The 288358-nt window shown below is 41.5% G+C and overlaps 1 protein-coding gene across 3 annotated transcripts; it reads right to left on the reverse strand.

The window, feature by feature from the left end:
- Positions 1 to 120482: 120482 nt before the first annotated feature.
- TDRD3 (tudor domain containing 3) lies at positions 120483 to 239712 on the reverse strand. 3 transcript variants are annotated; one of them, XM_054163051.1, is made up of 14 exons: positions 239469 to 239712; positions 185361 to 185445; positions 181749 to 181814; positions 177841 to 178001; positions 175713 to 175854; positions 168429 to 168500; positions 167032 to 167181; positions 166020 to 166160; positions 163826 to 163982; positions 163395 to 163520; positions 146653 to 147491; positions 144790 to 144915; positions 124074 to 124210; positions 120483 to 121450 (listed from the first exon to the last, which is right to left on the reverse strand). In XM_054163051.1, the coding sequence occupies exons 1-13, from the start codon at positions 239507 to 239509 to the stop codon at positions 124091 to 124093; spliced, it is 2226 nt and encodes a 741-aa protein (XP_054019026.1). In that variant the 5' UTR covers positions 239510 to 239712; the 3' UTR covers positions 120483 to 121450; positions 124074 to 124090. The 3 variants fall into 3 exon arrangements, with proteins under 3 accessions (XP_054019026.1, XP_054019028.1, XP_054019027.1); XM_054163053.1 differs by having other exon boundaries at positions 181749 to 181810; positions 239469 to 239484; XM_054163052.1 differs by lacking the exon at positions 185361 to 185445.
- Positions 239713 to 288358: the final 48646 nt, after the last annotated feature.

A 288358-nucleotide genomic window follows, 5' to 3' on the forward strand; every position in this document is an offset into this window, starting at 1 on the left:
TCCTGCTGGCCACACTGTTCCTGATCCAGGCTAGGATGCCATTGGCCTTCTTGGCCACCTGGGCACACTGCTGGGTTATGTTCATTATACTGTCAACCGCTGCCCCCAGGTCCCTCTCTGCCTGGCTGCTCTCCAGCCACTCTGGCCCCAGCCTATAGCATCACATGAAGTTGTTGTGGGAAATAATTACTGCTCCAAACTAAGAAACAGGAAATTTTTTGTGCTTATATTTGTACATACAAAGATTAGCATGTATGAAGAAAGGGGATACAAGGGAATAACAGGTTTCTTCCCTTTGGGAACTTTTACAAGTCATATTACTATTAGAAAAAGAGTTCATTTTGCACCTGTACATAAAACTGCCATTTATTATGTAAAGCCAGTCTGCCCAGCATTAACTTACCTCTGTTATTCAAAAACACTTTAACAGAAGGCCCCCAGCTGCATGCTGCTGGAGTGCAGTTGGATGACTTTTCTCTCACTCATACAAAAATAAGTAGTTAATTGGGAGTGATCATGAATCAAGTCTATGAACAAATTATTACCCACATAAACTGTCTTAATAATCCTTATTTATGCAGGAAGTCTACCTAATTATCATAGAAAATTAAAATTTCTGAGTTGGCACAAACATTCAAAATAAAGCAGAGTGAATATCTAATTAACATTTAATTGTAGCTGCCAGTTAGTGTCCATCGTTCCCAAGTCTCCAGGCACATAAACCTCCCTTTTTCTTACCCAAGTTCTTAAGTTTTACAAAAGGCACTTTTTCCTTTTCTTTTTAAAGAATACAAAGGAAATAAATCTCAGAAAATAAGAAAACCTCTTTGTTCTGATAATCCACAATTCAGGAACTTCCCAGATGTTTGGTTTTACCTTGTCTTTGGAGTGGAGCTTTGTTTTGAAATGTTCAAGTCCTCTTCTGCAGGATTATTCCCATGATACTTCACTAAGAATTTCAAACTGAATTATAACCTTTTATGTTTATTTGTGAAACGTGCCACACATGTTAACTCTAATTAAAATAACTTTATACTGCAATATTTACTTTTGCTGTTTATAAAACTTCTGTTCTTCTAGCTCTAATTCTATTTCAGAATGTTATCATAGAATCATAGAAACATAGAATCAACAAGGTTGGAAAAGACCTCAAAGATCATCCAGTCCACCTGTCACCCAAGATGCCATGCCCGCTAGATCACGGCACTGAGTGCCATGTCCAACCCCCTCTTGAACACCTCCAGGGATGGTGACTCCATCACCTCCCTGGGCAGCCCATTCCAATGGCTAATGACTCTCTTAGTGAAGAACTTTCTCCTCACCTCAAGCCTAAACTTCCCCTGGCACAGCTTGAGACTGTGTCCTCTTGTTCTGGTGCTGGTTGCCTGGGAGAAGAGACCAACCCCCTCCTGGCTACAACCTCCCTGCAGGCAGCTGTAGAGAGCAATAAGGTCACCCTTGAGCCTCCTCTTCTCCAGGCTAAACAAACCCAACTCCCTCAGCCTCTCCTCATAGGGCTTGTGCTCGAGACCTCTCGCCAGCCTCCTTGCTAAGTGATCTCATGTTCCTCATGTACATGCAAATGGATGTATTAGGTAGATCGAAAGTCTGTCTAGCACTGGAACCTGCTTTCTGTCGTGGCCACAAACTGATACCCTGCAAAAAGAAACAACATGAAAAATATGTAATACTTCTTTCTAATGCTTTTCCAGCTCTGACTACATTGGACATTATAAAATATATGTAGACATCATAGAATGTATGTAGGCATTATAAAATGTGTGTAGGCACTTACTACCTTTTACATCACCAACTAGATGACTATAAGAAAGACTACCAAATTTTTTTAATTATGCCTTACAGAACTAAGCCATTAAGGCACTTCAAAATAAACCACTAGGGCTCAGCAGTCTCCTCTTTGCTAGTTCAATATGTGCATTTGCATGCTGCAATGAAAACTGATTGAAGAATAAAAGCAAGCAGTAATTATTCCTCTCGTTAAATTAGTAGCTTGAAGTACAGTAATAATTACTGATCCATTTTATATTTTACCTACAGCAGGTAAATTATAAGAAAGGCAAATTACTAGAATGCTTCCCCTATAATCAAGAAGAATATGAGCTGTTGACAGTGTTTATTATTAATAAAATCACTATTCAACAACTACAGCACTAGTGACAAAGTAGATTTATACTGCTATTGATCACATTTACTATTAACCATGGCAACAGTAATATTATTAGTGTTAATCACAGCTACTTTTATGCATTTACTCAGAGCTTTAAAAACACATACTTAAACACCTTGGACCAGATTTATTCTTTTCATAAATTCAGCAGTGTTCAACAGAATCAATCCAGTGCCTACTCCAAAGAAAATTAATGAGAAGTCCTGAAAGAACTGTTGGATTTAATAGAGAACTGGAGGAAAAGAGAGAAGCTTACCAAAAAAAAGTTCTAAAATAATAATAAAAAATAGAGAAAAGTGAGTGATAGAAATAACAATACAAAAACAGGATGAAAAGGAGAAAAAAACCTCAACAGACTATGCAGGAATACAAAGGTGATAGTTTGCCATGCCGGCTAGCCATCAGCTAATTACTGCAGCTGTCAGAGTAAACACTCAACTCCAGCAAATGATGAGTCCTTGAAGTTCTCTGATTCCTCAGTGCATGCACTACAAGCTGAATACACACATACACAAAAGTAGTTGGTGTGCAGAAGCTTGACATTTCTGATTAGTTGTCCTGTGTCCTTGTGTGTATGTCTGACCTTTCAAATGCTTCAGATGACCTTTCATGCTGCCAGATCACAGTATCACAGAATGTTAGGGGCTGGACGGGACCTTGAGAGATCGTAGAATCATAGAATCGATAAGGTTGGAAAAGACCTCAAAGATCATCAAGTCCAACCTGTCACCACAGACCCCAGGCCCACTAGACCATGGCACCAAGTGCCTCTTGAACACCTCCAGGGATGGTGTCTCCACGACCTCCCTGGTCAGCACATTCTAACAGCTAACTCCCTCTGTGAAGAAATTTCTCCTCACCTCAAGCCTAAACTTCCCCCAGTGCAGTTTGAGACTGTGTCCTCTAGATCATCTAGTCCAACCCCTCTGCAAAAGCAGGATCACCAATACTAGGTTACAGAGGAACTCATCCAGGCAGGTCTTGAATATCTTCAGAGAGGGAGACTCCACAACCCCCCTGGGAAGCCTGGTCCAGTGTTCTGTCACCCTCTCAATGAAATAATTCTTCCTCCTGTTTACATGGAACTTCCTGTGCCTCAGGTTCCACCCATTGCCCCTTATGCCATCATTGGGCATCACTGAGAAGAGCCTGGCTCCATCCTCTTGGCACTCACCCTTTACATATTTATAAGCATGAATGAGGTCACCCCTTATTCTTCTCCAAACTAAGAGTCCCAGCTCCCTCACTCTGTCCTCATAAAGAAGATGTTCCACTCTCTTAATCATTTTTGTGGCTCTGCACTGGACTCTATCAAGCAGTTCCCTGTCCTTGCACTGAGGGGCCCAGAACTGGACACAATATTCCAGATGTGGCCTCACCAGGGCAGAGTAGATGGGCAGGAGAACCTCTCTCGACCTACTGACCACACCCCCTCTAATACACTCCAGAATGGCATTTGCTTTCTTGGCCACAAGAGCACGTTGCTGGCTCATGGTCAACCTTCCATCTACTAGGACCCCCAGGTCCTTTTCCCCTTCACTGCTCTCCAACAGGTCAGTCCCCAGCCTATACTGGTACATAGGGTTGTTCTCTCCCAGGTGCATGACTCTACATTTGCCCTTGTTGAACTTCATTAAATTTCTCTTTGCCCAACTCTCCAGCCTGTCCAAGTCCCGCTGAATGGCAGCACAACCTTCTGGTGTGTCAGCCCCTCCACCCAGTTTGTGTCATCAGCAAACTTGCTGACAGTGCTCTCTTTTACTTCATCCAGGTCTTTGATGAATATATTGAACAGCACTGCTCCCAGTACTATCCCCTGAGGGACCTGACTGCAGCATGAACTATATGGCCACACTCAACTGGAAATAGATTCATTAGGTTAACATTTGGCTAAGATCCCACCGACCACAGAGAGGTTCTTAAATCATTCATATAACCAAGGAACAAACATAGTGTTTGTTCAAATAACATGTTTGGATTTTTTTCAGTTTGGGGCATATTTTAGAATATAATACTTCCTATGTAATTTTATGTTTCTCCCCTATAGAATGACATAACCATAAGCTCAAAGCAGGCCAGCTTAAGCAGGTGGCTCAGGACCATGTTCTGAATGTCTCCAGGTTTTGAGTATCTCCATAGATGAAGCTTCTGAAACAGCTCTGTGCAACTTGCTCCAGTGTTTGACCACCCTCAGAGTAAGACATTTTACTCTTATTTAATAAGATTTTTTTGCATTTCAGCTTGTGTCCATTGTGTCATTGCTTCTTGTCCATCTGCTGTCCATCTCTTACCAGAGTCTGATCCAAATTCTCTGTTACCCTTTATTTGGAAGTTACAGGCAACAGTAAGTTTTTCCCTTTGCCTGCTCTTCTCAAGGCTGAACAGACCCAGCTCTCGCAGTCCCTCCTTTTATTCCAAGTTCTGCAGTCCTCTGACCAGCTTGGTGACCTCCATGTGTCAATGTCTTTCTTGTACTGGAAAGCCCAAAATTGGATACTGTACTGAAATATAGTTTCACAAGTGTTGAATCAATGGAAATAATCACTTGCCTTGACCTGCTGCTCATGCTCATGATACCCAATATGAGGTTGGCCACCTTTGTTTCAAGGGCACGCAGATGACTTAACTCCTTGTTAACTCCTTATCTGCTGGGACCCTTGCATTCCTTTCTAAAAAAATATGTAAAAACAGATAAAATCCCAGCTGCTCAGTTGCAAAAGTTCATTTGCCTTGTCTGACCTTCATAAAGTTCAGTTGTCTCATTGCCTTACCCTGCAGAGATCCCTCAGAATGGCAGCCCTGCCCATGAGTTTATAAATTGCATCTCCCAGTTTGGTACCACACACAAGATTGTTGAGCATGTCTCTGCTTCTAGAAAGTGTGGTCCTGGTAGACATTTCTCCTGCTTCTGCTTAAAGGCACTGAATGGAGGAGATGCCACAGTTCTCCAGCAATTTTTCCCTTTCTTTTCAGTTCTTTGTCTAGTTGACTATTGCTTGTTCATTTTTGCTTATGCTCATCTCTGCAGAACTCTGCTCTAATATTAAGGCCTCCCTTTCATGACTGAAATTACCTGAATTCTAATCTTGTTCTCCAGTTTCATAGATACTACCTAGGCTTCTATATCCATCACTGTAATACACTCTTTCCATATTCTACTATTCAGATCATAAGGAAAATTTTGAATACTTCTAGAGTCATACAAATTACACTCCCATTAAATGTCTCTTATCTGATTTTCCTGCACTTAGTATGCATAAGAAGTACATGCTTAGCCTGCTTTAAATGGATAACAAAACAGAAACAAAAACCCACCAGAAAATATAGAAAAAATAGGGGGGGGAAGCTAAAAAATTAAAGATATCTATTCCCTTTTTTGCTTATTCACAAAGTTCATTATACTACTATGCAATAATATTAATTTTCTTTTGAAACATTAATTTTTGACAGATTTCTCCTGAGTGTAATTTATCCTTTTAGTTGTCTTCCAGATGTCTTGAAATAATTGTTACAGAAAGAATAATTTCTTAATAAATTATTTATTAGAGAATTTTCAAAGGCACAAGTTTAACTGATATGCTTGCTATCCTTAGCTTCCTGGGTTTTTGAGCACTGGCACTATATTTACCCAATTTCCATTCTTTCTCCATGACTTCTCAGGTATTAGTGTTAACAATTCTGAATAGAATAGAATAGAATAGAATAGAATAGAATAGAATAGAATGGAAAAGACCTTCAAGACCATCGTGTCCAACCTATCATCCACCACCACCCAATAAACTAAACCATGCAACCAAGCACCCTAGCAAGTCTCCTCCTGAACACCTCCAGTGATGGTGACTCCATGGGCAATAACTCTCCCTGTGTAAAACTTCCTCCTAACTTCCAGCCTAAACCTCCCCTGGCGCAGCCTGAGACTGTGTCCTCTTGTTCTGGGGCTGATGGCCTGGGAGAAGAGACCAACCTCTGCCTGTCTACAACCTCCCTTCAGGTAGTTGTAGAGAGCAATAAGCTCACCCCGAGCCTCCTCTTCTCCAGGCTAAGCAACCCCAGCTCCCTCAGCCTCTCCTCATAGGGCTTGTGCTCCAAACCCCTTGCCAACTTTGTTGCCCTTCTCTGGACACATTCCAGCAAGTCAACATCCTTCCTAAACTGAGGAGCCCAGAACTGGACACAGGACTCAAGGTGTAGCCTATCCAGTGCTGAGTCCAGGGGCAGAATGACCTCCCTGCTCCTGCTGGCCACACTGTTCCTGATACAGGCCAGGATGCCATTGGCCCTCCTGGCTGCCTGGGCACACTGCAGGCTCGAAGCAGCAATTATTTATTTTATGATAAGGTGCATTCTCAAAGAAGTTCATTATTCAGAGGTCTAGAACTGGTTATGCTTTAATGTCAGATTAATATCATTACTGTGTCCCGATTTTTATCAAGGAAAGTTAGAACCAGATCATCATAGCAAGTCATGAAAATTTCTGCTGAAGTCAATGAAATTATACTGACCTGAACTGCAAGCTGAAGCTTGTCATACATAAAAAGACATTCTAATGTAAAGCAATCAAACCTTTTACAGCAGCTTAATTACCTCTATTAAAAACAGCTTAATGCATGAAAAAAAACCTAGATTATTTACTTTTTCTACAAACTGAAAGTATGTCCTATAGCAAATATCAACTGTAAAATTTTTAGGCCTCCTGAACAATGTTTAGATAAATCAGTGCCTCAACAGTTAGCAAGAGAAAACAGAAAACAAGTAATTATCCAAACTCAACACAGAACTGGTTAAGTACATCTGGGCAGTCATTTCATAGTGTTTTGAACTGAAAATTACACTGCCATGAGCAGAGTTCATAAACAGGAAAGAAGCATTTCTAAAGTATAATTTTCATGCCATTAGAGAGAACAGTAGGGGTTTAGGCATATTTAAGGGAATATTTCAGCTTGATTTTCCATTTAGTACTGCAGTTTGAAATAAAACATTGAAAATAATAAGTGAGATCATTAGCTCACTGTACATTGTCATAATTGACAAGGATTTTCATATCTATGTAAATGTAAGACAGGAAAAGCAACAACTTTAGACATTCCCAGAACTAAGTCTCATGCAGGCAAGAAAAAAAAATAAATTAAAATATGTCCAAAGGGAAAAAAAAAGTGTTGCTGAACTACATCACCTCACCTTGCATACTACCAAAATTCTCAGGCCTGTCCAAGGCATGGCTCATTTACTTTCTGCTCACAAGGTTCAAGATTCTAGTGCAACTTATTGTAAATTCTTGAACTGCAAGTGGCATATACATAGTACAGTAGCACTACCTGAAAGGAGGTTGTAGACAGGCAGGGGTTGGTCTCTTCTCCTAGGCAACCAGCACCAGAACAAGAGAACACTGTCTCAAGCTGCACCAGGGGAGGTTTAGACTGGATGTTAGGAAGAAATTCTTCATAGAGAGAGTGATTGCCCATTGGAATGGGCTGCCTGGGGAGGTGGTGGAGTCACCATCATTGGAGGTGTTTAGGAGGAGACTTGATGGGGTGCTTGGTGCCATGGTTTAGTCGATTAGATGGTGTTGGATGCTGGGTTGGACACGATGATCTTGAAGGTCTCTTCCAACCTGGTTTATTCTATTCTACCTTTCCAGTCTGGTTCTAGCAAAATGGACCAAGAATTATGATCAGTAGACTTCCTTGGCACAAATGAAGGCTTGGTTTCTTCCACAGGTAAATCAGGGAGATCAATGACCATTTACTATGTACTTAGTAGTATGACCCAGATTATGGGCTGTGGAAACAAAAGGCTAAGCACTTATACTTCCCATGAGGAGATACCTGAATTTAAGAAGCGTTACTTAGAGGCATGGAATATCATCCAGCTGCAATACCCATGTACAGAATCACATAATAGTTTAAACTGGAAGGGAAACTTAAAGGTAACCTTGTCCCACTTCATTGTAATGAGCAGGGACATCTACAACCAGATCAGGTTACTCACAGTCACATCCCATCTGACTTTGACTGTTTCCAGGAATGAATCATCCACCACCTCTCTGGGCAAACTTCCAGTGTTTCATCACCCACATTGTAATTTTTATTCTTTTTTTTTAAACTTATAGCTAGTCTAATTTAACTGTCTTCTAGTTTACCTTTTGTCACAGAATCACAGAATGACAGGGGCTGGAAGGGATCTTCAGAGATCATTTAGTCCAAATGCACTGCCAGAGTAGGTTTGCCTAGGCAGAGCCTAGGCAGGCTTTTAAGTACTCTAGTGATGAAGAATTGTACTATCACAACAGGCCTTACTAAGAAGGCCATCACCATCTTTCTTATAAGCCCTCTTTAAATATTGAAATGGCATGATAAGGTTTCACTGGAGCCTTCTCTTCTCCAGGCTGAACAACCCAAGCCTCTGAGCCTTTCCTCCTAGAAGACGTTTTCCATCCTGCTGATCATTTTTGTGACCCCGCTTTGGACACACTCAAAACAGCTCCATGCCTTTGTTGTGTTGAGGACTCCAGAGCTGGACACAGAGTAGACAGGAAGAGTAATATCTTTCAGCCATCTGGCCATGTTTCTTTGGATGAAGCCCAGGGTATGGCTAGCTTTCTGGGCTGAGCACACATTGCCAGCTCATACCAGCTTTTCACCCATCTGTACCTCCAAGTCCTTCTCTGCAGAGCTGCCCTCTATCCCTTCATTCCCTAGCCTGTATTGATACCAGGAGTTGCCCTGATCTAGATGCCAGACCTCGCACTTGGCCTCGCTGAACTTCATGAGGTTCACACAGGCCCACTTCTCAAGTCTGACCAAGTCCCAGTCAAGTCCCAGGTTCTATATGCAGTGGAATATGTTCCAAAATACAAACACAAGCTTAGAAATTTTAGAAGCCAAATATTAATTTCAGAAACTGCTCTGAACTTCATAAGCTGTAAGTTTTCATATATTTCTAAGTCCTTGCAATGTAAAGATCAATAGATCTTGACTGACATATAAATTCTCAAAGGTTCTGTGCTTACCAGCTACATAGTTTTTCTGTGAGGAGTTAGCAAGAGCCATTGCAATTCTTGTTACTGGAACTAATAATAAATGTGCTGCCGGCTCTAGTTTTCTCCTTTCTCATTGATATATATTTATTGTAAAAACTCTTGAAGATCTCCAGCTGGGACCTAATTCCATTTCTTCTCTGCCCCATCAAAATCTAAGCCTGCATCTACACTAGTCATTTTTTTAACTCTCACACAGCACTTTTCCCCAAATTGTGACAGCGTCATATATGAAGAGTCACAGAATTAGTTTGGCAAGCAAAAATAGTTCTTAGAGTTAAATGTATGTCCCAGAATTCTGCAAAATTACTGTATAGCCCTCACATCATCCCAGCATCTAAATCTGAGATTGATTATAGTCATCCTCCAAATGTCTTTCTGTCCAGTTTGAGTGAGTTACTATCTAGAAAGCCAACATCACACAAACACACATGCATACATCCTCAATTCCAAGCCTCAGTGTGAGCAAAAATGTAGAAGGCATGGTTATTTATCTACCTACTAATATTAAATCACTACAAGCAAGGAAATATCACTGTTATTTTCAGAACCATCACAAAAATTTTGCTCAAACTATATTGAGATGGAGTTCATTTTCATATTCAGACACCTAAATGTATGTGCATGTCATGCGTGTCTAGGCTTCCATTATGGACAGTGAAAAAAAGAGCTCTCAGAACTCACCCTAGAGATGGTATGTACATCTGCCTCTGTACTCAGCACTGGTTAGGCCACACCTTGAGTACTGTGTCCAGTTCTGGGCTCCTCAATTTATGAAGGACATTGAAATCCTTGAACATGTCCAGAGAAGGGCAACGAGGCTGGGGAGAGGTCTCAAGCACAAGCCCTGTGAGGTGAGGCTGAGGGAGCTGGGATTGTTTAGCATGAAGAGGAGGCTCAGGGGAGACCTTATTGCCTGAAGGAAGGTTGTAGCCAGGTGGGGGTTGGTCTCTTCTCCCAGTCAACCAGCACCAGAACAAGAGGACACAGTCTCAAGCTGTGCCAGGGGAAGTTTAGGCTCGAGGTGAGGAGAAAGTTCTTCACAGAAAGAGCAATTTAATTGGCCAGTGGAATGTGCTGCCCAGAGACATGGTGGAGTCACCATCCCTGGAGGTGTTCAAAAAAGGATTGGATGTGCCACTTGAGGCCATAGTTTAGTTGTCATGAGGTGTTAGGTGTTAGGTATTAGGTAATAGGTAGAACTTGATGACCTGTGAGGGCTTTTCCAACCTGGCTGATACTATGATTCTATGATCTACCCATCTGAACAGCTGCCTCAACTCAACTAGGTATATTGATTATGTCTCCCTTAACTGTATGGGATTTTACATACATAGCTCACAGAGAGAGGCATTGTGGTAGTCTGTCAGTAGTCTGAACCTGGAACAGAACCAAACCTTGTGTCTTCTTTAGCAAATTTTTTTTAAAATGAGAATTAAACTTCACTTTGTTGGCACTCTCCTACATAAAAATGCTATACTATGGAAGCCAATTCACCTCACTTAATTTTAAGTAGGATTCACCTCACTTAATTTTAAATTTATGCCACTTAGCTGTCAATAGATGAACTATTTAATCTAGGCTCTTTTGGTACCCTTACAGAACCAGTCACTTGATCTGTTTTAGACGGCCACTTTAGGATGAGCTAAATTGTGCTGTGGAACTACTTATTTCTTTGTATTAATTCTAAGAGAGTTTAAGACACCTAGCTCAAATCTGGCTACCTCTAACAGCACTCTCAATCACAAATATTACATGGTCTGGACATTTCCTCTGTTCTTTGAGAGGCAATGATGCTTTGAGAGAAAGGTCAGGTGAAGTTCCCATGTCATTTTTACCTCCCACAAAAGGGTTAAGTATAGCATCACTGTCTGATGCAGAGTGGAAAATCTGCAGCTCTCTGGGAATTTAACCTAGGAGATAAAGTGGGATCAGGTCTTGATTTCCCTGCTAGTGCTTAAGTACAGACCAAATGAGGCAGCACTGTGAAATGTTGAATAAGATATGGTTAGATATGCTTTGCACCCTCAATAGGAGATTCAACCACAGTCCTTTAGTTCAGTATCCAAGCAATTTGAAGCTAAAAACAATTTAAAGTCTTGCAGCATAAAACTAGGGAAGGACAGTACTCTCTCAGATAAATAAAAGCTAGAAAGAAAGCACAATAAAATCCCAGTCAAGAAATCTTATGCAGGCAACTCAGCATCCTGGAGCTGCCAAAAGCCTTACAGAAGGTTCCTCCAAAGTGCCCTTTGTCACCTTGCCTGTTGTCAGCTCCGAGTCTGGTATAACTGCATGTGATACTCCCGGAGGAAAAACATGCTCAAACAAAAAGCAATAGTTTTCAGATCTCACAACTTCTCTATTTTAGACAACCACTGAGAAAAAAAAAGAAAGATCTCCTTTAAAGCTACAGTGAGGAGTGAAATTCAAATGTCAGACAGGCACAGTTTTATCAGGGACAGGCCAGAAAGATATCTGGAAAGCTGATCAGGTAGGAAAACTGTTGGATGCTACTTTCTGCTGTGACTTCCTTACAGTGGGCCTAGTCTGTAACAGGCATCACACATAAGCTTCACAGCATCCTGAGTCTGTTCCTAGGCCAAGCCCCGAATGTGAATTATAGTGAAGCCTGGAGGCAATTCTGGCAACAAGCTGAAAATTATTCCAGCAGGCTGCCACCAGCTGAGTATTGCCATTCTATGCACCATGCCTGTTACATTTTCTTCTTCATCTTTGATGTGCACCTTATGCTGAATACTGCAGGAAGGAACAGACTTCTTTAACAGTGTCTGGGTTGCAGACAGTTTTTTTTCCTAGGGAAGCAAAATGGAGTAAGCATGACAGGAAAATTGCCATGATTCACCATGTATGCTGGACAGTCATGGAACTAAATGCACATTTAATGCTTTTTACTTGAAAGGTGCAACAAAATATCTGGATTCCCAGTACACAGTGACCAAATTCTACTTTGTCGTGTGCCTTGTGACCTTGATATAGCTTTGTCTTTTATGTCTTTGATTCTTGTTGCAGGGTGAACCGTATCCAACATATTGTCTTTAAAGACTCGATGTATTGTAAGAGAAGGGGGGCGGGGGGAGGGGCAGGAATGGGCTAGAGATACATGTTTAGGAAAAGAATGTGAAGATTGGTGAACACATTATTTTTCAACCCACATTGTGAGAAACAAACTCACTGCTACATTTTAAATACAACCAGTTTATCATAAAATAAAGGCAAAACAGTGCTGGGTGCATAGCAAATTTGCTAGCAGCGCATCATAACAACACGAGTTGAACTGATATAGATGTCAAACATACATATTCATACATTTCCCCAGCATGATCCCAACCCTCTCCATCAGGGCTGGGACGAAACCTGCACTTTTGACCATCTTCAGACATGTTGGCACCTCACCTTTCTCTCCCAATACACAAGGCTCGAACCGCACACAACACAGACTACGACCAACCAATCAGCCCAAAGACCGAACCCCACGGTCCCCAGCAATTCCCCTTGCGAAAGCCAAATATTGCAGTCTCTTACACATATCATGCAACTCACCTTCAGCTCTTCAGTTGTGTGCTGTTTAACCAGCAACATGTCTGGGACCTTAAACAGTGGCACTGACAATATACTACAATATACTTAATGTATGAAAATAAGATAGAAAGATAAATACCCTTGATATGGTACTCTGGGATCTCACGTAAAGGCTTATTGCATGTTTTCTCCTCTTCCAATGTACTTTGTTTGACCTTTTGCTCTTCTAAACAAAAGCAGGATATTAGAGCTGAAAGATTTCTGGATCACTGTCTCTACAAAAGGGACCTGGGGGTGCTGATTGACAGCCACCTAAACATGAGCCAGCAGTGTGCGCAGGTGGCAAAGGCCAACAGCATCCTGGCCTGCATTAGGAATAGTGTGGCCAGCAGGAGAAGGGAAGTCATTGTGCCCCTGTACTCCGCATTGGTTAGGCCACACCTTGAGTCCTGTGTCCAGTTCTGGGCCCCTCAGTTTAGGAAGGACATCGAGACACTTGAATGTGTCCAGAGAAGAGCAGCAAGGCTGGTGAGAGGCCTTGAGCACAAGCCCTATGAGAAGAGGCTGAGGGAATTGGGATTGTTTAGCCTGGAGAAGAGGAGGTCTTAGCAAAAACCATCACAGAATCACAGAATCACCAAGGTTGGAAGAGATCTCAAAGATCATCAAGTCCAACCTGTCACCACAGGCCTCATGACTAAACCATGGCACCAAGTGCCACGTCCAATCCCCTCTTGAACACCTCCAGGGATGGGGACTCCACCACCTCCCTGGGCAGCACATTCTAATGGCTAACAACTCTCTCAGTGAAGAACTTTCCTCTCACCTCTAGCCTAAACTTTCCCTGACACAGCTTGAGTCTGTGTCCTCTTGTTCTGGTGCTGGTTGCCTGGGAGAAGAGACCAACCCCCTCCTGACCACACCCACCCTTCAGGTAGTTGTAGACATCAATGAGGTCTCCCCTGAGCCTCCTCTTCTCCAGGCTAAACAATCCCAGCTCACTCAGCCTCTCCTCACAGGGCTTGTGCTCGAGGCCTCTCACCAGCCTCTAAGTCACACTCTTGAGTTTTGTTCTTGATTGATACAGACTTTAAGTGTGACTTGATTACTTAGTCCATTCTGGAAATAGAATAGTTAACTGCTTTTGTAAGAGCCACAAATCGATCACAAATGGTTGAGACAATTTCATTTTAAATACATTCAATTTTTATTTGAAGAATTTTTAAAATAACAATTGAAATTACATTTACATGCATGGCAGTAGCAGTATATTTCTTAGGTCTGATATGTTCAATTAACAATAACTTTCCAAATGTTTTTTAAGGAGGAATTAAGTTTTTCCTCTTCATTTTACCTCAGCAAGTGATGATCTCGTGTGCATGTCCATTCTAATCTGGTTTTAGTTATGTCTTTGAACTCGGGCATTAGTGTCAGACAAATATAGCTCAAAGTGACCATACTTCTCAAGCCAAAGACATGCAACATAGCTAATTAATGTCACAGGGCTGTCCACTTACTTTTAGATGACTACAGTTGGCTAATAGAAGCTGCTTTTTAAAAATATCTTGAGATAATAGCCACGAGTTTTGAGGTCAAAGTGAAACATCACCTTCTTCTGTCACTTAAAATCACTGTGACTTACATAAGGTTTTCCCTGAGAATAATTGTGGGGGGAAAAAAAAATATCTTTGTCATAGCTTCCTGGAAAATCTAGTTCAATCTCCTGAAGCACTTTTTCTCAGTGGGATTTCTCAGTTTGCTTGTTATGGAATAGCATTTCTCAAGAATACCCTATAGCTACTGTTTGGTCCACTGATACATTACAGGAAGTTTAAGACAATGTTGAAAATAGAGGATGGAATGCTGTCTTGATAAATGCAAAGTTATTCCCACGAGGAGAAAAACAACTCTATACTGCATGCAGAGTACTGAGTTCTGAACCAGTTAATTACCAGTGAGGGGGAAAAGTATCTTTGACCTACAATAGATAATCTATGAAAATCTATCAGCAGCTGTCAGACAGGATAGCAAAATGCTAGAAATCATTAAGGAAGGAATAGGTAACACAACCAAGGACAAAATTATTTCAGCATCCAATTTTGTGGTGCACCTGCATCTTGCAAACTATTTGCAGTTCTAGTTCCCACATCTCAAAATGTAATAGCCCATTCATGAAGAATGACAGCAAAATCTCAGAGACAACTGTGGTGAATTGTCCCGGTGTAAGAGACTAAATCTTCTTCCTCCTGATGTGAATCAACAAAGATAAAATCACCTCTGTTCCTCGACCAGACAACAGCTGTCCAGGGAGGAAATGGTGAAAAGACTCTCTGGAATGTCCAACAAAAAAGATGAGATTGCTGTGAACAACCTGTCTGATGGGTCAGCTCTGCCCACTGATAGCACACCTGGCAGTCACATCGTTAGGGTGTGGGCCAGGGGAAGCTGCAATTAACTGAATAAAAGATACTGAGCCTTAGCAACTCAGAGAGAAAGGGACAAAGAGAAAAGGAAGCATTTCTCTCTCTCTCTCCCTTCTTCTGTTCTGTCTACTTTATTCTGTTAATAAATAGCTTCACTTTTGATATTTGACTTCCTTTGCGCCTTTAATTTCACAACACTTGGAGACTTGATGGGGTGCTTGGTGCCATGGTTTAGTTGATTAGGTGGGTTTGATTGGTTGATAGGTTGGACACGATGATCTCAAAGGTCTCTTCCAACCTGATCTATTCTATTCTATTCTATTCTATTCTAACATGGGAATGTTCAAAGAAGAACCCAGTCTCTCTCACCCTCTGGACCCAGACATCCAGTCAGCAGCTAGTTCACCACCTCCACCAGGATTAGGGAGCAAATCAGAAGAACAGAAGCTGAAAACTCATGGTTCAAGAGAAGGACAGTTTACTAAATGAAGAAAAGTTGCTTGCACAAGCAAAGCAAAATAAGAGATTTACTCAAAAGGGATTTATCCATAGCCAGCAGGTGTGTGGCCATCTCCAGGAAAAGAGAACTTCTGCACACTTAATTGGTACTTGAGAAGATGAACATCATAACTATGAATGTCCCCTCTCACTCTTCCTTTCCCTAAGGTTTTCTTGCTGAGTATTACATCACATTGCATGAAATATCCGTTTGCACAATTGTTCGGGCTGTGTCCCCTCCCAGCGTCTTTCTGATCCCCAGGATACTCACTGGCAGGGCAGTTATAGAAAGGCCTCAAAGCTGGATAAGCACTGCTCAGCAATAGCTAAAGCATTGGTGTGTTATCACCACTATTCCGATCACAAATCCAAACCACTGCACCATACGTGTTGCTAAGGGGAAAAAACGACTCTAACCCAGACAGATCCAATATGAAAAGAAAAGGCATCAGTAAAAGAAATGACCAAATAAACCAGGCCATCAAGTTTAATGACCAAGTAAATGAGGAGGAGGAAAGTAAATAAAGAAGGAATGCTTTCATGCAGTATGTAATTAATATGTGGAATTAGTTGCCAGAGAGTGCGATGGATTCCAAGGTTTAGATTTATTCACAAATTATTTTATTTTTATCATTGAAGTAATATATATCCAATAGTAGTCAATAAATGCAAAAGTAACTTGACCAGAAACAAATTTCCCTATACTTATAGATCTTCAGAGCCAGCAGTGTGCCCAGGTGGCCAAGAAGGCCAATGGCATCCTGGCATGCATCAAGAATAGTGTGGCCAACAGGAGCAGAGAAGTCATTCTGCCCCTGTACACAGCACTGGTTAGGCCACACCTTGAGTACTGTGTCCAGTTCTGGGCCCCTCAGTTTAAGAAGGATGTTGAGACACTTGATCGTGTCCAGAGAAGGGCAACAAGGCTGGTGAGAGGCCTCGAGCACAAGCCCTATGGGGAGAGAGGCTGAGAGAGCTGGGATTGTTTAGCCTGGAGAAGAGAAGGCTCAGGGAGGTTGTAGCCAAGTGGGGGTTGGCCTCTTCTCCCAGGCAACCAGCACCAGAACAAGAGGACACAGTCTCAAACTGCACCAGGGGAAGTTTAGGCTAGAGGTGAGGAGAAAATTCTTCACTGAGAGAGTCATTTGTCATTGGAATGGGCTGCCCAGGGAGGTGATGGAGTCACCATTCCTGGAGGTGTTCAAAAAGGGATTGGACATGGCACTTGAAGCCATGGTTTAGTAATCATGAGGTCTTTGGTGAGAGGTTGGACTTGATGATCTTTGAGGTCTCTTCCAACCTTGGTGATTCTGTGATTCTGTGTGTGAAAGGGAATATACCTGGGAAAAAGAACTCTCATACACATGATCTCAATATTCATATATTGTCACATAGATACCCAGTTTTTGCATACTGAAGACTTTAGTTTCCTTTAAAAATGTGAGGGAAGAATAATTTCTAAAAAGTAGTGAGATATCCACTGTGATGACCTTTTAAACCAGATGAGAGTGTTTTCTTTCACACCTGTTTATCCCATTAGTTGACAAACTGATTCAGAAGCAAAAGCAAATATGTTCATGCTGTTCCCCTTGTCTCTCATTCTTTTTCCTCTCCCTTCCTTTCTCTGTGGGAATATCAGCTTACTATATTTTTTTATTTTCACATAGTTGTGGTAGTTACCTGGAGCTAATAGGAATTATGCTCCTGCAGAGCCCAGATGAGAAAGGGCACATGAGCTCCTTTTATAGCAGCATATGACATAGAGGCAGTGGACTGCAAATAACATTGAAAAGTTCAAAGTGAATGAACTGAAAAATACCATTTTTTTTTCTGATCTGCTGATTCCAGTAGTTACATGTAACAGGGAAAAGCCAAACAGTAAAGGTCTTAGTCCCACAGAAGTCAATGCTAATTAATTCATAAAATCCTGTGACCTATAGTAACCGAGACATCAAACAGTGACTTCTGACCTTAAAATGTAAGAAGTTCATGGCCTTTTCCTTTATTTTTATAAATTAAATTGATGCAATTGTTTTGTCTGACACTGTTTCACTATAGATCTAATTATAACTATATTCCCTAAATATAGTTCATACATTCCCTATTGACTGAATTTTTAGCTGCCTGAAGTCCATCTATACTGATCTTTTATTGATGGCACAGATGGAGCTCTGGTCACTAGGACAAGTTCAGGCACTGGTGCATTTCAATGCTCTTTGTGTAATGAAACCCCAACAACAAACTACTCTTTCTTCCATACCCATATTTCTACTGCTGAGTTCACTACTTGGACTCCATGGCTGAATTAACATGGGCACTGTGCAGGTTATTGGCAGAGCTAGGTTCCCAAAGTAAAACAAGAAGCAAATCAACATGACAGTATATATGTGCCTAGTGCAATCCCATTCGTGTCTAGACTAAGAATGTTGCTATCAATTTTAATAAAAGAAGTAGACTGTGATTGCTAGTGATCATTTGAAAAATCTTAAGAATACTGACTTTTGAACATTAGCTCATTGGTTCAACTATAGTTTCAGAAATAGTGACCAAAAAAGACTGTGTGTTGTTTTTTAAACCAATATGCTAACTGCAGCAAACTAGAGCTACCAATGCCATTTCTATGCACAGCAGTGTTTATGTCCCATAAATCAGCACTGCAAAGCAGACCTCTTCTGCTAGACTGAGTATACAAACCAAAATGAAGCACTTAATTTAGCTGTCTCCCATTGTCAGTTCAGGAATAGAGCATATGCTAAATAAAACCCAGCCATCACAGCTGTTACCTGCCTTCAGTGTAGGAAAAATCCTCTTTTGCTTCACACAAATCTTAAATATCCTTTAGAATAGAATAGAATAGAATAGAATAGAATAGAATTATATTAAATTAAATTAAATTAAATTAACCAGGTTGGAAAAGACCTTTGAGAACATCGAGTCCAACCTACCCAGCCTAATCCTCCCCTGGCACAGCTTGAGACTGTGTCCTCTTGTTCTGTCACTGGTTGCCTGGGAGAAGTGACCAACTCTCTCCTAGCTACAACCACCCTTCAGGTAGTTGTAGACAGCAATGAGGTCTCCCCTGAACCTCCTCTAATCCAGGCTAAACAATCCCAGCTCCCTCAGCCTCTCTTCATAGCGCTTGTGCTCAAGGCCTCTCAACAGCCTCGTTGCCCTTCTCTGGACACGCTCAAGAGTCTCAATGTCCTTCTTAAATTGAGGGGCTGAGAACTGGACACAGTACTCAAGGTTTGGCCTTACCAGGGGCACAATGACTTCCCTTCTCCTGCTGGCCACACTATGCTTGATGCATGCCAGGATGCTGTTGGCCTTCTTGGCCACCTGGGCACACTGCTGCCTCATGTTCAGCCAGCTGTCAATCAGTACCCCTAGGTCCCTTTCCGCCTGGCTGCTCTCCAGCCACTCCAACCCCAGCCTGTATCGCTGCATGGGGTTGTTTTGGCCAAAGTGCAGCACCTGGCACTTGGACTTGTTGAATGCCATCATGTTGGACTCTACCCATCTGTCCAGCCTGTCAAGGTCCCTCTGCAGACCCCTTGTACCTCTAACCGATCAATATCTGCTCCCAACTTGGTGTCATCTGCAAATTTGCTGATGACTGACTCAATCTCCTCATCCAGATCATCAATAAAGATATGGAACAGGATGGGGCCCAGCACTGATCCCTGGGGGAATATAGTCATATTTCAAGTCATGTATTATTTGCTTTATAATAATTTTTTTTTTGGCAGCTCTTCATATATTTTCATCTGTTATCAAGGCCAATGCAAAGTAAATCTTACCAAAATTATTCACTCTACTCAATAATTTCCAATTAATATTAATGCTTTGGCATATAGATCCATAGAAATAAAGGCCAAAGGTGACCTGTTAGATTATTTAAAGTGATTGTCTGGATATGACTGGTGATTGTATTTCAACTGATCCTTTTTCATAACTGAAAAAAATCTTGCGTACGACTACAGCACATCTTCTTGAAAAGTCTTGTTCTGAAGCCACAAAAAGGTGAAAATCCTTTGGTAGAATAACAATGTACTCCTTGTTTGATGAGCTTACTATTAATAATTCATAGCCTCACTTAAAGTCTGAGTTTGTTTGGCTTCAACTCAAATAACTGGTTCTTGCTGTGTCTTTTCTCACTTATTTGTGAAGGCTTTCATATTAGTCTACTTTCCTTCTCTGGGTATTCATGCATTATAATCATATTGTTTCCTAACTCTCCCTTTTTAAAAAGGCAAATAAGTTGTGTTTTTTCAAGTTTTCCCATGATTTGTATTATTTTTGGCTCTCCAACTATCTGACACTTTTTATGAACTCACTAGAATTATCTGAGGAGGTGGTGGGGTCACCATCGCTGGGGGTGTTCAGGGCGAGGCTTGACAGGATGCTTGGTTGCATGGTTTAGTTGATTAGGTGGTGTTGGATGATAGGTTGGACATGATGATCTTGAAGGTCTCTTCCAACCTGGTTTGTTCTATTCTATTCTATTCTATTCTATTCTATCATGCACCTTTTTTAAAATATGGCCACTAAAATGATCTCAGTAGTCTAATTAAGGTCTCAGGGCACCCATACACTGCATTATAGAAAAAAGGGCCAAGGAATGTGCTTGATCACAAATCATCCACCCTGATGGATAACTCTTTTCCCATCTATACTATCTACTGCCCCAACCAGCTCTCATCAGGACAAGCCTGATGTGGAGAAGCTCCAAAGCATCAGGGATGCGGACTAATCAGCCTGCCTTGACCCCAGGGCACAGGATAATCACTCTTTCATTCATCTGCCTCAGATAGAGGCATTAAAACCACAAACAGAAGTAAAAATCCCAGAATTATTGACTTTTCTCTCCATAGCTTCATAATGGGGTCTCAAAGTCAGTTTTTAATTTATGATGATCACTAAAAGACCTTTTAAAAGGTTATATTTAAAACCTTCCCAACTGCAGTCCACAGATTTTAGCTAAACCCTACATTTGCCATTTTTTAAAGGGCTACATTTGTATGTGACTGTACCGAGGTACACATTGATGGAGAGGCCACAGGTAAGAATTCATAAATGTCAGATTCCTGTGTTTTGAACACTATTTTCTACTGTGACAGTTGATTCTGCAAATGTTATCAGTGGGACTTCTATATTTCCTTTCAAATTAGCGATGTACTTGTTGAAAACACTCGTCCTATTATTTACAGCAATTAAGTAACTAAAACACTTCCTTTCAATTATCTTTCTCCACTGAGTACATCTTTATTAAACCTCAGAATTCACATAAGGTGGATTTTGGTGCTTCTGGATAACAATGCTTATTCAATCAGCATGACAAAAATACCAAGTTAATAGTTATACAGAGCTCTACCCATACTCTATGTGGCTAAAAATTTCAATCAAATATGTCCCCTGTTGGAACATGAAGTAGCAAAACCCAATTCCATTGTCATCATGTGGGGCTGGCATTAACTATTTCCCTTCTTTAAAGTCTTACTAATTATTACATCAGTTAAATATTTTATCAAGTAACTGTCTCATGCAGGTATTTCAAATGAAAATACAGCTCATGATCTTCCTCTCTCTTTTGCAGCTGACAGTCCTGACCATTAGATCATTGCTATGCTCTGCTTTATAAGGTCATAATCTTTTGCACAGCTTCAGTGCAGTGGGTGGAAAGTATCTGTAGTCTTCCACCTTCAAGGTAGAAGAATCACAGAATCACAGCACAGCAGCTATTGAAAGGGACCTCTAGAGATCATTGAGTCCAGCCTCACTTCCAAAGCAGGATCACCTAGGGCAGGATAGGCAGAAAAACAGCCAGGCATTTTTTAATTACTTCAGAGAAGGAGACTCCAAAACCTCACTGGACAGCCTGTTCCAGTGCTCTGCTGCCCTCACAGTAAAGAAGTTTTCCCTCATGTCGAGGTGGAATCTATTGTGTTCCAGCATCTACCTGTTGTTCCTTGTCCTGTTACTGCACAGCATCAAAAAGAGACTGTCACCTTCATCTTGACACCCACCCCCCAGATATTTTTAGACATTAGTAAGATCCTCTCTCATCCTTCTCATGACTAAACAGCCCCAGTTGTCTCAGTCTTTCTTCAAGAGATGAAGTGAAATGAATACATTTCTTGTTCTCTAGATGTGTGTTCTCAGCACAGATACATGTTAGAGCAGCAGACCATTACTGTTTCTGCCCACAAAAATTGTAAATTTTAAACAAAATTATAACCTTTGTGTCATCATCATCTATCTGTGGCCCTTCAGTGGATAAAATTATCTTCTTGCATTGCTAGTGAGATATGATTCTTTGATACAAAGCAGGTAGCACCTGGGACTTGTCCCTGTGCCTGGTTTTTTTGTGGCTCTCAGGACAGCTTTTTCCATCAGCAATGTGAATTCAGTCTACAATTTATTCAAGGTGCTAGCTGTGTAGATTTTCTTCCAAAGTGCCTCAGAGATTGTGCACAGGGAGCTATATTATCATGGGATATGGGCCTCTGTAGGACCATGTACATTACACATAGGTATTTCAGAGGTAAACTTGAAGGCCCACAGCCCTGACTGGCTCTTGCAAAGTAGACCTTTGCAGTTAGAATAGAATAGAATAGAATAGAATAGAATAGAATAGAATAGAATAGAATAGAATAGAATACAATACAATACAATACAATACAATACAATACAATACAATACAATACAATACAATTAACCAGTTTGGAAGAGACTTTTAAGATCATTGAGTCCAACCTATCATCCAACACTATCTAATCAACTAAACCATGGCACCAGGAACCCCAGCAAGTTTCTTCCTGAACACCTCCAGTGATGGTGACTCTACCACCTCCCTGGGCAGCCCATTCCAATGGCAAATCACTCTTTCTACAAAGAACTTCTTCCTAAACATCCAGCCTCTTTCTAACATCTGTGCTTCTGTAGAAAGAGGACATCCAGAATGAAAGCTGTGGAACTATTTTTCCTTGGACTAGGAAAAATTCAGTCCCAATGGTATTTTGAGTCATCGAACAAGTCAGTTGGTCCACTAATATGATCTCTTCCAGCCCTTTCAAGAAAAATTAGCTAATTCAGCACAAACTTTGTTTTGGCAGCTTATACTGTTTTGGCTCTTTGTATAATGGAAGTTTCCAATCACAGGTCACATCCTTGATGGCAATCACTATGCTGGAAGATGCTCTTATAACAGACACACAATAAATGGTGCAAACCATGAAGTGCTTTGACAAGTGTAAATGGTCTGGGCCTGAATGACTGGACTGCTGTTGAAAGAGTACTTGGGCTTGAAGGGCATTTCAACATACTCAAAAATTTTGCCTGGTGTCTCATGACAGAGTAAACAACAAAAAATTGCTAACGTTGCATTTTAATTTTAGTAATTGATAGACTATTCCAATTGATTTTTCTTGGCTGATTTTCAGCCTTAGTTCAACAGACACTGTTACCTGGATTAAAAATAAATTCATGTATCTACTGCCCCTAAGCAGTTCATGTTGACTCAGCTGGAGATTTACAATGATGAAAAATATAAGCAAAAAAATGTAGTCACAATGCTTGGTGTTTACACCTGTCCTAACTACCATAAATAAAAGCATCAAATAAGAAGCAATAAAGAATCAGATCCCAAACACCATGGACTTTTCATTTCTTTTTTCTGAATGGCTGAATAAACTTGAGTTTTTAGAGTTCTAATTATTCCAAAACTCCCTGGAGTTAAACACATCAGCTCCAGGGAATTTTGTGATTTCACATAGCACAAAAACCACTGACTGATTTTCCCCCAAAGATATTCTTCTCACCTCAGCTTCTGTTATCATTTGATCTTAGTGCATAATGGACCAAGCATGTGTTTCACACAGAGGAACAAACCCTTAAGACAACACTTGTTTTACTGATTCTACGAAAGTAGAGGATGAAAGAACATGACATACCACACAGATTCAAGCAGACAATATATACACAAGAACACATCAAACCAACACATTCTCTTTACTACTGAAAAAAGCTATGGGCAAGCATCTGGGAGCCATTAAAGGATAAACACTTTGTTAGAGTATAGTGTCATGTATACATTCCACCACCTTACCACTTTATGATGTGATCAAACAAAATGTCACAAGCATAGCAGAGAGGAGCTAATTTGGTACTTGGCCAAAAGAACTCCAAGGAGCCCATAGCTACTGCGGGAAGTGATGTTAGCAATTCATGGCATGGTATTTTTCTTTGAGTATCCAAATATAAGGACTGACTGCTTGTAAATGGTCATCAGTATATAGAACAAAACTTGGCTCAGAATCACAGAATTGTTAGGGTTTGAAGGGATCTCAAGGATCATCTAGTTCCAACTCTCCCTGCCATGGGCAGGGAAATCTCACACTACATCAGGTTGCCCAGAGCCACATCCAGCCTGGGCTTAAAAACCTTCAGGGATGGGGCTTCTAGCACCTCCCTGGGCGACCTGTTCCAGTGCCTCACCACCCTCATGGTGAAGACTTCTTCCTAACATCCAACTTGAATATACCCATTTCTATTTTTTTTCCATTCTCCCTAGTCCTATCACTACCTGACACCCTAAAATGTCCCTCCCCAGCTTTCTTGTAGGCCCCCTTAAGATACTGGAAGGGCACAATTAAGTTTCCTCAGAGCCTTCTCCAGACTGAATAGCCCCAACTCTCTCAGTCTGTCCTCATAGGAGAGGTGCTCAGCCCTCTAATCATCCTTGTGGCCCTTCTCTGGACATGCTCCAGCACGTCCAGATCCTTCCTGTAACAAGGACTCCAGAACTGGACACAGTCCTCCAGGTGGAGTCTCACCAGAGTGGAGTAGAGGTGGAGAATCACCTCCCTTGACCTGTTGGCTATGCTTCATTCTGCAACCCAGGATGTGATTGGCTTTCGGGGCTGCAAGTGCACACCAGTGGCTCATGCTGAGCTTCTCATCCACCAGCACCCACAAGTCCTTTTCTTCAGGGCTGCTCTCAAGCCAGTTGTTGCCCAGCCTGTATCGGTGCTTGGGACTGCCCAAGGTCCCTCTGGATAGCATCCTTTCCCTGCAGCATGTCTGCTGCACCACCCTTTATGTATTTATAAAGATGAATGAGGTCACCCCTTAGTCTCCTCCAAGATAAGAGCCCCAGCTCCCTCAGTCTGTCCTCATAAGAAGATGTTCTGCTCAATCATTTTTGCGGCTCTGTGCTGGACTCTTTCAAGCACTTCGCTGTTCTTGAACTGAGGGGCCCAGAACTGGACACCATATTCCAGATGCAGCCTCAGCAGTGCAGAGTAGAGTGGGAGGAGATGCTCTCTTGATATGCTAGCCACACCCCCAGGTGCCACTGGCTTTCTTGACTACGAAGGCACATTGCAGGTTCATCCTGTTGCCCACCAGGACTCCCAGGTCCTTTTCCCTTTCACTGCTCTCTAACAGATCAGTCCCCAACCTATACTGGTAGATGGGGTTGCTCTTTCCCAGGTGCAAGACTCTATGCTTGCCCTTGTTGAATTTCATTACATTTCTCCCTTCCCAACTCTCCAGTCTGTCTAAGTCTCACTGAATGGCAGCACAATCCTCCTGTGTGTCTGCCACTCCACCCAGTTTGGTGTCATCAGCAAACTTGCTGACAGTGCACACTGTTGCCTCACCCAGATTGTGACAAATATATTGAATAGTACTGGTCCCTGTACTGACCCCGAAGGGACTCCACTAGACACAGGACTCCAACTAGGCTGTCCCATTGACAAGTCTCTGACTTCTTTCCTTCAACCAATTTTCAATCCAGCTCACTACCATCTAGTCCACACTTCCCCAGTTCAGCTGCAAGGATGCTCAGTGTCAAATGTTTTACTGAAATCCAGATAAATCACATCCACTACTCTGCCAGCATCTATCCACCTGGTTATGTCCTCACAAAAGACTCATAAAAGAGTAATTTATCCCATCTTAAATTAGGAATGGGATGTAGCTCATCTTACTAAATTTAAATGTATGTGATGAAAATACAGGATAAAGTTCACTCACAATAAATTGTCTAAATACACATGGCAGCATATAAGAGAGGAACTTGAGTTCCAAGTCACAGGAGATTATGGCCAATACAGGAAATGAACCTATACTGTGGTTCAGAAATAAGCAGAGAAATAGTTTTGTTTCACCCTGTTTTAAAATACATCCCTAAAGTAACAACAAAATAAACCATTGTATGCCACCTTAAATCTGTTAAACTTCACATTTTAGTTAAAAAAAACCGAAATAAAAGAGAGAAAGAAAGAATAAATCCTCTGCTTCCAATCAGAAGAATTCTTTGATGACAGAACTAAGAATAAATAAATTAATAAGCAACCACACTCTTTGACAGACATTTATCTTCCCAGACCTTCCATTAGCACATTATTTGCACCAATTCACTCAAAAGACTGCTGTATTTCAGTTTCAGCATCCTCAGCTTTGTGTGTCTTTGCAAATTCTTGCTATTCTTGAATGCTTCATTGCTAATTGCTATGGATTCACTTTTCACAATTAACTCAAAAGAATACAGATGAACATAATCTCAACCCTGTAATGATTTTTGTTTTAACTTTCACTTTCCACTAGAGATCATAAACAACGAGAATAATTTGATACAGCGCATTATATGGTTGGTGGAAGTAAATGACAGATTTATGTTGGGATTTGAGCTGCATTTGAATTAAGTTTGTTGGGTTTGGTTTTTTTTTAGTTTATTCACTGAAATATTAACAAAAAGATAGAAAAAAAAATAACTGAGACACGAAAGACTCAGTTAATTCCATGTTATCTGTCAGCCACTTGGAGAATAAATCAGAGCTTTCTCATTGCATGGCATTTCTTTATAGTTATAAAGAAATCTTTATAGTTATAAAGAAATTATAGTTACTTAATGAAATAAACAGCCTGTTTAAAAGCAACATTACAGAACAAACCTCAGTGGTGACGAGCAACACGTTGATCCAGTGAGCACATTTCACATCATGTTACTTATGGTTCTGTTAAAGACAACAGCAGCTGAGTCTGATGATATCTTCTAATACCAGTAATACCAAAAAGAGTCTTTTAGCACACTTTGGTTATATGGTAGTTGAGCTGAGTTTATCTGGAGCATGTCCAGAGAAGGGCAACAAAGTTGGTGAGGGGCTTGGAACACAAGCCCTATGAGGAGAGGCTGAGGGAGCTGGGAATGCTTAGCCTGGAGAAGAGGAGACTCAGGGGTGACCTTATTGCTCTCTACAACTACCTGAAGAGGGATTGTAGACAGGCAGAGGTTGGTCTCTACTCCAAGGCAACCACTACCAGAACAAGAGGACACAGTCTCAGGCTGCACCAGGGGAGGTTTAGGCTGAAGGTTAGGAAAAAGTTTTACAGAGAAAGAGTGATTGCCCATTGGAATGGGCTGCCTGGGGAGGTGGTGGAGTTACCATCACTGGAGGTGTTTAGGAGGAGACTTGATAGGGTGCTTGTTTGCATGGTTTAGTTGGTTGGGTGGTGTTGGATGATAGGTTGGACACAATGATCTTGAAGGTCTCTTCCAACCTGGTCTATTCTATTCTATTCTATTCTAGTAATAGGTTTAATGGTGCCTTTTGACAGTCTTATATAACCATTTTGTTTGTTCACTACATATTCCCAGACTAAAGCAATTTATAGAAAGACCTTTCCTCCCTGTCCAGCTTGTTTACTTTCATTTAATCACAGTTTCCTTCTCCTCAAATTGCATTTTTTCCATCTTTAGGATGCTTGTCATTTTTATTAATACTCAGTAAATATCTCAGCTCTTTTGTTCAGTTTATCCTTAAAGATACTGCTTTTGACATGTCATTGAGTACAAAGTTCTTCTCCTTGTCTTCTAATAACTTTCTAATATTAAAATCCTTTATTCCTACTATTGCACAGAATTTAGTTCTCTTCATACACAGCTTTCTATTTTTATTATCTCATCATAAGTTGTTATTGTAGGGCATAGCCTTCTGTGTTATGTGATGACACACTAATATGTTGTTTTTATGACTTGTTGACACATCCTGTTTCCACTTTATCATAGATGAATGCAAATAGCTTGGCCTTAATGCTTTGAAAACAAAATCATCACAGGTTGGCAGTCCATTTGCCCTGAAAATTTGTTCTATTTTTTTAGCTTGTCAAAAGAAAAAGTTAAAAAAAGATGATAACATTTCAATTTTGAATGCTCATATAAAAATGAAAGATTCAGTTCCTCTTGTTTCTTACTCAAGGTATAGCACATATGCATGGTTTCATTTGTTTCAAGTTTATAAGGTTCAGTAGTTTAGTTGAGGGTTATCTTCACAACAGGAATGGTTACAGGTTGTTTGAGAATAGCATTTGGAAAAGAAAGATCCAAAAGTAGCAGTAATACCCTACTTGTAAAAGAAAGGAACTACCCAGGGACTTAGGAATACATCAAATACTCACAATACTGTGTGCTGATTGTGGGAATTCCTCTTTTCGTCCCTTCTTATCAGAGAATCCTCCTGAACTGCTACAGCTGCTTAGTCACAGTGTCACAGTCAGAGTATCGCCAAGGTTGGAAGAGACCTCAAGGATCATCGAGTCCAACCTGTCTCCACAGACCTCATGACTAGACCATGGCACCAAGTACCACGTCCAATCTCCTCTTGAAGACCTTGAGGGACAGTGACTCCACCACCTCCCTGGGCAGCCCATTCCAATGACTAATGACTCTCTCTCTGAAGAACTTTCTCCTCACCTCGTGCCTAAACTTCCCCTGGCACAGCTTGAGACTGTGTCCCCTCGTTCTGGTGCTGGTTGCCTGGGAGAAGAGACCAACCCCTTCCTGGCTACAACCACCCTTCAGGTAGTTGTAGAGGTCACCCCTGAGCCTCCTCTTCTCCAGGCTAAATAATCCCAGCTCCCTGTGCAGTGAGGGAAGACCTAGGGGAAAGTGCTCTCTTCCTCCACAACTCACCTGTTTTATCAAAGCCACCTAATTTTGTTGCACCACAAAGGAGAGCATTTTCCAAAATCCCAGACAAAAGAAGTAGGTGCCAGAAACAGATCAGCCTCTGGTCCTCTGCCCAAACATACCGTAGCACAGGTTCTGTGTCTTAGCATTCCTGGGAGGACATGTGCCTTGTGGGAAGAGCTCATGTGAGGCCTTACCGACCCACAGCCCTGGGAGGAAGGAGGTGTCTCCTCCTGTCTCCCTCTATCCCAGCTTCTCCACTTCCCTCTGTCCTGTCTTTGGCAGGGGGGAGGGGCTTTGGATGTACTACCACAGGCATGTCTAAAGAAGGACAATGAACATGGTGAAGGGTCTAGAGCACAAATCCTACAAGGAGCAGCTGAGGGAACTTGAGTTGTTTAGTCTGGAGAAAAGGAGGCGGGGGTAGGCTTCATTGCTCTCTACAACTACCTAAAATTAGATGGTAGAGAGGTAGGTATTGGTCTCTTTTCCCAAGTAACAAGCAATAGACAAGAAGAAATGGCCTCAAGTTATGCCAGAGGAAGTTTACATTGGACACTAGAAAAAATTTCTTCACCAAAAGGGTTATGAAACATTGGAACAGGCTGCCCAGGAAGGTCATTGAGTCACCACCCCTGGCCGTGTTTAAAAGCTATGTAGATGTGGCACTTAGGGGCATATTTTAGTGGTAGATGTTACACTGTTAAAGGTTGAACTCAATGATCTCAAAGGCCCTTTCCAACCTACCAATGATTCTATGAATTTGTGAGTCTATTATTCTATGATTTTCAATACAACTTGCTATATTACTGCTCTTGGAGAGACATCTGGTCCAGCACAGAGGTGCAGCTCTCTGCTGACTTATACTCCCAATTTCCTTGTTTAGGAGGTGAAAAGAGAAGATAATTTGATTCCATGTGATTTGATTCTATGTGCTATTGATGTGCTTTTAGACTCTCGCAGCATGTGATACAAAGGACATCTTCTGGCTTTAGGGTCAGGTATACCTATGATTCTCTCTGATTTAATCAGTTTCAGAATCTTTTGTTTTATTCTAGAACGGTGCCCTAGTCACAGTCATTAGAGAATATTTCTAACAGCTTTAGAACAAACATGTTTATCAACCCAGCATATCTGCCTGTTTTGCTACACTCTTTCAATTGCTCAGCTCACAAAAAAGGTTTAGACAGAAAGTGACCCATCAGTCAGCTGCTAGTCCTCCTCAGAACACTCCTGAGAAGTCTTCATTTGTGCACAGCAGTCCGATCAAGACAGAAGAATCAAAACTTACACCCAAGGTTTCAGCTTCTCTTTTTTCCCTCTAGACTCAGGGACCAAAGAAAACTGTCAAGAGCTGTGGCCAACCGCTGCCATGAATCTTGAATTTGTAATTGAATCAAGACCCCTGCCCTTGGAAGGAATCTTCAGGGATGGTCTTCAATGTCAATCTCCCATAAAAGCAGAATCCCCAGCTGGGAGAGACAGAAAGGCTATTTCCAAACAGTGGTGACAGGAACCTTGAGGTTATGACCTCTCTTCAGTGCAAGAACTCATGGGCAAAGATGCATGCCACAATGTCACCCATTTCATTTCCTATCAAGACCAAAACAACTTACTGTTATCTCATGCCACACACCTGCAGCTCACCTCACCTATGGAGCTCCTTTATGAAAATCAGTTTATCCATGATGTCTTATGGCCATGTGAAAGGCATTTAACTGACAGTACTCTATCCCAGTGTTGATCTAGTAATTTGAGGCAGGGCATATAATAAATGGAGAACAGTGCCTGGAGTGCCTAGGCACTGAGAAAATATCCCTATAAAAGAAAGGCTACAACAAAAAAGCCCTTTCATCCACATCTTTTTGAGGACAGCATCCCTATGGCAACAACTTTCAGCCTTAATCAACATCACTAGTTTCCCTCAAAATGAATATGTATTGATGTAGTTGTAAGAGCTGAGAACAGTCTTCAAGAAGCCACAGAAGACTGTGAAGCATTCAGTGTTTCAAATACATCTGCACCACGTAATGTCCCTTTCATAACTGGTTCCACTCATGAACGGTTGTATTGTCATTTTGCATTTAGAAAACTCATCACTTTCTGGTGTTTAAGTGAAATTTGAGTAATGAGTTTCATCTGACAATTTACATAGAGCTTTCCAGATAAATACAGTTTGCTATTTATCAGACATACCAGTGATGCTAACAGTGATATGGGAAATGTCTTCCAAAGAAGGAGAAATATAAAAAATACTATTGTTTGTCCACTTGTCTTTAAAAAACATTGAATTCTCTAATTTTATATGTGTTACACTAGAGAGGAATTCATTATGGGATTAATTTATGTCAGGGAAGGTTTAGGTTGGATATTAGGGAGAATTTCTTTATTGAAAAGTGGCAAGGCTTTGGAAAAGGCTGTCCAGGGAGGTGTGGAGTCACCATCCTCAGATGTGTTCAAGAAGCATGGAGATGTGGCACATCAGGATATAGTTTAGTGGTCATGATAGTTGGTTTATGGTTGCATTTGATGATCTTAAAGGTCTTTTACAACCGTAATGATTCCATGATTCTATGGCTATTCTCTCCAGTTGCTTGCAGGAAGATTTATTTCACCTAACCTTTGCTGCCTACACAATATAATCTGGTGTAAGTGGTAACTTAAGCAAAAGGGGAGAGACAGACATCTTCAGACTATGATTCATCTCTATGATAAACAGAATGGACACTTACCTCTGTGCATGTGCTGTAGGAGGAACCTTATATAAATGAATTCATGATGTACAAATGACTCTAAACCTCAGTGATCACATCATGGCTGTACTTCAGTCACATTTGTCTATAAAGCACAGGTACTCATGAGGGGCATTTTACACTCCTACAAGAGAGCCATTTTGGGGGTGGGGGAAAACAAAAACAAACAAAGCCCCCAAAACTCCAATATTCCAGATAATATTTTTTTTATCCTCACTGATGACCTTGAACATTTCAGATCATGAAATTAATTTTAAATGAAAAAGATTTGGAAAAAAAATAAAGCATCCATACCAAAATGTGCTGGTGCTGCTTTAGATTTTCTGCAGAAAAGGAAGCTAAGTATTTTTCCTGCTGATCATAATTGAACAATAGATACATCTGCCTACTCCAAAATCTCTTTAATGCAAAGGAGACAGTCTTCTTTAAGATTCACTTTTAAGCATCTTTATTTTTTTTTTAACAAAAATATGCCTTTAAATAATGATGAACTCTTTCAGTGATACAAATTCAAATAGCTTTCATCTCCCAGTGCCAGTTGCCACTTGGAATTCGGTTACTGAAGATTTATATCTAGTTCATGCAGCTGAGAGGCTTGAGCAAACAGTAGCTGCTTCTGCAGCTTTCAGTGCATAATGCCGCACTGATTTTGCAGAAGTAATGCTTGCAATTTCTCTGACTTTTAAAATCTTCTCAGTGACACAGAGTGACAGCTTTTCAACAGTCATTCATCCCTCTAGAGATCTCTGGGGTATGACAAATCATATAAATTTTTGGTGATGCAGTGTTACATTATATTCGTGCTTTTAAGTTGTGACAACTAGTTAAAACTGCTGAGAAGCTGCTGATAACAACAGATGCAGAGGGAATAGTATCATAGTATCAGTCAGGGTTGGAAGGAACCATAAAGATCATCTAGTTCCAACCCCCCTGCCATGGGCAGGGAGACCCCATACTAGTATATAAAGTGAGTGAATCCAAGCACAGGACTGGTAGTGATTGGTCACCCCAGCCCATCTGTCTCACTCCTGCCCCACCACCACCCGAACCATGCCACACTCACCTGCTCAAACCACCCTCATTTGCCCAGGCCAGTCCTTCCCTTATATAGCAGACGTAAGTATGGCATCAAATACCCATTGGCTGGTCTCTCTCAGCTTCTTGTGAAGGGAAAAAAAACACAACCACAAACAAAATCCAAACCAAACCAACAACCCAAAACTTAACCCTGACATAACTAAACCCAAGAAACTAGAGAACAGTTTCCTATGAGCTTAATCAGCAGGCCATGCTTACTTATTTGAGCAAAGTTTTTTTACAGAATTGACCAGGCTGGAAAAGACCTTTGAGAACACTAAGTCCAGCCTATCACCCAACACCATCTACTCAACTAAACCATGGCACTAAGTGCCCCATCCAATCTCTTCTTAAACACTACCAGTGATGGTGACTCCACCAGGCAGCCCATTCCATTGGCAAATCACTCTTTCTGTGAAGAATTTCTTCCTAACATCCAGCCTAAACCTCCCCTGGTGCAGCATGAGACTATCCTCTTGTTCTGTCACAGGTTGCCTGTTGTACTTGCTGTCACTGTACCTCTACAGTTTTGTCAACGTGCTTTATGCAATACTTACTCTTTGAAGATAATAACTTTGAAATATCTTTCCTATTCAGCAGTAACCTCTGCTAAAACTGTAGAATCCAGGCTTAAGAAGCCGTCATTGAACAAAATTACATATCCATGACAGAGTTCAACAGCTGCCAAGGCATTTTCCTATTAAAAAAGCACCATTTTTCTGTTTCTAGGTATTGTTAAGGAATGTATTGTTGTTCCCTAATTTATAAACTATATGGCAAATGTTAGTAAAAATATCAATAACCTTTTATTAGAATGAAGGATTGCCAAAAGATGGTAGATAGGTTCAACGTACAGTTAGAATATATATTTACAGTGGGAATGTACAGTACTTAGGCAACTACGACAATTTAAACAATTTTATGCAAACCAGGAGGAATATCAGAAAGACAATACCCCAGGAGCGAAATGACACTCAGCCCCATGGGGGGAGACTCGACAAGAACCATTAAGCCAAAGAGGCAATGAATTAATTACTCACAACTGGTTCCACCCGAGTGGGGAGTGCTGCTGCTGTTGAGGCTTTGGGGCACTCTCATACACCGAGCATGGCTGCTTGCCGGCAAGAATGCCACAAGGTCTTTGGTGGCTGGTCTGGCTTCAGCAGATGGCAGGCTGGTTACGACACTTCTAGTGACAGGCTCTTGCTTTGTCCTAGGGAAACTAAGGCACAGCAAAATCCTGGTTCCAAGGGGAAGCAGGTTTGGCTGTGACTCCTAAACTCGTGGATTCTCCTGTAGCTTGTGGTGTGTAGGCTCGTGGCTTTATCCCAGGTGCTAGACAGGGCACTCGAGGCAATGCAACTCGAGGCAACTTCCAGCCAGATAGGTTCAAACAAGACAAGACTTGAGCAAGGCAAGGTGACTAGAAATAAGTAAATCTTGCCCAAGATTTGATTGGACCAATAGGGCAACTGAAGCCAGCACATAGTTATGTGATGAAAAGGGGTTCTGCCAAGCTATGGCCATAAAGGCAGAAACATAGGCCTGGTCAGGCAGAAGCTGTGGCCAGTACATGTGCCCTTACCCCAGAAACAGGGTTGTTTACCAGCCATGCATGGTCCTGTCCCTTTGCTCCTTTTCCCCCAACTTTCTGAAGGAAGGAGCAGGGAGAGGGGGACCATGTCTAGATACATGATGGCCTGTCTGTTTGTGCTGGGGCTGTTTGTCCCTACCATGACAGAAATGTTGATTATACTCTCTCATAGCACCTCTCAGGTGGTCATTTCTGGGGATACATGGACACTTGTCAAAGGACTTGCAAAAAAACCAACCCAAAACATGTGATGCACATGGCCATCAAAATAGTAAAACTGAACATTTGTGTACACATTGAGAGTTACTTACTAGCAATAACTGATTTTTCACCTCCTGGCTAGAAACTATCAGTCATTTTAATTAAAAAAGCTAGGGGATACAGTCAACATTTCCCACCAGGTTAGATGAACACACATACTGCTATAGCTTTCTTTTTTATCACAAAGTAAATCAATCTTAGAAGTAAAACTTTTCTGCCAGGCACTTACTGACACAGCTTTTCAGTTTTTCTCAAGCTAGGGCTCTAATCCCTCTCCAGAAAGCCAGGAAGAGCAACTACATTATTTGTCCACTCAGTAAGCAGTATCTTGCACTTCACAAAAAAACAAGCTCTAAAGAAAACAAAACAAACATGTAAATAAATAGTTTTTATTGGAGAGGGAAAAGAGAAAGCACAATAATATGACATTTTGGGCAAAGTGTATGTTCTCTAAAAAGCAAAATACATTTCAGAATACAGGGGAAATGGTCCCACATAAACCCTTCTCCTTTAGCTTTATGTAACTGCTCTACTAGTGAGCCCTCACTTACCCTGAGGCTCTCAGGAGCTCAAATGACACTAAATAAATTGTACTCTCGTGTTGTTGGGTTAAAAGGTCCCACTGTGGTCTGCCCAATTCAATCAGGAGCTGTATTGCCTGTTCTTCTCCACTGACAAGGCTGAGCAGCTCACCTGTGTTTATCATATATTGGCTGTAACTTTGATTAGCTAGGAATTCCTTTACAATCTCCACTTGCTCCTAGCTTCTGATGCCCACTACTTGCTTTCTTTGCAAGTCCATCTGGTAACCAGTTTCCCCTCCAGCTGTGGGTGTTGCCACAGCATTGTTACTTGGGTGACAGGTTGGACTTGATGATCTTTGAGGTCTTTTCCAACCTTCTTGATTCAATGATTCTACAATTCTATTCTATTATTTCTTAGCAGCAGCACAGCAGCGAAGGTGGAGGGAATCACAAGCAGCCCCTCATAAGCAAATCTTTCCTTTCAGAAAAAATTACCAATCTTTCCTTGCCAAAAAATTCTTGTGTATGGAAAACAAAGCTGTGCCATCAGATTAAGGTATCTGTTTCTACCATGATGCATGGAGAGAGGTTGACTTGTCTTCATTTCTCCAGCATCATTACAAATTTCATCTTTATTCCATTTGTTTTTAACTAATTCACTTTAGCAGAAATGCCTCCAGATATTTAAAGACCCATAAATGAACCTGTTTCAATGTATGTATTGTACCTATTGTTGTGGTCTTTTCCTAGAACAGCCTGAAAGCTCTTACAGGCTTCCATCTCACTGGAGATCAGGGAAAGATCAATCTGTCTCTTCAGGCTTCAAGCTGCCAGGTTTACCCAGGGTTATTCTTGCACTTTATGGGGAAAAAAAAAAAAAAAAAAGGTACAGATAATAATTTCAAACCTGATACTTTATAAGTGTAATTAATAGGTATCAGAATTTAATCTCTTTCAGCTGGCTGCAAATACTGTCCCGATTTACAACCCGTGATGCATTTCACCAAGGAAAAGCACATGGAAGTACAGTTATGATGAAAGCTACTCTGAGTTTTTATTTATATCAGGTGAGACAAGTAATATGTTCACAAGCTATGTGCTGTGAGACAGTCATGTCAGATAGCTGTTCTTTTCTCACTGCCATCTTCAGAATAAACAAGTGAATTTGAAGGCAAGCTAATTTAGTTCTAAAAAAGCAAACTGAAGACTCTATAAAGCGATACAAAAAGCATGCACAAAATATGAAATCAATTTCTTGCATGAAAGACAACTTACCTCACAAGATGAGTAACTCAATGACTGAAGCAATGAAGCCATACACTGTTACTGAATGATTGTAAGAGCAGAAGAACAAACTTCATCATACAGTGTCACACTACCTGGATGGCACAGCAGAAAATATTCTTCTCATCTTGCACTGAAGCTAGACGCTCCATGAACACAGTTGATGTTGTTTTTCTCTTGGCTTATGTGCACTTGCTCTTGGTTTAAATTTATTATGTGTACAAAAATATTGTGCATCAAGTTTTCTCATTTTCTCATCTCCTCCCTATCTTAGCAACTGTGAAAAAAATAGATTTTACTGCTTGATAGCTTAATGAGCAAGGCTATCACTGACTACCCCTGCTACACATGAATTTGTGCTAAGGGGATAAAATCAATAACAGGAAAGAAAAGTGGACTCATAGCGTGAAGCAAGCATTAAGGTCATAACAATAGAAGCTGAGAGAGTACCCTGCAGCATCCACTCAGATTCACAGAACAGACATAGGCATTTTTCTTTTTATCAGTTAAAATTATTATCAATGGGGTGAAACCTCTAAACCAAGGAATTGTTTTGACCTGTGTGGTAAAACAGGAAAAATATACATGCTCTGCTGCTGTCCTTTGAGACTGCCTACTGTATGGTGAGAAAACATCTTCTGAATCCTACTGTGAGCTTTTTCACACAGACTATGAATCTAAATGTTATCTGCCTTGAAAAGCATTCCCAGCCTTCTATCTTCATCTTCATCCTACTAGTTTTCATTTTGGGTTGTGCTTTGTGCAGCTTTTCAAGGTGAAGAAAAGATGGGTTGCCTAAATGAGTTGAAGGTAGACCATGAAGTCTTTCTCTTTTTTCTTTTCTTTTAATACACAAATGGATTTAAATCAATAACAATTTAAAGCCATTTGTACAATGGAAACATGCTTGGCTACACTTCAACTCCACAAGAAATCCTTGCAGCAAAGACTAAGCAGCAGGATGAAGACTCAGACTGACACAATGAAGCTTTTGAAGCAACTTAGCCACCAGTCTTAGGAGTATTGTCCCAAAATGGTTAAGACAAATATTTGGCTGCACATTTGGTCTGCATCTTTTCCTCTCCTTCATCTGTCAAAATACAAGCAGGTAAACACTTTAAAATTCCCTGCTGAAAGCCTAACTAGTGCTTTCCCCAAGCCTTAGACAATGTTTCAATGAACTGGACAGACAAGCACCTTCAGAGATTTTTGTTACCATTTTATCAGTCAGGGTTGGAAGGGACCACAAGGATCATCTAGTTCCAACCCCTCTGCCATGGGCAGGGACACCCCACACTAGATCAGGCTGGCCAGAGCCTCATCCAGCCTGGTCTTAAACAACCTCCAGGAATGGGGCCTCAACCACCTCCCTGGACAACCCATTCCAGGATTTCACCACTCACATCGTGAAGCACTTCCTCCTCACATCCAGCCTGAATCTCCCCACCTCCATTCCCCCTAGTCCTATCACTACCTGATATCCTGAGAAGTCCCTCCCCAGCCTTCTTGTAGACCCCCTTCAGATACTGGAAGGCCACAATTAGGTCACCTTAGCGCCTTCTCTTCTCCAGACTGAACAGCCCCAACTCTTTCAGCCTGTCCTCATAGGAGAGGTACTCCAGCCCTCTGATCATCCCCATTGACCTTTTCCGCAGTGCACCATTGGAATACTGTCTCTATTTTCTTTACCAATAAACCCAAGTGCCATTTCCAACTGCAGGTGGAAAAATACCAGCAATGAACACTGACTCTAGGTTTTCTACCATCTCAAGTATACAATAAATCTGAATAAGTCTATGATTATATATCTGGAAAAAAAGTGTATTTCCTCAAAGTTTAATAGAGTTATGATGATACTGTGTCAAATGGAATGCATGGTAGAGTAGCTTACATGCAAATAACCTCAGTTTGGAAAAAACCCTACATTATACATTTGGTAACTCATTACTTATCCTCTAAGAGAAAGAATAAGAAAATTATACAGAAGATAGCAAAGCTCAACATCCCTTTTACCTTATTGTTTTTCTTCAAATTTTTGCTTTCTTCTTTCTCATAACTTCTGCTAGAGAATACGTTTGCTTAAGTTGGAAAGCTAGTGACTCAGCCTTCTTTGTCAATTAATGAGAGAAATGTCTTCAAATAGAAATATAAAAATACTTACATTGGAGTTTCCATACAAATCTTCTGGATTCATGAAAAAAGCAAATAAATAGATAAAAAAGGTAAATGTGCAGATGTTTTTTTAATTCTTATTTATTTTCTCACCTGCCAAAAAGGCTGCCTGGGGAGGTGGTGGAGTCGCCATCACTGGAGGTTTTTAGGAGAAGACTTGACGGGGTACTTGGTGCTGTGGGTTAGTTGCTTGGGCGGTGTTGGATTGGTTGATGGGTTGGACGCGATGATCTTGAAGGTCTCTTCCAACCTGGTTTATTCTATGTATTCTATGTATTCTATGTATTCTATGTAAAAAAATCCACCAACAATCAGTAGAAATTGTTGAGAAGAGACAGTTGGTATTAAAAGTTCCAGGTCAGACCAAGGCTTTCAGCAGCCTTGTCTTCTCAGATCTAATCTATGTTTACATGGTTTACAGAAGGGTTTGGTGTCCTGGATGCCTCATCAACAAAAATACAATTGTTGTCTAGTTTTTCCTTCTTTTTATAGAAAAAATAATACTGATACTTATCTCTGGAAAACTTACTTCCAAAATGTTTCATTTCAGCAGACAATTCCCTGAGACTTCTGTTCTTACTCAAATTCAAGCTTTCTCTGACACTACCAAGGATTAAGATCTTCTGTTTTCCAATAGAAGTATCTTTGAAACCTTCCTGACTGCAAATAGGCCCCAAAATTTGGAAAGGAAATGCAATCAGCATTATTGCTCTCTCAAGACCTCTGTGTTATTTATCTCTGGTCAGTCAGAGACACGGTATAACACCTTCTTGTATGAAGGGCACTACCCTCTGTAAGGAGCTGCACCAGCTCTATTGCTACAGTTTGCCAAAAAGGTTCTACACAGCAGAAGTGAAAACATCACACCTATTCAAGAAAAGCATTATTATTATTATCTAAAAGATAACAGAATCATTTAGATTGGAAAAGACCTGTTAAGATCAATATGGGTCATAACCACTAACCTAATCCTGACAAGTCCACTACTGAAACATGTTACTGTCATGTCTTCAGAACTTGTAAGTATTTCCACAGATAATCACTTCCCAGGGCAGCTTGTTTCAGTGCAGTACTGTTTCAATGCCCTTTCAAGGAAGAAACGTTTCCCAATATCCAACCTAAACCTTCCCAACTTGAGGCCATTCTCTCTTGTTCTATTGCTTTTTATTGGTCCAACATCCAGCTTGCAGCAACTTCCTTTCAGGTAGTTCAGCTAATCATAGTATCAGTCAGGGTTGGAAGGGATCACAAGGATCACCTAGTTCCAACCCCCTGCCATGGGCAGGGACACCTCACACTAGATCAGGCTGGCCAGAGCCTCATCCAGCCTGGTCTTAAATACCTCCAGGAATGGGGCCTCAACCACCTCCCTGGACAACCCATTCCAGGGCTTCACCACTCTCATGGTGAAGAACTTCCTCCTCACATCCAGTTGTAGAGAGCAAGAGTGTCCCCTCAGCCTCCTTTGCTCCAGGCTAAACAAACCCAGCTTCCTCAGCTGCTTCTTATAGGACTTGTGTTCTAGACCCTTCACCAGCTTTGTTGCTCTTCTCTGGATACTCTCCAGCCCCTCAAGTCCAAAACTGAACGCAATATTCAAAGTGTGGCCTCACCAGTGCCTAGTCCTGCTGGTCACACAATACTTCTGACACAAGCCAGGATGCTGTTGGCCTCTTGGCCACTTGGGCATGCTGCCAGCTCATATTCAGCCAGATGTCAACAAACCACCCCAGATCTTCCATAGATGGCTGGCTCCATTCATGACACTGCCCACACTGACACGTACTCTAAGACCATGCTGTTATGCTGACTGATACAAGCCAAGAGCTGTATATCCTTACTAGCAGAGAACAGCCTATATGTAGCCATGTGGCTCCCAGTCAGGTATTTAACTGGTTCAAGCCTACATAGTGCAGAAGATATGGAACAACACCAAGGTAATTTCAGAAAATACTAAAGTTTTATTATCCTGAATCAAGCTTTGGTCTCTCTTCTGATATTGGTTAAATCTGCACCCATAACTTTTCCATTTCTGTTCTCAGCTGTCTCCGTTGTTTAAAGAAAAGGAAGAGGAAGGGGGAATTATCTTAGACTGCGTTTAGCTATAGAAGTTGAGAATGATTAAGAAAACATTATTCCTGGGAACTTAAGAAAAATAGAATATTCACAGCACATGCAAGAACATAATTACAGCTCCTTTTTGCAACTCTAAAATATCCATACCTTCTGTTTCATGGTTGCAGATCAGACACAGAAATTGATATATTGTGAAGTAACAAGGGCAGAAAATGCCCTTGTTCCATTAACGTCTGATTTCATCATTACCTGTTGATTGTCACTGTTGCTGGAATCACTGAACCAGGTTTTGGTCCCAGAGTTTGAAGCTTAAGCTACTTATTTGTCTGGTTTACTTTTAATTTACATTGAAATGTGTTTAATCCTTTTCATCCCCCCCCCCCCCCCCCCCCAGTTTTGTGATATCAACTTAGACTGTCAGTGGTTTATAAGTTGCTCTAAGTTTTTTGAACAGCTGTACCCAAAGAGACCCACAGAGACTTGCATACCCTTTATCGTTTATTCAAAGTTCTCCCCAAGAAGAGGGGAACTTTTATGTTATTTTAATGCATTGGCTCAGCAGTATCTTCTGTTGCTGAACAACAAAACAACTTTCTTGAATCTCTTACCCTGAGGCAAGGACAAAAACACTAGTTAAGAGTTAGACTATGGGACTCAGGTGTCACTGTGCCAGCAAAGCTTAGCAGAGCAGACGGTAGCTGTTGAAATGCTCCTTTATGCAAAGAGAATTTCAATCCACGTGAAATATTTCTTCTTCTATTACGAAACCTTATCAGGTTCCAGAGGCTTATAGAGTCCATTTGGGAAATTCAGCTTACACAGAAGCACTTTAATCAATTATGGTAAAAAAGGATTCCAAAACAGCAAAAACATCCAAGTGAACAATATCCTGCACAGAACAATGAAGGAAACTAAGCAGTTTGCATGGAACTGCAGGGGCAAAGCTGAAGGTTAGGAGTCCTTTGCTACTGTGAGTGTTTACACCATTTACATAATGCAGTTATGAATGCAGCCATCCAGACATGATTTCCAAATTAACGGCAAACAAAACTGGGGGCTAATTGAACACTAGATGTTTGCAACAGAATGATAAAAGCTCATAATTACATTCAAAATCTAGATCACAGGTGATCCATCATAAATTATACTCCAGTTACAGAAAACTAAAATGTATCAACCCTTTTCTCTGATTTCTTTGTTAGTCGAAGAGTATCAAAGAGATTGACTGAGTGCTGCTGTTGAAACTCAGAAAACAAATTGTACTTAAACCACCGAGGAAAAAAAACAGAACTTAGACAATAACAATGAAGTTAACATCAGAGAAACAACCCAAATCCAGTGAAGTGATTTTCTATTAATTGATTAAGTGTTAAAATAAATAGATATTTTTGAATTATTGCTAAAGAGAATGAAAAGAATTGTGAGAGGATTTCATGCCACAGTAAGAATTGCAAATGGAGAGAAGATACAGTACTTTATCTTATATGGAGGCCAGTAGAGAGTATTGATAGATGTTTAAATCATCTCCAAGAAGATCAATACATATTATGAGAGATGCATAGTTCATCATTCCTCTTGACCAACAGAAGTAATGAAATCACAGCACATAGGTGTTAACATTGAAATAGTACTCTTTGAGGGCACAAAGATGCCACCTGAAAAATCAGGTTTAACAAATGGAATATCAGAAGTAAATCCATTCACTGTAGCAAGTCCATTTTAAGTAAATGATATTTTTCATATGGACATGTTAGCAAGTCTCATCTCAACAAGTAATTTGAACTTGGATGGATCACCAAAGGAGAGTGCAGATCTGTCATAGGGGCCAGCATATACAATATTCACCTAATTAGCATGAACCTGAACCAAACACATATATCTGCTATAAAATGTACATTGGAGTGATGCTAATCTTAAGTCCCCTATAGTAATTTCCTTCCTAAACCTCAGAATAATCGCTTGCATTGCATCAGGTGGGTGGTAACTTATCTCCAAAGGCTTACAAATGTATATGAGAATTTGAAAGCATAAACCAATGATTTCAGTGAAAAAAATATTAAGAATTTGAGTACTTTTGTGGAATAGAATAGAATAGAATAGAATTGAATTGAATTGAATTGAATTGAATTAACCAGGTTGGAAGAGACCTTTGAGATCATCGAGTCCAACCTATCATCCAACACTATCTAATCAACTAAACCATGGCACCAAGCACCCCATCCAGGCTCTTCCTAAACCCCTCCAGTGATGGTGATTCTACCACCTCCCTGGGCAGCACATTCCAATGGCCAATCACTCTTTCTATGAACAACTTCTTCCTAACATCCAGCTTAAACCTCCCCTGGTACAACCTGAGGCTATGTCATCTTGTTCTGGTGCTGGTTGCCTAGGAGCAGAGACCAACCCCCACCTGGCTACAACCTCCCTTCAGGTACTTGTAGACAGCAATAAGTTCTCCTCTGAGCCTCCTCTTCTCCAGGCTAGGCAACCCCAGCTCCCTCAGCCTCTCCTCATAGGGCCTCACCAGCTTTGTTGCCCTTCCCTGGACACATTCCAGCAACTCAACATCCTTGCTAAACAGAGGGGTCCAGAACTAGACACAGGACTCAAGGTGTGGCCTAACCAGTGCTGAGTCCAGGGGCAGAATGACCTCCCTGCTCCTGCTGGTCACACTGTTCCTGATGCAGGCCAGGATGCCACTGGCCCTCTTGGATGCCTGGGCACACTGCAGGCTCATGTTCAGCCTACCATCAACCAGTACCCCTAGGTCCCTTTCTGCCTGGCCACCCTCCAGCCACTCTGACCCCAGCCTGTAAATGGTACCAGCTGAAGCAGGTTGCCCCTGCTTTTGACCATCACAAAAAGATTTAAATAATAAAAAGAAAGCAACAACCCCCAACAGAAACAATAAACAAACAACAACACAAACAGCAACAACAAAATCCCAAACATAAAACTCTGGTAAAGAATGCAATGAGTCTTTTGAAATTTTATATCTTTTCAAACACATAATAGCACAAGAAATCCTAAAGCCAAGTTGATGCTGCCTTGATGAGGTCAAGTTGCCACTGAGGTAGCCAATGCAAACTGACATAAAGTGTCTTAGTCAAGGAGAAAAAGGAGTTTGTGTGACCTTCCATAGCTGTTTTTCCAGTGACAAGATGGATATCCTTTGTAAGTCTGTCTGGCAGCATGGAGTATGTGCCAACAGGAGCTCCAGGCTCCTTGGAAGCTCAGCCAGAGATAGAAGGTTGTGAGGCAGATCAGTACAGGATTGTGGCTGAGCTAGCAGCCTTGCTGCAAAGTGACTTGTGTTAGCCTGCTCTCAGAGCTGCCTTGGCCCACACAGGTATCACACCAAATGATGTGGTGCAAATGCACTATCACTATACCTGTGCCCTGAGCTGTTTGGTACAGAATCTCAGAAACAGACACTTTAGCCCTGTTTCATTTCCAGTACCTGAAGCATATAAAGTAGGAGCTGTAATCATTCCAGCCAACTTTGACATGACCTTTTTGACCCACAAAGAAAGCAAACATCTACAGGAAACACTTCACTCACACATAAAAGCTGAACTGCCCTCTGAAATCATCCCTCTTTTCTCTCTTCTCCTTCTCAACCTGTGTGATACATGACCTCACGTCTCACAAAGATAGCTATCTGAGATGGGTTAAATGCGCAGCTCAGGTTTTCACTATCAAGTCCTGAAAAAAACCCTCCATACTGATCACTTCCAGCCTTGGAGGAAGGGGGGCAAGTCCTTATAATTGTCAAAAAAATTCTGGGCTGTTGGCTGACAGTACACATCAAGCAATTCTGGCCCACCAGGGCAACAAGCAAACTGCCCTTGACTGACTGTCAAGCAGCAGCTAGCACCAGCAGTAAAAATAAAAAGAGTCTTATATGCTTCTTATTTAATCAGCAGCCATGCATCTTGTATTTGCTGTATATCACTAATCAACAAATGAATGTTGGTTTTGCCCCAAAGAAAGCAATAAAGTGGGACATAATAATGAATGTCAGTGCATATAGGTAATAAATGGATTTTAATGTTTTCTGCTCCTTGGGGCGGGGGGGGAATCAATTTCTATGTAAAAGTTTGATACTTTTACACAAACCTCATTCCCACATTTTAATCTAGAAACAAACAACAGCAATATTTTTTTTTTTCATCTAAATTGGCTTCAAATACTATTACACTTGGAAAGAAATGGCTTAGCACATGAGAGCACGCCCTAGCCCTCTGCTTCATCTTTGGTTAGAACTGCATCCATCCAAATTAGATCTAGCCTGCACTCTAGGTATTCACACCAACCATCTTCATATCTAAATCTCTCAGGAACTTTGTCCCACAGGGCATCTAATGCAGAGAAGTCATACATGTATGTGTCCTGGAAGAGGCATTAACAAGCCAGCTGAACCTGCTTGGCCACTGCCCTTTCTCCTCCCTCCCTGTTGCAGGGTCCAGGTTTGAGGTCGAGGAGCCAATGGGCAGGCACCGTCAAGGCTACCTGGAAGGGGTGGAAAGCTGGACCCCGAGCCTCACATTTTAGAGAGGCAACTGCATGTGTCAGAGACTATTTGAGAAGGTATGTGCAGTTTTGCTCACCATACAACATTTTGAACTGATTGGCAGGATTTGAATAGCTAATGTGCCACTGGGCTGTTCAGTTTTCAAAAAGGGAATTTATAGGGGATGATTTCAGAGCCCACATCTCTCTCTCTCTCCCCCTCCTGTTCATCGTACCCACTTTGTGCTCCTGTCTTCAGGGCAATTAGCTTCTTTTGTCCTGGCAGCATAGTGTTTGAGTCATAGATCTCCACCACAGCAGCGTGCTCTCCCTCTCACTTCCTCTAATTTTGGATTCTACCCTTTTGGGTTATTCCCGCCTTTTGGCAACTTCCAGGTTGGAAGAGACCTTCAAGATCATCACGTCCAGCCTATCATCAAATCTCACCACCAGAGGTGGCAGCATCATTTGTTTTCACACATGTAAGAGTTTTCCAGTTTGTTCCTCTGTATTCCAAGGTCTGATGTTCCTAGAATGTTATTCTACTGTTTATTAGCATCCTAATGTGTGCAATTAACCTATCACTGACTGGGCAAATGAACCTCAATCAAATTGGCTTGGAAAAATAAGTTTTGATACTTAATAAATCATATTCATATTTTATCATATTTCCTGCTTATCAAGTTGACCATGAACTATATCAGTATGCAACTTCTGAATCACTGAAATAAAGCAGATATCTGTTGACTGTCATCACTGGCATAAATGAAATAACAAAGAGAAGCATGGCAATGGAGACCTGCACAGGGAACTCAACAGAAAGACAAGAAACAGAAGGAAAGAGACAGCAGGTCCTGGAATATGAAGTGTTTGGTTCTGAAGTTGGAAAGCCAGAGCAAAAGGATGCTTCTCAGAGCTGTTGCTTGGAAAATCTGTGCAAACCAGGTGCTAAATCTAATCAACACAGGGGTTTGATAATTAAAGAACATAAAAGAAAGCTTTTATTATTGTTTTCACATAACAGCTGCAAAGAGTTGTCAAGAAAAGCTTTTCAGAACCTAATTTCTGATAAGTCCCACATTGCAGAAGGACTTTGAGACAAAATGAACTATATTTGTTCTCTCTTTCCTAATTATAAACAAGGATGAAAAATCACCAGGAAAACACATGTACAATTGACATATTTGATGGATGTGTTACTTTGTGGTTTCTGACTATCTCTGAGAACATTAATGGCTTATAATCCTGTTTAGCAGTTAAGAAACAGGCTAAGACAAAGATTTTTTAGGCCACACCTTGAGTACTGGGTCCAGTTCTGGGCCCCTCAGTTTAGGAAAGATGCTGAGCTGCTGGAGCATGTCCAGAGAAGGGCACCAAAACTGGTGAGGGGTTTGGAGCACAAGCCTATGAGGAGAGGCTGAGGGAGCTGGGGTTGCTTAGCCTGGAGAAGAAGAGGCTCAGAGAAGACCTTATTGCTGTCCACAACTACCTGAAGGGAGATTGTATCCAGGTGGGGGTTGGTCTCTTCTCCCAGGCAACCACCAACAGAACAAGAGGGCACAGTCTCAAGCTGCATCAGAGGAGGTTTAGGCTGGATGTTAGGAAAAAGTTGTTCATAGAAAGAGTGATTGGCCATTGGAATGTGCTGCCCAGGGAGGTGGTGGAGTCACCATCACTGGAGGTGTTTAGGAAGAGACTGGATGGGGTGCTTGGTGCCATGGTTTAGTTGATTAGATGGTGTTGGATGACAGGTTGGAGTTGATGAACTCAAAGTTATTTTCCAACCTGGTTAATTTAATTCTATCCTATCCTATCCTATCCTATCCTATCCTATCCTATCCTATCCTATGCTACCCTACCCTACCCTACCCTACCCTACCCTACCCTACCCTACCCTACCCTATCCTATCCTATCCTATTCTATTCCATTCCATTCCATTCTTCCATTCAGCATTTTGACCTCTGCACTAGCTGGCAGCTATGCAGACTACAGTCAGCTGAAAAGGTCTGTGGAGTCCTCTGGGATATAGATACTTGAGTGCACAATTAATTCTCCTCAAACCTGAAACTGCTGTGTGAAATTTGCCACTTTTTTCTTTTTTTCCTTTCAATTAATATTTTCCACAGATATTACCCAGTGTGAGCCAAATATCTCTTCCATGATTAAGTGCTCAATGCAGGAGGGTTCTGCAGATCCTTTAATATGGGAAGGCAACTTTTAATTAGTGGGATCCCAAACCAGATAGTGTGCTAGCCTTTTAGCACAGAGATGACCCCATTTGCTTATTTCACAGGATCATCCTAATGTTATCATTAGATGCCTGTGTTTTACTACTGTGCTTGCCACACAAAATTTTTGTTGCCTACGAGTTAATGAGAATGACCGCAGGAAAAAAGCTCATCCTTGTATTTATTCGTCAGATACATTTCAGTATCTTCTGGGTTTTATTTTCCAAGGGAATATTATAGAGACTTTGCCTGTCTACTGAAAAGGGGGGGTGGAAATCCTAACATGCTGAAAATCTCTAGAGTGAGGGGCAGGGTTATTTGCTTGGTCTTTTCGTCAGCCCACTGGACTGAGAATGTATTAAACAAATTTCTGTGCAAGTGAATCTTCAAATATTATTCCACAGGCATTCCTCCATTCCATGTTGATTGCTTTTGATTGTTTTTACATGCTTTAGGCCAAAAATAAAACCTCCCTACTAAGCACTGTGTAGCTCTAAGCAGATGTTGCTTTAACTCTCTTTCTAACATAGAAACTAACAGAAACTTCCCAGAATTCCTGTTTTGCCTCATGGCTAATTTAAATGACTGCAGCATAAATAAATCTCTGTGTAAGCTTTTTCTTGAGTTTAGTAATTCACTACTGTTTATCTTACAGGAACCCTCTTTTCCCTTTCCTAACTCCCTTCACTACCCAATAACATTCCAACTCATCTTCTGCTCCTGCTAATAAACCCCACCTGACTAGATATTAGGAGAGTCACAAAGCAGATTTCTGCTTTTCTAGCACATTGTAACAAACTCAGATCCTATTATACATAGCTCATTAACTCACATTTCTCCCTCTTCAATTATATAACTATATAAATTTGGTATCATTAAAATTTGGCATTGCCAAGTGCAATCACCATTCTGATAATTACCCAGTATCTCCAATGACTGAAGATACCTTTATATGGAAGGATAGAAATAACATATCTGTGGACTTCCTACCAAGTAGGAATCTCTTCAAAATCTTCATTTTCATAACTTGTTTCTTTATCCCTTTTCCAGCTCAAAATACTACGCAAGGGAAAGAGCAATGGATGAGAAGAGGAAGAGAATGGGAAAGAGTGTGGATGAGAAGCTCAATATGAGCCAGCAGTGTGCACGTGCAGCCCAGGAAGCCAATCACATCCTGGGCTGCATCAAGAGAAGCATAGCCAACAGGTCGTCCCCTCTGCTCCACTCTGCTGAGACCCCACCTGGAGTACTGTGCCCAGTTCTGGAGCGCCTATTACAAGAAGGATCTGGAGGTGCTGGAGTATGTCCAGAGAAGGGCCACAAGGATGATTAGAGGGTTGGAGCTTCTCTACTATGAGGACAGACTGAGAGAGTTGGGGCTATTCAGTCTGGAGAAGAGAAGGCTCCAAGGAGACCTTCTTGTGGCCTTCCAGCATCTTAAGGGTGCCTACAAGAAAGCTGGGGAGGGACTTTTTAGGGTGTCAGGTGGTGATAGGACCAGGGGGTATGGAACAAAATCTAGAAATGGGTAGCTTCAAATTGGATGTTAGGAAGAAGTTCTTCACCATGAGGGTGGTGAGACACTAGAACAGCTTGCCCAGAGAGGTGGTAGAAGCCCCATCCCTGAAGGTTTTTAAGGCCAGGATGGATGTGGCTCTGAGCAACCTGATCTAGTGTGAGGTGTCCCAGCTCATGGCAGGAGGTTGGAACTCAATGGTGCTTGAGGTCCCTTCCAACTCTAGCAATTCTATGATTCTAATGGAAGTAACTTCCAAAGAGGTAACTGATAGAAGAATAATAAAATGAGTGGCTCCTTAAGAAAACACACAGTTTATACAGAAATGTTACATTTGTACCTTCAACAGAGTTCATAATCTAATTAACGGCTTTTGGTAGTTAGATTTCAAACAAATATAAAGTGAGATTTTCACAGAAGAAAGATTTACTCCTAATATTCCATGTAATTTTACAACTAAGAGGTGGACTGTACCATATTAGGCAGCTGTCTTGGTCTGAGCTGTAAGCAGCTCTGGACTGAGGACATAATGAGTTTACCCCAAAGGAGTAAATAAACACACTCGCATAGAATCGGAGGTCAAACAGAAATACTGCTGCCCCACCAAGACAGACCTACCAGGCGCCAATGCTTCCCCCCAGCCTACCAAGCCTCACTGCCCACCCCCCACCCCCAACTAGCTGATCATGCTAGGTGCAGCTACACAGCAAGAAAACGTTTTTTCCACACGGCCACGCTCCCCCACAAACCAAAGAGGTAGCAGCCACTGTACGCCCAGGAGAAGGGAGAAAGAGAAAGTTGGAAGTGACCCTAAAGATCATCTAGTTCCAACTTGCCCTCCGTGGGAGGTGACACCACCTACTAGACCAGGTCACTCAAGGCCCCATCTGAACTGGCTCAATGTTATGATTTAAACTCAATTAAACCCATCTATCACTTGCTCTCCCAGCCACAAAATCCAACATCCCATAAAGTGAGAAACAAGAAGCGTTTTGTAGTCCTGGGCCCCCTACACAACTGACTTAGCAAGCCACAGTGTAACTCTCCCATAAGAAGGGTTGAACAATTTGAAATGGGATGTTAATGAAAAATAAAGCATCTGAAGATATGAACATTGAATCACACCAGCACTTAATGGTAAGAAAAAACTGAAAGGATGCTACTCAACTGACAAAGTGGCAACCAAGTTTACACATAAAACTTTGGCATGACCAGAGTGTGGCAGAAAAGCTGAATATTATAGTAGCTGAAGATGAAAGATATTAAAAGGGGGGAAAAAAATTAAGATAAAAGGATAAGTTCCTAATGAGCCACAGAATGAAGATAGTGGTTTGATGTAAAATTGATCTAATGAATACACAGGCTCCCATATACATATGGAAACAATCAGATAAGATATGAATGTGCCATCCCTCAGAAGTGCCACTAATATTTAAATATTGCACATTCAAGCTTTTCCTGGTTAGTGTCCATATATGGAAACAATCAGATAAGGAATGAATGTGCCATCCCTCAGAAGTACCACTAATATGAAACAGTGCATATTCAAGCTTCCCCAGGTTAATGTGTGTGTGTGCATATACATATATCTTCATTGATTACCTGGATGAGGAGATTGAGTCCATCATCAGTAAATTTGCAGATGATGACAAGCTGGGGGCAGGTGTTGATCTCTCAGAGGACAGAAGAGCTCTGCAGAGGGACCTTGACAGGTTGGACAGATGGGCAGAGTCCAACGGCATGAGATTTAACACATCCAAGTGCCGGGTTCTGCACATTGGCCACAGCAACCCCATGCAGTCCTACTGTCTGGGGTCAGAGTGGCTGGAGAGCAGCCAGGCAGAAAGGGACCTGGGGATACTGGTTGACAGTAGGATGAATATGAGCCAGCAGTATGCCCAGGTGGACAAGAAGGCCAATGGAATCCTGGCCTGTATCAGGAACACTGTGGCCAGCAGGAGCAGGGAGGTCATTCTGCCCCTGGACTCAGCACTGGTTAGGCCACACCTTGAATCCTGTGTCCAGTTCTGGGCCCCTCAGTTTAGGAAGGATGTTGACTTGCTGGAACACATCCAGAGAAGGGCAACAAGGCTGGTGAGGGGTTTGGAGCACAAGCCCTATGAGGAGAGGCTGAAGGAGCTGGGGTTGCTTAGCCTGGAGAAGAGGAGGCTCAGAGGAAACCTTATTGCTGTCTACAACTACCTGAAGGGAGGTTGTAGCCAGGTGGGGGTTGGTCTCTTCTCCCAGGTAACCACCAACAGAAAAAGAGGGCACAGTCTCAAGCTGTGTCAGAGGAGGTTTAGGCTGGATGTTAGGAAGAAGTTGTTCATAGAAAGAGTGATTGGCCATTGGAATGTGCTGCCCAGGGAGGTGGTGGAATCACCATCACTGGAAGTGTTTAAGAAGAGACTGGATGGGGCACTTAGTGCTATGGTTTAGTTGATTAGATAGTATTGGGTGATAGGTTGGACTTGATGATCTCAAAGGTATTTTCCAACCTGGTTAATTCTCTTCTCTTCTAATTTGGACAAATATCACTGAAAAAAAAAATAAAATATACCCCCTGTCGTTGCTGTAATGACCCCATTTTATTGCAAGTAGAATGTTTATAGACCTGTCCCTACTACTGTTTAGGTTTTGCCAAGACGCAAAAAGCCTCAGTCAAAACAGCTGAACTGAGTGCATTGCAGCAAGTATCTAAAAAAGGCAAGCTGGGTTATTACAGATAGCAAACTCAGAGAAGGTAACAGATGAGCACTGGAAGAGGTTGCCCAGGGAAGTCATGGTGTCTCCATACTTATTCAATAGCTTTTGGATATGGTCCTGGGCTACTGGCTGGCTTTAGGTAGCCCTGCTTGAGCAGATGGTTTGAACCATATGGCTCTTCCAACATCAACCATTCTGTGATTCTATAAAATGGGGGGAGATACAATGATGCCTCAAAAAAATTGAAGAAGGTGCAGGAAGCCTACTAACAAGCAGCAAAGCAATAAACACATCCATTAATATGTTTACTAACCTAATAAAGCCCTGAAAGCCTGTACATGTCTGTTTCATCTCCACTTTACTAAATTTAGTAAACTTCCTTACATACATAAATCTGTCCTATTGAAAACACATTACTGCTAACTTCCCCTTAGATACTGTACCTCTCAAGGCTGCATGACCATGTTTATATAGCCTTCTTGTCGTTTTTCATGTTAACTGCAGAGCTCCTTTCACTACCACCCCTGCACCATTTACAGCACTGACTGCTCCTGAAGATTTCCTAAGTAATGAGGTCGTTTTCAGAGTGAATGGGACACATGCTCAAATGGTCAATCTGTCTGCTGAGGCAGACATAGATAAATCAAAAAGACTCAAGGCCAGTATCTGTAAACTTATGCAAACTAAAAGAAGTATTAAAGCCTGATAGGTACCTCTCAGGTTAGCTATACATTCATTCATTTTCATTACACGCTGAGGAACACTGAGTAGAAACTCACCAACAACATGACAGATAGTAGCTCATCACAGTTAGAAAAGTATGAGAAGAGGAAGTAGAACATAGTTTCAGTGTCATGGGAAGCAACTACTAGAACATTACATGTTTATGGCCATTTTCCCAATTGGATCTATCTTGATTCAATATCCTAGTGAAAATCTATAGAGGATACAGAGGTATTTAATTACTGGATCTCAGACTGATCTCCAGAAGCAGAATGTTATCACATATTTTCACTTGCAGTTAATAAGCTAGCAAGAGAGTAAACTCATTCCCATCTAGGCTTCATAGGACACTTCTCATTTTAAGGCCAATGAAACTGGTAATACATTATTTCCAAAAGCACAGATGCCTCAAAACACCATCTGGTTACCACTTCCAATGCTATTTTTCTTTCTTTGTGTGTGTTATTGGTTTTTTTCCTTAGGAGTGAAATAGAGTTAGCTCAAAATAAGACAATATGTTTTGTTTTTAAACATCAGTATTACTGATAACTTCGAAAGAAATAGGATTCAGAGGCAGCTCACAAACATCAGATATGTTTCACTAGTTATGGTCATCAGTCATGTATTTCACAATAATACCACACAGCTACCAATTAGCTTTTGGGCATTGCTACTCAATTTTCACTTGTGTTTCACATTCAGGAGACAACTCACTAAACTACCAAACAGCACGAGAGGAAATCTCTCCTATTAATAACCTCCTACAAGCAAGATATGTAAGGCTACGGGTTCAAGATCATCAGAAAAAGCCTACAATGCCCCATGGTGAGGTGAATAATGGACTAACAGAGCCCAGAAATACAGGAATGATAGGAGCCAAGAGAAACAAACAACAAAATAAAACTAGCCAAGCAGAAGGATGAAAACACAGAGCCAAAATGAGGTATCAACACTTGTCACCACTGGGCAGAGACTTCAAACTTCCTCCCAGCTCTAGAATGACCTAAAGCGTATGAGTGAGAGAGAAGGCAAAAGAGACCACAAAGCATTAGGGAGTGGTTTTCCAGCTTCATCATCTTGGACTGGTGGATGATCATCTTTATTTGGCCTAAGGGGCTGGAGGGATCCTAGGACTTTTATAGAACTTACAGAACATAGTACCCATGCAAAAAAAAAAGTAGCTGCAGCCTCCGTGAAAGATTAGAGAGAAATTGGAAAGCTGTGTTTAACAGGAGTGTCACTGACGTGCCAGTGGCATTTTGCTTGTTTTTAATCAATATTTCTTGATTTCTGGTCACATAGACATGTGCCATAGGAAAGATCATATACCATCTGATTGAGTTAGCCTATCTCCTCACCTTCCCAAAAGCAGATCTGACCTGAATGAAGATGACCAAGGAAGTCCACAGCAGAGTGAAAGGATGAATGGCATGGAGCAAGATACAGCACCTGAGCATTATTTCAATCTCTCTCTCCTTTTTTCTTCTTTTCTTTTTTTAAAATCAAAATGGATGTACTTAAATATGTGGATTGGCAGCTGCAGATAATAAAATACCTATCCACCCATGAAGGTGGTCAGACAAGTATAGGGGCGTGAACGCATTCCATAGAATCTTAGAATAGTTTGGGTTGGAAGGAACCTGAAAGATCATCTAGTCTCAATTCCCCTACCATGGGCAGCGATATCTTCCACTACATCAAGTTACTCAGAGCCCTGTCCAACATGACCTTGAACACTTCCAGGGAGGGGGCATCCACAACTTCTCTGGGGAACCTTTTCTACTCTCTCACCACCCTCACAGTAAAGTGTTACTTTTTGTTTGTTTTGTGGGGTTTTTTTAACCTAATATCTAATCTAAATCTATCCTTTTAGTTCAAAGTCAGTACTCCTCACCCTATTACTACACTCCCTGAAAAAAGGCCCCTGCCTGTAGGTCCTCTTTAAGTACTGAAAGGTCCCTATAGGTCTCCCCAGAGCCTTTTCTAATCCAAAAAGGCCTAACTCTCTCACATCCTGTGAGTAGGTGCTCCAACCCCAGAACTTGCCCTTGGTCCTCCTCTGGATCTGCTTGAGCCGGTCCATGCTTTTCTTCTAGCTGTCTTGAATCCACTATGATGGGACCAAGTCCATAACTGCTCACAGAATAGTATTTTTCTTCACTCTGTATATAAAAAAAGTTAAACAAACACACCCCAGTAACAACTATGGCAGCAGATTTATGATGTGGATATCTGCCCCCTAGGACAAGGATTGAAGCTACCAACCCAGCCTGCATAGAGCATTTCATGGTCTTCAGGCAGTAATAAAATAATGTGACTATAGCTTTTGACATTCTAAATCAAACCTGTAACATTTTGTGCATACAGGTGGTGGCATTTTCTATCTTGTGCTGGAGAAAGAAAAAAGCAGCAGCTTTTAGAAGATACTTGGGGGTGAGGAACATGTCAGCCAGTACGTAAAAAATTATCAGAGCATAATATATTATTCTTAATGTACATTCATAACACACACTAATGACTGAGAAGGCTGCAAATACTGAATGTAAACTATTGCTAATGTGTTTTACAGTCACACACCATGGAGCATATTTGGTCATGTTTCAAGTTTCAGTTGACAGATTGACAGATACCAATTGACAGAACACACTGTAGCAGAATTCTTGACATTGCTGTTATCCATCATAGAGTGTATATGCACGATCACAGTAGGACATATTTCCGTGTGAAAGGCTAGTCATAGCAAGTGGTGCATTACTGTATCTCAGTAACATCAAATGTATGCAAAATCAAGGATGATGAAGGACCAGTGGCAGGTTTTGCTGCCATTTCATAAAACGTTCCTTGAAAGGTTACAAGGAGTAATTAAAACAGAAATACTAATAAACTGCAGTACTTGATTTACATAATCAATTTATATCTGGAAAATCAATGAGATGAAAGCAGAAAAGTCAAAGATATGTTTGTATCTCATCTCTGAAAAGTACATGGTTCATTTTAAATTGTGAGTTACTCAGAGGCCTTTTGGCTCCTCTTGCTGAAACACAGTATCAAAATAAGAGTTCCATCACAAATTTAAACAGCAATAAGACAGTATTTTAAAATCACAGACTGTTAGGGGTTGGAAGGGACCTCAAAGGATCACCTAGTCCAACCCCTCTGCCAAAGCAGGGTCACCTATACCAGGTCACACAGGAACTCATCCAGGCGGGTCTTGAATATCTCCAGAATGGAAGACTCCACAACCCCCTGGGCAGCCTGTTCCAGTGTTCTGTCACTCTCACAATGAAAAAATTCTTCCTCATGTTTAAATGGAACAGCCTATGGCTCAACTTCCACCCATTGTCCCATGTCCTGCAATTTGGCATCACTGAGAAGAGTCTGACTCCATCCTCTTGTCACTCACCCTTTACATATTTATAAACAATGATGAGGTCACCCCTCAGTCTTGTCTTCTCAATGATAAGAGACGCAGCTCCCTCAGTCTCTCCTTGTAAGGAAGACGCTGCCCAGGGAGGTGGTGGAGTCTCCATTACTGGAAGTGTTTAAAACAGAGACTAGATGAGGCACTTAGTGCCTTGGTTTAGTTGATTAGATGGTGTTGGGTGATAGGTAGGACTCGATCTCAAAGCCTGGTTAATTCTGTATTCTGTATGTTCCACTCCCTTAATAGTTTCTGTGGCTGTGTGGGCTCTTTCAAGCAGTTCCCTGTCCTTCAACTGAGGGGCCCAGAACTGGACACACTATTCCAGTTGTGGCCTCACCAGTGCAGAGTAGAGAGGGAGGAGAACTTCTCATGACCTACTAACTACACCCCTTCTAATACATCCCAGAATGGCATTGGCCTTCTTGGCCACAAGAGCACGTTGCTGGCTCATGGTCAGCCTTCCATCCACTAGGACCCCCCCCAGGTCCTTTTCCCTTTCACTGCTCTCTAACAGGTCAGTCCCCAGCCCAACTCTCCAGCCTGTCCAAGTCTCACTGAATGGCATCACAACCCTCTGGTGTGTCATCCACTCCACCCAGTTTGTGTCATCAGCAAACTTGGTGACAGTGCACTCTGTACCCTCATCCAGGTCATTGAGTCCTGAGGGACTCCATTAGATACAGGCCTCCAACTATACTCTGTCTCAATGACCACAACTCTCTGACTTCTTTCCTTCAACCAGTTCTCAGTCCACCTCACTATCTAATCATCCAGACCACACTTCCTCAGCTTAGCTGCAAGGATGCTGTGGGAGACAGTGTCAAATGCTTTACTGAAATCAAGATAAAGCACATCTACCAGCATCTATCCACCTGGTTATGTCCTCATAAAAGGCTATCAGGTTGGTCAAATATGACTTCCCCTTGGTAAAACCATGCTGACCCTCTTGTCCTTGATTTGCCTAAGGACAGCACCAAGGGTAAGTTGTTCCATTACCTTTCTGGGGATGGAAGTGAGGGTGACTGGTCTATAGTTACCTGGGTCCTCCTTCTTACCATTTTTGAAGATTAGAGTGACATTTGCCTTCCTCCACTCCCCAAGCACCTCTCCTGTCTACCATGAGTTACCAGAGAAGGTGGAGAGTGGTCTGATAATGACCTCTGCCAGCTCCCTCAGCTCCCATAAATACCTAGGCTGAACTGAACACACTCTAGTTTCTCTCTCACATAAAGAACAACTCCACCACCTTGCTTTGTTGACCTGTCTTTCCTGAAAAGGACTTAGCCATCCATGACCACTTGTGAGCTGTCCCACCACACCTCTGTAATTGCCACCAGATCACAACCCCGTGACTGCTCATGGATTTCTAACTTCTCCTGTTTACTCCCCATGCTTGCATGAGTTGGTGTACAGGCAGCTCAGGAAGTGAGCTGAGCACACTGATTCCACCCTGGGGGGTGGGAGGCCTTCTGGTCCACATTAATACTGGAACACTGCCCCACTGGTGCAAACCCAGCAACAACCCCATCCCCCTTCAGTCCTAGTTTAAAACTCTGTGAATGAACCCTGCTAGTTTTTGTCCTAGAATCTTTTTCCCCCTGAGAGACAAGCCTCTCCCATGTACTACCATCAGTCCTGGTGTCCTATAAACCCAGCCAGTATCAAAGAACCCTAAAGCCCTGCCTATAGCACCAGTCTTGGAGACAGGCATTTACAGACTGGATTCTTCTACTCCCTTCCATATCATGGCCAGACACTAGAAGCAGGGAAGAGAAAGTCTGTGCCTCAGACTCTTTTACCAACTGTCCCAAGGCCTTGAAATCTCTCTTCATTGCCCTCAGACTACAGGATGCAGCTTCCTCCCCACCTGTCTGGAAGATTTGCTTAAGATACACAAACACACACTTCTTCATTTATATGCATATGTATGTATGCATATCTGAACAACAGTCCTGAGAGGCTTTCATCATAAGCTTCACCATGGTTCAGGCTAGTGCTCCCACCAAAACATAAGACAAAATTCTTAAACGTTTGATTAAAAGTAATGTTCAAAAGGCAGCAACAATGTAAAGGGCTAAAATATGGCTAAGGATTGTTACTCTCCACATATTTTACATGCCATGTGGATTTATCTTATTTTCCAGATGATTCATAGTTATACTTGTTAACAAATTCTCTGAAACCAATGCCACAGGAATGAATCAAAATACTATCTCATGAAGGGTAATGTTAGAGGCAAAAGAGATTCAACCATGCACAGAACATTCAGTTCTCAAGCAGGGATGCCACAAATACAGAGAAATTGAAGTTCTTTTATTTGTAGGGGAATGAGTCTCTAACAATGGAAAATTCAGATGGAACTAAATATATGTGAAGTGCTTTAACAGATATTTCAGTTGATTGAGAACTGTGAATTACTGAATTTCTGATTTTTGAAATTTGAATTCAAATGCTACCAAATTATCAATAGAATTACATTGGTATTATGCAAATCAATCAAAATAAGCCACAGAATTCTTGCTATTTGCCATATTTGATCAAAAATCATTCTGGGATCCATACTTGTATAATTTCCTAGCCTTCCCATGGCTGCCAGTGACAATCTACAGCTACAACAGGGAATCAGTGCATACGACAGTGCATACAAATGAAGCCAATGACGCAGCGTTCTCTGTCAGCACAGGAGAAAACACAGAAGTGTTGTAGCCTTAATTGTGCAGATCACTGCAAATTATAACAGGATTATTTCCTTCTGCACTGTTAATATATACTTTAGTGCTGGGCTGCAGCGTGCTCCATCAATGTGTTAAATCCTTGATGCAAGTTTAATCACTTCTCACTGACAGAGAGCCAAAAGCTTCTAAGTTGCTTGCACTGCTATAACTATTTTTTTTTTCTGCCTGTTTTCTCTTTTCAAAACACAGTTCATCATTCTCCAAACCTCTATCAGTTACAGGGGAATTATAGATATTGCTTTGAAGAAATAAGATTCCTTGAATGATCCTAATCATCAGTAAATTTGCGGACGACACCAAGCTGGGGGCAGGAGTTGATCTGCTGGAGGGTAAAGAGGCTTTGCAGAGGGACCTTGACAGGCTGGGCAGATGGGCAGAGTCCAACAGTATAAGATTGAACACATCCAAGTGCCGGGTTCTGCACATTGGCCACAGCAACCCCATGCAGGAACAGTGTGGCCAGCAGGAGCAGGGAGGTCATTCTGCCCCTGTACGATGCACTGGTTAGGCCACACCTTGAGTACTGTGTCCAGTTCTGGGCCCCTCAGTTTAGGAAGGATGTTGACTTGCTGGAACGAGTCCAGAGAAGGGCAACAAAGTTGGTGAGGGGTTTGGAACACAAGCCCTATGAGGAGAGACTGAGGGAGCTGGGGTTGGTTAGCCTGGAGAAGAGGAGACTCAGGGGTGACCTTATTGCTCTCTACAACTACCTGAAGGGAGGTTGTAGACAGACGGATGTTGGTCTCTTCTCCCAGGCAGCCAATACCAGAACAAGAGGACAGTCTCAGGCTGTGCCAGGGGAGGTTTAGGCTGAAGGTTAGGAAGAAGTTCTATAGAGAGTGATTGCCCATTGGAATGGGCTGCCTGGGGAGGTGGTGGAGTCCCCATCTTTGGAGGTGTTCAGGAGGAGACTTGATGGGGCGCTTGGTGCCATGGGTTAGTTGATTAAGTGGGTTGGATTGGTTGATAGGTTGGACTTCATGATCTTGAAGGTCTCTTCCAACCTGGTCTGGTCTATTCTATTCTATTCTATTCTATTCTATTCTATTCTATTCTATTCTATTCTATTCTTTTCTATTCTAATTAAGAACGAAAGAGAAGAAAAAAAGAAGACATGTAGAACACTCTGTAAAAGGTCTTAATGCATAACAATGAATTTAGTGTCTGACAAAGAGATGATTCCCTTCTACACCTCTTTCATATTACTGTATGCACTTTCACTTCTGGCAATTTCATATGCTAAGGAGGCATCACGTTTGTTATATATGGAGTAGTAAGTACCACCAAAAAATTCCCCAAACACCTATTAACAAATGTTTCAGCTGGATGACCTTTTTCAGAGTTCCACACACAACATGTTCTCAGTCAGGTGCTGGTTATAAACCAGTTTAAGGAGATGGAATTTAAACTACAAACAAACAAACAAAACCCCACAAAATCAAAATTCCAAGAACTTTAGAAGGGAAAATACAGCAGGGAGATTCAGGCCGGATGTGAGGAGGAAGTTCTTCACCATGAGAGTGGTGAAGCCCTGGAATGAGTTGTCCAGGGAGGTGGTTGAGGCCCCATCCCTGGAGGTGTTTAAGACCAGGCTGGATGAGGCTCTGGCCAGCCTGATCTAGTGTGGGGTGTCCCTGCCCATGACAGGGGGGTTGGAACTAGATGATCCTTGTGATCCCTTCCAATGCTGACTGACTATTCTATGGTTCTTCTGCTGCCCTCAGCAGCACCCACATTCAGGACTCACATCAGACACAGGCATAGCCATGTCCCTTCCCCTTTTTGTGCTGGCAGAGGCAGAAGGCCACCAATGCAGTACACATCCCACACCCTCCAGATGCATAAGCAGACGAATAGTTCCTGGGTCCCTCTGCCTACCTGGCATGCTTGCCTGGATTCTGGCCCCTCTAACCAGCTCCTCGGGTCCACCTCAAGGGCTGTTCCAGCTCACTGCTCACATGCAGCACTCACACACTTGTCCCAGAGACACCCCACACTCTCAAGTCCCTTTGAATACCGTCACAGACCATCCACCTGCCTGATAGCTCTGCCTGGACCTGGAGCCTCCTACTCAGGAGATGGTTCAGGTTGGAGTTTGCCAGTGGCCCTGCAAACACACATGCCACACCCAGTTTGGAGAAAAAGGAAGGCTCTGGGGAGTCTTTATTGATAGCCTTCAATAATTAAAGGGTAAGAAAGATGATGACAGAGTATCAGTCAGGCCTGCAGTGATAGGACAGGGGGTAACGGCTTTACATTAAACGAGGGGAGAATTAAACTGGTAATAAAGACAAACAGTTTTACATTAAGGGTGGTGAAATGCTGGAACAGGTTGACCAGAGATATGGTACATGTCCATGCCTGGAAACATTCAAGGTCAGGTTGGACAGGTCTCTGAGTAATCTGATCTTGTTGAAGATATCCCTCCTCATTGCAGGAGGGTTGGACTAGATGATCTTTAAAGACCATAGAACCATCTGGGTTGGAAAAGACACTTTATCAAGCCCAACTGTTAACCTAAAATATCAACTCCACCACTAAACCATGTCACTAAGCACCACATCCACATGTCTTTTAAATAACTCTGGGTAGCTTGTCATACTGCTTCACAACTCTTTTGGCAAAAAAATTCTCCCTAACATCCAATGTAAACATCCCCTGGTGTGACTTGAGGCTTCCTCTCATCCTATCACTTGTTACTTGGGAAAAAAGACCAACATTCACCTCACTACAACTTCAGCTGTTAATTTCCAGATAGCTGTAAGAGAGAAAAATATCTTCCCTCAGCCGTCTCTTCTTCGAGTGTTCCTCCTAACACTCGAGCTCTAGACCGTTCACCAGCGTCTATTACCATTCATTGGACACACTCTGACACCTAAATGTCTTTCTTATGGTGAAGAGTCCAAAACTGAACACCATATTTGAGGTGCAGTCAAGTGTCAAGTAAAGAGGTGCAAATGCTTCCCTACTCCTGCTGACCACTCTACATCTGTTAGAAGCCAGTATGCTGCTGGCCTTCTTGGCCACCTGGGCACACCACCAGCTCATGTTCAGCAGGCTGTCAACCAACACCCCCGGGTCCTTTCCCACCATGCAGCTTTCCAGCTGCACTGACATTGCAGCGACCAGAAACACCAACCAGCACTAGTACAGGAAAAAGCAGAAAGAGAAAAAGGCTTAGCAACACAAAGATAATGCTTTGTAAACCTTGATAAAGGAATTTAAGCAATGTATAGCTTGCTGCTGATAGATTCCATGTCATATCTTTTGTCTACTAGATTTTATGTATCACAAAATTACAAGGTGGTACTTGTCTATTGTTCAACTGTTCTTTCTTTTGACAAGAGATTTTTTCAGGGGGATGCTCATAGATGAACAATAGCAAGATTTTGGCTGTATAGATGAAGGGTATAATTATATATACAAAAAAAAAAAGCCAACATCAGCAGACAACTGCAAAAGTATTGCCCTCTTGAGTTGAGAAATACATCTCATTCCAAAGAGTTATTTCCAAGTAGTGTTCGACCAGTTCATCTTAAAAGTAATGTATGCCATTAAAAATCAAGTCAAATCTGTCTATGGGACTAAGTGGGTTTTGTTTGCTTGTTTGGCATTTTCTTGGGGTGGTGTTCATACCAATTTTCTAGTGGCTACAAAGGGCAGCAAGAAATTTAAAGCTAAAGATTAAAAATGTGACAATAAAAATAGCACACTCACCATCTGCAGCATCACACACTATAGCTAATTTACAGCAGGATGCTGAAAGTTAGAACAAGGCTGAACTGTACTTGCCTAAATTTTTTCTCCTACACAGATTAGTAGAGAAAAATCAATCCAGTGTACTGCTCTTTCAGTAGACTTAATGTACAGTGAATGGGTAGTAATTAAACTTTAAATTTCTAAATTGTCATTGTGCTATGGTCTCACTATTTTTGGTACCACATATAAATTTCTCTATAATGTATTATTAAAAAGATAAAAGAAGCAGTGCTGAGATTAGAATATCAAAGTACCACAGCAGCAAACAAGTAGGGTTCTGTTTTCAAAGACTTTTTTACCCTATAAGTGCAGTAAAAAAAGGGGAGCACAATCATATTTTGTTGGGAGCAGGGAAGAAAGGTACACATGATTAAATGATTTAAAATTTCTTTTAGCAAGACAGATCCTTTTCTGGACAGTATAGCAGAACCAGATGAAGGACTTCAGACATGAAGTCATGAGCTTCTGCAGAAGCAGCTAAAAGCTAGCTTTGGTTGTTAACATACTAGTAACCTTGCATCCTGTAGAATAGAATAGAATAGAATAGAATAGAATAGAATAGAATAGAATAGAATAGAATAGAATAGAATAGAATAGAATAGAATAAACCAGGTTGGAAGAGACCTTCGAGATCATTGTGTCCAACCTATCATCCAACACTACCCAATCAACTAAACCATGGAACCAAGCATCCTCTCAAGCCTCACCCTGAACACCCCCAGCGACGGCGACCCCACCACCTCCTCAGGCAGCCCATTCCAATGGGCAATCACTCTGTGTAAAACTTCCTCTTAACCTCCAGCCTAAACCTCCCCTGACGCAGCCTGAGACTGTGCCCTCTTGTTCTGGTACTGGTTGCCTGGGAGAAGAGACCAACCTCTGCCTCACTACAACCCCATTACAACAACTGTAACTAGTAACCTGGCTCAGCTAATGTATTTAAAGCTTCCCATTGACTGTTATGGGTCAACATCCCACACACTCCCTAACCCACTGTAATGGGTTGGGGCAGATCCCCTCCCCACCACAGGCAGAAATAACGACTCAGACAAACGGATTGCAAAAGTGATGAAAGTTTAAATAGAAAGCAGTGAATGTTACAGAAAACCCAAAGCGCAGTGACAAAGAAAGATCCCATCCCCACCTGAGGGTGCATCCAAAACCCCCAGGGCTCCTTCTTCCCCCTCCCTCTGCTGGGCTAGTCTCAGCTGGCCAGGCCTGAGACTGCCCATCCCCCTGTGGCCTTGGGCCCAATCAGGCCCATGGCCGGGAGATCTCTCCCCCAGTTACCAAGTCCCGGAGAGGGAAGGAAAGAGGAAGTGCCAGACCCCACCGCAAAATTTATAGTGGTGCAAGGGATTATGGTAGAAATACCTAATTTCCTGAGTCCACCCACTGGGATGGACTTCTGGACACAGGAAACACCCCTGTAGCAGAGGGCACCCAGCCCAAACTACGACACCCACATTTATTTATGTCTAATTTTAGCTAACAAAATTTAATGTTCATGTTAGTTTTCCAGTTTCCATACATTCCCTTTATTGCCAGTAGGAAAAGGCAAGCATAACTTGGAACAGGAGCCTAAATGAAAGAGGTCCAGATTTCCCTTGAGCAGATCAACTCAATCTGCAGACTAGAGAGAGGCCAGTGACAACTTTCCTAATTTAAGTATCTAAAACTAGGCAGCTCAGTCCAAGATGTTCTGGCCTGTAACATCCATACATCGCTTATTTTTGAAGTAATGAAAGGGCAAAATCCACTTTCAGTTTCTCTGCTCACAGGGACAGTTTTGCACCGGGAAAGAAGTAATTGGCTTTGAGTCACAGTGAAATAACCTGGTCTCTAACAGGGCAGAGTGAGCAGCTGGCTCATTTCTCCTTCAGCTGCCCAGGAGAATTCATCCAGAAGCTGATAGACCAAGGCTTACAATTTGATCTGAGCAGAATTGGACTGACAGAGGTGATTGAAATTGATTGCTGGCAACCAAAGTATGGCAAGTTATGGGTGAGTAGCCCTTGGGGAAATGATGTCTGAGAGTGTGCATGTGTTTGTATAAAGATGGCACCAGCAAAATTGTACCAAAATATGAGGTGCTAATCTCCTCAAGAGGAAACCAAGATCTTTGTCAAGAATGAGAAGAATTAGTTTAAACTGGAGGTGTCAGAATGAGTAAACCACCTTCCTTCATTTCCTGTGTGTGACTCCCCAGTATAGAATTCCTTGCTACTGAGGGTTGCTGATGCTAAAAGTATAAGTAGACAAAAAACTGACAGACAACAGGTGAGGAGAGAAACACAAAAAAAACCCCCACACCCAAAACCCAAACAAACCCAGTGGTAACAAACTTGCAAAAATAGTCAACAACAACACACATACACAAAATAAATGAATAAACCACAAAACAAACAAACAAACCCAAAAAAGCCACAGACAAACAAAACAAACCTACAAAATGAAACACCAGGGGCTGTTAAATGCAAAGACACCCATCAACCCACAAGTCTGGCAAATCAGGAGCAACTGGAAGCTGGGAGAATATTCTGGAAAATACTAAATGGTGACTTTCCCTACATAGCCTTCCTTTGACTATTGTTAAAGAGTAGATAGTCACTCTGACACAGTAAGGACAGTTTGTTTCTTGTCATATTCTTAACCACTCTTACCAGACTGGGGCTTCTCCCTCCCTTCCTAGAAAATCTCTACAGACAAGTGTCTCTTGATCAAGGTGCTCCAAAGAGCACCTTGTTTTCTTCCACAGCCACAGAGAAGATGGGAAGAAAATTCCCCATGCAGCAGGCAAACAGATCAGCAGACAGAGATTTAGTCTGTATCTCTTACACTGACTTTTATAATCTTGAGTCATAATACAAATGCAAATCTCTGGATTCAGGACTACTTACCTAAAGTGCTCAACTCCCAGCTCAATCATGTTATTTTTCTGGTCATCTAAAGTTTTTTAGGAAGCAAAACCTCAGACAATCCAAAAAAACTGCTGAAAATACAAAGAGATCCCCACATCTGTTAACCTATAGGTATTCCAACTTTTCATGTACAGAAGCTCAATAAAGCATAGCCACATCCTTTCATCCTTCTCTATTCAGCAAGCATTCCACTACACACGTGTTTTTAGAGATCTGTAAAGCAAGGATGGTTAGTTGAAGCAGAGTTCAAACAGCCAGGCTTCTGTATAAAGCAGAATTTTACATAAGCTCTGGGATTCAGAGGAGGGTAAAAGAGGCACCATTGCTCTAACAAAGTCTATTCTGCTGTGTAACACGGGCCATGGGTATTAAATCCTGCTTTGGGTCCAATAACTGCGGTTGAGCCAGAGCTTATCAAAACGTTTTAGCGAGAAAGAATTAAAAAATATATATGAGGTCAAAAACCCAAACTCTTCAAAGCTGCTTTGAAATGACAGTTCTTAGAGACACAAAAGACTACATGTCTCAAAAAGAAGTCTAGAACATGTCAGAACTCAGAACTGGAGAGCTGTAAAGACAATTCAGTCTTACATGCTCAATCAGATAGAAAGCAATAAAGTACACTAACTATGCTAGACCTAGATATTTCAGTTCAAATTATAAACTTAAATTGGAAAGGTTAGCTCCCTTCCAAAGGCAACCAGAACATCCAAAGCATCTGGCTGCTTTGAATAATGCATGAAGGGAAGGGGGGGGGAGGGGGGTGGGGTGGTGGAATTAACGTCCTTAGAAAATCAAGCAGAATTTTTGTAGAATTCTAAACCTTACGGTCTCGTTTCAGAGAAATAAAAATGCCTTGAGAGACATAAAATATTCTTAGACCAAAGCAATGTATATTAAACAATCCATTCTGGTTTTATTCAGAGATACACCCTGCTTAGCTAAGACAAACTGTAAACACTCGTTAAAAGCCTGAAGAGATCTAAAGGTTGACATTATAATATGACTTTTACTTTTAATTAAGAATCATTTTAATTAAAGCCTGATATCGAAAGATCTGTATGTGTGTTTCAGTTTAGGCACTCCTGAGTACTCCTATCTGCTTCAGTAAGAACAGAGTCATAGAATCATAGAATTGTTAGGGTTGGAAGGGACCTCAAGGATCATCTAGTTCCAACCCCCCTGCCATGAGCAGGGACCCCTCACACTAGATCAGCTTGCTCAGAACCACATCCAGCCTGGCCTTAAAAACCTGCAGGGATGGAGCTTCTACCATCTCCCTGAGCAATAGTCATAAAAGATAAAACTGAGCCGTTGCGTAAATTTCTGTGCAGCATTAGTTTAATACATCTGGGATAAATAATGTAACTATTAGCCCCTGGGTGAGAAGAACCTGAAAGGCATTGATCCCAAAAGAGATCTGGACGTTTTAATTGGGTATGAATTAGATTATTACGCAATATGACAGGAAAACAAAAAGGCAATGCAATTCCAATTGAGGCCTTACATCAGAGAAGTAAGGAGAAAATCATCCTCTCTGGTTTAGTCAGATAAGAAAATAGTGGCTATAACTAGCAAAAATAATACATCTAATTACATTATTGAAAAAAAATAATGAACTATTATTAGAAGAAAAAAATTCTGATAAGGGGAACTATTAAACCACCACATAATTATTTGGAGAAAATAACAAAAAGCAGCACTTAGGAATTTTAAAACTCCACCAGACAATGTTGGAAGAAGTACTTTGAGGACAAGCCTTCATAGAATGGAAGGCAAGTTAAGGAGCTTCCTTTTTCTGTATTGCTATTGTCATTCTATGAGCTTCCAGTTGTGTGAATAGCACTAGCAACTCTGAGCCACTTTTAGATGCAGCAGTTCAGGCAAGATAGAGACATGCTATGTCTGAGAGCATTCTCTCTCCATGGGCAAGACATCAAGTATATTTCATGACTGAATCTAACTGTGCTAATTATGCCATAATTAAATAACTATAATTACTTCTATTAGCCATAATTTAATATAATTACCTAAATGATCACTGTAAGTTTGTGTCTCAAATTAGCAACTTTTCCTCTCAGTTCAAAGACAGGGGTATTTTGTGACAACTGTCAGTGCTTTGTGTGTGTGTCTATGTGTGTGTTTGTTACAACCTGTCTTCAGCTGATAGTTTAACTGCCCCTTGGAGAATTTAGCTCACAAGTTAAAAAAAATTAATCCAAACATGTCTTAAATAGATGTGGAATATTACAATTAACCTAGAGACATCTAGCACCAAGGATTCAGGTTTGCAGCACTTTGTAGTATAAAAAAAATGTGGTGTTTGGGGTTTTTTTATTACTTCAATGAGTTTGTCTACGAACCATGATTTCAGTTTTTTGTGTTTAAAACCATGAAATACTCTTCACAGAATCACAGAATCACCAAGGTTGGAAGAGACCTCAAAGATCATCAAGTCCAACCTGTCACCACAGACCTCATGACTAAACCATGGCACCAAGTGCCACGTCCAATCCCCTTTTGAACACCTCCAGGGGTGGGGACTCCACTACCTCCCTGGGCAGCACATTCCAATGGCTAACAACTCTCTCAGTGAAGAACTTTCTCCTCACCTCGAGCCTAAACTTCCCCTGGCGCAGCTTGAGACTGTGTCCTCTTGTTCTCTTCAAGCACTGAGAACACCTGCCACAGTTTCTAAGGCCAAGCAAACTTTCCATTTGCCATATCATATTGTCTGGGTGCAAATAGAGGACAGGATGTATAACTCTACTTCAGATAGAAAAATAGTTTTTTCTGTTTCACAGAAACACATTGCTTTTAGCCTCAGGGAACAAGGCAACTAGATCCTATGATTTAGCATTCAGCCTCTCACCCCTTCCCCACACCTCAGGAAATGAACCTCATCTACTCATACCCCCAACTGCACTACTAACTTGTAAGTGCAAAGTGATCAGTATCACATGTAAAGAAACAGAAGTTCTACTTGTGCTGTTGCTCAAAAAAGGCAGTTTAATAAAGTGAGTTCCTCTCTTCTTTATGTTTTATGACTTGTGATTCTTCTGCTTGTCAGTTCATTTTGAAGTCTCCTTATTCAAAAAAATGGGTTGTGACACAGTCTTAAGAAAGGAGTCTCTAAGGATTACAGAGCAATGTTAGTGCATACATGAATGAAGCACCCTCTACACGTGGGAGGTTTAAATCTGCTTAGCAGTAATAGATCTCTAAATATGTATATATATGCACTTAGGTATTATCTTTTTAAAGAGCCCTGCTTGCTCAGACTGCAGTTCTCACATAGTAAAGGTTTCTCAGGAAGGTCATGGATGCTCCCTCCTTGGAGGTGTTCAAGGCCAGATTGAATAAGGCCTTGAGCAACCTGATCTAGTGGAAGTGGTGGAGGGTTTGGAACTAGATCATCTTTAAGGTCCCTTCAAACCCAAACCATTCTCTGAATCTATGAAGTACATACATCTGCTGTATGTGCATGTGAACCCTCCAGCAGCTGGCCTACCCCATCATGGGCACAGAGACCTATGTGCCCCTGGAGGTTCATGGCCCAATTGCTGGTACTAAGACCTCCTCTCTTACTCACTGCTCAGATGAGGTTTGAAGGGAAGGGAAAAAAAAGGGTTTGTATTTGCTTCCACACAAATCATTATCTTAACAAGTCTTTGGAAGATGGATGAGGCAGTGGCTGCAAAGCATGTATTAAAAATATCTAATGAAAAGATTTAAGCAATTTTGCCACTGAGTGCTAATTACAGACACTTTACCATGTAGTCATAAGGATTACACATTCACATTAGCCACAGAGAAATTAGGAGAGAAACTGTCTGTGCCAGACCATAATCTTCCCTCCTTTATACAAAAAAATAAAAGTATATGGAAAGTCTGGAATAATCATTAAGCATTCCCTTGTGAGCATCATGTTTAACTAGACTAAAGCAGATATGTAATTGCTTGCTGTATCTGGAGCCTCTTTACACCCAAATGGTGGAATAGACAAGAACTTGTTTTCCTCCTGGACAGAAGAGTACCTGAGTTTTTCCAAACAGAATTTGATTTGCCTCAAAACATCAAGCCAGTTTAAACCAGCAGGTAGTGTGGATTACTGTAGTCTTTTTAAAGGAAACTCACTGCTTAGAAGCTCTGCTTTCCAATTAACTTCTCAGTAATCCTGCTGCATTTTTTGCTTTACTTATATAAGACTCTAAGTGATAACTTTCAGGTAATGATATGAAAGATAGGCTACAGCTGTAGCAAAGATAACAAAAGGTCTTTGTCTGGACCCCTCCCTTAGTGTTGCCAAGACTTTCTCTGGAAATTGCCCACCACTTCTGAGGTTATTTCTCTAGAGGAGATTGCAGTCATTAACTGCATAATCCCTGCTTTTCTCTCTTCTTAAACCAAGAGATTGATTACTTTAGATAAACAATATCCAAACTTCATGTTGCAAAGCAAACAGGCAGAAGGAGATTTCATATCCATGGCTACCTGAACCATTCATGTTGGGTGCTCCTCAGGAAAATGAGGCCATTTATCTGGAGAGAAAGAGATAGGCCAAAAGAAGACATTATTAGTGTTCAAACCTCTTTTCCCCACCTTCTTCCCTCCCCCCCCCCCAAAAAAATAATGATTCATTCATTTTCTGAGCATATATCATACTGCATAGTATTAAAGAGGAAGGACAGGTAAAGGTTTCTTAGTCCATCATCTGAGCAACCCCCTAGGAATTCATCCTTCAAGTCCATCAAACACATAGAATCATAAAATGTTTTGTTTTGGAAGGGACCCCCAAAGGTCATCTTGTACAAACCCCCTGCAGTGAGCAGAGACATCTTCCATTAGATCAGGTTGCCCACAGCTCTGCCGAGCCTGATCTTGAATATCTCCAAGAATGGGGCAACCGGTTCCAGTGTTCCACTGCCCTCATGGTAAAGAACTTCCTCTCAATGTCCAACCTAAATCTGCTCTTCTCTAATTTAAAACCACTACCCTTTGTCCTACCACTACAGACCCTTTCCAGCTTTCTTGCAGGCCCCCTTCAGGTATTGGAAAGTCGCTGTTAGATCTTCTCAGAGTCTTCTCTACTCCAGACTAAACAACACCATCTCCTTCAGGCCTTCCTCATAGGAGAAGTGTTCCAGTCTCCTGATCATTTTCATGGCCCTCTTCTGGAATCACTCCATCAGGTCCATGTCCTTCCTGTCTTAAGGGCACCAGAGCCTGACACAATACTCCAGGTGAGGTCTCACCAGGGCAGAGTAAAGTGGCAGAATCACCTCTCTCAATCTGCTGGGCATGCTTCTTTTGATTCTAGACTCTTGATCCAGAGCAGCTTATAATTCCAAAAGATCTTTCAGGACCTACTACAGGTACATAAAGCAATAATAGAGAGTTTTTTAAAAGTTACCAGAAGTTAACATTAGGGAAAATATTTCAAACTAGAATTTTAAGATTAAATCACAACAGTCCTCAAAACATAAGCCTACCAAATACTGTATATTGTATATGCACAGAAAGTGTCAAAGTATCTGCTTGTTTGTAGGGGCATTGGAATGGGCTGCCCAGGGAGGTTGTGGAGTTCCCATCCCTGGAGGTGTTCAAGAGGGGACTGGACATGGCACTCGGTGCCATGGTTTAGTCACGAGGTCTGTGGTGACAGGTTGGACTTGATCATCTTTGAGGTCTCTCCTAGCCTTGGTGATTCTGTGATAAAAGCCACATCCCTTCAGTATTTTCTGAGGAATGCTGCTTCTAAAACAGTAAATAAGTTCTTAATTTCTGTTTTCAATTTTCACATCTTCAACTTCAAAAGACTTAAACTTATCTCATGAAAAGATTTACAAAATAATTTTCTCAGGAGAACACTGTTGACTATCATACAAAAGGAGAATATACACATTTGCATATGTAAGGGGGGGGTGTATACATATATATATAAACACACACAGGTGCTTAGAAAATACACTTTAATGTGTATGTGCATGTGAGTATATATGATCATATATACATTTAGGTGTGTGAGTGTACACTCACATACATGCTTACACAGGTGTGTGCCAACATGCACACCTATATATTATATACACAAGGATATCTTTAGAATAGAATAGAATAGAATAAACCAGGTTGGAAGAGACCTTCAAGATCATCTCTTCAAGGGGAGATTGGACGTGGCACTTGGTGCCATGATCTAGTTGTGAGGTCTGTTGGAACAGGTTGGACTTGATGATCCTTGGGGTCTCTTCCAACCTTAGTTACTGTGATACTGTGATACTGTGTGATTGTGTCCTACCCATCAACCAATCCAACCCAGCTAAACAACTAACCCATGGCACCAAGCACCCCATCAAGTCTCCTCCTGAACACCTCCAATGACGGCGACTCCACCACCTCCCCAGGCAGCCCATTCCAATGGGCAATCACTCTCTCTGCATAGAACTTCTTCCTAACATTCAACCTAAACCTCCCGTGGCACAGCCTGAGACTGTGTCCTCTTGTTCTGGTGCTGGCTGCCTGGGAGAAGAGACCATCATCCGTCTGTCTACAACCTCCCTTCAGGTAGTTGTAGAGAGTGATAAGGTCACCCCTGAGTCTCCTTTTCTCCAGGCTAAGCAACCCCAGCTTTACTTCTTACAATTTATAATTTCCTCTTCCCTTACAGAAAGAATCTATCAAAAGTTCCATGAAGTTGAATTGAGGCAACATTTTTCAAGTAAGAAAGTGAACACTCAACTATTAAAACAGCAGAGCTCTGTTTCCCAGAAGGTTACTTTCTTCATCACAGTGGAAGTTTTAATGTGCTATGGTTTTCTGTGAATTTGTAACAAAGCAGTACAAAGCACAGTCTTTTCCAAAGGCAGCTAACAAAACTTGTCCAGAGTATTCACTGGTTTAATATTCTTTCCCAGACATTGTGGTTAGAAGATAGCATTCATGGAAGAGCTGCATCCATTGTTAGACCACAGATGTTAGCTTCCAGCAATGTATACCATGGTTCTATAGCTCCAGAAAGGAACACAAAAAGGAACACAACTTTTCTTTCAGCCGAGAAAATCTCTCAATAGCTCATTCTGCAGATGACTTCAGAAAAACTCAGAGGTCCTTCTTGGCACCCCCAGTTGCTAGTTTCATGCTTTTTCAAATCTTAAGACATTATGTTCACAGAACTATAAGAAAGCCTCTAGAGACCTTTGATACTTCCAGAATTATAGCTTAAGAAACATTGCTTCCAACCTCTCTGACACTGCTCCAGTAACATTCTGAAGTAGAGGTCAAAACTGAGTGACAAAAAGGATTACAAACAAAAAATAGAGATTTTACTTTGAGGACGAAGATTGAAGTAAGAGGAGCAGACAGATTAGAAGAGCCTTGATTTTACTCCTGCACATCAGGAAGCTTTCAACAGTAGGAGAGGAAATACTGTCTGTTTAGATGGACTATTGCCTGGTAGCTAAAGCAGTTTGTGGAAGATGCAAATGATTCTCATGAAATAAAGGGCAACTGTGAATGTATTCACATCATTACCACCGTCTCCTGCTCCTGTTCTGCAATGTTGTAAAAGGGGAACATTGGCAGGAAGAAAGTTAAGTGCCCAGAGTCCAGTCCTCCTTTGGCAAGCAGTAGGTATTAGTGTGAAGACTAAGACATTTCTGGGCATCTTGAAATTCAGACATTGGCCAAAACCCAAAGCCCTTTCACATCAGGCAGCAGATGAATGGATTACAAGTTTGCCCTTCAGTGCCGAAACTTCACTGCACCTTTAAGCATAAATGATTGAGGTTTTTCTTTGCGTGTCAACCTTTGGGATTCTCTCACATGAGCAAACCACAGCATTGGTCAAGACTCTGCATTGAAAAGCACAGATTCAGCTCAGTACACCAGGCCAGACAAAGTCTAACCATAATGTCAGCAAGTTTAGGTGATGACTTTTTAAGTTGTTATCTTTCAGGGACATCGCATACTAAATCTGAAACCACATAATTTCTTTACATATATGTATCACAAGTGTAGGTAGTTCATCTGCTCTGGGGCAGCTGACCACTCTGTGACCATTCTGCTGTCATGACAATGCTGGCAGTAAAATGGAATCAATACACCTCTGTATATGATCTTGAACTACCTTCAGAAAGGCATATAATTGGATTATTTATTGAATTGTAACCTCCCAACAACTGCAGATGGGGCTTTTTTGTATCATACTCAGTCAAGGACAGGTGAGGTATGAAAGCATGTTACTGAAACAGGAAATTCTATTAGTAAGTCTATGTTGAATACATTTCAGTATGACATGAATCTCCCCAAGTCTGGGATCTTAATCTTCCTTTTCCCACTTACTAGCAGAGTAGCTTTGAGGATATGAATAAATGAAAATAACAGAGAGAATACAGTCTAGGAGTAACCCTCCTTTCCTACTCCCCCATTCCTTTCTCCAGGAATCTGGGGTTTTCCCCTCCACATATCCTACTAAGGACTAAAGAGCTCATTTAACTACTGGATATGAAAAACAGTCATTTAGCCTTTGGCACATAAATAAAAAGCAGGAATTCTGTTAGTACTACAGGTTGCAAACTGAATTTTGTGGATTTTTTGGATCAGTAGAAGTTCTTCACAGAAAGAGTGACTGGCCATTGGAATGTGCTGCCCAGGGAGGTGGTGAAGTCACCATCACTGGAGGTGTTTAAAAGGAGACTGGATGAGGCACTTGGTGCCAGGGTTTAGTTGATTAGATGGTGTTGGGTGATAGGTTGGACTTGATGATCTCAAAGGTCTTTTCCAACCTGGTTAATTCTATTCTATTCTACTCTATTCAGTAGCACAAAGCAAATTACCTAAACTTTATATGAAGTTCACCTTAGAAACCTGCCAGTCAAATACTTTATGAACTATTCCATGCTCCTGGGCTGGGTACAATACCTGAATTGGAACCCGTGCGTGGAAGCCATGAATCTTTATTCACAGTGTTGCTGCATTTGCTCAAGGCTGGGGCAAAACAGAGATCTGCTCTCTTTTGAAGGGCAATAAGAACTGCCATGTTACTCCACAGGGACACTGATTTGAATAGTAATACGAACATGATCTAATTATATAGGATTGGACTTTCCCTGAGTGCTTTAGCTAATGTATTTCCAACTAGGAAAAAGGCAATAGCAGTGGAACGACTAAAAGAAAGGTCAGGCTCAAAGAATTATCCTTCCCTAACCTTAAGCAAACTGGGGGGGGGATGGGGAGGCAGGAAGAAAAGAAAAGGAAAAAAACCCAACCCACACCAAAACACCCCAGGGTTCAGAGCCTGAAGGGGAAGGAAAAAAGTAAGGAGAGGTTTTTCATAGACCAGAAAATGACCACTAAATGCAAAATAACTTCCCTGTCTTTTTCATCTTTGTTCTCTTTTTAAAAGACTCTTATGCTTTGAGATTCCCATTCCTAGGGGGTTGGTTGCACAATGTATTGTACAGGGAAGCCCAGGTACCTGTCTGGGGACTAAGACTTCTTTGAGTAGCAGCATTTACATTTAGTGCAATGTCCTTTCATTTCAAAGATGACATGAGATGGAGGAGGAGAAAAAAGGGGACTGTGCTCTTCTTCAAGCTTCACACTGTGACTCATTAGCACACAGCTAGGCACTGTCACAACACGTCATGCTGACAGGCCTCAATACTGCAGCACATCACAAGCAGAGAGCTACCTGTTTAGGCTTAATTTAACTACTTATGCCACAGCCAGCTTGGGTTTTTCTACATTAATTTTGTTATAAGAGAAAGAGCAGTTAACATCCCAATGTACATCCTGTTGCTGGGTTATGGCAGGAGCCTACAGCTGAATAAAGCATGGCTTTTGGAAGTATTGTTGTGAAATAGTCATGCAAGCAATTGGACAAGAAATGCAAGACTGAAATTCCAGGATGACATTCAAATCCACTCCGTTATTATGCTGCTTATACCAAAGCCCATGGCTCAGTTGTTGTTAAGGGTCTTGTCAGCTTTTCCATTATATGTTCTTATTTTCAGGGATTTGTTGGTCACAGAGATTTACTCCAGGCAAAGCGAAAACACTGGGAGACTAAAATTTGGCCAGAAGCAAAGAACTTTGTTTACAGCTGATAGATTCACAGCTGGACCAACTCTCCGCTTTAACAATGTCAAATGAAATGGAGAAGTAACTGTGTCTTCCTATAAAAATGAAGCACCAATAAGAACAAGTATCTTTAGCTTGTTTTCTATTATATCAGAACCTATTAAGCACTAAAATCTTGGTGAACAAAATAAACTCTAAGAAGAGTTTTTCAGAGTGGTCACATTTGTTTTCATACTCATCCCTACCTCAGAATTACAGGGTAGGGGCAAGAGTACTTCGGTATTTGCATCCACATGGATGCATACATAGGTAGCCAGGAGGGGGTTGGTCTCTTCTCCCAGGCAACCAGCACCAGAACAAGAGGACACAGACTCAAGCTGTGCCAGGGGAAGTTTAGGCTCGAGGTGAGGAGAAAGTTCTTCATTGAGAGATTTGTTAGCCTTTGGAATGGGCTGCCCAGGGAGGTGGTGAAGTCACCATCCCTGGAGGTGTTCAAGAGGGGACTGGACGTGGCACTTGGTGCCATGGTTTAGTCATGAGGTCTGTGGTGACAGGTTGGACTTGATGATCTTTGAGGTCTCTTCCAACCTTGGTGATTCTGTGATTCTGTGAATTCAGTTATAGACAGGAGAGTAAACTTTGTCCATCCCTAAGATTTCTGCTTTCCAGGTCCTCTAAAGCATTAAGAATCTAGGTAAAATGCACCCAAATGTATACAAGCTTTGGATATGATCACACTTCAGCTGACAAATCATAACGGAGATGTATGAAAACAGAAACACAAAGCACCTCAGAAAAAGAAGAGGCATTATCTAAGCATCATCTCAGCATAATAAGTCTCTACATTGTTTAATTACTTCTCATTATGATGAGTATTAAACTATCTGGCAGACATAGATGTATGTTTTCCTTAATTCTTAATGACTACTGAAGAAAATTTTCAAAGGAAATTGAGATTTTTACTTTTCCAGATAAACTCTTCCACTCTCAATCTTATTCTTACCCAGAAAAATATGGAGCTGTTGATTCACCTATTCAACATTTGAATCAAATTCATTCAAAAATAAAATTTCACAAATTGAGAAATTAAGATATATAAAGCACAGGTAGCTTTAAAAAAATAATAATGCACATTGCTAAATACCTTAGCTTCCAATAAGTATATAAAAATCTAAATGTTACAGATATTTGTATTTAAGTAGCTTAACAACATTTCTTTACTCACTTGTATCCAACAGCGCTCTCAGTACGCCAGCAGGGAAAAGAATGTAACATGGGGCTGGCAGCAAGGATGCCAGGTTCAGTTTCTGGCTGTGCTGCTCACTGCTTACACCAGAGAAGGTGTCCTTTTGCAGAATGGAATGGAATGGAATGGAATGGAATGGAATGGAATGGAATGGAATGGAATGGAATGGAATGGAATGGAATGGAATGGAATGGAATGGAATAGAATAGAATAGAATAGAATAGAATAGAATAGAATAGAATAGAATAGAATAGAATAGAATAGAATAGAATAGAATAATCAATTACCCAGGTTGGAAAAGACCTTTCATCCAACACTATCTAATCAACTAAACCATGGAACCAAGCGCCCCATCCAGTCTCCTCCTAAACACCTCCAGCGATGGTGACTGCACCATCTCCCTGGGCAGCACATTCCAATGGACAATCACTCTTTCTATGAAGAACTTCTTCCTAACATCCATCCTAAACCTCCCCTGGCACAGCGTGAGACTCTGTCCTCTTGTTCTGGTGCTGGCTGCCCGGGAGAAGAGACCAACCCCCACCTGGCTACACCCTCCCTTCAGCAGGATAGTGTCATGAAATTTTCAGAGACAACAGGCAAGAAATTCATCGTGTTAGGGAAAATAAAAGATGAAGCAAAGCTATTTTCTAACATGAAAAGACTTTTCCCCCGTTTTGTTCACTAAACTGAGTGACAACATCAGCTCTTGTGGGGATACACAGAACTTCAGGCTCTGGAAAGTCTTTAGGCCACACATACATTAACAAACATTTGCCTGAATGGTTACAATCCATTCCTGCAATACTAACAAAGGCAAGGCATCCCAAAGCCTTTCTAGAGAGTGGCAAATCCTCTTGGACAAGCACAGCAGCATTAGATCGCCACAGTCATCCACTTATAGTTGAAACCTGTGAGGTTATTTACAAGATCTTTTAAGCACACCTCCAAGTTCTAAACCTTAAATCTCTGGTTACTGCAGAGATCTGCAAACAGTGGGAAGCCTCATGTATCAAGCTAATGCTTTTGGCACAGCAGCAGGAGACACTATAATTGTCTCAGCAAAATTCCTTCATTTATGCATCTACATCACTGAAGAATCTGTGATTATTTTAAAATAATCTGCTCTCTACAACTCCCTGAAGGATGGTTGCAGACAGGTGGGGGTTGGTCTCCTCTCACAGGTAACCTGTGACAGAACAAGAGGACACAGTCTCAAGCTGCACCAGGGGAGGTTTAGGCTGGATGTTAGAAAGAAGTTCTTCATAGAAAGAGAGATTGGCCATTGGAATGTGCTGCCCAGGAAGGTGGTGGAGTCACCATCCCTGGAAGTGTTTAAAAAGAGACTGCATGAGGCACTTAGTGCCATGGTTCAGTAGCCAGGTGGGGGTTGGTCTCTTCTCCCGGGTGAGCAGCACCAGAACAAGAGGACACAGTCTCAAGCTGTGCCAGGGGAGGTTTAGGCTGGATATTAGGAAGAAGTTCTTCATAGGAAGAGTGATTGGCCATTGGAATGGGCTGCCCAGGGAGGTGGTGGAGTTACCATCACTGGAGGTGTTCAGGAAGAGATTGGGTGGGGTGCTTGGTGCCATGGTTTATTTGATTAGATAGTGTTGCATGATAGGTTGGACTTGATGATCTCAAAGGTCTTTTCCATCCTGGTTAACTCTATTCTATTCTATTCTACTCTAGTCTATTCTACTCTAGTCTATTCTATTCTACTCTATTCTATGATGATAGGCTGGACTCAATGATCTCAAAGGTCTTTTCCAACCTGGTTAATTCTGTATTCTGTAAATATTTGCTGGTAGGTGTTTTAAAATATATTTATAGAGATTGCATTTTGTTCTGCTCAGAAGCTCTAGGTCTTATTATTTTGTATGCTACACTTCACTACAACATCTCTAATGGAACAGAATCCTGATGCTTCTATTGCCATGAGAATTTTAACAGGGTTTGCAGACCACACAGGTGCTCTTCTCAGGTTCTGCAAAGGGTCAGCATAAGCTGTTGTATTTCTAGTGGCCTATTAGGGCAAAATAGAAATTTAAAAACACATAGGATATACAAACCAAAAATGGTGCTCCCATCTCCTCAGATGATGCTCACCAGCCACAGTGGTACAATTCCTTCTGTTTCATACACAGTCTTAATATCTTCATGCTCAGAATGATTGGGAAGTGTTCTTTATATTGCTGGCTCTTCCTTTGTGAAGAACATTAAATATTGTGATAGCTTTACTGTACCTTGCTGTGCATATTTTCCTTTGTCAGGACAAGCTGGAAATAAATGATATCAGTAGATTATTAAGAAGGATAAGCAAAAATTCATTCACATAAACTTACCAAACATCCTTTGCCTGAGAACTTAGGTGAACGGGAAAGTTCCATCAATAACAACAATGTTCCTCACAGCTGAACAACTCCCAGCACAAGTGGAGACTTTTTAATTCAAATTTTTTTAATTATGGTTTGAAGCCTCTTATAAGTAAAAGGAGAATTCTTTTCAAATCCCAGCATAGGCCTCAAAATTTGCAGTGGGTTGGGGAGAGGGAAGGGCTGCAGAAAGTCGCTTTAGGAGGCATGAAGATAATGTACCATTGACGGTTTAAAAGAAATTCTCAATGTGGTTATAAAGATGCATTTGAAAGCTCATCTCTGGATGCCTCCAGGTAAATCATAGTAGTGAATTTCTGTAGGAAAGAATCATGATTAAGAGCCAACATCCCTTTGAGAAGAAGTTCTCTTCCATCAGCTGACAGTCAGTAAGAATGTACTGGGCTCAGCTGATTATTGCTGTCTTAAAGACGAGACCACAACCTAGCACACTACACAAAGCGAAGAGGCTTACTTGAAGAAAATGGTATTTTCATCCAATTTAAAATATGAGACTTTTGAAACACTCTGCAGCTGATGCAGGAGAAAAACAATCATGATTTCAAAAAGTAACTAGGTACACCAGCTAAATTACAAGATACACCAGTACAAAATCCAGCCTGAGTATAACGTATTTGTAATGAAAAATACAGAAATTGCTAGGAACTGCTATGTTTAAGAGCAGCTGAAAAGTGATAATAGTCACAAAGGTTCATTTACAGTTACTGAATTTTCCCAACATGGCCTGCCACATCTAACTTGTTTCAGATTAAATGGAGGGCTGCAGAGCTACTCCTTTGCTACACAAAACAGACCACTGACTTGCCTACATGCTCTTTCCTGCAAAATCACTTCAGCTTTCAGAGTATCCTTCTAAAGCACTTGACTCCTCAAGACTCAACAGCCATCTAGAATCTCAATAGAAAGTCCAAACTGTTCATGAATTAAATTGAGCAATGATTTTAACTCCAAATTAAATTAAAAGTAACATGACTGGGAGCAAAGTAGCTGACTTCAAGTGTAGTCACTCCCTCTTTACAGCATTTCTAAGTGGATGGATTGTACTGAAGGCATGTATTAAAAACTGAAGTGCAATAAAGGGAACAGTTCAAGAATAATTGTCATTACCTTCCTAAATCTAAAAAGCAGTGAAGATATTTAGTCAGCCTCGCTCAGGAATCAACACTAAATTAAAAATATAATGAGCCACACTAGATTCAGAGTTGTATTTAGCACATTATTTCCTTGAATATTGAAGGCAGTAACTAAAAATGCACACAGAGGAGCATGGGATACTATTCTTGCATCCCTCATCTGTCTAAACCCATTTCTTTTGCTGCAAGGGAGCAGTTCCACATTGCACTGCAGGCAAGAGACAGCTCTAAAACTGAGACAGCCCTTAAAAATGAAAATGACTTCAAGTGCTGGGGAGCCCTCCAGTGGGACAGAGTTATTATAACGAGTTCTCCACTGCCGCTGGCTCCAACTTAAAGAGAGGTACAGTGATGTTTGCTGTGCAGATGAACTCTCAGGGGAGCCAGTTCCATCTGGAACAATAAACACGTTGCTCCAAATCACACAGGGAATTGTCCAGCAATGCTGTAGAAACCAGCATTAAAAACAAACAAACAAAAAACCCCACCATTTACTTTAAAGCCATGAGCATGACAACAAGGAATGCAAGCTCTTTGGTTAGAGCATGCCTTACATTCACAGACACAAAGTTCAGGTCTCTGATCTACCAAGAGGTAAGTAAATCATTATGTGATCTACCACACAGTTATGGCAGAAATCCCTCTCTCTGCTCCAGAATGGAGACCCATCTGTAAAGGTTTTAAAAGAAATGCAATCAAAGCAGTTGAAGTCAGACCGTGTGCATGTATAACCACTGCAGATACTGCAGAAGTTTCAAAGAACAGACTAACAGCTGTCCTCTAGTTCATCTGTGAGTCCTCAACTCATTTCTCAGTCACTCTTGCTGCATTTCTTGCTAAGTCCATCAACTAGACCATCAAAAAAGGCCATTAAAGACTGAGAAGAAAGTCACAGAAGACAGAACTTTGTATTAGAAGTGACTGGATTACTGCCAGCATTTATCAGCTGCTTTCTCTCTTGTGTTGGGCTACTTCATGAAGCCTAAGTTGAGGTATTGAGCCACAAGAGAGGTCTCTAGCAACAAGGGAGATCTTCACAAGAGATACCAAGAGACTGTAACAGTCAGCTGATATCACCAGGTAAACTGACAGCGTTCACAGCACAAAGGCAGAGCGCTCCTATGAGGATATTTCATCACAAAGCAAATCTGATACCTCTGGTTGCTCAATCTGTTCATGCACAAATTTGATTTCTATTTGTAGTGACTGGAAGGGGAGGCTGTGTTAAAATCACAGAACCACAGAATGTTAGGGGCTGGAAGGGACCCCAAAAGAGTTCAACCCCCCTGTCAGGGCAGGATCACCTCTACCGGATCACACTGGAACGCGTTCAAGGACAAACTAGGTCAAAAAAATAGAATTTGAGATCGTTTGCATTTTTGTGTGTTTGGAAACATGCTATTTTCATAAAATAGTCCATGCAGTAACATCAATCAAGCTTTTTTGTGCTCCATTTCTTCTGTAATTGTGGAGATTTCACTGTGGCGTCCAAGTCCTGTGGCTGCTTCAGAATATAAACCGTTCCACTAGTGTGTATCGCACAACTTTCAGTCCTTGGCACACACCCTCTTGGCTTCAATGTAAAGTACAATTACACTCAAGAGGCAACAGGAGTAACATCTCTGTTGTTGCAGTTTAAATTGCACAGTTTACAAAGTAGAAAAGCCTGTGAAATTATTCCTGAATGCTGTATTTGTAAGATGTGCAAAGTATCAAGAGAATAGGCCTGGTTCAATCATTTGCAATTTTCTTCTGAAGTGTTGAAAAAGTTGTTAAATTCCAAGAACAAAGTGGCAGAGTATCTGCATTTCAAAAAGGGGGAAAAGACTAATTACTGAGAAGCCAAAGGAAAAATATGGGCTTGTTCCATGCTTCATTCTCTTCCATTCGGCATAAAACTAGAGATGATTGTATTAAAATATTGCATTAAGTCCTGAATGCTGAAAGGTTTGAAACAAGCTGTGCAGTGTTTAAATGCTCAGAATACTGGATAAGCAAAAAATAACAATAAAAAATCAGTATCCTTACAGGGGAAGAAAAAAGAAGCTTTTCCTTTCACTGATGCCAAACGAATTATAACGAATGCAAAATGAATGACTGCAACATATGTTGTTTTAACACTGTATCAACTTAGTAATATTAAACTATAATACATAAAAACCAGTGTTGCATAATTACTCTGCCAAACTAAACCAAACTCCAACAAAATATAAACCCATTATTTACAGGGGGAAAAAGGAGGCCTAGTTCACTGTATGACATGAATTTGGTATTTCTTACCGTGTTCTCAACACATGCATGCAACAATGCTTCTGTCCATAGCTTGAATTTATAGAATAATTAATACCTCTTAAGGGATGGCTGTGGTGCATAGCTTCCCACTAGTATTCTAATACAAAAGATCATAGAATCATAGAATTGTCAGGGTTGGAAAGGACCTCAAGGATCATCTAGTTCCAACCCGCCTGCCATAGGAAGAGACACTTTCACAAGATCAGGTTGCACAGAGCCACATCCAGCCTGGGCTTAAAAACCTCCAGGGATGGGGCTTCTATCACTTCCCTAGGCAACTTGTTCCAGTGTCTCACCACCCTCATGGTGAAAAACTTCTTCCTAACATCCAATCTGAACCTACCCATTTCTAGTTTTCTTCCATTCCCCCTGGTCCTATCATTCCCTGACACCCTAAAAAGTCCCTCCCCAGCTTTCTTGTAGACACCCTTAAGAAACTGGAAGGCCACACAATTAGGTCTCCTTGGAGCCTTCTCTTCTTCAGATTGAATAGCACCAACTCCTCCGTCTGTCCTCATAGGAGAGGAGCTCCAGCCCTCTAATCATCCTCATGGCCCTTCTCTGGACACACTCCAGCACCTCCAAATCCTTCCTGTAATAGGAGCTCCAGAACTGGACGCAGTACTCCAGGTGGGGTCTCACCAGAGCTGAGTAGAGGTGGAGAATCACCTCCCTCGACCTGCTGGATATGCTTCTATTGATGCAGCTCAGAATGTGATTTGCTTTCTGGGCTGCAAATGCACGCTGGTTGCTCATGTTGAGCTTCTCATCCACCAGCACCCCCAATTCCTTTTCTTCAGGTCTGCTCTCAAGCAGAGTAGATTCTTCTAATAAAAGATTAATAGAATACTTAAACCAGAAATTAAGGTAAATATATGCATTATTTAAAGGAAATATATGACTACACTGACTGGTTAATGTTTAAATTAATCTCACAACAGAATCATCTGATTAATTTTAAAAAGCAACCTTTCTGCTTGAGGAGGAGGGGAACTAGAACAGCCCAGCTCTGCTATCAGACTCTGCAGGAGATGAGCATGCATACACATGTAGACTCTGTAGCCCTGGGGCAAAATGCATCATTAAATCATAGATGAAATATCAAAAATGTTTAGCTGCATTAAGCTACTGAACATGAGAGATATGTGGGTAGAGATCAAGAAAGGGAGATGTGGCATAGCTGGCTTCAGTCTTTTAAGGAATAACCTGGCACTTTAATATCTTTCCTTCTAAAATTCAGCAGCAGCTGGTGAAATCTTGTAGTGACAAACTCCTGAATGATATTTTGGTTTTACCTGTTGTGGTGTCTGTATATGGAGATGTCTTGCCCCTACGAAATGCAATTACCTGAAGGAAGTAGTTCACCACACACTCAAGGATCAGACACTCTCCCAGCTGCAAACACAGGAAACAACACACATTGACACATTTCTTGCATTCAGTGGAGGAAACACAGATCTAGTTCAGGTATGTATATTAAGTTTGATTAACTGCTTGCATTTAAATAATCATTAAAGTATGAAATTGCCTTGGAAAAAAAATGTTTCTAGAAGATAATTTTATTTATCCCTAACCAAGCCACCACTCTTTTGGCAAATAGGACAGTTTTGCCAGGTTTTCTATTATTGAGATTTAAATTGGAATATTTGCAGCATCATTTAAAAATGCTTTTCAGAGAGCAAAGGGAAAAATCAGGGGGGAAGGGGGGATGGAAATCAAAGAGAAATCTGTAGGACCTGACTCATTTGCAGACCGAACAGTTACATCACATGTTGTCTTCATACTTCATCAGTTTATTAATATTAAGTTGCAATCCTGTTAGCAGACACATTTTGGAGATGCTGCTGCTATCACTAGATGAACTGCTCTAGGAAAGTGCATTAAGTTGGATGAGATGATTAGTTGGCGTCTTCCATACGCCAAGTTTCCAACTTTTATTTGTTATACACAATACATGCTACAGTGGTTCTGATAACAATTTAATTCCAGATCAGGGTCAGGCAGGAGCAGAAGAGAGGCTGCAGGGAATCGCATTCTGGGAGTGCATGAGGCCATGATTAGTGTATAACTCATGTGGAAAGAGCTCAGAGTTGATCTGTACTCTTATTTTATTCATGACCTGCTCTGACCCTCAACAGAATAATTTGGTCAAAAAGTTCACTTGAAATCCTCTCATTTCAAAATCATCCACAACACAAGAAAGATATGTGCAACCTGAGGGATTGCCAGTTGGTTAAACTGCTTTTGCTGTCCTCACTTCAGTGGATTGATGCTAACTTACACCAGCTGAGAAATCTGCCCAAATGTGTTTCATTTACTCTTGAAGCTCTTTAAAAACAGACCAAGTTCACCTAGCAGTTTCCCCCAAACTTTTGAGGTCAGTTACCCCTACATACTTCTGAATATCTCTTAGACTCAGAATGGGAGTAATACAGTTTCTCTGCATGGAAAAACACCAAGTCTTCCTAATTTACAAAGACTTCAGTGAACAAAGTGATGATTATATCTACTGTATCTCATAAATAAATATAACAGCAGAATCGGTGCCGCTGCCAACTACGCCACATCCTAACTAACAATATCTCAAGATGCTTAACTAAGGAATAGAAAAGAGATGAAAGCTCAAGTTCATGGTAGGTTTTCAACCCAAAAATCACAAATGAATATGTGCATCCCGGGAGACAAAGAAATTAATCAAAATATAGCAAGCACACCAAGAAAAACTACTCCAAGACAGTTATATGATCCATGCAAAACAAGCTTAAAACCAGTATGAAGTCATTATACCAGCATATCCATGGAAAACATATTTTCCTATTGAGCAGTAAGGAGGCAAGGAATAGAAGAGGATAAAAAAATTGTAAGCTTAGAAACTATCATGAGCTCAGTCACAGTGAAACTAACAAATGGAATTTTCTCTATGCTATAAAAATACTTTGAAAGTAATTTGAAATTTTCAGGAAAAAAAAAAAAAAGAAAAAGGAAAATTATCTTAGGCCTAAAGATGATGACTGATTTAGGCAAAGGAACAAACTCAACAGCTTTCTGCCCAAGCAAAATACAGTGTTGCACTTTAGATCAGGTGTGGTGACAACCTGCGCCATAAAAAAAGAAAAACCAAACAGCAACAAACCAAACAAAACCAAACCAACCAAAACCCCACAAACAAATGAACAACACACACACAAAAAACCCCAGCAGTCTATCAAAGCAGGAAAAATCTCTCATGCAGACTGCAAAAGCTTCTGGAAAGAGGTAAGAAATGTCACACACTGCTCCATACACTTCTGTAATTCCTCTGGATATAGATTAGAAAGCTCTCCCAAATCGAGGCCAGTGTCTCCTAATGGAGTCAATCAAGTTATTTGATCTTCAGTAAATGCATCCAAAGACTATGACCTTCTGAAGGTTACTAACCTTCTAGTTTCTAACCTAACTTTCCCCAAGGAAAAGTGAACACAACTGTTTCCCCTCCTACTAATCTTCTTTAACTCATTTCCTAGCATTTACCCTGGATATGTTTTTACTACACAATCAGACCTTCTATTGGTAAACTAACCAGGCCTGTTTATTTTAACTTGGTCTGGAAAGACTGTCCCCCTATTCCCTGATCATACTAGTACCACCTTCCTGCAGCCTTTGCATTTTAAAATCCTTTGAAGTCAAGGAGGTTATAAGATGTTAAATCTGTAGTAGAATGAAACAGGAGTTGGTCTATGGGACAGACTTAACAGCACTTGTGTGCCCTAGACTATATTTGTTGCTTATGAGGGTGGAAATAACACTGGGTTAATAACTTGGCCTCTCTAGTCTCATTGCTTTCCTTTGTTTCATCCAAAACTGTTTTATTATTAATTGCAAAGAGCAAATCATAATAAAATTGGAATGCAGAAACTCAGCTGTGCCAAAAAAGCTCTCCCTAACCTCAAGGACATTTTGCCATTAGCAAATGCCTCATATAAAACTAAATGCACAGAATCAGCTCAAAATATTCCAAACTTTAAAAAAAAAAAAAGAAAAGACAAAACAAACAAAACCACAAAACAAATCAAGCCAAACCAACAAAACCCCAAGCAACAACAGCAAAAAACAGATAAGGGCAATAGAGCCTAGGGTGCTCTGTTTCCTCTCCTCAAAAGTTGTAATTGCTTGTATATAAACTTATGCTCCAAGAATTTACAGTGCAGAGTGATAAACTCATTACTGCATTATTTCTGCCTAGTGTCTTCATTTTCCCAATTATTCTTAAATGGAAATGGAAACATATGCCAGCACATAGAATTCTGTATTTCTTTGCACTGATTCCTGAAGCCTTAAAAAGAAGTATGTGTGGAAGCATATACGTGGAACAGCGTCAAATGTCACAAAGCCTCAAGTCTCCTCACTTTGCTTGTCTTCTTGACAGGTCATCTTGAGTGCAATCATACAGCACTTACAGGATGGCCAAGGGATCAGGCATAGCCAACATGGATTTAGGAAGGGCAGATCCTGTCTGACCAACCAAACCTGAACCTTCTATGATCAGGTGACCCACCTGGTGGATGTGGGGAGGGCTGTGGATGCAGACTACCTGGACCAAAGCAAGGCCTTTGACACAGTCCCCCACAGCAAACTCCTGGGCAAGCTATCAGCTTGTGGCTTGGACAGGAGCACACTGAACTGGGTTAGGAGCTGGCTGAAGGGCTGAGCACAGAGAGTGGTGGTGAATGGTGCCACATCCAGCTGGCAGCCAGGCACTAGTGGTTTCCCCCAGGGCTCAGTTCTGGGCCCCATCCTGTTCAATATCTTTATTGATGATCTGGATGAGGGCATTGAGTCCATCATCAGTAAATTTGCAGATGACACCAAGTAGGGAGCAGGTGTTGATCTGTTAGAAGGTAGGAGAGCTCTGCAGATGGACATTGACAAACAACCCACTAACCAACCAAGCCCACAAACAACAGAAAGCTTACTGTGCTGTCTTATCCTGGCCTGCATCAGGAACAGTGTGGCCAGCAGGAGCAGGGAGGTCATTCTGCCCCTCTACACTGCACTGGTTAGGCTGCACCTCAAGTACTGTGTCCAGTTCTGGGCCCCTCAGTTTAGGAAAGATGTTGACTTGCTGGAGTGTGTCCAGAGAAGGGCAACAAAGTTGGTGAGGGGCTTGGAGCACAAGCCCTATGAGGAGAGGCTGAGGGAGCTGGGGTTGCTTAGCCTGGAGAAGAGGAGGCTCAGGGGAGACCTTACTGATGTCTACAACTACCTGAAGGGAGGTTGTAGACAGGCAAGGGCTGGTCTCTTCCCCCAGGCAACCACTACCAAAACAAGAGGACACAGTTTCAAGCTGTGCCAGAGGAGGTTTAGGCTGGATGTTAGGAAGAAATTCTTCATAGAAAGAGTGATTGGCCTTTGGAATGTGCTGCCCAGGGTGGTGGTGGAGTCGCCATCCCTGGAGGTGTTTAGGAGGAGACTGGATGGAGACTTGATGCTTAGTTGCATGGTTTAGTTGATTAGGTGGTGTTGGATGACAGGTTGGACTTGATGATCTCGAAGGTCTCTTCCAACCTGGTTTATTCTATTCTTTTAGAAGACTGAACTACATTTTGCAGCAAATGCCAAAAAGACCTTGACCAGCCCTGTGTTCCACTTCTAAGTCACAAGGTTACCACAGGAGAAAGGCAGCAGCAGAGGCAAAATATGGCAAGAAGACTTTACGGAATTCTTCAGTATTTTAGACGTGATTTCTGTTATTTTGCTGACAAATAGGTGTAATGTAGCCTGAGAAGGATGACTTTCAGCCAGCACAGGTGTCCTGATTATTTCTTGGTGACTACTTCAGTGTCACATATTAATTTAAATTGAAAGAGATCACCTTGTCTGACTGTGCAACAGGGCAACCTTTCCCATTAGATAAAGGTAGCTTGTCATAGAATCAATAAGGTTAGAAAAGATCTCAAAGATCATCAAACCAACCTGTCACTCAAGATCTCATGGCTACTAAACCATGGCACCGAGTGCCACATCCAATCCCCTCTTGAACACCTCCAGGGATGGTGACTCCACCACCTCCCTGGGCAGCCCATTCCAATGGCTAACAACTCTCTCTGCAAAGAACTTTCTTCCAATTGAGTTCAGCATATATTCAAGCATCAAGTTGTTGAGGCAACCTGCCCCAATCCCTGACTGCCTTTATGATTTTTATTTTACTGATGTCTAGTTAGGATTTTCCCTGAGGCAGCTTGTGTCCATTGCCTCCTATTCTTTACCTGTGTATTGCTTGAAAGAGATTGCTTCCATCCTCTCTATAGAAGGAAGGTTCAGCCCACGAATAAAAGAATGTATTGGTGATGGCTAAGTTAGCATCAGTAAGATTAACATTCTCAAGAATGGGAAAATACTTTGTTGAGATAGAAAGCCTTTCAACAGCTGTTTTATGAATGGGTTTTCAGGGTTAGTCCTGTTATCTTGCTCTCTGTCAACTCCAAAATGACATTTCCATCACACAAGAAGTGGAAAACAATGAAAAATATTTAAATGATTCAGTGAACTTTGGCATGTACATTATTGAGATAAAACTCACACTCTACTCTCAGGCAGGACTTAATGAATTACAAATTTTTCCTCTGAAGGAACAGTGATTGGATATCGATTCAGAAAAGGCAAAAGGATGTGATTAAAAACCAAGCAACAACAGAATCAAATTATAACAATGCAGAATCTCATTGCATGATGAAGTGCAACCATCCTACATACACTGCTCAGCAAAGGAAGGGAAAAAAAATATTGCACAATTTTTTATCTCAGAGAAAGAAAAATACAGGTAGAAATGCATTGCAGAACAGGCAAAATCCATCCCTGGAGTGCCCATGTACTCAGCACTGGTTAGGCCACACCTTGAGTACTGTGTCCAGCTCTGGGCCACTCAGTTTAAGAAGGACGTTGAGATACTTGAACATGTCCAGAGAAGGGGAACAAGGCTGGGGAGAGGCCTTGAGCACAAGCCCTATGAGGAGAGGCTGAGGGAGCTGGGATTGTTTAGCCTGGAGAAGAGGAGGCTCAGGGGAGACCTTATTGCTGTGTACAACTACCTGAAGGGAGGTTGTAGCCAGGAGGGAGTTGGTCTCTTCTCCCAGGCAACCAGCACCAGAACAAGAGGACACAGTCTCAAGCTGCACCAGGGAAAGTTTAGGCTTGAGGTGAGGAGAAAGTTCTTCACAGAGAGAGTTGTTAGCCATTGGAATGGGCTGCCCAGGGAGGTGGTGGAGTCACCGTCCCTGGAGGTGTTCAAGAGGGGATTGGACGTGGCACTTGGTGCCATGGTCCAGTGGGCATGAGGTTTTGGGCAACAGGTTGGACTTGATGATCCTTGAGGTCTTTTCCAACCTTGTTGATTCTATGATTCAATCTGAGCTCTTTCTCAGTCTCCAGGTGGATTTTCATTGTCTTCATTTCTCTCTTTGTCAAATGGTGCAGGGAAAACATTTTCTTTTAATTCTTTCCAGAGCAAATATTATTCCAGAGCTTCCACTGCACAAAAAGTAATAGGAGTCAGTGTGTGTTGTGTGGATGGCTGTATAGCACCTTTATATTTACAGATTGCTGGTTAAAGGCACAGGGACTGTTAATTGGGAAGCACCCTTAAATTATAATGATAATTTAGTTTTAAGGAAATAGGTAAATTGATGTGAAGTGACATACAAATCTAAAAGACTTTAACTTCATTTTCCTTTTTGATTTCAACTCAGCTGTCTCTTTAATGTCTGGTAGCCCTACATTTCATTCCAACCCTGACTATTACCCTGGCTCCTGTCCATACCAGATCTAGTCAGAGATCACATGCCCCGTATCCCAGCATTCTGGAAAGCCCAAATGTCCAGGTCACCATGATCCAAAGAAGTAGTGAGTGCCCCACTTGGACTGATCCTTTCCTACTTCTCATGTAATAGCTGCATTTTCTCTATCCTTCATCCTACAGAGAAGACTCACACCTTCCCCTATTTGCTTATCAAAGCAAACAAACAAAACCCAACCAACCACAAAACCCACTGTACATATACATCTATCTTCTGTAGAAGCTGAACGTTGTGTGTCCATGTAAGCATACATGTAAGTGCTGTGGACAAAAGAGGTCCAAGGACTAATCCTTAGCTCTGAAGTCAAGTGGCATTGACTGCATCTCACCTGCATGCTACACAGCGCTGGTGGAAGAGAAGATCCATTCATCTCTTTCTTGTACCCATCTCAATAACAGTTATTGTTCCCTCCACAAGTAACTTGCTCAGTGTCTTCTATATCTTTTTCTTTCTTGTATATTCTGTAGTTTACTTCTGCAACAAAGTTGGTGAGGGGCTTGGAACACAAGCCCTGTGAGGAGAGACTGAGGGAGCTGGGGTTGCTTAGACTGGAGAATAGGAGACTCAGGGGTGACCTTATTGCTCTCTACAACTACTTGAAGGGGGGTTGTAGTCAGGCAGAGGTTGGTGTCTTCTCCCAGGCAACCAGCACCAGAACAAGAGGACACAGTCTCAGGCTGCACCAGGGGAGGTTCAGACTGGATGTTAGGAAGAAATTCTTCATAGAGAGAGTGATTGCCCATTGGAATGGGCTGCCCGAGGAGGTGGTGGGGTCGCCATCGCTGGGGGTGTTCAGGAGGAGACTTGACAGGATGCTTGGTTGCATGGTTTAGTTGATTAGGTGGTGTTGGATGATAGGTTGGACACGATGACCTTGAAGGTCTCTTCCAACCTGGTCTGGTCTATTCTATTCTATTCTATTCTATTCCTTTGTCACTGACCCAGGTTTTTCAGATGGTATAGTTGGTTTCCCTTCACCTACCCTAATCAGAGCTGACTGACTGAACTTTAAATATCTCATATATTCTCTTTAATCCTTCCCTGTTGATCCTTTCTCATTATCTCATTAGGTATCCTTATCCCCTCATTTTTCCTTCAGCACAGCCAATAATCAGTATTCATTAAACTTTTCCCTAAACCTTCATGGTTTTAACTACCTTACATAATTCTTCTTCATCACACTGATTTATCTCACTAGTCACCCCTTTTTTCCAGATTATTTATGGCTATGTTAAAGAGTAAAGATCTGTTTGACAACACCTTATTGGTGACATTTCCCTTTTTAGGAAAGTGATTATTCCTGCTCTTTATTATCTTTTAACCTCTCCCAAAAAGGAACTTCTGTTTCACCCGATAGCACCTTAGCTCTTTGAAAAAGCTTCCAGGTCAAAAGCTTGTTTGAACTCCATGTACTCTGGGTAACAAGATGATCTTCTTCAAGCATTCATTGATTACTATTCAAAATTAGAGATTTAGAAGACATGACACACTAATGTAAAAGAGAAGTATTAGTTCAGATTTATCAGAGGGAAGTTAAGGCTGAAGAAACAAGATGGGGAGGGGGAGAAAGAATGTAAGGATTGGATGTGGCACTTGGTGTCATGGTTTAGTCATGAGGTCTGTGGACAGGTTGGACTTGATGATCTTTGAGGTCTCTTCCAACCTTGGTGATTCTGTGAGAGACTTACTGACAAATTTTCAAAGACTAACAATGGATAATTCAAGACTTGTCATCACAGAGATGTTGACTTGCAGCTGAGGCACACAGCAATGTCTAGGCCAGTACAGGGGTAGGGGCTATGTAGGTCTTGTGACAGAAGATTCTGGGAAAATAGCTTTAATGTTTAGTATTTGTTGCAGTATCTTATGCTGCCTGTGAAAGTAGAACTGCTAAAAAGTAAAGATTTTTTTGTTATTTTTGAGGCAAACCATATTTTATGGCTGTTGCAGTATGAAGGGTGAACTTCAGCCTAGTCCCTGCAAAGACTGAAAATGAATGACCCTTGGATGCAAAAGGAAAATAATGATAAGGTCTGTATAATTCATTGGATTGCTAACGGGAATATGGAGCAGAGGCATAAACAGTTTTTTCGCTCTTCTCCTGATGCTTCTGCTTGCAACTTTCCTCTCTCTCTCTCTTTCTCCCCCAAGGCCTTGCCAGGGTACCTCTGATTTGAATACTGTGTGAGGTAATGGGAAGGAGGGAGGGAGGGAGGAAGGGAGGGAGAAAAGGAGGTGAACAGTTCCCCTGGAGCCATCCAGGGGGGTCTGAGGAGTTTGAGTGGTTTATAAATTGTAAATATATCTATATATGTAGTACATATATACCAGCCCCATGAGAAGAGGCTGAGGGAGCTGGGTTTGCTTAGCCTGGAGAGGAGGAGGCTCAGGGGAGTCTACAACTACCTGAAGGGAGGTTGAAGCCAGGTGGGGGTTGGTCTCTTCTCACAGGTAACCTGTGACAGAACAAGAGGGCAGAGTCTCAAGCTGCACCAGGGGAGGTTTAGGCTGGATGTTAGGAATAAGTTCTTCACAGAAGGAGTGATTGGCCATTGGAATGGGCTGCCCAGGGAGGTGGTGGAGTCACCATCCCTGGAAGTGTTTAAAAAGAGACTGGACGAGGCACTTAGTGCCATAGTTTAGTAGCCAGGTGGGGGTTGATCTCTTCTCCTGGGTGGCCAGCACCAGAACAAGAGGACACAGTCTCAAGCTGTGCCAGGGGAGGTTTAGGTTGGATGTTAGGAATAAGTTCTTCACAGAAGGAGTGATTGGCCATTGGAATGGGCTGCCCAGGGAGGTGGTGGAGTCACCATCACTGGAGGTGTTCAGGAAGAGACTTTCTGGGGTGCTTGGTGCCATGGTTTAGTTGATTAGATGGTATTGGATGATAGGTTGGACTCAATCATCTCAAAGGTCTTTTCCAACCTGGTTAATTTTATTCTGTTCTATTCTATATATTGTATATTTTGTTCATATTCCTAGATTGTTGTTTGCTTGTAAATATAGCTTCATTTGCTTCCATCCCAAACTGAACCAGTCTGGCAATTTCATTTTGGTGGGTAATGCTCCAAATTAACTGGGGGGTAATTTCAACCCACCACAATGGACTATGGGCTTAAATCTAGTCTTGAACAGAAACTCAGTAATGGTTCCACATAAGAGGAACTGGAGATAATCTCTTATGTGTTTGTGTGATACACACACTGAAGAAAAGACCTGAAAGGCATATAGTGATAGTTTTTGCCTTAATCCAAGCCAAGAAAACAGGAGACTGTTGGTCTAACAGGTTAGTCTTTTATAAGGCTGGAACAGAAGAACTAAATTTCATAGTGCATCATTCACAGCACATAGAGCTAAGATGATTTACATCAACAACAGAGACAACTAACTGTGGGATGGATCAGTTTGTCTTCTCTTGATAGATGTACTCAAGCAACAGTTAAAAATCTGCTGCAGCCTTTGAGGATGACACAGGTAGAGTGTCCTCCAAGACTAACATAGCCAGGATAAAAGAACATGCTGGAAGAAACAAGACTACGGTTATTAATGCCCTCATCTGATCTTAGCAAGTATTTCAGATATGATTAGTTTAGGTCAAAGAAGATGAGGGATAGAGACCAAACATTTAGGTGTGTTACTGAATTGTGCAGACCTTGAAGTTGAAAGCTGCTGCCAGTGAGTGAGAAAGTCTGATGTGAATCCTGAGGCAGGAAAGCCACAACAGACCCTAGCGTTAAGACTTGGAGTCAAAATTCAGCACATGCTTAACCTTCAAGACATTTGGGGGTCTGTAGTAGTTCTTGGCAAATTTCACTGGGGCCAGAATGAACTTGAGAACAGTAAATCACTAGGTTGTTTCAAACCTAATTCAGGTAAGTCCTATGATTACATGTACTCATAGCAAATTTATATTAACTTTTTTGTTGTTGCTGTTGCATTAAATGAATGATCCAGTGTTACAGGAATCACTATGCCCACGATCAAGTTATTATGCAATTAAAATCAGCTTCTCACACAAATAACCCTATTGAACTCTTCAAACCAGATGGAGGGTCTGCATGGGGCATACAGTCTGGAAAATTTATTTTGCAACTGAGCCACAGAGAACTCTGTATAAGAGTACCACTCACTGATCGCTGTCAAAGGCTGCAGGCAAGAGCTTACACCCAGCAGCACAGTTTCTGCCTTGCTTTCTCTGATCGTTCTCATCCCAAAGTAACAACAGGAGAATATGAAAGTGCCTGACTTTGTAGAGCCAGGCAGAGCATAATGAATTGCCCTTCACTTCAGATCAACAGCTAAAAGATATATACAGTCACTGAGTCCAAAAGCTCCGACCATAGGCATCATTCAGCTAAAGGAATCTTTCTTAAACAAACAGTCCCCCCAAAAAGCTCTTCTTCAGTTTCCTAAACTGAAATACAAGGGGAAAAAAATTACTAGGAGTGAATACACACAAGCAAGAACAGCTTCTTGGACAATAAACTGATAACTAAGTCCTCTCTGAGGAGTGGGATACAGAATAACGAACAAACCAGCTTGAAGATAAATACCAGAGGCTTCATCCAAACATGAAGGACTGAACTTGAGTCTACATGAGACTGACTCCTTGTTGAAAACCTGGATAATTGAAGTTTGTAAACCAAATATTTGCCCATCTGTATTTTCTCCACTATCCATTATCAGTTGTGCCTACTTATATTGCCACCAATGCCAGATATTTTCCTAGATTTTTAAAGAGCCATGTATTCTATTATATATAAATCCGAGGCTTCCTTCTGCCCTCTCAAATAAAATTGAAGTATGCACTTCCTCTTCTATGTTTGGACAAGCAAGCTTGCCTAACAGGGAGTATCCTGCAAGTGTTTTAGTTATACTGTAACATACAAGTAAGATACTATTCATAGAATCATTAAGGTTGGAAAACACCTCAAAGATCATCAAGTTCAACCTGCCACCCAAGACCGCATGACTACTAAACCATGGCTTCAAGTGCCACATCTAATCCCCTCTTGAACACTTCCAGGGATGGTGACTCCACCACCTCCCTGCACAGCACATTCCAATGGCTAACAACTCTCTCTGCGAAGAGCTTTCTCCTCACCTCAAGCCTAAACTTCCCCTGGCACAGCTTGAGACTGTGTCCTCTTGTTCTGGTGCTGGTTGCCTGGGAGAAGAGACCAACTCCCTCCTGGCTACAACCACCTTTCATGTAGCTGTAGACAGCAATAAGGTCTCCCCTGAGCCTCCTCTTCTCCAGGCTAAACAATACCAGCTCCCTCAGCCTCTCCTCATAGGGCTTGTGTTTGAGGTCTCTCCCCAGCCTTGTTGCCCTTCTCTGGACATGTTCAAGTGTCTCAATGTCCTTCTTAAACTGAGGGGCCCAGAACTGGACACAGGACTCAAGGTGTGGCCTACCCAGTGCTGAGTCCAGGGGCACAATGACTTCCCTGCTCCTGCTGGCCACACTATTCTTGATGCATGCCAGGATGCCATTGGCCTTCTTGGCCACCTGGGCACACTGCTGCCTCATGTTCAGCCAGCTGTCAATCAGTACCCCTCGGTCCCTTTCTGTCTGGCTGCTCTCCAGCGACTCTGACCCCAGCCTGTAGCACTGCATGGGGTTGTTGTGGCCAAAGTGCAGCAATAAGTAGAATAAGGAGAAATTTAGAAAAATATGTGTATTTATTTATAAATTGGCTCTGCCACCCTCATAACATAATTTAGTGGCTATAAAGGTGCAGGAGTTTGGTTACAGATTGTTTGAGAACAGTATTTGGAAAAGATAAATCCAAAAGCAGCAATAATACCCCACTCCAAAAAGAAGGAACTTCCCAGGGACTTTAGGAATAGATCAGATACTCACAACACGGTTTGCTCATTGTAGGAATTCCTCTTTTCATCCCTTTTAGAGGATACTCCTAAATGGCTACAGCTGCTTAGTCCACTTGCATGGTGAGGGAAAAAAAAAATGAAGAGAAAGGACTCCTTCACTCCACAACTGTCCCATTTTTATGCAAACCTAATCTATTTTATGTCAGGTATCACAAGGGAGAGCATTTCCAAAGTGCCAGGTGTGGGAATAGGTTGTTTTCAGATAGCTTTGGAAGGCTGTAGGGAAGGTTTGCCTTTGCTCAAATTAGAGAAAGCTATGTTTTGCCTTTGACTCTGAGGGGAATGTAAACACCTTGTAACTGGAGAGAAACTAGGCAGAATTTGGTTGGATGTGTTAAAATATTGTTTTGGTGTTTTGACTTGTTGTGTGCCTTAATTACACACATGCCAGTAGAAAATGACCAATTGAGATGTGACACATGTGCCTTCTGATAGGCTAAATAACTTTGCTGTATAATGTAATAAAGGTCTTTGCCTGCTTACATCTTGTCCTGGAAGAGTTGCTCTGGGTGATTAGAACATCTATCTAACAACAGCCAGGAACAGGTGAAGATCTGTCCTTAGCCCACACTTGTCCCAGCATGGGGTCTGTGTCTTACCACGCCTGGCAGCACACGTGGCTTGGGTGAAGGGCTCATATGAGTCTACTGACCCACAGCCCCAGTGTGTGGGGGGGGGGAAGGGGGAGGAGGTCTCCCCCCGGCTCCCTCCATCCCAGCTTCTCTGCTTCCCCACAGCTCCACTGCATGGGGTGGGGAGGGGCTTTGGACGCACTTCCACAGATACACAGTTTCACAGAGCAGGAAATTTTCCTCATGGTACTGATAAGAGCAATTATACACATTAGGGTTCACTTTTGACTGTAACATCTGAAGCACTAACATCATAACATGTCAGAAACCACCTGGCCATAGCACACTTCATAAACTTTCCAGGGTTTCATTATGTGAAAGTGACCTTTTCTCTTTCTCCTTCCTAACCCATTCAAAAAGGGTATTTAGTAGTTGAAAACAAACATGCCTGGAAAGTGGGTTTAGAGTTCAAGTGTCACTTGAAAGTCAAAATAATTCTGTATGTTCAAAAAACAGAGTTATTTGCACACAGATACTCATGCACCAACTGCCTGCCTCCATGTCTCCCAGCCTGTCTCAGCCTTCTGTCCATAGCTACAAGCTTTTGTTCTCAGAACCCCAACAATAACCTGCTCTTGAAGAAACAGCTGCATGGAGTTTATCAACCATAGCACCTAAATTCCTGCTGCTATGCTGGGCCATGCCTGGGGTAGGAATGAAAACATGACCAGGTTATGTCAGGAAGAGCTTCTAAACTTCTGACTCCCCTTAATAAAGGCAAGCAAATTATGGGCCTTTCCTTTTCTGGAAGTGAATCTTGCCCTTCTGATGAGAAGACAGCTCTGAACTTGCTTCTAACAACCATATATGAAAGAGACATTTCCATTTAGAAGTAGAGAGAAAAAAGCAGATGAGAAGGTCTCAAAGTCTAAACTCCCTTTTCTACAAGTGAAACACCTTGGGGTCTGAAGTCTTCTGGTGGTCTGCTTGGCTTTGAACTTTCAGTTGAACTTCTACCAGTACTGCTGCCACTGCTAAGCACCCAGTTGTAACAATCCCATTTCCAGACTCTCCTTGGAAACACCTGGAAGAAGTGTTCTAGAGTCACTTGTTTTGTCGTCTCCTGGGAGAAAAGTCATCTCTGGTTTCAACCACAGGGTTTAGGAACTCTGTCTATTATCCAGTCCTGTAGAGCTAAAATGTGAGACAATTCTATCTCCTGCTTAATCATCTCCAATCTTTACAGAAGATGATGATGACAATGATTATTACCAAACTAGAAGAGTTATATAGTCTGAAGCATCACATGCTTAATGATGCATCCCCAGATGGACAATCCTTTTCAGAGCTGGTCGTAGATATCACAGCAGGGAGATTTAAAATTATCCATTGCTGCTAACACTCCTCCCTCTATTGCAGGTTCCTGTGTCCTTGCGCTCATTTAAAGTCTCTTTGACAGGAGCTGTGTCTTGGAAGAGGCATTTAACAAGACAGATAAATCTATTTGAGCCACTGCCCCTCTCTCCTCCCTTTCTGTTGCAGGGTCCAGATTGAGGTTGAGGAGCCCAATAGGCAGGTGCTGTTAAGGCTGCCTGGAGGGGGGTGGAAGCTGAACTCCGAGCCTCATGTTTCAGAGAGACAACTGCACGTGTCAGAGGCCATGAGAGAAGGCATGTGCAGTTTTGCTCACCATACAACATTTTGAACTGACTGGCAGGATTTGAATAGCTAATGTGCCATTGGGCTGTTCAGCTTTCAAAAAGGGAATTTATAGGAGGCCTCAAAATGCTCATATACTCATTGCTCATATGCTCGTTGCTCTCTTATCTCTCTCGTCTTCTCCACCCCCCACCCCCCTGTTCATTAATGGGATTCAAGGTGGCAACAAGTACCCTACTTGCTCCTGTCCTCAAGGCAATTGGCTTCTTAGCAGCATAGTGCTTGATTCAGGCCTCCACCACAGCAGTGTGCTCTCTCTCTCTCTCTCACTTCCTCTAATTTTGGATACTGCCCTTTGGATGATAACTATGGACTCAGAACATCCTTCATTCAGCAAAGGTTTTGGTAGTTAACAGCTCAGCAATTTGTGAGTAACTAATGCTGATTTTACCTGGTTATTTCTGAGGTTTATAGCTTGTTACCCATTGGTTTACCTTGGTTGTGAACTCGAGATGGTCTGTCTATGCCACCCGAGGCAGCATTGCTGTTCGGTTTTGCGCATATAGGGAACTTCCAGTTTGTTCCTCTGTATTCCAAGTTCTGAATTTCCTAGACTGTTATTGTACTGTTTATTAGCCTTCTGTTGTGTGCAATTAACCCATCATAGACCAGGCAAATGAACCTGAATCAAACACTTCCAGGGATGGTGACTCCACCACCTCCCTGGGCAGCCCATTTCAATGGCTAACAACTCTCTCTGTGAAGAGCTTTCTCCTCACCTCAAGCCTGAACTTCCCCTGGCACAGCTTGAGACTGTGTCCTCTTGTTCTGGGGCTGGTTGCCTGGGAGAAGAGACCAGCCCCCTCTTGGCTACAACCTCCCTTCAGGGAGTTGTAGACAGCAAGAAGGTCACCCCTGAGCCTCCTCTTCTCCAGGCTAAGCAACCCCAGCTCCCTCAGCCTCTCCTCACAGGGCTGTGCTCCAAACCCCTCCCCAGCTTTGTTGCCCTTCTCTGGACACATTCCAGCAACTCAACATCTTTCCTAAACTGAACACAGTACTCAAGGTGTGGCCTAACCAGTGCTGAGTACAGGGGCAGAATGTCCTCCCTGCTCCTATCTGATGAAATCCTTTGTACATTCATGGGTCTGTCTATTTCTTTTTGTTCTGTCAAATGAGACTACGCATTTATGAATACTGCGATCTGCGTATGTGTCACATGGGGAATTTGGATCTTAGCCTGCACACCTGATACCCTCAGCCTTAGAGATCCCAGATGTCTAGACACCATTTGAATTAATTTCTAAAATGAGTGGCTTTTTTTTTTCTTTATACTATTTGTATGTGTTTCTCTTTCATATTCTCTGTGTGCCTTTTGCCAAACACAAAAGCCCTGCTCGTAACAAAACAACACACTACCGGAGCCACCAGCACTGTGTAACTTTGGGTAGTGTCAAACAAAATAGCTGCTCAATTACTGCAGTGTTTTCACACAATGTATACATTATTTGATTTTCTCCTGCTGTGTCTTGGATTGTTCTACCACACCAGCGGGGGTGAACAGCTTTGCTTTGAGGTGCATGGTCTGGTCCCTTCTGGGGTTGCCTCTATCAGGAAGAGACCATGTGGAAGGAGCTACTTTGGAGACGCGATACAGAGTAGCAATTGAGCCATTAAGGTTTAAGAACCCTACTGAGCTAAAAGGAAAGCAAAACGAACAAAAAACCCAAACAACCAACAAAGCAAACAAAAACCCCACAACCAACCGACAATAGAAAACTAACAAACCCCAAACAAAGCAGAATGCCAAACAGAACAACAAAACCAAAACCTTTATGCAGGTCCTCTCCTGATCTTTAGAGCACAGAAGTTATTCCTATGAACTTGCTGACATTTTGAGCCAAAGAGTGAAAGAAAGCATTAGATGTGATAAGCATAGTGCTGCCTCGGGCAAAAGAAACAAAATCATGTATATCTGTGGTTTGTTAAGCAGCAGGGTGATCAAAATGCACCTGTTTTCTGTTCTAGCTGAAGAACTCTATATTCTGTGTTCCTCAGACTAATGAGTATTGTCATGTTTAGATGTATATGCACCTGCTGGTTCCCTTGCTCCCAAGATGGTTGAGTCTCTGAAAAGAAACCAAATTACCTGGTGAGAAAGAAGAGATGAAGCTGAGCTTGCTCTCTGCTATGGCCACATTGCAGAGCAGAAGTCTATGCCTAGAGCTGAAATGAGTATGTTGCTAGAAGTACTAATTAAACATCTGGAAAGCCATAGTGATTTGTGATGGTCACATTAATAAAATCACCTTATCAAATCTTCTCTTATGATTACTCAGTTCTATTTGCATGATTTGGTTATCACTCAAAAATGTATTAAATTCTTTTGAATGCAGACAATAAAGGCAAATTAAATAGGTTTTTCCCTGCAATAAAGTTGAACAGAGAAACATTTTATAGATAAAACCAAGAGAGAGAATAGGAAAAGCAGTCCTTTGCTGTTGACCTTCGCTCTGTTTTATAAACCAATAACAACAGAGATTAATAGATTTCTTGTGCAATAATAATGGAAATAGAACAGACACATTTCCTTCTTGAAACCCATTTACCCAGAAACTTCAGCACTGTACCATGAGAAGTACTTTCTCTCTAAGGACAGAATGAGGAATAGAAGGCAACATATTGGGCAACAGAAAACCAGAAAATTATCTAAACGGTATATGGCTCCTGGAACTAATAATACCAAAGATAATCATTCTCTTGGAGTAAGAGGTACCGCTCTATTACTAGAAAAGACAGTGATCTTAAATACAGCATTGATAAAGCAACCAGGAATTACATTGGACTACACTTCCTCTAGATCACAAATAGAATCAGTGTTAAAAGAAAAAAATTCTGTGAAAATGCATAATGCTCAGTCAAACTGAGACCCTAAAGGAGTATTATACCTCTCAACTGGACCAAAAGACATTCAATCACAAGTACTTATTCACCTTGTTGTCCATTACTGCCTGCAACTACAGTTTTGCACTTCACATCATTTTAAGAGGTTAAACCTTGCTGGAAAGCCAGTTAGCCTCCACTGTTTCATATTAGCTTTCAGGGTAACAATAGTCCCAGTGACATGGACACCAGGAGCAGGAAGCAGAAGGTTCACAGGAATCTCCCATAAGACCTGCCTTGCAGACATAGAATAGAATAGAATAGACCAGACCAGGTTGGAAGAGACCTTCAAGATCATCACGTCCAACACCACCTAATCAACTACACCATTCAACCAAGCACCCCATCAAGTCTCCTTCCTAAACACCTCCAATGATGACAACTCCACCACCTCCCCAGGCAGCCCATTCCAATGCCCAATCACTCTCTCTATGAATAATTTCTTCCTAAGATCCAGTCTGAACCTCCCCTGGTGCAGCTTGAGACTGTGTCCTCTTGTTCTGGTGCTGGTTGCCTGGCAGAAGGTAGTTGTAGAGGGCAGGACATTCTGACTCACAACAGAAACAGCCACAGAAAATATGACCTTCAAATGCAACTTACCTGTGAGCTTCCAATGTAAGGTCTGTACCAGCAGCAGAAGTCACAAGTCACCATAAACACCATACTAGTGTCCTTGGCTGGGCAGCCAATGTAAACCACATTTCCAGAGCTTCTTCTACCTGGAAACTCACAGAGCTCTGTTTTAATGTTTGAGCACGTTCCCTCAGCCAATATCCAGTTATGATAAACTTACCTGTGAAAATCCAAATCTCCCAAAACTTATATACCCTACAATCAGTCACCTCCACATGGATGCCTTGAGGGTTGTTTCTTTGCAGTCAGGAAGATCTGAAATGCTGACTTGCATTAATTTCCCCTCCCTGAGATGGGAGGCAGGAAGAAGGGCTGGCACTCAAGGTAGTCATGCAGTCACACTCTAAAGCTCAGTGATTGCAACTCGTGTTTGCAAACAAACTGTTAAATTTGCTTACTAAATCCAAGTCTGCAAATCAACAACTTGTTTATTAATGACAACAAGAGATAAAAAATTGCCTTGAAAATAAAAGGTTGAAATCAAAACCAATTTAAAAAGGCAACTACTGTATTTTAAAAGCGATGCAGTGTGGACAATGCAGACTACAAGGATTTTGAAGGAGCTTTCTAAGATAGCAACAGACACAAGCCTGCTGAAGCCAGAGACTGAACTGTGAGCATCATTGGCTACAATATAGCACAGTGTCATTTTAGCCAGCAGGGACAGAGGTATAAATTATTGCATGTATTAACAATCACAGACATAACTAAATTAGAAATAAATCCAGCCAAGTTTTGAAGGTTTTTTTCCATGGTTTTGTACGAGATGTCATTCAACAAGTCCAAGTGCTGGGTGCTGCACTTTGGCCACGGCAACCCCATGCAGAGCTACAGGCTGGGGTCAGAGTGGCTGGAGAGCTCCCAGACGGAAAGGGACCTGGGGGTACTGATTGACAGCTGCCTAAACATGAGCCAGCAGTGTGCCCAGGCAGCCAAGAGGGCCAACGGCATCCTGTCCTGCATTAGGAATAGCGTGGCCAGCAGGAGCAGGGAGGTCATTGTGCCCCTGTACTCTGCATTGGTTAGGCCACACCTTGAGTCCTGTGTCCAGTTCTGGGCCCCTCAGTTTAAGAAGGACATTGAAACACTTGAATGTGTCCAGAGAAGGGCAACGAGGCTGGTAAGAGCCTTGAGCACAAGCCCTGTGAGGAGATGCTGAGGGAGCTGGGATTGTTTAGCCTGGAGAAGAGGAGGCTCAGGGGAGACGTAATTGCTCTCTACAACTACCTGGAAGGTGGCTGTAGCCAGGTGGGGGTTGGTCTCTTCTCCCAGGCAACCAGCACCAGAACAAGAGGACACAGTCTCAAGCTGTGCCAGGGGAAGTTTAGGCTTGAGATGAGGAGAAAGTTCTTCACAGAGTCATTCATCATTGGAATGGGAGTTGGTGGAGTCACCATGCCTGGAGGTGTTCAAGATGAGATTGGATGTGGCACTTGGTGCCATGGTCATGAGGTCTGTGGTGACAGGTTGGACTCGATGATCTTTGAGGTCTCTTCCAACCTTAGTGATACTGTGAAAGAAGTCTGCCCCAGATAGAAGTCAGATGCTTTTACAGAAACATCTGAGGTGAGAAGGAAAGTGCTCTTATCAGGTAAGTTCCTCTTTATCATCATAAGTAGCACCTGCTTGTAGTTATCCCTAATGCAGAACCATATTCTTTAAATCCTGTACAATCTGAAAAACTCTTATTAGACATTTTTCATTTGGAACTGGAGGGATTCAGTTTGAAAGACTGCCGGGATGTTTCTCAGAGTAATTATTAGAGAACTGGAAAAATCTGTCAAGACGTGCTCAGAATCCAAGTCCTCAACAGAAGCACTTTGAAGAACACCTGAGACATCAGCTTAGATATTCTTGATGTGAACATCACTGCAGAATTAAGACACAGATTTTTACCAACTCCAGCAATTCCTCTTCTCTCAAAGGTGGAAAAGTGAAGCATACTGCATTGAGGAGTTGGAGAAAAAACTATGTATTTGCCTGATCATAAGTGCCTTATGTTCAAAGAAGCCCCTGAAAATATTTGCTATCCTAAGCTCTCACATTAATGTGATTCCATTGCCAAGGCCAAAGGGATTTTGAGCATGACATGCAGATTCAGTGGTATTCATTATGCAGCCTTGCAGCTCTATAACAAGGAATTTCAGGTCTGGTTCCTTCAAAGTGATCCCTAAAATTATTGTGATCCTGGGTTATGAAATCTTCTGAAGTAATAAGGGATGATTAAGCATTTAAAAGTGGAGCTTTGCTGAGGAAAGTTCCAAATAATTAAGCCCTAGCCATGTGAGGAAAATAATTCATGCTAACCACAAAAGACTGTGGTTAGCTTAACTCAGCTGTTTCAAGGGTGTTAATAGGGACAGGGAAGATTCCTTTCTAGTTCTGGAAAACACATTTTTTAGCCATAAACAATGTCTTTGAAAAAACATATCTTTAGTCTTTTCAGCTATTTCTAATTATTCTAGTCTTTAATACATACTGACAGAGAATGGTTCGTGAGACATTTTCTCAATTTCCCATGTACCTCAGGGAAAAACAAACAAACCCAACAACAAAAAAACCCAACCCAAAGGAATTTCCTGTGTTTTTATTGATCATTTCCTAATACTTTACAATGAAATTGTCATACAGTGCTTCTCAGATGAACAGCAATTTTAAGTATGACTGTGTAAGTAGAAGATTAGAATAGAATAGAATTAATCAGGTTGGAAGAGACCTTTGAGATCATCGAGTCCAACCTATCATCCAACACTATCTAATCAACTAAACCATGGCACCAAGCACCCCATCCAGTCTCTTCCTGAACACCTCCAGTGATGGTGACTCCACCACCTCCCTGGGCAGCCCATTCCAATGGACAATCACTCTTTCTGGGAAGAACTTCTTCCTAACATCCAGACTAAATCTCCCCTGGCACAGCTCGAGACTCTGTCCTCTTGTTCTGGTGATGGCCACCCAGGAGAAGAGACCAACTCCCACCTGGCTACAACTTCCCCTCAGGTAGTTGTAGAGAGCAATAAGCTTTCCCCTGAGCCTCCTCTTCTCCAGGCTAAGCAACCCCAGCTCCCTCAGCCTCTCCTCATAGGGCTTGTGCTCCAAACCCCTCACAAATTTTGTTGCCCTTCTCTGGACATGTTCCAGCAAGTCACCATCTTTCCTAAACTGAGGGGCCCAGAACTGGACACAGGACTCAAGGTGCAGCCTAACCAGCACTGAGGGATAAAATGTTTCTGTATATTATAAGCACATTTGGCCAATCTGTCAGCATTCATAATCAGTGGTACCTTTTCACTGTGCTTTGAGCACAGCATAAACAGAAAGTTCATTCCATATGTTTTATTACAACATATATTCTTTTTAGAGCTACTTGGGCAAGAAGGAGCCACAAAAGGAAAAGTAAGGAAACTGCTGCTTCCTTTTGTTGTTTTTGATTGCTTGTTTGGTTTGTTTTTGTTTATTTAAGGAAAAAGTTATCCTCCTTATACTGCATCACAGAAACCTGAGCTTTGAGCTGATCTAGCTCAACATACAAATTTTATGAGCATCCAGTCATTCAAGCTGACCTCTCTTAAGCAGAGGACTACAAAGGCCATTCAGATTTGCTTTCAGAATCATGCCCTACTTTTTAGTACACAAAGGGGAACGTTTCTAGTTGGTGGTTTTGTGTATTCTAGACAGAACTGAATTTCTGTGAACAACTTATTGCCTAGAAAAAGAGAGTCAGTGAATTCTGATTGTTCAGAATAATCTGATTATTTAGAATCATTCTGAGATTCCCAGTATCAGAATTACTGGAAGAGAAACAGAGAAACCATAAATGAAAAAAAAATGTATCAAACCAGAGCAAAAACATAGAATAATAGAACCAATAAGGTTGGAAATGACCTCAGAGATCATCAAGTCCAACGTGTCACCCAAGACCTCATGACTGCTAAACCATGGCACCAAGTGCCACATCAAACCCTTTTTGAACACCTCCAGAGACAGTGACTCCACCACCTCCCTGGACACCACATTCCAATGGCTAACAACTCTCTCTGTGAAGAACTTTACCCTCAGCTTGAGCCTAAACTTCCCCTGGTGCAGTTTGTGACTGAGTCTTCTTGTTCTGGTGCTGGTTGCTTGGAGAAGAGACCAACCCCCACCTGGCTACAACCTCCCTTCAGGTAGTTGTAGACAGCAATTAGGTCTCCCCTGAGCCTCCTCTTCTCCAGGCTAAACAATCCCAGCTCCCTCAGCCTCTCCTCATAGGGCTTGTGCTCAAGGCCTCTCCCCAACCTTGTTCCCCTTCTCTGGACATGTTCAAGTATCTCAACGTCCTTCTTAAACTGAGTGGCCCAGAGCTGGACACAGTACTCAAGGTGTGGCCTAACCAGTGCTGAGTACAGGGGTAGATATAGGGAACTTCCAGTTTGTTCCTCTGTATTCCAAGTTCTGAATTTCCTAGACTGTTATTGTACTGTTTATTAGCCTTCTGTTGTGTGCAATTAACCTATCATAGACCAGGCAAATGAACCTGAATCAAACACTTCCAGGGATGGTGACTCCACCACCTCCCTGGGCAGGCCATTTCAATGGCTAACAACTCTCTCTGTGAAGAGCTTTCTCCTCACCTCAAGCCTGAACTTCCCCTGGCACAGCTTGAGACTGTGTCCTCTTGTTCTGGGGCTGGTTGCCTGGGAGAAGAGACCAGCCACCTCTTGGCTACAACCTCCCTTCAGGGAGTTGTAGACAGCAAGAAGGTCACCCCTGAGCCTCCTCTTCTCCAGGCTAAGCAACCCCAGCTCCCTCAGCCTCTCTTCATAGGGCTTGTGCTCCAAACCCCTCACCAACTAGATATTCAAAACTCTGTTCTGTTTGTAGAGGTTTAAAACATTTTTCTAGTGCAAAAGTCAGCCCTTAGTGCTGGCTTAGAAGAAATGCAGTTCTGCATGGTTTTGAAAGAGCTCTTAAACCCACTATGGCAAATCTGCATTCCTGTAAAACGTCTGGGGAAAAAAAAATATGCAAAAAGTGGGCAGAGACAATGCACAGAAGCAGCCCAGCAAATCAATATGGGGAGCACAGAAAGGTGGATGACATGCCAGATCTACCATTAATTGCTATATTAAAAGTAACATAAATAAATTGAAATCATAATATGTTAGTACAACCCACACTAAAAAAACACAGCACAGGTCGGGCAACACAGAGAGGAGGCAGGCAGCTGTTCTTAAGACTACTGTCACCACAGAGCCAGGAGGCTGCAGGGAGATGTTTGGGCAGAATTTTCACTGGAAAAACATTGCATGGGTTACTTTGTTGACACAGTAAGCAGGGGGGAAGGACAGAAGATTATTTTTAAGCCAATTCTCTGCATATTCCGTGTTGCAGAGTAGCACAAACCCTTGTCCTTCCATAGGGCAGAGGCAGCCAAACCCACCCCACCACTGCAAGCAGGGTATCTTCTCTCACATGCCTAGTTGAGGCAGCCGGTTTGAAACACTGCCTAACAAGCTCTCGGGAGCATGTCCTTACACTGCTCATGTGACAGAGGGCATAGGCACATGACACAAGGACACAAATAAAAGCCATTCTGCTTTGGCTATGCTGGTACAGTCATAGTGTTTATACCACTGTAACCTCTTTCCAGAAGGGAAAGGGAATGACTTTTTAAGGGGGGAAAGGAGATTACGTTTTAAATGATCATAAATCTTTGCAATAGGAAGATTTCTAGAAGTCTTATTAGCTCAGACAGGAAAAAAGTATGCCCTTACAGGATCTAATTACTAGACAGAGAACACATTTCAAGGTATTCTAGAGCCTGGTTTACCTTTGTTACCATATTTGTGAAGAACTATGGCCTATAAATAGCTTTTCTTTGAGAAGGTAAGCTCTGCAAGGCTCCAAGTCATGCATTTCTCTAACAGCGTAAATATTAAATGACAGGCCTTAAGCGAATGAACAATGATCTTAACAAACCATGCTCAATGGACCATAGCATTATAATTTGATCTTGTTCAATACATATTACTGGGCACTAGATAAATTGGAAGTACTTTTTGAAATTTGCCAAGCACATCTGAGGTCTCTCCTCTATAGCTCCTTCAATTAATCACGTATAGATGCTGGCTTTTATATCGTATTTTGGGGGGGGTTTATCTTCGTAGCATATCATAGCTCATAATAAATGAACTCACGGCATAAATCTCTGTGCAAAGGAAAGTTTTAAATATGCTAACAGCTGGACCCAAAACAGCTCAAAAATGTGCTCTAAAAATTCACACTCCCATAAATCCTCAGGTGATGCTTTAATTCCTCAGTCCACAGGCAAATACAGAGGAAGAGACACACTTAAAGCAAGGTGGTGATCTAACAGAAAATAAGATGTTCTGGTCTTCCAGATGACTCTGTGACTGGCACAGTCTATTCCAAGTTTTATGGGCTAAACAGATATATGTTACAGCTCCTGCTAGTAATAAAACCTACCCACTGAGAGCAAGTCCTGGGGAAAAAGAGCATTTATTTTTCATTAAATGGGCACTTCAGGATATGCCTATCTTTATGATTTGTGCAGTTCCAAGTTTCTTCGGAGGGAGTTTGGAGACCATGCCAAGAGCTCCCTGTTCCTCTGGTGGTGCTGCTGGGAATGGACACATTAGTCCAACTTCTCTCTTGCCAAGTTGATGCTCATCAGAATTTGTTAATCTTGTGCCCAAGGCTAGCCCTGCTCCTGCCATTTTCCAAGACACTCATTTCTGTTCCACACTAGAAATACAAGTAGCTAGCACAAAGATTTTACTCTGAGAACACTGGCCTACTTTGCTTCTGGGTCCTACCATGACCACATAATGTATTGCTATCAGCAGATGGCTTCCCTGTCCTGCATTCCAAACAACATATTTAAGATAAAAGATTCTTTGTATTGGTCACATCAACAACATAATTAGCAACCTCTTTTTCCCCAGGCTCAGTTACTACTGTCTGAGTTTGTGTGTTATGTATGCTCAATTCTTTTCCTGTTCTTTACATTTAGACTGGAATTTAACAACCAGCCAGGTCAACACCTTGTCAGGAAACATCAATAAGTTGACACAAACCACCAATATTTTCTAGCAGAGCATAGTTTTGTCCTGTTAAGTAACAAGTCAGCTGGCATAGAAACATAAAATTGTTTAGGCTATGAAAGACCTTTAAGGTCACTGAATCCAACAATTAACCTAACACTACCAAGTCTGCTGTTAAACCACATTCCTAAGCACCTACATCCAGGGAGGATGATTTGACCACTTCCCTGAGCAGCCTGTTCCAGTGCCTCACAACAATTTCAGTATTTTTCCTAATGTTCAACCTAAACCTTCCCTGGTGCACCTTGAGGCTATTTCCTCTTTTTCTGTTATCTGGGAGAACAGACCCACCTTGCTACAACCTCCTTTTGGGTTGGTGAAGAGAGTGATAATAGCTCCCCTCAGCCTCCTCTTCTCCAGACTAAACAAGCCCAGTTCCCCCAGCTGTTCCTCACTGGACTTGTTCTCTAGATCCTTCTCCAGACCCAGTCCAGCACTTCAATGTCTTTGAGTAGTGAGGGGTCCAAAACTGAACAGGGTATTCAAGGTGTGGTTTCACCAAAGCTGAGTAGAGGAGGCCAATCACCTCTCTAGTCCTGCTGGTCACATTAGGTCCAATATAGTCTAGGATGCCATTGGTATTCTTGCCTCCTGGGCACACTGCTGGCTCATGTCCAGCCAAAGGCATACAAGGACTAAGAGTTAAAATATTTCAGAAACTTAGTGGAGAAAATTCACAGTAGTAGTAGATCAGCTGTCTGTATCACAGACCATAGACAGTAGATCCAGGCAAATTATCATCCTACTTTACTCAGGACTCATTAGACCCCCTCATAGAATATCACACTTCTGGATTTGTCAGTAAAATTGGCAATACATTGGAATGAGTTCAGCAGAGTGCTGCCACGATGATCAAGGGCAGAAACACTTGCCCTGTGAAGATGGACCAAGGAAATGGGGCTTGTTCAGCCTGGAAAAGAAACAGTAGTAGCAGAACCTAGCAGCAGCCTTCCCATAGGAAGATCTATCAAGCTAAAGCCATTCTTTACAGTGGTACATGGCAGGAGGACAAAAGACAACAAGCATACACCGAAACTGGACAGGTTCAGATTGTGTGTAGGGAAAGACTTTTTTTCACCATGTGGTAGTTTTAGGCTATGACTTTAATTTTTTTCCACAGATCTTGAACAGAAAATGGTAGAATGTAAATAAATCACTATTGGATGTGAAAAGGAAAATAAAGATAGTTCTAAACAATCCCATTGGATAAGCATCTACCATAAGATCTAGCTTGCAGAACAATCTTTCTCTCGCTTCTTCACTCTGGGAGAGATTAACTTGCTTCTGCTCTGCCTTGGGTGCATGCTTTGGATAAGTCTGACAAAATATTTCTCTGCTTTCTCTTGTCCCATTTGTGTACAAGGGAGTGGGGGGGGGGGGGGCAGGGAGGGAGAAGCTATTAGCTTCCGCTGGTCTTTGGCCAGGGGAGTCCTTGTGCTGTTTATTAATTGTAAGTATCTATAAATACTGTAAACACTGTATATTTTGTGCATATTCATTGCATTTCATTGTAGATTGTAGTTTTGCTTCTAAAAAAAGGTTTGCTTTGGACTTGATGATCTTTGAGGTCTCTTCCAAGCTTGGTGATTCTGTGAAATACAGCTTTCATTTGCTTCCAGCTGAGCTGGTCTGGCAAATTCAATGCAGGGGGTGAATTTTCAACCCACCACACACCAGAATGACAGACAGTGTAACACCACAGCTGGCCGCAAGCAGTTTCTGCATCTGCATCCCTGAACATTTTCAAGACCTTACAGGACAAAGTCCTGAACAACCTTCTTTGATCTCACAGCTGACCCTGTTTTAAGTGGGAGGCTGGCCTAGAGATCTTCTTCCTGTAGTCCCTTATAACCTGCACTGTTCTGTAGTTTTTTACAATCTTTTCCTCTGATCACTAGAAGAAAGGCACATAAAATTACAAGTGTAAAGAAGTCCATGAATTCCATGAAGGCATGTACACAGCTGGAATTACTGCACACAACACAAGCATGAAGAACCTCTTGTGGCAGCATGCTACCAAACTACAAATGGTTACTGAACAGCATTTAAAGAGTATTTTTCTCTTGTGCTCTCATTAGGCACAGTTTAGACTTTTCCTACCCATATCTCAAGGGTCAGAGGAGAGCTCTTTAAAGTGAAGGTCAGTGGTGACACAAGCATGAGTATAACTGAATACACTTAGGCTATAATGAGAATATTTTTAGCCTTCTAAGGAATTAAATTCTGGAACAATCTGGTAATAGGAGTAACTGGGAATAACAGAGCTAAGTGCTTTCAAGGGCTTTATCAAAGGGATAAGTTAATCAATGTCCATAAAAAATAAACAGAGCCCTCTGGAGACTTCTGTTTGCTATGCTGAGGAAATATCTGGATAAGTCTACAGCCTATGTGATCAAAGTCAAAGTGGCCTTAAAAGTGTGATATTAAAATGCAAAGTAGTACTGATAAGCAGCCTTTGATGAAAAGATCTGAGTCAAAATTACACAGCATTATGCCTGCCTAGCTAATCCTGAAGCAGAATACTTTTCCCTATTTTACAAAAGGAAAACAAAACAAAACAACCCAACCCAAAACCAAACCCTAAACCCCCACCACGACCAAAGTATCATTATTGTGGTACATTACCTCAGGAAAAGTCACGAGAATAATTGCTGTATTATTCAGCATCTTACAGACAGAAGGTCAGAAATGGCTCAGTTGAACAGTGGCATTCAGATAAACACTCTGGACACACATAGGCTTGAGAGATACATGGATCACCCCAGGGGTTCTTGCTGTCCAAAAAGAACATAATTGCACAATGCAAAGAACAGTGTGAGTCATCATTAATACTTTCTTTACAGTAGGAGGTACAAAAATTATGTGAGGAAACATCAATGTTTCAGTCAGATAAGGACATCCATGCAGTTGTACGGACTGGATGTGCTTTAGGATATGACCCATAATTCCTGTGTAACAGGCTATATGCCCTGCTCTTCATTGGTACAAACAGCAGTATGTAACTCATCATTTTTAACTACCATGGAAAGAATAATAATAGATACTCTAGTGGCAGACTATTTTTACTGCCCTACTGGAGATGAAGAACATCTCACCTACATCTCAGGTAAATTTAGAGGCCTTCTTAACACCCACATCAAGATAATCACATTATTTGAAAGCAGAAAGTGTTGCCAAGATGGATTTTTAGATCCTTTCTGTATATACTGTGCATTCTACACATTGGTGGCTGCACTTCAGGCTGCTGTGTATTTTGCAGATGGTATACCTTATTTAGCAAAGTTGTTACCATATCATCATTTCAACAGTTAATTTTCTCATCTGCCTTGTCTTTGTTCAAGTGTGTGCAACTGCTGTGTGCAACATGTTAATGGTCCCTCATCCTTAACAACTGCTTCACCAGGGTCCTAGCATCTTCCGTATCTTCACAGCATCACTAAGGTTGGAAGAGACCTCAAAGATCATCGAGTCCAACCTGTCACCACAGACCTCATGACTAGACCATGGCACCAAGTGCCACATCCAATCCCCTCTTGAACACCTCCAGGCATGGTGACTCCACCACCTCCCTGGGCAGCACATTCCAATGGCTAACGACTCTCTCAGTGAAGAACTTTCTCCTCACCTCCAGCCTAAACTTCCCCTGGCACAGCTTGAGACTGTGTCCCCTTGTTCTGGTGCTGGTTGCTAGAGAGAAGAGACCAACCCCTTCCTGGCTACAAGCACCCTTCAGGTAGTTGTAGACAGCAATGAGGTCACCCCCGAGCCGCCTCCTCTGCAGGCCAAACCCAGCTCCCTCAGCCTCTCCTCATAGGGCTTGTGCTCAAGGCCTCTCCCCAGCCTTGTTGCCCTTCTCTGGACACATTCAAGGGTCTTGATGTCCTTCCTAAACTGAGGGGCCCAGAACTGGACACAGGACTCAAGGTGTGGCCTAACCAATGCGGAGTCCAGGGGCACAATGAGCTCCCTGCTCCTGCTGGCCACACTATTCCTAATGCAGGCCAGGATGCCCTTGGCCTTCTTGGCCAAAGAGGATGGGGCCCAGCACTGATAGAGCACAGCTTCTCACATGCAATTAGGAAGAACCCACAAATCAGTGTCAGCATCTTAACCTCTTCATCAGCTTTCATCTGAGAGTCTCAGCTGTTGTCTGGCTTCTTACAAAGCACTGTGAGAAAATCAATGGGCCAGAGGCAGCTAAAGCCATGAATGAAGTGCTGGGTTAAGTTGATTTTTAAACATGACTATTTTATACCAGAATTAATCAGATTTTTACTATGGGGGTGGGGGGGGGGGAAGGGGGAGAAAAAAAGAAAAAAGAAAACAAATTGCCAAATTCCACAGCCACAGAGCACAAAGGTTCAAAGCTGATGTGCATAGCATTCTCACAACTCTTGAAACTTTCTGTTTCTTGATAGAGTTGGCATCAATTTTATGTTTCAAATTCAGTCATATTTTCAGTGCTTTATGAACAGCTGTAAGAATTTATTTTTCCTTTGCAAAATGAAAGTTCAAAGTTGAAGCAGCTAAGGAAAATAGAGCAGTGCGTGAGATTCAGGAAGGTGAAATGCATGGTGCTGCACCTGGGTCAGGGTAATCCTCATTATCAGTACAGGCTGGGGGGTGATGAGATTGAGAGCAGCCCTGCAGAAAAGGACTTGGGGGTAATGATGGACAAGAAGCTGGACATGAGCCAACAAGGTACACTTGCAGCCCAGAAGGCCAATGGCATTTTGGGCTGCATCAAAAAGAATCATGGGCAGCAGATAAGAGTGGTGACTCTGCCACTCTACTCTGTTCTGGTGAGACCACACCTGGAGTACTGTATCCAGCTTTGGGACCCTCAGCACAGGAAGAACATAGACCTGATGGAGAGGGTCCAGAGGAGAGTCATTAAGTTGATCAGAGGGCTGGAGCACCTCACCAACAAGGCAGGCTAGGAGAGTCGTGGTTGTTCAGCCTGGGGAAGAGAAGGGAGACCTTAAAGCTGCATTTCAATATGTGAAGGGGACCTACAAAAAAGATGGGAAGGGACAGTTTAGAAGGGCATGTGTTAAAAGGATGTATTTCCTTTATTTATAAACTATATGGCAATATTAATCCAAATATTAATAACCTTTCATTAATATGAAAATTGCCAAATGTATCAAAAGGTTCAATGTACAGAATGTATCTGCAATGGGAACGTGCAGTTATTGGGCAACTATAACAATTTGTCTATTTTATGCAAACCAGGAGGAATATAACAGAAAGAGAATACCCTGGGAGCAAAGTGGTGCTCAACCACAGTGGGGGGAGACTCGACGAGAGCCGTTATGCCAAAGAGGCAGTGAATTAATTACTCACAGCTGGTTCTACCCAGGTAGGGAGTGCTGCTGCTGTGTATTAGAGGCTTTGGGGCACTCTCATGTGCCAGGCACGGTGGGTTGCCAGCAGGAATGCCATGTGGTTGTCAATGGCTGGTCTGGCTTCAGCAGATGGCAGGCTGTTAACGATGCTTCTCGTAAGGGGTGCTTCTTTGTCCTGGGTGAATTGAGGCACAGCAAAATCCTGGTTGCAAGGGGAAGCAGGCTGGGCTCTGACTCCTAAGCTCATGGCTTCTCTCGTAGCTTGCAGTGTGTATGCTCGTGGCTTTATCCCAGGCCCTGGACCAGGCAACTCGAGGCAGTTTCAAGCCAAAGTCCAAGCAGGTTCAAACACACAAGGCTTCAGCAAGGCTTCAGCAAGGTACAGGCAACTAGAAACCAGCCTATATATAAATCTTGCCTGAGACTGATTGGACCACTAGGGCACTGAAACCAGCACAGTTACCCAATAGGAAGGGGTTCTGCCAGGCTGTGGCCAGAACACATTCCCTTACCATAGATACAGGGTTATTTACCAGACATGCATGGGCCTGTCCCCTTTGTTCCTTTTCCCACATTACCCTGGCTTTCTGCAGGAAGGAGGGAGGGAGGGAGAGGGGGACCATGTCTAGACACCTTAGTGTCTGTCTGGGTTTGTGCTGGGGCCATTTGGCCCTACCATGACTGCTTGTAGTAGTAGTACAAGGGGCAGTGGTTTTAAACTAGAGCAGGGTAGATTTAGGTTGGACATTAGGAGGAAGTTCTCTACAATAAGGGTAGGGAAATACTAGAGCAGGTTGCCCAGAGAGGTGGTGGAGAGCCAATCCTTGGACGTGAAAATGTTCATGGTCAAACGTGATAGGCTCCTAAGCAATTTGATCTGTCTGGAATTGTCCTTGCTCACTGAAGGAGAGTTGGACAGGATGACCCTTGAGAGTCTTTTCCAGCATGATGCATTCTATGATTCTATCTTGGAATTTTACTGCCATTTCTGTGCTGTAGTACACCAGAACACCTATAGATCCTACTTCTGTCAGCATGACACCTCTCAACTTTGGCATGTATAATGTTAAATCAAGTTTTGATATACATTTTAATGCAACCAACTAGGGTGAAAAAAGATACTTAGCACCTGGCCATCAAGAAAATCTGTTATTGGGAGCATTTGATCATAACATATCTGTCTCTTTGGGTATGTCAAGTGCAGGGAAATGCCCGAGTAGATCTGTCTGATCCCACCAATTAAACTGTGATGAATTTAATTATTTTCTTTTTTTTTTTAATTAGTAGGCAGGATGTAGAAGGCTATGTTTTGTCTCTGACTTAGAAAAGAATGTAAACATCTTGTAACTGAACGAAAAAAATTTGGAAGAAATTGGTTGGATGTATTAAAATATTGTTTTGTTATTTTGACCTATTGTGTGTCTTAATTACACGCATGCCAGTAGAAAATAACCAATTAAGATGTGACACATGTGCCTTCTGATAGAGTATAACAGTATCACAGTATCACTAAGGTTGGAAGAGACCCTGAGGATCATCAAGTCCAACCTGTCACCACAAACCTCATGACTAGACCATGGTACCAAGTGCCACGTCCAATCTCCTCTTGAACACCTCCAGGGATGGTGACTCCACCACCTCCCTGGGCAGCACATTCCAATGATGAACGACTCTCTCGGTGAAGAACTTTCTCCTCACCTTGAGTCTAAACCTCCCCTGGTGCAGCTTGAGACTGTGTCCCCTTTTTCTGGTGCTGGTTGCCTGGGAGAAGAGACCAACCCCTTCCTGGCTACAAACTTTGCTGTGTAACATAATAAACATCTTCACCTGCCTACATCTTGTCCTGGAAGCTGTGCTCTGGGTGATCAAACACCTAGCACCTATATTACAACAAATGGTGACCCCAAACATGCACCTTGAGCAACTATAGATAATGACTCCGACTTGCACCACCAACAAAACCTTTGGCTTCATTGGGCCTGTGGAGATGGTGTTCACTGCCGTTACAGGATGGAAGTCTTGAAACCGTTGGTCTCTACGAGACTCGCTTAAGACTGTTGTCTCTAGAAGGGTAGCCTAGTGCCAGTAACCGACCTCAACTAGGCTGAAACAGAGGCATGAAAAGCATGAACATTCAGACATTAAAAACAAAGAAAAATGATAGGTACCTCTGGAAAAAAGAAGACATTGAAGAGAAAGAGATTCCACAGAACTGCGAAGCAGAGGTGAGCAGTTGGGATAATCATAGTGGGGCCCGACCCTCTTTTTGGCAAGCCCACAAAGGAAGAGAGAGCATATTCCCAGGACTGTGGGCAGCTGTGCTGAGGGTGATCGAGCACCTAGCACCTATATTACAACAGCAGGAGACAGATATACACTTTTTAGATATTTTTCTTTTAAAGTCAGCTTTGAAGAGAACTATTTAACTCAAATAGCACGTGGAACACTGACTTTGCATATGCTGTTCTAGTGTCCCAGTATAAAACCAGATTCATTTGTGGTGTATCAAAATGATAGAGCATCTCTTATTTACTGTGCTTTTTACTTTTATTATTATGGTAGACAGAGTTCCTTTGCCAACTAGCTACAGAATAATCACCCAAATATATATGGTTAACTGAGAGTTAAATCTGTGCAGTCATGTAAGATTACAGCTCTTTTTACAGAGGCACAAACATTTATCTAATGACTACCAAAATATACCTGGGGTTAAGACTAATTTGACCGTAAACCTAATATAAAAATATTATTTATGATCTCTAACCTCTGCAGCTTAGAAATATACAGTATAAAACCAAAGCATTCAAAATCCCATGGCATAAACTGCCTAAAAATGACTTCTCCTCTGCACAATGCTTATCTATGCATTCACTTCCAGCTGGAAATACCTTAAGTCAAGTTGCGTGAATACAAGGCACTAAAGTTAAGACTGCAAACATTTTCCTCAGAAGCAGTTGCAGAACTCTTTTAGACCATCTATAGTGTTCTGCTGCTATTATACACCTAATTGTCTTCCTATAGATCCTACTTCTTTGAACACATGTAAAATTTATTTTTAATATCTAAATTCTGTTTTCATTTGTACCATCATAATTTCTAGAATATGGTTATGTCCATCAACAGTCCACCTGTTGAGATGGAAAAAGCCTTTTTATGGCCTCTTCAGCCTTGTGGGGAAATTAAGTATTGAAGTAACCTCTGTCTACTCTTAATTGTGTGGAATCATTCTCAAAATACCTAAACAAAACAATCATTTAGAGACAGAATAGGCCAACATAAGGAACTGATATGAAATGAGTGTTAACAAAGTCTTTGCCACTGCTTTGAAGAATACCACTAATACACAAAGTTTTTCATGCTATAAGAAGGTCAGTGCCTATATGGTTGGGAGAACCTTCCATAGTAACGTGCTGTCCTGGAACAGGCTGATCTAAAACATTTTAGAGAGAAAAAGCAAACAAAAACCCACCAAACCCCATGAGAACACTGAAATAGTTATGTAGCAAATAGAAAGCTAAACTGAGCTAGCTAAATTATGCAATTAGCCATTTTGAGGCTTTTATAGTTCTCAAGAAAGTTATAAAGCTCTTACTGGAGCTGGAACACATTATGTGATGAAAGGACAGACAAACCAGGATTATTCTTCAAGACAATCATTCTGACAGATATGTTCCTGTGTATGCACACAAGCAGTGGAGACCTTTCCATGTGAACTCTCCTCCAATCATAATGCTAGAAAGGGACTAAATTCAGGTCCTTTTCTAGATTCTGGCAGATTCTTCCAGCTAGCTGGCCAGCATTAGACCAACCTTCATTACTTAATTTGGCTCTTTGGAAGTTCTCTTGCAAATGTCTCTTCAGATATAGCTCAGGCTTTTACTCATTCTGTACCTAATGCCAAATATATTTCACAGTTAAGATTTGTCCTTCTTGTGATATCAACCTTTTGTAACCCAGTGGAAATATGCATTGTTAATGCTGCCATGGAAAGCCACACTTCCAACAGGTTTCATCTGCATAAGGCTCAAGACTCATTCACCATTGGAGTGTGCTGCCCAGGGAGGTGGTGGAGTCACCGTCTCTGGAGGGGTTCAAGAGGGGATTGGATGTGGCACTTGGTGCCATGGTCTAGTCATGAGGTCTGTGGCGACAGGTTGGACTTGATGATCTTTGAGGTCTCTTCCAACCTTAGTGATACTGTGAAGACATTACAGAGAGATTCTGCAGAGACATTTCCAGCAGTGTTCCCTTAATGACTGCTCTGTACAGTTGTTGCCAGAGACATAATAAGTACCTGTTAGTGGCAAAGGGGAAAGATGTATTAATAAATATGTATCTGAATATCAGAAGCTGCTAGTCAAAGGAACAATTTTAAATGAAAATCTGACAACTTCAACTGATTTTTTTACGAAGCTATGAAAATACATGATAAAACCTGACTATTTCCATCTTTGCTTCAGAGGTATTTGTGTATCTCAACAAGGAGGAGAAAAATAATATTATGTGATGATAGTATTACCAGCTTGCCACGTAACTTTTAGGATCATTTGAATTAGAAACTCTAACATCTCTAACATTTCCTTTAGGTTCAAATCCATGGCATGGAAAACATCTCATTAGAATTACATTCCTGAATTCAAGACAAATTCTCATAAGCTGTATTTATAATGCTAGTAAAGGAGGGTCACAGACAGGGGAACTACTAGTTCACAGGCCAGGAGGCTCAGGTGGGCACATATCCATCTTGCAAAGGAGAAATTCCTTTGCAACAGGTTTGTCTTGGAAACAGCTAGTCAAGAACACTCCAAAATAGGAGTTAGAAATTGAGTAAATAAAGGGCGGATGGTCAGGATCCAGTGCTCCTTATCAGTATCAACCCACAGAGTCCAGGAGCTTGCTTCTGCTGTCACTTTGGACAAAGTAGAAGTTAACTTTTTCATCAGTTTTTAAGATACACCTATTCACAATAACTTCTGAACATAAAAGCAAAATAAAAGTGTGCTGCTCTTCTGTACATATACTTTACTGCATTATGACTGACAAATTATTTTATTGGTGGGTTTGATGGATTGTGCAAATCAAGAAAATCATTTATATACATACCTAGTTTACCAGCATGTTGCTTCCAGATATAGGGATCAATGAGCATGAACACATGAATTCCTGCTTTTCAGAACAGTTTGATGCAAACAGTTTTTATTTACTCAGTCACTGGTTCTTCAGATCCTAAACAGTCTTCAAAAGAAGTTGTTTCACTCAAAACCAAACCAAAAGAATCATAAAACACACACAAAACGGTCTTTCCAAGGAGACTCTCCATATATTTTTGCTTACTGTGGGGCTTTCCAGTTCCTTAGCACCAATAGGAAGTCCAGGATGGTTTTGTTTTACAAACAAGCCCAACGTTTTCAAATAGGTTTCCTTTGCCTCCAGACAGCGGCGCACACAGCGGTCATTTCAGAATGCCACAGTCGCTGTAGAGGAATGCTGCACTGCTTTGCTACAGTCTTCACATTTTCATAAGTAGGCTTGATTTTCACAGTTCAATAAATCAGACTGCAGTTTTCTGAATTGCATGATTTACCTCACAGCAATGAAATGAAAGCTCAAAGGAAGATAAAAGTGATTTTAATTTCAGAAACTCCTTTGGTACACCGATCTTAGGGTTCTCATTTAATGCACAGTCTATTTGTAAAGAAAAAATAAATAATCAAAGCTACTTTCCAAAATGATGCTCTGGCTGCATCACTATGAGGCTGAATAGCTGTTATCAGTGGCTTAGTGATAATACTACAAGTAAAGCATCCAACATCCAGTGTATTAGATCTGCAGTTTATTTATTTGCTGGTACAATTTAGCAGAACTGACTAGCATGACTAGTATTTGGGAAGTGGTTTCTAAGTTAAATCCAAAATGCTTCATAAAATTTATTGTGGGTCAGTTGGTAGTGAAGAGGCTCAACATTACACAGCTCATGTTTTAAGCTCCCAAATTTCTTTAGAGTTACTGAGTTGCATTATAATTCTCACGAATCTGCTTAGGATCCATTAAGGCAGCAAAACATTTGGTTCCCTACTACTCCGCAAGTATTTTAAGTGATTGGTAAGATTTGACAGCACTCAGAGAGTAATGCACACGATGTACTGCAAATACATTCAATCACACCATTAATATAGAAGTTCATTCCATCCAAATAAACCAGGTTCTATCCAAAACAGAGTTTTGTATGAGCACTCAGAGAGAAATTCAGTAGGATTAATTATACAGCTTATATCATCAGTACATAGCTCAGGTAACATTCTGTCTTTTCAGAACTACCTCTAAACATATGTGCTATTTCAGTCTTAAATTAAACGACCAGAATAAAGCTCAGGAGGCATTTGCATGGTGCACCAACCTTTAGTGTCCTCAGATAAAGAAACAGTGTGATTTCAACTATTTCAGCTATCATCAATGAGATTCCAAGATACAGCTTAGAATGAAAAGCAGTTTGACATGAGGTTCTTTCAAGTGCCAGTGACAACTGAAAAACATTCTAATCATATGGAGCATAAAAGCAGAGTTTAAAGCTACAAGAAAATTAGAACTTAGTATTCAGCTGGTTGCACCCATGTGCATGTATACATGTATTTACATTTAAAATACTCATATGCACCTTTTGGTATTTTTTGTTTAAACTACTTTTTCCTCTACCTTCTAGAAATGTTTCTATTCCTGTAATATAAATATTCCTTAAAAAAAAAAGAAAGTATTTGCCTAAAAGTATTTAGAAAATTACTATTGAAACTGATGATTATTTTTTCCCCTCCCCTTTGACCTTTTAGTCACAGGTCATGAAAAACATAATAGGCAAGTCTGTAATTTGGCCTTCAGCAACTTTGGAAAACACACACAGGAAACAAGAGTTGAAACCTACTCAGAATTTCACTGTACAGTAGTTAGCTGAAATTTTTTTTTACTTTTCTCTAATGCCAGCCTAAAATCAGTATGAAATGGCCCAGTTGTGTCCTGCTTTATGTTTACCTTACTAGAAACAATATTGTAACCAAAACCAATTCAAAACAAATAAAAAAATCATGATACACTAGTATTATGTTAACAAACAATGAAGGCTCAGTAAAAAGAAAACAAGGCAAAGAATAGAATAGTGCACTGTGGTTTTATTGATGGCAGCAATGACAATTTGCCCCTTTTGTATGTAAAAAGTATTCAGCTTCATGTATCTAAGAACTTTTTAAAAAGTCTCTTGTGGTGTCAGGTCCAAATTCCTTCTGCTCATGTGAGCTTTCATGGTTCCATCCTGTTGCTTGGAAAAAGCCAGCATTTCTTCTAGAAGTCTTCAGCAAGTTGGAGCTGCCAGTGAATTTCCTCCCATCTCGAGAAGGTTTCTAAATAAAATAAGAAATAAAATAAAAAAATAAAACCAAAGAACAACAGAAAAAGAGGTAAGCATAAAACCTCTCTGCAATTTGTGCAACATACACTTTACTGCTATTTCATTTCCTCTCTCCAAAGGAGTGCACAGCTGCCTTTCAGCACTTACGGAGACAGGTCTTTAATCAGGGTTGTGCTTCAACACAACAGACACGACTGGCGTAATACAAGGAAAGAACACTTTCTGGCAATGACTTCTCACCAAACAATGCAGCTTCTCCATTGGTAAAACTTCAGTATAGATTTTAAACTACGTGTGACAAGGTGTGTATTGCCTCTGCTATGCAGGAAAGGAAAACCCAAGAAGCTCTACGAGGCGAGGCTGAGGGAGCTGGGGTTGCTTAGCCTGGAGAAAAGGAGGCTCAGGGGAGACCTTATTGCTGTCTACAACTACCTGAAGGGAGGTTGTAGGCAGGTGGGGGCTGGTCTCTTCTCCCAGGCAACCAGCACCAGAAGAAGAGAACACAGTCTCAAGCTGTGCCAGGGGAGGTTTAGGCTGGATGTTAGGAAGAACACCACCAACACTTACACACCACCACTTCATTCACTCTTCCCAAGACAGAAGTTTCTATAACTCTCCCTGGATGTCTGTTTTCCCCTCTCCCCCAGCTGACCAAAGCCAAATACAGTTTTCCAGATCTATACTATGAAATCAGGGAAATACCAAAAAAATTATCTAAACCCACAAAATACTTCCCTGGTTTTGGCTGCTGGTTACACTAGGCACACTTCATTTGGCTGATCACAGTGACACTCCTCTGAGCCAACCACTGAGCTGCTTTAGAACTCAATTCTGGCATATGCACTGAGCAATTTCTGCGTAAAGTATCTTATGACATGTTTATTGATAGTGATTGATATTCTTACTTAAAATAGAATATCAAATTACATGGGCCAAAATAGAATAATTACCATTTGGGAAAGAGTCAATAAATTTCTTATATTTACATAATAAATGCATCACTTACTCCTCTACTGCAAGTACTCCCCCAAATGAAAGTGGTATTTTAGCATATAATAAAGAACAGTAAAATCACTGGTTACCACATGTTAGAAATGCCAAAAGCTGCAGAGATCTGCACCATCTATTAAGCCAACTGAATGTGGAGGACTGAAGCAAGGAAAGCAACTATAAAGCTCAGTAAAAATAAACTGACAAAGATACACTGTAGATGCCCCCCAAAATAGCATGCAATGTTACAAAGCTTTCTTTATTCCAGATAGAATTTTAATCCATGTTTGGAAATTGAGGATTTAGAAGATCTACAAGTAAAATGAAAGCAATACAGCATACTTCATGTGTTTAGGAAAATAACTGTATCTGAGTTTTCTGACTGGCTTTTCTAGACTTCTAAATATCAGGTGTATTTTCTGAGGATGATATATAATCCCCTCATTTCTGCTAACTAACAAAGTATAGGGACAAGTATATCCTCAGGATTCATAGCACAGTAAATATTCATAGGCCTTGTACCTCCCCCATTCAATGGCTAAATAACTGATTTTAGATGCTAGCATTGCAAATTCTCCTTCCCTTGCTAAGCAAACAAATAGAAAGAATACTTATTCACATAAATGCCTCATAAAAAGTAGAACATGAGACACTGGGCAGAGACAGAGTTCAGTAGGAACTGCAGCCATTTATTTCAGAGAAGTAGCTGGTCCAGTGCATGTGAATTCAAGAAAGTTGTGGCTGCTCTCAGATGAAAAAGTATCAAGTAAAACCTTGCTCAAGTGGCGTGAGTCCTTTCACACAGCAAAGTTAAAAAGCTACTTCCCAAAGTGGTTTTCTTGCTCTTCCCACAGATATGTTAAGTCTCTACAAGAGGACACAGTCTCAGGCTGCGCCAGGGGAGGTTTAGCCTGGAGGTTAGGAGGAAGTTTTACACAGAGAGACTGATTGCCCTTTGGAATGGGCTGCCCAAGGAGGTGGTAGAGTCACCATCATTGGAGGTGTTCAGGAGGAGACTTGATGGGGTGCTTGGTTGCATGGTTTAGCTGGTTGGGTGGTGTTGGATGATAGGTTGGACACGATGTTGAAGGTCTGTTCCAACCTGGTCTATTCTATTCTATTCTACTTACAGCCAAAACATCCAGAGAAACAGAGATACCCAACTTCCACCATAACTAACACATCCACATAACATCTTAACACATAGGGGATCACAAGCAGTTTCTAACCTAAAGAGACAAAAGCATAAAACTTTCACTTAAATTGTAAGACACTGATTTAGTAACAAGTTCTTCATAGATGTAGGAATCACTGCTCTGTGCTTGCTCCTATTAAATGAAGTAGGTCATGCTCATATTGTTGTTTAATACTTCTTTTTCAAATGAGAAAAAAATTTTTCTACCAACTTTGTTTTCTTGTAAAGTGGTGATTACATTATTTGTTCAAAACATTCACCATCTGCAACCCAATCCTAAGGGCTCTTAAGCAGCCAACTACTGGCACCGTTGAAGAAAGCTCTCTTACAAACTACACAAAGACTGAGAAACACTGAGGGACAGAACAATCTTGATGTACTTTTCTCAAAATCTAATCCCATAAACAAAGAATCATTATCATGTATTTACCTTTTATTTCTTATTAATCAGTTTCTAGCTCTTGGGGGTTGATAAAATTGTTGAGTAGGTCGTGTGGAACGTCTTGGTTGACCATCACCTCCTCTGCGGAATTCTAGAGTTTGGTCATATGTTTCTTCCTCCTCCTCCTGCAGGTAAAAAGTACTGTTTTAAATGCAAGAGCAGGCAAGTGCATTATACATGAGTAGGTGTATGCACACATACACACATACGTATTCATGTATGAATGAATTCATGCACATATAGCAACTGCTGCTCTTCTGTGCTGATAAACACCTTAATAAAGTGAGATAACGAGAGTGAGGTTTTAAAACCCTAGGAAAGCTTACAAAATCAAGATGGAGACTCTCAAAACTCAATCCTTAGAGCAGCAGCAGAAGTTATTAAACATTTGCAGAAGAAAGAAAAAAAAAAAAAAGCATAGCTATTAAAGCAAAATTATTTTCCAAGAATTATACAGGCAACAAACTCAAGAAGCAAGATAAACTTGATAATCTGCCAGAGCAAGAGAAGTACCAGCTTTTAGGAGTTTAGCAAACTGTGTGCAATGAAATAAAAGAATTGGGAAATGGAAATGAAAGGAACATCATCTGGCAATATGCATACTAGAAACACAGATCTAAAACAGTACATAAAAATCGGTGATGCAGTAATAATGAAAGAAGTCTACAAGTATAGTGGACAGCAGTTTAGCTGTGAATTTTCTGTGTGCAGCAGTAATAAATATAACTTCTGAATAATGAGAAGAGAGATCATAATATATTTGCAATATTGCATTAACTCTTAGGTATCTCAATACCAGAAAGATATGGACAAATTAATTACATGGAATTCAGAGGAGGCAGGGGTATATTAACATAGCTATGTATTTAATTTGGTCAAGAAATATTAAAAGGAAAAATCACCTATTTGAAGGTAGTACACACTAAAGATAGAGGAGAATTTTAAGATCACCAGAATTGACAGCAAAAGAGAAATAGCAGAATTACAGGCTGAAAAGTTTCTCAACAAGAGTATGGTTGTAAATGGGGTCTCAGGGAAAGAGAGTTTCGTATTTTTAGTATCCTAACTCTGTACTGTAGCAGACACCAGGTCTAGAGGGAACATGCTGCAAGGAATCTACTCTTGAGAAAAGGGAGAACATTCCCTTTCATTCACAGCACAGGAACATACAGGAACACAAACCAAGAACACCGAATGATTAATTTTGTCAACTGTTCCAACACAGCGCAGCATGCATATAACAGAGTAAGCAAGTCACAGGAGTAAAATAATTGACTGAAAGAGACATGAAGGAAAAGCTACACTCTAAGGTTCTTGTGAAAAGTCAGATCTCCCTCAAGAAACATCTCTTTCCGAATCATCAGCTCAAATATCAATAAGCATGCATTTAAAAAGTAACAACTACAGACAACCACATTCCTCGTGACAGGGTCTTCTATTTACAGAGCGTGTCTGTGATCATAGCTGTATTTCCAGAACAACAGATTAAGACCTACTGCAGTCTGCAACAGCTGTAGAAGAAAACAGATTTTCTATACAACCAAACACAGAATAATTGATTTCACTGTAGCCAAAGGCTCAGAACCATTGAATACTGGCAGAAAAAGCTTACTTTTCTTAGCGTACCTCTTTTACTGCTTGCAGCACTATTGATTCCCTCATATAAAGATGTTCAATAGACACTGACTATCCCAAGGGAAAGCACAACACAAAAGGTGTCTAACCCAATAATAATAATAAAAAAATCTACAGTTTTCAATACTGTTAGCCCTAGGACCAATCCTCATCTTAGTATACAAAGTAAGCTCCCAACACTGACAACACAAGCTGTACTAACACCAAAACGTTAAAAAGCTAGCTGCCTGAAATGGGGCAAATACTTTAACTCCTTTGGTACACTTCAAGAAACCAAACAGCTGAAAATAGTTCCACGTTATTTGCCAAAAGAGTAAAGAATAAGCAACTGCAAGCTTTCTTAAAACTCCCTGCCAAAGTTTCAATCTAATGTAAAAGAGCTCATCCTTGAACAAATACGTAAATAGGTGGGTAGTAAATAGGTGAACTTCCACAGTGTGATGGTTTAAGGCACCCACATCAACAAAACCTTGGCTGAACTCAGCTGGGGAAGCAAAATGGAAAATCTGTATTTACAAAAGCCACAATGGAATGCCATAAATACGTACAAAATATACAGTATTTACAATATCATATAGGTATTTGCAAGGGGAAAAACAGCACAGAAATCCTCCTTGGGCAGGAGGATTCTGCCTCGCTCCCCCTTAACCTCTCCCTCCACTTTTTCCTCTGGTTAATTAGAAGAAAAAAGAGAAATATTAGAGAGATTTTTAGTTAGCTCTAAGCATCGTTAAGAAGCTAGTAATGCTTATCTCAGAGTTAGCTGATAAGGGTCCTCCAGCAAAAAGCAGACATGCATGCCAGCAGAGAGAACAGAATGAGAAAAGTATGTAAGATTCTAAAACTACATCCCATGCATCTAACAATGAAATTATAGTTTAGAATAATCTCTTGGTTTACTTTTTATACCCAACTGTGGGTTTGCTCGAAAATTTGCAGCTATCTTTCTTACAGGCACAGCCTGAAGCTGTCACACACATGCTCAGAATTTGGATCACTCCAAAACTGGGAAACTAATTTAGCAAGGCATACTGGTGGTTTTAAGAGGGCAGTGAATTCGACATGATTTTTTTTCTTTGCAACCTTGGTAGTCTTTGCTCAAAACCAACACAAAATTAATAGAATAGACCAGGTTGGAAGAGACCTTCAAGATCATCGCGTCCAACCCATCATCCAACACCACATAATCAACTAAACCATGCAAACGAGCACCCCATCAAGTCTCCTGCTGAACACCTCCAGTGATGGCGACTCCACTACCTCCTTGGGCAGCCCATTCCAATGGGCAACCACTCTCTCTGTGTACAACTTCCTCCTAACCGCCAGCCTAAACCTCCCCTGGTGCAGCCTAAGACTGTGTCCTCTTGTGCTGGTGCTGGTTGCCTGGGAGAAGAGACCAACTTCCACCTGTCTACAACCTCCCTTCAGGTAGTTGTAGTCACCCCTGAGTCTCCTCTTCTCCAGGCTAAGCAACCCCAGCTCCCTCAGCCTTTCCTCATAGGGCTTGTGTTCCAAGCCCATCTTACCTGTAATATACTTATCCTCAGAAAAAAGGTTGGCTATCAGGAGCAAATTTCTTAAGTAGCAAATCCTCATCAAACCTCAAAATTTATGTTGCTGATGCTTTGAAATCAGTAAAATCAAATCAAACGAGCCTCAGATGCATGCACTTCAGGTATTTTTATTAGAATAGGCAAGAGTGAAATCTGAAATCACATTCAATTTCTTGAGGTGCTGAATGAAATGAAAGCAAGCAATGAAGTTAAATGATAAGAATGAATAAGTAACAGAAAATCTTTCAACTGCTCCCTTGTTCTTCTCTATGCACAGTGGTTTCCCACACAGAATTACTGAGTCTTGTTGAAGCCATCTTCTTATCAAATGACATTATTATTTCTTTCTTGGGTCTTAGCTATTTGTATTTGATCCTAATTGCATCTAACATTCTCCAAAATAACAATTTGGCAAGTTGTATCTTCATTAAACATTGCTTCTCATTTTGCAAGCACTTGCATTTCTTTTCTTCCATTATTTCTTGCACTGATACCTTGAGTCCTCCAGTGCAGATCTTTCACCCTTTTTCTTTGGCCATTTTATTGTATTTCCACCTCAAGGACTTTCTTTCTGGGTTTTTCTTTTTATCTCAATTTACTTTAAAATCTCTCCTCATGCTCATCACTGTCATTCCTCTTGTGGTACAGTATCTTCCCTTTGTAGGCAGAACTTATCTGTAATTTTCACTACCTTTTCTTCTGTTCTTCAACCTAGAAACTTTAGCTGCCTACATTTGTTTCCATTATAACTCTGCAGTCAATTACATCATACATCTTGCCACCAAATAGTTTTCCAGTCCTTCTTGTTGCCTATTTTTTTCAGTGTGCAAGTGAATCACTATCAGCCTGGATTATTCAATTTCCTACTTCCTTATCCATGTAGACTACATTTTGTAAAGCAAAGTTAGCCACAGATCTCTCTTAAAGCATTTTCATTCTATTTCTATTACTAGTAGAAGCCGCATATTAGTACAGTACTTAAAAAACTTAGATATTTCATCAGCTCATCCTTGAGTGTATTATTCATTAGTTATTTAATATTCCAGGATTCAGGACTGAATTGCCTAGCACTTGCACAATGCCTAGGGCTACGTATCCTGAGATTAAATGATACCACTAGGCATAACTGCAGACATCTAAAACTGGCAGATGCACAGGAAAAAGCAAGGAAGTTTTAACAACATTTACAACACTACCAGTGAAATGCACAAAGACATTACTGCAGGTTAGAATGACATTAAAGACAGTGTGGGGAGTCAGCATTCTTTAGGTATTTCAAAAGAGGATGGTGAACAGCAAAATTTAAGTCTTTGGGAATTTCAGCTTCCATTCAAAATTTTGCCACAAGAATGTGCTGTTAGAACAAAAATGTCAAAAGTATCCCACAAGACAGACTAGAGTTTGAAAAGTATAATATAGGATTGTATGCACACTCAGTGCTTCCATTTTGGACCCATACATTCTGAAGAGTTTGTAGTGATTTCTGAGCTTAGTGAAATACTAAGTAACTTCAGCACAGCCAAGTGACTGCCAGCATGCTTTTACATTAAAAAACAACGGATTTCATAGTTACAAAGTTATAAATCCAATATTTAAAATACTTTAACAACTGATTTACTATTATAGTTAACCACATTACAACAGATTGAACTCATATTGCATGAAAAGCTTTCTCATTGAATTTCAGCAAACTTTCCTCAGTGCATTCAAAGTATTGGCTACAAACTTATATTCCTTGAAGTGAATACTTCCTGTATAACCTTCTGAGAACAATGGATAGGTGGATTACACTAAAGAGCAGAACAGAAGTTATGTATTACAAAAAAGCTTTGCTGAATGGTCTGCTCACAGACATTTAGGCTGCATCTTCAAGTCACAACTTGAACAGTTCTGGCAGTTTGCCATGTACAAAATAATCACCTCCTTCTATTCCTGCTTATTAGCAGAAAATTCTGCCCTGTTCACTGGGCTAAGGTTTATCAGTTACAGCCCTCAGCGGCCTATTAAAGGATGAGCATAAGAGCCTGAGCAAGGAGGCATAAAGGAGCAGCATGGGCTACAAACCATAGGACAAAGAAGGGACAGGAGGCAAGGAAAGCAGAAGACATTTTCCATCTCAGTAATGTCAAACCACTGTTCCAGTTTAAGCTGCAGTTTTAATTTCCTTACAGCACTATACCAGCTACTAGGAAAAAAATTAAGTCTATTCCAGTTGAAACCACAATACTCACATACCCAATTCATGGAAAATTTCATGAACCCAGTACACAGAGTGTTGGCTTCCTTGCAAAATGAACTTTTCTTTCATGTGCATTTCAACTCCCATGTCCTGGTGCAGATTTAATGCTTCTTTGCATTGGCACTTATGCTGGCAACAGGTGCCTCCTGCTATTAATACAGCAAGTAATCTCTTGTTTTGCTGGTTAAATTCCTTCCCTAAAACTTGTTTCCTTTGTAGAATAGAACAGAACAGAATAGAATAGGTTGGAAGAGACCTTCAAGATCATCGCATCCAACCTAGCATCCAACCCACCTAATCAACTAAATCATGCAACCAAGCACCTGAACACCTCCAATAATGGTGACTCCACCACCTCCCCAGGCAGCCCATTCCAATGGCCAATCACTATGAAGAATTTCTTCCTAACATCCAGTTTGAACCTCCCCTGGTGCAGCCTGTGACTGTGTCCTCTTGTTCTGACACAGGTTGTCTGAGAGAAGAGACCAACCTCCACCTGTCTACAGCCTCCCTTCAGGTAGTTGTAGAGAGCAATAAGGTCACCCCTGAGTCTCCTCCTCTCCAGGCTAAGCAAGCCCAGCTCCCTCAGTCTGTCCTCACAGGGCTTGTGTTCCAAACCCCTCACCAACTTTGTTGCCCTTAATCATCCAGTCCTGATCTCCTTGAGTATTTTGACTTTTGCGGTTTCTACTTATTTCTGCTTGCATCAATCCAAATTACAGACTAAGATTTTCCACATGTAGCAATGAAACCAAACAGAAACCCTAACCATGCTATCACCATATTGAAGAATTCACCTTTTCTAGGAAAAAGGGTGAATGTTTAGGCATTTAAATTGCAATTATGCTACACTGGCTAAAGTGTCTGCTTCATCTCAACACTTAAATGGATTCTTAGAACACTGTAACAGCTAGGAGTAAACCAAGATTTAATAGACAAAATAATTTTTGTCAGTTAATAAAAGCACAAACCTTAGGTTACACGACCTTGGAGTGGCTTAATTTCAATATTACTGCCAAACAAACTGCAAAAATTCCAAGTAGAAGAGAAATTACCACTAATGTATATCTTTTGGAGATCTTAACCAAGTACTGACTTTGCGACAAGAACATTTTTTAAGTGTCTATTATAGAATAATTCAACCCACTTGCTCTTGACCAATTTTCTCTGCAAGTAATGCTTGTTAAGTTATGTTCATTACTTAAAATAGCAGTTCCTCTCACTGAATAATATTTGAGGGGCTGTGGAAACAGTTTTTTTTCCACAGTACACATCCCTATTAATATGTCCTTAAAGGAGTCAGGCTACCATTACACTTTAGAAAAATACACTTTCAGTGTGCTCATACATAACCTGCAAGACATTGCAGTAACCTATCACTGATGACTAGAACTACACATAACTCATTGTAAAGACATTAATCAAAAAGGTTGCTTAAAATTTTTTTTTTTAAAAATCTATAATGCAAGTATCACAATTTTTTTTAAATTAACCTTTTAATATATAAAATTTGAATAGTAGTGATATTACACACAATTATTACTGTTTCTAAGCTCTTGCCTGGATATCTTAAAGTGCATCAGCACACTACAATTAATAAATGATGGGATAAATTCAATTAAGGAACAAATTATGTCACACACTTAAAATTTACCAATTCTCTTAAGTAGGGTGCAATGCCAGACAGTTGCATGAGTATCATCATGTCTTACTACTACAAAACTGTTTTCCTTTTTCTGTTCCTGCACCTTGTTCTTTCATATTTCCATTCCCTTTCTTGCTCAGATGTACAGTTGTAAAGCTTAACCAATGCAGGTTCAAAAGTCAAGATGGTCAGCATTAGGGAGGAAGAACTGATTCCTACTCCAAGAGCTGATAACTGGTCATCAGCTCAGTCCATGAAATCACTCTCCTAATTACTCTTAACTTCTTTTCCCATTACAGTAATGTTGTGGAATGTGCAATTAGTCTGCCCGCATTCAAATGTTATGGGTGTGTGAAACAGATTTCTGACATTAGAAGCAATTAAGTAAGAATAATTCGAAGTTTTTCTGAGAATAATCATTTAGGAGCTGAAGTGAAACTTAACACTTTCTAACCAGAGTGTGTGCCTGTTAGCAAGTACTCCCAAAGCAGCTGTTTGAACGCGGAGTTACAACAAAAGCGAGTGAGGACTTGGTAATTTCTAAGTTAGTGCCCCACTGTTAACCACCTTCTTCTAAAGCAGAATCCTTTATACAGTGTAGTATTCTACATTTTATGGTTTTATTTCTCTTACCAAACATGACCTGCTCTGATTTATTTTTTTTATACTTAAACCAGCATTTTAATTTTTTAATGTTTAAAGTAGTTGCAACACATGGCAAGCAAAACCACACAGCCCACATATCTCATTAACTTTAAATTAGCCTAAAGACAAAACCCACTAAAATTCTAATAAAACTGGTAACTGTCTATGGCACTTGTGAGAATAAAATGAGAGAAAGGCAAAGCCAATTCAAAAATGAAGAATCAGGTATTTCTTAACTTTTGAAAGGTAAACGAAAGGGGAAAAAGATCACAAGAGATAGGAAAGGCCATACTCACTTTCTAACTCACAAAGTAAGAACAACCTCTGTCTTTCCCCATAGACTTATTTCTACATACCCAGCTATATATTTTTGAGGTAATAAAGACAGAGCTAGAATAAACATTTTATCTTCTGGTTAGGATGACAAAATTTTTTGTAGATGATTCTTAGAAAAGCACACAGAAGACCTACAGAACACCAAGAAAATATAGGATAGGGATAGGGATAGGGATAGGGATAGGGATAGGGATAGGGATAGGGATAGACCAGACCAGACCAGGTTGGAAGAGACCTTCAAGATCATCATGTCCAACCCATCATCCAACACAACCTAATCAACCAAACTACGCAACCAAGCACCCTATCAAGTGTGTGGAAATCATCTCCACTTCCCAGTTTATGGCTTTCTTCCTGCTGAATATTGAAAACTCAGTGTGTCAGCTGGTTGCATGCTAGCGAAAAGGAGGCTCAGGGGAGACCTTATTGCTGCCTACAACTACCTGAAAGGTAGTTGTAGCCAGGAGGGAGTTGGTCTCTTCTCCCAGGCAACCAGCACCAGAACAAAAGGACACAGTCTCAAGCTGCGCCGTGGGAAGTTTAGGCTCAAGGTGAGGAGAAAGTTTGTCACTGGAATGTGCTGCCCAGGGAGGTGGTGGAGTCACCATCCCTGGAGGTGCTCAAGAGGGGACTGGACGTGGCACTTGGTGCCATGGTCTAGTAGTCATGAGGTCTTGGGTGACAGGTTAGACTTGATGATCCTTGAGGTCTTTTCCAACCTTGTTGATTCTAGGATTCTAAACACACACAGAGACCACAACTAAATACATTCCTATGTATGGTACGTCAAACTAGGTAGCATGGAGCTACATCTCAATTATCTGCTGATTTTCTGTTTGCAAATAAAGAATTTCAAGATGACCCCCTTCCCTGACCAGTCTTTTCTTTAGTATCAAAAATAATGATTATAAAAAAATAAAATCATTTTTTCTGTAGCCTTTCATTGATCAAATATCTGCAGGCAAATAGTTCACATTTTCCTGGTTATTTTTTTAATACTCTACAGTTCTTCAAGGTCAGCAATTCATCAACAAAAGCATTCTTCCACATTGATTTGAGATACTAATTTTACAATAAATTATTCAGTAATCCTGAAAAAAAATTATCAATGTATATATGAACTTTTAAAATCAGATTTATCTCATTTTTTCTCTGCTGAAAATATCAGTTGTGACAAAAGCAGATGGTCTTTAAACACATCTAAAGCCTAAATGGTTCTGCTACGACAATATACATCCCAAGTTTTGAGTGAAGCAATAAACATTAGACACCAAGGAATGGCCATGGAAAAGAATTACATATTTCAATATAAGACTGCTAAAGGCAACACAACAGTTAACTTGGAATCAGGCAGTTTTTTACTCATTGCCTTTCTTCAACTCTCAAAACAAAGCACACATTTGTTTCCTAAACAGACTACATTTCAATTACATTTACATAAAACTAGGATAATGTAAGCCTGGGGCATGATTATCCCACATTTTGCTAGCTTATCTGTTCCCCTTACTTACTGCACAGGTTATTCATACTTGCAGTCAATCCCTGTGGCACACATTAAAATAAATGTGTAACTCTTCTTGGGAGGTTTCTGCTTGAAACAGACAGTGTCCTACAAGTTGTCACTAGGTTCTCAATACAGAAAAAAAAGCTTCTGCATGCTAAGTACTATCAGTATAAAAATATAAATATTTAGAGGTTGATTTTCAATAATCTAAAAGAAAAGTAGATACACTGAAGCAAGATCTGGGATAGGACAGGATAGGATAGGTTGGAAGAGACCTTTGAGATCATTGAGTCCAACACTATCTAATCAACTAAACCATGGCACCAAGCACCCTATCCAGTCTCTTCCTAAACACCTCCAGGGATGGTGACTCCACCACCTCCCTGGGCAGCACATTCCAATGGACAATCACTCTTTCTGTCAAGAACTTCTTCCTAACATCCAGCCTAAACCTCCCCGGGCACAGCTTGAGACTGTGTCCTCTTGTTCTGGTGCTGGTTGCCTGGGAGAAGAGACCAACCCCCACCTGGCTACAACCTCCCTTCAGGTAGTTGTAGGCAGCAATAAGGTCTCCCCTGGACCTCCTCTTCGCTAACATGCAACCAGCTAACACACTGAGTTTTTAACATTCAGCAGGAAGAAAGCCATAAACTGGGAAGTGGAGAAGATTTCCACACACTACATAGCTCTAGCAGTGTGAAATCAGTAACAGTCAACACTATAAGTAGTTATGTGCTGTAAGGAATAATGTTACTTTAATGAGTAATTGTACCAGTTTTTGGAAAGAGCAGTAAACTAAGGGCCTCCATGTGTCCCCCCAGCATGCAACTCTCAGCCCTTCCATCTCTCCAACATTTTGCTTTGGGTTTGAATAACGTATTTATCCAGTTTTTCAGACTATCAGGTTGAACAAAAAACCTTTGGAAAGATTTAGTTTACACTGGTAATACAGACACAGTCCTAAACATATGGCAGAAGAAGAAAATTTGCCTAGACTTGAAAAAAACAAAACAAACCCCAATTATCATCGTTCAGTTTCTTTGCAGTAAGTGCCCTCATAAGAAAAATCATGCACTTCCATATGGGGAGGAAAAAGGTATTGGCTGAGATACTGGACTTATTTTAGTATGTAATCAGGAAAGAAAAAAAAACAACACAAAACAACAAACAAAGAAACAAACAACCCCACAAAAAAAAACCCAAACCCGAAACCCACACACCTGCCAAAAAACACAATTCAGAAGTGAAATACAAAGTGATATTATCTGAAATTATCTAATGCTTTGCTCTTAGGGCAAAAAACCATTATCAAAACCCAAACAGAGAAGTAGTGGGTTTTAGTCAAGTTTTAGGTGCCACAGAATGCTCTGTGCACACACAGCCATGACAAAATTTGGCATTCAAATCCCCAAAGTCAAACACAGAGATCCACAGAGGGATCTGGAGAGGCTGGATTGATGGGCTGAGGCCCGTGGTATGAGATTCAATAAGGCCAAGTGCCAGGTCCTGCACCTGGCTCACAGTGGCACCATGCAATGCTACAAGCTTGGGGAAGAGTGGCTGGAAAGTTGCTCCCTGGAAAAAGAGCTCTGAATATTAGTTGTCAGCAGGCTGAATATTAGTCAGTGTGCCAAAGTGGCCAAGAAGACCAACAGCATCTGTGTTCAGTTTTGGGCCCCTCACTACAAAGATGACTTTGAGGTGCTGGACTGTGGCCAGAGAAGAGCAACAGAGCTGGTGGAGAGTCTAGAGCATAAGTCTCATAAGAAGTGGTTGAGACAACTGGGGTTGTTTAGTCTGAAAAAGAGAAGGTTATGGGGAGGCCTTATTGGTCTCTACAATAACCTGAAAGAGACTGTAGAGAAAAGTGTTGGTTTCTTTTCCCAAGTAACAAATTATATAACAATAGGAAATGGCCTCAAATTCTGCCACAAAAGGTTATATTGGTTATTAAGAAAAAATTCTTTACTGAAAAGGATTGTAAAGCACTGGAACAGGCTGCCCAGGAACATGGTTGAGTGATCATACCTGGAGGTATCTAGAAGTGGTGTAAGTGTGACGTTGGAGACATGGTTTAGGAGTGTCAGATTTATGGTTGGACTTGATGATCTTAAAGGTGTTTCCAACCTCAACACTTCTATTATTTCTACAGCTCAACTGGCCTAGAATTCATTGGAGATTCAACTCCTTACTAGGGACTCAACTCCTCTCCCTGGACAGCGGCAATGAAACTCTGTAACTTAGATGCAATTTCCAATAGCTGGGCCATGCAATACCCAGCAATGAGGACTGCAGCCATAACATAACAGGTTAGGTTACATCAGACACCAAAAGGAGGCTCATTAAGTGCAGAGGGAAAAGCGGCAAGACTGAAATGGACCAAGAAGGAAAGCAAGCCAGAGAAGCCTCGTGAAGTTTGCACCCAATGTCTTGTAAAATCTTACTTTCAGCCCTAGCACTGAAGAAAGCTCATCATCACTGTCCTAGAGTGAAATGGTACACTGAGGGAGCCCCATCATATTCTGAGAAAACCTACATAATTTGTGCTACTCTCTGAAACATGAACGATTCTCCTCAGCTCATTAGCTCAGCATCCGCATAGACTCATTTAATAGTAGTCTATAATGTCTCTTGTAGGACATGAAAAAAACCATGCAAATTACATTACTAATGTGAAGAAAATAAAGCATGAGTAGAGCCTCTGTCAATGTTAGAAACCTCACAATTTTAACATTAAGCAAGCAAGCCAACAGAAGCAGAAAAACACCCTCCTCAAACCCAAATTACCAAACAAACAGGAAAAAACCAAAAGGAGCAATTTAACATGCTTTAACATTTCTGAAGAAAAAGCAAATCACCTTGCTGCAAAATTTATCTTCAGATTCAACTTCTTTTATGTTCTATAATGAAAGAACTAAAAACAAGTCTTGTTTACAGGTATTATTATCAATAACACTGGGAAGCCATCAAACAAGGAAAACAACTCCAAGCATTTCAGGCATTAACCATCCCTGTACAAGGAAACTTCAGTACATTAAATCATGTGTCCAATCAATATGAGCTGTATATATAAGCAGTAACATCTTTAATCACATGCAGATATGCCACTACAAGACAGGTCTGTCATAGCTTCTTGTCTGCAACACCAAGCCAAAAGTATCATGTCTTTCTTTCCTAGACAGCAATAAATCAGGAATGCTACATCAATTCCTCCAGTTTCTCCTCTTTAATAAATATATTAATTCAGAGCACTGGAAATGTGAACAAACTCAAAACACTGAAATGTAAAGGAGACATGGAAATCAGAAAAGAAACTGTGATAACATGAATAGTCCAGACATTTTTACATATCAAATTTCTTTTACATATTCCACATGTTCAAGCTCAACACATGCAATATAGAGAAATCCAAGCACAAAATCCTCCAGAAGTCTCAAAACAAGTAGGAAGAACTTTCATCACATGAGAACAGGATAAAAAAAACAATACTTCAAAAAGGTGAAGCTGTGCTGTAATAAAATGAAATTGCAAGCCACTTTAAAGAAAGGGGTTTTGTGAGGAACAGCATCTCTCAAAATAAATGTGACTGTTTGAGGCTGTGCCTTTAAGGAAGGGGCCCTCTGGCTAAATGTTTATAAAATATTTTGTATTCTAAATTAATTTCATTGGCTGATTATTGTGGGAGGTGATGGTCTTAGACCCAGAGCAGCTGGGACTTTGGGTAGTTTTCCTTTTCTCTGCTCTCCCTTTCAGCTGGACTGCTTCTGGGCTTCTGGCCAAGAGGTAAGAACTAGCTCCTGTACCAGGCCTTCCTTTTTTCTGCCTTGCTAACCACCCTTTCTCTCTTTTTCTACCTCTTTGGGGGAGAAGGGAGGTAGGGGGGTGAAGGGGGCACAGGGGGAAGCCCCCTCTGTTGGGGGTCTGGTTTCTGATCATGTTTATTTGCTGTATATTGCTGTACATATTGTAAAATACCTGTATTTGTGGTGTTACATATAATCTGCTTCCTGTATGTGCTTGTAAATATAGTCTGCTTTTTTTTCTCCGACTGAGTTTAGCCGCAGTTTCTTTCTCTGTGGGGGAGGGAGAGCTAGGCCCTCTCTCAACCCACCACAACAAACAATATATGGAGCCCAGCATGCAGTCTCTAAATAATGAATCAATATCCTATGCAATTTAATGTAATAACAAGGAGATGGAGGCAACACAGACAGTGCAATGCTCAAAGCACCCTCTCTTAACTGTCACAACTTCTTCAGTGACCTGATCTGTAGGGCTGGGAAATAATTTGTAGTATTTAATAGTTTGATGAATAATAAGAATAAAAAAGCTCAAATGAAAGATTCAAACATACTTTGCAATTCAGAAAATGGAAAGCCATTGTTTTATGCCCTCTCAGTATAAACTACTTCCTCTCAACTGAAATTTGCCTTCTTTTAGTTTGTGAAAAAATAAAATGCAAGTCCTTAACTACATTTCAATATCAGTTACTACATTTCAGCAAACAACCAGTAACTTTCAGAGGAACAGTTAAGACCATCTGTCTGTATTCCAAAACAGATACATCAAGCTAAAGGCTGAAGAAGAATTCTCAGAGAATAGAGGTGCTAAAGAAAAATACTCTACTAGTAGTTTATCAGGATAATGCTGTCCACAATCCTTGTCTTCAAATACCACCTCTTAAAAGAAGGCAGGGAGAAATAAAGAAATTATTCTGACAGAACCCAAAGGTTCATTCTGTGTAAAGGCACATATAGTGATGCTCTGCAAAAGATGTGATGGAATTTAAAGCAACATTTCCAGTGAGTAAAAAAAAAGTCTCTGGTAATGAAATTAAAAGTAACAGTATTTAGGACAGACTATGAAAAGTACTTTTTCAGCCTGGCAGGACAGAGGCAACTAAGTCTGCTAAATCAGAAGCAACTGCCTAAATCTGAAGTGTGTTAATTATCCAGAAAGATGGCCTTTTGTGGATCACTATTCACTTCTCAGGTTAAGAAATATGCACCACCACTCATAAAGGGGAGTCTGAAATACTCAGCCTTCATTTAATTCATTCGGTCAATGTACAATTACAAACTGTAAAATTAGAGATTTTCCTAAAAGTGCAGAAGCCAAAGACATCAAATTTTGTCTGATGCAACTATTTAGGGATGGTTTTTTTTCCTACAGTAGTCTTAGAACTGGTTAAGTAGACTGTACAATTCTTTTAGTGTAATCATGAGCTCAGAAGCTAGATAAGAGATCCAACCAAGACATGTTTATCTACTGTACCTACTAAATTATTTAATGGGAATCATTTCCTGCTTGATGCACAACACAAAAAGATCAGTGTGATGCCAAGGCCATCCAGGCTGAGAGCAGTAAAGAAATGGCAACCTATTGTTCAAATAAGTATTTGCCTGTCATAAATGCAGACACTGGGATGGGTTCAAAACCTGCATAAATCATACAGGCAGAAATCATCTCCAGTTTGAAGAGGAAGCTGTAAGCCTTTACAGCTGTAAGCCTTTGCTTAGTGGGCTTCAGTGTTGCTCTCTACTCGCTGGAAACAGGGTCAAATACCTTCAGAAACTCATGGGAGTTTACTCCTCTACTTACCTGAAACAAGGGACAGGTATAAGAAATCCCTGCATTATAGTTTGATTTCAGGTAATACAAAACCTTCAGAAGCTCTTAGAGCTCTGTGAGCTACCAGACAGCTTTACCAAATATGAGCTCTCAAATGTCTGCCAGCATGAATTAACTGTAATCCAAGAACCTTTGCTGTTTTCTTTCTTCAACTCATTCCTTAACAAAGCAAAGCTGCAGAGTAGATTTTTAGTTTCCACAAAACAAAACAAATTATAGACGAAGCAGAATTACACATACCTTAATAACAGTCTTTGCCTTCTTACCTCTTTAGGCATACAGTACAAGATAGAATAATAGGAAACTACACTAAATTATAGACTTCATAATTTTTAAGTGAATTACTGCAAGCAGGGTTTGTATGAATTCTATATTGTCTGGGGAACAATCAGAATATGACCAAAACAAATATAGGTGGGAAAATGCACATCTTTATTTCCTTCACATAATAGTAGAAAGATAAAAAAGAGTAATCATGTAAATAGCTTGTGACCAAGTAATTGAAGAATAGAAAAGGGAAAACAAGGGCTTTGGGGGGCAATTTCACAAGATAAGCACTCAGGCTACATATTTTCATAATTCACTAAGAAAAAAATAATCTTACATGTTAGAGAATAAAATTAAGACTTAAAGTTTAAATAATAGCTTTATTTTTTTTCCACAGAACAAGCTATTAAGTGAGAGAGGAAGGCCCTTAATGCTCCATGCCTCCCAGCTGTTAGTAGAGTCTTACATATTTTACAAGAAAAAGCAGTTCTTATTTCTACAATGGCTTTTCAGTGATTTTTTCTTTTCATTGTGATTATAATGTTTTCATTAAGTGACTTCTCCTACATTAACAGAAATAGATACAGTACTGTAGTACTACATACAAGATACTCAGAAGAACTTAGAATCTAACAGTGGAATCAAAATGTAATTTTTGTTGTTAAAAGTATTTATGAGTTTTGCAAGCACAAAGGAAAAAGAACAAAAAACAACCCACACTTTTAGTGTTCTCACATATATTTTATATGCACACTGTCTGTGCTTATTGAAAAAAACAAACAAAAAACCTCCCGCCTAGCTTTTTTATTTACCTCATGTAAAATGCAGCTTTATCTTCTATACCCACAGCTAACAGAAAAATAAGTAGCAGCATGTTAGGTGTCAGAGGGACTGAAAACTTAACAGTGAGTCAGGACAAACTGGGTGATGGACAGTATGCAATCCATTATCAGAGAGCCTTAAGATCAAGTGATAACATTTTTTCCACTGAAGTGGAAAGAGCATTGTATGCTGAGAATATCAGGCAAAATTGATCTACAGTCAAGAAAAGGAAAAAAATCCCCAAACAAAAACCCCCAAACCAACAAAGCAAGCAAAGGAAAAAAATAACACAAAAACCCCAAACAAACAAGCAACCAACCACCAAAAAAAAATAGACAACCAACCCCCCCCCCAACACACACAACAACAATACCCCCAAACCACAGAACTTAGGAAGTGCAGTTCAGTATTGAAGAAGGAACAGAGAGTAGAATGCTAACTAGCATGGGATGAAGAGAAAACAATATTGTATTAAATCTACCAACCATGTAAAAAAAAAAAAAAACACCACAAATTTACTGCTGTTGATCATTAAAAAGATTGCCAAAAGTAGGTCAGAAATTCAGAGGCTTAAACAATAGGTAATGTCATAAGGGTGACACTGTGGCCATTTTCTCAAGTGACTAGTTGAGAAACTTCAGTTTCTTCCTTTTGCCTGGTGGTATATTCTATGCAGCTTATATGTGATGGGAAAAAAACCTTTAAATTCAATACATGAGTATCAAAAATTGCTGGAGAAAATAGTAAGGAATAATAAATTCTAACACAAAGACTAAAATGTATGCCTTTAAGCCAATCTTTTCCAATATCAACCAATTTGTTCAAGAAGAGGTCTGCAAAAAATGGCTATATTAGGCACAGGAACTCACACACCATGTATTTCTACATTAATAATAACTCTTCAGTACAGACAGTTAAGAAAGACTTAGCTAACTCAAAGTTTTCTGGAAGAACTGAAATAGAACTCAGCACAACATTTGCAGATGACACCAAGTAGGGAGCAGGTGTTGATCTGTTAGAGGGTAGAGAGGCTTTGCAGAGGGACCTTGACAGGCTGGACAGATGGGCAGAATCCAAGGGCATGAGATTTAACACATCTAAGTGCCGGGTTCTGCACATTGGCCACAACAACCCCATGCAGTGCTACAGGCTGGGGACAGAGTGGCTGGAGAGTGAAAGGGACCTGGGGGTGCTGGTTGATAGTAGACTGAACATGAGCCAGCAGCATGCCCAAGTGGCCAAGAAGGCCAATGGCATCCTGGCCTGCATCAGAAATAGTGTGGCCAGCAGGAGCAGGGAAGTCATTGCTCCCTTGCACTCAGCACTGGTTAGGCCACACCTTGAATACTGTGTCCAGTTCTGGGTCCCTCAATTCATGGAAGATGTTGAGTTACTCAAATGTGTCCAGAGAATGGCAACAAAGCTGGTGAGGGACCTGGAACACAAGCCCTATGAGGAGAGGCTGAGGGAGCTGGGGTTGCTTAGCCTGGAGGAGGCTCAGGGGAGACCTTATTGCTCTCTACAAACACCTGAAGGGAGGTTGTAGCCAGGTGGGGCTTGGTATCTTCTCCCAACCAGCACCAGAACAAGAGGACATAGTCTCAAGCTGTGCCAGGGGAGGTGGGGCTTGGTCTCTTCTCCCAGGCAACCAGCACCAGAACAAGAGGACATAGTCTCAAGCTGTGCCAGGGGAGGTTTAGGCTGGATGTTAGGAAGAAATTCTTCACAGAAAGAGTGATTGGCCATTGGAATGGGCTGCCTGGGGAGGTAGTAGAGCACCATCCCTGGAAGTGTTTAAAGTAAGACTGCATGAGGCACTTAGTGTCATGGTTTAGCTGATTAGATGCAGATGGGTGATAGGTTGGGCTTGACAATCTCAAAAGTCTTTTCCAACGAGCTTAATTCTGTGATTTCCAGTAAAACAAGTACATTATTGCTGATAACCTCAATCAATGAAAAGGAATTCCTGAAATCAGTTTAAAATCTGTTTTGTTCTCTTGTAAATAGGAAATACCATAACATTACTTAAACCTTATGATAAAGACTTAATTATTAAGCAGCATGAGAACTTCACATTTGTGCATGCTATCTAGATTTATATATCAATATGAAGTGAGACAAAGAAAGCAGCCAACAATGTTCATCTTAAAAGACACTGGAGTATTACTGCATGACCCCAATCGGTGATTAAGCACTAGAGTTAGCATTCAAACACAATAATGTGAAGAGCAATGTCCTAATGAATTTCCACCTACAAAAAATCCTATAGCTGCATGGGCCTTTTATCAACAAAATAGTAAAACCTCAGAAAGAAACCATAAAAAAATTGTTCAATGTGAAGATGCTGGCATTTGAGCTTACATAAGTATAATGGTCTAAATTGATGCTATTCACCTAGACTCCCTTGATAGAAAAAAAAGAACCTTGAAAAAGGTATTTTTCATTTCTGAATGGACTGAAAGGTCCTTGGGAAATCTTTATTTCTCCCAAGTAACAAGTGAGGGAGCCTCGATGACTAGATTGGGAAGCAGCATGATCTTAGGACTATGCTCTATCAGTGGCAGAATCCTCTCTTTGTATCTTGTCCCAGCCAAATTAACTAAAATAAAAGCAAACCTGGGGGGAACAAAAAAGTGGTCCTTCTCATTCAACTCATCCTGTGACTATATGACTGATGAGCCAACTTGTAAAAGAGAGAAGAGGAAAATCATGCGGTCAGATAGGCAGAGGAATCAGGAAGAATGATCACTGTTTCAGGTTGCCACCTCACTTCTAGATCAACTTAGTCTTACAACAGGCCATGTTGTCAGATTGGGAGAGCTAACTTTCAGAGCGTTGAAGTAAAATAAAAGCCACTCCAAGACTGCAATCAAAACCAAAGAAAAGGCTAATTATTAACCCACCAAAAGGATCAAAAGCAATACAATCATACAGTAAGAAACTAGCATCTTACAGTTCAGCTTGGGGGATAAAAAGGAAAAAGGTAAATTTTCATAGAATAGAATAGACCAGACCACACCAGGCTGGAAGAGACCTTCAAGATCGTGTCCAACCTATCAACCAATCCAACCCACCTAATCAACTAAACCATGGCACCAAGCACCCTATCAAGTCTCCTCCTGAACACCTCCAAAGACAATGACTCCACCACCTCCCTGGGCAGCCCATTCCAATGGGCAATAACTCTCTCTATGAAGAATTTCTTCCTAACATCCAGGCTGAACATCCCCTGGTGCAGCCTGAGACTGTGTCCTCTTGTTCTGGTGCTGGCTGCCTGGGAGAAGAGACCAACATCCGCCTGTCTCCAGCCTCCCTTTAGGTAGCTGTAGACAGCAATAAGGTCACCCCTGAGTCTCTTCCTCTCCAGGCTAAGCAACCCCAGCTCACTCAGCCTCTCCTCATAGGGCTTGTGTTCCAAACCCCTCACCAACTTTGTTGCCCTTAGCTGGACACGTTCCAGCAAGTAAACATCCTTCCTAAACTGAGTGGCCCAGAACTGGGCACAGTTCTCAAGGTGTGGCCTAACCAGCGCAGCATACAGGGGGAGAACCACCTCCCTGCTCCTGCAGAAACAGCAATGCATCAGCTGGGAAGAGCACTGGATATCCTTGTAAGTGCAACACCATCTCAGAGACCATAAAAGCATGTGAGAGCTACAGGCAACAACACAAATTTAAAAGATCACAGGCAGCCTCGGTCACAGTAATAACATGACTTTATGATCCAGAGATAAGAAATTAAAATATCAATATACATATATTAGTACTTTTTGTGCAGCTTTCTATATTATGAAGAGAGAACAAGGAATTCTGCACTCCTGATTTAAAAAAACTAAACATAATAAAAATGTATCTCCCTATATCCATGACACCAATGAATACAGCCTTCTGAAATTTCCAACTTCAACAAGGCTTCATTCTAAACCTTGTAAAACAGGTTTTGAGGCAAACACCTGCACCACAGTATTTGGCAAAGAAGTAATCACTGAAAGAAGAATAAAATGATGATACAAAATGAAGTGATACAGAATACTATTTTTAACCATACATATACATGTAGTAAAAATCTTCAGAATATGTATTTTTAAAGGGTGTTTCCTAACCTTTACAGAACAATATATAATGTACATGAAATGTGTTGAACAGAATAAGCAACTTTTAGAGAGAAAATATGCATGGAACTGTATGGCTGACAGGTCAGCTATTCATTTTCAAACAATACAATTGAAACACACAGGATGAAAACCACATGATAATACACTTTCATGAAGTTTTATACAGACATCTAAGACAACTGCATTCGCTTAACTCTTTTACTACCTATGCAACTAACACTCTTTACAGGAGCAGGCATTCATACCTGAAGGATTACATATTTTACACAGACTATGTAGTTTATATTTTTCAATACAATTTGTTACCACATACCCAGGTATCTGCATGAACAGGCCTGATGTTGCTGAGAAGCACCTCTTCGTAATTCCCGTAATCACAGAATTTAACAACGGCAGTTGTCCCAGAGGAATGGAGAGCTTCAATTTCTGCCCGGTAGAACTTGAAAAGAGAAATGTTCAAGGTCATCAAATACTCCCTGAAATCCCACACTCAGCTTAAAAACTACCTCTTTAAATGAAAAGTGTGCACATACACGTGTGTATGTGTATATATATATATAGACGTAGATACGTGTGTTTGTGTTTTTAGCTTGAGTCAGTACTGTGTTTTGAATAAGATTTGTAGCAGATACATTAAAGTTTCATATGGTAGGCTGCAAGGACACAGTAAAGTGTATTTAGAATACCCATTGAGAAAATATGCAGCTTATGGATTGAACACTTAAAAGACTTGTTTTGATTTCGCTGAAAATAAAACAAATTCATCACTAACAAATGTTATATACAGAGATGTGCTACTCTAAGACTGAAAACACATTTACCAGTAAGTGCCTAACAGCCACATATACTGTACATGGTAATGTACCTGGTAATGTACCTGGTAATGTACACCTAATTTAACACCTAAGATTATAAAAACATTATTAAAATGCTTTTTAAAAAAATCCTCTTCCTAAACATGAAGCTAGATTTTTTTCCTTACATTCATGTGCAAACACATCAGCTTTCTTGAAGATACTCACTTCTGACTGAACACAAAGAAATCACTGCCTCCTAATGGTTAAGTCTAGTCCTGTATTGTATCATCACATTTCACGTCCTACCTGTTGGCAGCAGCAGCAGTTATTCTAACTGCAAAAAACAAACCCATAACCCTCAAACCCCCATCTCTACACCCCCTGGAAATGTGTTTTTCAGGTGACAGTCTGGAATTACCCCATATCTACTTATTTTGCAGATGTCATACTTGACAAAATTTCAAATACCTATCTCACAATAATGCATTCTACAATGTGCTATTACACTTCACACTGAACCACCCATCCAAACTACATACAAAACTGAACATTCTGATAGAATAAGCAATAAAGAAAAAGACAATGGTGACAACACAATTTATTCAAAGCACAGTATTTAAGGTGGTTCTCAGAAAAGGTCAATAACTGGAGAAACTAGACAAAAAGAGTGAGAGAAACTCCTGTACAGACAATAAATCTGAAACTATTATGAAAACAGCCTAAAACATCTTTTACAGAGGAGATAATGAAAGATTTTTCTTGCAGCAAGACACTTACTAGTAAGAAACACAGCTAAAAAGTATTTAAACTTATAGAAATCAGTGAAACCAAGCTATCACACAGCATAACTTATTTATGGAATTCATTCTCTAGCTAATAGTCTACTAGTGAAAACAAAGAAAAAGTCTTTTTCTCTTTCCTTTCTGTAAAGGCTGAAAGAACAAGAGGGATTTTTTTTAATAGTCCTGTTTCTGCAGACACTGGTCTGCATGCAAAGATTGCATGCTGACTTACTCTAGTAAAAGGCATCACACATACACCACTGCAGACTATTCTGATAGCACAGCATCATAGAATTGCCATCCTATTCGTGTTCCTTCAAAAAGAATATGGACATCTAATATCCATATTCATCCCTTCAAATTTTCAGCACTGAAGTCAAATGCTTCAGTGTGGAGCTCAGCCCTCCTAAACTCCACTTATAAGCATTTAGAAGTTTCATCTAAGTGGCATATCTGATTTTAGAAAAATAGAACAAGAAGCTGGCAAGAAGCACACTGCACACCTAGCAACAATGCATTAGCATGCTAAGTCTCCCATGGGTACATAAGAAAACACAGAAGGTACAATTTGAGGTACTTCTCATCGCAAAGGCTTACCTTGTTGTCTTCCCAGTAAAGAGCAAAGCATTCATCCCCTGGTCTCCAACTTTTTCCATACTCCATGTGAATTGATGGTTCTAGTATTTTCTCTGGTTTGATGGGCCCTGATCTCCTTTTGGGACCAGTGTTGTAATACAACATTTTATCATCGAAAGCTGGGATCGCAGCGGGTCCTGATGATTTGATGGGTCCTACTCGCCTTCCTTTCTGATGATGCTCGGTATCTCCATTCGGTACAGCATTAAAGTTATCAGTTCTGCTAGGATTTTGGTAATCATTATTAACACCAAAATGCTGCTCACTCTTTACCATAAAGGCCTCACTACTTATTGTTCGTGCCTTCCTGTCGCAGAAATGTTCAGAATTGTGTATTTGGTTTTCCCTTTTCCCACGTTTCTGGTTATTGTTGTCTGCAATATCTTGAGCAGCAGAATTCTCCTTGAACTCTGTGAAACATACCCCTTTTCCTGCTCTGTTTTGCATGTTGTTATCCCTCTTTTTGAAAGTCATCTCACTCTGGTGAGTAGCTATGGGATAACCCATATCCTTTGGCCTATCATTTCTAGGATAATGTCTGTCACTTTTATTTTTGTCATCTGTCCAGTGTTCTAAAGAGTTGTGCCTTTCAGGACCTCTGCTTCTTGGTAACCCACCACTTTCCAAGGCCTGCCGTGAATTTTGGATATCCTTTTGAAAGCGAGGGGGTTTCTCATTCCTGGGCTGTCTCATGTCATTGCGAGAAATGTGTCTTGAATGATTCTCTTTGATGCCATTCTGTTCTGTATTCACAACTTTGGGCTGTACCTGATGGGGTGGGTGAAACTGCAATTTCGGTTCTACAAAGAAAAAAATTGTTTCAATTATTAATGTATTTCAGAAATATTAAAACATCATAGAAATAGCGCTTCAGATCCTGACAAAGGAACAGCATTATTTAGAAAAGCATTCAATAGTTACCTTTTGTGATACACAAATTGATCAGTACACAGAAAATTTAGCAGAGACACTCGAACTGTAATTCCTAGTTATTGGAAAACATACACTACTCTGGACTGTACTCAGAACCAAACCACCTACCAGCATGAGATAAACTTCATGGATTTCCAGAAATTTGTTTCTCCCTATAGACATGAGGAACTCACTTGAATAAGAGCCATTTAGAACAGAAAAACAGAATTCCAACATGGAGAAAGAAGGGGGCAGGGGGGGAGGAGGAAATGAGAGGAAAAAAGGAATACTTTTCATCTGAATGAAAGCTTTCTGTAAAAATACTTTGTTAACAGCTCTTCAGTATCAAAGACAAAAGGCAAGAAATAGAAGTGATAAAAGGTACACAGTGGACAACACATAGATAGTGGGAAGAGCAATAAAGCCCAGAACTCTGGAGACTCTGATCAACAGGCCAGAACAAGAACTGCTTAAGTATTACCTTTGAGATATTCCACCAGAACTCTAACCAATAAGAAGAGGAAAAAAAAAATATTAAAAATTATTATTGTGGATCTCATGAGAAAGATCAAACTTGCTACAGGATGCTGGGGCGGAGGGGAATTGTGGGGATCACTGAAAAACCTTTATAGAATTACATTTTTATTTAAGTATAATAGGGTGTTTAGGTGAAGAGACAAAGGAGGGGAAGGAGCAAGATGTATCAAGGAGGAATAAGCACAAAAAAGAATGAGATTAAACAGGGAAGTGGCAACTAAACAGGCTCCAGGTTAACACACGTGCCAGGTCAACTCCTGCACACGATCACTGCAGCCCATCTCATCTCCTGATTAACGGAACAAACTCATTACAGTGGTTCATGTCTGTATAAGCAATTTCTCATGTTAGGTGGGTGTCTGCATTCTCTTGCCTGTGCTCATTCATGGCAGTAGGCTATGTATGCACTGTTGTGCACAAGTCTGGTGTGCATGCAGGGGCCAGTGGGACCATGCACTTCAGGTCTCTGCTCCTCAGCCCTGAATACACTCCTATGGTAAGGAAAAACTAAGAACTTCAGTTTACCACTCTGTTACTAGAAGAAACAATGGATGCTGCTGCCTGAAAAGAAATGTATGCATTTTCATTATTACTACACAGCAAGAGTTAAAATTGTAAAAGTTTGTGCTTCCTCCCCCACATTGTTACTAATAGCTCCTGGAATTTTTATCCAAGTGACTAAATTGCATAGTAAGAATCTAAGTTTTATCTTTACATACACTTGGTTTAAAGCTTTTTGACTTCTGAAAATTAGGGTCACTAACATGACCTAGTGTTTGGTTTTTTGAAGTGGCATAAGCCTACATGAGGCTTCACATGAGTGTAATCTTGATAAAAAACACATCTTGCTGCAAAATTTGTGACTTGAAAACCAAAAATGTTTTTAACGCATGAATATGTAAATATATTACTCAGAGAACTAAGAGTTTCATAAATATTAATTTTCTTTTTTTTTAAAAAATGAAATTATTACTTTTTAAATCTTTTAACATTTAAATTATTTTTAGATTAAATCCTTCAAGTTTAGAAGTACTTGCTTATCTCTCCTTTACCAATGCAACATGAAACTTGCCCTTTGACCTTATTCTAAATGAAGACGTATTTCCTATATGCAGTTACAGTATGCAGTTCTGGGCCCCTCAGTTCAGGAAGGATCTTGACTTGCTGGAATGTGTCCAGAGAAGGGCAACAAAGTTGGTGAGGGGTTTGGAACACAAGCCCTGTGAGGAGAGGCTGAGGGAGCTGGGGTTGTTTAGCCTGGAGAGAAGGAGGCTCAGGGGAGACTTTATTGCTCTCTACAACTACCTGAAGGGAGGTTGTAGCCAGGTGGGGGCTGGTCTCTTCTCCCAGACAACCACTACCAGAACAAGAGGACAGAGTCTCAAGCTGCACCAGGGGAGGTTCAAACTGGATGTTACGAGGAAATTCTTCACAGAAAGAGTGATTGGCCATCGGAGTGGGCTGCCCGGGGAGGTGGTGGAGTCACCATCATTGGAAGTGTTTAGGAGGAGACTGGATGGGGTGCTTGGTTCCATGGTTTAGTTGATTAGGTGGGTTGGATGATAGGTTGGATGCGATGACCTTAAAGGTCTCTTCCAACCTGAGCTGAGTAGTCACCTCAGACAGCGTCTAGTACACAACCAGGACTCTGTACAACTGCAAGACCTACCCCCTAAGTATGTAGAGTAGTTATAATACCTTAAAACCTTGAGGAAAAACAGAAGCATACACATATTCTTCTATAATTGGAAGAAGTTTACTGACATTCATATTCAATGTCATAGCACGTAGTAAGTCTTTTTAGCTATTGTCTAGGCACATGAATGAAAACAGATGGCTTTACTAGACACCAAAAACAAATAACCACCTGTATGTAATATATCTCCAAGCAACCTACTTCTGTCACACAGCTGCAAATTGTCTTTCTTCCCTTCTTCCACCTCTTTTGACCTGCTTTGCAAAAGAGTTACAAGCACTCTCACATAAGACAATGTTTGGTCTTTAGCTAGGAAATATTAATCTTTAAAATCCAGAAAGAAATAATTCAGAACTCAAATGCTATTCACCTACTTACAAGAATTGCCTGTAAAATAGGGTATTAAGAAGATTCACTTGAGTTATAACCTACTATTCTACAAACCACTTTTTTTAAAAGCTGATCTTTAATTTCTGAAACTATTACTGCAGAATTAGTTTACCACTTTTAAATCAAAAATGCATGTATAAATCTGTATTTCAGTCAAAGCAAGAACCAGAGACTACAGCCTATGACTTCCTCCCATCTGAAGTAGACCTATTAACAGACTAGACATGCATGCATCTCCCGTGATCCCATTAATGTAGTTCATTGCACAGGAGGTTCACTTCAACAGGAAAAGTATTAAACATCCACCCAGGCACGGTTTGTCTCTTGGGAGGACTGAAGAGGCAATTCTGGGCAATCTAAAACTGAAAAGGTTTTGGCTTTGTGTGTCCTAACTAATGCTCTAAAAAAAAAAAAAAAACCAACAAAAAAACCCCACAATGCTATCAAATCATTCAGGTTGGAAAAGACTCCTGGGATCATCAAGTCCAACCATTGACTCTATATAAAGTTCACCCCTAAACCATATCCCTAAGCCCCAGATCTGAAGGACCTTTAAACACATCCAGGGGTGGTGACTCAACCACCTCCCTGGGCAGCCTGTTCCAATGTCTGACCTCTCTTTCTGTGAAAAAAAAAAAAAGTCCTAAACCTACTGTGTTGGAGTTTGAGACCATTCCCTCTTGTTCTGTCACTAATTACCTGCGAGAAGAGTCCAGCACCAACCCTTCTACAACCTCCCTTCAGGAAGTTGTAGGAAATGCTGAGGTCTCCCCTCAGCCTCCTCTTTAAATTGAGCAGCCCCAGCTCCTTCAGTAACTCTTCATAAGATTTATTCTCCAGGCCCTTTGAAAGCTTTGTTGCCCTCCTCTGCACTCACTCCAGCACCTCCACATCTCTCTTGTATTGAGGTTCCCAAAACCGAACACAATATTCAAGGTGTGGCCTCACCAGAGCCGAGTACAAGGGGACAATCACCTCCCTACCCCCGTTGGACACAGCATTTCTGATACAAGCCAGGATGCCATCGGCTTTCTTGGCCACCTGGGCACACTGCTGGCTCATATGCAGCCACTGTCAATTGGAACCCCCAGGTCTCTCTCTGCCAGAAGGCTTCCCAGCCATACTTCCCTAAGCCCGTAGCATTGCAAGGGGTATGTTTCTCACCACCTACCCCACTTAGTAACAAATAACTTATTTTAAAAGTTGATCTTTGCTTGAGTATTTCAAAGACACAGATGTCTGTCAAAAGCTTTTGTGGCTTTGAATCCTGACCAGATGGAAGCACAAGTCTGTTCTCAATCCCTAAGAACCAAAAAGAGAAAAAGTATCTGAAACATGCCTAGTTCTCAGCATTTTGTTGATTATTCCTCAATACTACAGTCAAAGCCCTTGCTACTGTTTTGTTCTCACTAAGAATCCTTGTGTTTACTTATTTAAACCGGCAAAGATGGATGAATTGTTCCTCATAACAAAAGAAAAACAAGATGATGATTAATGGAGAAAATCTTCTGTGTTTGGCAGCAGAAATAATCCAAGGGTAAGCAAAGGCAGCTAGTTGACAGCAATTTTGTTTACTATTTATCTCTTATAGTCAGCAGGTTTCTCCTGACAACCAAAACTCAAACTACTTAATTCCAACAGAGAAACACTCAGTGCCAACCAATCAGAGTTTGAAATAAATAAATAAATGTGCAGTATAACAAAACTATGGGTTGGTTAGCTTTAATTTCCTGTAGTTCACTTAAATAAAAGTATGCTTAATATAGGCTATGTTTTACAATTGAAGAACTCGCAGAGATCGTGGAGTGAGGTATTCAATACTTTTAACAACTGTAATTACTTAAGACAAATGAAATGTATCAACATCACAAGACACCACTTGCAGGGCAAAAGATTATGATCTTACTATTTTATAAGTAATTCTTACCTCTTAAAAAAACCCCAAACAAACAAACAACCCACTAACCAACCAAGCCCACAAACAACAGAAAGCTTACTGTGCTGTCTTATCCTGGCCTGCATCAGGAACAGTGTGGCCAGCAGGAGCAGGGAGGTCATTCTGCCCCTCTACACTGCACTGGTTAGGCTGCACCTCAAGTACTGTGTCCAGTTCTGGGCCCCTCAGTTTAGGAAGGATGTTGACTTGCTGGAACGTGTCCAGAGAAGGGCAATGAAGTTGGTGAGGGGCTTGGAGCACAAGCCCTATGAGGAGAGGCTGAGGGAGCTGGGGTTGCTTAGCCTGGAGAAAAGGAGACTCAGGGGTGACCTTATTGCTCTCTACAACTACCTGAAGGGAGGTTGTAGACAGACGGATGTTGGTCTCTTCTCCCAGGCAACCAGCACCAGAACAAGAGGACACAGTCTCAGGCTGTGCCAGGGGAGGTTTAGGCTGGAAGTTAGGAGGAAGTTTTACACAGAGAGAGTGATTGCCCATTGGAATGGGCTGCCCGGGGAGGTGGTGGAGTCACCATCACTGGAGGTGTTCAGGAGGAGACTTGATGGGGTGCTCGGTTGCCATGGTTTAGTTGATTAGGTGGTATTGGATGATAGGTTGGACACAATGATCTTGAAGGTCTCTTCCAACCTGGTTTATTCTATTCTATTTTAGTATCTCTCTTTGTGGTAGGTTGAGAGAGGGCTTAGCTCTCCCTCCTCCACAGAGTAAGAAACCACAGCTAACTCAGTCGAAGAGCAAAAGCTATATATTTACAAGCATATATGGAAATCAGGTTATATATAACACAATATATACAGGTATTTACAATATATACACAGAAATACACAGCAAAGACAAATAACACAACAAAAATCCCTCCCTCAGGGAGGGATCCCCTCTTTGGAACCCCCTCTCTCCCCCCCTTACCTCCCTTTTTCCCCAAAAAGGGGTTAGAGAGAGAGAAAGGCAAGTTACTAAGGAAAAGAGTTGTTAGCAAGCTTCAAAAGCCCATGCAGGATTAGTGTTTGCTTATCTGAAGGCCAAGTCCAGCAGTTCGCAGAAGAAGCAGGCAGGGAGAACAGGCTGAAACACCAAACTCCCCCAACTCCCAAACCGAACTGAACTGAGGAAAAAATTTTCCAACCGCTTCACAATCTAAAGCTGAATTTTTGTTTATCAACCAATGAAATTCGTTTAGAATATCAGAATGTTTTGGTTCTAGTACCAAAAACATTAGCCAGTGTGTTCCAGCAGTGTTTGTTCTTAAAGGCACAGCCTCAAACGACCACAGTCCACCCCTTTCTAAACAATTTCATTGGCTGTTCGTACTGTCCATCCAGTCCAGAACAATATTTACAGTTCGTAAGTTAAGTTCATCGTCCATTCCGGCTATACTCAGATGTAGATGATTCAGAAGTCCAAGAAAATCCAAAATCAAGAAAATGGAAAACAGTTTGTCTCTCCGCAGACGAAGCGAAGAAAAAGGGAAACAGGGACTCAGGGACTCTCAGTTGACTCAGGGCTCTCAGGGTTCTCAGGGTTCGTGCACCGTAGATTCCTCAGGGACTCTTTCCTTTGGACGCGCTGTAGCTGTACAACATTCTGAAATTAAACTCTCTCAGCTAAAGTTAAATCTCTTTGTGGAATACACTGAATTTCACCATTCTCTTGCATTACCCAATAAGTGTGACCCGGACCTTCTGCTGAAACCACCCCTCGGACAGGTTTAGCCTCTCCTGAGGGCGAAAATACCCAAACAGTTTTACCTAACAGATTCTTTTCCCTAACAACAGGAACTCTATCACCTTCTACTTTCTGTAGCAGATCAGAATGTGCAGGTCCAGCTCGGTTCACTGAACCTCTACTGTTCACCAGCCAGGTTGCTTGTGCTAAATGTTTCTCCCAGTTTTTCAAAGATCCACCTCCCATGGCTTTGAGAGTGGTCTTCAACAAACCGTTGTAGCGTTCAATCTTCCCTGCAGCTGGTGCATAGTAAGGAATATGGAAAATCCACTCAATACCATGCTCTTTTGCCCAGCTCTTTACAAGGTTGTTCTTGAAGTGAGTTCCGTTGTCTGACTCAATCCTCTCTGGAGTTCCGTGTCTCCACAGGATCTGTCTCTCCAGACCGAGAATGGTGTTGCGTGCAGTTGCATGTGGGACTGCGTAAGTTTCCAGCCATCCAGTGTTTGCCTCTACCATAGTAAGCACGTACTGCTTACCAGAACGAGAACGTGGTAGAGTGATGTAGTCAATCTGCCAAGCTTCACCATACCTGTATTTGGACCATCTGTCACCATACCACAAGGGCTTAATTCTCTTTGCCTGCTTAATAGCAGCACAAATGTCACAGTCATGGATGACTTGTGTGATGGCATCCATGGAAATGTCTATGGATCTGTCACGAGCCCATTGGTATGTTGCATCTCTGCCTTGATGTCCTGACGAATCGTGAGCCCACCGAGCTAAGAATATTTCACCTCGGTGTTTCCAGTCGAGATCAAGTTCAGAGTCCTTGTCTACTTGAGAAACTCTTGCAGCTAGATCTGCCTGATGGTTGTGCTGCTGTTCCTCAGTAGCTTTGCTCTTGGGAATGTGAGCATCAATGTGTCTCACTTTCACTGGAATTCTCTCGATTCGATCAGCAATGTCTTGCCACAGTTCAGCTGCCCAGATGGGTTTTCCTTTCCTCTGCCAGCCATTCTTTTTCCAGTTCTTTAGCCAACCCCATAGAGCATTGGCTACCATCCATGAGTCGGTGTAGAGATAAAGCTTTGGCCATCTCTCACGTTCAGCCACGTCGAGAGCTAGCTGGACAGCTTTTACCTCTGCAAACTGACTGGATTCTCCTTCTCCATCCTTCGCCTCTGCAACTCGGCGTGTTGGACTCCACACTGCAGACTTCCACCTTCGCTTGTTCCCGACGAGACGACAGGAACCGTCTGTGAACAAAGCATATTTCTTTTCATCATCTGAAAGGTCATTGTAAGGAGGAGCTTCCTCAGCACGAGTTACTCTCTCCTCTGGAGGTTTAGTACAGTTAGTACCTTCAGGCCAACTCGAGATCACCTCCACCAGACCAGGTCTTTCAAGATTTCCCATTCGAGCTCTCTGTGTTATCAGGGCCATCCACTTAGACCAGGTGGAATCTGTGGCATGATGTGGTGTGGAACCTTTGCCTTTGAACATCCAATTCAAAACTGGCAATCTGGGAGCTAAGAGAAGTTGTGACTCAGTTCCAATCACTTCAGAAGCTGCTTTCACTCCTTCATAGGCAGCTAGAATCTCTTTCTCTGTTGGAGTGTAATTAGCCTCTGAACCTCTGTAACCTCGACTCCAGAAACCAAGAGGTCGTCCACGTGTCTCACCTGGAGCTTTTTGCCACAAGCACCAGGTTGGACCATTGTCACCTGCAGCCGTGTACAAAATGTTCTTAATGTCTGGACCATCTCGCACAGGTCCCAGACCCACTGCTTGTACTACTTCTTGCTTTATCTGGTCAAAGGCTGCTTGTTGTTCAGGTCCCCAGTGGAAACTGTTCCTCTTTCGAGTCACATCATACAGAGGTTTCACAATCTGACTGTATCCAGGAATGTGTAGTCTCCAAAATCCCACTATCCCCAAGAAACGTAGAGTTTCTTGCTTGTTCGTGGGATTTGCCATGGTAGAGACTCTATTTACCACATCCACTGGAATGTGTCGGTGTCCATCCTGCCACTGCACTCCCAGAAACTGGATCTCTGTGGTAGGACCTTTCACTTTGTCTCTCTTGATGGCAAAACCTGCATTCAGGAGAATGTCCATGATTTTGTTACCTTTCTCGAAGACTTCCTCAGCAGTTTTACCCCAGACGATGATATCATCGATGAACTGGATGTGTTCTGGAGCACCACCTTCCTCCAGAGCATCATGGATTACTGCATGACAGATGCTGGAGCTGTGGATCCAGCCCATTGGCAGTCTGTTGAAAGTGTACTGGATTCCTCTCCAGGTGAAAGCAAACTGAGGCCTACATTCCTCTGCTATGGGAATAGAGAAGAAGGCATTAGCAATGTCTATGGTAGCATACCATTTGGCCTCTTTAGATTCCAGCTCATACTGGAGTTCCATCATGTCTGGTACTGCTGCACTCATAGGCGGAGTTACTTCATTCAGGGCTCGGTAGTCCACTGTCAGACGCCAGTCTCCATTCGGCTTTCGCACAGGCCACACTGGACTGTTGAAAGGTGAATGAGTTTTGCTGATGACTTTCTGACTCTCCAACTGACGAATCAGATTCTGAATGGGCAACAAAGAGTCACGGTTGGTTCTGTATTGTCTGTGATGCACAGTCCGAGAAGCAACCGGCAACTTAATGTCCTGAATCTTGTGTTGTCCCACAACTGCAGATTCATCAGAAAGCTCAGGTCTAGCAGACAGCTTCAGTTTTTGTCCATCAATTTCTACAGAAGCTACTCCAAAAGCCCATTTGTAACCTTTAGGGTCTTTGAAACGCCCTTCTTTCAGAAAATCAATTCCCAAAATACAAGGTGCATCAGGTCCGGTCACAACTGTATGCTTTTTCCATTGTTTACCAGTTAAGCTTATATTAACCTCCACCTTACTTAACTCTTGAGATCCACCAGTGACTCCCAGAATAGTTATGGACTCCGATCCCTGATAATTTGATGGCAATATGGTGCACTGAGCTCCTGTGTCAACCAAGGCCCTGTACTTCTGAAAGTGTGAAGTGCCAGGCCACTGGATGTACACATCCCAATAGATTCTGTTATCTGTATTACCCCTCTCCTCCCCCTGGCAGGAGGCAGGGCACCCCTAGTTATGGGGAACATGTCCACAGGTGCAACGAGCACACTGTGCAATGTTAGAACTGGAGCCACTGTTGGAGCTACTAGAGTTGTCCTGGGGAACTGTAGAAGTAACAGCTACCCTTCTGGTATTGCTACCTCGGGTTCTGCCACTTTGCAGTTCTCTCAGTCTCCTGAAAAGATCAGAAGTTGGTTGACCATCCCACCTGTTCATGTTCTCACCAAACTGATCACGCAGGGTAATCCAAATAGTCCTACGTGACTGCCTTGGTGGTCTGTTTTGGTTTGATCTGTTTTGGAATGACCTCCTTGGAGGATGTCTATTCCTCACAGATGAAACCTGTACCCACCTGGAGGAAGAATTGGAATCATCTCTTTGTGCCAATTGGGAGATGGTGTTTTTAAATTCATCCTTCAGCTCTTTCATGCAATTCTCCAGTTTTCCAGACAGAGTTTCAATGGCTGAAACCAAAGAAACACGTGTCATGCTATCATCCAATTGTCTCAATTGATCAGTGAATTGGCCAACCGTAAGAGGAGCTCCACCATAATTTCTTGCTACAATTCTGCTTGCCAGAATGTTTGCATAATTGGAAGGAGCAAGCTTGATGAGCTTTTTAGTAAGACCATTTCCTACAGGAACATCATCAGGATTCAGAGATTCATGTTCACCATAGAGTACCTCTCTAACAGCAAATTCTCTCAGACGCTTGATTCCCTCATCTATGGTAGTCCAGGGCTTAGGATTCCATGGAAGATCATCTCGGGAAGGGTATCTCATGAGAACCGCCATTAGAAGGCGTATCCACAGATTAACCTTACCGAGAGCCTTGCCTAGATGTCTATCTATTCCATTATCCTTCGAGAGAGTTCCTAGCTGGGCTGCTGACTTGTCTCCAACCATTAGAGCTGGAGCACCTGTATCATAACATCTACCAAGCCAAGCGAGAACTGGCTCCTTATCTGCTCTGAGATAGTCTTTTCTCACATTTCTAAGCTCCTCACGTGGTGAAGAGCAGTCGGTTATGTCATCTTGTTCTTGCTCCTCTGCCTCCTGTTCCTCAACTTGTGGTCCCAACAACCTCTCAAGGATCCCTTTAAGCTGAGAAGCACCACCACTAGCTGCTGTCCTACCAAGAGATGCATCTCGATCCTCTGATGATCTCAATAACTCAGCTATATTTTTAAGACAGATTTTCTCTTCCTCCCCAGCAGAAGAACCTTGCTGTGCATCCCCGTCAGCTCCTGAATCAGCTTTAGTCTTACCCTTCCTTGTTGTTAAAACTGCTACTTGCTTTACTGGAGCTGTGTTTGGGTTTCCAGCTGCCTTATTATCAGAAGCTGATAAGCTTTGAGACAGATTAGTTGCTTTGGAGGACGCTTCCGCTCCTGCCATGGAAGAAGGAGGAAATGACTTTGCCTCGTTAATGGTGGCTGCCTGGGACACAGGAGCCGCCATGTTTGGGGCTACTGTAGCCCCTGGCTGCTTGCCAGAATCATCACCATTGCTATTCAGAGCTGCCTTGCCGATTGACTTTTTAGCTTTATCTTTAACTGACACAGATTCTCCATTATCATCCTCACTGGATGTTCCTGAAACAGAGCTAGGGTGGCGTTTTCGTCTCTTTGTCCTCCGTCTAATAACAAAACATGCCTTATAAACTTTTCTCTCCCGGTACAGTGTCACTAGCAAATACACATTACTTATCACCAGCAGCAGGACTACACACATCAAGAAAATCAGCTTTGGATCCCAGCCATCACTTAAAATTACCCTTTCACCGAGCGGAATCTTAAACTCTTTTATCTCAATAGGGAGTGTGCTAGATGTAACATTCCTGTACTTTTTAACATAAAAGAGTTCCAGGCACTGATCATACAGAAGCCGAATCTTGTACTTAAACCACAAATATAATTTTTGCATTATATATTTACCTATCTTATCGATAATCATACCCAGGCAATACTTGTAGATCAATACACCAAAGACCGAGAAGAACAGACGCTCAAAAAGCCAAAACACCTTCATGTTTGCTCGTTCGACTTAAGCAAGCAATAAATCAAACTAATTTGTCAGCAAGCCCCGAGTTGGGCAGCCAATAAATGTAGTAGGTTGAGAGAGGGCTTAGCTCTCCCTCCTCCACAGAGTAAGAAACCACAGCTAACTCAGTCGAAGAGCAAAAGCTATATATTTACAAGCATATATGGAAAGCAGGTTATATATAACACAATATATACAGGTATTTACAATATATACACAGAAATACACAGCAAAGACAAATAACACAACAAAAATCCCTCCCTCAGGGAGGGATCCCCTCTTTGGAACCCCCTCTCTCCCCCCCTTACCTCCCTTTTTCCCCAAAAAGGGGTTAGAGAGAGAGAAAGGCAAGTTACTAAGGAAAAGAGTTGTTAGCAAGCTTCAAAAGCCCATGCAGGATTAGTGTTTGCTTATCTGAAGGCCAAGTCCAGCAGTTCGCAGAAGAAGCAGGCAGGGAGAACAGGCTGAAACACCAAACTCCCCCAACTCCCAAACCGAACTGAACTGAGGAAAAAATTTTCCAACCGCTTCACAATCTAAAGCTGAATTTTTGTTTATCAACCAATGAAATTCGTTTAGAATATCAGAATGTTTTGGTTCTAGTACCAAAAACATTAGCCAGTGTGTTCCAGCAGTGTTTGTTCTTAAAGGCACAGCCTCAAACGACCACACTCTTGAAAGAAACAAAAGTGCCTACTGAACAAAACACAAACGTGTATCGATTCCTGTTTTCCTACTTGGTTTAAATCAAACTGTGTAAAGGTACCAAATCAAAGATAACAAATTAAACAACTAGTTGTTCTGCAGTTCCTGTTCACAAACAGAACCACCTAGCCTGGCTACTGCAAATCCTGAAGTGATTTTAGGAATTCTCTACAGCACAGTTTTCCGGTGCAATTACAAACCCTAGGTAAGAAAATCAAGAAGGGATGCACAGAGAAAACCAAATCAATCTTCTGTGATACTTGAAACAATTTTTGTCTCAGATCCTTTTCTCTCCAGATCACAAATCATTTTTGAAGAAAATGTGACATGGCACAGAATTTAAAAAATACTTATCTCAGTTTGGTAAAATTGCCTTTTGTTTTTGCTCCTACATAGGCTCTCGGCCATGTAGAAGAAATCACAATCTGTCCGAAATATATAGAAGCCTAATTATTGTAACAATGATGAATAGGGCCATTGCTGGTAATCATATGCTCCTGATCATATACATTAGTGTGATAGTAGGGATGTGATCATTTCTCCAAACCCCTTTGTTCCTAAAGGGCCATCTCTCAATTTCTAAGAATCAAATTGGAATTTTAGAGACCATATGGGATAGTAAGGGGACAGAAATGCTGCAGAACAATCAATCTTATTTTATATTCAGTGGAGGCTGCATTATATTATATACAAATGCAGAAAAACCTGCCTACTGTGACCCTCCTTAGTACACTTTGCAGAAAAAACAATGACAAGAGACCCTATCCTTTGGCTATATAACATTACATTTGTATAGCTTCTAGCAGTTTCCCCAATGTTCCTTTCACATCTGACCACTGCTTTTGGAATACTGAGAGCATTATATACCCTTACAGCTAACAAATGACAGGATCAAATGAAATTTAAAAGGTGCAATATATATTCTGTTTTCTACAAATACTTGTGTGCAGACTTATGACAAAAGAGTTCACAGTGGTTAAGTATAACCACTGCAAATATATCATCACTGTAAACACTCATGTCATCTCAGTTGGCATGGAATTTAAGACAACCAATAATTAAGAAAGTAAATGAGATTGTTTTCAACCACTGAGGTTTAAAACTGCACAAAAAAATAATGCTTTTAATAAATTGCTTTTAAGATTTGTTTGAAGTCTGCACAGGTTCTCTCCAGCTTGGCAAAGAAATTTAAAAAAAGCCCTTTTAAAGAGACAGAAAGATGAAAATTCAGCAAATGCCTATGTACTTTCTGAAAAAAATCCATTTGAAGCAGACTCTGCAAGATAAAAGTAAAACCTGGCACAGAAACAGAGGCACAATCCTCTGAGCTAGACACATTCAGTAAAGGAAAAAAAATAACAAAAATCAGCAACTACTTTAAAGCCCACTGATTTAAAAATAACAGAAAGCAGAGGAACACATGTTACAGTTACTTCAAAAGGAGGAAAGGGCACATTTATTTATTTTTTAAATAAAGTAAAAAATAATCACAACACTTAAAAAGTTTTTTTCCCCCAAAGAGCATCACTTGGCAATAGCACACCAGATTGCATATTGATAATCATAAAAAACCCCAACAATAAACCTCACAAAACCAAAACTCCTGTGGTGTCATGTTAGGAAACACACCAGGACTTTTGGCAACTGAAGAAGTACAAGGCCTTTACAAAGTTTTCACAGAATTCTGGTTTTTCTTCTGTGGGAATGCCAGTGATGAGCAGTGTGAGCAATCTGGCAGTGCAGGCCTAGAGCCTGACATGGTGGTAGGCCATGCTCAGCATAAGTGCAGAGCCAGCTACCAAAACAGTGCTGTGCCTGCAGCACTGTAACTAAAACAAGATGCTGGTAGCTAGAAACTTAGCAAGTTATCTTAGGACAACAGGGCATGCACCTGCATCAACAAACCTCACGTGTCATCCGTAGTTGGACCAATAATCTATAATAGTGTGATGTGTGGTCACTCATAGGGAACCAATGAGTGTGTGTCAACAAGGCATACCAAGTTTATATAAGCTGTAGCAGTTTCCTTGCTACGCACTTCTTTTTCTGCCTGTCCTGTCTCCTCTCCTTCCATGCTTTACTGTGCCATGCTTTCACCATAGGCCTGAGCCATAGGCCTGCAATACTGGAACACTAAAGGATCGATACCCGATCATATTGGTCAGCTGTATTGATTCCAATCACCTCCGTCATCGCCAAATCTGGCTAAACTCTTCCATGCCATTTTGAAATAGTTTTATTTAAGAAGGAAAAAAAGCACAAAAGTAAGCATATTTACCTTTACAACACAATACTGAAGATTGTAAATTGAGGTATATATGCTTTTTATTTTTCTCACAGAATACTATGTTTTATCAAACTACGTATGTGTACTGAACCAAATGTACCACACAAGTCCCCCTGAGCAAGTATTATGAATCAGTATCATTTTAAAAGCAGCAATTCATTCATTTCATGATTCTTGGTAAATTACTACCTTTTCCAACAGGGCAACCTGCTCATTTTCATGTACTACAAGTTTGTTTTCCTCCATTCCATATTACTTTTTTCTTTTTCAAAATTCCCAAATCCAGTGAAAATACACAAAGGAGAATTACATTTTCACAGCTGACAGCTGTTTTGGAAATTAAGTGAAAAAAATAATTCCATATAAATGTAGTCATTCCTTAAATGTACGCACAGTATCACAGTATCACTAAGGTTGGAAGAGACCTTGAGGATCATCAAACTCATTTCTTAGAAAAGTAAAAAATACCAAAGGGTTCATAGAAGCTACTACTTTTCTGTACCATGTATGAAAAGTGTCATTTTGTAGGGAGGAAAAAAGATTACATCACAAAACTTTCACATTAAATATCGGCAGCAGGTATTTTCACGTCATGTTGGCCAATGAAACACTTCCAAGGCCATACCCTAAAGAAAGCTATCTCTGTTTATTACTCAGCTTATCATGAGTTTTACTTTAATACTAGAGCAGGCTCTAGAGACCTAAGGACAGGTCTTTTTAATGCAGCTGTCTATTAAAGTTTCTAAAGTAGCTAACAATTTAGGCCTAAACAGTCATCCTGATGCATAGGCCACACTGAGATGCACCTTAAGAAACAAAAACAGCTAAAAGACATTAAGGAAAAACAAGAAAGCCTTTGCACTGATTACATGGCTTTCTTTTTTCTAAAATCCTATTTTTCCCTTATTCCTAAAACAGAAGACATAGAAGAAAATGGTTGTTTAATATTTTACAGTTGCCATTTCTTCTTTTTTCCTCAATTAACAATTAAACTTCCCATGATTACTAAACTTGTAACTGAGCAGCACACAAAACATGCTCTTTGTAAATGAGAAAGGACTGTGGTTACAGCTTTTTTCTTTATTTCCTCCTGAACAGCATGGAAATCCACTGAAGTTGCAGAAGTCTGGGATTTATATCACCTTTAGATATACAGGCTTGAGACAAAGGCTCTAAGCTCTTCTGCTGTCACAGAAGAAGTATAAACCACACCACCGTGATTTATTAGACCCCTTTCAAAGGACAAGAACAGCTTTATAGTACTGCTTGGGGGTGGGAGATGACCGTGGAGGAAATTCTAGGAACAGCCTTTTGGATGACAAAGTTAGGCAAAACAATTCCACCAAAAACATCCACTACTGGTTCAGGATACATTCATTTCAATAACTTACCCTCCACTGTTAGAGTACCCATTTTGGATTCCAAGAAATCAAACAGTGTGCTTGGTGCAGACGGTCTGGCGTTTCCCAGCTCTTCTTCATCTTCAGGTCTTATTCGGCCTCGGCCCTTCCCTTTACCTGTAAACATCAAAAGTTATTTGTAAGTGGAAAATAGATTTTTTTTTTTACAGTGTACAGTTTTTAATGTAACTTGAAAAATGTCAGAATTTTTATAAGGTAGAAAACACAATCAATAGACAAAACAGATACAGATATTCAAATCCACCACCTCAAAAAATATTTGACACGAATTAATTGCTATCCCATCTGGAGCGTATTCTAGCTTGCAGGAAAGGAACACGCACATATATCCTTCTGTAAGCCACCAGACAAATTCCTTTGCTCATACACACTGTTTTAAAGCATTTCTTTGCAAGTTTTACCTCTAGGTGGTGGTCCCTGAACGGGTTTTTGTTTACTGCTGTTAAGAAGAAAATTTAATGCTGCCTCTAGGCTGTTGCTGTTATCCATAAGTGCCTGTCTTGCTGCTTCTTTGCTGAAACCCATCTCTGTTATGTGTTTTAGGGCCTTTTCATCAACCTGAAATAAAAGGAACATGCAGACCTAATCAGAAGATACCATAGAGACTCTATAAAAAACACCAGATTTTACTTCACTTTTTCATTAATTTTTCATTGAAACACTATTTCATATTTTATTGATGATGAGTATTTCAGTTTTTTTTTAATACAGAATTTTCACACAAGATCTCTCTTACATCCAAACAATTGGCTAGTAGGTTTTTTTAAAATATAATGATGATGATGATTTTTAAGTCACCAATTTTCAGATCAAATATTACATGGCTTGAAGCCCAAGTTCCCCTAGCCTATCCCTTCTTCCACCATAGACTGGAATAATATGACAGACTGTAGTACATTTTCTCTGAGATGAAAATTAAAAGGAGTGTCACAAAATAATAATGGTATAAAATTTAACCATTTGTTAGCCATTCTGAAGTACAATTTACTTCCATAGAAACACAGGCTCTCCTATTCTCAACGGTATGCAGTGTCTTTGGAAGTCAAAAACTCTCCTTTAAACTTCATTTACACAGCACAAATTTTGTTTCTCTCACACAAAACTGGAAAGATGAAGAAAATTGTAGGATGCATGTTTTAAGGGCAATTAAGAGAGGATGGTGGCTGATGTCTAGAAATCTATTATCTGTCTACAAATAGACAGGAAAAACTACTTGTGATTTGTTTTGTAGACAAAGATATAGTGTTTCAGGTTTCTTGGAAGGTAACACACCAGAAGGACTGAAAAAACTTAACTGTTTCTAAATATAAGCCAAGTCAACAAGGTACTTTAAAGTCAAAAATCAAAGCTATATAATGTCAAAATTCCAGTAACACAAAAGAAATTTGTTACCCATTGCTTTAAGATCCAAAAATCATCACTTGTAACTGAAGGCTTTCTATATACGCACAGTAGGTCACATTTGCTGCTTCTACACAGCACCTAGTTATGTTAAATGGCATAATACTACGTTTCAGTAAGTTGGAAGTTCTTACATTTTACAATGCAATGCATGAAAAATTCCTTGCAGTTCACAGAAGAAAATCCAAAACAGACAAAATACTTGTAACAGGTAGTTAACTGTTCCTGAACCGTTTTTTCTCCTCATAGTTTAATCTTCGGTAAAAGTAAATAAGGTGGAAAATATTCAACAATAAGTAAGTGATATTTATAAGCTAATGAATATTTTAATACTGGTTTACTGAGTTACTACATCGTTGTGATGCTTTCATCACTGAAATTAGAATCATTAACTCTTACTGAATACTTGGAAGATTGCGCTCCAGAGCTGTCTTTTGTAACAAATACTTGCTCTACTATAAGCATCTTGTTTGCTGGAGCAATCAAAACAGAAACTTTGATGACTGCTCATTTTATGAAAATTCCATGCAGTGATCCCAAAGAACACCCAGAGTTCCTCTATGATGCAGTGACCATATCAGTGGACAAGGGAAAAATGACAGATGTCATGTATCTGGACTTCTTTAAGACCTTTGACACGATCCCACTAGAGCACCCTTCTTTCTACATTGGATAGATATGGATTCAATGGGTGGACTGTTTGGTGGATAATGAATTGGTTGGATGATCACATACAGAGTGCAGCAGGCAATGGCTCAAGGTTCAAATGAAGTCAGGTGACAAGTGTCGTCCCTCACGAGTACATGGTGGGATCAGTATTGTTCAGTATCTTAATGTTCATTTAAATAAGAAAATAAAACTATACTGTGATGGTTTCTATCACACATACTACAACTTTTCTTTTGCAAGGACTTGGTTATAAATTTTACTGGATGAGACTAATATTTTTCCACTGAAATTGCATTGAAACTCCCAGCTAACTCAGTAAGGGGAAAACAGAAAACGGAGTCTAACCAGACTTCAAAATAAGTTGAAAGGAAGTTGTTATTCCTCAGGGTCTTTTGATTCACCTTTTGTTATATTTTTTTGTTGGTGGTGGTGGTTTTGGTTTGGGGTTGGGTTTTTTTGGTTGGTTGGTTGGTTTGGTTTTGTGATAGTACACACTTAAGGTTCCATTTAAGCCTTCCACCTTACCAGTTCTCGGTAGACGCCTTCATTCTTTCCCTCAGGTTTTGTTATCTTCTCTTTCTGGAACAGTTCCCTGTTTCGATTCCCTCCAGTACTCACACTGAGGTTACTTCTGCTACTACCACCACCTCCTCCAAATGTCTTGGTCTTTAGATAAGCACAAAGATAACATTTCAGTAAACAGGACTTAAGAAAATAAGCCTCAATATTAAGCTAGTACAAAAAGTGCAGCAAATGGGATGCAGATTTATTTTTTTATGATCATGCTTTGCAAATCAACACATAAAGCACTAATTTAATACACACATAAAAAGAGTAATTTATTAGGTATTTTTCTGCTATGACCAAATGAGGCTGTAAAAAGGGTACATAATTCCAGTCTTTATGACCTACTAAGCACAGTGGAAAAATAAACTAAAATGAAAACCACTGGAGAACACAAAAACCTGACAGTTCAGAACTGAACTTCCCAGCTATTCTCTCAAACTGAACACAGAAAATCGTGGGGTTCCAAGAACAGAAAGCAGCAGCTAACATTTCATAATCACAGTATCACTAAGGTTGGAAGAGACCTCAAAGATAATCAAGTCCAACCTGTCACCACAGACCTCATGATTAGACCATGGCACCAAGTGCCACGTCCAGTCCCCTCTTGAACACCTCCAGGGATGGCGACTCCACCACCTCCCTGGGCAGCCCATTCCAATGGCAAACGACTCTCTCAGTGAAGAGAGAGTACATTTCCATTACTCAAATCTCATTAGCTAAGTTGTAAACCCCACATTTTTTAATGGTGGTATCAAATCAAAATCGTACCCACAATAAAATGTTACAATACATTTATTAGCATTATTAAGACCATATCCATCAATCCAAAATAACTCTAGTTTTGACACATTTTTAAACACGAGCAGAATTGTAAGGAGGCCAACACCAGAAAGCATCTGTCATTTAAGAGCTACTTAACAAGAAAAGATCAATCACAGTAAGTAAAATGCCATAACAAAAGCATTCTAACCTCTTTGCTCTTTGCTACTTCAGCAATAGCAGCTGTTCTCTGTTTTTCAAATTCATCATTGTCCACAACAGTTTTTACAGTATTTGTCATCTGAAGAGTCTTCCTGCGATCAAGCTCTCTGCTATCCACCTGCATGTGAGACCCACATTTCTGAAATTGAAACAGAAAGTTTTAATTAACTCTTCTGCATACCCTCATTTGAAAAACATTAAAATAAAAATTATTCTTTTTATTAGAGAAGCACAACTTCAGATCATATACTTTATCTAAAGTATATCACAGACTCACCAAGGTTGGAAGAGACGTCAAAGATCATCAAGTCCAACCTGTCACCACAGACCTCATGACTAAACCATGGCACCAAGTGCCACGTCCAATCCCCTCTTGAACACCTCCAGGGATGGTGACTCCACCACCTCCCTGGGCATCACATTCCAATGACGAACGACTCTCTCAGTGAAGAACTTTCTCCTGTACACCTAGGACATCTACATGTTGTCCCTGAGAGTACATGTCCAGAGAAGGGCCCTTGAATGTGTCCCTAGAAGGGCAACAAGGCTGGTGAGAGGCCTTGAGCACAAGACCTATGAGGAGAGGCTGAGGGAGATGGGATCATTTTGCCTGGAGAAGAGGAGGCTCAGGGGAGACCTCATTGCTCTCCACAACTACCTGAAAAGTTGTTGTAGCCAGGAAGGGGTTGGTCTCTTCTCACTAGTAACCAGCACCAGGGCAAGTTTAGGCTGGAGGTGAGGAGAAAGTTATTCACAGAGAGAGTCATTTGTCATTGGAATGGGCTGCCCGGGGAGGTAGTGGAGTCACCATCCCTGGAGGGGTTCAAGAGGGGATTGGATGTGGCACTTGGTGCCATGGTCTAGTCATGAGGTCTGTAGTGACAGGTTGGACTCGATGATCTTTGAGGTCTCTTGCAACCTTGGTGATACTGTGATACCCTCTCCCCTGGTCCACCAGAAAGGCCAAAGAAGAATGACTTTTACATTATATAAGGTTAGTTCACAATGCAGGCAACAGCAGTCTTGGAAATACACCTTTGACATTTAAAAAGGGACTATGTTAGCACCTGCACAATTGGACAAGAAGAATCAAAGGCGCCACATACTAAACAAAATGCTAAATTTGAAACTGGAAGAAAACATAATTCACTGTCACAACAAAGCATCCAGATCAACACATTTTTGGCATTTTTTGTTGCTCTGTCTTGGGGTTTTTGTTGCTGCTGTGCTTCTGTTGGGTTTGGTTTTTTTTTTTAAAACAGGCACATTTTTCAGCTCGAGGTCATTGTACTCTAGGGTGTCTTAATAGCCTTTATCTAGCTGGGATCAGGTCCCTGTATTATCACACAGGTTTTTCACAGAATGACAAAGAGAAGCACACTATACCTGTCCAAAAGGTACAAAAGGAGGAGGTCCCCCTTCCGTTCCAATGTTACTCCTATTGTGTTTTGCTAAACTCTGTAAAAAGAAAAGTGTTGATTAACACACTGCAAACAGCAAACAGCTTATATCATAAATGTCTCCATTTCAGACAGTATGAGGCTTGCAAGATGAACGTTTTGAGCATAAAAAATAACGATATACTTAAAATCCTGGTCCACTTGAGGAAAAGGTTGGATGAAGGGTAGGCATATGATGAAAATGATGCAGATTTGCAAAATCAGGAAGGCAACAGATAGAGCAAGTGCAGAAAATTATGTTAGTGAGGTGGGTTGAAGTTTCCCCCAGCATTAACTTTTAAGCCAGACCAACTCAGTTAGAAGCAAATGAAGCTGTATTTACAAGCAAAAACTACACTCTACAATGGAATGCAATGAATGTGTACAAAATATACAGTATTTACAATATTATACAGGTATCTACAATCAGCAAACAACACCGAAACCCCCCGGTCCAAAAGACTACGGAAGCCGATCCAAACCTTCCCCACCCTTCCCCCTGTACCAGAGAGAGAGAAGAGAGGAGCTGGGAGAAAGCTCCTCCCTACGGGACACCACTAATGACTGGCTGTCAGCTGGATGTGGCACCATTCACCACCATTCTCTGGACTCAGCCCTCCAGGTGAAGCAGAACAGCCAAGATCAGAGAAGAAGAGAAAAGGAACGGGAATGGAAGTGAAATGTGAAGAATTGTTATGATACAACTTCTCTTATCCCAGACCTTCATCCCATGAATTTGTTTAGAACAATCTTTTGTTTTCCTTTTTACACCCAATAGTGATTATTTATATTTTTCTACTTTTCTGCTTGAAATCTGCAGCTAAATTTTAAAGGCATAGCCTAAACCCACCACAGTTAGATACCCAAATCTACAAAGTGGCACGTAAAAAGGCAGCAGATATTTCTTTAGACAGCACCCAGTGAACCTGCTGCCATTAGAGGTTGTAGAGGCATAGTCTGAGCATATTTAAAAGACAACTGCACCAATTCAGCACAGGGAAGGCAAGGTTCAGGGGAATCTAACCAATCTATGTGAAGGGAGACAGACTGAAGAAGGCAGACCCAGGCTCTTTTTAGCTGTGTCCAGTGACTGAACAAGAGAAAAGCAGCAATAACTGAAACACAGCAGGTTCCCTCTGGACATGAGGGAGCAGGTTCCCTCTGGCTGAGGGAGCTGGGGTTGCTTAGCCTGGAGAAGAGGAGACTCAGGGGTGACCTTATTACTCTCTACAACTACCTGAAGGGAGGTTGTAGACAGATGGATGTTGGTCTCTTCTCCCAGGCAAGCAGTACCAGAACAAGAGGACACAGTCTCAGGCTGTGCCAGGGGAGGTTCAGGCTGGATATTAGAAAAAAGTTCTATACAGAAAGAGTGATTGCCCATTGGAATGGGCTGCCTGGGGAGGTGGTGGAGTCGCCATCACTGGAGGTTTTCAGGAGAAGACTTGATGGGGTGCTTGGTGCCATGGGTTAGTTGTTTGGGCGGTGTTGGATTGGTTGATGGATTGGATGCGATGATCTTGAAGGTCTCTTCCAACCTGGTTTATTCTATGTATTCTATGAGTGAACATTTATTTTTTGTTTTATCATGAGAGTGACCAAGCACTGGCACAGGTTGCCCAGCAAGGCTGTGGACTCTCCATCATTAGAGATATTCAGAAGTTGCCTGGACATGGTACTGGGCACCCAGCTTTAGATGGCACTGCTTGAGAAGAGGGGGTTGGACCAGATGACCTCCAAGGGTCCTTTCCAACTTCAACCATTCTGTGAAACTGATGAACCCACCCATAAGAAAATACTGACACCATCAGTCAGGACTGATGTATGACAACTCTGGATGCCAAGACAGTGCAAGAGCTTTAGGCTATGTGCTTTCCCTAAAAACCATCTCTTTGCCACTGCTGGAAACAAAACTACTGTGCTACTGGGAAATTTCCCCTGTGCTGTCCTAAAAAGTGTGTTACATACTTTAAATGGGCATTTTGTATTACACAGAAATATTTGATTTTGGAAGTGGAAAAAAGAAGAGCAGGTCCTTAATGCTGTTAAAATGCCTCCAAATTGTATTTCCTGCCAACCATCTGTTTTAACATCTTCATTTCTTATTTTCTCTTTTTTCCCCTCACTGGGACAGTCCTGCATATATCATCATTTATGCAAAGTACATCATTCGTTACTCCTCATTGGCACAGAGAGTTTTAATTACTTAAGGCTATATATGACATGCATATGTATTACCCTGATGTAAAACTGATTTAAATCTATCATGTGAGAGCTACTGTATACACTTGTACAGACTTTAAGCCATTATACTATCCAAGAATTTCTTAAAATAAGAGACTAATTTGCTTAACTAATACCCAAATCAAAACTTTTGGTCCACTCTCTTCAAGTTAACTATCACAGAAAGTTAGGGGTTGGAAGGGACCTTGAAAGATCATCTAGGCTAACCCCACTGCCAGAGCAGGATGGTGTATACCAGGTCACACAGGAACATATCCAGGCAGGTTTTGAGTATCTCCAGAGAGGGGGACTCCACAACTCCCCTGGGCAGCTACTGATATTCAGGAATCAAAGACCATTTTCTAAATCATTTATGGGTATTAATTCCCTTCAAGGGTGAGGAAAAATAAATAAATAGATAATTTTCCTCATGTCTTGGAGCAAAAACCACTGATAAAGCACTCCATAAATAATTCAAAACAGAGCACTTAGAAGTGCAGAAATAATAAAATTCCTCTGGTTGAATTTTGATCAGTTCATTTAAGACACTGCCTAAGAATTATAAGCTAACCAAGGGATGATCGCTGTCACATGCTGACACCTTCCCCATCTATTTACTGAACCATCAGTGTAACAGTGATTCCTTTGCCAAGCCACTTCCGTTCTCAGGGCAGGCACTCCAGGTCCAATAAACCCTAGGCTTATTTTGTTGCTTTTTAGATCTAGAGAAATGTAGGCAATTTAGAAATGAACTTCAGCACTGAATAAAATTATGATGTTTATATTACAGCCTGAGAACTCGAGCATTTGATCATAGTCAGTTTCTCCAGCCCTATAATCAGGAAGAGCATCCTTAAGTTTAAGGTCACAGTCGGGTTTTTTTACCCTTTTTTCCCCAGCATCAAGCAAACACATAAAAGGAAAAGATTATTCCAAACTACTGCTCAAACATTTAGTTTGGGAAATAGTAAGAAGCACTTAAAATTGATGGCACATGTACTAACATCTAGCTACAAGGATGTAACAGGGGGTTTTTTGCCACAAAACTGTTATTCAGAATGAAAGACCTCCACCTAATGGTAAATAGCAGCTTTGACACTTTCTTCCCAGCTAAGAACTGCTTTGCAAATTAAGTTTCACTTTGCGTGAATAAAAAGTAATTTTCAGTATACTACTTTTACCCTTCCTGCTGTATTTGAATTATGACATAGAATATTTCCTAGGGGCTCTCTTAAGAAACAAAGGTTTGCAATATGAGATCAAGCTCCTCGCTATTATTATCTATTAATACTCTTAGCCTCCTTTCTAAAATGAATTGAAAGTTTACATAAAACACCTGGTGTTCATTCAGTTGGTTCAATTTTTTATTGCTTCATTCATGTTTTCTTAGGGTACAGCATAAATAAATGTTTTTCTTTCACTATGTAAGCAGTGTCAGATTCATTCTCTGAGGAGAGACCGAGGGAGCTTATTGCTGTCTACAACTATGTGAAGAGTGGTTGTAGCCAGGTGGGGATTGGTCTCTTCTCCTAGGCAACCAGAAACAGAACAAGAGGACACAGTTTCAAGCTGTGCAATGGGAACTTTAGGCTTGATCTTAGAAAAAAGTTCTTCACAGAAAGAGTGATTGGCCATTGGAATGGGCTACCCAGGGAGGTGGTGGGGTCGACGTCTCTGGAGGTGTTTAAGAAGGGCCTGGATAGGGCACTTGGTGCCATGGTCTGGTTAATTCGTTAGGGTTGGGTGATCGGGTGGACTTGATGATCTTGGAGGTCTCTTCCAAACTGACTGATTCTGTGATTATGTAACATGAAGAAGAATTTTTTTCACTGTGAAGGTGACAGAACACAGGAACAGGCTGCCCAGGATGGGTTATAGAGTCTCCCTCTCTGGAGATATTCAAGACCCATCTGGATGCATTCCTGTGTTATCTGGTATAGGTGATCCTGCTCTGGCAGGGGGTTTGGACTAGATGATCTTTCGAGGTCACTTCTAGCCCCTAACATTCTGAGAAACTACTCCCTTTTTCCATCAGGTAGCCTCAGTACTTAGCATCATCTTCACCAAAACAGAAGAACTGGCAAGTATTCTAGAAAACTTGTAGATAATTCATAGCTTGAGAGATTCTACGTTTAAAAGTATAAGGGCCTAACAGACAGCCTCACCTACATATCAGCAAAATATGCTTCACTCTTTACTTACATATAGTCTGGTATTTTGCTAAATAGCAATATGAAGTGTGAATCCTTCTTAAGAAGAGAACCAGCACTATCTCAGCAGTAGCGATTCTCTGCTTAACATGCCAGTCATCACCGGAACACTATGAAGCAATAATTATTTAGAACTGTATTCTTACTGGAAGAAGTCCATGATACATTATCTTAAATTTCCAAAAAGATCACATTGTGACATTCTCATTTACTCTTTATTTATTTACTGCCACTTGAACATTGATGCATTTGAAAAATGGAATTTCTAGGGAAGAACTACGTTATGATAAAACTGAATGCTATGAGGAATACATTTACTCCTCATGCAGGATGGTAACACTGCACTCACTCCACAGATGCTGTATCTGTAGAGGGAGCCTTTCCTTACCAAAACTGGATTCCCCTCAGAAAGCACTTTCAAACACTGTTCTGAATGGAACAAAACAGTAATCTAACTGTACAACTAGAAGAGGTCTTGTAGATGCAAAATTGATCATTTAAGACTGGATAAACAACTTCAGTTATAAAGTAATAGCACCTTTTTAATAAGAAAAAAGCAACTTATTTCATCATTTACTGAGGAAGTTCCCAGACACTGTGGGAAAAGGGAACAAAAAAACCCCTCACTTCAAAACAAGTAATTTGCCACAGTCACACAAATAGAAGTTTTCTGTCTTATGCAACAGTTCAGCATTTCATTTAAGCTTTAGCGGCAAGATTAGACAAGCAGTGATAATGTCCTCGCTCAGGTATCTTTCAGAGTTGACAGTCTTGCTTATTTGTCAGCTATTCTCTTCTGTAAAGCTTTCTTAACAGGACAGAAACATCCAAGTTCATAAAGAAACTGCTATCAAAGTAGCATCTGACTTCTACAGACTGGAGCCCTATCTGTCTAGCTGTCAATCCAGATACAGAACTGGAACTACAATTCCCAGTGGTCATGGTTCACCTGCCCAACTGTTTCCTTGTCATTCACAAGTTTTCTGACATGGATACACTTATTCTGGGAACCTGACCATGCGCTATGAGCTGGTCAGAGAGAAAAAGAAAACAATACTCTGGCAAACTGCAAGATGGAATCAGAATGGAAGGGACGGCAATAAGCAACAGTTAACTTTATACACTTTATCTTACCAGAGTAAATTAGTGAAAATTGAGTTACTTTTCTTTTAAATGCACTGCATAAAGCCAATGAAACTGGATGACAAATGGTGAAGATTGCCATAGTTGGCAATGGCTATTAAGTGGCTTGTTTTCTTGTAAGCAGAACATGTTCTTTCTTCACACTAACCTTAAAACAAGTTGGTGAACAGAATAACCAGGTTGGAAGAGACCTTTGAGATCATCGTGTCCAATCTATCATCCAACACTATCTAATCAACTAATGGCACCAAGCACCCCATCAAGTCTCTTCCTAAACAATTCCAAGTGATGGTGACTCCACTACCTCCCTGGGCAGCCCATTCCAATGGCAAATAACTCTTTCTATGAAGAACTTCTTCCTAACATCCAGCCTAAACCTCCCCTGGCACAGCTTGAGACTGTGTCCTCTTGTTCTGGTGCTGGTTGCCTGGGAGAAGCAACATTTATTTGCAAAAGCCCAGACAGAAAACCTCTGAAAACAGACTCCAAAATCTCATCAAGAAAGCTAACTGATCCTATTGACCCTTCTCTTACACATTAGATGGCATTAAGAATACAAGTTCTATGCAGCTCTCTTCCATCCCCATCAATTTTAACAGCAGCGTTAACTCAGAAGACTTAATACTAAATACAAAGACATCCAATAAGATGGGAAGTTTCCTGCTGATGGGCCCAGAACCACCTTCTCAATCAAACAGGTAGCCTCATTTAAAACCAGAAGTGTTTTTAAAAAACTATTTTCAAATATAAAAGCACAAAAAGGATGTCAAACAGACTCTACTAAAATGGGCAATGTGCAACTCAAACATCTAAACAAAGTTTGTCCCAGTTTGCTCAACTCTATAAAATGCAAACAACAATGAACTTGGCACCAATAACAATAAAAGAAGTACACACAAATGACCAGGATATTCCTAAGTAGCTACTGTGTTTCAGAAACATGGATGTAAAAATAGAGAGATGGTAGTAGCAGTGACCTGCCAAGTGTTTGGGACTGATGACAGCAGGGACACAACTACCTGCCTTAAGGGCTTCAACTGTTATATGAGGAAATGTATTTAAAAGTCTTCCTGCAACAACTTTTGTTCTGTTGGGACAGGAATTGGGCTAAAACAGAGTAAAGGCTGGTTGAAAGAGTCTAAAACCTCTAATTTGTCTTCCTAAATCACAAGTTTACACAAATCACTGATAGAATCTGCAATACAGAAGTCATACTCAAGGTTACCAATTTTGATGCTTTTTGCACGCTTACTATATTTTATTTGCCTCAAAAATATATGGTCTGCAGATGGTAATTGTAAAAGGCATCACTCTGTAATATTTTGGTACCAAACACAGTGTTTAAGCAAGCAACCACTCATGGCTACAATGAACTTAATGTGTTTAATGTTTTTAATCCCTATAAATCCCTATAAAGGATTGAAATCCCTATGAAAGGAATTAATTCCCATGCAAAGATGACTTCTCATGTCTTTATTTGCAACATGATACTTAAGATCTATTTAGATCTATTTGGCTGCATCCCTAAACATATTGGGACAGTAAAGCTCTAGAAGCTTATCACATGAAAATTCACGTTCAACACATTAAAGCTTGATGCAATTAAATGTGATATGCATCCTGTAAGACAAGCATTTCCAGTGGTGTTACCTCACCCTTTGCAATTCCCACTTTTCTATAAGATGCTCCACTTCACCTCCGAGAACTGCTGTGTTACTGTCATCCAGCAGCAAGAATCCATTTCTCACTTCAACAATTCCTGAAAGCTTAATTTTTGTTCCAGGTGGAGTGTTCAGGCTAGAAGCGGAAACAAAGCCAACATTTCAAATATGTCTATTAACATTTTGCCACTAAAAACATAAAACTCTACTTTTGCTTTACCTTCAACACTGCCATATTTTATATTTTAAATGATCAACAGAAACCTTTGCAATAATTCTCTCAGTAGGCACAGTATTTTTAAATAGCTTTATTGGAACACTTCCCATTCATTACACAAAAATGCCATATGGCAAATTAGATTCTAACAGAGATGAATGTTTGCAAATTGTCTGTTTGGTTAAAATCCAATTAAACAATACCAAACTAAAGAAGTGATTTGTTTAGACTAATTGAATATATCTCAAAGTCAGTTGTCTACAAATAAGCTCCTCATGCCAGGGTGTGTTTGTCGTTAATAAATAGAGAACGGTTAAGCATCTGATTTTAAACTTTTAATGTAGGAGAAAAAGATATGTTGGTAATGTATAGAAAGTACATGTACAGTATCCTTCTAACAGTAACGAAGGAGAGCTTGCATCATTACTTCAGTGATGAATTCTCTGACATCTCTGAGATTTTAACAAAAAGCTTTCAAATTATGTCTTCTGATGGCTGCTGTTCTTTAAATATTTTGTGATCTGGAACCTACTTACACAGGTATCTGTTGGCCTTCCTTTTCTGCTCTCCTCATACTTACACTGGAACATGATATTCTAAGTTATGCTGGCTCAAGCTAAAACCGGAATATCATTGTCTGTGTCAGTTTGGGCTGGGTGCCTCTTACTGCTGCCACATGGGATGCTCCGGGTGTTCAGCACAGTGGGTGGACACAGGAAGCTGCGTATTTCATTCCCTTCATGTCCTGCTCCCTATAAATCTATCAGCAAGGTCTCACACTTCCTCTTTCTTCCCTTGCTGCTCCTGTGGGAGATGCTCCCTATCTAGTAATGGAAGGGGAGTTATCTCAAGGCCTCTTAGGCCTGGCTAGGCCTAATGCCAGGAGGAAAAGAGGGAAGGGCAATCTCAGATCTGGCGAGCTAAGATTAGCCTAACAGCAAAGGTGGGGAAGAAAGAGCCCTGGGGGTTTTGGATATACCCTCAGGCAGGGAGAAGGGAAATGCTGGGATACTTCTGGGTGTGCTGTAAGGGACTCTGTATGCTTCAGGTTCCTTTTTGTCACTATGCTTGTAGCTTCTGTAAAACACTCACTGCTTTTCCATTTAAACTTTCCATCACTTCTGCAATCCATTTGTCTGAGTCTCATTTTTTCTGCCCCAGTGAGAGGCAAGAGAGGCCTCAACCTGGAACAGTGTTCTACCTTTTAAGACAAAATTACTCTAAATTACAAGCTGGCTCCAGCTCAAAAGGAGCAGTTTGACAGTAAAAGAAAACATTCAAATATGAAGTATGCAAGTGTTGCACCTAGCTAGAGAGAAAGAGAGGAAGATCTTTTCTTTAAATCAATGTAACCTGAATTTGAACAAAGAGCAAAAAGGCATACCATGACTCAAGAGACTAAACACTAAGTTTCAACATCTCCATAACCAAACACACACAAAATTCCCATGTTCAACAGTAATTAGCTCTCTGACCCTTCATTTTTAACTGAAGAAATTTTTTACTAATTCAATCCAATTTAAAGCTTTGCCCACTGTAAAGCAGCACTAGTGACATTAAATTAGGTGTCTCAGCCTCGTGACATTCTTGCTACAGAAGTCAAGTGAAAGATCTGCTACAGTTAAAAAACTGGAAATTTGGGTAAGTTTGCATACATCTGACATGTTGCATGCTGTGTCAACTCCAGCTCTGCAAAAATCCACTTTCTCCTATTATGCATTTTAGCATAAAAGATACCGTAAATGGCATTCTTATATGCTTTTGCATGTTGAATTTAAGGTTCTCCTTTACATACAAAATGCAAGAAGGAAGTCTGTTTTGTTTTCTTGTATTACTAAGGATGCTTTCCCATATGTTAAGGGCACGTAAGCATAAAACCCAAACTTTGAAAAGAAAGTTTTTCACCTTATTTTTGACATGCTACTGTATTCCACAGCCGTGCAGCTCGTGTGTCCATCGGTCATCTGTAAGCGTAACATTCTGGGAGCAGCCTGAGATTCTTCGTTATCCTTTGGTGCAGCGACATTGCGTATTTTCTGTATTTGCAGAACACACGGCCCTTCCAGCTACGTATGCAAAGAAGGGAAGATAAAACTGTTATGACCATTAAGCAAACACACTGTAATATCTAGACACACTAAGAGATGCCCTGAGGCAAAGGAAAGGGTTATTTGATTGGGCAGTAATGTTCAATTCCTGTCATTCATGCACTATAAGGTTCTAAAGCACAACGAAAACACCAGGCTTTATGATGCTTCACACATCTCCATGATACCAACTGTGGAAAAGAAGTGAACCAGAAGAGCTGGGGGGGTGCTAAACAAGCGAACTAAGTCACAAACATTGTCACTTCCAAGATACTAGGGAGTCCGGATAAGATTTCACATGCTGTGCTGCAGGGTCACACTATTCTTAAGGAAGAAAGAGCCTCAAAGACTATTTGGCTGTATCAGGAGTACCTTTCAAGTACAATTGCTTTGTAAACACTAACTAGAAACACATCTTTTTGTAAAAGAGGTGTGATCAGAACCTAGAAACTTCAAGAGACACTGCTATCTGTTGGTTACTTAAAAATGCTGCACCAGAAGATGCAGGGCCAGCAGATGAAATGAGGAGACTCTGCAGCTTTATTCTGCTCTGGTGAGACCTCACCTGGACTACTCCATCCAGGTCTGGAGCCCTCAATACAGGAAGGACATGGACCTGATGGAGCGGGTCCAGAGGAGGGCCACGAAAATGATCAGGGAGTTGGAGCACCTCTGCTACAAAGACAGGCTGAGGGAGCTAGGGTTGTTCAGCCTGGAGAAGAGGAGGCTTGGAGAGACCTAATAGTGGCCTTCCAGGACCTGAAGGGGGCCTACATGAAGGATGGAGATTGTTTACAAAGCCCTGTATTAATAGGATGAGGGGCAGTGACTTCAAACTAGAGAAGAGTAGATTTAGATTGGAGGTTAGGTTACTATGAGGGTGATGGAAAATTGGAACAGGTTGCCAGGGAAGTGGTTGTTGCCCCATCCCTGGAGATATTCAAAGTAAGGCTCAACAGAGCTCTGAGCAACCTGATCTGATGTAACAACTATTTTCACTGTAAGATAAAGATGAGTACTTCAAGACTGGAGTAAATCCTAACACAGAAATTGGGAAGTGTATAACTAATCTTAAACAGGAATCAAAGTCACTGCCAACTTATGTTGTAACTGCTTACCATTGAAGTGGTGGTAGTCAGAAAGCACCTCTCCAAGTTCAAAAATTAAATGCTTTCTGAATTTTTCCTTTCTGGAATGGATGCTTCCATTTTAATGGGATATAAATAAAAAACTTTAATTGTAACATCTTTGCTAAATTTACATGTTTTAATGTTACAGTCCTTGAAATTGTATTCTATTAATAATACTTAACAGGTATGTATGGTATATTGTCATCTACACGGATGGGAGGGTTCAGCTTCTCCAAATCCTATTCAAATGTGGCCATCTTGTGGCTAAGGTTGGTAATATTGACTTCTTTTTTTTAAGCCATACAAAACACAGATGCAACTTCATGAATAAAACATGCCTGTGTATTAATGACTGAAGTTGATAATCACTTATAATTGTCAAATACTCATGTTTCACACCATAATTCTCTGCCAGCTTTTACACAAATATTTACTTATTACACTAAAACTACAGAATAAAGTTATTTGCTATGCAGGATTTGTCTACATTCCCATTCAATTAAACAATACTGAACTTAGTCTTGAATTAGAGGAGCAATAGTACCATATAATTTCTACTTTTTCCTCAAGCATTTATGAACAACAAATTACTACTTTCTACTGAAAGACTATATTAACAAATCACTCCTGTCCCAATCATATTCTTTACTTGCATAAAGTAAATACTCTCCTTTATAAACACACATTTCTGTAACATCAGGTATTTGTGCACATTGCAAGCTAAAGGACACAGTCTAAGGCTGTGCCAGGGGAGGTCTAGGCTGGTGGTTAGAAGTTCTATACAGAGAGAGGGATTGCCCATTGGAATGGGCTGCTCAAGGAGGTGGTAGAGTCACCACCACTGGAGGTGTGCAGAAGGAGACTTGATAGGGTGCTTGGTGCCATGGTTTAGTTGATTAGGTGGTGTTGGATGATAGGTTGGACACGATGATCTTGAAGGTCTCTTCCAACCTGGTCTATTCTATTCTATTCAGTAGCACTTACAGTCAGATTTGTTTTAAGGGACTCAAAACCAAGAAACTAGACTACACTAAAGAAAGTTACAGTACACTAAGAGTCTGAGCTTAAAATTACAAATAGAAATAATTTTCAAAGAGACTCTCTCTGTGCAATCATTACTTCCTTTCAAAACCTGGAAAATTATCACCCTCCAGCAGCTGGTTTGTAGGTGTTTCCTTTGGCCTGGGGGAACACCTTTGCTCTTTGGTTTAAGAATAATTTTCTAAGATCTATGACCAAGTAAAGAGAGTTAATTACAGTAGGACCAAGTAAATATTACTAGAATTTGACATGCAAGATATCTTGACTCCTTATCAATAACTGACTGAAGTAAGTAGGTCCTTAACATTTAACAAATACCATTTGTTAAAGAGCAGTCTTAAAGATCATTAGGGACCACAGTCATCTTCTGGTTCCTCCAGCTTTTCAAAACTCCTGCTGCTGTTGTCAGGAAAAAAAGAAAAATAACCTTTCTTCTCTCTGCATTTTCTAATTATTAAAATGGAAGAAGCCTGATCTCTCTAAACTATCTTATAATCAGGGAAACATAAATACCTCCAAACAAAATCATAGCTCTACACAATAAGAAATAAAGTTTGAAAGAACTTTTACCAGAAAGTTTGTTTAGTAAGTTGCATATACAGACTGCTGCACGTCCAAAAATTATGATCCTGTAATACACTAGCTCAAGTGTACCCTTCATATCTGAACTTATAGTTCAGATGTTATATGCTCCTGCAGTGGTTGTTGCAGAAGCCAGTGTTTACAGCAGTCACCATTCCAATTAGACAGTATCATCAGCACAAAACCCTAATCTGAACACCTCTTAGCAGCCTTTCTAATCTGTCTTGTTCCCTTAAAACAAACCCTCCTTGATTTATCACTATTTGAGTTTCAACAGTGATGATATGTGCTTCCCCAGAACTTCCATAACAGTGATACAGACTGTCAGTATTTGAAAGAAATAATTTGAATTTCGACCTTCTACTGGGTTTAAAACAATTCCTTCATTTATCGACTCTCTTACCTGTGTGTAAGAAAGAAAACAGGAAAGGTGTACTGAAGGGGCTACATTTAATTTTCATCTAAATATACTGGAATGGGCTGCCCAGGGAGGTGATGGAGTCGCCATCACTGGAGGTGTTAAGAAGGAGACTGGATGGGGTGCTTGGTGCCATGGTTTAGTTGATTAGATAGTGTTGGATGATAGGTTGGACACGATGATCTCAAAGGTCTCTTCCAACCTGGTTTATTCTATTCTAACCTGTTTTGTTATTTGCACAAGAATAAAGGTGAGGAGAAAATTAATTTGGATATGATGTCAAGATCAAACAGGTTAATTACTCTTAAGTGATAGAAGTAAGCTACTAGGAATTATATTTAAGTATTTGAAAGTTGTGATACAAAAAGAACAAGTCCTCTCTTTATAAAGCCTAGTGGGCAAACTAACCAGTTATCTATTTATCCTGTAATGTATTCAAACTTTGTGATCTTTGGTGGGTGAAATAATGACAAAAATCAGATTAAAGCATCTAACAAGGCTGTCATCATACAGATATCACAGAACACCGAAAAATTTCAGTAAAAATATATCTACCTTTTCCACCTTTCCACCATTGATGTCACTGGGGAGGAATTTCTTGCCAATCGTTCTTAAATCTGTCTGAAATTAATACAGAAGACAAGAGAACATTAACCTAAACTACCCTGTTACCATAAAAGAGGAAAGAGTATTTATTCCATAGTGCCAACTATTTATGGATGATAAAAGAAATTATTTTCCTTTTTAAACTGTATTCTTAAGCACATTTTCAAAAATCATTGAAATGCTTTTAAATAAATGACACAAAACGACTATGTTTAATTATTAGACACAACACCGAAGTTTAATAGCAATAAAGGTCTGTCTTTGCTCTTCATCAGGCACTTAGACAACAACATTTTTACTGTGTGAGTTTTCACATGCACAAATCCTTCAGAAAGGTTGGAATGATTTTTGCAATCACTCCTGGAGTAAAAGTATACATCATCATTCCATTAACTGCTTTCCAACTTGGAAATGAGAAAGACAGCTGCATGACATTAGTCAGCAACAGTTCAAAATGACCAATGACATTAAAAGAATTCATATGATCAGAGGAACAAATCCCCACAAAAGCACCTTCCTCATCTAACACTGTTTGGACAAGCATAACAATTAGGGTGACGCATGACAGAAGGATGCACTGGATGGCTAAACCAGTGTGTGAAAATAGGAAATGGAATAAAAACTAATTAAACTTCACACATTAGGTTTTAGTGGGCTTATGTGTGTTACGAGAAACAATAAAGCACAGCAGTGCAGCCTAAAATACCTATGTTTTCTGAACTCCATTGCTTGAAGGAAGCTTGTTGTTTTAAAGAGAACATGCTGAAGCAGATTACTGTACTAAATCTGAAACCCCTCCTTATTTCTTATGATGACAAATGCTTCCAAAAGAAGGACCAAGTGTAATTACTACTGGAACTTGTACACTATTGCACCATTAACTGTGACTGCCAACCGCTGTGGCATCGTAATCTAGAGCTGAGCAGAACTGTATTTTAGTATCTAAAACACTGTGAACAAGTAGTTTACCCAGCTTTTCAGTGAGGAACATTAGTACTCTACCAATAGAAAATTAATTGTAGGAATGCTCCTTTTAATGTATTTACTCTGAATATCTACAGAGTGCAAAAATGCTCAACTCACTTTCTGTTGCACAAGATAGCCATAGATAGTGATAAGAAAGCACATTTGATTTTCATTCTGAGCCCACCTGATGGAACTCATCTGTCATCTGTCAGTCATTTATCTCTAAATTGCACATAGGCTCCTATCAACCATTCCTACGTGTTCCACATCCACGTAACAGCATGGTGCTCTGCAACCACAGCAGCAGAAAGGAGATATAACTTCTACAAACTCTTTGCAAGATCTTCGGTAAAATGAAAGTATTTCAAGGACTGAAGGTACATTTAAGTCTATTCCATACTTATTTAAGCAGCAATTCACACCAAAAAAACCCACACACTAGAGTCAGTTGACTTCTTGGTTTATTCTGTCTGAAACATGTCTCTAGCAGCCAAGGAATGAATTTATGAATCTGTAAGAAGGGGAATTCAAAGTCACTGTTATCCTGTCATTCAAGAGACACTGCTACTGCCTACTTACCCAACAGGCAACTTGTCTTCTGGGCATTAAACAATTGACTTAGTACCAAAAATATTGATAAGCAACCAAAACTTGCTTTGGAGTACTTGTATAGCATCTACCCCTGTACTCAGCACTGGTTAGGCCACACCTTGAGTACTGTGTCCAGTTCTGGGCCCCTCAGTTTAGGAAAGATGTTGACCTGCTGGAATGTGTCCAGAGAAGGACAACAAAGCTGGTGAGAGGCCTCGAGCACAAGCCCCGTGAGGAGAAGCTGAAGGAGCTGGGGTTGCTTAGCCTGGAGAAGAGGAGGCTCAGGGGAGACCATATTGCTCTCTACAACTACCTGAAGGGATGTTCTGGCCAGGTGGGGGTTGGTCTCTTCTCCCAGGCAACCTGCACCAGAACAAGAGGACACAGTCTCAAGCTGCATCAGGGGAGGTTCAGGAATAAATTCTTCACAGAAAGAGTGATTGCCCATTGGAATGGGCTGATCAGGGAGGTGGTCGAGTCACCATCATTAGAGGTGTTTAAGAAGAGACTGGATGGGGCACTTGGTGCCACGGTTTAGTTTATTAGTGTTGGATGATAGGTTGGACTCTATGATCTCAGAGGTCTTTTCCAACTTGGTTAATTCTATTCTATTCTAGTTTAGTTTATTTGCATTATTGGTCAAACAAATCAGAAATACAACACATACATGCACAAATGAACATATTAGTACTTGTGCCAACATATAATCACTTGGAGGTACTTTATTTGGTTTTGGGGCTTGGTTTTGGTTTATATTTTATAAAGCAGTAGTAATGCATACTAGTATGCTGCTACAGTCCAGAAACAAAATACTTGCCCTCTGCATGCTTTGTATTACATTTTCTGGAATTTTTCATTATGAGTTTGCTTTACTTTTCAAATTAATTCTGGGAACTTGTGCATGCATCCTTATGTGTGATCAAACACACGCTTGAAAGAACAGATGAAAGGAGCAGAGCAGATATTCTTTGCAGAGTGTTATCTTAAACCAACAGTGGCTGAATCTCAAATGATGGACAAAATAATCCCTAATCATTCTTGGTCACCATTTCATTAAGGAAAACAAAAAAACAAACCAAACACACACAAAAAAAAGAAAACAAACACACTAAAGAAAACCTCACATTTTTCTCTTAACAACTCTGCTAGATAGGTTTTTCCCCTAGGAACTACAGGTAGATATTACAAAGTTTACACAGTTCTACAAACAGCATACATAAGCTTTCAAAAATTCTGATTATGGATGACTGAGAAGTTTTAAACAAAGAAAGTGTAAAATTCTCAAAACTCCCCCTTGTGATTTTGATCAATTGAAAGTAATAAATACACAGATTAAGTAGCTGCCTTCTTGTCCATTGTTATTTAAAGGAAGCAGACTTACTAATGCTTCCCAACAATGTATATACTAGAATTCTGAAAAGCAGGAATTCACATAAACACTTCCCTGGAGTTCCTAAAAGTGCTGAAGTTTATTATTTCCAAGCTGTTTATATATCCTATATACTTCTGCATCCACCTGCTGTCAGGAATAATGACTACTAACACAGATTTCTACAGTAAAGAAATAAATAAACCACAACTGTTTGCAATTATCAATATGTGCACTTCAGAGAAACATTCACCATTAGTTTGAACATGCTTTAAGGAATATCATGTCCAGAAGTCAAACTATGTAAGCTGTATAATTTTGTGCTTCAATTTCATACTTATATCAGCACACAGAACTTCTGGTTTTATTACTGGTTGTACACTGACATTGCATAAACATCAAAAAAAACTTCTGCTGCAAATTAAGTTCATTTCTCTACTCCGTGTTTCAGCCTGGAAGAGGTGTTATTTCCAAATAAAACTCTAAACAGACATACAAGGAAAAAAGTAGTCTGTCCTCTATGCAAATCACAAAAACAACAGTAAACTGTTAGCCATACAAGCTTACACTTGAGTCATTAGACAGATAGTTTTTAACATGATTTGTTTAGACAAGTTTTCACAGTCACAACTTACATTAAGGGCAACTAGGATAATGTCATTTGTATTAACTTTTTCTGAAGAACTTATGCAAGCCTCAATTCCTTCATCTGAAAGATACCTGTTAAGAAAAAAACACAAAACAAATGGGCATTAGAATAGCACATAATGTACCTATTTGGCAAACATTTTTTTTCTGTATATAATACGATTATTGTCTCAAGTTTGTAATTTTTGTGCTAGTGAAAAATAGATTTGAAAGCACTTGGCACACTGCTTTATGTAATTAGTTTATTTACACTGACATCAGGTTAAAGAAGGGACAGGCTGGAGAGGTGGGCACAAGCCAACCTCAGGAGGTTCAACAAGACCAAGTGCAGGGTCCTGCATCTGGGTCAAGGCAATCCCAGGCACAAATACAGGCTGGGCAGTGACTGGCTGGAAAGCAGCCCAGAGGAGAGAGACTTGGGGGGTGCTGGTGGATGAGAAGCTCAACATGAGCTCTCAATGTGCACTTGCAGCCCAGAAAGCCAATCAGATCCTGGGCTGCATCAAGAGAAGTGTGGCTAGCAGGTCAAGGGAGGTGATTCTCCCCCTCTACTCAGCTCTGGGGAGACCCCACCTGGAGTACTGCGTCCAGTTCTGGAGCCCCTATTACAAGAGGGATATGGACGTGATGGAAGGTGTCCAGAGAAGGGCCACGAGGATGATCAGAGGGCTGGAGCACCTCTCCTATGAGGACAGACTGAAAGAGTTGAGGCTGTTCAGTCTGGAGGAGAGAAGGCTCCGAGGTGACCTTATTGTGGCCTTCCAGTATCTGAAGGGGGCCTACAAGAAGGCTGGGAAGGGACTTCTCAGGATATCAGGCAGTGAGAGGACTAGGGGGAATGGAATGAAGCTGGAGGTGGGGAGATTCAGGCTGGACGTGAGGAAGAAGTTCTTCACTATGAGAGTGGTGAAGCCCTGGAATGGGTTGTCCAGGGAGGTGGTTGAGGCCCCATCCCTGGCAGTGTTTAAGACCAGGCTGGATGAGGCTCTGGCCAGCCTGATGTAGTGTGGGGTGTCCCTGCCCATGACACGGGGATTGGAGCTGGATGATCCTTGTGGTCCCTTCCAACCCTGACTGATTCTATGATACTATTTCTTCAATTATTTCTTAAAATAAAAGGAGAGGAAGAAAAAAACAACCACACCCAAACAACACACCACCACATGCACGCTATGACACTAACAACAGCCTTCATCCCAATTAAGTTGAATAGGGTAACACTAAACACTACACAGTCCTCATGCCCATCCCCTCGACTTACAAGAGGCTGGTTTCAAAAACAACAAATCAGCTAGGCAGGCTTTACTTGATACAAGTGGCAAACTTTCAATCATGCACTTGAAAAGGCAAAACAACACAAAATTAAACAAAAGCAGAATCCCACACACAACACAAATGCATTTGTTTCTAAAAGGCAAGACTGTATGGTTGAGGCCCAAGGCTTGGAGCATATAATGGCCAGGCAGAGAGGGACCTGGGGGTACTGGTCAAGGGTAGGCTGACCATGAGCCTGCAGTGTGCCCAGGTGGCCAAGAGGGCCAATGGCATCCTGGCCTGCATCAGGAACAGTGTGGCCAGCAGGAGCAGGGAGGTCATTCTGCCCCTGTACACTGCACTGGTTAGGCTGCACCTCGAGTACTGTGTCCAGTTCTGGGCCCCTCAGTTTAGGAAGGATGTTGACTTGCTGGAACATGTCCAGAGAAGGGCAACGAAATTGGTAAGGGGTTTGGAGCACAAGCCCTTTGAGGAGAGGCTGAGGGAGCTGGGGCTGCTTAGCCTGGAGAAGAGGAGGCTCAGGGGAGACCTTATTGCTCTCTACAACTACCTGAAGGGAGGCTGTAGACAGGTGGAGGTTTGTCTCTTCTCCCAGGCACCCAGCACCAGAACAAGAGGACACAGTCTCAAGCTGCAACAAGGGAGGTTTAGGCTGGAGGTTAGGAAAAAGTTCTACACAGAGAGAGTGATTGCCCATTGGAATGTGCTGCCCGGGGAGGTGGTGGAGTAACCATCACTGGAGGTGTTCAGCAGGAGACTTGATGGGGTGCTTGGTGCCATGGTTTAGTTGATTAGGTGGCTTGGATGATGGGTTAGACGCAATGATCTTGAAGGTCTCTTCCAACCTGGATTATTCTAGTCTATTCTATGCTGTCATCCTGTAAAAAGGTATTTTTGCTTGCCTGGGCTACCAAGAGGCTGATAAAGATGGAAGTGCACTACCGTATATCGATAGCCAAATTTGGTGAAAAAGTTTAAATAAGATAAACTCCTTCACAATGACATCTGGAAACAGCATTTGTGACTTTCACTGTGGCAAGTCCAGGATCAGAATATTTCTGCAAAATTCTATGAGCATATAATAAATGTGTTCACTTTAAAACTACGTTTTAAATGCACTCAGCTAATCCATTCAAAAGGGCTGACCTATTCTAGCCTCCAAAAACACTTGGGATAAAAAAAAAAGGTAATTTTAACTGGAGTGGTCATAAATTGTGGCATTTGTTATTCATTCTGTCTAATTTTTCCTATTTGAGGCCCCAATTTTTATGTAGCTGGCAATCTGCCCTCTCCTCACAGCTCTTCATTTTATTTAAATACATCACAGTAATCATTAAATAATTCATAGTTGTTGGATATCCAGTCTGAAATATGGCACTCACCTAAGTAACTTTTAAATAACTACCAAGAAATCACCATTCCCCAAAGGATAACAGCATGATTTAAGAAAACAAGCCTAGTATACATGCAGTAGTATTAAAAATAAATATTCCTGAGTGCTTCAAGAACTACAACCCCATGCAGTGCTATAAGCTGGGGTCAGAGTGGCTGGAGAGTGGCCAAGTGGAAAGGGACCTGGGGGTACTGGTCGATAGTAGGCTGAACAAGAGCCAGCAGTGTGTCCAGGCGGCCAAGAAGACCAATGGTATCCTGGCCTGTATCAGGAACAATGTCACCAGCACGAGCAGGGAGGTCATTCTGCCCCTGTACACTGCACTGGTTAGGCCACATCTTGAGTCCTGTCTCCAGTTCTGGGCCCCTCAGTTTAGGAAAGATGTTGACTTGCTGGAACATGTCCAGAGAAGGGCAACAAAGCTGGGGAGGGGTTTGGAGCACAGCCCTATGAGGAGAGGCTGAGGGAGCTGGGGTTGCTTAGCCTGGAGACAAGGAGGCTCAAGGGAGATGATCTTGCTGTGTACAGATACCTGAAGGGTGTTTGTAGCCAGGTGAGGTCTTGGTCTTTTCTCCCAGGCAACCAGCACCAGAACAAGAGGACACAGTCTCAAGCTGTGCCAGGGGAGGTTTAGGCTGGATGTTAGGAAGACGTTCTTTATAGAAGGAGTGATTGGCCATTGGAATGGGCTGCCCAGGGAGGTGGTGGAGTCGCCATCACTGGAGGTGTTTAGGAAGAGACTGGATGGGGTGCTTGGTGCCATGGTTTAGTTGATTAGATAGTGTTGGATGATAGGCTGGACTCAATGATCTCAAAGGTCTTTTCCAACCTGGTTAATTCTATTCTATTCTAGTTTAGTTTATTTGTATTATTGGTCAAACAATTCAGAAATACAACATAACACCCACATCATCAACATATAAACAAGACAAATCATTTGAAGGAAAACACACTTTTTTGATTCTAGCCCTGTCAATATTCCCAGTTGTGCTCTAACCCAGACACTTGACGGGATCTAACTGTCCAAGTGAAGCAAAGTCTAAGGGACCAGAGCACCATTAAAATAAAAAAAAAAAATGAGAGAAAACACAGCACCACACACAAACTCATCCACCCTTCCCCCCAAAAAAAATTACCCAACAAAAAATCCCCTCAACATACAAACAAACAAAAACCCACCATCCCAAAACCCAGATGCACTGAATGGGGGAGTGGGGAAATGCATATATTAAAAAAAAACAAACAACAAAACCCAAACAAAAAATCCAACAGAAACTACACACACCTTAAGACTCTCTTTTCTATAACAAAGGCAGAACAAGGGGCAAGACTTGGTGGCCTGAATGGAAACACCAGATGTCCCATTTGAGTGACTCTGAGCTCAAGTACTATGCCTGTGCAAATTCAGGTAACTACTGTGCATTAGTTGATCTCATTAGCTGTAAAAGTAGAAGAGGACTCCCACTCTGTGCCAGAGGGAACTAGAACACATTCATCCTACAGGCATTATACTACTCTTGAGGCTTCAACTGTGAATGAATTACACCAACAGACTTCCTAGAAAAAGCAGTATCATAAACTCTGCAAGTTTACCTTCTGCCATATCCAGCATAAAATTGCATGCAAGTTCAACAGCAGGGGTTAGGGGGAGTACAAAGTCCATAAGCTGAGTTTTAGGCCATCAGGCATGCAGTGGAATGATTCCTCATTGTGCTCCTAACACAAACAAAGCCATTCCTCAATTGTACTGAAGCTAGGAGGTCTCCAATTCTCCCACATAGTTACCTAGCCTTGTATTTAGATGTAAGCACCACCATTTTCCAAAAAGGAGAAACCATAATCTCACCTAGAATTAAAATTCTCCCTGTATAGGACAAGATTAATTCTGCTACCTCAAAATTCCTTGTTGAGTCATGTTTTACTTCCTCAAGTGAAGACTAAACCACACCTGTCATAATCCCTCACTGCTGTAGTCAAGAATGTCCATTTGAAACTTTTTGTATCAATTTCTACATGATTTTTCAGTTTGTCTCATTACTTTGGCGATTGTAGATACCAAATCTTGTCTCTCTTGATGCGAATCAACCAAGATAAAAATCACCTTTGCTCCCAGACAACAGAAATGTGTAATGGGCAGAAGCCACAGGGTAACAACTCTCTGGAATGTGCACAGACAGGATCATCTCTACCCCAGAAAGGGAGGACGGTGAAAATGCAATGGATTCACCACCCGGCATGATAAATCCCTGATGTGTATTGTGTGTGCAGGCAGATAAAAGGAGAAGGAGGAGGTGGAGGACGCCATCTCCGCAGGACCCCTGTAAGCACACAAGGAATACACAGGAAGAGTCCTTGGGGACAAAACCTGGACACATACGTAAAAAAACTGTGACTAAAAGAACGGTATAAAAGACCTCAGCGATGCCTGCTCAGAAGAAGAAAAACAAAGAGAGAAAAAGACACAGAAGACACTATGCAGCCTGGAAGCAGTCCAGGAAACCTCTCTTCACCACCACCAGCAAAGCTGTACACCTAAGTTCTGCCTGCTGTAACTCAGAGAAAGGACATCTTTACTGAAGACACCACATTTTGGAGGCTGCTCAGAGAAGGACTTGGACTTAGGGATCTCTCTCTCCCCGCCTCCAGGGAGGGCAGCACAAGCCAACAAGGATGACATCTCCTCCAAGACAAAGCGGCAGCACCCTTCCTCAGACCCAAACCATCTTGGGGGGTTGTGGGGCATGGTAATATAATGCCTTAGATCCAGCAAGATCTAAGTTCTCCTTTAAGAGAAACTTTTCTGTTTAGAAGAAGCAACTGTCCTGTTTGTGTCTTGACCTCGTAAGATAAGTGGAAAAGGAATGTATGCTTGTTATTGTAGACTAGCTGGAAGACTTTGACAGGATGTGTTGTTACCAGGGTGGATACAATCTCTTATCAAAACTGGATTGTTGATTTTATTGCCTTTGCTATATTGTTAATATTACCTTGCTTGCTTTTATGTACGCAAAGAACGTTAGAAAGGTCGATCAAAGGTGTGGTTTATTACAAAAAGGGGGAGATGTAGGAGAAGGGCTGGTTTTGGATAGCTTTGGAACAGCTATGTTTTGTGTTTTGCCCTTGAGTTAGGAATGCACACCTTATCAGTAATTGAGAGAAAGAGAGAAATGTAGGGGAAGATTTGCCCTTGCTTGAGTTAGAGAAGGCCCTTTAATCTTTGACGTAGATACAAGCATCTTGTAACTGAAGAGCAAGACTTGGAAGAATTTGGTTGGTTGTGTTGAAATATTGTTTTGTTATTTTAACCTATTGTATGCCTTAATTACACACATGCCAGTAGAAAATAACCAATTACAATGTGACACACATGCTTTCTAAAAGAGTATATAACCTTGCTGTGTAATGTAATAAATGTCTTTGCCAGGTAACATCTTGGCCTGGAAGCTGTGCTTGCAGTGACTCTGGGGTGATCGAACACCAAAACCATATTACTACAAGGGGGGCACAAGGAATAAAATGGCACAGAAATGTTGCTGCCACAATCAACACTACTTGTATTTTCAAGAAAATTTTAAATAAAAAAGTTTAAAACCAGCCCACACAGAAAAAAAACCCACAACACAAAATCATACTGAACTTTCCTCTATGAGGACTGTTAACTGGAATAATACTCAGTGCAAGAACTTTTGATTTCCAAGGGAAGGGGGGGAAAAAAAGACGAAAGGACGAAAGAAAAGACGAAAGGACGAAAGAAAAGACGAAAGGACGAAAGAAAAGACGAAAGGACGAAAGAAAAGACGAAAGGACGAAAGAAAAGACGAAAGGACGAAAGAAAGAAAGAAAGGACGAAAGAAAGAAAGAAAGGACGAAAGAAAGAAAGAAAGGACGAAAGAAAGAAAGAAAGGACGAAAGAAAGAAAGAAAGGACGAAAGAAAGAAAGAAAGGACGAAAGAAAGAAAGAAAGGACGAAAGAAAGAAAGAAAGGACGAAAGAAAGAAAGAAAGGACGAAAGAAAGAAAGAAAGGACGAAAGAACGAAAGAAAGGACGAAAGAACGAAAGAAAGGACGAAAGGACGAAAGAAAGGACGAAAGGACGAAAGAAAGGACGAAAGGACGAAAGAAAGGACGAAAGGACGAAAGAAAGGACGAAAGGACGAAAGAAAGGACGAAAGGACGAAAGAAAGGACGAAAGGACGAAAGAAAGGACGAAAGGACGAAAGAAAGGACGAAAGGACGAAAGAAAGGACGAAAGGACGAAAGAAAGGACGAAAGGACGAAAGAAAGGACGAAAGGACGAAAGAAAGGACGAAAGGACGAAAGAAAGAAAGAAAGGACGAAAGAAAGAAAGGACGAAAGAAAGAAAGGACGAAAGAAAGAAAGGACGAAAGAAAGAAAGGACGAAAGAAAGAAAGGACGAAAGAAAGAAAGGACGAAAGAAAGGACGAAAGAAAGGACGAAAGAAAGAAAAGAAGAAAGAAAGAAAAGAAGAAAGAAAGAAAAGAAGAAAGAAAAGAAAAGAAGAAAGAAAAGAAGAAAGAAAAGAAGAAAGAAAAGAAGAAAGAAAAGAAGAAAGAGAGAAAAGAAGAAAGAAAGAAAAGAAGAAAGAGAGAAAAGAAGAAAGAAAGAAAAGAAGTATCCACCAGACTTCTTTCTAGTACATGTTTTCAAACAATCTCAAAGGTCATAAATTACAGTAACACAGACACTTCAATTGATTTCAAAGGAATTATAGCAAGTAATGCTGCATGAGTCACGCTGGGATTTTGTGGCCTTGGAACATTAATACAAATTTTAAAAAAGAAAAAAAAGAAAATCAGTTCACAACCAAATGAGTATAAAGCTGCTGCAAATGCTTGAGACTGTCATTTGTGCAGCATTCTCTTGAGAAAGCACACCAGAAAAAAAGAGGAAAATAATTTTTTTACTTCAATTCTGCCATATAATGCTTGTTGAAGCCCTAGGAATGCCTCACCTATTCCTCCCCTTACCTCCCAGTTCTGCTCATCTGAGACACGCACAATCCTCTTAGCAACAGCTGTTGTCAGAAGAGCACCTCCTATAAAGTATCTAGATTCTTATCCTACCTTCAAAGGAACATTAAAACAAGCCATTAGTAATGAATCAGAATTTTCTGAGTGAACCATTCACATATAAACCCAAATCTGCAATTTTTCTGTCAAAATGTTCTTGATATACTTCTTTGAAATACAGATTTCAGTAATTCTTCCTTTGTAATACACAGAAAAACACATTACATCAGTGACAAGCAGAGCCGTTTTCCCACTGCTTCATATCACATATGATATCAATTTAATAACACACTTGTGCACATTACAGGTGTTCACATTCTTCTTTTCAGTACTTCCCATTGCTGAGGGCTCTAACTCTGTAGTACCAATCTCATCTGCACCTCTATCTCCTTTTATCTTCTGCTTTACTTCATCAAGAACAGATTACACTTGACATGTCCTAAACAGAAATATTTCTGTGCTGCTACACTATTACCACCCTATGGCTGACACACTGAAGAAATTGGTGGTATCAAAGAAGATGCATTTTTGCTGGTCTGCTCTACACCACTGCTTCACAGTATCACTAAGGTTGGAAGAGACCTCCAAGATCATCAAGTCCAACCTGTCACCACAGACCTCATGACCAGACCATGGCACCAAGTGCACGTCCAATCCCCTCTTGAACACCTCCAGGGACGGTGACTCCACCACCTCCCTGGGCAGCTCATTTCAATGATGACTGACTGACTCGGTGAAGAGATACTTCATCTGCAAGCAAACATTCATGTGCATCCACACACATTTTAGGATGTTTAAAATTACAGCTTTATTCTAAAATTCAATCCTACAGGTAATCAATTTCCCTAGTAATATGTGTTTTTCACAGCCTTCTTGGATTTTCCTTTTCTCTGTAATTAACAGTTCATCTGTGAGTACAAATCTTCAATCTTTCATCCTTCTCCTATCCTTTTTTTACATTTTTCTAGAAATCCTCTCTGTTTCCTACCATCTCTACCATTAATATTTTAATAAGAAGCTTTCTTTAAGGGAAGTAAATAAGGGAAATTAATAAACACACTCAATAAAATTTACATAATTCAGCTTCAGAAATCTTTGCAGAATCACTGTGATCCTGCAGCCAAAACCACAAACTGCACTAATGGTACTCCTTGTGATTGAGTGTGAGCCACATGAAACAATGTTGAATTTTATAGTATTTTTTATACAGCTATTTTCAATGTGTGCATAAAGAAATCAGGATGTTCCTTAAGCAGACTTATACAACCATGCCCTTAAAAAAGGATAAAGTTTAAAAGGAAAAGAAAACAAAACAAAATTGGAGAGCTTTCAAATTTCTCATGCTTGGTAACACCACAAAAGAAAAGAGAATATATTTAACAACAAAGCAAAGTACAACTTCAAAGAATGCACCACTACCACACCACCACTGGGTGCCAGTATTGTTCTGTTACAGAAGAAATGTATCTCCTATACCAGCTATTTTAAAAACTCGGAGTTGTCTTAATAGGGTCTCAAATTGTTCTGCTGAATTTCAGTTGCACTGCAATGTCACAAATTTTATTGAGGGGCTATCATTAGAGATGCTAGAAAACCCACAACAAACATTTTAAAACATTTTTATGCTAAATATGAAAACTGGATTTTAAAGGAGGTTTCTTCATACCCTATAACCTGCATAACAATACTAGGAAGGCAACTGACACCATTCTTCTCTTCAACTTCTGAGCTTATTTAAAGGATAATACAGTATTATACAAACAGACAAAATAAAAACAGGGCTTAAGGGCAAAAAATGTTAGGGAAGCCTTTAGAGAGATTCAATAGCCCTGCCAAAATTTGGGCCAACTGTTGCTTTATCCACAAGGTAAACGTCAGTAAGGAATGGCAAATGTACATTCAGTGGCACACTTAACAATTTTACTATTTTTCCCACAACCAGAAAATTCACACAGGATGACAGGATGTTAGGGGCTGGAAAGGACCCTCCACTGGCAGAGCAGGGCCATAGAATCTAGAACAGGTAGCACAGGAATGCATCCAGATGGGTCTTAAAGTCTCCAGAGAAGGAGACTCCACTACCTCTCTGGAGAGTCCATTGCAGGGCTCTGTGACCCTCACAGTGAAGAAGTTCCTCCTTATGTTGAGGTGGACCCTCCTGTGCAATAGTTTATATTCATTGCCCCTTATCCTAGCACAGAGTGCAAGTGAGAAGAGCCTGTCCCCTCCCTGTTGACACCCAGCCCTCAGATATTTATAAGCATTTATTAAATCCCCTCTCACTCTTCTCTAGACTAAACAGCCCCAGGTCTCTCAGCCTTTCCTCATAGGGCACATGCTCCAGTCCCCTAATTACCTTTGCACTCCTCTGTTGGACTCTCTCAAGTAGATCTCTGTCCCTCTTGAACTGGGGAGCCAAAAACTGAACATGATAGTCCAGGTGAGATCTCACCAGAGTAGAGGGGGAAGAGAAACTCCCTCGATCTGTTGGACACACTCCTCTTAATGCACTCCAGGATACCACTGGCCCTTCTTGGCCATGAGGGCACACTGCTGACCCATGCATAACTTGTTACCCACCAGGGCTCCCAGGTCCTTCTCCACAGGGCTGCTCTCTAGGAGATAGCCTCCTAACCTGTACTGGTGCAGTTTATTATTCCTTCTCAGATGCAGGACTCTGCACTCGCCCTTGTTGAAACTCTCTGCCCAGCTCTGCAGTCTGTCCAGGTCTCGCTGAATACCTCCTCAGCCTTCAGGCATATCAGCCAAGCCTCCCAGCTTGGTATCATCAGCAAACTTGCTGAGCAGACACTCTTGTCTGTCCGCTCATCAATGTCATTGATAAAGACGTTGAACAGGACTGGACCCAGCACCAATCCCTGGGGGACTCCACTAGTTGCAGCTCTCCATCTGGACTTGGCACCATTGACCACCACTCTTTGGACTCTATTTTGTAATCAGTTCCTAATCCACCTCACTGTTCTTCTATCCCACACTTCCTGAGCTTGCTCACGAGGATGTTACGGGTGACAGCGTCAAGGTAGACTACATCCACTGGTCTCCCTGCCTAAAACGGTCACATACCCATTCAGTTACAACATCATAGAAGGCTATCAGATTAGTCAAGCATGATCTCCCCTTGGTAAATCCATGCTGGCTACTTCTAATGATCATCTCTCTTCCAAGCGCCTAGAGATGACCCTCAGAATGAGCCATTATTTTTCCAGGGATGGAGGTGAGGCTTACTCATCTGTAGTTTCCTGGAACCTCTTTCTTGCCCTTTTTGAAGACTGGAGTGACACTGGCTTTCCTCCAGTCCTCAGGCACCTCTCCTATCTACCAGGATTTTGCAAAAACAATGGAGAGTGGTAGAGCAACATCATCAGTGATCTCTCTCAACACTCTTGGATGCCTCTCATCAGGGATATCTAACCTTCTGTTGCCTCTTTTCTGCACACCTAACGGAGAAGAAACTGTTTTTTTTCCTTTCTGCAATCACATTTAAAGACTTACTTTCTGTATCTTGTACATCTGGTGTATCTTCCTCTATACCCTGTACATGTATCAGTGACCATTGCTATCCAACTGTATTGCTGTTCTCCTAACATTTTTCCAATTTGTTAACATCACTTTGAACTCTGACCCCAAGCACAAATTCACATTCCCAAGGAGCTTTATCTTGTATTTAAGCTTATTACTTCATGCTCCATCATCCAGATGTTTAATGACAGTATCAAATAAAACTTGACCTAGAACATGCCTTCACGAAGCCTCAGATTTTGACAGCAAATCATCTGTAGCCATTCTTTCTAGTATGCTCAAGCCAGTTTTATAATTACCTCAGGGGGGAACTTAAAGAAAACTCCATTCCTATTTCACTCCTTAAAGATGCAAAATTTTAGCGTTACAAAACCAGAATATACTGTACTATATAGCTATTCAAAACTCAGGAAGTGTTACACTAGCAAAAGCCTATTTGCACCATCCAGAAAGCTGTGAATTGTAAAATTTTCCTTGCAACTAGGTAAGCAGGAGAACAAACACCAAAACTACTTAAAGTCTGTCTTTAAACACCATCACTGGAGGTGTTCAGGAGGAGACGTGATAGGGTGCTTGGTTGCATGGTTTAGTTGATTAGGTGGTGTTGGATGATAGGTTGGACGTGATGATCTTGAAGGTCTCGTCCAACCTGGTTTATTCTATTCTATTCTATTTTAAAATATCACAGAATCACCAAGGTTGGAAGAGACCTTCAAGATCATCATGTCCAACCTGTCACCCAACACCTCATGACTAAACCATGGCACCAAGTGCCACGTCCCATCCCCTCTTGAGCACCTCCAGGGATAGTGACTCCACCACCTATCTGGGCAGCACATTCCAATGGCGAACGACTGTCTCCGAGGAGAACTTTCTCTTCACCTTGAGCCTAAACTTCCCCTGCTGCATCTTGAGACTGTATCCTCTTGTTCTGGTGCTGGTTGCCTGGGAGAAGAGACCAACCCCCTCCTGGCTACAACCTCCTTTCAGGTAGTTGTAGACAGCAATAAGGTCCCCCCTGAGCCTTCTCTTCTCCAGGCTAAACAATCCCAGATCCCTCAGCCTCTCCTCATAGGGCTTGTGCTCGAGGCCTCTCACTGACATTCCTGAAACCAATGCACTGAACTTGCATCCCAGCTACCACTTTAAGGGCAGTCTTCAACCCAGGTTGGTTTACCAGAAGGGAAGTAATAAAAAACGCATTCCAAAGTTTTACTTCTCACATGATCAGCTAACAAAATTTAAAACCAAAACCTCTCTTAGATGTCTGTGACACCTGACTCTTGATAAAAATACCAGCTAGGAAAGTCAGCATATTTTTGGAATGAAATCAACAAAAAACAGGTGTTGGTGGTTTGTTTTAAGTCACTTTACATAGTAAAAGCAGAATGTTTGTCATTACTGCCTGCCCCCTCTCCCCTTTTCTAAATGTTTAAAATGGAGAAGCAAACACAAGTTAATTATCTAGCAATAAAATCTATTTTAGTCGTGAAATCAAGACCGAAGGAAAGCACAGCAAATGCTCAGAGACAAGGAAAAGTAAAGCGAACAAAGTGCTGTGTTTTAAGGAGAACTAATGCATTAACTTCTTCGTAGATTACTTCTATCCAAAACTTTCAGTAGGAATAAAGACCAGTAATTCAGGAGCATTACAATCCTAAAACATGTACAATACTTAATACTACAGTAATTACTTCATTGCACAGGCAATACTAGTCGGGCTTCTGACAGCAAGGCCAAACATCAGCACTCACTGTGATGTTCCTTCAAGAATCTCCTCTCCCCACTCAGTCCATCCAACCTTGCTGCAGAGACAGTTTTTTACCATCTTACCAACATCAGAGAGGCAAAGGGTCTGAATGAAACTACTATCCTACTACAATACAGGAGAGGAAAGGCTTCCCTATACCTGGGTCAATAGGTATTGAGTCTGAATTAGGTAATAATAAAGTTTATGCTAGGGTGTCACCAAAGGCAGAGGGCACAAAGACACTCCTTGCAACACTTCAAGTGTTTCAGAGTCTGTGTTTGTATCATGATCTTTGCAGTCACTTTTAGAAATGGATGAGAAGCTGGATAAGTAAAAGACAAGGACTATTTTCATACAAAAGCATGAATAACCAGTGATAGCTCTAGAATTAATCTTTTATACATTTGACACACAAAGAGAAGTGTAAGTCTATTATTAGATTAGTCTGACAATCCATCATTCCCTCTCACACCTCCCTAGACCCACACACCACTCTTCTCCAATTACTGGCACTGGGTTGTGGTTTTCTTTGGCTCCCCTCCCTCCAGCCGCCCTGAAATTACTCTGCCCCGAAACTTAAGGATCAAAAGCATGTTTTCAGCATATTCTACATCAAATTCTTACACAAAGAACTTTAACACTTGCATTAGTGAGGCGTTTAGAGTAGTACCTCCCATAGTCTGTGATACGTAGTGTGACACCTTCAATACTGCAACCATCAAAAATCTCAGACTCTCTGTTCAGTCTTTTCCAAATATATTTCACTCACCAAGTGCTTTACCTAAACTATGTAAGCAAAACTACAAACTAGAATCAACATTCTTTATAATCTTAGTTCCTAACTGAAGAACATAACACAACCACTTGTAAAGCCCTGAAAGACAGTCAGAAATCCTAGAAATTAGAGAATGTTTCATTACACAATTCTACAAGAAGCTGGTTTCAGGACACCCACTGTTCATCCCCAAACAAGTGACTGGGAAAGAGAAATGCATGTGGAGAAGCCTCACTTGAATAGACAAGAAACTACTAAGCAGGGTACTGTCTGAAAGGGCTGTGCAGCTGGTGAATTTACTTCCTTATGCTTTCAAAAAGCTCAAATTAGATGGCCTTCACTGAATGCTGCAATGCTCATCTCTTTTCATTGGCATCTGTAAACAGGGTAAGAAATCACTGAAGGACAAGATAAAAGCTATAGATTAAGTTGTCAGATCGGCATGTGGCAGGTTTTAATAAATTGTACAGCTGCATTTTTAGGGTATTATTTGTGGTACACTTTTAAATTGCATTAGCAGCACTATGAGTACATGCAAAGGTGACTACCCTCAAGGCTTACATAAGTAAACAGCCATTTTATTTTCAACTTCCATACTGCAAAATCTACTGATAAAAGCTTCAACAGGTGGTTTACATTCAAAGATTATCTAACAAAGTATAAATTTTTCATATTAAAGACGTCAAAATCTGAAGCACTTGTTAGGAAGCGGGGAATTAGGCGTATTGAAAGGATGAAGGAGAAGAGACTTTTCCCCAAATAAAAGACTGCAATCACCAGCTGCTGAGCACCAGCCTAGAAGGAACTTTTGCACAGTTCACTCGTGACTCTATTTCCACCTCTTCAGTGGAGACACAAAGCATAGTTTTCTCTACTGGAAGTAACTAACCAAGTCCCATAACCCAGAGGTAATCATCGATCACACTAAAATGCAGACACAAATATCACTTATTTCACCACCGTGTATATAACTAAGACTGAGAACTCTATTCTCCTTCCCTAGAGTGGTTGTAGAACCTCTGTCCCTGAGCTTCAAAACACAGCCAAGTAAAGCTACAGCTGACCTGATCTAGACTCCTTCTTGGAACAAACCTCTAATTAAGAGGACTTCAGGGATGTCTTCCAATCAACCTTTCTGTTATTTCAAGAACTCAACCCAATTTGCAACTGTAACTGAACATTATGTTTTAAGATGCAGGCATAATTTTATATTATGCTGCCCTCAGTTAATGCATTTTACTAAAATTTTCACATTGGGTTTATATACAAATAATAGATGCATTTGCTTTTATTTCCATGGTTTTAAATTAAACTAGAATTATGGTACAATTTAACAGATGCCATTGACCCCCTGGGTCAGCGTTTTGCTTGTTTTATTTCATACCTTGGAGAAAAAGCTATTTAGCTTCTATAAAGGGATTTGGTCAGCCTTTAGCAACTACATGTAAAATAAATATGTTAATTAAGTTAAGTACAAGAGAAATTCAAAGTCAGTTGCCAATACTGGTAAAGAGAGATAAAGACACAAATCCCGGTTCAGAATACATCTAATACTGTATGTGGTTGGTTTTCTGTGTTTGAGAGCAAGAAATATTGTAGTTTACATTGCTGCCACAGCACAGGTTCAAGGCATCTATCTTCAAGACATAACATTTTCATAACTATGTCCTAATCTACTAACATTTATAAGACATACAGCAACAATTGATATGTATGTGACCTCAGTGTAACCAAGCTGATTACATGACAGATTACAGAGCTCAGCTTTCTATAAAAAGCCAGACAAGAATTAACCAAGACAGGACACGAGCATATACAACATAACTAATGAAGTGGTAATTAACTGTACAGGGACTTAGTACATATTTTCATCAACTAATGACTTAGGAAGAAGTTGGGAATCAATAATGCTTCCAATACTGAAACAGATCTGTAAGAAACTATCACAAAGATAGATGTAGGCAATTGAGTCTTTGTGTTACTGATATTGATTTGTTTTTTCCCCTCACAAATCAGTCAGAACTACAAGTTCTAAGTATTATACAACCACATTTAAGAATCTAAATGCAATTTTGTAATTGGTATTTAGAGACTTTATTTGGCTGGATATTTTAAGACTGCTTTGCTCAATACTTGGCAGAAATGCAGAAATTCATTGCAGTCTACCAGCACCAACAGTCATTCAAAGTTCAGATCTCACCACCCGACTAAATGATACAAGTCTGCAGTTTGATGACAGAGACCTCTGAAATCACCATCTTTGATGGCACTCACTAGACATCAGCACTGAAAAACTTGACCAGGCACAAGACCTTCATCTATAGAAATTATTCGCTTATTCAAGAAAGGCACAAAAGAAAAGCAGGATTAGAACCAGGACACAGAGAAAAATGACAAGTTTTGTACAGGGAGATGTTAAGTTATGGCTGGACTCAATGACATTAGGGACTTTTCCAACCAGACAATTCTACGACAGTAAGGCTACCAAGTAATTAAACATTAACAGCAGTAACATGATGACATAAAAATGATGTGAAAAAAAGCCTTGACTGGGCATGAAATAGCATGGGTTTAAAGTCATTATCTTGCTATCAAACTCTGGGTTGCACCTTTGAAAGCATCTATTTGTGAATATCTAGTTTCAGAACTACTTTGGTTTTTTTAAAGCACTTTAGTACTGTCTCCCTTCTGCACTCTGATGTTACTGCCTTCTAAATTCATGTAATTTATAACCATGCTTTTGCACCTTATAAAATGAAGGTAAACAGTAATTACACTGTTTATGTTAAATTATTATTGCAAGGTACAAAGTGAGGCTGTGGATGCTTCTGGCATGCTACTGCATAGAAAAGCCAAGTCCACCACCAGATACTAAGCTCTCTAAAAACAAAACAACACAACACAACACACACAAATCCAGGAAATATTTAAAAACTTCAAAAGTAAAACAGTTAAAAAGCAAGGGTTTTTTTCCCCCTCATAATCATTAAAGTATGTGGTACTACTTAAGTAGTTTTTATTTTAGTCTTCTGAATCTCAAAGTTAATACTGACATCAACACTGACTCAGTTGCTTTCCCAGTATTAACTCTGAGATTGAGAAGACTGAAATAAAAACCTACTTAAGTAGCAGACAAAAACTCCTGCAAAACCTTATTATATGTTTTGAGATTTCACCTTACTAATGACAGCTACAAAGGCAAGGATCTCTGTAAATGCTCTCCTTTCTAGCTCGCCTCTGTTTTGTTCATTTTATTGTCAAATAGTGACATTATAAGTATAGCCATTTGTCAACGTTTTTCATTATATCATGATGATGCATTTCCTCAATTATCTGACATAATTGAAGCTGTAAGATAAGCATACACAGAGCTTTTAATGGAAGAAGGGTTCATTTCTGTTGTTTTCCCTTCCCTATCTTCCTCCTCCACATGGATCTAAACAGTTCTTACTCTCAAATTTGAGGACTACTGAAAAAAAACAAAACAAAACTAATCTCATGTAATAACATGCAAGAATGAATGTAAGATACTGGGCTTTTACAGCCAAGACAGCTCACAACATTGGCAGAGAAGACATAAGAACCATGATATAAATACATTTTCATGAACTTAAGACTGTTGTCCATGTTATTGCATTGTTATTACACTTGCATACACTGGATTTATGTGGTAGCCTATAAATCATATTGTAATTTATCTACTCAACATTCACTGTTTTTATTTGCAGTATTGGTCACACACTAATTCTACAAGTGAAACAAATTAACTCAAATGTACTTTGTAGGTGTAGAAGTAGGTGTAGTCAGGGGTATGTTCCCTGACCACACCTTGATCAGTACTGCCTCTCAAGTATTATAGACAGCTATGAGAGCTGAGCATAGTTTCTTAATACCTGAAAACTTCTATTTCCTAGGCTTCTCTTTTTAAACTAAACTACACCAACTCTTTTAGCCTTTCTCTAAAAGGTCATGTTGTTTTCTAGTTCTCTACTTGGACGTTCTTTTTATCATTTCCATTCTCCCCACCCACACACCTTCCATACAGTGCTATACACAAACTGGACACCAACTCCATATAATGCCTTATAGCACTGACTGAAGTAAAAATCATTTTGATTATCTTAAAAATACTACAGTTACTTAACAACTAGAATAGCTGTTTTCTATGCCTCACTCAACAAAACAATATTGCAGTGTACTCTGTATGGCACACAAAAAAATTGGGGGGAAATAGTTCAAAACACTCTTCTGCAGCTGTGCTTCTTAACTTTATGACATGCAGCTGACTAACCCTACCTACATTCACAAAATCTGTTTCAAACCTACTGAGATTGGTTCCCTTCCATTCCCCACACTACCCAAAGTCCATTTTAAACTCTGAAAACCTGCTTAAGTTTTCACAACCCTTCAGGCTAGACAGTGTGTCATTGTGCAAGCAATGCCCCATCTTATGAGTAACTGTCTGCCGAATATAAACTACTTTTCTCTTAAAGTATCTAACATACCCCCTCTTAAAAAAAAAAAACCACCACCCCCAAACAAACAAAAAACCCCACCACATATCCAAAAGCTTCATTGAAGATACAAAACAGTACTGCTTTTATCTTGTTGAAACTTGTCATGCCTTTTTGCTTAGATTTCTGTTCGTGGTTGTTTATCACTCTATGATGTTTGTTTATAAAACACTGAAAACTTATTGAACTGTTTACAGAACACAGTGTTACCCTAAGTATTTTAGGATGCTTATTATTACAGGGGAAAAAACAATCTAAAAGAACATTAATAATTAATAAAGCCTATATATTTTCTACCAGTGATTTTTCTGCTGCCACAGTAGAAGTGTGAAGAGTGAATCATTCAATTTTTACATACAGCAAAAGTCAAGTGTTTTGGAAGCAATTTTGTACCCATATTTTAACCTAATCCTGGATGGAGATAATCCATATGGTCAAAGACATCAAATACGAAACGGAGGAGTACTTCACATAATACAAATCCTACTTTAACCAGTTATAGGGGAAAACAGAGAAGTAGTTTATGGAAAGAAAAGCCTATTTCATGCTCTTAACTAAAGAAACCTTAGAGAAAGAAAAACCAAAACAAGCAACAATAAAAACCTACCAAACCCACAAAACATTTACCAACTTCTCCCTCAAAAGACTTTGTCCAACTGATTAGATTTTGAAGAGCACCTCGTCATTTAAACATTGCTTCTGTGCTAATTGCTACTGGGGGGTCCATGACACTATGTTAAGCACTAGCACTCAAGTATGGCATCCTAAACTTAACTGATGTGACCTTACAATATTCCTTGCAGTGTTCACAGGCCTTACGTGCCACACCAGATCACAGCTCACATTTTCCACTGAAATGTTGCTAGTTAACACTCATGTCAGATGAAAATGAACAGACATGAGCTGTAACTTGTTCCTGCACATGACACTGTTTCAGCAATAGCCATCTCACTGATACTTACATATTCAATGACTCAGTCATGCAGAATGTTAAGGTGAAAAAACTATTTACTTTCTAGAAGGGTAGTTTCCCAGAGACATTGCCTCATGGTGGGGAAGCTTCTCAGCAACAACTGCTAGAGGCATTAATTGCATAGTTTGCATGCAAACTATCTACTACAGGCAGAGTATTCCTATAAATAGGCCAGATTTGTTCCCTAGAGATGGCACACACTGATTTGAGATGGGTTACAAAGGTTAACCTACACATGATTTGGCATCAGAACTTGGATGGGGGCTATTCTTGTTGTGGGATGGCAGCCAAGTAGTTGCTGGCAGCATCTTACAGTAAAATTTTTGCTATGACAAATTCAGGTGGCTGCACCAGTACAATAGAGAAGCATTACTATATCTTTCCCAGAGGGTAAAAGAAAAGGGGGGGGAGGGGGGGGGGGAGGGAAGAGAGGGGGACAATAAAAGGGAAAGAGGAGAAAAAAGAAAAGAAAACAGAAAAAAAAAATCACAAACCCAAACTTATGCCTATCTTTAGTACTGAATTTCAAGGCAAAGGTTATCTGTAAATTCTCAGTAGCTGTCTCAATCCTTCCTACAGAGACACGGTATGTTTCAGCATCAAAAGACCAGCTTGCAGGCAGTTGAACCAGCTACACAATCACCTTTAGCTACAAAACGCAAATCCATTCCCTTCCTTAACTTTACAAAACAGTGTATTTGTGCTATAAAGTATCTTAAGTTGTAAAAACCCTCTCACAAGCTTGTTAGGCAATTCAGCACATTTCTCCAACCCCAGTCCTTACAAACTCCTAAGCAGTGACTGTGCTCTACTGAAGTAGAGAGGCTTCATAAACCTCTTAAAGTACATTTGTCAAGCTTTTTAATCAAGATGTATGAAATAATCTCATTCTAACCTGTTCTTTTACAACCCATGACCAAAACAACCCCATGTTTTAGTCCAAAGTATTCCTACTCTCATCCTACTAAAACAGGAAAGGAATCAACTGAAATCAAGTGCATTTTCAGCCTACTGCAACTGCTTCACACTGCTGGAAATATGCACCTATATATTGATGTTTATCTCCTTCTGCCAAGTACAAAAAACATCATGTCACAGCCAAACATTTCAGGATATAACTTGCCAATTTTACATACAGATACAGCATTCATGAAGATTTATCAGATTCCTAAAGCCAAAGCACACTAGGCATAGAAGTATTAACATTTGAGAGGCTCAACATCCAGAGAAAACTAAGCTACTGCACCATAAAAGAAATTCAAACAATTAATAAGCAAAACTCCCTGGCACCAAGGAAAAGCTTTTTCCACAAATCAAGTAACATGCCTCAAAGTCCCACGCACAATCATACAAGAAAAGCTGTCCCTCCTTCCACCTTTTCCTCCTTCTGTCTCCTAGGTGTTAAATTCCCTTTTCTATCCCACAAGAGACCTGAAGTATAAAGCTTAGCTACTGATCCAGAAAAAACATCTTAACGTTGATTTGCACTACCTTACATTTTGCTCACTGTTAAAAACTGAAAGGATTCTGAGGCCTCTTCCTATAAATCTTGCTACCTTTTATCCTTGGCCCATTAGAGCTAGAGTAAGACTACTACCCTAGATTAAGAAAAAGAATCTTTCAAAAAGCCCACTTGACAGTGATCCATACATTGTAAGAGTTTTTTCATGGGCCACCTGTTTCCAAAAAAAGCTTCTCTCAGTACCATTAAATGTATCTTAGCTTTACCCTCTTGTAACGCTGCTCCTCCATGTACACTACCTGCAGACTATCACTGACCACAACAGTAACTGGCTACTGCAAATAAAGTAAGCCACAACAAGCATGTTAGTTAAGCAGCTAGTAGGTTCCTCCATAATTTATAACAGCGTCTTTGGGTTGACAGCAACATGTGATCCCTGCATTGGAAGCCAAAGCTGCAAACAGCTAATCCCATCCAACAATTTAGAGGCTACTGTAACTGCTGTTGAAGAAACTTCTTTTCTTTCTACAGTTTATTTCTCCTGATGAGAAAATAAATCTATGGTGGCTACCCTGAACACAGATAAAGAAGTTTCAGAGCATTAAAAAAGTTAAAATTTCACAAAAAGGGGAAAAAAACAAACACAAACACCATACAAAAAACAACCAACCCTCAGAGCTCCCTTCTGCTCAGAACTTACATTTAAGAAATTACTAGGTAGCAAAGAGCCCTGTTAACAGCAGGCAAGAAGAGTTTTAGTGATGACAGTACATAAAAAGTCCCCTCTTTAGGAAGGGATGTACAGTATACAACAAACTTGATGTCTCAAAATCTGTAAGACTGTAAAACCTGATGTATTTCTTAGCCAGAAAATAATACTCTTTTTTAAAATGGAAAGTCAGCTGGTATCTTCACCTGAGCTCACCTGGAAATACTCCAGGTAAGCAGCACAAATGGGTATCCCAGCACCAGGGCAGCTTTAAAAAATCCCAGTCAACAGCAACCCCATGCAGAGCTACAGGCTGGGGTCAGAGTAGCTGGAGAGCTGCCAGGCAGAGAGGGACCTGCGGGTACTGGTCGATGGTAGGCTGAACATGAGCCTGCAGTGTGCCCAGGCAGCCAAGAGGGCCAATGGCATCCTGGCCTGCATCAGGAACAGTGTGGCCAGCAGGAGCAGGGAGGTCATTCTGCCCCTGTACACTGCACTGGTTAGGCCACATCTTGAGTCCTGTGTCCAGTTCTGGGCCCCTCAGTTTAGGAAGGATGTTGACTTGCTGGAACATGTCCAGAGAAGGGCAGCAAAGTTGGTAAGGGGTTTGGAACACAAGCCCTATGAGGAGAGACTGAGGGAGCTGGGGTTGCTTAGCCTGGAGAAGAGGAAACTCAGGGGTGAGCTTATTGCTCTCTACAACTACCTGAAGGGAGGTTGTAGACAGGTGGATGCTGGTCTCTTCTCCCAGGCAGCCAGTACCAGAACAAGAGGACACAGTCTCAGGCTGCACCAGGGGAGGTTTAGGCTGGATGTTAGGAAGAAGTTCTATACAGAGGAGGTGATTGCCCATTGGAATGGGCTGCCTGGGGAGGTGGTGGAGTCACCATCATTGGAAGTGTTCAGGAGGAGACTTGATGGGGTGCTTGGTGCCATGGTTTAGTTGATTAGGTGGGTTGGATTGGTTGATAGGTTGGACACGATGATCTTGAAGGTCTCTTCCAACCTGGTTTATTCTATTCTATATTTCTTGGACTCTAATAATTCTCTGATATTTTAATTCTGCCAACTGTAACTTTAATTTTTGGCTCCAGTACTCGATATGGAATATAATTCATTTTTATACAACCATAGCTGAAGTAATTCAGAGCACTGGTTGAAAGCTGTTACAAAATTGGCAAAAAAAATGATTTTTGTTCATCGCTATGAAGCTCCTTCCACCTGTCACAACCCCAGTTCAAGTGACAAACCTAATTTTGGAACTGCTGACGTTAAAACAGGGAACTCACTGTCAAAGTACTCGCCACTGACAGCTTGCAATTTCTCAGGATTTATGAATTTAAGATTTTCGTAGCATCATTCCCAGTATCATTAGTGCTTTCTGAGGTAGTCTCAACTACAGCGTACCTTTCCTCTACAAACTTTGACAGTGTAAATACATCCAGAAGTCTACCACTACAATTTTGTCTGCTTAATTACAAGTAAAGCTTTCACATTCTGTTCAGTCATATGCTGTCTTCTATAACTACAGGAGAGGAATAAAATATATCAAAATCTAAGCAGTAAAAAAATGAACTGCAATGCACTAACACAAGTATTTATTTCATTTACAATTAAATATTCCCACATCTGCTGCTACACTAACAGTGTAACATCAGTCATGACAACTGACAGCACAGTGAGCTACAAAAACTTTGGCAGCAAGCTGTCATACTTTAAGTCAAAACACACAAGAATGCTAACAGCGCGCCGCATGGTTTGTACAAATGAGAAAAGCTGTCTGCAAAAAGTTGTATTTTCTTTCTTGTACCAGTTTGGGATGGGTGCCTCCTACTGCTACCACACAAGCTACACCTTTGGTGCCGCGGGTGTCCAGCCCAGTGGGTGGACACAGGAAGCTGCATATTTCATTCCCACAATGTCCTGCTTGCTATAAATCCATTTGCCAAGTCTTACACTTCCTCTTTCTTCCCTCACCGCTACTGTGGGAGATGCTTCCTATCTGGTAATGGAAGGGGAGTTATCCCAAGGCTTCTTAGGCCTGGCTAGGCCTAATGCCAAGAGGAGAAGAGGCAAAGGCAATCTTACATCTGGCCAGCTGAGATTAGCCTAACAGTGGAATGGGGGGAAGAAAGAGCCCTGAGGGGTTTGGGTGTACCCTCAGGTAGGGAGAAGGGAAATGCTGGGAGGTTTCTGGGTATGCTTTGGGATCTTCTTTTGTCACTGTGCTTGTACCTTTCTGTAAAACACTCACTCCTTTTCCATTTAAACTTTCCATCACTTCTGCAATCTGTTTGTGTGAGTCTCGTTTTCCTGCTCTGGTGAGAGGCAAGGGAGGATCTGCCTTCTAACTGGGATCCATAAATAGCTCTAGTTTTAGAAGTTTTCGACTCAAAAAATTAATTTACCAGATAATGGTAATGAAGAGATCATGCAAACATTCTCGGTTCAGACTGAAGATTTTATTTTCCCCAGGGAACTGGAGCATTCAAATGCCACTAGAATGTGGCAAAAATTAAGGTACTCAGGTAACGGGGATCTTGAAATCTTCATGTGATCAGTTTTAAGAACTGTCTATCTATAGTAAGACATCATTAGCTTCCACCTCAGATACATACCAGGCTCGTGTAAGTTGAGCATCATACCTGCCAGTTCGTCATCTCAACTGGCATTAGACACCTGCCTGTTCAGGTAACATAAGGGAGCCCTTGTGCCCACAGGACTTGGCACTTGGCTCACATGGGCACACTGCCCTCTTCACTTAACAATGAAAAAAGCGAAGCCTCTGCCACAGAGGCCAGCCACAGAGACTGATAGAAACACCTGTTTGCCTCACAAAAGCACTGAAGGGAAAACTGAATTTGAGGTGGAATGCATGCAAAAACAAAAAGTGGGTATATCTATGAGCAATTTTGGAGTCTTTCTAATCAGCAACTAAACAATTGAAGCAATACTTATTATACCTCATGTTCAGAAACACTGCAAAGATCACACACACAAACAACACTTCTTTCTGTTACTTTCCTCCACAACCTCCAAAGAAAAGCACATGAAAAACAACATTTAATCTATGATGATTTATTACATCTGTTGCTACAATTAAACACAATTAAAAAGCAAAAACAATTGTCTACCATGACCAAAAAGAATTAAAAATCACTAGACTGTAGTAGACATCAATCTCAACTATGGCTAAACCACCTAGGTAATAACAATACTCCTTTAGAAACAGCTCAATTGAAAAGGAACATTTATAAACTACCCCTGGCCTTCTGAACTGGGCCCCTAGAACCAAAAAGTGAAACAAACAGCAGCAGCACATCCAAATCTCCGAAGCCTGCAAGGTACACAGTGAAGGTGGACTTAAAACTTAAAAAAATACACACACCCCCCACACAGTATCACAGTATCACCAAGGCTGGAATAGACCTTAAAGATCATCAAGTCCAACCTGTCACCACAGACCTCATGACTAGACCATGGCACTAAGTGCCACATCCAGTCCCCTCTTGAACCCCTCCAGGGACAGTGACTCCACCACCTCCCTGGGCAGCACATTCCAATGGCGAACGACTCTCTCAGTGAAGAACTTTCTCCTCACCTCGAGCCTAAACTTCCCCTGGCGCAGCTTGAGACTGTGTCCTCTTGTTCTGGTGCTGGTTGCCTGAGAGAAGAGACCAACTTCCTCCTGGCTACAACCCCCTTCAGGTAGTTGTAGACAGCACTGAGGTCTCCCCTGAGCCTCCTCTTCTCCAGGCTAAACAATCCCAGCTCCCTCAGCCTCTCCTATATCTCTAACCATATAATCATTTAGGTTGAAAAAGACCTTTAAGTTCACCAGTCCAATCATAAACCTAGGCACCATATCTACACATCTTTTAAATACCTCCAGGGACAGTGACTTAAGCTCGTTTGTTTAGTTGGCTTTTTTGTTGGTTCAGGGTTTTTTGGTGGGTTTTGGTTGTTCATCTGTTAAGAAAACAGAAACCACAGGAGAAATAATAACCTACATAAAAGACAAACCACTTTCAAGGGAACCCTGATCCAATGCTTGCAACACAAGCTCATTCTTCACTGAGCGAATCGTTCGTCATTGGAATGTGCTGCCCAGGGAGGTGGTGGAGTCACCGTCTCTGGAGGTGCTCAAGAGGGGACTGGACGTGGCACGTGGTGCCATGGTCTAGTTATGAGGTCTGTGGAGACAGGTTGACCTCGATGATCCTTAGGGTCTCTTCCAACCTTAGTTATACTGTGATACTTTAGCTGAAGAAATTTTTTGTAATATCTAATCTAAACCTCCAACACCCACCTTGCTACATTCTCCTCCCAAGTGGCTGTAGAGAGTGCCTCCCCACAGACTCCTTTTCTCCAGGCTAAACAACCCTAGATCACTCAACCACTCCTCCATCTGATGAGATTCAGTGACCCTCACTGCAGAGAGTAAGCTAGATATTTGAATCTGAATGAGTCATTCTGCTCCATTTGTAATCACCACAGCAATTTATCTTTCTTATCTCAGACACAAGCTTAGAAAGAGATGAATGACCTTCCGGAAGGTAATTATTTCTGTAAATTTAACGGAGGCTTAGAAGTAACCACCATAACACTGGCATCTACATTTTAGACAACTAAATTTGGACAGAAAATTAAACTTCTGTCTACTGCTGAAGCATAACTCCTAGACTAAACATTCTTATTAACAGGCATCATGACAAAAGCTATACTTTCTGAAGCACAGAATAAGATTTACCCACCATTTGAACACAGTTGCAAGACAGCTTTTTCAGTATGTCAGAAAAGATAAAACCTCAGCAAAACAGACACAATCATAATATTAGGGAGAATTAGAATAGAATAAACCAGGCTGAAAGAGACCTTCAAGATCATCATGTCCACCCTATTGTCCAACACCACCCAACCAACTAAACCATGCAACCAAGCACCCCAGCAAGTCTCCTCCTGAACACCTCCAGTGATGGCAACTCCACCACCTCCTCAGGCAGCCCATCCCAACAGGCAATCACTCTCTCTGTGTAAAACTTCCTCCTAACCTCCAGCCTAAACCTCCCCTGATGCAGCTTGAGACTGTGTACTCTTGTTCTGGTACTGGTTGCCTAGGAGAAGAGACCAACCTCTGCCTGCCTACAACCTCCCTTCAGGTAGCTGTAGAGAGCAATAAGCTCACCCCTGAGTTTCCTCTTCTCCAGGCTAAGCAACCCCAGCTCCCTCAGTCTCTCTTCATAGGGCTTGTGTTCCAAACCCCTCATCAACTTTGTTGCCCTTCTCTGGACACACTCCAGCAAGTCAACATCCTTCCTAAACTGAGGAGCCCAGAACTGGACACAGTACTCGAGGTGTGGCCTAACCAGTGCAGTGTACAGGGGCAGAATGACCTCCCTGCTCCTGCTGGCCACACTGTTCCTGATGCAGGCCAGGATGCCATTGGCCCTCCTGGCTGCCTGGGCACAGTGCAGGCTCATTCACTCAGAAAAAAGAATATGTGTGTATATATATCAAAAAACCCAAATTCTTCTGAGAATCCCAGAAAATCACCCTTTTTTCCTAAGTGTTGAAGACAAAATCCTTGCTAGGAGGAACTGCCCTTGTGTCTCCTACTCTTTGCCCTAACAGGAAGACAGAAACAGTCTTGTAGAGGACTTGCCCAAGAAGTTAACTAATCTTACCATCCTTCACTGATAAATGAACTTCATGGCCCAAAAATAAAAAAAAAAATTAAATTAGAAACAGCATATAGATTGATCTTTATTTCAGGGAAACTCTACTTCAAACAGTTACTTTTACACCTACCAAACCAACATCTGCAGCACAAGCCAGAAGCAGAAGGGAGACAGTGTATCACAGTATCACCAAGGCTGGAAGAGACCTCAAAGATCATCAAGTCCAACCTGTCTCCACAGACCTCATGACCAGACCATGGCACCAAGTGCCCCGTCCAATCCCCTCTTGAACACCTCCAGGGATGGTAAGCCCAGATGACTGCATGACATCCCTTCTGAAAATCATTTCCACGCACAAACAGTAACACAACTCTCACAGCCAGCAGCACAGCCATAGTCATGAACTGTTTGCATAGTCTGGCCTAGAATATTTTAACATCAGAAGGAAATCCATGACAAGCAAATAATGCTCATTATGGTCACACCACTGAATGTCTGCTAATGCAGGTGTCTGTTTTCAGGGGGGGAAAAAGTTACTATTGCTTCACTGAAGAGACACCAACCTGAATTTCTACTTTGTGTAACAAATTTACCACAGGCAGTATGTAGCCAAGTAACAGCAGCAATAATGCAAAATCTTACCATCTCTACTGTATTTCATCCTATGAGATACACACACACAAAACCATACTTTCACATGGAGACAGACAATTCAGGAACATGAAAATAAAGCTCTCAATAACTCATCTGACAGGATATATTTAAAATCTGGAGGTTGCTTTCAAAACCTATGTATTACTACACACAAACTGTACTGAAGACACACCACACTAAGTTTTCAAAATATACACATACCACTTCAAGCACACACAACACACAGTTATTCTTATTGGCAACAGCTATTACTTGCAGTCCACACTAAATTCAAAATCATGCCACCAACAAGATTTTAATTTGTTCTTGTTAGTAGGATGTTGTCATCAGAGACTACAGGTGAACAATAAGAAATTATTAAACCTGCTTTCAAGGACTTCTGTAAGGTACCTTCCTTTCACTAAATGGAATTAGGTGCAGTTAGAGTTTAATTAAAAGTATCAAAATGACAAGCACTAACTTTGAATGATCTATGAAATAACGACACTTTTTCTTGGGCTGAGTAGTTAAGTGTTTTCACATGAATTTAGAGGTTTGCACTAAATGTACAATAGTCATAAGCTCCATGCTTCTGAAATCCCAGATCCAGCTTTCCTCATCCCTGTTTCCATCCCTAGTCAGAATTCACAGTAACACAGTACAACTAAGGTTGGAAGAGACCTCAAGGATCATCGAGTCCAACCTGTCTGTCACCAAGACCTCATGACTAGACCATGGCACCAAGTGCCACACCCAATCTCCTCTTGAACACCTCCAGGGACGGTGACTCCACCACCTCCCTGGGCATCACATTCCAATGACAAATGACTCACTCAGTGAAGAACTTTCTCCTCACCTTGAGTCTAAACCTCCCCTGGCACAACTTGAGACTGTGTCCCCTTGTTCTGGTGCTGGTTGCCTGGGAGAAGAGACCAACCCCTTCCTGGCTACAACCACCTTTCAGGTAGTTGTAGAGGGCAATGAGGTCACCCCTGATCCTTCTCTTCTCCAGGCTAAACAATCCCAGCTCCCTCAGCCTCTCCTCATAGGGCTTGTGCTCAAGGCCTCTCCCCAGCCTTGTTGCCCTTCTCTGGACATGTTCAAGTGTCTCAATGTCCTTCTTAAACTGAGGGGCCCAGAACTGGACACTGTACTCAAGGTGCAGCCTAACCAATGCAGAGTACAGGGGCACAATGACCTCCCTGCTCCTGCTGGCCACACTATTCCTAATGCAAGCCAGAAATTACTACCATTTCATTTCTCAGACTTCTATATCTGATGCAAAGCAGTCTTCCCTTAATCACTGTCCAATCTCTGTTGACTTACACATCAAAAGGAATATGTTAGAGACTCAATGACATATGTAGGATGGAGGTAGAGTACTTTGGCAAGTATGTTCAAACAAAGCAGTTTGGCTTTTGGCTTGTCATTTTTCTGCTCTGGCACCATCAATCTGAATTGTGTGGATGACACACTTGAGGGACAGGAGACGTCATTCAGAGGGACCTGGACAAACTTGAGAAGAGGGCTCATGTGACCCTCATAAAGGTTTAACAAGGCCAAGTGCAAGGTCATGCATCTCGGTTGGGGCAACCCCCACTATCTACACACTGGGGGATGAAGAGACTGGCAGCAGCTCTGCTGAGAAAGATTTGGTAACATTGATGGGTGAAAAGATGGACATGAGCCAGCATTGTTAACTCACAGCCCAAAAAGCCAACTGTAACCCGGGTTGCATCAAAAGAAGTGTGGCAGGCAGTTCAAACAAGGCAATTCTGCCACTCTACTCCATTCTCACAAGACCCCACCTGGAGTATTGTGTCCAGCTCCAGAGTCCTCAGCACAGGGAAGACAACTTGTTGGAGCAAGTTGAAAGAAGGGCCACAAAAATGATCTGAGGGCTGAAGCTCCTCTCCTATGAACAGCTGAGACAGTTGGGGCTGTTCAGCCTGGAGAACACAAGGCTCCACGGACATCTTATTGCAAACTTCCAGTGCTTAAAGCTGCTAGATGGGAACAGATGCTTCAGGAGACAAGATGTAATGGGTTCAACCCAAAACATAGTAGATTTCTAAATATCAGTGAGGATGGTGAAACACTGGAATGGGTTGCCCAGAAGAGAGTAGAAGCCCCTTCCCTGAAAATATTTTATGCCAGGTTGGACAGGGCTCTGAGCAACTTGATCTAACTGAAGATGTTCCTGCTCACCGCAGGAGGGTGTTTGACTAGATAACCTTTAAAGGTCCCTTCCAACACAAACTAGTCTATGATTTTATTAATGTCATGATGTCAGATACACATGCTACAAAATTTTGGTGTGACCTTAAAGGTTCAGAAATATTTTTGATACACCAAAGCTCTTTAATTCACACTGAACACAGGATTTTATTTTATTTATATATATATAAATCAACTAAGTGATTCAACAAAGCATTTCCCTTTTCCCCTCTCTATATCTGACAAGCTGTAAATGTCTATCTAAACAATTCAGTAAGTGCTTGTCTTGCTGTACACTCAGACTGCTTACCCTTTATGGGCAACTATTTATTTTCTCTTTACAGCATTAAGGACCTAGCCAATGTCTGCTCAAAAATGAAAAAATATGTTCCTCATGAGACTATTTTCACATCCCTCTTCACAAACATGACTGCTCCCATCTCTTTGACATTACTGAAAACTCTTTGAAAGATCAAGAGTCACTGTCTGACTTCGGCAAGACTATTGCATTATTTACTACTGAGAAGTTACGAGGAGCTAGTTGTCTGACAACAGAAAATTTGACTTTCAGGAAGACTGGTGAAATAGCTGTATGACTCACCATGCTGATCTCATACAGCTGCTTTATCCATACAAATCTGATCAGAGAACACAGACTCTTTTCTGAACCAGGCATCATCTCATTCTTTCATAGCCACTGCAAACCCTTTACTGCATGTTTTGCCTAACTTCATGTGTAATCGTGAATCCTTGTCTCCCCTGAAATGTGACCAATGGATAGACACAATTTCTAATCTTCTTGCTAACAATGTGACATAGTTTTAGTGTCCTCCCTTTCCCCCATCCACCAAGAGATAAGACCGAGGGGGCAGGGCGGGAGAGGAGGGAAGGCAGGAACTTTCCTAGTTGACTTAGAGTATTTCACTCCTCCACTGAAAGGTATCAGATTGCATCAGTATATATATGAAACACAAAGAAAGGGAAAGGGAAAATACTGTCCAGAACCCAAAACCAAGCAAAAAGCACACCAGCACGCTAAGGACCTGGAAAGCAAGAGAACAAACCAGAATTCCCTGTCCAGGATGGTTACACTCTACAGGTATAAAATGCTGCAAATTCATGATTTGTCATAGTGGGCAATTTTAGTCTTTCATTCAAACCACTACACAACTGCAATCACAAACTTCAACAGGAATTCTCACCTGACAATAAACTGTATAGTAGCAGGCACAAACCATTTTTTGTATTAGTTAAATTGATGCACTCTGGTCTTAAGTCTGAAAATTTTAAGGAGTCTGAAATAACTGAACTCCCAACTCCACTTTTTAGAAACAACACGGCAATGGTCACATCCAGAGGGTAGTGCTCAATGGCTTGACGTCCAGATGGAGAGCAATGACAAGTGGTGTCCCTCAGGGGTCCATACAGGGACCTGTACTGTTTAATATTTTTATCAGTGATATAGACAGTGGGGTCAAGTGCACCATCAACAAGTTTACAGATGACACCAACCTGAGTGGTGCCAGAGGGACAAGATGTCATCCAAAGCAACCTGGACAAGCTGGAGAGGTAAGCCCAAGTGAAGCTCATGAGGTTCAACAAGAGTAAATGCAGGGTCCTGCCCCGAGCCAGAACAATCTTCACTATCAGTACAGACAGGGGGAGGTGAAGTTAGAGAGCAGCCCTGGGGAAAAAGGACTTGGGCTTGATGTTGGATGAGAAGCTGGACATGAGCAGGCAGTGTGCACTTGCAGCCCCGAAGGCCAATCACATCCTGGGCTGCATCAAAAGATGTGCTGCCAGCAGACTGAGAGAGGTGATTCTGCCACTTTGCCCTGGTGAGATTTCACCTGGAGTACTGTGTACAGGTCTGAAGCCCTCAATACAGGAAGGGCACAGAGCTATTGAGCAGGTCCAGAGGAGGGCCACAAAAATGATCAGGGAGTTGGAACACTTCTGCTACAAAGAGAGGCTGAGGGAGCTGGGCTGGAGAAGAGAAGGCTCTAGGGAGACCTAAGAGCAGCCTTCCAGTACCTAAAAGGGGCCCACAAGAATGATCGATAGAGACTGTTTACAAAGGCCTGTAGTGATAGGATGAGGGGCAATGACTTCAAACTAGAGGAGATTTAGATTGGTTGTTAGGAACAGGTTCTTTACCATGAAGGTAGTGGAACACTGGAACAGGTTGCCCAGGGAGGTGTTTGACAGAGCTATGGGCAACCTGATCTAATTGAGGATGCCCCTGCTTACTGCAGAGGGGAGTGGACTAGATGACTTTCAGAGGTCACTTCCAACCCAGACCATACCATGATTCCATGATAACAAGAAACCTATGTTCTTGTTATCTATTTGGTGTATTGCAGATCAGTTGAAACTTAGAATTACTTGCAACTCTGTCACCCTTCATTAATAGCCCTTCCTCTGCTCCATCAGCTACTTCAGGTTTTTTCTTAGAAGCTTCACAGACAGTTGAATTCCAGTGTACTTCAGTCTGAAGTACAAAATGCTAAAATACTTTAGGACACACCTGCTCCCAGTCTCTGCCAGGAAAGGGGGAAAGGTGGTAGGAAGCAAAACTAATGTGTCAGGATAAACAGAGAAGATAAAGTCACACCACCAGCATTCCAACTGCCATCTCTAACTTAAGATTTAGGATAGGTCATGGTGCCTCATCATGAGAGTGGGGGGAAAAGCAAAATTTGCAAAGCAATGCTTAGGACCATCGTCTTCCTTATTTTGAAGGCACTGCCTCAAATCAAGATAATATGCACTGAAACTCATATTTTCTATTAAAAGAATGGCCTTCAGAAGTTATTCCCTTATGTTCTGCAGGATAATCATCTGCCAAATACTGTATAAACATCTCTCTCATCCATTTTTATTTTGGATTCAAACAAATAAAAAAATCCTTTCTGCATCTGTTGATATTTTATGTACTTCACAAGTCTCAGAAAAATGGTGACTTCCAACCTGTCTTGAATGATGAGCTCAGTTTCTGCTTCTAAAAATACAGGAAAGGATTAAAACCACTGTACAGCAGCTGCATTTTCCTGGCAAATAATAACTGTAGGGGATAACTATACAACAAATAACACTGTGCACAAAAATTAGAATTCAAATCATAGCACAGCATGATCATTAGCATCTCTCTAGCTTCAGTGCTAGGTATCTGAGCCTTTGTCAATTCCTTCTGCTGAAGTTGCTCCAAATGTTAAAACAGACACAGAGACAAAAGGAGGGCACGGGTGGAAGAGACTTACACACTTGAGATGCTAAGGCAACTCTGAAGGAAGTTTGATTATTTATGAAATGCAGAATGGCATCAAAGAAGAAAAGACTATTTCACCACTGTATGTATTACGGATTCACAGGCACAGCACTCTTCTGCAGGAGAATACATGGTTCAAATCCCCATGGCCCGAGTTGGTATCCACATCACCTATACAGAAACACTCTAGCTGCTGAAATAATGAGCACAAGGAACAGACAGACACTTCAGCCAATTTCTCCTCCCTCCTTTTGCATTCAGTACTTGGAAAAAGCGAACACTTCACAGATTAAATAGATAAACCATTTCACAGGAAGTCCAGTTTCTTCATTTTTGTTTTAGAGAACAAATCCAAAAGTTTTTATAATGCAGTTGAATTCAATTACCCTTAGAAAATGACTATATATTATGCAGTCTGTCCAGCAACACTGTCACACCAATGAATTCTAATCATGCAGGCCAATTTCAGTCAAATTTGACAGAGAAAGAGAGGTCTCAAAGATGCTGAGTTCCCCTAAGTTTCACAGAAATCAGCTGCCGGGTACACACAAGACATACAAATTAGCTGATGCATTGTGGAAAAGGGAAACAGAACTTGGCTCTCATCCATTCTGAGCAGCAGCAATCAACTGGTCAATTGAAGCGCTCGCCTAGCTCCAAACCAGCCATAACACATGCTGGTGCTTGCCAAATGCAGAGGGACGTGAGAGGCAGACAAATGTGTTCTGAGGTAGGGCAGACCACAAGGAGGAGATGAAGGCATGGTATAACACCGGTGCTAAGAGCACCAAAGGCACTGCAGCAGGCGGACACAGGAGTCAAAAGGAAACATTTACAGTAACGAGTTTAGCTTCAGGAGCAGAGGGAACAAGCCTGAAGACAACCACATTTTCTGATTTCCATTACCTCTGAAAAGCTTGCTTTTCATTTCATCAATAGCCAAGAAATCATATACAATGCCATGACTCAGAATTGTTTCTATTTCGTTACTTCACTGCAAGTTACTTAAAGTTTATACCCTAGCATTCCATTGACAAATAGTGAAATCACGTTTGTGTCACAGCCTGTAAGAAGTAATATTAAGCTAAAATGTACACAGTGAAACATACATCAACATTCTGTAGAAAAACAGTATGTGATGGGGTCAGGACTCCAGTGGATGCAGGTGGACAAGGAAGAACCAGCTGAAATAAGACATCTTAACAAATATTCACCTCTCTGCTGACAAGGAGTAACTGAAGATATTCTTCATCTGCCAAGTAGTAAAATAAGTGTACCATCTTCATAGAGACAGCATGACAAAGCTATACCTTTTTATTCTGCATGTTTAATAACACAGGAACATGCTCACATCCAGTCACAAAGTCTGTGCAAGCCAGCCCCCCCCATCTTGTAACTGCAAATGACTGCTCACATTCTTATACTCCCTCTTTTATCCAAACTCACAAGTACATGATGGGCTAAATGACACTGCCCAAAGGCCATGCACTTGGAATTTTGAAACTTGCATGCAATTTATCATGCATTATACTCAGCTTGCTAAGTTAATTAACTTTCACCACATCTGCATCACTCTCATTTTCTCAGTCATTTGGTACTTTCCTCTACAATGAGAGAGATTGAATTATACCTATCTAAAAGTATCCTCCTTTATTCTCCTTTCTTCTTGTCCTCATCAGCAACTATTCTTCCCAAACTCCCCCTCCTTTCAAGAGTCTGTCTTCTGCCTGCCCTTCTTCATTTGACAGTAGCAAAGCATATCAAACATACAGAACACCTTTCTTTTGAAGATTAACTACATAGAACAGCCGTCTTGAGCATGAAAAAGACTGAAGAAGGGATTTACCATACCTATATGGTTCCAACTACCGTTAAAGAGATAAAAAGGACTGGTTATTCACGGTCTTGAAGTTAGCAAGTGGGAAATCCAGCAGACTTAGGAAAAGACTGCTTCATACAGCATATCAAGCTGTTACTCACTGTTCTATGACTGCTAAAATTTCATATAGGCTCAAAACACAACTGCACGGATCCATGCAGAAGAAATTCATCAAAAGTCTATTTAATAGCAAGGAAACATCCAGCTAAGAAAACTGCTGAAAACCCAATACTTAAAAGTTGGGGAAACATCACCTCTGCCTATTTGTCACACTCTTGGGCTTCTCCACAGACAGTTATTGATTAGAGACACAGTACTGGGACAGAACCTTTGATTGACACAGCAAAGGAAAGCACAAGACTGTCCACTGCAGAGACTGAGCAAGGCAAGATGTGCACGGGCAAAAAATGACTGAAGTTTCTTGGATCTGTAGCAAAATTAAATCAAAATAACATTCCCACATAAAATGAAGAGATCTTTCATGTGAGTCTCCAGTTCATGAATTTCAGGAGTCAGAAAGTTTGAGTAGCTGCCAGGCCAAAAAAAAAAAAAAAAGGCATTCTAGTAATAGTTCTTATTAAGTACTTACCTTCAAAATATCCCATTTTCTATAATCAATTACTACACTACAGGTTGCTTTGCTCTGCATCAGTATAACTTGTGCTCTCATAAGTAAGTCAAAATTTACATAACCACTTCGCAGTTTAAAAGAGATACACTTCTGATCAATAAAAGTATAACAGAACTAGTCTTTTCTTTTAAGGAGGGACAGCTCAGGGAATGTCAAGTTACTGAAGACTGAACTATGTAAGAAGAACCACTTCATGGCCAAAAAGAACACCACAGAGCTCAAGGCTAAGTGCTAGACCAGACACCTTGTAACCACTGATGTTGGGAAATGGCTGGGAAAAACGCAGCTCTGTGGGTTCATGGTGAAAAACAATTTAAACACAAACCAGTGTAGCTATACAGTGCTAAAGAATACATAGAATACATAGAATACATAGAATAAACCAGGTTGGAAGAGACCTTCAAGATCATCGCGTCCAACCCATCAACCAATCCAACTCCGCCCAAGCAACTAACCCACAGCACCAAGTACCCCGTCAAGTCTTCTCCTAAAAACCTCCAGTGATGGTGACTCCACCACCTCCCCAGAGTAACAACATACTGGGTTGCATTAGCAAGACTACAGTCAACAAATCAAGAGACACAATTATTCACCTCTTCCCAGTGCAAAGCCACATCTAAAATACCATGTCCAGTTTCAGGAGCCCCCATTAACAACAAAAGATCCAACAACTGAAGGCAGACCACTAAGACGTTTTGAAGGCTGAGGCCCATGCCACAGAAGGAGAAGCTGAGCACATCATTTGGTTTGCCATGTTTGTGCAGCAGAAAGAAAAGCAAGGAAGGTGGAAACAGTTCCCCTCCCCTTCATTGACAGGATATGCCGGTGGTTTAAGAGTGGCTCAAAGGCGGAGCAGGAGAAATTCAAAGTTCAACTAGACAAGGCCCTCAGCAAGCTGATCTAACTTTGAAGGTAGCCCTGCTTTCAGCAAGGGCTGGAACTACGATGCCCTCTCCAGATGTTGTCCTAGCAAGGATCTTTATTAAATGGTATTGTAAGTATCAGAAAAGCTGGCATCTTTACAAGAATTAATTTGCAAAAACGTCTCCTCAAAGTAACATTTCTGGATTATTGAGACAAGAATGCACAACATGTATTATTCATACATGTAAGTAACAAAAGGCTGTATCTTCAGCAGATCAAGTACAAATTTGACAGGTTTTAACCACCTTATTTATCTTTACAACTGTACACATGAAGAAGACTATTAATATTTCTCAATTCAAGATGTAAAATCTCACTTTATTACCAAAAAGCAGCAACAATCCCTAAAACCACAAAATGAAACCTGGAAGCTTTATTAATTGGTGTTTTGTTATTAAAGTACGTCTTCTGTACCAGCATCAAAAGACTTTCAAGACATGCGTTATTAACTTTGGCAATAATAGAAGCTTAACATCCCTAGTGTTTGTGGACTCACAAAGCAGGATGTTCACAGTACCACTAAGGTTGGAAGAGACCTCAAAGATCATCAAGTCCAACCTGTCACCACAGACCTCATGACTAGACCATGGCACCAAGTGCCAAGTCCAATCCCCTCTGAACACCTCCAGGGACGGTGACTCCACCACCTCCCTGGGCAGCACATTCCAATAGCCAACAACTCTTTCTGTGAAGAACTTTCTCCTCACCTCGAGCCTAAACTTCCCCTGGCGCAGCTTGAGACTGTGTTAAGCAAATGCCTTCAGTTTCATTTTGAAGTACTTAGAATTTTATCCCCAATACGAAGTCCCCTTGAATAGCTGCTGTAGTGGGCACTATCATTACAAAATTTGTTCTAGTTCTCTAACTAAAAGATAAATAAATAGTGCACATCCCTCCCTCCTACATACAAAAATTGATTAAAACAAATACACACAAGTAGTCACAATGTGCTCAGAAGGATGAAAGATGAGAATTTGCTACTAAAAAAAGTAGTACATGTCATGTGTCATAGTATATGTCATAACTGAAAATGCCAAGTAGGAAATTTTTTACAGCTGTGGTCATCAATGCTCTAAATACACATATCTGTATTACTGTAATTGCACCATTTTAACTCATCACAGCTAACTTTTCTGCATAAAGTTATTTTCCATCCTGTAGAAGTAGTAGGCTGCTTCTTATTCTGCTTAATGCTAAAAATGGCCATTTCTCCAGACCTTTAAAACTAGATTTATAGCTCATTTACAGGAAAGACCCAAACTCTCAAAGTTAGCAGTGTGAGGGCAGACATGCTCTTGCAATGTAAATGAACATACACTAAAACTAGAATGTGTTTACAAGCAGCACTTGAAAATCACCGCAGCTACATAGATCTGTATGTTTTTAGAACTAAAAATAAATAAATAATGTTTAAAAGATTAAAAAGCAGTACTGCATTTGTCAAAGGACTTCCAAGGATTATTTCCAAGCTGCAGCTTGTCAGCTGCATATAAGCAACAAAGGAGTACCAATTAACCAACCGCAGGTATGTAAAAAAATATGAAGGCGATCAGCAAACTATCGCAAAACCAAGCATCAGTAAGTGCGGCGTGAACATGCAACCAGGAGCATGCGGAGCACCATATGGCCTTTTTTCTCCCTGATTTTCTTTTATGATGCTCTAACTCAAGCTTTCACTTCCTTTCTAAGTCAGTCACAGACACATCTGAAAAAAAGTATTACTTTTCTGTCACCAAATAATTGAGGGGATAGGGCAAAGTCAGTTCCTAATAAGTTTTCATCTTCTGGTAACAGTTATATTATTAATTTAAGAATCACACAACAACAGAACACAGGAACTACTCCATGCCAACGAAAAAAAAAAAGTATTTACAAACAAACCTAAAGAGAGCAGAATATGTTTTAAGAGATGCCAATGGCATCCTGGCCTGCATCAGGAACAGTGTGGCCAGCAGGAGCAGGGAGGTCATTCTGCCCCTGTACACTGCACTGGTTAGGCCGCACCTGGAGTACTGTGTCCAATTCTGGGCCCCTCAGTTTAGGAAGGATGTTGACTTGCTGGAACATGTTCAGAGAAGGGCAGCAAAGTTGGTGAGGGGTTTGGAACACAAGTTCTATGAGGAGAGGCTGAGGGAGCTGGGGTTGCTTAGCCTGGAGAAGAGGAGACTCAGGGGTGACCTTATTGCTCTCTACAACTACCTGAAGGGAAGTTGTAGACAGGTGGAGGTTGGTCTCTTCTCCCAGGCAGCCAGTACCAGAACAAGAGGACACAGTCTCAGGCTGCGCCAGGGGAGAGTTAGGTTGGATGTTAGGAAGAAGTTCTATACAGAGAGAGTGACTGCCCATTGGAATGGGCTGCCTGGGGAGGTGGTGGAGTCACCGTCATTGGAGGTGTTCAGGAGGAGACTTGATGGGGTGCTTGGTGCCGTGGGTTAGTTGTTTAGGTGGGTTGGATTGGTTGATGGGTTGGACATGATGATCTTGAAGGTCCCTTCCAACCTGGTTTATTATTATTATTATATGATATGAACATTTCTCTTTGTAAGTCATTGTTGAGTGGAATTCTGCCATTATAAAGCACTAAGTTCATCTCTCTGGTGTAACAGAACAAAGCAAATATGATCAAAGAATCTTCTTCCATTTCTTCATGTTGTTATCGTATGGTGACATGCTTAGGCTAGAAACTGATATGCAAACTAGGAAAGCAGAAGAGACAGTGAGCAATGAAGTGCTTAGACAGACGCTTCCTCTTCCCTTCTTTTCCTCATTCACAAATTGAGAGAAAATTACACACTAGTGAACCCTTAGCAGCATTCTCCAAATAAATCTTTTTCCATCTAAAAACCATGTAATAGAAAATCTTTTTGTCTAAGCATCCAAGATCATAATGAGCATCAACCATGAATTTCTGTAATAGGTATTTGGTCAAGGCTGAAAACTTGGGTGAATTAACAAAACACAATGCCCCAAGCACAGAAACAGTAAAAGTTCTTGTTTCCTCATTTGCTCACTCCACAGGATTCTCTCCAGTTTAGACAATCCTTCCAAATAAAATCCTGAAATATATGCAAAAAATGTTGCAGGCCAATTGCAGGGAGAAACTACATCAGCCATTAAAAAAAAATTTACAAAAAGTGTTACTAGACATTCTGCTATTTTCCCAGGCAGCCAGGAGGGCCAATAGCATCCTGGCCTGCATCAGGAACAGTGTGGCCAGCAGGAGCAGGGAGGTCATTCTGCCCCTCTACACTGCACTGGTTAGGCTGCACCTCGAGTACTGTGTCCAGTTCTGGGCCCCTCAGTTTAGGAAGGAGGTTGACTTGCTGGAACGTGTCCACAGAAGGGCAACAAAGCTGGGGAGAAGCCTCGAGCACAAGCCCTATGAGGAGAGACTGAGGGAGCTGGGCTTGCTTAGCCTGGAGGAGACTCAGGGGTGACCTTATTGCTCTCTACAACTACCTGAAGGGAGGTTGTAGACACGCAGAAGTTGGTCTCTTCTCCCAGGCAACCAGCACCAGAACAAGAGGACACAGTCTCAAGCTGCATCAGGAAAGGTTTAGGCTGGAGGTTAGGAAGAAGTTCTACACAGACAGAGTGATTGCCCATTGGAATGGGCTGCCCAAGGAGGTGGTGGAGTCGCCATCACTGGAAGTGTTCAGGAGGAGACTTGATAGGGTGCTTGGTTGCATGGTTTAGTTGATAAGGTGGTGTTGGATGATAGGTTGGACACAATGATCTTGAAGATCTCTGTTTTATTGTGATTCCAATTATTATAAACAGTTTTAAATCCTTATATGCTACATATTCAAGAATAATTTTAACTATAAATATATTAAGCTAAACCTGGTTTGGCTTGTTTATAGTATATACATTAATGCACTCCCTTAATTTACTCTGATTTTCATAGTTAGAAACAAAAAAAATCTGCTATTAATTTGTATCAAAAATTAAAGACAATTTTACTCCAGTGAAAAGTTGCAGAGGCAATTGATTTGTGATCACAGAATTATGATTCTGCACAGTCAGACTAAGACCCTTGGAAAAATCACCCATTTTCTCTTCAGCTCTTTCGCTGACTTTTTTCCCCTCCCCAAATTATATGGAAACTTCAGCACTTGCAAGTACTTTCAACTGTAATCCAGAAAGTGTTCTAAGAAGCAGAAAACCACTGCTTCATTATTGCTACCATTCTGTAAAGCAATTTAGAATCCAGCATCTCTGCTTTGTACTTAACACTGGACAAGATAACAGGTTAACCACGAAAACCTCCAAGCAAACTTAACAGCCCTGCTGGCTTTTAAAGTCTCCTCAATTCCCTCTGTGCAAAAAAACTAAAAGTGGTTATCGACCAAAAGAAAGTGTAAATGTAATTCCACAACAAATGAGCCAGCAGTGTGTGCTTGCAGCCCAGAGGTCCAATCACATCCTGGGCTGCATCAAAAGAAGTGTGGCCAGCAGACTGAGCGAGGTGATTCTGCCACTTTGCTCTGCCCTGGTGAGACCTCATCTGGAGTACTGCATCCAGCTCTGGAACCCTCAACACAGGAAGGACACAAAGCTGATGGAGCAGGTCCAGAGGAGGACCACAAAAATGATCAAGGCACTAGAACACCTCTCCTACAAGAACAGGCTGAGAGAGCTGGCATTGTTCAGCCTGGAGAACAGAAGACCCTGGGGAGACCTAATAGAGATCTTCCAGTACCTGAAGGGGGCCTACAAGAAGGATGGAGAGGGACTGTTTACAAAGGCCTGTAGTGAAAGGGCGAGGGGCATGGCTTCAAACTAGATTTAGATTGGATGTTAGGAAAAAGTTCTTTACCATGAGGTGGTGGAACACTGGAACAGATTGCCCAGGGAGGTAATTGAGGGCCCATCCCCTGGAGATATTCAAGGTCAGGCTCAACAAGGCTCTGAGAAACCTGCTCTAGTGGACGATGTCCCTGTTGACTGCAGGGAGGTTGGACTAGATGACCTTTGGAGGTCCCTTTCAAACCAAACCATTCTAAGATTCTGTAAACAGTAATTTCTATTTCTGTCTTTCTATCAAGCAATACTACATAACAAGACAATCTAGCTGTTGAAAGTTGTGTTTTCCACATTCAGTATACTGCCATCAATATCAGAGTGATTTCCTACCTTCACAAAATGGAAAAATAATGTTATTATTGCAGCTGGTAATGGTTCTGAATAGTATAAACTTCTAGCCTATGCTTTAATACTACATCCTGATTTACACCTACATAAGTATTTAAATACTGAGATAACAACATACTACAACAGTAGAAGTATGTAACAGCATGAAACTTCATCAGATTGCAAAGAAAGGTCAACATAAGTCCCTACAACAACTTAACAGAAAAGATACAGTGATAAATATACACACTGCTACCTGGCAGTAATAGCCCCCATGCAAAAAATATCAGACTTTTCAGGGAAATACACAGATGTGCCCAAGATAACCTCACTAACTGCAAACTCTGATAAGGCAAGCTTTCAGCAGCAGACACTAGAAACAGCCCCTGCAGTCAGAAAGTGCCTGACAAGAGCTCTTGTGTGCTCTGCTCCTCGAGGTTTGTTACTACATGATTCATTAACAGACCATAGAAATTCAACAGGCCGCAGCCACAACAATGAGGAGGAATTATTTATCTAATGAAATTCTTTTTCTTCTTTTCCTCCTCAGATACAAGCTGTGAATACCGTTTCTCACATTTCCCCAGAAAACACTGGCAGCCACCCTAAAGTATTAGACTGAACACAAATATTCTAAAGCTGGGACTGTGCCAAAGACACAGCTGCCACACCACTGACAGTATCTTGAAGCTGTCTGAACACACATGGCTTTTCTCCTCTTGCTTTCCTCAACAGCTTTCTCAAGCATGACACATAACAAAAAGCTCCTTGCCCATTCCTGGAGCACTTTAAGACAAAACAACAGGAAAGAAAAAGGCAGTCTTGACCACACTTGACAAACAGCACGCTCTGCCAAAGAAGCAATTTTGGAAGCCTGTTTTCTAACTGAGTAAGTCTTTGCTTGCTGTCAGTTAATGCCATCACTCCCATTTCTTATACTTATGCTCCATTTCTCACAGTGAAGGGCTCAAAATAATGCCAATGTAAGAATGCCCATCATGCTTCAATTACTTACCAGTGTTGCAAAGATTACACCAGTAACATTCTTTTCCTTATATGTGTGAAGCAGCTTAAAGGTTGTACATCAGTCCTAGAGCTGTCCAGACTTCCCAAATTGTGACACCTCACAACTGTGCACTACATGAAGTGAAACGTGACTAGAAACATTCACACTCATCCCTGAAAGAGCCTTTTCTTCTTTCCATCAGCTATATTAGAATTATTATTGGAATTAAATACCCTGCTTTTCTTTAAAGAAGTAGAAAATATACTACTCCTGAACATCCAAACAATATACACAACTTGTAGAATCAATCTTAGCCATATTTTAATTTTATTGTCATGACTACCATGGAATAAACAATCTATAAAAATGTATAGGATAATTAAAATCCAATGTCTCAGAGCACAATTCTAAGTTTGAGGACAGTCTCATACTTCCACACACTCTTACATGGGGGTTGGAAGGGATCCCCAGAGATCATCTAGTCTAATTTCTCTGCTAAAGCAGGGTCACCTAGAGCAGGCTGCACCTTCAGGAAGTTTGCAGATGGCACCAAGCTGGGTGGCTGTGTTGATCTGCTAGAGGGTAAGGAAAGATTTACAGAGGGATCTGGACAGGTTGGATCAATGGGCCAAGGCTAATTGTATGAAGTTCAACAAAGCCAAAGTCTTGCACTTGGGTCACAACAACCCCATGGTAAGTTAAGGACTTGGTGATGTATGGTTGCAAAACTGCAACTTGGAGGGAGACCCGGGGGGACTGAACATGAGTCAGCAGTGTGCCCAGGTAGCAAAGAAAAGTACATAGCATCCTGGCCTGTATCAGGAATAGTGTGGCCAGCAGGGAGGTATCATCTCCCTGTACTCAGCACTGATGAGGCCACACCTCATGCATTATGTTCAGTTCTGGGTCCCTCACTACAGGAGGAATGTTAAGGTGCTGGAGCATGTTCAGAGAATGGCAACGAAGCTCACAAAGGACCTGGAGCACATGACCTACAAGGAGCTCCTGAAGGTGCTGGGGTTGTTCAGTCTAGAGAAGAGGAGGCTGAGGGGAGACCTTATCACTCTCTACCACTACCTGAAGGGAGGTTGGAGTGAGGAGGGTCCCAGCCTCTTCCCCTTGATGACCAGCAACAGGACTAGAGGAAATGGCTATGAGCCATGCCAGGTGAGTTTTAGGATGGATAATAAGAAATAGTTCTTCACTGAAAGAATTATTAAACATCAGAATGGTCTGCCCAGGGCAGTGATAGAATCACCACCCCTGGTGGAGTTCAGGTGGTGTGTAGTACTGAAGGGTCAACACTAGACCACATCCCTGAGTCAAAGGTTGGAATGGATGATCTTCAAGGTCTCTTCCAACTAGCTATGTTCTGATTCTGTGAACTCATCCAGGCAGGTTTTGAGTATCTTCAAAGGAGACTCCAAAGCTTCTCTGGGCAGCCTTCTACAGTACTCCATCACCCACAAAGTCAAAAAGCTGTTCTCCATGTTGAGATGGAACTCCTTGTGTTCTGATTTGTGCCTGTGGCCTCTTGTCCTATCACTGGGCAAAACTGAAAAAAATTTGCCCCATCTTCTTGATAATCAAGTTTCAGATATTTAGAAACATTAAGAAGATCCCTTCTCACTATTCTCCAAATTAAAAGCATCAGGTGTCTCAGCTTCTCCTGGTAAAAGAGGTGCTCCAGTTTCCCCATGATCAACTTAGCCCTCCGCTGAGCTCACTCCTGTAGTGTCCTGTTTCTCTTGAACTGGAGAGCTCAGATGTGAATACAGATCACAACCTTCTGAGCTCTGTCATTCTGTCAGTTCTCGACTCGCCTCACTGTCCACTCAACTAATCCACACTTTCTATGCTTCCCTATGAGAATAGAATACATACATACATAGAATAAACCAGGTTGGAAGAGACCTTCAAGATCATCGCATCCAATCCATCAACCAATCCAACACCACCTAAACAACTAACCCACGGCACCAAACTATGAGGAACTATGTCAAAAGCCTCATTGACATCCAAGGCTGACAACATGCACTACTCTCCCTTTATCTACCCAGCCAGTCATGCTATCATAGAAGGCCATCAGATTGGTCAAGAATGACTTCCCTTTAGTGAATCCATGTTGACCTCTCCCAATAACCATCTTTTCCTCCACATGTTTAGGCATGACATTAAGAAATAGTTTTCTCAAATCCCTACCATAAGGACCTTTTTACATGCTCTACTTCCAGCATAGTTAGAAGCAAAATTTGTGGAAGAGGTAAATCAGTTCAAACACAGTTAATCACAACTGTGTAATAAGATCTGCCCAGTCTCCTCATTAAGGGGAATTATCTTACCAACAGACAAACTGACAGAAAATACTGTGAAACTCAGCAGACATGGCACTCTTGGAGGCAGATAATGCACACTGATCACCACAAGGTCAGTAAAAGACCAAGGAGAAAAAAAAGAGACAGAAAGAAGGCCAAGCGATCAGGCCCAGCCAGCATGGATTTGAGAAGGGCAGGTCCTGCCTCACCAACCTGATCTCCTTCTATGATCAGGTGACCCACCTGGTGGATGTGGGGAAGGCTGTGGATCTAATTGTGGCCTTTCAGTATCTGAAGGGGCTTACAAGAAGGCTGGGGAGGGACTTCTCAGGCTATCAGGTAGTGATAGGACTAGGGGGAATGGAATGAAGGTGGAGGTGGGGAGATAGATTCAGGTTGGATGTGAGGAGGAAGTTCTTCACCATGAGAGTGGTGAAGCCCTGGAATGGGTTGTGCAGGGAGGTGGTTGAGGCCTCATCCCTGGAGGTGTTTAAGACCAGGCTGGATGAGGCTCTGGCCAGCCTGATCTAGTGTGGGGTGTCCCTGCCCATGGCAGGGGGTATGGAAGTAGATGATCCTTGTGGTCGCTTCCAACCCTGACTTATACTAAGACACTATGTAGTCTTTCTGGACTTCAGCAAGACCTTTGACAACATCCCCCACAGTAAACTCCTGGCCAAGCTGTCAGCTCGTGGCTTGGACAGTAGCACCCTGCACTGAGTTAGGAATTGGCTGGAGAGCCAAGCCCAGAGAGTGGTGGTGAATGGTGCCACATCCAGCTGGCAGCCAGTCACTAGTGGCGTCTCCCAGGGATCCATGCTGGGCCTCATCCCGTTCAATATCTTTACTGATGATCTGGATGAGAGGATTGAGTCCACCATTAGTAAATTTGCAAATGACACCAAGTTGGGAGCAGGTGTTGATCTGTTAGAGGGTAGAAGAGCTCTGTAGAGGGACCCTGACAGGCTGGACTGGACAGAGTCCAACATAATGGCATTTAACAAGTCCAAGTGCCAGGTGCTGCACTTCGGTCACTACAAACCCATGCAGTACTACAGGCTGGAGTTGGAGTGGCTGGAAAGCAGCCAGGCAGAAAGGGACCTGGGGGTACTGGTTGACAGCAGGCTGAACATGAGCCAGTAATGTGCCCAGGTGGCCAAGAGGGCCAATTGCATCCTGGCTGGCATCAGGAATAGTGTGGCCAGCAGGAGCAGGGAAGTCATTCTGCCTCCAGCCTCAGCACTGGTTAGCCCACACCTTGACTACTGTGTCCAGTTTTGGGCCCCTCAGTTTAAGAAGGATATTGAGAGGTCTTGAGTACAAGCTCTATAAGGAGAGGCTGAGGGAGCTGGTCTTGCTTAGCCTGGAGCAGAGGAGGCTCAGCGGAGACCTTATTGCTCTCTACAACTGAAGGGAGGTTGTAGCCAGGTGGGGGTTGGTCTCTTCTCCCAGGCAACCAGTGCCAGAACAAAAGGACACAGTCTCAAGCTGCACTAGGGGACATTTAGGCTCAAGGTGAGGAGAAAGTTCTTCACCAAGAGTTTGAATGTGCTGCCTAGGGAGGTGGTGGAGTCACCATCCTTAGAGATGTTCAAAAAAGGACTGGATATGGCACTTGAAGCCCTGGTTTAGTTAGTCATGAGATGTTGGGTGATAGGTTGGACTTGATGATCTCTGAGGTCTTTTCCAACCTTATTGATTCTATGAAATTAAGTGATGCATGTCCCAGCAACTATTTGCATCTCAGAAAGGTGGCAGACTATGAATTACAAGGCTACGGAAATAGCTTCTGAAGCAAGGTCAACGTATGTGAGATCTCCAGGGATTCCATGGAGAGTAGCTACAGAAAGGGTAGACACTCATATATAACTCCTTGATTGGAGAGAATCAGCCTGAGACACACATTACCAAGTCAAGTAAAGCAACTTTAAAAGGTGACTGGTAAAAAAAAAAGAAAATAAAAGAAACTAACAATTTAAAGGATTTCCAGTTGCAGATGTGTTGCAAGTAGACTAAGCTTTTTTATTTTCTCGTTTGGCTTGTTTTTTTCCCCTTGAGTCAAGCATTCACAGTAGCAGCATCTTCACTTGCAACAATCCTACAAATTAAGGACACCTTATACTACTGCTTCAGCTTCCTAACAGATTATTCAGAGAAATCAGCAGGCGAAGTCTGTGTTCCCAAAGACAATGCATAAATCAATTTGAGATCTGACACAACAAGATGAGAGAAGAACAGTTTCTCCTAGCAACTAATGAAAACCTGATATCAGAGCTGCAGTAAGGCAGGTGAGTCTGTGTGCATAGGGGACTGTCTTACTTGCTTTGTCTTTTCTCTCTGTCCTGTTCCAAATTGTTCTGTTCATTTCTCCACAAATTCCTACTCCTTCTTCCTCCACCCCCAATCAAGAAAAATCCTTTCTTCAGCAGAACTACAGTGTGACAATTACTTAACATAAAAATCAGAATGTAAATGGTGCTTTTACTTATGCAGTCCAGGTCCATCTAACAGTTCTCTTTCTTTCAAGGGTGGATGGAAGCAGACAATTGTAAAGAATGTAAAACATGGCATAATTTCTGTATTTCAGCCATTTTAGAGCTGTTAGTCCAACCCAATTGTAGAGTTCAGCGTGTAGTGCATCTATCTCTACCTGACTTTGCCTAATTTTAATCCACTTAGCAATTATGTTACAGAATTTAATTGCACAGTGCTTGAAAAGCTACTTTATTTTTCATCAGATAGCAGGTTTAATTCACTGGGTGGCCTAATTCCCATCTTTAAAAAAACCCAAACAAACACACAACAGCTATTCTTGCTTCCTATCCATCATTTCCGTGCAATCTATGGATTTTATAGACCTCTACCCCTTCCCCTTTATTGCTCTGTTTTCCAGACTAAAGATCTTCATCTTCCCAGCCCAGAGGAAGCCCAGCCCCACCTCTCATCCACTTTTTCACCATCTAGGAAACCTTTCCTTTACCAAGGTGATTACACCAATGCACACTGTTAATCACTTGGACACACCACTGATACACATAATGACACTAAAAATTATTTTACTCTTTGTGAACAATTCCCAACAGCTTTCTGATTGCTGCTCTTCTCTAAGTAACATCAGACAATTTACAGTACACCACTATGTAGATAGGTTTGCATTATTTTCCCCTGCATGATCATACAGCAGTCACAAAAATGAATAAAAGCACTGGGCAATTGTATCATAGGATTTTGCTACAAGCACCCAATCAGTTCAGATTTTATCAGTTCTCATATATGAACAAGCTGCTACAGTGCTAACACTATCATTCCTTAGGCATATTTTTTTTCTCTTGTACAAAGGTGGAACAATCCCACCTGAAAGGCTGAAAGAGTTCAGGTTGTTCTGCTTAGTGAAGCAAAGTCTCTAGGGAGACCTTACAGCAGCCTTCCAGTATCTGAATGGGGCCTACTGGATACCTGAAGAAGGAATTTTTATAAGGCATGTAGTGACAGGACAAGGGTTAACAGCCTCAGAGGGTAGATTGGGATGCCACCATGAGGGTGGCAAGGCACTGGAACAGGTTACCCAGAGAAGTGGAGGCTCCAAGTCTGTACTTATTCAAAGCCTTGAGTATTCTGGTCTAATAGGAAGTATGTCTGCCCAATGCAGGAGGGTTGGAACTAGATGGTCTTTAAGATCCCTTCCAACCCAAACTATTCTATGATCTGTTATCACCTCACATCTTCTTTAAAAAACAAAATATTTTTTAAACTATTTAAAGTGCCTGTATTCATTTCTATGGGTTTGTATCCCTCAACAGAAGGTAAAACAAAAACAACGGAGCTCTTCTTGCTCCTTCAGAAGTGAAAATGGCAGAAAGAGTTCAGTTTCTAATTACTCATTATTCATGACCCAGCAAGAATGCAAACTGATCAGACCAGCCAGTGAAGGATACACTTTAACAAACAAAAAATGAAGTGATGCAGCACTTTGTTTTGTATTGGTACTTTGGGATTTTATGGTACCAAAATGACCTACATCACAAAAGGATTGTCAAGAACCTCAGAATTGATGCATCTCTCCTGTGTTATTGCTGTGTCTGGAAAACATCTTGTATCCAGCCTGGGCTTGCTGTATATGTAGGAATCAATTTCAGCTGAGCTTTCCACAGACACTTCAGTGGAACAGCAAAAGAACATGTAGGAAAAGCACATCACCCTGCAGGATCCTGAAACTGACTGCTCTGCCAAATCCCTCCTGCACTCTTGGAAAGAGGTGTTAGATGCACCGCTGAGCACTTCCCTGTGGTTCCAGACATGCACCTGCTTTGCTTTAGAGCTTTGGTAACACCATACAATCAGTCCTCCAAAGAACAAGTTTGAACAGACCAATGTATGCAGCACACTACTTGCTGAAATACCTAAAATTCAGTCTAAAACAGCATACACCACAGATTAGTTTTCACTTACAAAGTACATAAAAACAAAATTACATTGATACAACTGTTTTCTCACAGATTACTAAGCACTATTCTTTTGTTTCTAAGCAACCAGTATAAATCCATTTCCTCTTCATCTCTGGGAGTAACATTTCATAGTTGGAACACTACCTAATCTTCAAAGTATGTTAAGTTTTACAAGATCATATACTTTTGCCATAGACTTACTAGTTTCTATGGCATCAAACATTACAACTGAAAAATCTGTACTACTTTACATGGAACTCACACATATATTTAGTTGTACTACAACAATTCTTTAGTTACCCAGGTTGCACATCCTGCTTTCCCACATTAAGGGAGTAGTCAGCAGACCCAGGATCTGTGGGACTACAGGTTAAACCTGCTATAAGACATGACATACTGTTGATTGTTGAGAACATGGAAGCATTTCTAGATAATAAATTCCAAAGTTATGCAAATATCTAAGACATTGAGGAGGTCCTGGCTTGTCATATTCTCATGAAAAGTCACCTGGAAGAGTTAAAAAAAAATATATCTATTGCAAGCCCATGCAACAGAAGTGTTCTGCCATTCACTGATTACATAAGGAGATGCTCTGCAGTACTTGCAGACTTCAACTCCAGTATGAAAACTGCATTTGATAATTCAAGTTCCATTAAGGTTTGCATTTTAATGGGAGCAATATAAAACTTGTTCCAAAATTCACCAAGGTATCAATATAAAAAAGTATTATATGTATATAAAAAAGTAATTCTCTGTCCCTTAGCCTTCCTCCTTGTAAGTGTCTGGTAAGTTAATAAAACATTAAGACAGAACTTCTGTTCCAAGGCAGAGTATCTTTTTTCGCTGTAATGTAATACAAACATACCTTATCTCACCCCTAAAGTTGGAGCCCGTGTCTCATTCCAATGTACAGTGTAATGTTTAGCAAAAAGAAGTCACCTCAAAGAAATGCTTACTTTTAAAGACAACTCCAAGAACACCTCTTCAGAAAAACTACAATTCTGCAAACCAATTTTTACCAACTTTTATGAAACACTACCACCAAAAAAAAAATAATCTCAGCAACAGAATAGACCAGACCAGGTTGGAAGAGACCTTCAAGATCATCATGTCCAACCTATCAACCAATCCAACCCACCTAATCAACTAAACCATGGCACCAAGCACCCCATCAAATCTCCTCCTGAACACCTCCAATGATGGTGACTCCACCACCTCCCCGGGCAGCCCATTCCAATGGGCAATCACTCTCTCTGTATAGAACTTCTTCCTAACATCCAGCCTAAACCTCCCCTGGTGCAGCCTGAGACTGTGTCCTCTTGTTCTGGTGCTGGCTGCCTGGGAGAAGAGACCAACATCCGCCTGTCTACAACCTCCCTTCAGGTACCTTTAGCTAGCTTTAGCTATCATTGTAGGCTACTGTGTTTTTCAAAAGCTGATAAAAACTTAATTAACACACTGGGGGGAAAAAAGCTTACAAAGCACACATTACAAATTTCTAAGCAATTTTACAACTTATGATTCTCTTACAATACCTAGCTGGAATAAAACATATACATTATTACTATACTACATTAACCACATCACGTTACTGCTTTACTTGAAAAATGAATTTTTGATGCTGAATGCCCAGTAAAACTGATTACAGAAATTCACATCAATAAGTGTCTATATTAACTCTTCTTACCTCTAACAATGAATAACGTTTAATAATACCCTACCAGTACAGGCAGAATCTTACAAGCTAGCAGATTTGCAACTATGGAAGAACAACAGTTTCTTACTTGGTTTGATATGCCAAGAGGTGCTTCTGCAGTTTAAGTGGGGACAGATTTTTATGTATAAACTCAGCTTCATTTTTGTACAAGAAAGCATACCATTTTGACATGAGGTAACAGCAACAGTGGCAACCAATTTGGTACAGAACATGATTTAACTGCCACTGCAATCAAGCACAGTCAGAAACATGCCACATTAAATACAACTGAAGGCTTACTTATACACGCATTAAATAAATTTAAGACAAACTAATAAAAGAAGTCCTAAGTAAAACAGTATCAGCCAAACACTTAAAAGTGTGGATGCCTAGGTTATTCATTTTTTAAGTGCAAAACCACTGAGCTAAATAAGATCTTTAAACTATTGTTTCTTTTTCCATTCCATCACACATTCCTCGAAAGTATATGCATCCATTTCCCCTCCTTCATACTACTGTTCCCAACAGAACTAGGTCAAGGCATAATTCCAGATAATCAGCCCAGTACTTGCCTGATCATCTTTCTGTCTTTGGCTCACACCCTGCAGTATTGCAAGAATAACAAATATTTATAGGCAGTCAAGAGTATATGCCCCAAAGGAGAGGGGCAAACACTCTGGAACAACAGATCATTTTAGAGGTGCCTTATATATGTACTGCCCCAACCTGAGAGCAGTTTATCAATGGTAGTCATTAAGCTGACAAAGTAGCAAAGCAACTCAAAACCATGATAAAATTTTGCATATGAAAATGCAAGCAAAAAAACCTATAAAGATTCCTTCTATGGAGAGCTTTGTCCTTTTCAGAACAAGCATGGAAGAGAAGGACATGAGTTTCCAGTTATAGCCAAAACCTCCCTTTAAATAAGCTGATGTTATGAAAACTAGCATAAATAGCTGATAGCAAAGAATCACAGCATTGTGCACTCCAGAAACATTTAAAACAGTATTTTTGAAACACATGATAAGCTTATCTAAGAAGCAGACTTAAAGGACGCTAATTTTCTCAGTTTGGTGTGGTGGGTTGAAGTTCCCCCCCCCAACATTAACTTTTCTGCTCAGAATCTGTAACTAAATTTTAAAGGCACAGCCTAAAACCACCGCAGTTTGGTTAGCATTATCACAGAGTAAAGCTTTAAAAGCTGGGTAAACACTGTAAAAGCTAAGCTATCAAACACAGCATTAACCAGCTGGTGCAAAGAGTTGATTATCCCACTGCATTTAGCATTGGCACGGCCGCCGAGTACTGTCTGTACAATTTAAGCAGCACATTAAGGGCCTTGAATGCATCCAGAGGAGAGCAACTAAGCTGGTGAAGGGGCTGGAAGGAACGTCCTATGATGGACTTGGGGCTTGTCTAGTCTGGACAAAAAGGAGGCTGTGGGGCAATCTCATTACACTCTACAACTTCCCAAGGAAGAGATGTGAAGAAGGAGGTACCGAGTTCTTCTCCCGGGGATCCAGTGACAGGACATACAGGAACACTTCTAAGCTGTGTCAGGGAAGGTTTAGGCAGGACATTAAGAAGCATTTTGTGGTGGTGATACAACACTTGAACAAACTCCAGGCTTGTGAATGTTTAAGAGGCATTTGGACAATGTCTATAATAGCATGCTTTAACTTTTGGTTGGCCCTGAACTGGTCAAGCAGTTGGACTAGATAATCACTGCAGGTCCCTTCCAACCGAAATATTCTACTCTAAACCATATGTTTTACTCTTTTACAACTAAGCCATGTATGAAATCAGAGTTCAAAAACACCACAAAGTTAAAACAACCCTATAGAAGTATCACCAAAATGCCACTGGAAATAACGTTTCTTGCCATCTGAATGTTTTTGCTCAATTACCACCAAGTAAGCTGCTTTTTATTTTGGTAGTTAGAATTGAGCTTTTGTTTTGGTGAAAAGTTTGAGAGTAGTTAAGGAAAAAAAGCCCTAAATGTTAACTAAAAAAACAGTTACTTTAACCACTTAAGAACAAGCAGAACAAAACCAAAAATGAAAAAATCAACTGCTAGTCAAGAATGTCCAAAACACCTCTAGACTAGTGAAGGAGTTGCAGAGCCTGTACTAAGTACTTCAAAAAGCACAATTCATTGACAGACGTTGTGCCAAAAGAGACAGTGTGTCCAACGATTAAGACAAGAAAGCAGGAATACCTGGGTTCAAACCTCACGTGTCTATTTACTTTCATTCCACTTTTCCCATCTTACTTTCCCTGACGAAAGGGAGCACAGCGTAATTAAAACAATAAAACTACCGGCAACCGCCAGGCCTCCTAGCATTTGCTGTTGCCGACACACAGCCAAGGCAGACCTCGGGGAAAGATGGTCGTAAGGGGCAGCAGGCCGGCCGCAGCACAGCGTCCCCTGGAATCCGCCTGCCCTCAGGCCCACCGGCCGCGCAGGCCCCCGGGGAGGATCAGGACCCCACCAGGTGGCGGCTTCTCCTAGAGCAGGCAGCTGGGGCATGTCTCTCTGCAGGGCCACCAAGGAGGCCCAAGAGCTGTTCCTGGCGGTAAGTATAAGCCGCTCCAGCGACAGGCCCCAAGCGCACCGCGAGCGACTCCAAGCCGGGGCTCGGGCGGTGACGTCCCCTCACCGTTGCACGCTTCGAAACAAGAGAACTCCACAAACCCCGCACCGCTGCTCAGAGTTACTCGCAAAGACTCAGATGCCCGCGGCCGGTGGCCCGCTCAGCAGTGGGCACCGGTCAGGCTCGGGCGAGGCCTGGCACCCCGGCCCCAGCCTCAGCGAAGGCCGCGGTGCAGCCGAGGACGCCCCCACTTACCAGCCCGACTCGGAGAGCGCCGCCCTAGTCCTGTCGGCCATGGCGCCTCCTGCCGCCGCTCACCCACAGAACTTGGGGCCGCTGGGGCGGGGCGGCGCGGGCGCGCGACCGCAGGGCGCTGCAAGGAGGCCCGGCGCTTGGAGGAGGGACGCGGGACCCGCTCCTTCCCCCGCCCCTCGACCCTGCCCGGGCACTCGGCCCGTCCAGCTCCGGCTGGGGAGAGAGAGAGGGAAGGAAGGGGCGGAGGCGGCGCAAGCAGAGACGAACAAAGCCCGCGACCGGCTGCTACGGCTGTGGGGGAGGGTGTCTTGCCGCCTGCAGGGAAGTCGCTGCCGCCATGGCGGAGAAGGGAAGCAGTGAGGGCAGAGAAGGAGGTGCCGCGGGGCTGGGAGGGGGTGGAGCGCGGCCCTTGCCTCCTGCCTCCAGGCTCACTGAGGCAAGGGCAGCCCGGCCTTGGAAGGTAGGGCTTCACGCAGCTGTGTGGCGGGGCTTTGCCGCCTGGGAGCGTTGGCAGTGGCCAGCGATCTGCCTCCTTATGGAAGAGAGAAAAAAGTATCTTAAGAGAGTTTCATCTATAAATAATATTATTGTTGATAACAGCGTGTGGGAAAGGACTCGAAATAGGAATTGCAGATGAGGAGGGGTATTTAACCTTTACAGTGACAGGACGTAAAAGGCTGTTCCTGTGTTTCTCTAACGTCTTTTAAACAATGCTTTGCCCTCAAATACTCATTACTGACATGAATATTTTTGTGATCTGCTTTTTAATGGGAATTACACTTTAAAAAGGAATAGCACTATTTTGTTATTGATGTTTTAAGTGGCTCAGGTGCCAGGGCAGGGTGAGAAGGCTGTCCTCCTGTTTATTCTGTGCACTGCCATTCAGAAAAACTACAGGTGAATGTGAGTGGGTTAGGAGTTAAGAGAACTCCTACCAGAGCCTTGGTGCTCAGAGTTTCTGCCTGCCGGTGAGCACAGCTCAGTCCACACAACACAATTCATATTAGTGAGTCAGGTCCAGCTGCTCTGCAAACCATTAATGCCAGATGTCAATTCCTTTTTATTGCAGTGAGGTTTCAAAACCTGGATACTGTGATGAATGGAATGATAATGTGTGTCAATTAGATGATTTTGATTAAAGCAAAAGCAGGAGCATGAATGGTGAAACAAGGGATCAGACACTTACATATGTAACTAGAGTAAGATTCTTTTTAGGCTTTATTATAATCAGTTGTTTATGATTAATTTGACTTGCTTTAGTAGAGAGTAAGATTTTAGGTTTTATTATAACCTGCTGTTTATTAATTTTATTTGTTTTAATATATGTATACTAAGGCCCTAGTGAAATGGTAGGAGCTAACAGCTAACAGTTGAAGTATTGTGAAACAATAAGTTGTTCAAGGATGAGAAAGGAAGAGGGATTGCTACAGAAGATACGAACACTAGAGACAATTGTGAGAATCATAAGAACCTATGTGAAACCCCATGCCTGGGAAGGACGTTGATTGTAACAACAGAGCTACAAAGATACAATCACAAGGACTCAGCACACAACCCACCAGCTGTGCTGACCAGAAGATTACATCATTGAAAGACCACCAGAAGGACAAACTAATTTAAATAAACCCACCTTTATATGCATATGTATTAAGAGTAGAACATTTAAAGGGGAGTTAGATTGTGATCAGTGTGCATTGTTGCACACAGCACTGTTTTGCATGTCTCTTATTGCCTTGAAATTGCTCCTTTCAAATTAAAGCTATATTCAGTCGACTTCAATTGGCTCTGTCATTAATAACAATACCCACTGTATTCTTTTTTGTAGTCTACAGATAATGCTCTAGAAAGGTTTTGACATCAGCGTGTACGGTGTCCTGCATGGCTACTCTTTTTCGAGAAGGTACACATCTTTTAAGAAATAATTATAGCAAGGTTGGTGCAGGAGAAGGAGAGAAAATATGTATTGCTCAGATTGATCTGAGCAATGTCTAACGCTGCACACACCCTTGAAGTTTTTCTGGAGCCTTTATGAAGTGTACTCTAGTTCTTAATAATAATCCGCTTGGAAGAGTGATCTATGCAATCTCTGCCAGCAGACTCTCAACAACAATGTTCAGGGAAGTTTTAATCCTTGTGCTGGTCATTTAAAAAATAAGAAAAAAAATAGCAGAGGGAGCATTATTATTAATTTGCAAAGTGCAAGAATGCATTTTTGATGCAAGCTCATAGCAACTGTGAGAACCATCTACACAGAGTTAGAATAGAATAGAATAGAACCAGGTTGGAAGAGACCTTCAAGATCATCATGTCCAACCCATCAACCGATCCAACCCACCTAAACAACTAAACCATGGCACCAAGCACCCCATCAAGTCTCCTCCTGAACACTTCCAATGATGGTGACTCCACCACCTCCCAGGGCAGCCCATTCCAATGGGCAATCACTCTCTCTGTATAGAACGTCTTCCTAACATCCAGCCTAAACCTCTCCTGGTGCAGCCTGAGACTGTGTCCTCTTGTTCTGGTGGTGGCTGCCTGGGAGAAGAGACCAACCTCCACCTGTCTACAACCTCCCTTCAGGTAGTTGTAGTCACCCCTGAGTCTCCTCTTCTCCAGGCTAAGCAACCCCAGCTCCCTCAGCCTCTCCTCATGGGGCTTATATTCCAAACCCCTCACCAACTTCGTTGTTCTTCTCTGGACACATTCCAGCAAGTCAACATCCTTCCTAAACTGAGGGGCCCAGAACTGGACACAGTACTCGAGGTGCAGCCTAACCAGTGGAGTGTACAGGGGCACAATGACCTCCCTGCTCCTGCTGGCCACACTGTTCCTGATGCAGGCCAGGATGCCATTGGCCCTCTTGGCTGCCTGGGCACACTGCAGGCTCATGTTCAGCCTACCATCAACCAGCACCCCCAGGTCCCTCTCTGCCTGGCCGCTCTCCAGCCACTCTGACCCCAGCCTGTAGCTCTACATGGGGTTGCTGTGGCCAATGTGCAGAACCCGGCACTTGGATGTGTTCAATCTCATGCCATTGGACTGCCCATCTGCCCAGCCTGTCAAGGTCCCTCTGCAGAGCCTCTCTACCCTCCAGCAGATCAACTCCTGCCCCCAGCTTGGTGTCGTCCGCAAAGTTACTGATGATGGACGCATTCAGTAAACTGTGCCAGCTCAATCAGTTTATAGAGTGATGTCTCGGTCCAGAGAGGGAAAGAGCCTCAGTTCTTTTGAGTATTCCCATGTTGTGAAATTAGAGGCACAAACGAGGCCAAAATATCAACAGCTAGACTATTGATTACATAAATAAAGTGGATGGATCAGAAGGGGAGAGAGAGAAAATAGAGAGAGAGAGAATAGAGAGAGAAGAGAAAAGGAATTATACTACAACACCCCTCACCCCCCCAAGACAGTTTGAGTCTGTGGAGGAAAGGTGCTGCAGGAGATGTTGGGTCTGTAGAGGAAGGGTGCTGAGGCTTTGGCTGTAGAAGAGATGTGGTCCTCTGAGCAGCCTCTTCAGCTCCATGAGTTGCAGCAGGCAGAACTTGGGACACGGAGAGAGGGTTTGATCTGCTTCTTCCAGGCTCCATGGCCTCTTTTCTCCGGAGCAGCATTGCCCCGGGCTTTTCCTTCTCTCGTGCTTTCCTTCTCAGCAGCATTGTCCTTCTCCTGTGTTTTGCTTCATCTGTGTTTTCCTTCTGTGTTTTTGGTTCTCCATTTTTCTTCTGCTGAGCCAGTAGTTGTTCAAGTCTTTTATACAGTTTTTAGTCCTTAGCTATGTGTCCAAGTATTGTCCCTCAGGAAATCAGAGGCCAGGTGGTGAATCCATTGTGTCACCATCCTCCCTTTCCAGGGTACTTGATGGGTGGAGATTATCTTGTCATGCATATTCCCGAAGGTGGCCTTGGTCCTTGATTTTATCTTTGTTAAGTCACATCAGGAGAGACAAGGTTTTAGTCTCTCACAAGTGAATAACAATGTCACTTGTTTTGATTCTCAAATGTCATGCACTCTCATATTACAACAATAATCCAGGGGAATAAGAGCTTTGAAAGGAATAAAGACAAGAAATCCTAAAAAAAGAGCGCTGAAATAGGCCTACTGTATACCTGTACCAAAGGAACTCTCAAAGTAGTGCTGAGGAGTAGCCTAAAGTGAAGCAGAAGAGACATGCTGAAATATTAGTAGCTGAGTCACACACTCATAAAATCATAGAAGTGTCAGGGCTGGAAGGGACCTCAAGGATCTTCTAGTTCCAACCCCCTGTCATGGGCAGGGACACCTCACACTAGAGCAGGTTGCTCAGAGCCACATCCAGCCTGGCTTTAAAAACCTCCAGGGATGGGGCTTCTACCACCTCCCTGGGCAACCTGTTCCAGTGTCTCACCACCCACATGGTGAAAAACTTCTTCCTAACATCCAATCTGAACCTACCCATTTCTATTTTTTTTCCATTCCCCCTGGTCTCATCATTAGCTGACACCCTAAAATGTGCCTCCCCATCCTTCTTGTAGGCCCCCTTAAGATACTGGAAGGACACAATAAGGTCTCCTCAGAGTCGTCTTTTCTCCAGACCGAATAGCCCCAACTCTCTCAATCTGTCCTCATAGAAGAGGTGCTCCAGCCCTCTGATCATCCTCACGGTCCTTCCCTGGACATGTTCCAGTGCCTCCATATCTTTCTTGTAATAGGGGCTCCAGAACTGGACACAGTACTCCAGGTGGGGTCTCACCAGAGTGGAATAGAGGGGAGAATCACCTCCCTTGACCTGCTGGCTATGCCTCTCTTGGTGCAGCCCAGGATGTAATCACATCCTGACAGGCTTTCTGGGCTGCAAGTGCACACTGGTGGCTCCTACTGAGCTTCTCATCCACCAGCACCCCCAAGTCCTTTTCTTCAGGGCTGCTCTCAAGCCAGTCACTGTTCAGCCTATATCGGTACTTGGGATTTCCCCAACTCAGATGCAGGATCTTGCACTTGGTCTTGTTGAACCTCATGAGGTTGTCATGGGCTCACCTCTCCAGCCTGTCAAAGTCCCTCTGGGCCCACTCTCCAGCCTGTCAAAGTCTCTCTGGATGGCATCCCTTCCCTCCATCGTGTCTGCTGTACCACACAGCTTGGTGTCATCAGCAAACTTGCTGAGGGTGCACTCAATGCCACTGTCCATGTTGCCAGCAAAGATGTTAAACAAGACTGGTCCCAGTACTGATCCTTGAGGGACTCCACTTGTCACTGGCCTCCACTTGGATACAGACCCATAGACATGCACTCTTTGGGTGTGGCCCTCAAGCCAGTTCTTTATCCACTGGATGGTCCATCCATCAAACCCATACTGCACCAGCTTGAAGACCAGGATGTTGTGTAGGACAGTGTCAAAGGCTTTGCTCAGGTCCGGGTAAATGACATCAGTTGCTTGGCCTTCATCTATTGATGTTGTGACCTTGTCATAGAAGGCCACCAGGTTTGTCAGGCAGGATTTACCCTTGGTGAAGCCATGCTGATTGTACTCAGTCACCTCTTCATTATTCTTCTGCCTAAGCAGTGCCTCCAGGAGGATCTGCTCCTGATCTTACTGCAACTGACTGGCCTATAGTTTCCCAGTCATCCTTCTTTCCCTTTTTGAAAATGGGAGTTATGTTTCCCCTTTTCCAGTCAGTGGGGACTTCCCCGGACTGCCATGACTTTTGCAATATAATAGAGGGGTTTAGCAACATCATCTGCCAGTTCCCTCAGCACCTGGGGGTATATCCCATCAGGTCCCATGGACTTGAACACTTTCAGGTTCTTCAGATGGTCACGAGCCTGATCTTCACTCACAATGGGCATTTCCTTCTTCCAGTCCCTGCCATTGTCTTCCATTGCTCTGGGAGTGCAGATGGAGCCCTTGCCAGTGAAGGCTGAGATGAAGAAGACATTGAGAACCTCAGCCTTCTCCATGTCACTTTTCACCAGTTCACCTGTTTCCTTTCTAAGGGGGCCAACACCTTCCCTAATCTTCTTTTTATCATTAATTTACCTATAGAAAATTTTGCTGTTCCCCTTGATCTCCCTGGCTAGATTTAATTCTAGCAGAGCTTTAGGTTTTCTAACCAGGCCTCTTGCTGCTCAGGCAGCTTCCTTATATGCCCCCAATTCCAGCTGTCCTTTCTTCCACTCCTTGTAGAGTTTCCTTGGGCACTTAATCATGGAATCTGGTGGCATACAAAAGAAACAGCAGATGAGTGGAAGTGTAATGCCAGTTCACACACATATTATGCAAAACAAATGGGAATAAAGACACTTTGCATTTAGATTCTGACCTGGATGCATGTTAGACTATCAAGAAAAGGCTGTAAACATTATTGTAGGGCCAATTAGTAAGGGATGGAGTATGATCTAGGAGAAGATAATGAGAGTTATGGACTTTGTGCATAACCTCATGTTAGTTCAAGACATGGAACTTTTGCTTACTTAAATCTTAATTGAAATCACCAGACAATTATACTAGCAATTTATGCCAGCATATGGCTTGTTGTTGCACCTCATGGCACAAAACAACATCTATAAAGAAAAAGTAGTACTTGGCATTGTCCTTAAAGGTCTGCAGGCATCTGTTCTAACAAATTCACTGTGTGCAAGCTGACATAGATAAACACAAACACACACATCTTTTTGTACATGAGAAATCCCCATGAGTAGGTGTTTCTGTGCTCATGGAGGGCACTGCCTCATCTTTGCTGTTTCTAGGTGTTGTGGGGTAAACAATTAGCTCTAAATAGGTGCTACAAAGCCTGCCAGGCAGTCAAAAAAAAAATTCAAACTGGAAAGGTAAGAGCCTCTGTACCAACTGTTCATGATAAAGCATTCTTAGAGCATATCTCCATATCCATTGCCTTTAGAGTAAATAATGTTACTGAAGCTAATGAGCATCAGAGTACCTGGGGCCATACAGGGACTAAGCCTAGACTCCATCTTTAAGCCTAGTTCAACTTCACAGAAGTTGAAAGGCTCATTCCACTTTCTCTTTCCAAGTGTCTGTTTCAAAGTGCTAGCCATAGAAAAGCATTAAATTAAAGCCCAGGGTCTTCAAGAAACAGCTAACACTGCTGAGTTTCATATACAGCTTCAAGACAATTTGTGAAACAGAAATCATTTATTGTAGTACTTGTGAAAGATGTTGACATTGGCCCAAAGTCATTGTGATGCTTTCCACAAATACGCCTACATATGTGACTGGTTGGAAGTCCTCTTTGAAAATGCTACATGTGCAAATCAGCTATGTTGAATTTTAAGGAGTGCCTCAACCAGTTCTTCTACAAATGACACAGAGAAGTGTCATGGAGCAGCAAGAGCTAGCTGCATTTCAGGAAGGATTATCAGGGGGCTGGAACACCTCTCCTGTGAGGAAAGGCTGAGGGAGCTGGGGTTGTTCAGCCTGGAAAAAAGAAGGCTCTGGGAAGACCTAATAGAGACCTTCCAGCACCTGAAGGGGGCTGAAGGATAGAGAGGGACTGTTTATGAAGGCCTGTAGTGATAGGATGAGGGGCAATGGTTTTAAATTAGGGAAGAGTAGATTTAGACTGGATGTTTGGAACAAGTTCCTCACTATGGGGATGGTGGAACACTGGAACAGGTGGCCCAGGGAAGTAGTTGAGGCCCCATCCCTATAGATATTCAAGATCAAGCGTGACAAGTCTCTGAGCAACCTGCTCTAATAGAAGATGTCCCTGCTGACTGCAGGGGCTTTGAACTAGATGCCCTTTGGAGGTCTCTTCCTACCCAAATCATTCTATGATTCTATGAAATGCAAGTCAGAAGTGGGGCATATCAACGTGGTGGGCAGGAGCAGTTAATAGCACTATAAGGAGCCAGGATATGGAACAGCAAGTCCAGGTCAGGATCAAGGCCAGAGATGGTAGCCAGAGCCAGACATAGCCCGGTGATCACCCAGCACAGCCACTGTGATGAGACAGTCTGAGCTCAGCCAGGAAACCAGACCAGAGTCCAGGTCAGGATGAAGGAGGTACATGCCCCAACAACAGACTAGCTGTGATGTTGGCTATGCAGGGGTTGGTGGTACAACTGCTACTCGAATGTGAAATGAAATGAGAGGCAGGGCCTTGGTTTTACCTTCTTTTCAATGGCTCATACTGACAATAAAACTGACCATGAGCTTGACCAGCTAAGCTGATTGACTCAGCTAACTAATGTCCTAAGAAGGGGAATGTACCCTGACAACAAGGATCTTCTGCTGTGTTAATGTGTGAACGGGTCTGATGAGCAACATACTCATTTACCCATAACTTGTCTCTGAAGATGTGTTAGTTTCTCTTTTAAGCAGAAATGATAACAGTAGTCTGAATCATCCAAAACCAGGGCAACTTAACAGCTTACTCTGGTACATCTTTTGCAAAGGATTTCAGCTTTCAAGGGAAAATGGAGAACTATCTGTATTGATCTTCTCCTTCAAAGACATAAAAACATATCTAGTACTTTTTATCTTCAAAGTGCTACGCATGAAGCTATTTACATTTTAATGAGATCTTAAATTAATATGATTGTTTCATTAAGTTTTAGATCTATTAGATTTACCTTTTAGATAGGTATGACATGTCTATTTAAAAAGGAGTGGGGTATAAATGGGGGAAAGGTTGCTCAATTTGCTGACAACACCAAGCTGGGGACAGGAGTTGATCTGCTGGAGGGTAGAGAGGCTCTGCAGTGGGACCTCGACAGGCTGGGCAGATGGGCAGAGTCCAACGGCATGAGATTTAACACATCCAAGTGCTGGGTTCTGCACATTGGCCGCAGCAACCCCATGCAGAGCTACAGGCTGGGGTCAGAGTGGCTGGAGAGCAGTCAGGCTGAGAGGGACCTGGGGGTGCTGGTTGATGGTAGGCTGAACATGAGCCTGCAGTGTGCCCAGGCAGCCAAGAGGGCCAATGGCATCCTGGCCTGCATCAGGAACAGTGTGGCCAGCAGGAGCAGGGAGGTCATTGTGCCCCTGTACACTGCACTGGTTAGGCCACACCTTGAGTACTGTGTCCAGTTCTGGGCCCCTCAGTTTAGGAAGGATGTTGACTTGCTGGAACGAGTCCAGAGAAAAGCAACGAAGCTGGTGAGGGGTTTGGAACACAAGCCCCATGAGAAGAGGCTGAGGGAGCTGGGGTTGCTTAGCCTGGAGAGGAGGAGACTCAGGGGTGACCTTATTGCTCTCTACAACTACCTGAATGGAGGTTGTAGACAGATGGATGTTGGTCTCTTCTCCCAGGCAGCCAGTACCAGAACAAGAGGACACAGTCTCAGGCTGTGCCAGGGGAGGTTTGGGTTGGATGTTAGGAAAAAGTTCTATACTGAGAGAGTGATTGCACATTGGAATGGGCTGCCAGGGGAGGAGGTGGAGTCGCCGTCATTGGAGGTGTTCAGGAGGAGACTTGATGGGGTGCTTGGTGCCGTGGGTTAGTTGTTTAGGTGGGTTGGACTGGTTGATGGGTTGGACGTGATGATCTGGAGGTCTCTTCCAACCTGGTTTATTCTATGTATTCTATTCTATTATTCAATATGTCATCTCTAAGCACATGTCTCCAATCAGCCCTTATCTGGGGCTAAACTAAAGTAGTTGCTCTATCACTAAGTGATCCCTCCCCAGCAGAAAAGGGGGATTAGGAAAAGATCTGTGGATTAAAATGGAAAAGGTTTAATGAAGCAGCCAAACTAATACCAACTGCCAATATGAAGTATACAACATAACACTCAGCTTGGAGAAGGTACAGCAGTCACAACAAGCAGAAAAGCAGTCCACAACAAACCTCCTCCTTTATAACGAGCATGACATTTATGGTATAGGCTACACCTGTGAGCCAACTAGGCATTGGCTGCCTTTGCTGTCCTGGCTGCCTCCAAACTGTTAATGGCCTATGATTCAATACCAGGGAAAGCAGGACACTTTGCTTGTATGTCTTGTATATACCTGCCTTATTTATTAGAACTCTAAGAGCCTATGAGCATAAATTTAATTTAGGTAGCAATTAGCTCCTCTTGTTTATTTTATCAAAAAGCAAGTAGCCCCTATGATTCCTTCACAAAATCCACAACATGTACACTGTGTCATCCAGTGACTGAGGGAGGCAGCCCATCCTGTGGAGTACCACATGACAGGCATATAAAGATGTACCTAAAATACAGTTCTTCTTGACTGTGGCCCGTGTGACCTGGGACAACATGATCTATGACAAAGAGGCTGTTTCCTAATGTTCTCTAAGTACTTAAAATGTGACAGTTTAGGCTGTGCCTTTAAGAAAGGATAGCTGCAGAATTCTCTAGCTGAATGTTTGGGAGTAAAAAGGAAAACAAAAGGAAGATAATTCTAAATGAATTCCATTGGTAGATGAGTGAGATGTAGTTTTATGATATTACATTTTGTTCTCAGTCTGTCTTCGGTTTCTTGGCCAGACTGCATGCATGCTGACCCTGGACAGAAACTGGTAAGATAAGCAGCGAACTTCTTAACAAAGCTTTGAACTAACTCAGATTCCCCTAACATCCTTTGTTCTACTCATCTCTTTTCTTCTAATTAACTGGAGAGAAAGAGGAGGGGAAAAAACACTGGGGGAAACCTCAGGTGGGATCCTCCTCCCGAGGAGGATTTCTGAGTTGCTTCTTTTCTTGTAAATTTCTTGTATAATATTGTAAACACTGTATATTATGTATCTATTCATTGTATTTTGTTGTTGCTTGTAAAATACAGCTTTCATTCGCTTCTCTGGCTGAGTTCAGCTGTGCTTTTAGTTGGTGCATGTGGACTAAACCATCGCACCCCTACACTTGAGCATCTCCATTAGGGCACTGGTGAGACAGAGGACAGAACTAACACACAGGGCAAGACAGCAAAAGCCAGGTTTTGCAGCAGTCCTACAGGTTCCCCACCTCTGGCTTGATTCATCCTTGCTACCATGATCTCCTGCCAGCTCCAGCCCTGATTATCTTGGGGGGATACAGAACCAGGAGACACAGCAGGATGATCAGAGAGCTGGAGCGTCTCTCCTATGGAGACAGACTGAAAGAGTTGGGGCTGTTTGGCCCGGAGAAAAGAAGACATGGCATCCTGGCCTGCATCAGGAACAGTGTGGCCAGCAGGAGCAGGGAGGTCATTGTGCCCCTGTACACTGCACTGGTTAGGCCGCACCTCGAGTACTGTGTCCAGTTCTGGGCCCCTCAGTTTAGGAAGGATGTTGACTTGCTGGAACGAGTCCAGAGAAGGGCAACAAAGTTGGTGAGGGGTTTGGAACATAAGCCCTACGAGGAGAGGCTGAGGGAGCTGGGGTTGCTTAGCCTGGAGAAGAGGAGACTGAGGGGTGACCTTATTACTCTCTACAACTACCTGAAGGGAGGTTGTAGACAGACGGATGTTGGTCTCTTCTCCCAGGCAAGCAGTACCAGAACAAGAGGTCACAGTCTCAGGCTGTGCCAGGGGAGATACAGGCTGGATGTTAGAAAAAAGTTCTATACAGAAAGAGTGATTGCACATTGGAATGGGCTGCCTGGGGAGGTGGTGGAGTCGCCATCACTGGAGGTTTTTAGGAGAAGACTTGACGGGGTACTTGGTGCCGTGGGTTAGTTGCTTGGGCGGAGTTGGATTGGTTGATGGGTTGGACGCGATGATCTTGAAGGTCTCTTCCAACCTGGTTTATTCTATGTATTCTATGTATTCTATGTAAGACTCCAAGGAGACCTTATTGTGGCCTTCCAGTATCTTAAGGAGGCCTACAAGAAAGCTGTGGAGGGACTTTTAGGATGTTGGGTAGTGACAGGACTAGGGGGAATGGAACAAAACAGGAAGTTGGTAGATTCAAATTGGATGTTAGGAAGAAGTTCTTCACCATGAGGGTGATGAGACACTGGAACAGGTTGCCCTGGGAGGTGGAAGCCTCATCCCTGGAGGTTTTTAAAGCCAGACTGGATGGGGCCCCGAGCAACCTAATCTGCTGTGAGGTGTCCCTGCCCATGGCAGGGGCATTGGAACTGGATGATCTTTGAGGTTCCTTCCAACCTTGACAGTTCTGTGATTCTGTTCTGTGATTCTGTCTCTCTCATCTGTTATGGCAAATGGAGAAGGAACTGGAATTTTCCAGAGTAAAGAGAACAAGCAAAATTACTTGATGGGGTGCTTGGTGCCATGGTTTAGTTGATTAGATAGTGTTGGATGATAGGTTGGACGTGATGATCTCAAAAGGTCTCTTCCAACCTGTTTTATTCTATTCTATTTTAGTTGATTCTAAAGAAATAATGTTTTTTTAATGGTGGAGGAGAAGGAAAGAGACTTTGTAAAGGAGTACAATGAAAGAAAGAGATGAACAGGAGGCACATTTTAAAGCCTAGAAATTGTTAAGGGTCAGGAAGTCTTGGATATGATACCACCATCTATAGCCACAGTGTAGTTAAGGTGGTGTTGCAAGGAGAGATAACTTCCACAAAGGCCAAGGCTAAGATTTATGTCAGGCTGCTCTAATTCATTTTGTCATCTGACTGTCCACTTCTGTAACCCTGCACTATTACAGCAAACTCACTTTCTCATGGAAATCACTTAAGTGCATGGCAGGCCATGGTGATCTTGAAGGTATGATCCATGTTTGCATTATGTCAGACACAAAGACAGCATCACTGCTGTCAAGACAAGAGGCTGAGGGAGCTGGGGTTGCTTAGCCTGGAGTAGAGGAGACTCAGGGCAGACCTTATTGCTCTCTACAACTACCTAAAGGGAGGTTGTAGCCAGGAAGGGGGCTGGTCTCTTCTCCCAGGCAACCAGCACCAGAACAAGAGGACACAGTCTCAAGCTGCGCCAGGGGAGGTTCAGGCTGGATGTCAGGAAGAAATTCTTCACAGAGAGAGTGATTGCCCATTGGGAATGGGCTGCCTGGGGAGATGGTGGAGTCACCATCATTGGAGGTGTTTAGGAGGAGACTTGATGGGGTGCTTGGTGCCATGGTTTAGTTGATTAGGTGTTGGATGATGGGTTGGACACGATGATCGTGAAGGTCTTTTCCAACCTGGTTTATTCTATTCTATTCTGTGCTGTTCTGTTCTATTCTAATTATTGAAGCACTGCTGTTGTCAGGATGGTGGCATGATGATGCTACTGCAAGTCTGTACATAGCTGCTTATCAAAATGTGGACAGTTCAGATTTGAAAGTGCAGATGAGCCACTGCAGTGATCACTAGGGTATGACAGACCACTAAGTACAGCAGAATGTAATCTCATATAATTCTGATGCTGGCAGGGCCCCTCAAGGGCCAGCAGAAGGGCTTGTGTTTGTCAGCGATTCTGGCACAGCTCAACCCACCGGTCCTCTGGACACTGAATTGGTAAACAGCCAGGGAGCAGAGGATCAAACAGCATATGGCTTTGCAGACTTTCACTGGGCTGCAGTAAACATCCTAGCCCTGAACAGCTGTGCCTTGTCTCTAACAAGATTACTTTTAAGAGACTGATACCTTCTGGACTGAATGGAAGTCTGGAAATAAATGTGCTGCTGACAGGGCTCTGAGTGCAATAAGAAGCTCTGCAACCTCTTCCTTGCTCCTTGCAGTTTGTCTGCCTGTGCTCTATTTCTAGCTCTGATGTGGTGCTGCTGTAGCTTGGGATCAAGCTGCTGGGCAAAGAGGTGTAAAAGGAGTTAAGAGAAGCCTCATGGGAGCCTTATGTCCTTTGCTGAGGAACTGTGTTGAAGCTCAGGCCTCCATCCTTGAGACCTGTCTGATCTGGCCATATATCTTGGTGATCGTGAACCACTGGTTTGACTTGCTGGATTGTCCTTGCACCTGCCTTGCTGTGGCACTCAGCTCCTTGCTTCCTTCCATTCTGAGGTGGTCTGTGCTTGCCAGTTCCCAAGAGCTCCTATCCCAGAGCTATGAACATGGTCTGCTACATAAAGAAATTAGTGTCCCATTGGCAGTCATTTCATGTCTGAAATGGACAGAAATGGTGTAACTGAACAAAACTCAGTAACAGTGGAGACACTATTGAAGGCCAGCTGCTATCCAAACAGTCACTCAACATAGACAGCATCAGTGCCCTCAAACAGAAGGACAGCAGGTAGGGAATGCCTGGTCCTCTTTGTAGATTTCTGTTTTCCCCATGCTTCTCCTGCCTTTCAAGCTGAACTTGTCATAGTTTGTCTCACTGAAAATTAAGGCTTGTAATAAAGAACACTGCTGGGCAGAACTGCTGCATGGTGAAATCATGGCATGTTTATGAGCAGATGATTAAGGAAAGCACTTGGATGGCTTTCCCAGTGGAGGGCTAAAGGGTTTGTAGATGTCATGCAAAGGGAGCTCTGCACAGTTTCAGCTCTCAAGGTGTTATATAATACCTGCAGTGTGGGCATGGGTGGAGCCATCTTGTAGTTGCCTATCCAGCCTCATGGATGTGCCAGTTAAAAGTAAGCCCATTCCTCTACAGCAGGGCAACAACAATCAAAACACTACAGATATTGGAAGCCCATATATCAGCCCATCACAGTAATACAGGAATAGATACATCACTCTGCATAGTACATAAAGAGAATGTGACTTTCAAGTATTGATTAGGTTAGAGAGCACAGCTGCACAGCAAAACAGTGGCTACCTGTTATGCAGCAGTATACATGATTGTGTTGTATCTCTGTGAATTGATTTTGCTATTATTATTATTATTAAAAGCCATAAAGTTTTAGCTTTGTATATCCACTGTACCAGAAGACATCATTTCTATATGAACACTTTGGGGCATGAATGATCCAGCAAGCTATGCCAGCAAGTAATCTCAAGGTGGGTGAAAATGGTCCCATAAATAAATGCTGTTTTCTCATGGAAATCTGAAAATATTGGTTTTGTATTATAAAAGATCCACTCTGTGGTTTTCTTCAAGTGCTGTTGTATGTTTGTGCTTGAAGAAAAGCAAGTTATTGGAAATCTATGCTAGGCTCCAGCTAAGCAGTTGACTTTCTGTCTATGACTGAATACACACTAAGCAGGCAAGAATGTTTCTGTGTTCTTTCCTGGCAGTGAAAATACACTGTGATGCTTCTTTCCCATTACAACATGGCAGCTTTACCCTAACTCTGCTTTTCCATTGCACTCTGCAGGCCCAAATGACTGCAGTTTGGAAAAATAACTAAATCTCTAAAGAACTTTCAAGAAGCAAAGGTATGAACACCTCTAATAATTGAAAGCAATAGCTGGACATACTGTTTACTGACCTTCACTTATCAGCTCCTTTCTCATCTCTGATTCTTTTGTATTTATTTATCTTTTCTCTCTGATGATTTCAGTTATTATTCTGTTCTCCGTGCTCCTTGTTTCCTGCCTGTTAGCAAAACACAAACCCAAGGAAACCTCTAAAGGATGTGAAAAAAGCGTATGAGCTTAATTCAGTTGAGAATTGGGCCCTGTATTCTGAGCAACTGCAGAATTATGAAGGGAATTGCAGAATTATAGAATCATCCTTAAAGCAGCCAAATATTAAAAGCAAAGTATCCTTTTTCTAACTTATATGCCAGCTAACTTTTAGGTTAAATTCTGCTTTGCACAAAGACGTAGAATGAAAAGAACCAGAAATGTCAGAGCAGAGCCCTGAGCAACTTCTCATTATTTCCAAGTATACACTTTGAAATTCCCTGGCTTGGATATTTATCTTGAGTGCCTAAGATATTTCAAATGGAGCCCATACAACAACAGGGCATAGGAGTGAAGAGCCTCAGAGATTACAAAAGCTGCATAACTCCAAATCCACAAGTGGGCTCCCGATACCACAGCATTGCCTGTGGGGAAAGCTGCACTTCCTTTAATTCAGTGCAGAAGCATAAGTTCATTTTTTCCTACAGTGATTTTAACCCACCCACAGCACCACACAGCACTCACTCACTCACTCACTCACTCACTCACTCACTCACTCCTAACACCTCTCTAGTTGGATAACGAGGAGAAAAGACAGCAAAATGCTCAGGAAAGGAGACAAGGAGGGCCCAATCTCCAATTATGGTGACAAGCTAAAGACATACTCAACTTGGAGAAACAAAATCAATCTAGTTTCAATAAAACCACCATGAGTTCACTAGCTGAACCTGAACAGGATAGTGATGAATACAACTCTGTCTTAAATACACCTTCCCACACTTCCCTTTTTCCTCCACCCAGCACTTTGCCTCCTCCCCTGCAGTGGCAGAGAGGGGCAGGCAATGGAGATTGCAGTCAGTCACAGTCTATTCCATGTTGCTCCTGCTGCTCTTTCATCCTGAGGGAAAAACTTCTCAGTCCTCTGCTGCAACATGGCACCCCTCCCAGGGGACACAATCCTTCACAAACTTCTCCCACCAGTGTGGATCCCCTTCTGCAGGCTGTAATTCTCCCCGCAACAGGCTGCTCCAGTGTGGGCCTCCCTCAGAGTCATGGCCTTTTTAGGGCTCAGTCATGGGTGGGGTCCTCCAGGGGCTGCAGACAGGTTTTTTCTCCACCACTGAACTCTGAGGGCAGCAAGAGCTTGGCCTGCCATTCTACCAGGGGCAAAAAGAGCTCCCAGAACCGATGGAACATGGAACTTACTCAACATATTTCCTACCTAGTAGATGAGGGAAAGGCTGCAGACATTGTCTTCCTGAAATTCAGTAAAGCCTTTGACACCAGCTCCCACAGTATTCTCATGGACAAGCTTGCAGCCCATGTCATAGATGGATGTACTCTTCACTGGATTAAAAACTGGCTGGATGGCTGTGTAGTAATATGGTTTTGGTGTTCGATCACCCTAGAGTCACTACAAGCACAGCTTCCAGGCCATGATGTTACCAGGTGAAGACGTGTATTATGTTATACAGCAAGGTTATATACTCTTTTAGAAAGTATGTGTGTCACATTTTATTTGGTTATTTTCTGCTGGCATGTGTGTAATTAAGGCATACAATAGGTTAAAATAACAAAACAGTATTCCAACACATCCAAACAAATTCTGTCAAGTTCCTCTCTTCACTTACAAGATGTTTACATTCTTTTCTAAGTCAGAGACCAAACATAACCTTCTCTAATTTGAGCAAAGACAAATCTTCCCCTACATTTCCTTCTTTCTTTCTCTCAATTACTGCTAATCATAGAATCATAGAATCAGTTGGAGTTGGAAGGGACCACAAGGATCAGCTAGTTCCAAACCCCCTGCCATGGGCAGGGACACCTCACACTACATCAGGCTGGCCAGAGCCTCATCCAGCCTGGTCTTAAACACCTCCAGGGATGGGGCCTCAACCACCTCCCTGGACAACCCATTCCAGGGCTTCACCACTCTCATGGGGAAGAACTTCCTCCTCATGTCCAGCCTCAATCTCCCCACCTCCAGCTTCATTCCATTCCCCCTAGTCCTATCACTACCTGAGATCCTGAGAAGTCCCTCCCCAGCCTTCTTGTAGGCCCCGTTCAGATACTGGAAGGTCACAATTAGGTCACCTTGGAGCCTTCTCTTCTCCAGACTGCACAGCCCCAACTCTTCCAGTCTGTCCTCATAGGAGAGGTGCTCCAGCCCTCTGCTTATCCTTGTGGGCCTTCTCTGGACACCTTCCAGCATGTCCAGATCCCTCTTGTAATAGGGACTCCAGAACTGGATGCAGCACTCCAGGTGGGGTCTCAGCAGAGCTGAGTAGAGGGGGAGAATCAGATAAGGTGTGCATTCCTAACTCATGGGCAAAACATATCTGTTCCAAAGCTATCTAAAACCAGCCCTTCTCCTACATCTCCCCCTTTTTCTAATAAAACCACACCTTTGATTGAACTTTCTAACATTCTTTGCATGCATAAAAGCAAGCAAGGTAAAATTAACTATATAGCAAAAGTGTTGTGGTAAACAGTGTTAAATTCAGCTGGCATCTGGTCACAAGTGATGTCCCCCAAGGCTCAGTATTTGAGCCAGTTCTGTTTTACATCTTTATCAATGATTTGAATGAGGGGATCAAATGCACCCTCAGCAAGTTTGCAGATGGCATGAAATTAAGTGGTAGTGTTGATCTGCTTGAGGGTAGGAAGTCTATGCAGAGAGATCTGCACAGATAAGATTGATGGGCTGAAGCCACTGCAATGAGGTTTAACAAGACCACGTGCCAGGTCCTGCGCTTGGGTCACAACAACCCCAAGCAACACTGTGAGCTTGGGGAAGAGTGGCTGGAAAGCAGCCCATTGGAAAAGGATCTAGGAGTGCTGTTGGATGGCCATCTGAATATGAACCAGCAGTGTGCCCAGGTTGCCAAAAAGGCCAACAACATCCTGTCATGTATCAAGAGCAGTGTGTCCAGCAGGAAAGTGATCCTGCCCCTGTACTCAACACTGATGAGGCCACAGTTTGATTCAATTCTGGGCACAGCAGTATAAGACAGATGTTGAGGTCCTGGAACATGTACAGAGAAGAGCAGTGAGGCTGATGAGGGGTTTAGAGGGCATGTAACACAAGGGGCAACTAAAGGAACAGGGTTTTTAGTCTGGAGAAGAGAAAGCTAAGGGGAGATCTTATTGTCCTCTACATCTACCTGAAAGAAGGTTGTAGTGAGGCTGATGTTGGTCTCTTCTCCCAAAGGACTAAGCAACAGGACAAGCAGAAATGGGCTTAAGTTGTGCCAGGGGAAGTTTGGATTGGATATGAGGAAAAATTTCTTTACTGCAAGTGTGGTGAGGCATTGGAACAGGCTGCCCAGGGAGGTGGTGGAGTCACTATCCCTGGAGGTGTTCAAGTCATGTGTAGATGTGGTGCTTCAGGATATAGTTTAGTGGTTATGGTAGTTGAGTTATGGGTGGACTCGATGATCTTGAAGGTCTTTTCCATCCTTAATGATTCTGTGGTTCTATGCAATATCAGAAGTGCTTGGCCAGAGGTGGGTCTAACTTGAAGCCAGGGGAGCTTCTTGAAGCTGTGAGGTGTGAGCCACACCAGTAGCCCACTCCCAAAACCCCACCAGACACAAAACCCAACGCATTTCTGCAGCCTGCAAAAAAAATCCTGGTTCAGTTCAGAAGCAAATATGCTAATTCAGCAGCTACTCTATGCAGAATCCTACAGTTGACACCTTGGGGACAGAAATATGCTCCAGAAAGCACAGTGCTGTCAGGCAAATTAGTGAACCATTGAGAACTGGCACGTACCATGAAAAATTAGCAAAAGGGGCAAAAAGACAGAAATGAGAGGTCAGAAGAAAAGGTTCTAGAGGAATATAAGAAACAAATTGAGAGAATAAACCAAAAAGTTGTCAACAACTGCACCACATCCTAAAGCAACAACTTGGGCTACCTTCATCAGCTTGGATTCACATCAGTGAAGTAAGATGCAATGAATGGAAGCAATTTCTTATCACGAAATGCTGCTAGTAGGCAAACCAAAGTAAGCACAACATAAAAATATACAGAGAGGTTATTACAGATTCTGTTTGTTGTTTTGTTTGGGCTTTTTTTTTCTCATTCAAATTGCCTTTTGGCATAGAGAATGAATACAGATTTTAGAATTATGTGGTTTTCCCTCATCTAGCCACAAAATCAGAAATAACCAGCACTCTGTTCCAGCCTCTATAACGTTCACTAAGGCAGTCCTTTAATTATGCTTGCATACACTGGGGCTTACTGTATGAACCAGGCTCCTGCCTGGGAAAGAGAAAGTTAGAGCAAAAAGGAGAGGTGCTGAGGTTTTTACTTTAAAGTGGATTTCTTTTCTGATCTGATTCACATTACAGTCCTGCACCACTTGTGTTGACATAGGAATAGAAATTAATTAAGTCAGCACTGATGCTGGAGACAGTATATCATCAGATCATTGCCTCTCTGCAAAAAACCCCCAAACCTATTATTTGTGGAGCAGTGTAGCTGCAAATTAGAGGTGTGAGGAGAACACATAACTGAGGGGCATGTGAAAGGCAAATCTGAGAGGGACAGAAAATGTGTGTGTGGAAAAAGCATACGGAAAACAATAGAGGAATGGCGAGACAAGAGATAAAAGATGGTAGCAACCCCTTGACCACTTCACCATTTTTATAGGGCCTAATTAAGACTTCCATGAATTTGTTGCATTTGTCTGTCTTGAGATTTTCTGCAGCTGATGTTATAAATCTCAGCTTTACATCAGTAGATACATAAGCATGGACTAACACCGACCGACTGGACAGATGGGCAGAGTCCAATGGAATGGCATTTAACAAGTCCAAGTGCCAGGTGCTGCACTTTGGCCACAACAACCCCATGAAGAGCTACAGGGTGGGGTCAGAGTGGCTGGAGAGCTGCCAAACAGAGAGGGACCTGGGGGTACTGATTGACAGCCGCCTAAACATGAGCCAGCAGTGTGCCCAGGTGGCCAAGAGGGCCAATGGCATCCTGGCCTGTATTAGGAATAGTGTGGCCAGCAGGAGCAGGGAAATCACTGTGCCCCTGTACTCTGCATTGGTTAGGCCACACCTTGAGTACTGTGCCCAGTTCTGGGCCCCCCAGTTTAAGAAGGACATTGAGACACTTTAATGTCTCCAGAGAAGGGCAACAAGGCTGGGGAGAGGCCTTGAGCACAAGCCCTGTGAGGAGAGGCTGAGGGAGCTGGGGTTGTTTAGCCTGGAGAAGAGAAGGATCAGGGGTGACCTCATTGCCCTCTACAACTACCTGAAAGGTGGTTGTAGCCAGGAAGGGGTTGGTCTCTTCTCCCAGGCAACCAGCACCAGAACAAGGGGACACAGTCTCAAGCTGTGCCAGGGGAGGTTTAGACTCGAGGTGAGGAAAAAGTTCTTCACTGAGCGAGTCGTTCGTCATTGGAATGTGCTGCCCAGGGAGGTGGTGGAGTCACCGTCCCTGGAGGTGTTCAAGAGGAGATTGGACGTGGCGCTTGGTGCCACGGTCTAGTCGTGAGGTCTATCGAGGCAGGTTGGACTTGATGATCCTTGGGGTCTCTTCCAACCTTAGTTATACTGTGATACTGTGATACTGTTTGCTGCTTAAAACAAGAACAGTTGTTTCCCATCAAAGAACAAAAAGCAAAGCAGCAGAGCAGAATCTTCCAGCAGTTTGTATCTATTTTAGTGCTCACAACCACAATCTCTTAGCCCCATAAACAGTGGCCTGCTGTTAACAAATATTGCCCAGAGCAAGACACCAAACAATCTAAAAGAACCTTTTATACCTGTTTTGCATATTTATCTCCAAATATTTCCTAACAGCTCCAGTTAATGCATTAAGGTGTCTAGTCCTTACTGGTTGCACAAATCAGTCTTTCTCGCTGACACCAGCAGTATTACCATGGTTACATTATTAGAGTGGCTTAACCTGGCAGGTGGCTTAGCAAAATGCTTAGTACTGAAACAATCCTAGCACACAATCTGTACTTTTCCATCAAACAAATTAGTATATTGCATACTCTGTTGACCAGGCTGTGGTACAGTGGGGTGTTTTATTGTCTCTTGGGCTTTTTTCCTGGGTGCTCCTGTGTGATTTTTACTACTTATTAACTCCAAAAGTGCTAACAAACTATCTTCTGAAAAATCTTGTTTCTTCTACCCACAGTTTTGTAGCCCTAAAGATCTCAGTAAGTCAACAACAAAGAAAAAGGGGGGGGAAAACCCAACAAAACAAACAACAAAAAACCCCAGACCAAACCAAAACCCAAACAAACAACCACCAAAACCTCAAAACACCAAAAAAACCCACCCAAACTTCCACAAACCAAAAAAGCCACTGTAAAGTTTGTATTAATAAATGCATTCAAGGCTGGACTTTAAATCTGGAGAGATGCCATACCAGCTGGAGGCTGGCCAGCTTTTATTTGTTTGAGAGGATTCTTTCAAAGATGCAAAGATTTGTGTTATCATTTTTGAACTGATGGTTTCAGAGCTAAGATCCTGAAGCTTTGCATATAGATTCAGCTATAAACAGTTTCTGCTGACAATAACAGAATTACTCCATCACAGAATCAGAATTTTTGGCTCTCAGGTATCCAGACTGAGTTGTTCACATATAAATACAAAAAACCTTCCATAAGACTTAAAGCACTATGCCTTCATGAGAGGAGAAAGAATTGGAGGAATATGGAATAAAAGTGAAGCCACAATGGACAGATCAAACTTTGGCATTTGAGCAAGATACTGCTACCAGATCTGTGGATGGAAGCTACCACCATTGCAATTCTAAACATATTATGACTGTCACCAAGGGATCAGGTCCAGCCAACATGGATTTAGGAAGGGCATGGATTTAGGAAAGGCAGATCCTGCCTCTCCAACATGATCTTCTATGATCAGGCTACCCACCTGGTGGATGTGGGGAGGCCTGTGGATGTAGTCTGTCTGGACTTCAGCAAGGCCTTTGACACCATCCCCCACAGCAAACTCCTGGCCAAGCTGTCAGCTCATGGCTTGGACAGCAACATTCTGCACTGGGTTAGGAGCTGGCTGGAGTGCTGAGCCCAGAGAGTGGCGGTGAATGGTGCCACATCCAGCTGGCAGCCAGGCATTAGTGGTGTCCCCCAGGGATCAGTGCTGGCCCCCATGCTCTTTAATATCTTCATCGATGATCTGGATGAGAGCATTGACTCAGTCATCAGCAAATTTGCAGATGACACCACGTTGGGAGCAGGTGTTGATCCGTTAGAACATAAAAGGTCTCTGCAGAGGGACCTCGACCGACTGGACAGATGGGCAGAGTCCAACAGGATGGCATTAAACAAATCCAAGTGCCAGGTGCTGCACTTTGGCCACAACAAGCCCAGGCAGAGCTACAGGCTGGGGTCGGAGTGGCTGGAGAGCTGCCAAGAGAAAGGGACCTGGAGGTAATGATTGACAGCCAGCTGAACATGAGCCAGCAGTGTGCCCAGGTGGCCAAGAGGGCCAATGGCATCCTGGCATGCATCAAGAATAGTGTGGCCAGCAGGCGCAGGGAGGTCATTGTGCCCCTGTACACTGCATTGGTTAGGCCACACCTTGAGTCCTGTGTCCAGTTCCGGGCCCCTCTGTTTAAGAAGGACATTGAGACACTTGAATGTGTCCAGAGAAGGGCAACGAGGCTGGGGAGAGGCCTTGAGCACAAGCCCTATGAGGAGAGGCTGAGGGAGCTGGGATTGTTTAGCCTGGAGAAGAGGAGGCTCAAGGGAGACCTCATTGCTCTCTACAACTACCTGAAAGGTGGTTGTAGGCAGGAGGGGGTTGGTCTCTTCTCCCAGGGAACCAGCACCAGAACAAGAGGACACAGACTCAAGCTGCACCAGGGGAAGTTTAGGCTCGAGGTGAGGAGAAAGTTCTTCACAGAGAGAGTTGTTAGCCATTGGAATGTGCTGTGCAGGGCGGTGGTGGAGTCACTGTCCCTGGAGGTGTTCAAGAGGGGACTGGATGTGGCACTTGGTGCCACGGTTTAGTCATGAGGTCTGTGGTGACAGGTTGGACTTGATGATCTTTTCCAACCTTGGTGATTCTGTTATATGTGCTACATGCAAAGAAACCAAACCAACCAAACAAAAACCCAAACCCCAAACCCCCAAACAAAACACTTAAAACCACAACACACACAAAAAACCCAAAACACCAAAAACCCTACCTTTTTTTTTTCCCTCCTGTTTAGTGGGAGGATGCTAAAGAACAATGCTAAAGAGCAAAGAAGGAATTTTCATTCTTAACACTTCCACTGCTTACCAAGATGCATTTTTCATCTCAATAAACTAAATGTAGTAGCTTAAATATGAATACTTAAGGTGCAAAAAAGACCCCTAGGGTGTGTAGAAGTTTCATAAGTGCTTTGTTCATAGATTCATTCATACTCTTGCCCTGTATACTTTCTGTTTCACCTTGGGAAACACTGCTGTCTTGTTTTTCTCACCTTGAGTGCATCTCTTCTTTCTCATGCCGATTCCCCTGCTGCATCAATGAAGCTCCAGTCTTTATCAGCCCTCAAGTTTAGAGACTCTCAAGCCTTGCTTGGAAGTGACTCAAGTAACTTTTTGCAGCGGAGGAGAAAGCTGAAAAGCCTTCAATATTTAAACAGAAACACGAGTTTCAAATGTAGTGTAAAGGCTTCAGATCTTTTAACCTTATTCATCAATTAGCATATCTGCAACAGCTGGGGTTTGATCCATATTTTCAGAGCACAGTAATGCTGCTGATACAGCATTTCCAGCTCAGTCACAGAATATTGAAGCGGTTTTCAGAAGATAATTTAAAAAGTACTCAGTTGACAGGATGTTTCTTCAGGGAACCATTGATCACATCCTCAGATTGCAACAGAACCAGAGAGAGTCTTCATTTTAATTTCAATATCAGGAATGCCTTAAGTGACAATCACAGCTACCCCGTTTTAATGACAACCCTGAACATTTAGGAACTCTATCTATTCAATATACTTCTGTGCAGAGAAACAAGAACAGATGGATACTTCCTTAACACCTGCTGCTGTGGGAGTCTTTTGAAACACTTGCAAGTAAGAAATTATTACTGCTATAAAATGTCTCTCTGTTTTATTTGTTTAGAGGATTTCTATAGAACACATATACAATTTATTTTAGGTTTCTCATGTTAGGATGCTCTTTTGTAATGCTGAGGAAGCATCACTTACTGAAGGAAAGCTCATTTCTATGCCTCATAAAAAAGGGTTTAGGATATTATATTGAAGATTTACTGCAATCTGTTGTGTGAGGAGGCTGAGGGATGCACATGGTATGCTACTACAGAAGTGATGGAATAGCTCCAGGGACAGAGTCCGGTCCTGCAAAGCAGGAGGTGTCCCAGTGAAGAAGAGGGGGCTTTCTAGAGGGAATCACAGAAAATTGAAGCCTAATGCTCTCCTGACTAGGAATACTGGAGAAAGATGAAGTGCAGAGATTTTAGCTTACAATTACCTTAACAGCTTTCCTTGGGTGATTCAAATGTTTCTCTGCTTCCACATGTAGCCAAAAGGGGAGAGGCAAATAATTTCCTAGGTTTGGAATGCTATTCTCTGTTCCCTTCTGAAATTATATGCATTCATAATGCTTTTTTGTTTGTTTGCTTGCTTGCTTTATGAAATTTCACATGCAGCACATTAAAATAATAAACTGTAAGTACAAAGGACCTGAAAGCGAAATGTTATTAGAGATTTTATTCCACCTAGATTATTTAATGGGTTTCGTTTTCGTTGTGCTTAATGATCAGAAATTGTCCTAAAAAACCCTAGTTATCTGCAGTAGGAGATAGAACCCCAGTTACTTTAAGTATCAAAAGAGGGCAATCTAACTTATGTCCAAAAAAAACCCCAACATGTTTTCTTCCTGCCATCTTTTGGCATGGGTCTTGCAGAAATGAATGCAGGTGATTATAAACTTGGAAAATGGAGAGCATGGTAGTACCTGACAGAGAAGTAAGGCATTCCTTCCCATCCAGGCAGCCACTGGGGAATAGCCATGCAGCACACCACTCTGGTTCTGCTTTATAGCTCTGCAGAGTTAAAAACTGAAATAACAATGTAGACAATTTACTGTGAGCTTTGTGTAATAGAGGTCACAATACCTCACCCAGTAATTCCTGACCTATGATTTCTGCTGGAGCTAGATGACATCTCTTAGAAATACACACAGTCGTAATTCGAAGTCTTCACATAGTGATAAATTCATTAATTCCCAAGGTAAGTCCTTTTGATTGTAAAGTGCCACCACAGCAAAACGATGTAGATTATTGTAGCTTGGGTTGAGAGGTTTGTCTCCCAGCGACAGAACTTTTATATGTTGGCTTACTGATTCCACAGTTCTCTAAGTCTCATTCCAGTGTACAACAAGATACAATATGATCAAATAAATAGAATAGAATAGAACTAGGTTGGAAGAGACCTCAAGATCATCGTGTCCAGCCCATCATCCAACACCCCCTAATCAACTAAACCATGCAACCAAGCACCCTGTGAAGTCTCCTCCTAAACACCTCCAGTGATGGTGACTCCACCACCTCCCCGGGCAGCCCATTCCAATGGGCAATCACTCTCTCTGTGTAGAACTTCTTCCTAACCTCCAGCCTAAACCTCCCCTGGCACAGCTTGAGACTGTGTCCTCTTGTTCTGGTGCTGGTTGCCTGGGAGAAGAGACCAACCTCCACCTATCTACAACCTCTCTTTAGGTAGTTGTAGAGAGCAATAAGGTCACCCCTGAGTCTCCTCCTCTCCAGGCTAAGCAACCCCAGCTCCCTCAGCCTCTCCTCATAGGGCTTGTGCTCCAAACCCCTCACCAGCTTTGTTGCCCTTCTCTGGACACATTCCAGCAACTCAACATCTTTCTTAAACTGAGGGGCCCAGAACTGACTTTTCTGCTGGCTGAACTTACTAAATGAAATCCATTAGCTTACCTCCTGGTTTTAAGGTATGGTTTCCAATCTTTATTAAATTTAAAAATATTCTAAAGAAAGCTGCAATTATTTGCTGTATATATCTTTAAGACTCGCAGAAGAAAGTGATGTTATTTCTTACTCATCTCTGCACTAACACCACTTACAAGCATACAAATACCCCTAGTTAATTTATCTAAAGATCACAGCAATTAATTAAGACACTTCAGATATTAGGCTATCCTGCCAATTTACATGCATCTAGAATAAATCTGTAATTTGATTTGGCTCCTCTGTCTCCTGAATACAAAGTTGAGTTTGCTCTATGCCTAGGACTTGAATTCCAGGAGCTGAACACTACACAGCATTTAATGAACAAGTTGAGATAAACTGTTTATCTACTCTGGGTGATTAGGACCTGAAATACATGACTTATCAGGAGAAACTTCAAAGAACTGAATTTGTTTAGCCTTGAGAAGGGGGGCAGATGGGGGGCACAGGGCAAGAGTTGTTCTCTGATGATGCCTGTTTGGGGAGTATAAGGAAGATGAATCTGGACTCTCCTTGAGAGTGCACAGTGAAAGCATGAGATGGAATGAGCACAAACTGCTATAAAGAAAATTCTGCTAAAATATGAACGGAAAAAAAGTACCTCTGTTGAGGGTTGGCAGCCACAGGCTGCCCAAGGAGGCTGAGGAATCTCCTCCCTTAGAAGTACTCAAAAACTGAACTGGAACAACTAACCAACCTGCCAAACCTACTCTGAATGGTGGATTGGACCAGGTTTCTTCCAGAGAGAAGTACCTTCCAGTCTAAATGACTCTGACTCTCTGACTAATCATTTAGCTCTGCTGGCATTATTCAGCAGTGGAACTGAAGTGATGCTGTAATGTAGCCTCAAAATGAAGAGAGACCTCACACAGATCTTACCGCAAGATCAAGGATTTTTATCAAGGTGCTAATTCATACAAACCAAAAAATGCTGGTTTTGAGATGAGCTGAATGTCCAACTCCTCCACCTGTGCTACTTGTCTTGGACCTCCCTGTTTATCCTGGGTGAACTAACCTACTTCACTTTATAGTACAAACCTGGTGTGGTAAATTAGCATCGATTTCAGTTCTTCACTCTTCTGAAATAACAGACCTGCTTTAGTTCCTCCTACTAGACAAAACTCTGATTTCCAGCAATGTACTAGTAGCTGCTGCATAAAACACTGAATTCTTCCCACAGCAGGTGGAAGGCAGATGGTTGAGAGGAAGTCCAGGCAAAACCAATTTCTGAATCAGGAGTCCTCTTTTTTTTTGCTTTCCTTGCAACTAAAAATTGGTATGTAAAGTTATGTCCATGGTGGAGCTACAAGATGTGCCAAAGCTAAATGTTATTGAGCTTGCTTATCAGACATGATAAGCAATGCAATGTCTATAATACAGTTAACAGCTTAATTTGTACCTGTTGTGTTTAAACGAATCATCCTATTATCTTTACTTAACATTCTTTTACAGCCAGTTAAACTAATCCAGTGAAATACACATACATAAGAATTAGGCCCTTGATATGATCAGTAAATTAAATTAACTTGACTTCAGGAAGAAAAAGATAAGAAAATGCCTGTCCTTATGAGAAAGGTCACAAACAAAGAATGGGTGGAGTGCACATTTTAAAATCCCAGAATATAAAGAAGTAATGGCCAGAGGGATAAAAGACCTGCATTTCCTGTTAAGTTTCTCACTTTCTGATGGAAACCCTTTTACTTGACACTTCACTGTAGCCCAAATTAAGGTGACTTTCTGGTTGTGTGTTCTGACTTGATACAACTCCAGTGTTGCACTTGTATTGCAGAAACCAAACATACTACAATGCAGCAAAAGGTCAGAAATACACAGGTGTTGTAAATATACACATCTGCCTCCCCATATTCCTCTCCAGTCTGAGGCTCAAATCAAAGTCATGTCCCTATATTGACAGGAGAAAAAGACTTCGGAAGTCAGTACTTAAAACATTAGGAGAAACAGAGGATGAAACCATGAGTGTAAGAGCCCTGTGGTTTGCTCAGCTATGGCTATGGATATGGAAGAAGTAGCTTGGACTAGGGCAACAGCCTGGGAAACAGTTGTTTCCCTTTTGCCTTAAGAGTATATCTCCTGCTAATTAAGATAAACATAACTGAGAAGATGGATGTTCCAAACTCATCTCAGGTATTTGCATCTTCTATTTCCAAAAGCTTTCAAAAAGTCCAGTCTGTAACATGATCTGCTCAAATAAGTAGGGTGTTTTAAATGGTGTGGCTATGTCCTGGAAAGGATATGGTTAGTCAAAGTCAGGCAACTCAACTGGAAAAACAAACAAACATTTTCTGCAGAGGAAGAAATATCCACTAACCTTACAGACCTTTGGCAGGGACTGCAGTAAGGTTTGTCAAGTTAATTCCTTTGAAATATATCTGCATCAAAAATAAAACAAACAAATTATTCCTTCCACTCTGTTCACCTGACAGAATAGAACAGAATAGAATAAAATGGAATGGAATAGAATAGAATAGAATAGAATAGAATAGAATCAGTAAGGTTGGAAAAGACCTCAAAGATCATCAAGTCCAACCTGAATCCAGTCCAACCTGACAGAATCCAGGTTGAGCAAAAGAAGATGTAAACTTACTTATCTTGAAGTGTTTCTGTAGGCTGTCTCAAATGTTTCAGATTGCAAGTTTGGTTTTCCTTAACTATGTAGAATAATTTGTTTTTTCAGTCTTGGGAGATGATAATGTGATCATGCCCAAACAGCATTACCAGGAACTTTCTTTCTCTACCATGCTTCACCCACAGCTTCTAACAGTCTTGTTCAGTGACTCACTCCCCCTGTTGTTGCAGGCTTTCTCCCTTTCTCCTGAGGGCGGGCATGGTAGGTTGAGAGAGGGCCTAGCTCTCCCTCCCCCACAGAGTAAGAAACCACAGCTAAACTCAGTCGGAGAAGCAAAGCTATATTTACAAGCATATATGGAATGCAGGTTATATATAACACAGTATATATACAGTATTTTACAATATATATACAGAAATATACAGCAAAGAGAAATAACAAAACAAAATTCCCTCCTCGAGGAGGGTTTCCCTCCCTGTAACCCCCTCTCTCCCCCCCTACCTCCCTTTTTTCCCCAAAAGGGGTTAGAGAGCGAAAGAAAGGCAGTTATTAAGGAAAAGAGATGTTATTAGGCTTCAAAAGCACATGCAGGCATTGGTTTTGCTTATCTCAAGGTCAGCTCCTGCTAGTTTGCTGAGAAGCAGGCAGACTGAGAAGCAGAACAGGCTGGAACGGCATAACAGGCTGAAACTCCGCAAAATTCCAACTGCCCTAAAACTTAAAGTTGCATTCTGCCCATCTACCAATGAAATTCGTTTAGAATATCATGTTTTCACTTTGATACAAAAACATTCAGCCAGAGTGTTCCCAACACTGTCTCTTTCTTAAAGGCACAACCTCAAACGATCACAGCGGGGAACAGCAGTAACATTTTCGGTTATTCACCCTAGAGCCCTTTGCAAGTCTTGTCTGGTTCATCTGCTACTTGTCTGGTTCATCTCGATTTCCTTAATCAAAAAATGAGTTTTCTTCATCCAATGCATAATAGTGTGTAGGTTTGCCTTTCAACTGCATTTGTCTGATTAAAAAAAAAAAATGCATTTGCAAAGTAGTTGTATCAAAAATTCTGCAGCCATAACAAGATTTGTAATTGCAGTACAACTGAGGATGTGAAACGTGTTTGTTTGTGTGCATATGCTTGTCCTTGTCTTCTCAAACAATAATTTAATGTAAAAACTTTGAATGTTATTTATATATCTACTCAAAGCTCTAGAGTAATTACTGTAAAGGGCGGGGGGGGGGGAAGAAAAAGAAATAAAAAATAGAGAGAGATGCAAATATTATAAATCTTGCTTTATGTTTGGAAGCTGTACTAAACATAATTTGCCAGAAAGCTGCATCTTGTGTTTGCATAGTGTTTATCAGCCTTCACTATTTATAACAGATGGAACCCGGGCATTGTGAATGTTTCTATTAAACAGTAAATGGCACTGCAATATCAACACAATATTGCGGAAGTTTGGTCTTGCAAATTAAATTCTACAGCTCGGCAGATAGCTTACAAATTTAAAATCATCTTATCTTCTTTTCTGTGGAACATGACTACAGCAGAGAGCCACTGCCACATGCTCAGGGAAGGCAGCGTTATTGCCGCGTGCTCCGAAACACAGGAACGGGAGGGTAACGCTGGGAATTTGCAAAGGGCTGTTGCAAGGATTGCATGAGGTACTATCACTTATTTAGCCTGGAGAAGAGGAGGCTCAGGGGAGACCTTATTGCTCTCTACAACTACCTGAAGGGAGGTTGTAGACAGGTGGGGGCTGGACTCTTCTCCCAGGCAACCAGCACCAGAACAAGGGGACACAGTCTCAAGCTGCGCCAGGGGAAGTTTAGGCTCAAGCTGAGGAGAAAGTTCTTCACAGAGCTGTTAGCCATTGGAATGCGCTGCCCAGGGAGGTGGTGGAGTCACCATCCCTGGAGGTGTTCAAAAAGGGATTGGACGTGGCACTTGGTGCCATGGTTTAGTAGTCATGAGGTGTTGGGTGACAGGTTGGACTTGATGATCTTTGAGGTCAGAGCCTCATCCAGCCTGGTCTTAAACACCTCCAGGGATGGGGCCTCAACCACCTCCCTGGACAACCCATTCCAGGGCTTCACCACTCTCATGGTGAAGAACTTCTTCCTCATGTCCAGTCTGAATCTCCCCACCTCCAGCTTCATTCCATTCCCCCTAGTCCTATCACTACCTGATATCCTGAGAAGTCCCTCCCCAGCCTTCTTGTAGGCCCCCTTCAGATACTGGAAGGCCACAATTATGTCACCTTGGAGCCTTCTTTTCTCCAGACTGAACAGCCCCAGCTCTTTCAGTCTGTCCTCACAGGAGAGGTGCTCCAGCCCTCTGATCATCCTCGTGGGCCTTCTCTGGACACCTTCCAGCACCTCCAGATCCCTCTTGTAATAGGGGCTCCAGAACTGGACGAAATGATAATATGGAGCAGAATCCTTAGTTGCTCTTAGTTTTACTCAAAGACATGAAGTGCATGTTTTTTTGAGAAGTCTGGTCTGGAAATCAGAGGTATGTTCCCTCTCGGGTGATTGCCTGAACCACAAACCTTTGTTTAGTCTTTGCTCATCTCTTCTTTCACATGATCCTTGTATGACATGACAATGGTGCATTAGTCATGACCTGACCACATCTGAAAATCAGGGTCTATTCAGGGCGTGTGGGTTGAGTCAAATGAATGCCTGCCTCTGTGGGGATCAAAATCGGGCACAAAGTGACATGCAGAAACCCACCATCACCAAATTTAAGTGCCTAAAGGATTAGACCAAGGTGGAATGGATTGCTGTGAGGGATGTAGCTGAGTTATCGCCTGATTTGAAACAGATTTAGGTAGAGTGGATTCCGTCTGATCATGCCATCATCCTTGAAATGTACCTGATGCAGGCAGCTGCTGCCCTTTTCCATTAAAGTCTTTTTACAATTTATTGTATAATTACAAGAGCCAAAAAGCAAAAGCCCACAAAAAATCCAGAAGATGAAGTGTGTCACTTAGAGATGTTGCTGAGACTGATGAATACTCCCAGAGTACAACTGATCCATCTTCGGGCGTTTTCCTATGGTGTATGGCAATGCAGCATCCACAGTGAACAGCTGCGATACTGAGACATCATCATTCAAAAGTCTCCAATACAAATGCCACCTGGTTTGGCATTCAGAGATCACAGAGCCCTGGATACACCACAGCAATACTTCTGTTCTTCCCTTGTCAGCAGAACAGCACTCACCTTTCCCTCAGGAAAAAAAATTGCTGTTGCAGCTCCCACAGCAATAGCTCCCAAGCTTTCTGAAAATAAGAAAATTCATCTCTTTACTTACTTCTGCATTGTCAGGTTTGCCCATCAGAAGCTTCCTTTTGCATCAATGGTGAAAGGTAGAAAACAAATTTAGGTCTTCTGAGGTCTGTTTGAGCCAATAACCTCCTCCCTGTCTTGGCAGCACACATGCCTTGCACACCTCCCATCATTCTCCTACAAGTAAAGGCTGGACATATACTTTTGAAACACCACAAAGATGCAAAAGAAGCAGTCTAAATCTAGCCCTCAGTTTCTCTGCCAGTGAAACAGGGAAGTCTGCATCACAGCACTGCTTTGGAATGTGACATTCAGGCTCAAATTACTGTGCAATGTTGAAGATTCTTAAACTCAGAATTAACAGTGTCCAGCAAGCGAAAATTTGGGTTCTCTGCTACTGGATAATAAATCACCATAAGCTTTCTTTCTGGGTCCAAAACTGAAACAGAGCTTGGTTTCAGAGACACAAGACTGGAATGAAAATAAAACATTCAGGGATATTCTTTCTGAAGACAGACAAATTTCAAGGAATGCAAAGTATGAACATTCCAAGCATGCAATTGCATAAACTATTTCATTTTGCAATCAAATTGAGTACAATATTAAATTCTTAATGCTACTTTATGATATAATGTGCAAATTAACATTTACAAGTCTACATTTTCCAACAATAGATGGCACTAGTAATTCCTGCATTCACCACAGCATTGAGTAATGATATAATGCTTTAGCATATGCAAAGCTAACCATAAATGCCTAAATAGTATATGATGATCAACTTTGCTCTAAAACATTTATATACTTTTTATTTCTTATGGCAAACCAGAGAGTTATGATACCAGGAGCAACATCTCAAACACAGTTTGCTACTTACAATGATGTATCTGAACTAGAAGGTAGGAAAAGATTCCACTCTCAATTACATTGGCATAAATCATGACGTTCAATGTCAAAGAATCAAAAGACGGTTCTGTTTATTAGCACCCATAAGGCCTGTTGTGTACTAGGAGCAGTAGGATTATTTTTATCTTTCATTAAAAAAATATCCAAATAATTTCAGGCACAGGTCTCCCTTAGAACAGTGCAAACCTCAATTTTAGATGGACACAAAGCTTGCTGATTTGTGTGTGCGTGTGTGTGTGCAACACGAACATGCCTGCTCCTTTAGAAGTTCATCTTCAGGAGAGGAATTGCATAGGTTTTCATCTACAGCCTCCAGCCTCAAGAGCAAGCTAGCATAAGGAGCACTGCAAAATCATCCCACTGTCTAAGAGTCCTGCTATAGCAGATGAGGGATCTGGACTATGATATTCACACCTTAACACAGCCCTATGTTAGACAACCAGGCTGTTAGAATAGAATAGAATAGAATAGAATAGAATAGAATAGAATAGAATAGAATAGAATGGAATGGAATGGAATGGAATGGAATGGAATGGAATAGAATAGAATAGAATAGAATAGAATAGAATAGAATAGAATAGAATAGAATAAACCAGGTTGGAAGAGACCCTCTTAGCAACCACAGAAGGCTATTAGTCTTTGTATAAGGTGATACATATACTATGTTCCCTCTGTTCTTCAGCAAGGTGAAGGTAGGATCAAAATCAGCTGATTTGTAGCTGGTGAAAAACTAGGCACAAAATGTCTAGGTTTGAAAGTAGTGAACAGAGCACAGGGGACAATTTGTTTATAGCATATAAGGATTCGTGTATTAGCAAATCAGTCTTCTTGTGTCTGTGGTTTCCACAGTAGAACAGTTCTTTATTAGGATGTGGGTGGTGGGTGGTTGAAGTTTCTTCAGCAGACCAAATGAAAAGGAGAAGAGGGCAGGAATGTGGACTTCAAAGCAAAATGGGTGAATGCTGATATCAAATATTGATATAACAAAGGTGTGAGGAGAACACGAGGATGATAGACCTCTGTCTAAATTAGAATAGCCCACTATACAGTCTGCTCACCATCAATTATCTTCCTTTGTACAGACCAACATCAACTTAGAGCTCAGTCATTATGGGCCACAATAACAGGAAATGTTTTTTAAGTCTTTAGTCAATGAAAACATGACTTCAGAAATGGGAAAAGGGGTGAGGTAGCAGTGTCTGCTTCAGCATTTGTGGTAACTACGGTTTCAAGTTACTCTTGTCGTTATTCCCCAACTCATCCATTATCAAAACATGCTGCTGTGCTTCACTGCTTAGTAATTGTTGAATATCAGTGACAGTCCCTGGGAGGGAAGTGCCATCAGTTGAATCCTGTGTGCACTTCTGAAATACGATCTTCCTTCTCCAGGTAATATGGAAAAGTCATTGCTTGTGTTGCGGAAAACATCCAAGCTTCATGCAGGGTTGAACTTTAGATGAAGTTGGCATGTTTGTAACAGCCAGGTTGAATCAGTCCTATTGTTTGGAAAAATCAGACCTTAGAAATAACCATTCAATTCCTCATTTAATATCTTAATTTTTAATTGGCTTGTTGCATTCTTTATATGCATTGAAATCCCAGTATGCTGGCTCCTGTGGGAAAACAGTGCTCAGCAATTTGAACTTGTTAGCTGCTCTGAACATAGGGGATCTGAATCTCATTTATGTTACAGTCACTTTATATTGCTCAGGCAGTAAATTGCATTTACACCCAGTAAATGAGCAACCAGAGTAGCGTAAAGCAACTTTAGCATGAGTGAGAATTAGGCCCAAAGCCTTCCCAAGTTTTTATAGCAACTCCGTTATTCATCTCAATTGGTGAGATAGGGATTGATTGACAAGCAAATAGCAACATGGTATTACCTAGTTTGGAAGGAGAATTGAGCCAGGGATTAGAAAACCCCAATTCAGTGAAGGAAATCAGACTGGCTATTAAAAGTCTGAAGTCCAACAAAGCACTGAGGCCAGATGGTTTGAGCATACATTTTTACAATCGGCTAAGTATAAAAGATGAAATGGCTCCCCTGCTAGTTAAGGTAGTTCAAAATTATTTACAGATGGGAATTAATGTTAATGAGTCATGTAGCAAAGTCCCTACCTAGCACACTGAAAATTTACTGCCCTCAGGCTTAGTCCCAGCCAACACACCAGAAAGTTTCATCTTTTCAAAATGGAAATAGATTTTCCTTGGTTTACCATGTACAACTAACCATTTCAGTTTCACATCTAAGAGGCTTAAACAGAAGCAGCATAATAAGGGATGGAGCTAATACCAGAAATGTCCTCAACATGAAGCTTATTTTAATTGTAAATTCCCGTGGCTGGAAGATTTACTCATAAAACATAACACACAGTAAAAATGTATTAAGGAGAGGAATGATATTAAAGACACATGCAAGAGTACTGTGTCCACCTTGAGTACTGTGTCCAGTTCTGGGCCCCTCAGTTTAAGAAGGACATCGAGACACTTGAACATGTCCAGAGAAGGGCAACAAGGCAGGGGAGAGGCCTTGAGCACAAGCCCTATGAGGAGAGGCTGAGGGAGCTGGGATTGTTTAGCCTGGAGAGGAGGAGGCTCAGGGGAGGCGTTATTGCTGTCTACAACTACCTGAAAGGAGGTTGTAGCCAGGAGGGGGTTGGTCTCTTCTCCCAGGCAACCAGCACCAGAATGAGAGGACACAGTCTCAGCTACACCAGGGGAAGTTTAGGCTCGAGATGAGGAGAAAGTTCTTCACAGAGGGAGTTGTTAGCCATTGGAATGTGCTGCCCAGGGAGGGGGGGGGGTCGAGTCACCATCCCTGGAGGTGTTCAAGAGGGGATTGGATGTGGCACTTGGTGCCATGGTCTAGTAGTCATGAGGTCTTGGGTGACAGGTTGGACTCGATGATCTTTGAGGTCTCTTCCAACCTTAGTGATACTGTGATACTGTGATACTGTGAGTGGCTCAGGGGAATACAGAGCTCTATCTCTAGGTGAGTGTTTCAAAGCCATGTTAGGTCAAAATGCAGATTTCAACATTTGACATTCCCATGAGGCAGCCATTGGCATGATAAAAGTACTAATGGACCACCTAGCTGCACATGGAGGCAAAAGACTGAAAGTATTCTGTCATTTTTATCTGATCTTCTTTATCGACATAATTATTGAGTAGAGCTAAACCAATCAGGGATTTGTAATAAATAATAAAACCCAGAAAAGGACTGTGGGCTTTTAGTTAACTTAGCCAACTGCATAGGAGAGTTGTGCTGAGATTCAAAAGTTCCCTCAGAGTAAATTAAAGTGAACTGACACCAAACAGCTGATGAGTTATGTTTACTTGATCAAATGAAAGCTCTCGGTCACTTGCATCCTAAGGATGCTTGGTTGGACTGAAGCAGAGAGAAAATGGGAAGAAAGAGGAAGGGGAAAAAATAGAGTGTGAGAGAGAAAGAGAGACAGACATCACAACCTTAGTTTAAATGATGTCTCATGGACATAGTCCAAACTCTTAGTGGTGGGTCTTCTGTGGTAGATGCAACGCATGGAGCTCAGAGGTTGCAGTCCTTTTATACCCTCTTGGCAGGGTGGGGCAGTCTCTCCAAATTACGATGAGAAGTGTGCACCAGGTCCCTACAGTTCAGTGTTTGCCACAGGCCTTTCCATGGCAATGTTGCAGTGGTTTTAAAATAAGGAAAAAGGGAATTCCTGGAGAAATGATGTCTTTTAATTGTTGAGCCATTCTGCCAGGCTGGCAGCTCTCCTTGAGAGATATTAAGGGCCATCCAAACCATCACCCTGTCTGTTCAGACCAGGTATGCCACAGCTTGTTTGAAACAATATAAGGTCAGGTCAGTCATTAGGACCCTCAGTCAGGCCTGAGACAATAGAATACACAGAGAGAGTGATTGCCCATTGGAATGGGCTGCCTGAGGAGGTGGTGGGGTCGCTGTCGCTGGGGGTGTTCAGGACGAGGCTTGACAGGATGCTTGGTTGCATGGTTTAGTTGATTAGGTGGTGTTGGATGATAAGTTGGACACGATGATCTTGAAGCTCTCTTCCAACCTGGTTTATTCTGTTCTATTCTGCTCTATTCTATTCTATTCTATTCTATTCTATTCTATTCTATTCTAATACTGGGCTCTCATACCAACTCAATTGGTAGAACCATAATCTTATAAGGATATTTCCTTGCCTAAGGATATTTCCATACTATGAGTATGCTGTTACAGACTTTTTCCATTGTATGTGCACAAGGGAGGGAAAACCACAATGTAGTCTGTAGCTATTAATTGGAAATTGGATCATATTCCTGACCTGTCCAGAAAATATTGATTTAGAATGGGGGAATAGTAGATTAACATTTTTTGTTTGGGTTTTTGTTAGTTTGTTTGATTTTTGAGGATCAATGAAAACAAGAAATGCGATTAACCAGTTAGTAGTTTGGTTGTTCTAACACACAAAGAAGATGTAAGATAATTAATTTTAGGTCACTTTTAGAGTGAGCTGGAAATCTGATGAGTTAAATGAACAGCCTTGGGTGAGATGCTTCTTAACAAAGATAAGATCCTAACTCAGTTCCAGGCTATAAGCAAGTGGTGATATTTCAAGACTCTTTTTTCCCCCATTTATTTCCATGGTATAGGTAAACATTCACCCCAACCCTGGCCTGCTCTCCAGATGCTCAGATAGTGCAGTGACCTAACCCAATGAAAGGATGTTTTAAGGTGAAATACCGTCATCATAACTGCCACAGTTCAACTTTCCCCATATGACCTGTAGAAGAGCTGGCTTTGAAAAAGAGAGGATTTGGCATTTGGACAGAAGAGATACTGAATATGTCACATCCTTTTGCTCACCCCATTTGGATTTAATGACCTAATCTCTTTCCTTTACCTTGGGAAGATAACTCAGTAAACTGAAGTTTCAAAGTAGAGTAAACACTATCTTTTCTCCCATTTCACTGTTCCAACTGCTCTTTAGCTACTGCAGAGGCTTAGAAACACAATTTTTTTACTTAATTTTGAGCTATAAATATCCAAATAAGACTGCTTAGAACACACCCTTTGGCCTCAAAAATGCCACACTGATTTGATTAATTTCCTTCAAATTTAACAACAAACTTGCCACCGATCTGAAAGCCTGATTTTGAGGTGTTCAGGGAGGGCTTGCTTGTTTGTTTATTGTTTTGATAAAACTTTCACTTCAAATCAAGTTTTTTTGAGTGCTAAGTGTAGAACACCTAATGGGGCCCATTTTTTTGCAACAGCCACTGCACAGCTGTAGCTTTTACTGCTACCACCTTCTAAACTGCTACATTGCATTCATTGGGAAAAATCAGCTACAGTTATTGGAGTGAATTTTAGCAATCTACCGAACCAATTGTGTTGAAATGTCATTGGGTGCAAAAGGAGAATGCAGGAATGTGACCCTATTTATTCTTGTAATCACAGAATTGTTTAAATACAAAGTGTGTGTGTGTGTGTGTGTGTGTGTGTGTGTGTGTGTATAGACATTACTTTATATAAGGATGTATGGAAAAAATAATTCACTAACTTTGCCTCCAAGCTGCTTTTGTTCAGGAAAGTCTTGAACAACTCTTAAGAACAGGACAGGAAGCAATGCCTTAGTATGCATTCCAGAGTTTCTTCTGCAGCCTTTCACAAGGAGGTTATTACTGCTTTGAGTTTATCAGTCCTGATAGATCCAAGTCTCCAGATAAAGACTATTGTGAACCTGTTGCCCCACAGAGGGACATGGAAATGTGGCCCATGCTAAACTAATGCAGATTTTCTCCTGTGGCACAGGTAAAGTAGACTGAAACCTGACTGGACAGGTTTAGATTTCTTTCCACAAATAAAATCTTACTAATAATGCACTCCCTTAATGGATTCTTTTCTCTTCGCTACAACTGGTTTATCCTTTGATCTCTGTTCTCTCATCTGTTAAACAGCAAACAGTTTAAATATACTCCTTGATCAAAGTCCTTTCAATTGCTCATTTTACAAAAAGGGATAATCTAAAATGAATGAGACCTAAACTAAATTTCTGCTATTAGTCATATATAATTAAGGGTAGACAAATGCTGCCTTTTTAAGATTGCATAACGGGTCTGCGCTACCAAGGCAGGTGAATGTTCACTCTCAACTTCCAGCGTTTCCTTTGTTTCAACTTGACTTCCATTACAGTACTTTGGCACATAATAGGCACTGGCCTAACAACTTCTGTATACAAATAAATTGCTATCAGAAAATTTTAATAGTCTGGATTTAGAGGAAAGTGAAGGCAGGTAAAGTTTCTGCAGAGATCATGACATGATTGACTTTTAGCTTAAATGAGACACACAAAAAACCTCAGTTGCACAGAGAAACCATTTTCTAAAATACATCTTCAGAACAGGTAAGAAGTTTCCTTATGGCTATTCCTTGAATGACACTCTCCTAACTTTCCCTTCATTCAGTTATTCTCCTTGAATTTTCAAACCCTTCTTCAACCTCTTTTGAAATGTTTGATGCTATACAGTACAAGAAAAAAAAAAAAGGCAAAAAGCAAAGGGCCCTTGCTGAAGGAAATGGAAGCTACTGTTGGAAGAAACTCATCATGAGAACTGATGGCATCTATGCTCAGTAATAGGTTTCTACCATTTCCATGACTTATGCACGGCTGCTAAACGACTGAAGGCAGAACTGCGGGAGGTGCCAGTAAGTACTGAGCAGCGCTGTTGTACCAATTATTGGTCCAAATTAGCAAAGCTCAGCTAACAGCTGATTCACTCATGTTAGTAATAAGGAGGGTCACTGAGAAGCCTGGAGGCAATTCTCTAAAACCTGGTTTATAATCCAAAACACGATAAGTAATTCCTGACAGCAGCAGCACACAGAAAGTCGGCAATCAACTTGCACCAGCTGCAATGAATCGTGCTCGTGCAGTTTGTTGCAAACAATAGATAAAGGCTCATTCCTCAGAGATACCTATCAACAATAACTGTCATTAATGCCTAACTAATAATAAAATAACCCTCATGCTATTAGGAAAAGTACATTTCCACTTCTAGGTTTTCAGTACTTCAGTTTCTTAAATGCATGGGGTATTGAAACCTGTCAGATTCTCCTGCATTGTCTGAGACCTTCCTAATCAGAAACTTCGTTCATATAAAAGTACAGCAAACTGGAGAGTAGCTGTTCAGGAAAATAAAGCATTCAGTATGCGTTGCTTCCTGAAAAGGTGGAAGAGGGGAGGAGAAGGCATTAATAGTCTTGATTACTGGAGCAGATACACTGAGGGCTGTGAGCAATTGGGGGCTGATTCTTTTCAAAGCAATATTTCAGGGTCCACAGAAGTAACAGAATGAAGCCACCAGAGCAGTAATTTTCAAAACTAAGACATGAGAAGTGTGGAGTGAATTCACTTTTCATTCTGTACCGTGGCATGTCAAGTACTGTCATCTCACCAATCTCCAATATAATTGTCTATTTTCCATGAGAGGGAACTTACCCCAGACCCATCTGTATTAAATAATTCTGTCTGATGATCTAATAATTTTCACTAGAAACTTCTTATCTTCTTAACAGACAGAGGTTTCATTTCTCACAGTTCCTTCCTTTCTGAACATTTGAATTACAAGGATGAGAAATAACTGGTACACCAGTGCCATAGCTGATATTACTTTCATTCTTGACATTCTAAAACAGAAACAGATGCAGAGAACAAGTTAGTCTGTACAGTTTTCCTTATGGCATATTAAAAGAAATGTAGATGGCAAATATAAAGATTTAACAAAGCCATTAAGACTGAATGACCATTACTTATTAAATCAAAACTGAGATAACACAACAATCAAATTAAAAATACTGTTGCAAATAAAATCAGCAAATTGATGGCTGTTTGATTTAGATTATCAAATTAATCCAACTAAGAGTCAGATCCTGTTATGAGGAAAAAAAAAGTTGTTGTTTTTTTTTTTTTCCTAGTCCAATATTGTGAAAGAAATTGTTGTATGTCAGTTTTAATACAACTGTATTATTCCCATTTTTTTTCCATGGGACTTTATAACAGGGAGTCACAGAATAATGCATAGGCTGTTTTTTTCTTAAGGAAGTAGAGAGGCTGTATTAGGTTTGGCTGAGCTGGAATTAATTCTCCTCAGAGCATCTTTCCAGTGCTGTGTTTTGTAGTGGTACCTGGGTGTTGATAACAGACCAGTGCTTTGGCTACTGCTGAGCAGAGCTTGCACATCACCAAGGCTGTGATTTTTATCCCCCTCCAACAGTACACTGAGGGATAGACAAGATTTGGCAGAGGACACAGCTGGGTCAGCTGGCCCAAACTGACCAAAGGAGTATTCCATGCCATATGACATCAGCTCAGATATAAAATCTAAGTGAAAGAAGGAAGTGTGGGGACATCTGTTGATGATGTCTGTCCTCTGGAGGAACTGCTATGTGTACAGAAGCTCTGTTCCCAGGGAGTGACCGAACATTTTCTGCTGATGGGAAGTAGAGAATAACAGATAGCTTTGTTTACTCTCGCTTCCACATGTGGCCTTTGTTTTGCTTTTCATCCTATTAAATTGCTTCTACCTTGACTCATGGGCCTTTGGTTATATTTTCCTGTCTTACATGTCCATCTAAGAAGGGGAGTGATAGAGCAGCTTACATGGGCATCTGGCCCTCAGCCAGGGCCAAACCACCTCAGAGACCAAAAAGACTTCCTTAGCTACAGTTTCACTGCTGTTTTCCCTTTTCCTTAAATGCCATAATTGTTCTTGTACCTATTCCTTTGCTATCATTATTATCCTCCCTATTTCACATAAGAACATAAAAACTAAGCGACAGAAATAAAACAGATGAGTGTTTACTGCAACAGGTTTCTACACACAACAGTTGCTCCAGAAAGCATTCCTGTAACATTGGCAGCACTTACTATTATAGAAGACCAATTTGGGAACTCATTTTATGTTTTCAGAAAGTATTGTAAGAACTGTTTTTTTCCACAAGCACATAAATTCTTTCTTTGCACTTCCATGCACTGGCAGAACGAGAGAACAGTAGTCCTTAATACGAAACAGGGAAAGAAAACTAAATAGAAGGATATACTTTCACCTCTTGGTCTTCAGAGCTTTGATTTATGCAGGTGTTGCATAGATCAGCTGATACAGTAGCTTGCTTAAATATGTTGACAGCTGTATGCCTCTGATAGAAAGCAGCAGATCTGCTCAGCTGGCACAGCCAGGTTAGCTACTTCTCACCTCCTCTTGCAGAAGGTGCAGTATCCATGAGCAGGGAGGGATTGTTCTTTTATCTGTTTAGTTAACAGGCTACATATCCATCTCATCTGTGTCTTTGTTCACCCCTGGAAGTGATTCTCTTGTATGCAGTCTTTGATGAAAGTGCTGGACTTCTTAAATGTTGGATTAAATATATCAACCTTAATACTGAGTTGTATGCCCTACATACAGTTAACATAATCCAGTCATTTCCTGTTTGATAGGTGTTAGGGCTGAGATCCCTGTGAGGCCTCTAAGCCTCACAGGAACCACCCTTGGAAAAATTCACCCTTCCATCCTCCAATAAGGTAAGCTCCAAAAATATTACAGATAAATTCTCCATTATCCAGGGTCTAACAAGCCAAACTAAAGTGAAATACAGTGCAGAGCTACTGAAGACGCGCCACAGGAGTCAGCCAGCATTCAGCATGAGATGGAGCTGAGAACAGAACAGATTCAGTCTCCTTGCTGTGCTCTCTAGCACCCTCTGATCAACGGTTTCTGGCACACAGCCCCAAAACCGAGCTGGCTCTGTCTGCTCCTGAAGTGCTGCTGAAGAAGTTAATAAACCTCCCGGAATTCACAGCCCTGGGAGAAATAATGCAAAGCCATGAGGTAGCTCTGCAGTGCTCAGCGGGGTGCTGGGACTGAGCCAGAGCAAATGAGCCCAGCCAATTCTGCTGAGGGACAGTTAATTGCTTCTGAAACATGCACCCCAGGACTCACAGTTCACTGTAAGGAGCAGGCTGAGTCTTGTAGGAGTCATTAATTGATCAATCACCCATGGAGAAGCAGCTAAATCTGCTTTTGACTTACTAGCGCTGACCCCGGAAGCAGTACAGTTGTGATTGTGCGACACTGCACCTGAACCACTAGGCCCTGCAGGTCTGAGCTCTGCCAGCATAACCTGCTCACCCACAATAATAAAGGGTTAAATAGGTTGCTTGCATGCAAACCCCAGGCAGACAAGGTGGCCTAAGTTTTTCTACCTTCTCTTAACAAATAAGCCCAATTTGAATTATTCTATAAAAATTACAAACGACCTTGTGTGCACCTTACACTCACACTCATTCATCTTTTTAGCAGAAGATGCCAAGCCATATATCCTTGCATGACATTAGGGAAACATGTTGTAAAATCTTACCAAGGAGTATTTTCATGATCTGCTTGGTAATTCTTAATCTAAGCACAAATTGCTTCTACACCTTCTTACACAAAATGCTAAGTAACATCAGCTAATTCCACATACATGTTAAGATACTTCTTTAAGAGACATCTTTTCCCCCATTCCTCATGGTCTGTCATGGTTTTCCCCATTCCTCATGGTTTGCTGCAGCTTCTGATAGCAAGTTTAATGGAAATGCTGGCAGCATTTTTTCAACAGAAAGATATTTGCCTGCAAGATCTCTCTTCTCCATTTTCTTTTCTTACTTAAGGGGATAGGAATATAGTAGTTTCCTCCATGCCTTGTGTTTCCTTCTCTAGACCACCTGCTGGAGGTTATTACAGCTCCACCATTACATTTATGACATTTATTTATGATGAATCTTCCTTAAAAACTGTGGCTATGGTTCTGTTAGATGGGAATCATTCCATATTTGCAGTCTCCTTGACATGAAATTCAATTAATTTTGCATTATGATCACGAGTGTGAAATAGATTTGATTTTGCAGAAAGTTGGTATTTCAGCCAAGAGAGATATCTGTTAGACTGATTTATATGATTACAGAAAAATACTGTGAAATGTTTTTCCATTATGGTGCTCATCCTTCTTTATGTACAAGCAAAGGGAAAGTGCTTTGACCTAAAAATGAAGAAACTTGATTGTTCCCTCTTCACATTACTGTGCTAGATGTCTGTATCTCAGGAAGCTTATTCTGTAGCAAACCTCAGGCTTCTCCTTAGAAGGCTGGCAACTATCACCCCTCAAATTCATCATAAAGTGGCACTACACACTAAGTCTTCTCTCAGGCAATCAGCAGCAGAATGAGAGGACACAGTCTCAAGCTGCACCAGGGGAAGTTTAGGCTCGAGCTGAGCAGAAAGTTCTTTGTTGAGAGAGTTGTTAGCCATTGGAATGGGCTGCCCAGGGAGGTGGTGGAGTCACCGTTCGTGGAGGTGTTCAAGAGGGGATTGGACATGGCACTTGGTGCCGTGGTCTAGTAGGCATGAGGTTTTGGGTGACAGGTTGGACTTGATGATCTTTGAGGTGTTTTCCAACCTTGCTGATTCTATTCTATGGTTAGCTAACACTTTGGCAAGATCCCTTTCTCTTTTATGGCAAACTGGAGCTTCAGCTGCTCAGGCAAAGTCCTTCTGGAATGAACAAGTCTGTTTGCTAGGAAGACTGAAGAGAAGTCAAACTCTTCTGATGGCCTGTGAATATGAATGCAGTGGTCACATAAAAGGTTCCCCCCCCCCATCCAGTTTCCTTTTAGAAAATGTATTGTTTAATTCATATATCTCTTGGTGCTAAGCACAGACACTTTTCCGTCATGGGGAGGCATATTGTTGGATCTCCTTTATAAAAACTCTCACTTTTATCACTGTATTAGCATGTCACACTTCACTGATAAGTCTTGTCACATAGTGGCAATATTGGAAGTTGAGGCACAGATATAGTGTATTAGTATTTGAATAATAAAGCAAACATTGTGCATTTCTGTCTGCATTTTATGCTACCTTCCATTCAATGATTATTTTATTTTGTTGCATGGGATTACATGAGTATCACAGAAAAATAGGGTCCCAACCTCTTGCCCCCCCACAGCCTACTGGTGTTTTGGGGAACGGGGAAGAAGTGAAAGACAAGGCAAGTGACAGCCTTGGTGCTGTGGGAGCACTGCTCATCAATAGTTAACACATTGGTGTGCTATCCACACTGTTTTGGCCACAGTGACATACAGGCTGCAGTGAAGTTAAGTCCATCACAACCAAACCCACTTCAGCGAGCTTCTTCCTGACCTCTGTGGACATGAAATTTCTCTTGGTACTTCCCAAAAGATCTGATTTTTCCTTTCCTCTCTTAGAAGATTACTAAGGCTGGCAAACATGACATAGCTGCATATGGATTTTCTTATTCACTCTGCCATGAGGTGTAAATTGCTTAACTTTAAAAAGAATAGCATGTATTTTAAGAAACTTAATATAAAGACACCAGAATTGTTTGCAAAAGTCATAAAGGGATGCTTGGAATCCAGAGCTCTCTGTGAATTTTAGGAATTCAGTTTTTACAATCAACTGCTAAAGATAACCATTAAAAACTATGACATATTACAGAAGAAAAAACTTTGGAGACAGATTTCTTTGATATGGCAAGTAGCTCACGGCAGTGAAAGAAAGAGGCTCTGCTGTGAGGAGTTCCCTTATTTTGCTTGTTATAATAAATGCCATCCTACAAATGGAATTTGAGCAGTAATTCCAAAAATATTAAATGATCAACTATAAAAATGAGCTGAGTCCTGCTTTTTCAAAGGCTGTGGAAAAGAAATCATCTTTTTTTCAGACTTGACAGTAGAGAAGGGGATAAGTTGGAAGCACAATTGATCTCATCTAAAATCTTACAGTCAAGAACATCTATTATGGCATAAGGCAGAAAGTGAGAGATGCTTATAAATTAGATCCAACTGTCTCTTCAGATGCATTTTGCTGAAATACTATTCAGAGTGAACCTTTAAAACCTGAATTTGGAAAGCATAAGCCATGCTAAAATAAATCTAAGCTGATATATTCATTTGTAACAAAATGAATGTGACACATCATGGCTATGACAATATGTAATTTCACCCGGAGAATTCAGTTTCCAGAGGTGATTTAATTTACTTTAAAACATTATTGAAAACTACAAGATGTGGATTAGAATAAATATCCTTGTCTCATATGGATATGAATTTTGACAATATTCACTCTACAACTGAAATGCAATAGACAAACCCACTATTTGCTAAGTCATCTATGATGGAAGAGGTTGATACATAATTATTTAAATGCTTAGTAGGATTATCACTCCAATGTTTAAAGATTCTGAGCAAGAGATAGGACAAAGGATAGGAAAATTAGGTCCTTTAAACATTATTTCAGGCACAATTCAGAAAAAGGATGCTTAATCTACTGCTCTCTGTAAAGTTACTGCATAAGGTATAAGATGCACAAAGTTAAACTGCAGTGAGAGATGTGTCCATGGTATGGAGCTGTTTGATAAATGCTGTTGCAGTATTTGTCTCAGTCTCCAAACTGTGTGTTAAAGTCAATGGGAATTTCTTACTGCTCCTGCAGGCAATGAAAAAGGCCGAGACTCTTTACATTTGCTTTTACAATGTTGATGTGCTGTCCCCCCTACGATTGTGTGTGTGTGTGTATGCAAATGCACACAGACACACATTATTAAGACCTAGATGTGGGACTGAATTCTCTGCCTTCACACTTGAATGTCTACCAGAAGGAGTTATTGTGCACCTTTCCCATCACAGGGATGTATAGTCTTCATTAACCGAGCTGCATTAAAATCACCGCTCCAATATTTAGATTTGGCAAAGCTTTTAATCCTGTGCCAATTTTAAGCATGTAAGCAGCCCTGTTGGGTTAACGGTGCTCCTCACATGATTGAATTTAAGCATCTACTTAATTGCTTGATTTGGGGCCGGAGCACTGGAAACGCTGCGGGAGGGAGCCGCAGGTGGGAGCAAGCGCGCTGCTAAGCCAGACACCGCTCAGGTGGTAATGGCTTACTTCAAAACTCTTCCTTTCCGACAGGCCGGAACTTTGAAGAAGGCAAAAGTTTTTGCAGTTGTTTGAAAGGATCATCATGGCTCAAAATTCGAGACAATAGGGGGAGTGAGGTGGCAGTACAGACTGGATATAAACCAGAAAAAAATAGGATCAGAAAGAACAAGATTATGAGATATAGCAAAATGTCAAAACTAATAAGAGGAGATTTCAGCTAGCCAGACACACAGGAACAGGGACACAAAGAGAAATAAATCAAGTAACAGTCATGTACTATATCCTCAATGTATTAAAAGGTGGCAAGAAAGACGAAAGTTCTGACTTTCAACAGTGCAGCTGTTAGGAGACAGAGGTGGAGGACTCACTAATGGCCATAATCCAGTTGGATTCATTACTGCAGACTGAACCTGCAAGAGGAATAAAAACCCCCAAGGACTTTGAATGTAGAAGAATGGGGAAGTGCTGGAGAGGATCCAGTCGGTTAAGCGTCTAATAGGAGGAGTGGGAGGAAGGAAGGACACAGAGCGAATGGAAACTGTTCAGAAAGCAATTACTGTATATCCAAGGGTGATGAGTATCCTCAACAGTGTGTACCCTAGGAGGAGGAAAAGAGCACAGCAAACAGACAATTTGAAAAAGATACTGAGAGATAAATAAAAAAGATACATAAGTAGTGTAAAATTTCAGGTGCAGAGGGAGAAGGGAAAAATATATATACAATTAAGAAAAGAGAAAGAAAAGATACAAAAAGTGCAAGCAGATAATGAAATGAAGATGGTAGATGATAGAAACATACTAACAGCAGAGTGTATTCCTAGCATATCTAAGGAAAACTCCTCAAAGAAGCAGCAGGTTTTCACAGTGAAACTAAAGCAGTATGATGCTGTGAGCTGGTTCAAGCCAAATTCCTCATAGCTGATTTTACTATCATGGAAAGGTTTAAAACAATAAAGCAATTTGCAACACTTGATTTTAGGAAGTTTTTTCCATTTACCACATACTGGGAAGAAGACAGTCCTGTTTTCCCTGTCTGAAAGTCCAGTTGACATCAAGACCCTTAAGTTCAGAGCCTTCCCACAACATTCTGCTTTTCCCAGAGTGACACAGGTGAATGAAAAGTGAACACATTATCATCCTTAGAAGCCACTGCAAGGTGCTCAAGCAGTTGCCTCTTCCACTGCCATTCCACCTCCATTTTGCTGGAAATTGGAAAACACAGGAAGCACTGGGTTTGAAAAGATATTTACAGTTCTAAACAGGATACATTTGCAATTTCAGGCCAGCTCAGACATGGCAATCCTCAATAAGATGGGCAATATACTTTGTGTGGAATGGTGCTTGGTTTGTTATAGATTTCAAGTCATTCCATTGGTGCCATTGAAATGATATTTCCACTGGGTTTCTTTCTTTACTATGGCTGTCATTTTAGTGCCTGACTTCCATTGGTGGATCTATCAACTTACAGCCTTATTCCCTCATAAAATTCACATTATCATAGAAGCATAGAATTGTTTTGGTTGGAAAAGACCTCTAAGATCACTGAGTCTAACCCCTTCTACTCACAAGTTCTCAAACAACTTGACAGAAACCCTGGGATGAGGATGACTCTAGAGGCTTGTTCTTGCCCTGTCCAGCCATCAACATAGCCAAGCAGTATTACTTAAGTGATTTTACACTTCAGCTTTCAGATGACTTCTGTTTTATCTGGGAGGCAACTTAAGCTACATCTGTGTGAACATATAATTTATCCTGGGAACATTTTTTGAGACTGATACCTAGTGCAGATGGGCCTACCT

The sequence above is a fragment of the Dryobates pubescens genome, chromosome 7 (assembly GCF_014839835.1).
Source record: "Dryobates pubescens isolate bDryPub1 chromosome 7, bDryPub1.pri, whole genome shotgun sequence".
NCBI classification, from domain to species: Eukaryota; Metazoa; Chordata; class Aves; order Piciformes; family Picidae; genus Dryobates; species Dryobates pubescens.

What these genes read in the sequence shown, in the direction of transcription:
- TDRD3 (XM_054163051.1), bottom strand. Translation starts at nt 239,509, where the DNA reads ATGGCCGACAGGACTAGGGCGGCGCTCTCCGAGTCGGGCTG. An exon ending in GCGCTCTCCGAGTCGGGCTG is followed by an intron (nt 185,446 to 239,468) that starts GTAAGTGGGGGC and finishes TTTTCTTAACAG; the next exon opens with GTATCTTTCAGATGAAGGAA. An exon ending in GGGTACTCTAACAGTGGAGG is followed by an intron (nt 147,492 to 163,394) that starts GTAAGTTATTGA and finishes TTTTCTTTGTAG; the next exon opens with AACCGAAATTGCAGTTTCAC.